General features: G+C 39.2%; 3 protein-coding genes and 2 pseudogenes across 13 annotated transcripts; 1 reads left to right on the top strand and 4 right to left on the bottom strand.

Annotated features, from left to right (window-relative positions):
• Positions 1-35,621: 35,621 nt before the first annotated feature.
• Positions 35,622-36,139, bottom strand: LOC309823178 (large ribosomal subunit protein uL11-like; annotated as a pseudogene). Its single transcript has one exon. The product of its transcript is annotated as a large ribosomal subunit protein uL11-like (transcript).
• A 32,984-nt stretch (positions 36,140-69,123) lies between these two features.
• On the bottom strand, positions 69,124-85,408 carry LOC309822575 (uncharacterized protein). Of its 3 annotated transcripts, XM_082654504.1 has the most exons (4): positions 85,170-85,408; positions 71,046-71,102; positions 69,241-69,354; positions 69,124-69,160 (listed from the first exon to the last, which is right to left on the bottom strand). In XM_082654504.1, exons 1-3 carry the CDS (start codon positions 85,393-85,395, stop codon positions 69,242-69,244), a joined length of 396 nt encoding a protein of 131 aa, XP_082510630.1. In that variant the 5' UTR covers positions 85,396-85,408; the 3' UTR covers positions 69,124-69,160; position 69,241. The 3 variants fall into 3 exon arrangements, 2 of the variants coding, with proteins under 2 accessions (XP_082510630.1, XP_082510631.1); XR_014296754.1 differs by lacking the exons at positions 71,046-71,102; positions 85,170-85,408 and adding an exon at positions 84,847-84,876; XM_082654505.1 differs by lacking the exon at positions 71,046-71,102.
• ST3GAL6 (ST3 beta-galactoside alpha-2,3-sialyltransferase 6) lies at positions 85,151-164,245 on the top strand. 7 transcript variants are annotated; one of them, XM_082654499.1, is made up of 12 exons: positions 85,152-85,274; positions 104,632-104,793; positions 110,830-110,897; positions 126,486-126,585; positions 131,088-131,165; positions 136,751-136,854; positions 138,013-138,076; positions 152,688-152,783; positions 155,769-155,955; positions 156,061-156,198; positions 159,178-159,330; positions 160,432-161,919. In XM_082654499.1, exons 4-12 carry the CDS (start codon positions 126,497-126,499, stop codon positions 160,516-160,518), a joined length of 996 nt encoding a protein of 331 aa, XP_082510625.1. In that variant the 5' UTR covers positions 85,152-85,274; positions 104,632-104,793; positions 110,830-110,897; positions 126,486-126,496; the 3' UTR covers positions 160,519-161,919. The 7 variants fall into 7 exon arrangements, 5 of the variants coding, with proteins under 5 accessions (XP_082510623.1, XP_082510625.1, XP_082510624.1 ...); XR_014296752.1 differs by lacking the exons at positions 104,632-104,793; positions 110,830-110,897 and adding an exon at positions 162,842-164,245 and having other exon boundaries at positions 85,151-85,274; positions 160,432-160,622; XR_014296753.1 differs by lacking the exons at positions 104,632-104,793; positions 110,830-110,897 and adding an exon at positions 161,973-162,512 and having other exon boundaries at positions 85,151-85,274; positions 160,432-160,622.
• DCBLD2 (discoidin, CUB and LCCL domain containing 2) lies at positions 162,631-250,561 on the bottom strand (the record flags this gene model as incomplete). Its single annotated transcript, XM_082654496.1, has 16 exons — positions 162,631-166,507; positions 167,219-167,356; positions 169,286-169,335; positions 173,099-173,192; positions 176,572-176,697; positions 176,844-176,930; positions 177,741-177,891; positions 182,464-182,588; positions 183,370-183,585; positions 184,469-184,509; positions 186,155-186,288; positions 186,610-186,682; positions 188,951-189,002; positions 201,262-201,399; positions 232,255-232,482; positions 250,342-250,561. The coding sequence occupies 16 exons, from the start codon at positions 250,559-250,561 to the stop codon at positions 166,038-166,040; spliced, it is 2,343 nt and encodes a 780-aa protein (XP_082510622.1). The 3' UTR covers positions 162,631-166,037.
• Positions 202,483-203,754, bottom strand: LOC309823085 (geranylgeranyl transferase type-2 subunit beta-like; annotated as a pseudogene). Its single transcript has 2 exons — positions 203,349-203,754; positions 202,483-203,156 (listed from the first exon to the last, which is right to left on the bottom strand). The product of its transcript is annotated as a geranylgeranyl transferase type-2 subunit beta-like (transcript).
• Positions 250,562-288,358: the final 37,797 nt, after the last annotated feature.

Genomic DNA, 288,358 nt, shown 5'->3' with positions numbered 1-288,358 from the left:
ACACTTAAGAAAGACCTTAACAGCCTGATTAGTGTGAGTTTAAACCACACTTCCTAGGCGTTCAAATTGTCTCCAAGGAGGATACTTGTATGTAAGTGTTATTTGTTGGGGTGGAGTAAAAGGCATCCCCTTGTCAAGCAATTTCAAGCAACAGAAAGCTGACAGGGACAAATCATACGTTTAGAGTGAGTTGTAAGACATAAGGTGTAAGGTAGATATTCTCATCCTTTTTGAACCCAGTTTCCTGCACTGCTGTGTGTTCTGTGTGACCCTACGAGCCAAAATGATTCTGACTAGACTTATACAAACTCATGAGGTATAGGTATATTAGTATCATTTTTCAAACTCCACATGCTTCCCAGAATCCTTATGAACTTTACCCCTCCTCTCTGCCCCAAAGCCCTGTTGAACATAACTGACTTTAGGCCTGCTGATGGTATATGAGTCTGCCTTTTTCTGGAGAGAATTAGAAAAGACTCTGACATCCCTCTGGCAGATTTTCTGCCTTCTAAAAACACACACACAGTCATAATTCCGAGTACCTTAACTAAATTGTACTGCTTTCACCAATTCCCAAATTTTGAGAGCCAAACTTAAGAAATGTATTGGGTTGGCCAAAAGGTTCGTTCGGGTTTTTCATAAGATGGTACGAAAAACCTGAACTAACTTTTTGGCCAACCCAATATTATTCAAGTGACTCAGCTCTGTTATTTTCTGCTAGATACAGAAACTCAGGATAATTATGAACTGTGTTGTCAAACAGATATGTTTACCTTGGCAAACTTCTGCCAATTTATCCGAAATTCTAATGAGGGTGGTCATGGGGTGATAGTAGTGAGATTAGCAAAGAAGTGGAATTTTTTAGATTTTTACTCAATTTTTGTCCTAGAATTTGCATTTTAAACTTTTAGGATTTTGGAGGCAAATATTTACACAAATCATTAAAATAATTGTTTTTTAAAGCTAATGTAGGCTAAATATCTAATTCAATTTGGTGTTGCTAATTTGTGTTTTCTTTAACTGAAGTAATTTTTTTTATAGGAGCATAGTTGCTTTACAGTGTTGTGTTAGTTTCTGCTGTACAGCAGTGAATCAGTTATACACATATATAACTATAACTATAACTATATATATATAACTATATATATAATCCCCTCCTTTTCGGATTTCCTTCCCATTTAAGTCACCACAGAGCACTGAGTAGAGTTCCCTGTGCTATACATTAGGTTCTTGTTAGTTATCTATTTTATACATAGTAGTGTATATATGTCAATCCCAATCTCCCAGTTCATCCCACCCCACCCCCCATCCCCCGTTGGTGTCCATACATTGGTTATCTACGTCTGTGTCTCTATTTCTGCTTTGCAAGTAGGTTTATCTGTACCATTTTTCTAGATTCTACATATATGTATTAATATATGATATTTATTTTTCTCTTTCTGACTTATTTCACCCTGTATGACAGTCTCTAGGTCCATCCACGTCTCTGCAAATGGCACAATTTTGTTCCTTCTTATGGCTGAGTAATATTCCATTGTATATATGTACCACATCCTCTTTATCCATTCCTCTGTTGATGGACATTGAAGCTGCTTCCATGTCCTGGCTATTGTAAATAGTGCTGCAATGAACATTGGGGTGCATGTATCTTTTGGAGTTATGGTTTTCTCTGGATATATGCCCAGGAGTGGGATTCCTGGGTCATATGGTAGTTCTATTTTTAGTTTCTTAAGGACCCTCCATACTGTTCTCCATAGTGGCTGTATCAATTTACATTCCCACCAACAGTGTTAAGAGGGTTCCCTTTTCTCCACACCCTCTCCAGCATTTATTGTTTGTAGATTTTTTTGATGATGGTCATTCCGACCAGTGTGAAGTGATACCTCATTGTAGCTTTGATTTGCTTTTCTCTAATAATTAGTGATGTTGAGCATCTTTTCATGTGTTTGTTGGCCATCTGTATGTCTTCTTTGGAGAAATGTCTATTAGGTGCTCTGCCCATTTTTTGGTTAGGTTGTTTGTTTGTTTTATTCAAACAGAAAGTCACAAAAATTATAATCATCCTCATCAGTTCACTCAGTCCCATGTAATTAATTTTTTTCATCTTGATCTTTTGTTAGCACTTTTGTGAATTCATCAGTTTTCCATTTGAGTTCTGAAAATGCTTATCATTCAGTTCAGCAGCATCGTCAGTTACCAGAAACCTGTACTTGTCAGAGTCTTTTCCATGAATTCCTTGAAGATGAAACCCTTTTATAGGAACATTTTTGCGAAAGCATCAGAGTACACCCTGAACTGTCTGTAAATGACAAAAGACTTAAAAATGACTACGGTTAAAGATTTGATGAAAGTTCATAATAATGCAATTGACAAGGAAATTTAGTTATTTCTGAGATATACATTTTAAAGTAATAACTAGAATTATGACTTATAACATTATACCAGAACATATAAGATTTTTAGAAATTTCATGTAATGTCTGAAACATTTATATTAACATATTTCCATACAAATAATTCAAAGAAAGTTTAGTATTAGTTGTTTTGTTTGTTTGTTTGTTTATACTGCAGGTTCTTATTAGTCATCAATTTTATACACATCAGTGTATACATGTCAATCCCAATCGCCCAATTCAGCACACCACCATCCCCACACCACCACGGTTTTCCCCCTTGGTGTCCATACGTTTGTTCTCTACATCTGTGTCTCAACTTCTGCCCTGCAAACTAGTTCATCTGTACCATTTTTCTAGGTTCCATATACATGCGTTAATATACGATATTTGTTTTTCTCTTTCTGACTTTGTTTTTTTTTTGATGTTGAGCTGCATGAGCTGTTTGTATATTTTGGAGATTAATCTCTTGTCAGTTGCTTCAATTGCAAATATTTTCTCCCATTCTGAGGGTTGTCTTTTCATCTTGTTTATGGTTTCCTTTGCTGTGCAAAAGCTTTTAAGTTTAATTTGGTCCCATTTGTTTATTTTTGTTTTTATTTTCATTACTCTAGGAGTGGGTCAAAAAAAGATCTTGCTGTGATTTATGTAACTAAAGTAATTTTAAAATTAGTTTTTCATAGAGGTGTAGATACCACCCAAATATTCCAGAAAAATTTTATTAAATAGAGAAAGCCATGGTGCCTGCCCCTTATGTCTTTTATGTTCTGCCTTTAGCCCCTCTGTAATTCTTTCCTGTAGTAATATGTATGTGATATCTGGAGTTACAGCACCATTTGGCGACCAAGATTAAGAAAGTCCCATGAAAATGTTTGCATAGCAGTAAGATTGAAGGAGCCTGGGTTCTGGTTACATCCTTGAGCAGATGCACTAGCCCTGGGCTGCCTACCTTTGGAGCTGTTATTATATGAGAAAAAATAAATTAAGGTACTGGTTGTCAGGTTTTCTTTTACTTGCAGCTTAAGTCTTTCTAATACTCTAATTCTTCCTTGTTCGTTCAGATGCCCACCCTGGAACAAATCCACAACGGCTCGGGTAGGAGATAGGATCATGTTAGAACACAGGGGACCTCCCCCTGTAATTAGTGTTGGAGAGAACGAGTGGTGAGTGTGGGATGTCATTTCTAGAAAAAGGGAAATATGGTAAGCAAACAATAGCATAAATGCCCGATTTAGAGAGAAATTTTTGAAGATTATCCCAGTATTGAGCCTGTGGATCTAAGATTAACAAAAATATGAAATTCAGAAAGAAGAACTAGCAAGTATGGGGGGACAGGAGGTAATCACTTTGATCCAGACAGTTGTTAAAAGAGTCGTTTCCACCAGTTTAGCCAAAGCTCTCCAGAAGTCCATTTGCCTGGACACAGCAGCTTCCTGGCCACCTACCCCTTCACTATACAATGCTCTCAACATCCATTCTAGGAGGCTTAAGAATATCATGGGTCAACTGAAAGGTGTGTGTGGGGAATCATTTGGGAAAATGTTAGGGACAAAGTGTTGGGATATATGCAGGTGTCCCTTCTGTTAGGCAATCAAGGAACAATGGGCATTGGGCTGCTGTTGAGTAATCCTCAGCAGACAGAAATACGAATGACATTTAACATTGCTCCTGGGTACCTGCCTCCATGATGATTTCGTGACACTAGCAACCAATGGTATTTGCAGAAGAGATGCAAAGCTGCTCCCATTCATGTCATGGAGAATTCATCTCATTTGGTGGACTAGAATACTCTCCTGGAAAATACACATTTAAAACCTTTTAACTTAAACCCATATCAACAACTTACTAAGCTTAGGAGTCGAGAATTGGTTTCCTTTGTTCTCTGTATCTAACTAGAGTGACATTTTCTCCGATGTCTAACTGTTTAGCTAGGACCAGAACTTGCTTCTGGAAGTGATGGTGTTGAATGAATGCAGAGGGAGGGGAAGCACATTTAAAATACTCTCTCTTATTGCAGACACATTGAATTTAAGATGCTGGTGGGCTGTGTAAATCAAAATGTGGGCCCAGAAAGGGGTAAGGACTGAAAGGGTAGATTTGTGAGATACCCACAGCTGGAATGATGAAAAGTTCACAGAAGAACTTTTAGAACACAAGGATAAAGGGTTCAAAGTCCGAAGACAGAGCACAAGACACATTTAATGACAAAAGAAACAAGAAGTCTTGGGACCTTTGGTGCTATGTCCCAGAGGCATGGGGTGGGGGGCATCAAGGAGGAGAGTGTGGCCAGTGGACAGAAAGCTGTACTTTCTGATCAGAGAACTTAAGTGCTGAGTACCAGATAACTAGAAATTATGAAGTCACTTGGATGCCTTTGAGACAAAAGCTTCAGAGATCCAGATGAGGTGGCAGGTAATTTAAAAGAATATATAGAACAATAGTAGCAGTAGGGTGGGCAGTTATAAGATCCATCTTTTGTCTGAGTTGGAAGACTTCAGCATGGTTTTGTTTTTTGTTTGTTTGTTTTTTGCTGAGAGGAGTGAGGCAACAGAGAGAACTAAAAATGCAAGAACGTGCACCGCTAGGAGACCCCGTGACCAGACCCAAGTTTTAATTCCTTTGCTCTTTTTCCCAAATTGAACCATTCAGCCTCCATTCAGAGAGCACAAAGGTCAAGGGGAATGGGAATGAGGATTGGGCGAAAGGATTAAACACTTTTGGTCCTGATATATGTGCCTTCAAGGGACCAGGCTTTTTCGCTCCAAATAGTTGGTCCTACCCTCACCCTCATTCTAACCAGTTCCCAGGCAGCCTTAATGTCCTAACCTCAACTGTAACCGAAGGGTTATGAGAACTTTGTGGGGTAACTATTCTTGGTCAGACTGAATCCTGGTCATTCATTCTTCCTATAGACACTTATTTATCACTTGCTATGTGCTATGTTCAAAACAACCCCATAATTTTTTTTTTTTTTTTTTTTTTTGCGGTACACAGGCATCTCACTGTTGTGGCCTCTCCCATTGCGGAGCACAGGCTCCGGACGTGCAGGCCCAGTGGCCATGGCTCACGGGCCTAGCCGCTCCGCCGCGGCATGTGGGATCCTCCCGGACCGGGGCACGAACCTGTGTCCCCTGCATCGGCAGGCGGACTCTCAACTACGGCGCCACCAGGGAAGCCCAGATGTAACCACTCTTATTACTCTCACATGATGAATCAGGAAACTGAAGTTTAGGTTTAGACAGAGACCAAGTGTAGACCTTGTTTCTAATGCTGTCTTAACATTACTGCACTGTCTTCATCTGACCCAGAGTCACTGTCCACTAAAACAATGAAACCAATATTTTCTAAATACCTGCACCTTATTAGGAACTTCAGAGTATGCAAAGGAGCTAATACCCTTCTCCCACCCTCCTAGAAAGAGATTCCATTTGAGCCACCAGGTAACCTCTTTAAATGAAATACCACACAGGCAGTCCCCATTCTGCATGGTACTTTGGGATCATAAAAATGACCACGCACAAAGAAGCCAGAAGAATCAATCTGAATGATCAATGTGAAAAAACTGATTGTTTTGTGATCTTTAAAAATGTTTTGTCAAAACATTAAAGATTTAGTTACTGTAAGTTATAAATGAAAAAATATCAAAACTAGTAGTTATTTAGTACAATGCAATTTAAAGCATTAGAAACATTCAGAAGTAAAGTGTTTTATTGCTTTGCACTTATCAAGAATAGTTTCAACAGTGCTTGCCTTTTTTTGTTGTATATCTTTTTTTTTTTTTTTTCTTGCGGTACGCGGGCCTCTAGCTGTAGTGGCCTCTCTCCCGTTGCGTAGCACAGGCTCCGGACGCGCAGGCTCAGCGGCCATGGCTCGCGGGCCCAGCCGCTCCGCGGCATGTGGGATCTTCCCGGACCGAGGCACGAACCCGTGTCCCCTCCATTGGCAGGCGGACTCTCAACCACTGCGCCACCAGGGAAGCCCTGTTGTATATCTTTATGATATGGAACGAGCATTTTTTCTATGCCTTGGTGAATTGTCAGGCTCCTTTCTAAGTTTGGATTAGCTTCCAATATTTTATCCTTTGTGCCTTCAGTGTGCTTTCAGTGTTGTGAAATATTCCAAGAGTTCCTTTAATGTGAAGGGTTTTTGTTTGTTTATTTGTTTACCAGCATGACTTCCTCTGGGACATCTTTAGCTGGCTTGTCATAACCACTTTCTTCAGTTATGTCAATAAGTAAACCTTCACTAAGTTCCTGTGGTGCTTAATTTTATGTGTCAACTTGGTTGGGCCATCGTGTCCAGATATCTGGTCAAATTTTGAACTGCAATATCAGCTTTCACCTCGGTCTCCAGTGTACTGGTTCACTATGCAGATTTTGGACTTGCCAACCTCCACAGTCATGGGAGCCAATTCCTTAACATAAGTCTCTCACTATTATATATAAACATATCCTATTGGTTCTGTTTCTCTGGAGAATGCTAACACAGTTCCTCTGGCTAAATATCTGTCTCAGTGGTGGTGATGACATTTCCATGGTCAGCTTTTTCTAATTCTGTTTATATTCAATTAGAATTTCACTTTTTGTCGCTTTACTACACTTTCGTGTCTATTGTCCAATTACCTCTTTCAGTTTCATTTTTGTAAAATGTCACATGAATTTATTACTGTTAGACAAAGAAGCAACATAGTTACCCACTTTGCTCTCGGTATGTAGTGTGTATATGTTAATTCCAACCTCCTAATTTATCCTCCCCACTGCCACATTTTTCCCCTTTGGTAACCATAAGTTTGTTTTCAAAGGCTGTGAGTCTGTTTCCATTTTTAAGTAAGTTCATTTATATCATTTTCTTTAAATTCCACATATAAGTGATATAATTGGTATTTGTCTTTCTCTGTCTGACTTAATTCACTTAGTATGATAACCCCTAGGTCCATCCATGTTGCTGCAGATGGCATTATTTCATTCTTTTTTACAGCTGAGTAATATTCCATTGTATATATGTAACACATCTTCTTTATCCATTCCTCTGTCGATGGACATTTAGGTTGCTACAAACAGTCTTTCAAAAAAAGTAATGTGATTGGTCAGTGAATATCATGTGCACCTGTTATTTATGTAGTGATTTGTGGACTGAAGAGCTAGCACAAAGTTTGTGCTTTATTTTTTTTAACATCTTTATTGGAGTATAATTGCTTTACAATGGTGTGTTAGTTTCTGCTGTATAACAAAGTGAATCAGCTATACATATACATATATCCCCATATCTCCTCCCTCTTGCGTCTCCCTCCCACCCTGCCTATCCCACCCCTCTAGGTGGTCACGATGCACTGAGCTGATCTCCCTGGGCTATGCGGCCTGCACTTTATATATCCATCTTTATCTCTATCTACCGTGTGTGTGTGTGTGTGTGTGTGTGTGTTTGTGTGTGTGTGTGGTAACTGAATTTGAACTATGTTGTTGGGGAGCTGGTGATATTTAACTAAACCATGGTAACTAACTGAAATTTGTGGATATTGAGGTCATGCAATTCAAGGACTGCCTGTATTTACTTTTGAATTGATTGTCTAGGTCTATAATTAATAAATCTCTGCCATGAAGGGCAATAAAGCAAAGAAAACAGGTTCTCAGCTGAATCAGCAGCATCTCTGTAAAAATTCTACCATTTCATTAACTGTCATTCTTGAAATACCTGATGCTTGTTTTTCTTGCCTATTTTCTGTGAATAACTGGCTGCTTATAGAATCACATAAAAATGTTCAAATATAGAAAGTGGTTTGTGGCAAAGACAACTATTTCTCCACTGAAAATCCATTCTCCTTTTCTTCCTTTAATTATGGTACTCCAGGTTTTAGTGGGGCATATAGCTGCCTCACTGAAGACTACATTCCCACCCTCTCTTGAAGCTTATGGCCAAATTCTGGTCTATGGGATGTGAGCAAAACTGTTGTATGCCACTTCTGGGTTTGTCTTTAAAAGGAAGGGCTGTGTTCTTCCCTGGTCTTTTCTCCATTGGCTAGGATACAGATGTAAGAGCAGGAAGTGGAGCAGTTATTTTGAACCCAAAATGGAATCTGTGTTGAGAGTAGATGTCAGGGCTACTACCTCTGGACGGTTATATCGAAGAGAATAAACTTCAATCTTGTTTTAGCCACTACATTTTGGGGTCTTTTTGTTTCAGACATTTAACTCTAACCTAAAAAAAATCCATGGATGGTTTCCTGTTTGAGAATAAGCTATAGCCTAACATAGTAATACAGGGGATTTATATATATCACACTAAATAGTTAATTGATTCTCCTCCCTTCCAACCCTAACTGAAAGAGGATAAGAAAAAAAACAGAAGGCTGTAAGTATAATCCCCTTCTGAGAGAATAAATTGAGCAGAACCTACTGAAGACAATTAATGATATAGTGAAGCCACCACAGATAGGATGAGTAAAATCTGCCATTCCACGAGGTGGATTTGATGTTCCACATTTATCAGTTACTGTGCGCTAAGGCTATGAGTCTCTATTCCTAGTAACCAGACGTGCTGGTATGGAGGCTTCCAATAATTAAATCGAATTCCCAGGAACTGCTGAGGTCTATTAAGAGACAGTTACTGGCAATATTTACATAAATTTTGTGACAAAATAAATTTAATGTAGTGTCAATCAGTTAAGTCACTGACATGGAAATAATTTACCCTGATACAGTTCTTTAAATTTGTACATCACAGGGGCTTCCCTGGTGGCGCAGTGGTTGAGGATCTGCCTGGCAATGCAGGGGAAACGGGTTCGAGCCCTAGTCTGGGAAGATCCCACGTGCCGCGGAGCAACTAGGCCCGTGAGCCACAACTACTGAGCCTGCGCGTCTGGAGCTTGTGCTCCGCAACAAGAGAGGCCACGACAGTGAGAGGCCCGCACACTGCGATGAAGAGTGGCCCCCGCTCGCCGCAACTAGAGAAAGCCCTCGCACAGAAATGAAGACCCAACACAGCCAAAAAAAAATCTAATAAATTAAAAAAAAAATTTGTACATCATGAAATGTGGCTCTTTTGTAAGGAACTGATAAAAGATCTGATTCATCAACACCAACAAACGTGTAATACTCATGTATATACACTAGAGGGCACTCACCTTCTACTATTTTTTATTGGAGCAACATTTGCCCTAATGGCTTTCAAACAAGTGTATAGAAGAATCACCTTGGGAATCTTATTTGAAATGTATACCCTTAGGTTGTGAAGGAGGCTGTGAATCTGCATTTTAGTAAGAGGCTATAAGAGAGCATGGTTAAGAGGATGGCTCATGAAGCCTGACCGCCAGCATTTGAAACCTGGCTTTGCCACTGACGAACTTGGACAATTATTTAACCTCTCTGTGCCTCGGTTTCCTCATCCATCAGATGAAGTTAGAAACAGCACCTACCTCTTAGGGTTGTTGTAATGATTAAAAGAGTTAACCTAGAACATACAGCCTAATGTCTGGCAATAAATATTCACTCTATTATTAGAAGTTTTTTTTGGTTTTGTTTTTGGTTTGTTTTGTTTCATTTGGTTGGTTGTTTTGGTTTAAACGAAGAGTTTTATTTGGGCAGACCTGGGGACCGGGAGGGCCTGCACATGAAAGAAGGTGTTGGGCCTCTTGGTGGTGAAGCATGGCTTGTGCTGACAATGCAGGACCTGGTGGGGCAGCCGGAAGTTGATCTTGGAATCATGGAATTGCTTGACTGATGGTGGGGGACATCTGCTGGCTGTGATCTCCTCCACCTTCATGATCTGGATCGAGTGGGCCCAGGCGCGGGGCCAGGCGCCCACGTCGTGGTCTGCAGAGCTCAGTAGGGGATAGGGTGAATTGTACATCCCCCCCAAACCTCCCATCACGTGGGGGGGAGGTGGGCACTTGGGGACCCGGTGGTCACAGCATCTGGTCCCAGCAGGCACTGGCTACCAGGGATGTAGACCCTCCAAATTCACTTTGAGAGGTATGACCGCAGCCCCCAAAGGCAACGAGATCCACTTGCTGGTAGCACCTCTGTTTAAATTGTTGCTATATGAAACAGCAGTTCTTGGGGCTAGGGCCTTAGAAGTGTTTAATAAAGATGCTCATTGATTTTGTTTCAAAGAGACTTGAGAACCATGCTTGAGAAACACAGGACTCTTTTTAAAAGAAAAAAGAAGATATTTTCAACATTCGACCCAGCTGGGCTGAGACTTCAGGCTTTAACCTCTGCTAGAGTGAAAACGGAATGGCAGGAACCAAAGGTACAGGGTGGAGAACGGAGCAGGATGAAGCTGGTCTTCGTATGTTTTTCCAGAGAGTTTGTATTTTATTCAGAAGTCAGTGGAAATTCATCTAAGACATTGAGGCAGAAGATGGCATAATCAGGCTGATATTTGAGATAGATCACTCTGCAAGTGGGGTGGGGGATGGAGAGTGAGTGGTGATGCTGAGGCAGGTAGATAGGGGAGCTCAGGTAGATGCAGAGCTGCTACTTTTCCATCCTACGGAATGGTCTCCAGAAAGCATTACAATTATTTACATTAGTGATTCCAGTATTAATAATTTGAAGCTTATGAATGCTTTCTTCTTAGTTCAAAATAGAGTGGAGTTTGTAATGAAGCACTCTGCCCCAACCCTACCCTATGATTTATACACACTATAGAGTATACAGTACCTGGCAGGCATCCTTCCTAGGTTTTTTTTTTTTTTTTTTTTTTTTTTTTTATTTATTTATGGCTGTGTTGGGTCTTCATTTCTGTGCAAGGGCTTTCTCTAGTTGTGGCAAGCAGGGGCCACTCTTCATCGCACGTGCGGGCTCAGTAGTTGTGGCTCACGGGCCCAGTTGCTCTGAGGCATGTGGGATCTTCCCAGACCAGGGCTCGAACCCATGTCCCCTGCATTGGCAGGCAGATTCTCAACCACTGAGTCGCCAGGGAAGCCCCTCCCTAGGTTTTGAGGCAGTCACCAACTGCCTCACAACACCAGAGGCTGTAAAAGGGGCACATTCTGCATCCTGACTCGTGATACTGTAGAGGTTGGGGTAGATTTCCAGTAGCCATGGCAGTTTTGAAGTGTCTGACCCAAAAGGTTTAAAACAAACTTCAGTTCTGCTCTATCACTTCCCCAGCCAGAATGGGAGGAGCTGCCAGTGGGGTGGGAGGAGTGTAGGAGGAGGGGAAGGCTGAAGTCCCACTCTCCTTATTGGCTTTACCTAAAATTCACCAACACTGTTCTGCTCCCGTCAAATTAGCAGAGTCAACAGTGCTAGGGAAAATAGCTGCATGAGTCTTTTCTCTAGTTCCTGAGGAGGGGCTATAAACGATTTTATGAGAAAAGAATCCATCCCTGGAGCCCTCTCTGACAGGATCAGTTCCTACTTGTGCACTCAGCCTTATATATATATATATATATATATATATATATATATAAGCCTTTTATATATATATATATATATATAAGCCTTATATATATATATATAAGCCTTATATATATATATATATATAAGCACAAGCCTTATATATCATCCACATACCTAGTCACTAAATTCCTTAGAAACATATCTGTTTCTAAGTCTCTGAAAACATGCAAAATGTAAATAGATAAAACAGCTCTTCCCTCTGTTGTTCAGATTGCAGAATCATAGGTTATTATCTTAGACTGCTTAGAGCTAGAAAGAACCTAATCCAATGGTTTTCAAATTTTAGTATCAGATCCTTTCAAATGAAATCCTGTCAAGTTCAATTAATATGTTCAATTAATTGAACATTAATATGTGAACAGAAAGCAGAGCTACTTCTATTTCTATCTGGGCAATGCCTCTCTCTGTGTTTGTCACACCTCCAACACCCTATTGTGTGAATTAATTCTTTGAACACCTGGGACTTAGAGGAGCAAAGTCTGATTTGGAGCAAAGTCATGATTAAACAATTTCTTCCATTTTACAGAGGACAAATATGAGTCCCAGAGAGTTAGTAATTATTTGAGTAGAGTGTAAAATCAACAGGGGGATGCAAAGAAATAAAATCAAAGGTTATTGTTCAAATGCATGATAGAGAATAGAGTTTGGAAAGGATTTTCTTAACGGTTTCTTCAGAGTTGGATCAATGAGTCAAGAAAAACATGATAAATTGCAATGTGTGAGGGGCAAGAAGAAGGTTTAATTTAGATCTAGAGAAGGATTTCAATAGAAAGAGATGCAAACTTTGGAAGTTTGAAATCTCTGGCCCAGAATTTGTTCAATGTGGCAAAGCTGCATACCTGTCTACAGAGAATCAAAGCCAGCTTTTAATTAAAGTCCTGCATTGTGGTGGAGACCTTCAGCCCTATCAGCCATTAGTCATCATCATCCTTGGCATTATCAAATATCCATTACAGGTCTTTACAAGTTTAACCCAGAGGTCCTTTTTCCACTGGACATGGTTTGTGCAGATCAATAGTTTAGACAGACAACAACATGGTAATTTCCTGAAGATTCGTAGGAGAAAAACTACTCAGTTCTAACTTTTCTTGCCTTTGTTTCTGCATTCAAAATCAAACTCAAAACTTACCTGGTCCAGGAAGTGTCTACCCACCTGACTTGGTTCATTACTGTGCTCAGCAACTTCCGTTTTTAACTTACCTTGCTGAACCTCTGTTCCTCACCTGTAAAGTAGAGATAATAAGAAAGATTTCTTACTGTGCTTATATGAATAAATGGAAATAAAATACATTAGCCATTTAGCACAGTGCCTGGCACATAGTAATTATATTAAAACTGTTAGTTTCAGCATGAATATCTGATAAACCAAGGTCAAATTAATAAAAATTAGAAAGAGGTTAAATTTCTCTTTAGGTATCTTCCCATCTTTTCACTTAGAATCCACTCTAATTTCTGGGCTCTGTTATTTTTTATTTTTTCTCTTTTCCCCTTTCTTTCTTTTTATTCTGGAATAACAATGATCAACTTTCATTAGTGTAGAGGTTAATTGATGATAGGAATCAAAGTAGAGAATAAATTAGATACCCTATTCAATACTGTAGTTTGCCTTTAGTTACAAAATTTTTAGAATTTCATTCCCTTAGACAGCAGAGGTGTTTGTTTCCCATGCCTCTTTCATCTCTAAATGGTTAGAGAACATCTGGTTTTTTTTTCTTTTAGAACATCTGTTTTTAGTTAATACATTCTATAGTGTTGGACAAGGTAAGTATCTCTGGAAATAAGCCTGTGGTCAATCCAGACCAGCTGAAATTAACCCACACTATTGAAGTGGAAATTCTAGAACTGAAAAGTTCAATAGCCGAAATGAAAAATTCAATGTATAGGCTTAACAACAGATTGAATATTTCAGAAGAAAGGGTTACTGAACTTGAAGACAAATCAATAGAAATCATTCAACCTGAATAACAGAAAAGTGAATAATAAGAAAGAACGGCAAAAGAAGTTCCATGCGGGAAGTTGATAGCAATACACGCCTACCTAAGAAATAAGAAAAATCTCAGATAACCAACCTAAACATACACTTAAAAGAACTAAAAAAGAAGGACAAACAAAACTCAGTTGAGAATACGTTTCCTTTAAATCCAAAGATTACCACAGAATTCACCACTGTAACAGAATAAAGGAGAAAAGTCATAAGATCAACTAAACAGGTGATGATAAAGATATTTGACCAACTTCAACATTTATTCATGATTTAAAAAAAACTCCTTAGCAGAAACTAACACAACATTGTAAAGCAGCTATACTCCAATAAAAATTAATTTAAGAAAAGAAACTCTTTGGTATAGCCACAATGGGAAATAATTCAGCACTTCCTTATAAACCTAAACATGAAAACACCATATGACCCAGCAATTTGCACTCATGGACATTTATCCCAGAGAAGTGAAACTTACGTTCACACAAAAATCTATACATACATTTTCATAGGAGTTTTATTCATAATAGCCCCAAACTGAAACAACCCAGATGTCCTTCAATAGGTGAATGTTTAAACAAAGTGGGATATATCCTTACTATGGAAAACTATTCAGCAGTAAAAAGGAATGAACTCTTTTTATGTCAAAAAACTTGGATGAATCTCCAGGGAATTATGCTGAGTGAAAAAAATCAATTCCTAAAGATTACATACTACATCATCTATTTGATTTATATAAAATGTTAAAAATTTTTTTTTTTAGAAATAAGGAACAGATTAGTGCCTACCAGGAGTTAGGAATAGTAGGCAGGGAGAGGAAAGAAATGTGCTTATAAAAGGACAACATGAGGAATCCTTATGGTGATGGAAACATTCTGTATCTTGACTATGGTCAACTTACACATGAGATAAAATTGTATAGAACTAAATACACATGAGTATAAGTAAAGCCAGAGAAGTCTGAATAAGATTGTTGGATTGTAATGTCAAGGTCTTCACTGTAACATTACACTGTATCTCCGCAAGATGGCACCACTGGAAGAACCTGGGTAAATGGTACAGACTCTCTCTATTATGTCTTACAACTGCATGTTAATCTACAAATTATCTCAAAATAAAAGGCGTAATTTAAAAAACCACTCCTAACAATCTAGTAATAGATGGGAATTTCCAAATCTGATCAAAAGTAGTTCTAAAAAGCATATAACAAATCTTATACTTCTTGGGGAAATATTGAAAGCTTTCCTTTAATATCAAGAACAAGACAAATACCTGTTCTCCCCACTTTTATTCAGCACTGTATTAAAGGTTCTAGCTATGGAATAATGCAGAAAAATGAAATCGAAGTTATAGCACAGGAAAAGAACTAAAATTGTCATTATTCACAGGTCATATGGTTGCATATGTAAAATTCCAAAAGAATCTACAGTTAAATTTTTAGAATTAATAAGTGTGCTAGCAAAGATACAGGAAAAGTCCATATACAAAAATTGTTTATATAGTATACAAAAATCAACTGTATACATTAGCCAAAAAACAACCCCAAAATATTTAAAATATGCCATTTAAAATAAAATTAAATTAAACACAAGAATAAATCTAACTAAAGACATGCAAGGCCTCTACACAGAAAATTACAAGCATTATTAAGAAAAATTAAGGAAGATCAGATAACTGAAAGAATACACCATAGATGTTTTAAATACCAGTATTATAAAGAGGTCAGCTTCCTGAATTGATCTATGGCGCAAGTGCAATACTGATCAAAATCCCAATGAGTTTTTGTTATTGTTGTTGAAATTAACAAGTGGTTATGTAATTTATATTGAAATGTAGAGAGGTAAGGAAAGCCAAATTGCTGTTAAAGAAGACTATGGGAAAATTTGCTCTACTGAGAATTAGTTAACAGAACTATTAAATAATTTTAAAATATTTAAAAGTTATAGAAGTTAAAGGAGTGCAATACTGGTACAAAAATGGACCAAAAGACTACTGGAACAGGAGAGAAAATGAAAATGCAGAAACAGACAATGAATAGATAAACACGTAATTATGACAAAAGTGGAGCTGTAGAAAAGTGGGTAAATGATAGCCTTTTCAATAAATAGTGCTGGGTCAATGTATTAATTTTCTGTAGCTGACATAACAAATAACCACAAACTTAGTGGCTTAAAGCAACACAAATATATTATCTTACCGTTTTATAGGTCAGCAGCCCAACACAGGTCTCACTAGGATAAAATCGAATATTGGCAGGACTGCACGTTCTTTTCTGGAGGCTCTAGGAGAGAACTCGTTTCCTCGCCATTTCCAGGTTCCTAAAGCCACCCATGTTCCCCACTCTACGTTGGCTTGTGACCCCCTTCCTCCATCTTCAAGGCCAACAGTGTTGCCTCTCTCTGATTATTCTTCCCTAATTAAATCTCCCTTTGACCACAGCCTGGAAAGATTCTATTTTACAGATCCATTTGGTTAGGTTGGGTCCAGTCAGATAATAACCAGGATAAACTCCTCATCTCAGAGTCACATCTGCAAAGTCCCTTTTGCCATGGAAGGTAGCATATTATAAGGTTCCAGGGATCAGGAAAAGAGCATCTTTGTGGGGCCATTCTTCTGCTTACCACAGTCAACTAGATACCCTATGGGAAAAATAGAAACTTTCCTTTACCACTCACCAAACACAAAATCAATGACAGATGGGCTATAACTGGCTATAAATGTGAGAGTTTGAAAAATTAAAATTTTGGAAGAAAATATAGAAGAACATCTTCATGATATTGGGGTAGTGAAGGATTTCATGACCAGGACACAAAAAACACGTAAGATTGAGAAATTGATCTAGATTAAGATTAAGAACTTCTTTTCATCAAAACATCCTGTTAAAGAATGCAATGCAAGGCCGCAGAGTGGGAGAAGATACGTGGAACACACATCGTCAAAAAGGGCTGCGTCAAAGTCTGGGTTCCCCTGAAAGCAGAACCTGAAAAAAAGACTTGGGTACAGGAGCTTCTGGGGATCCACTGTGTGTGTGTGTTATGCTTCACAATAAAACAAGTTGACACCAATAACAACAAAGGTCTTAAATGTAATAGCTAACACTTATTAAATGCTTTCTATGTGCTAAACTCTGTTCTAAACATTTTATGTAAATCAACTCAGTTAATGCTTAAGACATGCCCAGAAGTAGATACCTTTGCAATCCCTATAAAGGAGGAAGCTGAGTCACAGTATAGTTATGTCCTAAAGCTAGTAGGTATGGTGTGTGATGGCAGGGATTGTTGTCTCTTTTGTTGACTGCTACATTCCCAGTGCCTCTTGATTGAGTAAAGACGCAAAGCAGGATTCAAACCCTGCTGCCTTTGGTAAAGCCTGCATTCTTAACATGGCACAGAACAGCTCATGTTATTCATTTAAAATCTCCTATTAGGGTTTCCCTGGTGGCACAGTGGTTGAGAGTCCGCCTGCCGATGCAGGAGACACGGGTTCGTGCCCCGGTCCGGGAAGATCCCACATGCCGCGGAGCGGCTGGGCCCGTGAGCCATGGCCGCTGAGCCTGCGCGTCCAGAGCCTGTGCTCCGCAACGGGAGAGACCACGACAGTGAGAGGCCCACGTACCGCCAAAAAAATAAAATAAAATAAAATCTCCTATTCATGTCCAGATTGTAAGAATGAAGATAATAAAAGTATAGGGAAATTAAAATTAATGTTTTAATTTTAAAAATAGGTTTCTATTTTAAAAAATAAATTTTAAAATGTTATCCATTAGTCTAGATTTCTTAGAGGAAAGGGGGATGGGAAAAACTGATCTCGGAGAGTGAGCAGTGAGCAGTGCCTTGAAGCGAGATCTTAGCTCCCTGCCCAAGAACTGAACATGGGTAGCCTGGATGAAAACCAGGAATCCTAGCCACCAGTCCACCAGGGTCTAGAAGCTAAAAGCAAAATTCCCCTGGCCCTTGCCCCCATTGAAAAATGCATTTCTCAAGGAGGCAAACATGTAAAAACAGGTACATTATTAGAGGCGCAGCACAAGTGGGAGAGCACACGGAGAAACTGTTTAGTTAAGACAGAGGTGAGGCAGAGATACACACCCAGAGAGAAAGGGGTGTGGGCGTCCTCCCTAATGAAGAGGAGGACAGTAAAGAGGTGTCTGACTCACTTATATAGGGCAGTTCCTCCAGGTCTTTTTTTTAACTTTGGCCAATTATCTGGTTTCTTTTCCCACACCTGACCTTCCCTAGGCACCTCCCCAACATGCGTGCACAACTTTTTTCCAAGATGGATTCCAGTCCAGAGGTCTATGGGGGGGCTTGGCATCACCTATTATGGGGTGGTGCCCCCTCCTTTCTGCACATGTGCAGTGTCTCCCTTGCCCCAAGGACGGGAAATATGCGACCTATTGATCTTTCCTCAAACAGGGTTTAGCCTCTCTCTGTCCCCGCAGTGACTGTTATCTTAAAGTGTCCACAGTCCAGCTATTGACCCTGTCCCTGTTGTTTTTTTCCTATCTCGAAGTGCAAATGGGAGGCTGGTTGTAAATATCTAGCCTAGAGCCCACCTGCCTCCTTCCCCAGGAAAAGTTAACAGGAGGCTAGTTGTAAATGCCTAGCCTTGGAGTCCATCTATCTCCTGCCTCAAAAGCAAAGGCCTAAAGAATGTTTTAAAATACTTTTCTTCCCCACAAAATGTGTTTAAGATCATATTCCCATCATTGCCAGCCAGCATTTTAGCCCTTGCCAATGAACTTCACAGATCACAGAAACCCACCCTTCATAACGCTTCTCCCAACACCTGAGCCTAATCCCTGCGTGACCCTCTCCCAGCTGAAAGACTTGTTCGTGTTGGCTGTTACTTTAGCAGTCGCGTTTCCAGCCACTGAATCATATTAAGCTGAAATCAAAACCAAACACATATTCCTCTAAGAAACAGCCAAGGCTTTCATGCTAAATACCAAGCATTTCTCCCCAGCAGTCCAGGAGTTCTAGCACTTTAAGATGTTGACCAAGTATTGTCCAGACTACAGGTCACTGCTTAGAAGTTTTTGTTGCTGCTGCTGCTGTTGATGGTGGTGGTGATGCTGTGTGTGTGTGTTTTCAAAACCAATGTAGAAAAGTTCATGCAATAGTCTGCTTTCATTTTAAGAAAAATGATTACAGTATAATTTGTATAATAAAATCTCTTCTGAGAGATCACAATTTCCCTTCTGTTGGATGATGGCCAAGTTGTTTTGGGTGGGCAAGGGGAATATTCAAAAGTAGTATTCACGCTTTTTCAATGAAACATGCATTTAAATGAAACATGCATTTAAATGAACCACAAATCAACATGTCAGTTGAAGCTATGGAACTGGCTACTACAGTGACTTTATTTATTTTTTTTAATTTAAAAAAATTTTACATTGGAGTATAGTTGATTAACAATGTTGTGTTAGTTTCAGGTGTACTGCAAAGTGATTCAGTTATACATATACATGTATCTATTCTTTTTTGAGGTCGTTTCCCATTTAGGTTATTATAGAATATTGGGCAGAGTTCCCTGTGCTATACAGTAGGTCCTTGTTGGTTATCTGTTTTAAATATAGCAGTGTGTACATGTCAATCCCAAACTCCCAAGGTTTTGGTGCTTGTGATAATGTCTTCAGAGAAATTATGCAGTCTAAAACACTAATGTATTCCTACTCTTGTGTATTTAATTTTCTATGAAATATATTTATGTGCATATCCATTATCATATCAATCACAATGCCTGCTTGTTGTTATTTCCTTGAGCCTATTAAAGTAAATGATTTATATTTTCCCTAGAAGTTCATATACAGTGTTTTTTTATTCACTCATAAAAACCATATTTATTTTGAAAGCTATAATTTCACATACTCATACTAGAATTATATATAATAAAGTCCCAGCCTGTAGGGAACAAGTTAGAAAATAAATAGGCATACCTGAAGTAGAAAAAAAATAGGCATACCTGAAGAAACAAAGAACAAATTTCAAGTATCTTATATTGTACACAGGATTATTTGCTATTTATCAAGTTTTATATTTTGTTTAATATTTTTTCATTTTTTTCCATAAAAAAGAGTCCATAGTATAGTTAAATTTTTTTGTTGTTGTTTTTTTCGGTACGCCCGCCATGGCTCATGGGCCCAGCCGCTCCGCGGCATATGGGATCTTCCTGGACCGGGGCACGAACCCACATCCCCTGCATCGGCAGGCGGACTCTCAACCACTGCGCAACCAGGGAAGCCCTAGTTAAGTGCGTTTTAAATGTTTGTATCCTTATAGGTCTTTTCATATTCTTACATAAATAAATCACAAAAGGAAAGTATTTATTTGAATACAATGAGATGATTGGCACGTTAGAAAAAGCCTTGATTTTCGGAGTCAAACAGAGATGAGTTCAAAATTCAGACTTTGCTACTAATTAGCTGTGTGATTGTAGGTGGGTGACTTGACCTCTCTGAGACCTTGCTTTTTACCTCCCTAAGAAGGAATAACATCTGCTTTGCAGGGTTGTTGTAAAGGATTTTTATCCATCCATTTCATCAACATATAAGCATTTCTAAGTGCTACTACTTTGTAACACAAATTTTTTTTTTTTTTTTTTAGTTGGGAGGAAACTTTAATGAAAAAAAATTACGAGCAAAAGCAAGAGGCACGTAAATCTGTTTTTCCTCCAGAGATCATACATACTCCAGCAATGTGGATGAAATGTCCCCATTTTCAACCCTATATATTTATCCAAATCAGATAGATAGATAGATAGATAGATAGATAGATAGATAGATGGATGGATGGATTCAAGGTGCTCTTCTCCTTCCTACAGAGAGCTGTTTATTGAGGCAGCAAATATTTCTTGAGTGTCTAATCCATGCTGGGCACTATGCTTGGTGCTGGAGGCTGTGAACAAGACAACGAGTAGTAGTCATTCCACATGCTAATATAGGATATTAGTTAAGAGTTCTGGTTACAAGAAACAGCTACTCTAGCAAATGTAAGCAAAAATGGGAATTTATTGGAAAGCTACTACTGGTAGAGTTAAACATCCAAACCCTGGATAGGGTAGGACCAGGAATTCATGGACCTTCCCCTTTGGGCAATGATGTCATTATGGTGACTCAGCCCCAACAAGTCCCAACCGCTGTGTCTTTCAGGTCAAGTTTCTGAAGAGAGAAACTCATTGGCTCAGCTTGGGTACAGTGTCTGTCCCTGGTCCAATCACCCATGGCCAGAATGGCCAGCTCATGTGGCTTGAACCTGCCCCAACATATCTGAGTCTTCCCAGAAACTGAAAGAGTTTGTGAGTAGAGCAGACACTCGTTAGTTTCTATATCTTGCAGCCCTAACATTTCAATAGGTTCAGGGTTATATTCAAAATATTTAACAACTGCTATGACCCAGGCAGTGACTAGTCCAACCAGTGCTGGTTGTAGCCTAGAAACAGGGTCCAGGAGGGTCCTTGCTGGGTCAGGCGTTAACCCTGTATAACACCAATATTGAAATAAATAAAACTCCCCTTCATTCAGTTATGTTACAGTTCATCAATATCTCAAAAATGTGGCACCAGAATTAAATACAAATATGATAAAATGTTAAACAAAAAGCTCTTCAAGTCTTTGTTTGCCTTTATTACTATGTAGCACTGATCAGCTACTTTGGGAAGTGCTAGGTAAGTGTGTGTTGGATGGGTGGACCCTTCAAACAAGAGTCACTGCCAAGTTACAACAGGACTAGTTACCTCCTGTGATCTGGTCACTAAAATGGCTAATTGAAAACTGAATTGCAGCCAGGAGGCTTCAAAAGAGGCTCACCTCCACTATCCTTCACTGCAGCAAAAATAAGGTCTGGTCAGACCCAAATGAGACCAACAAAATCACCAATGTCAATCCCCAACAATGGATTGGGAAGCTGATCTAAGATGGGCTGCTCATCTGGAAACCTTTAACTGTCCAGTCCTGCGCTCAATGCTGGAAAAACACCTTGGCCTGTCTCAAGGGCAGGGATGGGGACATGGGCATGCAAAATGTACTCTCATTGTTCAAATGCCTGAGAAGGTAACCTGGATGAGAATTCTGCATTGGCTGCTCAGAAGATACCATGAATCTAAGAAGACTGATCACCACATGTATCACAGCCAGCACCCGAAGGTGAAGGGGAACATGTTTAAAAACAAGTGGATTCTCACAGAACACTTCCACAAGCTGAAAACAGACAAGCCCAGCAAGACGCAGCTTGCTGACCAGACTGAGGTCTAAGATCAAGGAAGCACTCTGAGAGCAACTCCAAGCCAAGCAGGAAGAGATCACGAGGAATGAGACCAACAACTAAAGCTCTCCATCTCTTGTCTGTACATAGTGGCCTCTGCAAATGTATAGATCCATCGTTCAATAAAACAAGGCTTTATCTGCCTGAGGTGGAAAAAGTGAATTGCATTTATTTTTCTGTCAGCTTTTGGATATGTTGAACATTCAACTGATTAAAAATCTGAGTCTTTTTCACATGAACTACTGTTCACTGAGATCTCCCTCTCTCTGTTTATGGGCTATTGATTTACTGAACCAAAATATAGGATTTTACATTCATCTTTAGTTACATTTCATCCTATTAGCTTCAACCAATTTGATTGAACCTGTTGAGTTCTGTTGGCTGTTAGTATGTCATGATGCATGCTAATTATTCCTCCCACATTTGTGACGTTTGTGACTTTGATTACAGTATAAAACTCTATTCATCCAAATTGTTGACTTAAGAAAGATAAATAAAAAAGAAGATAATGTGGAGTGTAATGCCTTGTAACACGTCACCCAAACCTTGTGCTAAATTGTTCCCAATCCAATAAATGGCCACCCTTGATTTTCAGATGCCAGTTGGTGTAACTATACGTATTTTCATCTAGTGCAAATTTCTGCATTTTTTTCTGCCAGGATATAAAAGTCTTGAGTTGTATTTTGGCATTTCTCTCCAATATTCTTTAAATATCACCAATAGTACTTCGTAAGTCGCTTACAGAAGTCATTCCAACCAAAGAATAAAGTTCAACTAGATCTGGACACATTCCCTGATTCAAATGATCTAGGTACCCTTATTCCGTGCTACTCTATTTGGACTTCCCTCAACTTCCTACTTCCCTATGACTCATATTTCTCTATTAATATTTGAGATTTAGTTTGCAGAAACTAACACAATATTGTAAATCAATCATGCTTCAATAAAACAAATTAAAATTTAAAAAAATACTGCTATCTAATCACTTAAAAATGACCTCACCAATATACAGAAAAAAAGAGGAAAGAAACACGTCATCAACAACAGATGAGTTAATGTGGTAGCTTTATACATAATTTTTTTCTTTTTTCTATTTTCTAAAAATATGGAAATATTTTTCACTTCTATTTCAGTTCAACCAGACATGGATTAGGCTCAAACTAAGAATTCACCAGACTATGGGAAATCTTATACCACTGCATGTGTAAAATATATTTTTATTTAACAAATATTGATTCAGCATCTATTACTTACTAATGAAGAAAGAGCCAAAAGGTTCCCAAATGGAACAGTCTTACTGCAGTTTGGAGAAACCAGTCATATTTTGTCCCTACAACCTGTGTGTACCTGTTCTCCAGGTGAAATGCCCTTCTTCCATTTCCACCTCTCTACATTCTTATTCACCTTCCAAGGCCAATTTCAAATGCTAATTTACCAAAGAAATCTGCCCTAATCCTGTCATCTAAATATGCCTTTGACAATTCAGAAGTCCCATCATATCCTGCCTTAAGATCAACTGTGTATGTTGAGGCCTTATGGGATGGGGGATATGTCCCTTATAGGCAAAAAATGTATTTTAGTCAGTTTTCTTAGATCCTCCATAGGACCTAGCATGATATGCCATAAATACTTTCTGAAAAAAGGAAACAATTAAAGGTAATTAATCTACTCTGTTAACACTTCCCTATTCAGGAAGTAAATCAGCCCTCTCAAATCATAGTCAGATAGAACATGAGAGAGAATACTAAACACTGGCTGGGATAGTTAGGAGGATTAACTTTTTTCCACCTTTTTCTCAAGTCAGATTTGTTCTTTTGTGTAGAAACAACGTCCTTATTGGTAGGTTGGTAGCTCTTAATCTCAGCTGGATGGAATTTCATCTTGTTTTCAGCTGGATAGAAGTAGGCTGGCTATATGCTTGTTAGTATTTAAGAAGTCCCTTATCTTGGGGGGTAGCACTTTTTATGCCTGGTTTTTCCTAAGGTTGAGATGGCGTCCCAGGCAGAGGGCCTTCTTTCTGAAGAGTGTAGGGTTGCTATTAATCAAATAGCATCTTATGAGCTGCATGTCAGTGATGCTTATTTATCTATGGTTAGTATGGGTCCTTGAGCCACTGTGAGGGAGGTTTCAGTTCTGATCTGGATAATATACCTTATATATCCTTTCTAATTGTGGTTATGGCCATGTTTGTTGTTTGATACTAGATGTAACAACAATTTAGTGGCTGGGATTTTGCTTCTCTGTGGCCCAATGATTTAGAGCTGTGATTGCAAATTGTGGCCTATTATTGGGAGAATCACAGTTCTTTTCCAGAGGATTCCCAAAACTTGTATGGGCATCAGACACTGTTATAAATAATTTTTCACCCGTCTGCTATTTTAGAGCTAATGTAGATGTGGTAGGGTTAATGAAATAGATTGACTTTACAATGGCACTTAATTTATGCTGGACTTCTGCCACTTGTCGACATAATTACTGGTTACAGTGCTAGCATATAGGGTTCATAAATCTGACCCTTAAAGAGGCCTAATAGCAAAATGCTAGGCACCAGCATATTAGAATCTGAGTGGCTTCTCTTTGAAGTAGCCTGGGTTCGGGAAGGCAGCTGGGGCCTTCTGGAAGTCAAAGGACAAACTGAGGACTCTGGACTGAACAAAGAAGGCCTCTTTGGATAGCCACAGAGACAACAAAGTGAGTTTGTGTGAGATTCCAGTCTTAAACATAGACTTCTCTCACCTCCAGTCTCTCCCTATTCTTATCCCTGTCCCAGGCCTGTTATTACATTGAAGATACAGAAGTGCCTTCTTTTCATACATTTTTCCAAGATCAAGCTGAGGTGAAGAGAGAGCATGCAAAGCAGTTCATAAAATATCTAAGAAAATATAAGTGTAAAGTCTGCCTTCCGGTGATTAAGGTGACTATGTAACTTTGTTATGATGATCTCCATGGGGCCTTTGCTGGGTCTAGAGAACTAAATTATTAGTTGCTACCTGACTTGTTAGCTTACTCATGTTCCTACACGGGACGTGAGGGCAAGCATGTGTCTTCTTTGTAGCCTCTTCATATCATTTTCAGTAAACTTTAGCCGCTAAATGTATGTTTGGCTTTTCTCAAGGAGCCATACAAAGTGTCATCTCTGGACCACAGCACCAGCATCACCTGGGAAGCTCACTGGAGATGCAGATTCATTGACCTCACTCTGATAAACTGAATCAGACTCTCTAAGGATGGGCCCAAGGAGCTGTGTCTTACCAAGCTCTCCAGATGATTCTAATCCTCTGTATAGTTTGAGAAGAACTACTGGTCTCTTCCTAGAGCTGTTAGTTTCCTATATTAGATCTTTAATTCAGATGCACGCTCAGGTATTTAATACAGCCTTCTCTTCGATGTAGTAAAACAAACATTTTTTTCACTGGAACAGACACTAAAGAAACAATCTGAGCCTTAGTCGAAGGTATTACATTTAGCAACATTCCTACTTATCTGAGGGGGTTCTTTTAACTCCAGGTCTATAAAGAAAACTAAATGTCTGGTGACTGAACTGAACCACCATCCAAAGCTAATGAAATCCCAAAGCTAATGGAATAGTGCATATAACTGTGCTAATGGTACCCATGCTTTGCAGAACATTAAAGTCACCTGGGGAGCTTTGAAAAACCCTGCTCCTCTGTACCAATTAAGTCAGAATGTCTGCAGTTGAAAGCCAAACATCAGTATTTAAGGTGCTCCACTGATTCCATTGTGCCAGGAAGTGTGGAAATCATTGACCTCTGCAAACCTAGTCATAATTCTACCCAGGAAGTAGGATGTAACCAAGCTGTGCCTCAGGTAGGATAGTGACTCCCCTGTTTCTCTCCAACAGAGGCCTGATATAGATAACTGGGGAACTGGCAAACAAGCTATAGAGTCTGCTCTGCAGTTGGAGAAAGCGTTAAACACGCTGCTGCAAGAACTGAAGACCTTGGCTTCTAAGAATAAAGAAACCAATGTAAGTAGTAAACTGGTTCTGAAAGCAGTGTCATCTTTCACTTCTGGATTATGGCTTGCTTTTGGGAAAGAGCCCAAGGCAATGGATTAGCTAATGTGTCTATTTCCCCCGAAGGAAATATATATGAACTTATTTCTTGGATGTGGGAGGAGTAGGTGTCCTGGCAAGGAGAAATGCAACTCAATACAAGAGGGGAAGACGACTTTTCAGGAATAACGCATTCTGGATATAATTAAACACATCTTGAGAACCACTGTCCTAGACTGCCCCTACAAAAGTGAATGTCAGTGGTGACCTATTCTATAGACTTCTCTAAAGTATTCTCGGTTCATAGTGAGCACTCTACCTCGCAGTGGTAACTTATTTCTCACCAACCCTTTAACTTTTCTGGAAGTCGAAGTGAAGAAAATGACCTAGTAGAAAAGTTATCAACCTAGATGCATACTGGACTAGCTGAGGAGCCCTGAAAATGATCAAATGCCTGAGCCTTATGCCAGAACACTACAATTTAAATGCCTAAATGGGGTCTGGGAGCCTACTCGAAACTTACATGTCATTGAGATAGGGTGGAAAAACATTGCAGTGGTAGCTTATTACTTAAATTAATCTGTACTTTTGATGAGTTGACTTAACACTCATACTCATGGAAAGTGGTTGTTTGTATTCATCTGGAGGTCTTGAAGGTCATAGATCAGTGCTCTTTGAACTTCAATATGCATATGAATTGCCTAGTTGCTTCTTAAAATATAGATTCTGATTTAGTAGGCCTGGAGGGGATTCAGGATTCTGCATTTCTGACAAGCTCCTAGGACTGCTGGACTAGGACTGAGCTATAATTTGGGTAGCAAGATCTTAGATTGCCTCCCACTGCAGACAAGGGCCTCGATGAGTTCTTCCTTGTTTTATTTCTGTAGCTCTCACGCTTCATGAAGAAGTTCCTGGATGAACAGACCAGGAACATAAGCTACCTGGAATACCAGCTTAACTATCAGAAGGACTTAGAAAAGGCGGCCCAGAGTGAAGGACAGCCTGAAAAGGCTGCTGAAGCATCTGAAACATCAGGTAAAAAGACAACACCTGATGGCAACACAGCAAATCTTCCCACCCAGCAGGTCCCAACGTCAGCTACTTAAGAATCTTGATCTTCTCCATTTGACAGAAGCGTGCTTTCCTTTTCACTTCACAAATAAATCTGTTTTGCATTATAATTATGTGTAAAGAGATTGATATTGGAGCACAAGAAGGTTAGGTTCATTAATGTGAGTTTGGTGAAAGCTTCCTGAGGTACAGTGGGTGCATTTAAAAAAAAAAAAAAAAGGCTTTCCTCAACACTCAGATACAGAGTCAGGATTTGGTAAATTCAGCTAGTCCAAGTGGATATAGAAGAAATTAAGTAGTGAAACTTTAGATCTCCCTAATGTCCTCCTCCCCCAGCTTGTATACACATCTTAAATTTACAAAATAGTAGGGTTTTCTAACTAAATGCAAAGCTAAAACTTAAACAAGAACTCTTGGTCTAGAAAAGGTGACTCTCACTTGAAAGATATACAGTGAATAGGCAGCTGCAACCCAGGTGCATTTCCACAGCTGGAGGTAGGCATAGGGAACAGGAGGGTACCTAGGCAATTAAGACAATACAGGGCTTCCCTGGTGGCGCAGTGATTGGGAGTCCGCCTGCCGATGTAGGGGACGCGGGTTCGTGCCCCGGTCTGGGAGGATCCTACATGCCGCGGAGCGGCTGGGCCCGTGAGCCATGGCCGCTGGGCCAGCGCGTCCGGAGCCTGTGCTCCGCAACGGGAGAGGCCACGGCAGTGAGACGTCCGCGTATCGCAAAAAAAAAAAAAAAGACACTACCGACAAGTGTTGGGATGCCCCGACCCCCTCCACTGTGGGCTACCTAGCAGCTACTGGGGTAATTGCTTTCAGGAGCAAACAATGAGCATGCAAGCTTGGATCAGACCCAAGGGCCTCAGGTGGCTAGTACCACCTGGGAAGAAAGGGGGCGCTATAGGATTGTGTCCTGGCTTTAAAACTGACCAGCTCCATGGCCTTGAATAAGTTTTTATTTACCTCACTCATTGATACAGTTTAGTCGTCTGTAAAGTAGGATTAATATTACTTAGTTCATAAAGTTAATAAGAGGATTAAGTATGTAAAGTATCTAAAAACAGCACCTGCTCAAATTATGTATTCTGTTATTTGTATAATAAACAGTGCCATTTCTTAAAGTTGGAAAGCCAGTACATAATGGAAGCACTTAGAATAAGAAAACACGTCACTGAAATTGAGACAGAATCTTAAAACATTTAATATTAGAAGTATCTTGTTCTACATATTTAATCATCACCACAAGCCTATGAGATAGGTTCTTTTTTATCTCTGTTTTACAGATGACACTGAGACAAAGCAGTAACTTACCCAAAGTCATACTGCTACTTAGTGGTGGAGCTGAGGAAGGATTAATTAACTGTCTGATAAATATTCTCTTTTATGGTGTTCATGAAAAGTGATGTTGAATTGCTTAAAAAGCTTAATTGATTTCAACTTTTATGTTTATGTTCTGCTAAAACTACTTATTTTTGAACCATGCTTCTTTCATTTTACTTTTTAAAATTGTGGTAAGAATACTTAACTTGAACTCTATCCACTTACATTTTTAAGTGCACAATACAGTATTGTTGGTACTTCCCTGGTGGTTCAGTGATAAAGAATCTGCCTTCCAATGCAGGGGACTCAGGTTCCATCCCTGGTCAGGGAACAAAGATCCCACAGGCCACGGGGCAACTAAGCCCACACACAACAACAACTGAGCTCGCGCGCCTCAACTAGAGAGAGAGACAGAGACAGAGAGAGAGAAAAAAAAAAACCCGCGTGCCAAAATGAAGAGCCCCCGCGCCGCAAGGAAATATCCCACGTGCCTCAACAAAGATCCCGCCTGATGCAACCAAGACCCAACGCTGCCATAAATAAACAAATGAATAAAATTTTAAAAAATACAGTCTTGATAACTATAGGTCCTATGTTGTACAACAGATCTTTAGAACTTATTCATCTTGCATAACTGAAACTTTATATGAATTGAACAGCCCCCCACGTCCCCTTTCTTTTGAATGTATGTCCATGTTTACTCTGTTCTTCTATTCATTCCTATGTTGCATGAATGTTTTTAGTAGGTCATTACTACTGCAATCACTGTGCAAAAATCCATATGCCATGTATGCTTTAAATGTTCAATGCCCACTTGTTATGTTACATTTGTATTAATAAAGATTGCACATTAAAAAAAAAAAGTATCTTGTTCTAAGGGGAATAGTCAACCACATAGTGGACTTCTTTTCCTACCTCTTCACACCTTTTCTACAAGTCACACATCTTGAAAATCACTGCCATGGCGAGCTTGTCACCACAGGAGAAATACTAGTTTACAAAGCATTCTTGAATAAATTCTCACTTTTATAATTACTAATTTATATCCAATTTTATACTTGTTAATGAATGATAGAAATCCACATTGAATTGGGAATAAGACAAGACTGCATTATGCTCAGCACTACTTATTGTTTTTTCTGAATGTTCTCAAGCAGCGTTTCTCAACCTTAGTACTACTGACATTTTGAGGCAAATGACCCTTGTTATGTGGAGTAATCCTTTGCATTGTAAGGTGTCTAGCAGCATCCCTGGCCTCTACCTACTAGATGGAAACTTCTCCAGTTGTGGGAAAACTGTTTCCAGACATTGACAAATATCTCTTGAGAGGCAAAAATCACCCTGCTTGAGCACCACTATTATAGGCAATGCAATAGAGAAGCTAAAGGAAAAGATCTGTTTGAAAAAAACTTATTTAATGTGATATGATTATAACTAGAACTGAAAAACTATTATAACTTACAAGAAAGTTATAAACTTTCTTGTAAGTTATCCTGCATCCTGGCTGGATGCAGGATGATTATCTACAAATCAACTTTTCATATATAGTATCAACAAATAGAATATTTTTTAAAAGGTATCTTGTTTAGCCACAAATATCAATACATAAAATATCTAGGAATAATTTTAACAGAAGTAGCTTGGAAACTTTATAAAATAAAACTAAAATGTTTCCTGAAAGAAAGAAGCTTTGAATAATGAAAAGAGAAGAGGAAGATTAAATTTGAAAATTGTGACACCTTCCAGATCAAAGGTCTAAAGCAATTTTGTTCATGATTCTAACAGGATTTTGAGGGTTTAGACAGTTTAGTACCAAAGAGTAAGCTCCGGTCATGGGAAAAAACATGGGAACACACGTAAAACTTCCTTAACATCATTAGTCACTGGGAAATACAAACCCCGAAATCACAATGAGTCACTATATACTCATCAGAATGGCTAAAATTAAAATGACTATCAACACCATATGCTGGCAAGGTGGTGAAATAACTGAATCTCTCACACACTGTTGGTGAGAATGTAAAGTGGTACAATCACTTTGGAAAAAGACGTGTCATTTTATCTTATAAAATAAGCATATACATACCTCATGCCTTTTGGGAGGACACAATTCAGCCCATAATAAATAATAATATTGTTAACTAAAATTGAGTAAAGAAAGCTACAAAGAAGAGAAAGGAAGGAGTTACAAGCTAATTCACTTGATGTTCACAGAAGGAGTCAATAGATACTGCCTGAAGAAAGAGGGTTCTAAGAGTTTTATGTAAAAGTCTAACTATAAAGACAGTCACTAGAATAAAAATATCATAAGGACTATAATTTTTAATATAACAGCCTCCATAGTGAAAGCTTATATAAATACAATCATCATGCTACATTTTATTTTGTAACCCTTCTGTTAGTCCTTGTTTTAGCCATAGTTTCATTGTTAAATACATTCAGTGTTCACTCCCAGGACTTTTGCTGATGTTTCCCTGATCATTTTTCTGCTTGGGTCAATTTTGTTCTTTCGGAGGTACTTCAGCAAGGCCTAATGCAGATAGTATTCCCACAGTCCATGAATTTGCAGAAATTTTTGCCTGTACCTTTGACACTTGAAGAATATCTTGGATGGATTTAAAATCCTTGGCTCAAACTTTCCTCAAGTATCTGATAAATATTGTTCTGTTTCTGTTAGCATTGACTCTAGCTATGCCAACTTGTCTTTCTTTCCCTTATAAATGACACAATGTTTTTGCCCAGATTCTCAAAGTGTGCTACTAGTGTTAGTAGGCTACATCTTGTGTTGGCAGGGTATGTGTTAGTAGGATATGTCTTGGTATTGATCATTCTGAGACAGTTTTTTTCCATATCTTGAGTATGCTTTTTAATATACAAATTCAAGTCCTATTTCACAGCATTTTCTAATGTTTGCTTTACTCCATTCTTTTATATTTCCTCCAACTGGAAGAACTCCAATTATTCATATTTTGAATCATTTTTGCCTACCATTTATAACATTTACTTTAAAAAAATCTTTTTGCTTATTTCCCTTATACTTCATTTTTTCCATATGTATACACTGTGTCCTGCTGTGCTTTCTATAGGGTCTATTTCTTCTTATGCTATTTGTAATTTAGTCTTTATTTATGAAATGATTCTGTTTCTTCCATTTCTTTCCTAAATTTTACTAGGTACCATTTCAAATCTTTCTATTGACTGACCATCAGCTTCCTTTGGTGGCCAAGTCTTCCCTGTGTTAATGTATCTATTTATTTTTTAAAGGTTACACTCCATTTACAATGATTACAAGATATTGGCTATATTCCCCAAGTTGTACAATACATCTTTGTAGCTTATCTTACACCCATTAGTTTGTACCTCCCACTCCCTCACCCCTTCACCCTTCCCCACACTGGTAACCACTAGTTTGTTCTCTGTATCTGTGAGTCTGCTTCTTTTTTGTTATGTTCACTAGTTTATTGTATTTTTTTAGATTTCATGTATAAGTGATATCACACAGTATTGGTTTTTCTCTGTCTGATGTATTTCACCTAGCATTATGCCCTCCAAGTCCATACATGTTGCTGCAAATGGCAAAATTTCATTTTTTTTATGGCCGAGTAGTATCCCATTGTGTCTATGTGTGTGTGTGTGTATATATATATATGTATGTATACATACCACATTTTCCTTATCGAGTCATCTGTTGACAGATACTTAGGTTGCATCCATACCTCAGTAATTGTAAGTAATGCTGCTATGAACGTTGGGGTCCATGTATCAATACCTTTTGGAATTAGTGGTTTTGTTTTTTTTCAATATTTACCCAGGAGTGGAATTGCTGGTTCATATTGTAGTTCTATTTTTAGTTTTTTGAGAAACCTCCATACTGTTTTCCACAGTGGCTGCAGCAATTTACATTCCTACCAACACTGTAGGAGGGTTCCCTTTTCTCCACATCCTCGCCAACATTTGTTATTTGTGTTCTTTTTGATGATACCCATTCTGACCAGTATGAGGTGATATCTCATTGTGGTTTTGATTTGCATTTCCCTGATTATTAGTGATGTAGAGCATCTTTTCATGTGCCTGTTGGCCATCTGCATTTCTTCTTTGGAAAAATATATATTCAGTCCTTCTGCCCATTTTTTTATTTTTATTTTTTTGATGCTGAATTGTATGAGCTGTTTATATATGTTGAATATTAACCCCTTATAGGTCATATCATTTGCAAATATTTTCTCCCATATCCCCTCCCATTAAGTAGGTTGTCTTTTTGTTTTGTTGATGGTTTCCTTTGCTGTGAAAAACCTTTAGTTTTATTTAGGTCCCATTTGTTTATTTTAGCTTTTGTTTCCTTTGCTTTAGGAGAGGGATCCAGAAAACATATTGCTGCAATTTATGTCAAAGAGTGTTCTCCCTATGTTTTCCTCAAGGAGTTTTATAGTATCTGGTCTTACATTTAGGTCTTTAATCCATTTTGAGTTTATTTTGTGTATGGTGTTAGAGAGTGTTCTAATTTCATTCTTTTACATGTAGCTGTCCCGTTTTCCCAGCGCCACTTATCGAAGAGACTGTCTTTTCTCCATTGTATATTCTTGCCTCCTTTGTCATAGATTAATTGACCATAGTGCATGGGTTTATTTCTGGGCTGTCTTTCCTGTTCCATTCTATGTGTCTGTTTTTGTGCCAGTACCATACTGTTTTAATTACTGTAGCTTTATAGTATAGTCTGAAGTCAGGGACTGTGATTCTTCCAGCTCTGTTCTTTCTCTAGATTGTTTTGACTATTTGGAGTCTTTTATGTTTCCATACAAATTTTAAAATTATTTGTTCTAGTTCTGTGAAAAATGCCATTGGTATTTTTTTTTTTTTTTTTTTTTTTTGCTGTACGTGGGCCTCTCACTGTTGTGGCCTCTCCTGTTGCGGAGCACAGGCTCCGGACACGCAGGCTTAGCGGCCATGGCTCACGGGCCCAGCCGCTCCGCGGCATGTGGGATCCTCCCGGACCGGGGCACGAACCCATGTCCCCTGCATCAGCAGGCGGACTCTCAACCACTGCACCACCAGGGAAGCCCCACCATTGGTATTTTTATACGGATTGCATTGAATCTGTAGATTGCCTTTGGTAGTATGGTCATTTTAACAATATTGATGCTTCCAATCCAAGAACACAGTATATCTTTCCATCTGTTAGTGTCATCTTCAATTTCTTTCATCGGTGTCTTATAGTTTTCCAAGTACAGGTGTTTTGCCTCCTGAGGTATTTTATTTTATTTTATACCTAGGTTTATTCCTAGGTATTTTATTCTTTTTGATGTGATAGTAAATGGGATGTTTCCTTAATTCCTCTTTCTGATAGTTCATTGCTAGTGTATAGAAACGCAACAGATTTCTGTACATTAATTTTGCATCCTGTAACTTTACCAAATTCATTGATAAGCTCTAGTAGTTTTCTGGTGGCATTTTTCAGATTTTCTGTGTATAGTATCATGTCATCTGCAAACAGTGACAGTTTTACTTCTTCCTTTCCAATCTGAATTCTTTTCATTTATTTTTCTCCTCTGATTGCTATGGCTAGGACTTCCAAAACTATGTTGAATAAAATTGGTGAGAGTGGGCATCCTTGTCATGTTCCTGATCTTAGAGGAAATGCTCTCAACTTTTCACCATTGACTATGATTTCCATGTGCATGGAATACCTTTTTCCATCCCTTCACTTTCAGTCTGTATGTGTCCCTAGATCTGAAGTGAGTCTCTTCTAGGCAGCATATATACAAGTCTTGTTTTTGTATCCATTCAACCACTCTGTGGCTTTTGGTTGAAGCATTTAGTCTGTTTATATTTAAGGTAATTATCACTGTGTATGTTCTTATTGCCATTTTGTTAATTGTTTGGGATTTGTTTTTGTATGTCTTTTTTTGCCATTCTTCTTTTGTTCTCTTCTGTGATTTGATGACTACCTTTAGTGTTATGTTTGGATTCCTTTTTCTTTTTTTATGTGTATATCTATTATAGGTTTTTGGTTTGCAGTTACCATGAGGTTTTTTCTTATAGCTGTCTATATACATAATTGTTTTAATTGCTGATCCCTTCATTTAAAATGCATTTTTAAAACCCTGCATTTGTATTCTCCTCCTCTCATGATTACTGTTTTTGATATAATATTTAATATCTAATTGTTTCATGCACCCTTTAACGCTTATTGTAAATATAGATGATTTTACTACTCTTGTCTTTTATCCTCCCTATGAGTTTTGTTTGTGGATGATTTCCTACCTTTACTGTGTGTTTGCCTTTACTGCTGAGTTTTTCACTTCACGATTTTCTTGTTTCTAGTTGTGGCCTTTTCTTTTTTGCCGAGAGAAGATCCTTAAACATTTGTTGTAAAGCTGGTTTGGTGGTGCTGAACTCTTTTAATTTTTGCTTGTCTGTAAAGCTTCTGATTTCTCCATCAAATCTGAACAAAAGCCTTGCTGGGTAAAGTATTCTTGGTTGTAGGTTTTTCCCTTTCATCACTTTAAATATATTGTGCCATTCCCTTCTGGCCTGCAGAGTTTCTGCTGAAAAATTAGCTGATAGCCTTATGGGAGTTCCCTTGTATGTTGTCATGTATTTATTTTTTATTGTTTTATTTCCTGTCTGCAATTGCATCAAGATTTTATGCCTCTTTATTCATGTTGGAATGTTATATTGCACTTTTCTTCTGCTTTGGGCTGATATTTTTGTAGGGAGTGTTGTTAATCTGTAGGGAAGTTTTGTATCTATTTTCAGGTCTTTTTTTTTTTGCCCTTTTGTTTCCCTAGAGCAGCTTCCTTTGGATGTTTTAGTTGCACAATACTTTGTCAATTATACTTAAATAAGTCAGATTTTTCTCAGTTTGAAGGAGGATCTTTTGAAGTGCGGGAAGAGGTAGCTTTCCCAGTTTCTCAGTTCAAGAGCTCCCTCTTCTATTGCTATTATAAATTGCACTTCTGGTACTAAGTCTTACCTAAATTTCAGATCTTAACTTGGTTCACAAAGGCTCCCACCATCAGTTCCAAACTTCTATAGTATCTTTACCACCTCTGGTGAAGAAGCACTTTCACCAAGGAATCTTGTCCTAATTTCCACTTTCTGACTCCCCTCTTATTTATTTATTTATCGGTCATCAAATAACCCTTTATTTAATTATTTTCCTTTGTAGTTCTTAACTAGCTAGGCATTCCACTGCACCACTGTTGATGTCATCTCTGATGTCGTGAGGGTGGCAGCCATCAGCATTGCAACCCACGGGCTGGAAAATCCCCAGGATCTCTTTAATGGTTCCAGAGAGTTCTCTAGCTAAAGATCAGTGCCTCATCTGTTGCACAATGTTGACAATCTCATCAAAAGTGATGTTTCCACTGTGCTTAATGTTTTTCTGCTTCTTTCTGTCTCTTGGCAGTTCTTTGACAGCTTTGATGATCAGGACAGAGGCAGAAGGTACTACCTCAATCTGGGCCTGTGTGTTCTGAATGGTCAGTTTCACTGTAATTCTCAGACCCTTCCAATTACTAGTTGCCTGGTGATGTCATCACCAACCTCTTTTGGAAACAGACCGAGGGAGCCGATATTGCTGGCCAGGGCAAATGTGGCACCGACTTTCCCATCAGTGCACCTCAGATATACAGCTTTTATCTCCTTGGGGTTGAACTTAGGCGGCAAGGTGGAGGTGGCTGGTGTCATATGAACCCATATTTGGGATGACCCAAGAAAGTTGCACCTTGGCCGCTTCAAGCTGAAAGCTCCCTTCTGTTTTAAAAGTGCTATTTTCCCAGACAGCCTCTTCAATAAGTGGTGCTGGGAAAACTGGACAGCTACATGTAAAAGTATGAGATTAGAACACTCCCTAACACCATACACAAAAACAAGCTCAAAATGGATTAAAGACCTAAATGTAAGGCCAGACACTATCAAACTCTTAGAGGAAAACATAGGCAGAACACTCTATGACATAAATCACAGCAAGATCCTTTTTGACCCACCTCCTAGAGAAATGGAAATAAAAACAAAAATAAACAAATGGGACCTAATGAAATTTCAAAGCTTTTGCACAGCAAAGGAAACCATAAAGAAGACCAAAAGACAACCCTCAGAATGGGAGAAAATATTTGCAAATGAAGCAATTGACAAAGGATTAATTTCCAAGATTTACAAGCAGCTCATGCAGCTCAATAACAAAAAAACAAACAACCCAATCCAAAAATGGGCAGAAGACCTAAATAGACATTTCTCCAAAGGGTATATACAGATTGCTGACAAACAAATGAAAGAATGCTCAACATCATTAATCATTAGAGAAATGCAAATCAAAAGTACAATGAGATATCATCTCACACCGGTCAGAATGGCCATCATCAAAAAATCTACAAACAATAAATGCTGGAGAGGGTGTGGAGAAAAGGGAACACTCTTGCCCTGCTGGTGGTAATGTGAATTGGTACAGCCACTATGGAGAACAGTATGGAGGTTCCTTACAAAACTACAAATAGAACTACCATATGACCCAGCAATCTCACTACTGGGCATATACCCTGAGAAAACCATAATTCAAAAAGAATCATGTACCAAAATGATCATTGCAGCTCTGTTTACCGTAGCCGGGAGATGGAAGCAACCTAAGTGTCCATCATTGGATGAATGGATAAAGAAGATGTGGCACATATATACAATGGAATATTACTCAGCCATAAAAAGAAACAAATTTGAGTTATTTGTAGTGAGGTGGATGGACCTAGAGTCTGTCATACAGCGTGAAGTAAGTCAGAAAGAGAAAGACAAATACCGTAAGCTAACACATATATATGGAATCTCCGGAAAAAAAAATGTCATGAAGAACCTAGGGGTAAGATGGGAATAAAGATACAGACCTACTAGAGAATGGACTTGAGGATATGGGGAGGGGGAACGGTAAGCTGTGACAAAGTGAGAGAGAGGCATGGACATATATACACTACCAAACGTAAAATAGATAGCTAGTGGGAAGCAGCCGCATAGCACAGGGAGATCAGCTCGGTGCTTTGTGACCACCTAGAGGGGTGGGATAGGGAGGGTGGGCGGGAGGGAGATGCAAGAGGGAAGAGATATGGGAACATATGTATATGTATAACTGATTCACTTTGTTATAAAACAGAAACTAACATACCATTGTAAAGCAATTATCCTCCAATAAGGACATAAAGACAAACAAACAAAAAAAACCAAAAATTCAATAACTATTCAGACAACTTCTATTTATCTTTTTTTTTGAAGTTTTGAATTTTTTTTAATTTATTTTTTTATACAGCAGGTTTTTATTAGTCATCAGTTTTATACACATCAGTGTATACATGTCAATCCCAATATCCTAATTCATCACACAACCACCCACACCACCGCTTTCCCCCCTTGGTGTCCATACATTTGTCCTCTACATCTGTGTCTCAATTTCTGCCCTGCAAACCGGTTCATCTGTACCATTTTTCTAGGTTCCACATACATGCGTTAATATACGATATTTGTTTTTCTCTTTCTGACTTACTTCACTCTTTATGACAGTCTCTAGATCCATCCACGTCTCAGCAAATGATCCAATTTTGTTTCTTTTTATGGCTGAGTAATATTCCATTGTATATATGTACCACAACTTCTTTATCCATTTGTCTGTCGATGGGCATTTAGGTTGCTTCCATGACCTGGCTATTGTAAATAGTGCTGCAATGAACATTGGGGTGCGTGTGTCTTTTTGAATTATGGTTTTCTCTGAGTATATGTCCAGTAGTGGGATTGCTGGATCATATGGTAATTGTATTTTTACTTTTTTAAGGAACCTCCATACTGTTCTCCATAGTGGCTGTATCAGTTTACATTCCCACCAACAGTGCAAGAGGGTTCCCTTCCAATATTATTATTGTTTAAGACATTTCATATTCATTTAGATTTACCCATGTATTTACCCTTTCTGTTGTTCATTATGTCTTCCTATTTCATTTTGCTTTCTATCTGGAACCATTTACCTTCTGACTAAAGAATTCCCATTAGTATTTCTTTAGTGTAAGTCTACTGTGAATAATTTTTTCAGTTTTTTCATGTGAAAACATCTTTATTTCACTTTCATTTTAGAAAGTTATTTTTCAGTGGGTGCAAAATTCTAGTACAGTTATTTTCTTCTAGCTCTGACATTAGTTGTCACTTTGATGTTTGTGGTCTACTTTCTTTTGTTGAGAATTCAAGCATCAGTTTTATCACGGCTATTTTAAAAATCATACATCTTTTTCCTCTAGCTTGTATTAATATTTTCTCTGTCTTTGGTTTTGAAAAATGTTACTATGATACACCTATATGTATGCTTTCTCTGTATTTAATTTAAATGATGTTTATGGTTTCCTGAATTTGTGGCTTCATGTTTATTATGAACATCATTTTGATCTTCAAATTTTATCTCTGCTTCATCTGTCTCTTCTGAATTTGTTTTGGTTTGTTTTTTGTAGGATTTAAATTACATATATGTTAAATATTTTCACTATTTCCCATATATCTCTTATGCTTCCTCTTTTTTTTTTTTTGTATATTCCATTCTGTTTTTCTCTCTGTGCTTTGTACAGAAGATTTTCTCCCAATGTATGTTCCAATTTACTAATGCTCTCCTAAATTGCTTCTAATCTACTGCTCTTAACTTTTTAATTTTAGTTATTATATTTTTTCAGCTCTATAATTTCATTTGAAGAATTTTTATATTTTTGAGTTTTATGCTGAGATTTTCCATTTTGTGATCTTATTTCTGGAACATATTAATATGTTATTTTAAAGATCACGTATAATAATTCCAATATTTGGATCTCCAGTAAGTATATTTCTATAATCTGTTTTTCTCTTATTTTTCAGTCATGTGGTTTTGCCTCCTAGTAATTTTTCATTAGCAGCTAGAAAATACATTTGATAAATTGTAGTGATATTTTAAGACTCTAGATAATATCTTCTAGAGAGCATTCATTTTTGTTTGGTAGTTAGATAAAAGGAAGATTAATTTTAATTAAATCAAGGATTAAGTTGATTTAATGTCTAGCCCTTATAGAGTTGTAAGTTAAAATTGGAATGTTTGCCTGAGCCTCTCCTTGGTTGGCCTGAAGTCCAATTTTTGACCACCAGCACTGTAAGACTGCTAGAAATTTTGCTTAGCTTCTCAGCCTCCTGGCTTCTACTTACAAACAGACAAACATCTAAAAGGAGAACTTAGGGCCAAACTGGGCTCACTTCTCTATTCTTGCATTCTGTCTTAGCCTAGGTTCCCTAGAAAATAGATCCTGAGGTAAAGGTTAAGTGCTAATTTTTAACAGGGAGGTATAACTCTGAGATAGTAAAAGTAAAGGGAAAATAAAGTGGGTAGAAAAGGAGGAAAAGGAAATATGAGCTAGTGTATTACTGCAGATGACCACCGCTTCATGAAGAGAGGCTCACTGTATAGAAACACTTTGTCTTGGAGTAGTCTGATAGGGGGAGAAAGAGAGAGGAATTTATTCAATGGCTCCCTCTATTGATTGACTTAACTTTCATTGGTCAAAATTTACCCACAAGACATTAACTTCTATGCATTCCTGATGTTTCAACGGGTCTCTTCAGACCCACCAAGGAAACTGAATCCCATACCCTACAACATGTTGATTCTTCTAACTCCAGAACTAGTGAGAGTAATCAGATCCTTGATGGGTATGGTGGGGCCTGGTGCCATAGCTGCAGCAACTCATACCACATCAGGAGCAATGGAGTCTGTGTGGAGACTAGCACTCACCTTGGGGGAGGCTGAAGCAGCCTGCAAAGCTTGTTGAAGAAATGGTTGTGACCTTGTGTCCACAGTAAGTTTGAGGACCTGGAGAACAGTTAGGGCCTAGAAGATTTAAGGAGGTTCCTCAATGTGTCCAATGCACCTTCTCCTGGGAATCTTGACCTATCAAAGCCCTTAGTAGCTTCATAGTTTCCAAATGTCTTTAAGCAGTGGTTTTATGTATTGTCCAGCATTTCTGATTCTCAGGGGAAGGTTTAGTCTGCAACCAACCACTCCACATTACTAGAAAAGAAAAAAAAAAAAAAAGGCACTGCTATCTTTTAAAGATCTTATAATGGTAACATATAATGTTATCCACAGGCACAACTGACATCCAAATATAGCTAAAAAACTAGTTGACATCAGCTGCAGAGTAAAACTAGTGGGACACCAAGAAGCCAGGTTCTCACTTGTTAGATATAAATCACCCCTCATCTCTATGTTGACTCCTCAGATAAGTTCAGTTGATATTTTCAAAGTCAACTTGCCCTTGATTTCCTCAGATTAGTCACTGTTAGTGTTACTCACCCTTTGGAAAGTCCCGTCCTCAGGAAACCACTAATCACGGGTGGGGCCATAAGAGAAGGGCACACAATATACCAATTATATCATCTCTGAAGCAGAGGGTTCACAAGTGCCTTTATTTTTTTTCTGAATGCATAAATTCCTTTATTGAAAATATTGGGTTAGCACTGCAGTACATATACTCAATATCCATAAATCAAGGGCCACACATTTCTGATTGGAAAATACTGTTTTAAATAGAGAACACAGCATCTGGATATGCTCTCACAAGTATAATATCATGGACTAAACTAGGTAGGAGTGAACTATATGCAAAATGACCATTTTTTTAATAGCATATGGCTGCAAATGGCATAAATGGTAAATGTGATCATCATGAGACATTCCTGGTGTCTCACACCAACACATAGTTTAACAAGCAGATTAAGGTTAAACTGCCAATAAGTTGTTAATTAAGAGTTCTCAGTAGGAGGACTTGGGTGAAAGTACACCCAGTCTATAGATTTAAGATTTTATAGCATTCATTTAAACTTGCATGGAATGTGAGTGGAGTAAAATAATTGTTGATTTGACAGGAGGCCACTTGGCAATTTGTTTGTTCTCTTTTATATATAGTCTAAAATAAGAGAATATCTAGCTAAAGGAAATATTCTGTCAGCTTAAGGCCAACATTCTAAGAACTGTTTACTTCTTTAAAATGTAGTTATATAAACACTACTTTTCATTAATTTTTCCTTTCAAAGATCACTATGTGTTTAATTCTGACTGCTGCAAAAACTCAACTCACACTAATCATTATCTCTTCTTCCTTTTCCCAGCTAAAGTCTATCTCTGGTCTAACCTACAGTCTATAATTCAACTTCTTGTGACATACTCTAAGAATTTCAGAATCTCCTCATCTGCTGTTGTTCCAAAACATTACTGACCTATATGAACCCTGTAATTTTTAGCCTCTTCCAAATTAGGCCAAAGATTTTAGCTCTTAATGAAACCTCCTTATAGAAATTTACCATTGTATCTGTTCTATATTTTTATGTAATGTAAAAAACAGGAAGAATCAGTGTAAGGAGCTCATTAGGACCACTAAATAAAGGTCTTCTCTTATATTTGCAACCTTCTCAGGGCACTTAGATGCCTCTCTTTAGAAAAATGTCACCCTTTGGAGAATGGTAAGAGATGCATGCTTAATCACACAGTTCATGGAAATTGAGAAATGTTTCATTAGCTTCCTCCAAAATAACAATAAGTTTACTACAAAGGTTTTGGGATAACTACCTTTCTCTACTTCCTCCCAATCTGTCATTGTCACCACCATGGGTCATCCTTGCCACAGCAATCTGAATATGTGTGGCCAATGGGAAATGATGACTTTTCCAAAGAGAAGAGGACCTTTTTTCAGTAAAGGGAACATACACGGCTCTGGTTTCCTGCTAGAGCTTAACGTATAGGCCCCATTCAACATCAAGAAATACTGTATCACAAAATTGTGTATGCAGTTAAAAAACTATGTGTGCAGTATGAGCTCAGTTATAAAATATGTGTGTCTATAAAACATGTATGCATGTATGAGGATATATAGTAAAGTGTTAACCAATTATGGATCATGGAATTATGGGTACAAGCTAATTTCTATGCACTTATTTGTGTTGTCGTCATTTTATTTATTGGACATGTAATATTTTTTTCAAAAAACTTAAAAAAAAAAACTGTTTTGTCAGATGTTGTGCTCCTCCAGGTAAAATACATGCACTATGCTCTTCTAGGTATGTAAGTCAGTAAATAAACATGAAATGCATAGAACAAGCAAATAGCTTGTTCTCAATAAATGTTAACTATTATGGATACAACACAGGAAATTTAATTTAACTTTTTCATGAAATGCAATGTTAAAATATCTATATTTAAAGGCATGGGTCTTAAAAGAGTGTACAGATCTACAAAGGAACCAAGTAATCTACTAAAAGTGCTTGCCTCCTTTTTTATTTTTTTAATTTAATTTAATTGTATTTTATTTTGCCACATTGTGCTGCTCACGGGATCTTACTTCCCCCACCAGGGATTGAACCCAGTTCCCCTGGAGTGGAAGCCCAGAGTCCTAACCACTGGACCACCAGGGAATTTCCACTTGCTTCCTTTCTTAAAATGAGGTATAACTGAAACAGGAAAAAAAGACTTATAAAGACTGTTAGGCAGAGGACTATAAGAGATTTGAAGTCAACAACTCTAGCTGTGAGTGCTGCCCCTCACTGGCTAAGGTTATAATCTGGGTAAAAAATAATGAAAAAATATTTGGAGAGAAAAATGATGAGCAAAAGAAGACCAGAAGAGGGAAAAGAGGACAGGAACGGAAAGGAGAGAAAAAAGTTAGAGCTAATTATAATGATTAATAGGAGGAAAGAGAAAAGAGAACAATAAAATGAATAACAATTGGAGGGGACTTCCCTGGTGGCACAGTGTTAAGAACCTGCCTGCCAATGTAGGGGACATGGGTTCGAGCCCTGGTCTGGGAAGATCCCACATGCTGCCGAGCAACTAAGCCCATGTACAACAACTACTGAGCCTGCACTCTAGAGTCCGCGAGCCACAACTACTGAAGTGCACGTGCCTAGAGCCCCTGCTCCGCAACAAGAGAAGCCACTGCAATGAGAAGCCCGTGCACTGCAACAAAGAGTAGCCCCCACTTGCTGCAACTAGAGAAAAGCCCGCGCGCAGCAACGAAGACCCAACATGGCCAAAAATAAATAAATAAATAGATAGATACATAAATAAATAAATTTATTTTAAAAATGAATAACAATTGGAAGAGTGGCATCTACATAGACCAATTAATGTTACACATGTCAGGCCTTCTGCTAAGTGTTTTATAAGAAGTATCTCATTTAGTGTTTAAAATTGAAAACTAAATATAGAAATTGGTATTAAATTGTCCCTATTTAACAGAGGAGAAAACTAAGATTTTCAGGGTTTAAGTGATTTTTCCCCCAGATCATGTATTACACCTCTTTAATGAGGTATGTCCTGTCCTTTTGAGCTTCACTTTGGCCTGATTAGTCTTCTTGGGGTGTGATGTCCCATCTTCCCATATTATAAAATAAATGAACAGAATATCTGTCCCTTGTTTGATGTCCTCTATATTGTCACTATTTTCTATAATCCTGTGAATTAAGCAGGCTTAATAGGGTTCAAAATAACTTAATGTGAAGACAAATGCAAAGATCTAACTCTAATACCATATTCATATTTTCCAAACTAAAACTTAAATCATTAATTCTATGACATTATACTTGCAAATTTATTACATATAAAATTTTACTAAAGTATAAAGAGAAAATCACAGAATACTTTTTTGAAAAGCATCAAATTAAACAAAATGTGTTTGGCACCAAAATTTTACTGTTGTCACCATAAATGCTTGACATCTGTATCACCACTCACTTAATAAGGAATATTTTCCCCCAAAAAAAACTAAATGGGAAAAGTGTCTGCTGTGACGTTTTATACTTTTCCCAATATTTGGATAAAAGAGTTCTGGATTGACAGTCAGAGTCTGGGTCCAGGTTTTAGCTCCTGCTCTGTCAGTTGTGCAGTCTTTGCCCCAGCCCCTAACTTCACTGGGTCTTAGTTTTCTGATCTGTAAAATAAAGTTTTGAGCAATATGTTTGGAAAAATCCTATGACTATATAGCTTATAAAAAAACAAGGCAGGAAATTACCAATGGCATTTTTCACAGAATTAGAACAAAAAATTTTACAATTTGTATGGAAACACAAAAGACCTCAAATAGCAAAAGCAATCTTGAGGAAAAAATAAAACACAGAGTTGGAGGAATCAGGCTCCCTGACTTCAGACTATACTGCAAAGCTACAGTAATCAAGACAGTATGGTACTGGCACAAAAATAGAAATATAGATCAATGGAACAGGATAGACAGCCAAGAGATAAACCCACACACCTATGGTCACCTAATCTATGACAAAGGAGGTCAGAATATACAATGGAGAAAAGACAGTCTCTTCAATAACTGGTGATGGGAAAACTGGACAGCTACATGTAAAAGAATGAAATTAGAACATTTCCTAACACCATACACAAAAATAAACTCAAAATGGATTAAAGAACTAAATGTAAGGCCAGACACTAAAACTCTTAGCGGAAAACGTAGGAAGAACACTGTTTGACATAAATCGCAGCAAGATCTTTTTTGACCCACTTCCTAGAGTAATGAGAATAAAATAAACAAATGGAACCTAATTAAACTTAAAACTTTTGCACAGCAAAGGAAACCATAAACATGACAAAAAGACAATCTTCAGAATGGGAGAAAATAGTTGCAAATGAAGCAACTGACAAAGGATTACTCTCCAAAATAAACAAACAGCTCATGTAACCCAATCAAAAAATGGGCAGAAAACCTAATTAGACATTTCTCCAAAGAAGACATACAGATGGCCAACAAACACATGAAAGGATGCTCAATGTCACTAATTCTCAGAGAAATGCACATCAAAACTACAATGAGATATCACCTCACACTGGTCAGAATGACCATCATCATAAAATCTACAAACAATAAATGCTGGAGAGGGTGTGGAGAAAAGGGAACCGTCTTGTACTGCTGGTGGGATTGTAAATTGATACTGCCACTATGGAGAACAGTATGGAGGTTCCTTAAAAAACGAAAAATAGAACTACCATATGACCCAGTGATCCCACTACTGGGCATATACCCAGAGAAAAACATAATTCAAAAAGACACACGCAACCCAATGTTCATTGCAGCACTATTTACAATAGCCAGGACATGGAAGCAACCTAAATGCCCATCGACAGATGAATGGATAAAGAAGATGTGGTACATATACACAATGGAATATTACTCAGCCATATAAAGGAACGAAATTGGGTCATTTGTAGAGACGTGGATGGACCTAGAGAAAGACTGTCATACAGAGTGAAGTAAGTCAGAAAGAGAAAAACAAATATTGTATATTAACTCATATATGTGGGACCTGAAAAAATTGGTATAGACAATCTTATTTACAAAGCAGAAATACAGACACAGACATAGAGAACAAACATATGGATACCAAGGGGGAAAGGGGGGAGTGGGATGAATTGGGAGATTTGGGACTGACATTTATACACTATTGATAGTACGTATAAAATTGATAACTAATGAGACCCTACTGTATAGCACAGGGAACTCTACTCAGTGCTATGTGGTGACCTAAATGGGAAGGAAATCCAAAAAAGAGGGGATATATGTATATGTATAGCTGATTCACTTTGCTGTACACTAGAAACTAACACAACATTGTAAAGCAACTATACTCCAATAAAAATTTATAAAATAAATAAATTAATAAACAAAACAAGGGCTTCCCTGGTGGCGCAGTGGCTGGGAGTCCACCTGCCGATGCGGGGGACGCAGGTTCGTGCCCCGGCCTGGGAGGATCCCGCATGCCACGGAGCGGCTGGGCCCGTGAGCCGTGGCCACTTGGCCTGCACTTCCGGAGACTGTGCTCCATAGCGGGAGAGGCCGCAGCGGTGAGAGGCCCGCGTACCACACACACACAAAAAATAAACAAAAAAAACAAAACAAGGCAGGAGCTCTCCTGTGATAAGAATTAGATCATAAAGAACTCTAAAACTAATATTTTAACGTCTCTAATACTTTGTTAAAATTTTTTTCCACATGTTTAATCATTATTGTTGACTTTTACTTGGTGCCATAAATGATAGGAGATAGGAGTAGCCAAGATGGTGGAGTAGGAAGACACTGAGCTTACCTCCTTCCACAGGCAAACCAAAATTACAACTATTTACAGAGCAACTATTGATGAAAAAGACTTGAAAACCCACAGAAAAGATTTTCTGCACCTAAAGATATAAAGAAGCAACCACAATGAGACAGGTAGGAAAGGCAAAGACATGGTATAGTCAAGACACTTACCCTTAGGTGAGCAACTGAGAAGCAGGAGGATAATTAAAACTGGAGAGGTTCTCCACGAGGAATGAGGAGTCCAAGCCCCACATTGGGCTCCCCAGCCCAGGGTTCCTGCACCAGGAAGGTGTGCACCCAGAACATTTGGCTTTGAAGGCCAGAAGGGCTTACTTTCAGGAGAGCCAGAGGGTGTAGGAAATAGAGATGCCACTCTTAAAGGGTGCAAACAAAATCTCAAACACAGGAAGGCTAAACAATAAACATAAATAAGAATAAAAATACAAACATAAAAGTAAACTAAACAGCTAATCGATCACTGAAGAAATTGAAGAAGAAATTAAAAAATACCTAGAGACAAATGAAAATGAAAACATGACCCAAAATCTATGGGACACAGCAAAAGCACTTCTAAAAGAAAAGTTTATAGCAATTCAAGACTACCTCAGGAAAAAAGAAAAATCTCAAATAAGCAACCTAACTTAAAGGAACTAGAAAAAGAAGAGCAAACAAAACACAAAGTTAGTAGATGGAAAGAAATCATAATGATCAGAGCAGAAACAAATGAAATCAAGACCAAAAAAAAAAAGAAAAGAAAAAAAAAAAAAGAAAAGATCAATGAAGCTAAAAGCTGTGTTTTTGAAAAGATAAACAAAATTGATGAACCTTTAGCCAGACTCGTCAAGAAAAAAGGAGGGCCCAAATATATAAAATCAGAAGTGAAAAGGGAAAACTTACAAACAATACCACAGAAATACAACAGATCTTAAGACATTACTGTGAACAACTATATGACAACAAAATGAACAACCTAGAAAAAATGGACAAATTCCTAGAAATGTACTATTTTCCAATCTGAACTGGGAAGAAATAGGAAATATGAACTAATTACCAGCAATGAAATTGAATCAGTAATTAAAAAAAAGAAAAAAATCCCAGTGAAAAAAAGTCCATGACCAGATGGCTTCACAGGTGATTCACCAAACATGCAGAGTCAATACCTTTCCTTCTCAAACTATTCCAAAAAATTGCAGAGTAAGGAATGTTTTTGACTCATTCTATAAGGTCAGCATCACCCTGATACCAAAACCAGACAAAGATATCACAAAGAAAGAGGATTTCAGGGACTTCCTGGTGGTCCAATGTTTAAGAATCTGCATTTCAATGCAGGGGACACTGGTTTCACCCCTGGTTGGGGAACTAAGATCCCACATGCCACAGGGCAACTAAGCTCACGTGTTCTGGAGCCTGCATGCCACAGCTAAAGAGAAGCCTGTGCACTGCAATGAAAGATCCCACATGCCGCAACTAAGACCTGATGCAGCCAAATAAATAAATAAATATTTTTAAATCGTGTTAAAAAAAAAAAAGAAAGAGAATTACAGGCCAATAGCACTAATGAACATAGATGCAAAAATCCTCAACAAAATACTAGCAAACAGAATCCAACAACACTTTAAAGGGATCATACACCATGATCAAGTGGGATTTACCCTAGGGATGTAAGTATGCTTTGGTATCCCCAAATCAATCAGTGAGATACACCACATTCATAAACTGAAGAATAAAAACCACATGATCATTTCAATAGATGCAGAAAAAGCTTTTGACAAAATTCAACACCCATTTATGATAAAAACTCTCCAGAAGGTGGGCATAGAGGGAACCTACCTCAACATAATAAAGGTCATATATGACAAATCCACAGCAAACATCCTTCTCAAGGGTGAAAAATTGAAAGCATTTCCTCTAAGATCAGGAACAAGACAAGGATGTCCACTCTCAGCACAATTATTCAACATAGTTTTGGAAGTCCTAGCCATGGCAATCAAAGAAAAAGAAATACAAGGAATACAAATTGGAAAAGAAGAAGTAAAAACTGTCACTGTTTGCAGATGACATGATACTATACATAGAGAATCTTAAAGATGCCACCAGAAAACTACTAGAGCTAATCAATGATGGTAAATTTGCAGGATACAAAATTAATGCACAGAAATCTCTTGCATTCCTATACACTAACAATGAAAGATCAGATAGAGAAATTAGGAAACAATCCCATTTTCACCATCACAACAAAAAGTATAAAATATCTAGGAATAAACCTACCTAAAGAGGTAAAAGACCTTGACTCAGAAAACTATAAGACACTGATGAAAGAAATCAAAGATGACACAAACAGATGGAGAGATATAACATGTTCCTGGATTAGAAGAATCAATATTGTGAAAATGTCTATACTACCCAAAACAATCTAGAGATTCAATGCAATCCCTATCAAATTACCAGTCACATTTTTTACAGAGCTAGAACAAAAAAATCTTAAAATTTGTATGGAGACACAAAAGACCCCAAATAGCCAAAGCTGTCTTGAGGGAAAAAAATGGAGCTGGGTAAATCAGACTCCCTGACTTCAGACTATACTACAAAACTACAGTAATCAAGACAATATGGTACTGGCACAAAAACAGGAATATAGATCAATGGAACAGGATAGATAGCCAAGAGGTAAACTCACACACCTATGTTCAACTAATCTATGACAAAGGAGGCAAGGATATACAATGGAGAAAAGACAGTCTCTTCAATAAGTGGTGCTGGGAAAACTGGACAGCTACATGTAAAAGAATGAAATTGGAACACTCCTTAGCACCATACACAAAAATAAACTCAAAATGGATTAAGACCTAAATGTAAGACTGGACACTATAAAAATCTTAGAGGAAAACATAGGAAGAACACTGCTTGACATCAATCACAGCAAGATCTTTTTTGATCCACCTCCTAGAGTAATGGAAATCAAAACAAAAATAAACAAATGGGAACTAATGAAACTTAAAAGCTTTTGCAAAGCAAAGGAAGCTACAAACAAGACAAAAAGATAACCCTCAGAATGGGAGAAAATATTTGCAAACAAATCAACGGACAAAGGATTAATCTCCAAAATATATAAACAGCTCATGCAGCTCAATATTTAAAAAACAAACAACCCAATCAAAAAATGGGCAGAAGACCTAAATAGACATTTCTATTACAGATAGCCAAGAGGCACATGAAAAGTTGCTCAACATCACTAATTATTAGAGAAATGCAAATCAAAACTACAATGAAGTATATCCTCAAACCAGTTAGAATGGGCATCATCAGAAAATCTGCTAACAACAAATGCTAGAGCGGGTGTGGAAAAAGGGAACCCTCTTGCACTGTTGGTGGGAATGTAAACTGATATAGTCACTATGGAGAACAGTATGGAGGTTCCTTAAGAAACTAAAAATAGAATTACCATATGATCCAGCAATCCCACTACTAGGCATATACCCAGAGAAAACCATAATTCAAAACGACACATGCAACCCAATGTTCATTGCAGCACTATTCACAATAGCCAGGTCATGGAAGCAACCTAAATGCCCATCGACAGATGAATGGATAAAGAAGTTGTAGTACATATATACAATGGAATATTACTCAGCCATAAAAAGGAACGAAATTGGGTCACTTGTAGAGACGTGGATGGATCTAGAGACTGTCATACAGAGTCAAGTAAGTCAGAGAGAGAAAACAAATATCGTATATTAATGCATATATGTGGAACCTAGAAAAATGGCACAGATGAACTGGTTTGCAGGGCAGAAATAGAGACACAGATGTAGAGAACAAACGTATGGACACCAACAGGGGAAAGTGCAGGGGAGGTGGTGGTGGTGGGATGAACTGGGAGATTGGGACTGACATACATACACTAATATGTATAAAATAGATAACCAATAAGAACATGTTGTATAAAAAAATAAAATAAAATTCAAAAAAATAAAAAAATAAAAATAAAGACTACCTTTCTTTTTTTTCTTTCTTTCTTTTTTTTTTTTGGCCACACCATGCAGCATGTGGGATCTTAGTTCTGCCACCAGTGATGGAACCCGTGCCCACTGTGGTGGAAGCAGGGAGTCTTAACCACTGGACTACCAGGTAAGTCCCAAAGACTACTATATATATTTTTTAAAAAAATTTATTTTATTTTATTTATTTTATTTTATTTTGGCTGCGTTGGGTCTTTATTGCTGCACGCGGGCTTTTCTCTAGTTGTGGCAAGCGGGGGCTACTCTTCGTTGCGGTGTGCGGGCTTCTCATTGTGGTGGCTTCTCTTGTTGTGGAGCACGGGTTCTAGGTGCATGGGCTTCAGTAGTTGTGGCACGTGGACTCAGTAGTTGTGGCGCATGGGCTTAGTTGCTCCGTGGCATGTGGGATCTTCCTGGACCAAGGGCTCGAACCTGTGTCCCCTGCATTGGCAGGCGGATTCTTAACCACTGCACCACCAGGGAAGCCCAAGACTACTATTTTTAAACTCTTTCATTTTTATTTCATTGTATCAATAGATTGAAAAAGTGGCCACAAATGGTATCCATCCTGCACACGTGTCCCTTTGCAAAGGTCACTTTGCAGTGATTCCCATGAAGAGGTAAAGTCTATTCTTCTAAACCTCGAATCTGCACTTGACCACGTGGACAATGGGATGGTAGAAATAATTACACAAGCAGAGACTTGAAAAGTAGTTGTACGTTTTTGAGTACAACTTGATTGCTCCCTTGCTGCTCTTGGGAACCCTGGAACCACTGCATGTAAATAAGCCTAAATTAGCCTGCTGGATGATGACATGTGGCCCAGTACCCATATGAGAGCCTGCTAACTACCAGATATGTGAGTGAGGCCACTGACTGCTCTCTGACCAGGAAAGCATAAGCAAGACCACCTGAGACCAGCACCAAAACTTTGCAGCTGAGTCCAATCCAAAATGCTAACCCACAGTATCAGGAGCTGGTAAATAAATGATTGCTGTTTCAGGCAAGTTAGTTTTGGATGGTGGGCTACACAGTAAAAACTAACTGATAGAGAAATTAGCACCTAGAAATGAATTGCTATAGTAAAATGGGTTGCAAAAACCTAAAACATGTGGCCTTGGGTCTCTGAATTGGGCAGACACTGAAAGAACTTTAAGAACCCAGTAGCAAAAACGAGAAAGAGGGTGAGCAAACTATTAGTAGTAGCTGGAAAAACAGTGAGGAAATTACTATAACAGGCCAGAAAAATGGCAACATGTATCATGTACTTAAAAACAATTGGCACAATGGTTGCCTGCAGAACTTTGCAGATTTTTTAAAATACATATTGCTAATGAATTTATGGACCTTGCAAAATGATTTCCTGGCAAAATGTTGAAAGTGTCAATTGGTTTCATTTAGCTGCCTAAGAAGAAAGAATTTAGAGGAAATATACAGGAAATAGCAGTTTCTCATCCTCAATCTCTTTAGCCAGAAAATCCTCCAAGTGAAAGAAGCCTGAGGTGAAAGATCATATCAAGGTGTGGCTATTAAAGCTTTATTAAGATATTTGAAAGAATTAAGGTGGCATCTAGTTGATCCTCTTAACTGTAAAAAGGTGGGGTTGTCGAAGAATATTAAGGCTGTTATCCCACAACAGACTGACACACCCACATAATTCTCTTTCTAAAGAATTGTGGGTGTGGCTTTCCTTAGACCAAGTAGACTCCAGTCAGATTCAAAGGAAAACCAAAAAGGTTTTTTTTTTTGTTAACATCTTTATTGGAGTATAATTGCTTTACAATGGTGTGTTAGTTTCTGCTGTATAACAAAGTGAATCAGCTATATGTATATCTATATCCTCATATCTCCTCCCTCTTGCGTCTCCCTCCCATCCTCACAGTTTTAAGAGTTGTACTGATGAAAGCACCACATAAAGGACTGAAGAAGTTAGATTGCTCAAATTACAAAATATGAGTCCTTCCTTACGGAAAAGTCTCAGAAGACAGCCAAGAGCTCAGAAGGTAGAGCTAAGAGCCCTGGAGAACAATAAAGCAGGGAGATGAAACTAGACCTAATCAAAAAATATTTCCTGCCCCCAGGACGGGGAGACTAGCAACTCATGTCCTGGATTTCAGAATTGTTATAGACCAGCAGCTGCTATGTGTTTCAGATCCTTCCCCTTTCTGATGGCAGTGTCTCCTGTGATGATCCTGTCCCTGCCCAGTCATGTATATTACTGGGTGTGTTGAGGGCAGATAATCAGTCTTTTTTGGTTCATAGGTTGCCAGACAAGAGGAACCCCTCTGAGGATCCTCATCTGATCTGATTTAGATCACAAGATTCCACACTAGCCTGATGCCATAGTTAAAGGAGATCTTGAGGGTCTTACGTATGGAAGGAATGATAATTATTTTGTTCAAAGGACAGACTGCTAGATTGCAAAAATGGCTATAATACATTGTAGCTTCTTCCACCAGAGATGTTTATTTCTCCACCCTTTGAATCTAGACGGGTCTTGTGATTTATATCACCATTAGTGTGCAACCGAATTGATGTTGTACCAATTCCAGGGCTAGAGCACCTTCACTCTCTCTGATCATGTCAACCATGTGAACATACATGGGCTACCTGCTGCATGATGACAGGTATGTGGCCCAGTCACCATTGTCGCTCCAGCCAACAGCTGACCAACACAGAAGCAGTTTTTTAGCTGCTCAGAGACACTCGAGGAAGTTAAATGAGCTAGTTGAGAAGAGCACCCAATTGATGCCAGCCCAAATTGCTGACCTAAGAATTGTGAAATAAACAGATGGTTGTTATTTTAAGGACCTCAATTGGAGGTAGGGGAGGTTGTCACGCAGCAGTAGGTAAGTGACACAGACACCTAAATGTCACAGAGCCATTTATCGATGTCCTGTCCTTTCTCCTCTGGTCTTCAATTCTCTCTCTGCCATAGATCAATTGTGCATAAATCGGTGGGTCTGTTTTGGGCATTGCAGTCTGTTCCAGTAGTCTATTTATCTGTGTCTACACCAGTTCGACACTATGTTATTCAATGTAGCTTGATATCTGATGAGGCAAGTATCCCACAACACACCTTTTTCTTCTTCCTTTTCTTCTTCAGGAGAGCCTTGGCTATTCTTAACCTTCTGTTCAATTCTGTAAATTTTGGATGAGTTTATCGAGTACAATAGGAAAAAAACACTCTGCTGGGATTTTTTTTTATTGAAATCTTATTAAATCCAGGGATAAACTTGGAAGAATTGGCATTTTTTAAAAATTGAAGTACAGTTGATTAACAATGTTGTATTAATTTCTGCTGTACAGCAAAGCAAACAGTTATACACATATATACATTATTTTTTATATTCTTTTCCATTATGGCTTATCCCAGACATTGAATATAGTTCCCTGTGCTATACAGTAGGACCTTGTCCATCCATTCCCTAAGTAGTAGTTTGCATCTACTGACCCCAAACTTGAAGTCCATTCCTCCCCCACCACCCACCCCCTTGGCAACCACAAGTCTGTTCTCTACGTCTGTGAGTCTCTTTCTGCTTTGTAGATAGGTTCATTTGTGTCATATTTTAGATTCCACAGATAAGTGATATCATATGGTATTTGTCTTTCTCTTTCTGACTTACTTCACTTAGTATGATAATCTCTAGTTGCATCCATGTTGTTGCAAATGTCATTATTTTGTTCTTTTTTTATGGCTGAGTAGTATTCCATGGTACCACATCTTCTTTATCCATTCATCCATCGATGGACATTTAGGTTGTTTCCATGTCTTGGCTATTGTGAATAGTGCTGCTATGCACATAGGGGTGCATGTATCTTTTTGAATTATAGCTTTGTCTGGATATATGCCCAGGAGTGGGATTTCTGGATCATACGGTAATTCTATTTTTAGTTTTCCGAGGAACCGCATACTGTTTTCCATAGTGGCTGCACCAACTTCATTCCCACCAGCAGTGTAGGAGGGTCCCCTTTTCTACACACCCTCTCTAGCATTTGTTATTTGTAGACTTTAATGATGGCCATTTTGACTGGTGTGAGGTGGTACCTCATTGTACCTTTGATTTGCACGTCTCTAATAATTAGCGATGATGAGCATCTTTTAACGTGCCTATTGGCCATCAGTATGTTTTCTTTGGAGAAATGTCTATTTTGGACTTCTGCCCATTTTTTGATTGGGTTATTTGTTTTTTTGTTGTTGAGTTGTATGTGTTGTTTGTATATTTTGGAAGTTAAGCCCTTGTCAGTCACATCACTTGCAAATATTTTCTCCTATTCTGTAGGTTGTCTCTTCGTTTTGTTTATGGTTTCCTTCACTGTACAAAAGCTTGTAAGTCTGATTAGGTCCCATTTGTTTATTTTTGTTTTTATTTCTATTGCCTTGGGAGACTGACCTAAGAAAACATTGGTATGATTTATGTCAGAGAATGTTTTGCCTTTGTTCTCTTCTAGGAGTTTTATGGTGTCTTGTCTTATATTTGACTTTACTTGTGAGTTTATTTTTGTCCATGGTGTGAGGGTGTGTTCTAACTTCATTGATTTACATGCAGCTGTCCAACTTTCCCAGCACCATTTGCTGAAGAGACAGTCTTTCCCATTGTATATTCTTGCCTCCTTTGTCAAAGATTAATTGACCATAGATGTATGGGTTTATTTCTGGGCTCTCTATTCTGTTCCATTGATCCACATATCTGTTACTGTGCCAATACCACACTGTTTTGACTACTGTAGCTTTGTAGTATTGTCTGAAATCTGGGAGGGTTATGCCTCCTGCTTTGTTCTTTTTCCTCAGGATTGCTTTGGCAATTCTGGGTCTTCATGGTTCCATATAAATTTTAGAATTATTTGTTCTAGTTCTGTGAAAAATGTCATGGGTAATTTGATAGAGATTGCATTAAATCTGTATATTGCTTTGGGTAGTATGACCATTTTAACAATATTAAAGGAACTGACTTATTTTTGATATTGATTTTTCCTATCTACAAACATCTATTATTGAAGTGTTCTTTGGTCTCTTCTAATAAATTTTTATGTAATTTCCCACATAAATATTTTGTACATCTTTTTAAGATTTATTCATAAGTACTCTGTATTTTTATTATTAATATAAGTTAGATTAAAAAAAGTTTTTCCAACTGACTATCAAAGTGAAAATGACTCATTCATTGTAATACTTTGTGGGCATTTGAATATTTTCTATTTAGGAAATAATCTAAAGAAAATAGCTCTCTCTCTACCCCTTATGATTGACAATGGATGAGTCCAAAACAAGATCTGCAAATACAAGAAGAAAGAGAGAGAAGAAAGAGAAATAAAGCCAAAAGTGCCCCCTTCTTTCATTACAAGTTTGTAAGTCTGAAACAGACTGAGTGGAGGCAAGGAGTAACTACTTAGATAAGAGTACGTAATTTTGATATTACACTTGCAGGGAAAGAAGGCAAATTATTATAAGACCAGATGAAACTTTTATTTTCTAAGAGCAGCTGTAGGATCCCTGGCACAACAGGACATTTGCTATCCTAAATGTCCCAATCAATGAAAACAATTTAAGCTAACAAAGAAGACAGTCAGATAGCCAACAGGCACATGAAAATATGCTCAACATCGCTAATTACTTAGAGAAATGCAAATCAGAACTACAATGAGGTATCACCTCACACCTGTCAGAATGCCATCATCAAAAAGTCTATGAATAATAAATGCTGGAGAGGGTGTGGAGAAAAGGGAACCTTCCTACACTGTTGGCAGGAATGTAAATTGGTGCAGCTGCTATGGAAAACAGTATTGAGATTCCTTAAAAAACTAAACAATAGATTTGCCATATGATCCAGCAATACCACTCCTAGGCATGTATTCAGAAAAGATAAAACTAATTTGAAAAGATACATGCACCCTGATGTTCATAACAGCACTATTTACAATAAACCGAGACATGGAGACAACCGAAGAGCCCATAAACAGACAACTGGTTTAAGGAGATGTGGTATACACACACACACACACACACACACACACACACACACACACACAATGGATTATTACTTACACATGAAAAGGAATGAAATATTGCCATTTGCTGCAACATGGATGGACCTAGAGATTATCATACCAAGTGAAGTAAATCAGACAGACAAAGATATGATATTATATTACTTATATGTAGAATCTAAAAAATAATACAAATGAAACTATTTACAAAACAGAAACAGACTCACAGACATAGAAAACCAACTTATGGTTACCAGAGGGGAAAGGGATGGGGGAGGGATAAATTAGGAGTATGTGATTAACAGGTACAAACTACTATACATAATATAGATAAGCAACAAGGATCTACTGTATAGCACAAGGAACTATATTCAATATCTTATAATAACCTATAATGGAAAATAATCTGAAAAAAACTACATGCATATAATTGAATCACTTTGCTCTACACCCAAAACTAACACAATATTGTAAATCAACTATACTTCAATTAAAACAAAAAATTTAAGCTTTATGAAAAAAAGTATAAGATATATTTCATGTTTCTCTGAGATGGCAAGGAAACTAAAGTATCCATAAACACCAACATCAAAGTAAAAGTGGGAAACCTAAGAGGAAAGCAAGAACCAAAACCAGCATTTGTCTGAAGGCGTCTCCAGAAACCCTGGTGGCTTTGAGTTTCGGTTTTCATGTCTGGCCAATTCTGGTGATAAATGATAAAGCTCAGGGACCTCCAAGACTGGGAGTCTAGTTAGATCACCCCATACATTGCTGAGGCCCTGTGGGGCAAATAATGGCCCTCCAAATGTGTCCATGCCATAATCCCCTATACCTGTGAGCATGCAGTTACACAGCAAAGGGGAACTACGGTTGCAGAATTAAAGTTGCTAATCAGCCGACTTGAAGATAGATTATCCTGGATTATCCAGTGTAATCATAAGGGCCTTTTAAATGTGGAAGAGGGAGACAGAAGGCCGGAGTCATAAAGAGATTTGAAGATGCTATGCTGCTGACTTCAAAGATAGAGAAAAGGGGACTTCTCTGGTGGCGCAGTGGTTGAGAGTCCGCCTGCCGATGCGGGGGACACGGGTTCGTGCCCCGGTTTGGGAAGATCCCACATGCCGCGGAGCGGCTAGGCCCGTGAGCCATGGCCGCTGAGCCTGCGCGTCCGGAGCCTGCGCTCCGCAACCGGAGAGGCCACAACAGTGAGAGGCCTGGGTACCGCAAAAAAAAAAAAAAAAAAGATGGAGAAAAGGACCAGGAATCAAGGAACGTACATGGCCTCTAGAAGCTGGAAAAAACAAGGAAACAGATTCTTGCACATAGACCTCCAGAAGCAGTACAGCACTGCTGACATTTTAAATTTACCTCAGTGAGATTCATTTCAGATTTCTGACCCCCAGAACTGTAAGATAATAAATTTGTGTTTAAATCATGTAGTTGGTGATTATTTGTTACAACAGCAATAGAAAAGTAATACAAACCCCAAAGGGATAATATATTTCCAGAACATTTTCAATATAGGATTCTGAGGGAAAATTATGGCTATGGAGATGACAGAATGATTTCTATAATAAATGTTAAAATGAACACAAACATACTCAACCCATTCAGGAGTTTAACAAACACAAACAACTTATTGAATTGGATTTAATCAAATTAAAAGCATTATTTGCCTCTGGGAAAGGTAAGGCAAGTTTCATTAACAATTATAAGGCTTCCCTGGTGGTGCAGTGGTTAAGAATCCGCCTGCTAATGCAGGGGACATGGGTTCGATCCCTGGTCCGGGAAGATCCCACATGCCGCGAAGCAACTAAGCCCCTGTGCCACAGCTGCTGAGCCTGCGCTTCAGAGCCGGTGAGCCACAGCTACTGAAGCCCACACGCCTAGAGCCCGTGCTCCGCAACAAGAGAAGCCACCGCAATGAGAAGCCTACGCACCGCAACGAAGAGTAGCCCCTGCTCACCGCAAGCCAGTTCACACTGGCTGTCACAATCCTGCTTTCTTTGGAAGCTTTGCGGAGGGTAAGGTGAATGGGGTATGGGTTTCAGTCCTCTATGAGAAAGACATGAGACAATATATTGGGCTTAACTTGGGCTTTTTACTGATAGCTAAGCCTGCAATAGGTTCAACCAGAGTTATCAATAGAAAAGAATTTTAGAATCATGAAAACTTCAAGCTGTAGGAAAGCTCATAATACCATTTTGTCTAATTCCCTGACTCTTGGGCATAATGTGGCATCATTCTTGTTTTCTTTTTTTATGTGTTTATCTATTGATGAAGCACTTAGAATTTATTTATTTATTTATTTATTATTGGAGTATACATAGTTGATTTACAATGTTGTGTTAGTTTCTGGTATACAGAAAAGTGATTCAGTTTTATAAATACACACACACACACAATTTTTCAGATTCTTTTCCATTATAGTTCATTACAAGATATTGAATATAGTTCCCTGTGCTATACAATAGGACCTTATTGTTTATCTATTTTATATATATAGTAGTTTGTATCTACTAATCCTAAACTCCTAATTTTTCCCTTCCCCCAGAGTTTAAATGATTTTCCCAAAGTCACTTTCAAAAAGTGGGCTTTTCTAAAGAATATGAAAATTTCCCAATTAGCCACTCTAATTGAAATTAAGACTGATATATATTATATTTCTAATATCCATCATATTAGAAAACTGAGAAAAATTTAAAATATTTACATATATTTAGTTATTAATTCGATTAGAACAACAAAAATAAGCCCCATTACCTGTTATCATAATGTACAATTTTGAAAAATAACTATCCTTTCCAAAACAAACAAAAAATAAGACAGTTCAAAGAGTGAACTGTTTTACAGTTTTGCAAATCTCTTTAATGTTTAGCTTAATAGACAACTGGATTCTCATATCTGTACTTGCATTCAATCTGCTTCTCTATACTGTTTTGGCTGAAATAAATGTAGAAAGTCCAGTCATACACAGAGGAGTAATTGACAGAGAAAGAGGTATTTAATAGCCTTTTCAGACAATTGATGATATTATTCTTTGCTACTACATCAAAACTTGACTCATCTTGAAGAATGGTTTCAATGTGGAACCTGAAACAATCTGTCGAATCCATACATGTTATAACTCATATTTTAGGATCTTTTTCCCAGTCTCATATTTTATAACCCTCATGTATGTATGTCCATATATATGTCATATATACGTGTCATAAATATATATATCTCATACACACACATGTGCATGTAGCAGGCACTGTCCTAAGTTCTTCATAGGTATACCTGATTTAATTCTCACAACAGCCTTACAAAGGTAGACATCCATATCTCCATTTTGTAAATGGAGAAACTAATGTAAATAAAAGTAAAGTCTCGGGACTTAACTGGTGCCGCAGTGGTTAAGAATCCACCTGCCAATGCAGGGGACATGGGTTCAAGCCCTGGTCTGGGAAGATCCCACATGCCGCGGAGCAACTAAGCCCGTGCACCACAGCTACTGAGCCTGCGCTCTAGAGCCTGCGAGCCACAACTACTGAAGCCCACACGCCTAGAGTCCACGCTCGGCAACAAGAGAAGCCACCGCAATGAGAAGACCAGGCACCGCATCCAAGAGTAGGCCCGACTCACCGCAACTAGAGAAAGCCCACGCGCAGCAATGAAGACCCAACGCAGCCAAAAATAAATACATTAACTAAGTTAAAAAAGAAGTCTCTTCTCAGAGTTTGCCAAGGTCACATAACAAGTAGTGTCAGACCCAGAATATGAATCCATTATGCTGTTGACCCCTACTAATACTACTTCCCTTACTATGGATGGAGTAAATACTAGAAAGTATGTGATTATATCAAGCATATGTCATCAACCCCATTTTGCACCTAAGGAAACTGGGATCTAGACAAGCTAAGTGAGTTACTTAAGGTCACAGAGGTTGTTAGAGGCCCAAACTGGGAACTTTTGCCTTCAGTCTTCTACAATTCAAGAAATCCACAACGCAGTAGTCACATAAAAAGGAGACTACAATTTCTTTGTTCATCTATGTTAGGAATAAAGTGGCTAGTATAAATGGGAAGGGTTTTCATTTTCTTCAGAAAAATATATAGACAAATTTTATTTTTCATTCACTGTTTTGGTCCAAAGTTGTTGGATAAAAATTAATATTTTCATAAGCACAGGTTTGCACACATAAACAGGCACATAGAGACTGGCACTTTAATTCTAAATTTTTATTTAAAGGATTTAATCACAGCAAAAAAAAAAATCTACGTCACTCAAGATTTCTTTATTTAATGAGTCAAAATAGACAAAATCTAAAACAACTAGAAGAGTTTCATATATGTGCTACAGTCAGATCTTTACAATTTACTTTCACTGGTAAAGTCACCCTTTCTGTCAGAGACTCTAAGTGAAATCCGGTTCTATCCTGAGCTTCTGAACATATAACCTCCTGGGCAGTGCCTTGTATTGGGTTGCTAGAGTCTTTCTTGAGATTATTTTACATCTTCAAATCATCTAACTTTCCCCTGATGAGCAATAGTTAAAGGCCATTTATAAAGTTACTGAAGAAAAAAAATAAAAAAAATAAAGTTACTGAAGGGACTTTCCTGGTGGCGCAGTGGATGGGACTTTGTGCTCCCAATGCAGGGGGCCCGGGTTCGATCCCTGGTTGAACTGGTTCCCCTGGTCGGGGAACTAGATCCCACATGCATGCCGCAACCAAGAGTTTGTATGCCACAACTAAGGAGCCCACCTGCTGCAAGTAAGACCCAGTGCAACCAAAAAAATAAATATTTTAAAAAATAAAGGTACTGAAAACAGATCAGAATGATCTGATTTCAGTACCTTTATTCCTTCAGTACCATTTCCTTCACTTAACGCCCTTTAAAGTTACCACATGACCAAGAATCTCCAAATTCTCTACACATTATTCATGGTCCTCATGATTCTGAGAAACTAATAAACTGTCTTCATGGACTCTCCCTTGGCTCTCATGGGCCACACAAGGTGGTTCACCATTCTCTCTAATGACCTTGTCATGAGATACACCACTCAGCTCTTGTTCTCTCTTCTCCTCTCACTCCACTCCCAGCCAGTCTTGACTAGTGGTGAATAATACTCACCTCAGTGTACCATGACCTCAGAAACCTGCCCACAACAAGCACCCCGCAACCATCCCCCCTTCTCTTCCCTGCATTTATAGAGAAGCATATCCGTGCCTCTTTCGTAGCATGAATTACTATTAAATTTGCTTGTGTGCCTGGAGCATGAGCTCTGTAATGGCAGAGATCTGTTATTCATCTTTACTTCCCCTGCACAAAGATTAGGGTCTGACGTGAAATAGGGAGGTCTGCAGAACTATTTGGTGAAAACTGTGTTTGATGTCTCGATCCACTTCATAATGTTACATTCCTTCCAAACTGAAAGTTCTTAGTCTAATAGAAAGAATGAAGCCTGGGATCCATTCTCTGGTTTGCTAGACATAGGACTTTAGGTAAATTATTTAACCTTTCAGCATCTGTTTTCTGTGAGAGTTTTGGGAAAGTAGTAGATAGTATATTGAAAATATATAAAGTACCTATCATTGTGACACATCGTAGGTGTTCGATGGAGTGTGGCTATTATTTACTTTGTTCCTGTGGCCCCTGATGGTCACACCCCTACTAAAGGTTGTGTGTGGGCACGTTACACACCTAGCTGGAGAGAGGGCAGCTATCACCTGATCAACACATGTTCTTTAGAAAATTTCCTGGCCCTAACTTCCCACTAGGATCATTTACTAATCAATGACACTATTTAATATTGCCATAATCCCTTGTGCCCTTATTTCAGTGATAGTCATAACCTACGGAGGTTATATTTATCTTTCTTTGTCTGGAGATTTCTTGTTGTGACATGCTTGCTATTTCACACTGAAATTATTCTGTACATGTATAAAAGAATCAAACTTTAAAATGAAGGGGGCTTCCCTGGCGGTGCAGTGGTTAGGAATCCACCTACCAATGCAGGGGATACGGGTTCAATCCCTGGTCCGGGAAGATCCCACATGCCATGGAGCAACTAAGTCCCTGCGCCACAGCTGCTGAGCCTGCGCTCCAGAACCGGTGAGCCACAGCTACTGAAGCCCACACGCCTAGAGCCTGTGCTCTGCAACAAGAGAAGCCACCGCAGTGAGAAGCCCATGCACCGCAACGAAGAGTATCCCCTGCTCACCGCAACTAGAGAGAGCCCGCGCACAGCAATGAAGACCCAATGCTGCAAAAAATAAATTTAAAAAAATATACATATAGGGAATGTTGTCTTTTCAGAAGCAAACCTTAAGCACTGACTAAATGATGAAATTTAAATTTTCTCATCATTATAAATGCACGGTAGCTCTCTCTATATATATCTCCCAGTCCTAAAAAGTAAATAGGTTTCTTTGCTTTGAACTGAGAGATACTTTGGTTAAAAAGCATCCGTTGTGAGTAAACCTTACTTGCTTTCACAATACAGAGAACTATCTGGGCCTGCATTAGTTTAGATGGTCAGATAACTGATCACAGGTTAAATGTTGAGGGCAAGAGAATGACTGTTTATTGCAGTCGCCAGACAGAGAAGAGTGCCTGTCACGAAACAGATAAGAAAACTCTATGAACAAATGCATCTTCTCCAGCACTCAGCTATTACCAAGCCCAGCAGGAATTTGGACCTAGGCTTGGCTGACCCCAAAGCCCCTGATCCTCTTACTCTTGCCTCTCCCTGTCTCTGGAAAGCAGGATGCAGTATGTGAGTGGTCCTTCTAACGTGTTGTCCAGCTGCCATTCCTCATATCACAAAGTACAAAATCTATAACCCATTCCCCTTCTCACTACAATATTGGTAACCCAATTTGTCACTCTACCAGAACTACAGAAGGAAGGGAGGGCTTAAAAGAAGTCATCCCCCAAAAGAAATTTCTATTATCTCAAGTATATTTGGAGCGAACTGGAGACTAGAAAGGCAGGTAGTTTCTCATACATCTATAGATAAGAGTGACCCTGGTAAACCATTTCCTGAAAACAATTTTTTGGTGCTGATCTGAAAGTGAGTGGTTCTCTTTGGTCTCGTGTTGGTTTGTGGGTGGTTGGTTTAGGATGGGATGAACCATTTTTTCTTTTAAATTTTTATTTATTTATTTTGGTTTCTCTGGGTCTTAGTTGCGGCATGTGGGATCTCCGTTGCAGCATTTAGGATCCTTAGTTGCGGCGGTATGAGGGATCTTTTTTTATTTGCAGCACGTGGGTTTCTTAGTCACAGCATGCGGACTCTTAGTTGTGGCAAGAATGGGGGATCTAGTTCCCTGACCAGGGATCGAACCTGGGACCCCTGAATTGGGAGCACGGAGTGTTACCCTCTGGACCACCAGGGAAGTCCGGGATGAACAATTTTATGGTTAAGGGGTTGTGGGTGAGATCACTGCCTTCACCCCTCCTCAGGCTTGTCAGACCGGCTTGTTGGAAAGGATGAGCCTGTCAGTTGCAGGCAGCAATTTTCAGGCTATATGGACTGTAGAAGGGATTTGAGTTAATCCATTATTTCCCAAACCTGACCTCCCTCTGACCAACTTCTATCTGGCTAACCGTCTAATTTCCCTGGGGGGTTTCCTTTTATAACAAAACAACTTTGTTTTGATTTAGCCTAGGACTAGGCCTAGGTTTTAGGGAGGAAACGCCTTTAAACAATTTGCATTTGAAATGAGGAAGTGAAAAAAAAAAAAAATGACGAGGCAAAGCCAGCTGTTTCCTACAAACCCTTGATAACAGTGCAGCGGTTCATTGTCCTTCTGCCCCAGTGGAAATTGGCTTCCGCCCTTGCCTTGTCTGCTGCTTTTCCAGCCTCCCTCACCTGTCCAGACAGCTGTAACCTCCCCACTTGTCATCACCCCCGCAAGGTAAGATTCTGAGATACATGTGTGAGCTCTGGGACAACTCGGTCTTTACTCAGTTTTGAGCAAAGCTACACTTTTCTTACAATGGCTGTGACAGGTGACACTTTACAAATACTGCCTCCTTTAATCCTCATAGCTCCCCATGAAGAAGACTGTATTATTATCCTCATTTCATAGAAGAGGGAAGCGAGACTTAAGCCGTGTGTCCAAGTCATTTTTCTGATTCCAAGGCCTGTTCTCTGAACCAGAGGGTTTCAAAATGTCTTCCCATCAGCAGAGTGCTGGTTAGGAACAGAGATTTCCAGGCAGCCAGCTCAGAGATCCTGACTGAGTAAACGTGGAGTGAAGCCCGGCAATCTGTTCTAACGTCTCTGATGGAGGCAGGATTTAAATCTTTCCAGTGATGTTCTCCGCCTTTACATGGCCTGCTTGGTACAGCCCCTTCACACTTCTCAGTGCTGATTGATCACTCCCGCCGGGTTCTCAGAGCACTCTGCTCTCACGGCTAGTATATGTTAGCTTACTAACAGACAAGGCCACGGTGTGTTAAAATTAGCTGGTTTTAGTTCTGTCTTCCTGACTAGTTGGGAGCTACTTGATGCCGAGGATACTGTTTCTTTTTGACTTCCTCTTCCTGAATTGCTTCTTCCACTGATCTTTACATAGCTGGGTTCTCTTTATTATTGGGGCTTCAACTTAAAAGTTTCCTCCTCAGAGAACCTTTTATAATGACCTTAAGAATTAATTCAGCTCATGCAGCTCAATATTAAAATAACAAACAACCCAATCCAAAAATGGGCAGAAGACCTAAATAGACATTTCTCCAAAGAAGATATACAGATTGCCAACAAACACATGAAAGGATGCTCAACATCACTAATCATTAGAGAAATGCAAATCAAAAGTACAATGAGGTATCACCTCACACTAGTCAGAATGGCCATCATCAAAACATCTAGAAACAATAAATGCTGGAGGGGATGTGGAGAAAAGGGAACCCTCTTGCACTGTTGGTGGGAATGTAAATTGATACAGCCACTATGGAGAACAGTATGGTGGTTCCTTAAGAAACTAAAAATAGAACTACCATACGACCCAGCAATCCCACTACTGGGCATATACCCTGAGAAAACCATAATTCAAAAAGAGTCATGTACCAAAATGTTCATTGCAGCTCTATTTACAATAGCCAGTTCATGGAAGCAACCTAAGTGTCCATCAACAGATGAATGGATAAAGAAGCTGTGGCACATATATACAATGGAATATTACTCGGCCATAAAAAGAAACGAAATTGAGTTATTTGTAATGAGGTGGATGGACCTAGAGTCTGTCATACAGAGTGAAGTAAGTCAGAAAGAGAAAAACAAATACCGTATGGTAACACATATATGTGGGATCTAAAAAAAAAAACGGTCATGAGGAACCTAGGGGCAGGACGGGAATAAAGATGCAGATGTGGAGAATGGACTTGACGACTCAGGGAGCGGGAAGGGTAAGCTGGGACAAAGTGAGAGAGCGGCATGGAAATATATACACTATCAAATGTAAAATAGATAGCTAGTGGGAAGCAGCCGCATAGCACTGAGAGATCAGCTAGGTGCTTTGTGACCACCTAGAGGGGTGGGATAGGGAGAGTGGGAGGGAGGGAGACGCAAGAGGGAAGAGATATGGGGATATATGTATATGTATACTTTGTTATATATATTTATACTTTGTTATAAAGCAGAAACTAACACACCATTGTAAAACAGTTATACTCCAATAAAGATGTTAAAAAAAGATTATATCTCAATAAAACTAGAAAGAATAAATTAAAAAATAAAATAGTTAAAAAAAGAATTCAGAACCCCACCACTCATTCACTGTCGTATCACCCTATTTTCATATAGCGTAGAGCACAGAGATTTGCATAGTAGGTGCTCAATTAGAACTAGATTATCCAAAGCCAGATTAAGTACATGTGTAGGACACCAGGAAAAGAGGTACCCTGTTTTATTTTTAAATAGAAATCGACATATAATTATATATTTTTTTTCTTTCTTTTTCTTTTTTTTTTGCGGTACGTGGGCCTCTCACTGTCGTGGTCTCTCCCGTTGCGGAGCACAGGCTCCGGACGCGCAGGCTCAGCGACCATGGCTCACAGGCCCAGCTGCTCCACGGCAAGTGGGATCTTACCGTACCGGGGCATGAACCCGTGTCCCCTGCATCGGCAGGCGAACTCTCAACCACTGCACCACCAGGGAAGCCCTATAATTATATTTTTAAACTGTAGAAGTCATGTGGAAAAAAAAAAATTAGGATTTTCCTGGTCTCTCTTCCACTTACATTATGGCTTAAAATTACTTTTATATAGAATTACTTATTGAAAATAAGCTCCATAACATGTGGGGTCTTTGAGTCTCTAAAGGTTTTAAACTAGCACTGGTATGTGTTTAACATCTTCGTTTTCCAAAACATTTTGAAAATAAATTGGGCAGGTATTATTATTCAGTCCCATGCTGAAGAGGTGGGAAAAAAAAAAAAAAGGAAGAAAAAAAAAGGAAGAAAAAAAAGGGAAGAATAAGCACACAAAAGAGGATGTAGCATCAGATCTCACAGGTTAAAGGCTCAGTCCTACAAGAGTGCCCCTTCCTCCCCACTTCAGACAGCAGTCACCAAGTCCCGGTTGTCACCTATGCTTCTGATCTATATATAGATTGGAGGTTCCAATGACTCCCTCCTTGGGTTTGGTTTATTTGCTAGAGCCGCTCATTTTACTTACTAGATTGCTGGTTTATTATAAAAGGATGTAACCCAGGAACAGCCAGATGGAAGAGATACATAGGGCAAGGAATGGGGAAAGGGTACAGAGCTTCTCCAAGCACACTACTCTCCCCAAATCTTCATGTGTTCACCAACCTGGAAGCCCTCTGAACCCCATCCTGTTCGGTTTTTACAGTAGGCATAATTGATTAAATCATTGGCCAATGGTGACTGAATTCAATCTTCAGCCCCTCTCCCCTCCTGGGAGGTCTGGGGGTGAATCTGAAAGTTCCAATCCTCTAATCACAGAGTTGGTTCCCTTGGCAACCAGCCCCCATCCTTAGGTTAGGTCTAAAAGTCATCTCATTAACATAACAAAAGACGCCTTTGTCACTTATCGCTTAGGAAATTTGTGCCAGAAATGGGGACTAAGACCAAATATATATTTCTTATTATAAATCACAGTATCACACCTGTCAGCGAGGCCCCAAATGCAAGGGCATCAAGAGTACAGAAAATAAGAAAATATAGCTTATATAGTTTAGTCCTGTAAACTCCAAAAAATGACTGAAACATAGCTGCAGGCTTCTGGAAATCCTCACCTTCTAACTGGAAGAGAGCCTGAGAGAAGTGGGAACACCTTGTCTTTTTCCATTGTCTTAGACTTTGTAATTAAATTTTGACTTGACATTCTTCCCTAGACTTGGGGATGACAGACCAAATTTTCTTGCTCTGTCCAGTTTTAAAAGAAAGGATTCTTGTAAATGCGTCATACTTTACCAGTATTCTTAATAAACTTTGGCAAGGGTGTGGCTCAGAATGAAACTACTCTTTTCAGATGTAAATGCAGGCATAGGTCCTGTAAAATCTTTAAAGAAAAATGATGCGAGAAGAGAAAACATGTCTCTGTTATCTCTGAGGAGCTGTCCCTTTCCAGAACCTAACCTGGGCCAGTAAACTGTTCCAACTCATCCTGATTGAAAATAAGAATGAGCTGGAGGGGATAGAGGTGGAAATGGAGAAGTGAGAAACTTAAGGAGATTGTAAGGTTATTTAGGAATATATGGTCCAAAAAGGACATTTAGCAGAAATCAGAGGGACAGTTCTCTCTTCCAAAAGGGAAATAATCTTTTGCTCCTGTTGGCATATTTTCCTGAGTATCTCTTGGATGAATTTCTGCAATAGCAAAATAATCAGTTTATCAATATGTAGTGGGTTTAGTGCATTACTTAGAAATGTTGATAGCACAGACTCTTAGACTTGTAGAAATTTTAGGAGTTAGAAAATTAATCCTTCACCTATGCAGGAATTCTGAAAAATAGTTATATTGTTAATACAGGCAAGTTATTCCATCACTAGACACCTTGTGGTGTTAATTTAAATGGCTGGATAAGTACCTAGCCCTTTAATGATATGGTTTGATCCAAAAGATAAAACTGAAGATAAGTAGAGAAAAAAATGAACCAAGAAATGTGTCTAACAGAATCTCCCACCTGAAAATCAGGTCAGTAATCTTAATTTAAAATTAGTTCTCAAAGCCAACATTTCGATAAACCATAGAGAGACCATGCTTCTTTTCTTTTCTTTTTTTAAAATTTCTTTATTGCATTTATTTTATTTTATTTTTTGGCTGCGTTGGGTCTTTGTTGCTGCCCGCGGGCTTTCTCTAGTTGCGGCGAGCGGGGGCAACTCTTCGTTGCGGTGCGTGGGTTTCTCATTGCGGTGGCTTCTCTTTGTTTTGGAGCATGGGTCCTAGGCGCGCAGGCTTCAGTAGTTGTGCATGGGCTTAGTTGCTCCGTGGCATGTGGGATCTTCCCGGACCAGAGCTCAAACCCATGGCCCCTGCATTGGCAGGCGGATTCTTAACCACTGCGCCACCAGGGAAGCCCCCATGGTTATTTTCTGATGACAGCCTGGATTGTCAGGGTTCTAGACTGCTAGTTGTATATGCGGGATGATTTTGGGGCTGTAAGAAGGAAAAATGTGACTGACTTTAACACTGAATGTATTTTAATATATTACATATTAATATAATGAAAGACATACTTTATAACGATTCCAGGGTCAGATCATTTAGCAGCTGGTCCACCTCATCAAGGATCCAGATCCTTTCTGTCTTCTTGTTCTGCCTTCTCCAGACGCTGGCTTGATGTCTCCCAGCTGGAAGAAGGACAGAGAGAGCACTCCCTTTCCTCATTTATCTTCTGAAGAGACGAGGAAAACTTTTCCAAAGGCCCTCCTCTCTTATCGCATTGGCGAGAATCGTGTGGCATGCTGGTTCCTAACCTCCTCAACCACAAAGGCAGTGGCTGCCATGGTTGGTTCAAACCCATCCTGATTTACACCCCTGGGACTGGGAGAAGCCCAGTCTCCCTTAAAGTTTATGGCCAGCCGAGTCCTTAAAATCTTTGGGTTTCTATTGACAAGGGTACAGGGAAAAATGAATTTAAGACAGACCATTGCAGCAAGAAGGCAGTGTATTTGACAGTCAGTGGAGCACAGAGAAGGGTTTATATGATTCCACCCACCCCATTAAAGGAATCCTTATTATTCACAAGTTCTTTCAAATATTGAGATGAATGCTGTTTTTGTCATTTCACTTGGGCTTGGATATTTTTCCAGATAGAAGAAAATAAGCCTAATTTCTTTGTGTTGTGTCAACTGCCCAAGCAACAGGATTTAAATGTAGCTCTCATGTGACTCCTAACTCTTTTCCTAAAGTTCCTAAGCTAAATTCCCCCGTTCTGCTCAGCCATACCTTGTGGTTTCCAAATCTTTCACTATGTCTTCTCACTGTACATCCCTTATTTCTCCTCAATGAACTACAAGAAACTCAACTTTCAAGACCTAGCTCTGGAAAGCCTTTCCAAATTCCGCATGGTTGTCAGGCGCTCCACAGTCTGCAGTAGTCCTCTCACGCCTCCTCAATGCCAACATTACCTGAACTCTACATGCCAGTCATTATGCCAAAGGCTTTATCAAGAACCTCACTTAGGAATTCCCAGGCAGTCCAGTGTTTAGGGCTCCACGCTTCCATTGCAGACGACATGGGTTCAATCCCTGGTCAGGGAAGTAAGAGCCCGCATGCCATTGGCGTGGCCAAAAAAATAAAAAAAGAATCTCACATAATCTTCATAAGAACCCTATGGGACTGTTATAATTTTATCTCAGTTTCATAAGTAACAAAACTGAGGCACAGAGAGATTAAGTAATTTACGAGGTCACACAGTATATAAATGGTGAGGCCAGGATTCAAAACCAGATGATTAGACTCCATAAGCATTATATCCTACAGCCTCCTATGCTCTTATCGGCATCTCCAGAGTTCTTCTCGCCCAGTGCCTGGCACATAGTGAACACTTCACAAATGTTTGCTGACTGAATGAATGATTCATGATTTTTCTCTTCTATAGAATATCATTTATCAATTTCCTCCTGAAAATGTGATGCCCAGCATTGAAAACACTACTCCAAGTGGTTTTTGGCCAGGACAAAATAAATGGCACATGTGGGAAGCCAGATAATGTCTCCACCCCGTACCCCCCAAAATTGTCCCCAGAAACTGTGAAAATGTTACTCTAAATGGCAAGAGGAACTTTACAGACATAATTAAGGAGATTGAGAGGGGAAGATTATCCAGGTGGGCCCAAGGTAACTACAGGGTCTTTATAAGAGGGAGGTAAGGAGGGTCAGAGTCAGAAAAGAACATATGTTGAGAGAAACAGGTGTCACAGAGAGACCCGAAGATGCTATGCTGCCGGCCTTGAAAATGGAAGAAGGGCCACAAGCCGTGGAATGCAAGTGGTCTTTAGACACTGGAAAAGGCAAGGAAACTGATTCCCCCCTGGAACCTCTAGAAGGAATGCAGCCTTGATGACATCTTGATTTTGGACTTCTGACCTCTAGAACTGTAAGGAAATAAATTTGTGTTGTTTTAAGCCAATAAAGTATGATTTGCTGTAACAAAGCTTAGCAGCAGGAGGAAAATAATACAGCATAGATACTTTTCTTGATGTAGTTATGTTTCTATTAATAACAGCCTAGGAGTGTAGCCCTCTTGATATTAGGCACATTGAGTTTTCAGACTGCAGGCAGATTAATCTAAAAATATAGATTCTCTCTTTTCATTTTTTTTTTAAAGACTCTTAGTTGGCATCTGTCCCCCTCATGTTGCCCAGACCTCCTGTATTGTCACCACCATCCTAGTACCTTTTGTTTGCTCTCATTGATGCTGTGTTAGAAGTTTGTTTCCCAAGAGGCCCATTCACAAGAAATAACAAATTCCCCCACATCCTTGGGACTGTGTTCTCACCACAAAATCTAACATTATGTTACTCGTTTGGATGTAGTCAGAATTTTTTTTTAAAATCTAAATTTCTAAAACGTCTGTCTATGGAAGAGGAAAAGAAGAGTTATTTCAAGTTAAACCATAAAGCATCTCAACCTCTAAGTATTTTGAATCCTGATAATCAGTGATAACAGATTTCTGACTTCAAGTTAATAGATTCTTGCATTTAGGATATAAAATATTTATTATTTTATTTTGCCTGCCTATCTAAATTTGTATTTTATTACTAACGTATGCCTTGTTATTCCTCCTATGAATCAGAGATATCATCTGTCTTGCAGTCCTTTAATAATGACTTTAACTTGAGCAGTTGGTATATTTAATTCCCTAAACCATGCTTATTATTAAAGTGTGGGCCTTGGACAGGCAGCATCAGCAACTTCTGGGAGCCTGTTAGAAATAAAAATTCTCAGGCCACACTCTAGTCCTGCAGAATGAGAGACCCTGAGGCGGGGCCAAAAATCTGAGGCAATAATTAGGGCTTGGAACTGTTAGGTGATGGGGTCAGAGTGTGAGACCTCTACAGACCTCTTTGGAAAAGTCATTCATATCTCAGTGACTAAGAATCCTTGGGTAAGATTCTCTTCTGGCAAATTCTAAGTACATGCATGTCTTATTTTAAGCAAAGATAACACTAGAAAAGGAAAACCTTTTGAAAAAAATAAACAAGGAAGATTATTTTCTGCATAAAGCAAATTACAAATATCATCTTTCCAAATGCTCCCAGGAAGTTGTTTCCTCTAGTTCCCACCACGCTGTTTATGTCCAACAGTTACAATACCCTGACAAATAGTGTTTGTCTACATGTCTGCTCATCTGCAATCATCATCAAGGTGGAAAATCTGTTCATTCACCACTGTTCTCTTTGAACTTAGCCAATGCTTGACGCATAGAATCTCAGTAAGTGTTTGTAGTCTTAATGCCTATTTCCCTCATATCATTTCTCAAGGCAGGAATTCCAATGTCTAGGATTCTGTATGTCTGATGCCTGGAATGCCATTGTGCTGGGTATATAGTAGTTTCTCGATAAACATATAAATGAATAAATCAATGAAATCATGATGTATATATCCAATTCCACTCCCCCTATTAACATGATCATTTCACACTGTGATGTACTATGAAGTTTTAGTAGAAATAAGTAGGCGTGGGTTGGTGCCAAAGGAATTTCTGTTGCACTAAGATTTTGATTGCCAAAACATTTGACATTGCACAAACTACTTCTGCAGAGATGAAGAAAAGCCAGCTAGCGAAAAGATAGATGATTTCAGAAATTAACCTGAATTTTGACCAGAATTCATTTTATTATATCTGAACCAAAACACACGTTATTGAAAAAAGACTAATTGTATTAAGTACTAACAGTAAAATATTAAGAAATGCTGATAACCGTATGGTTCCTAGAGCAATAGGAAGCAATTTTATATTAAATCTGTCACTGCGGGCTTCCCTGGTGGCGCAGTGGTTGAGAGTCCGCCTGCCGATGCAGGGGATACGGGTCGTGGCCCCGTCCGGGAAGATCCCACATGCCGCGGAGCGGCTGGGCCCGTGAGCCATGGCCGCTGAGCCTGCGCGTCCGGAGCCTGTGCTCTGCAACGGGAGAGGCCACAACAGTGAGAGGCCCATGTACCACAAAAAAACAAAACAAAACAAAACAAAAATAAATCTGTCACTGCAAGTTTGCCATACGATTTTTTTTCTAAGAATATTTCTCGTGAAGTAAGTGACATTCATGTCCAAACTTATATTCATGGTTGATTTTTATGAAAAGATCCCAGCCCTTGGTTTTCTAACTGGATATACAGAGAATCAAATCTACAGCAATTTTTTCTCCTGTTAACTGGTTTGGGGAGATAGAAGAGTAGATTATAATAGAATACTGAAGAAGAGTCTTTTCCCCCACAAAGACAAGCTGTGTTTTTGGTTTTTTTGGGTATTTTTTGCTGTACACGGGCCTCTCACTGTTGTGGCCTCTCCCATTGCGGAGCACAGGCTCCGGACGTGCAGGCTCAGCGGCCATGCCTCACGAGCCCAGCCGCTCCGCGGCATGTGGGATCTTCCCAGACCGGGGCATGAAACCGTGTCCCCTGCAACGGCAGGCGGACTCTCAACCACTGCGCCACCAGGGAAGCCCTACAAGCTGCTTTTAAATTTGTTTAACCACTAAGCAAATTTAAACACCGTTCTTTATTGTTGTTTTTATCTGATCCTTTGATATGCTAATATGTATTGCTTGTGGCTTGGAGGAGGGTTAGAACTCAATCTTATTTGCCTCAGATCTTGTATTCTTTTGTTTTTTTTTTAAATTTTATTTATTTTTGGCTGCGTTGGGTCTTCGTTGCTGCGCGGGCTTTCTCTAGTTGCGGCAAGAGGGGGCTACTCTTCCTTGCGTGCGGTGGCTTATTGTTGCTGTGGCTTCTCTTGTTGCGGAGCATGGGCTCTAGGAGCGCAGTCTTCAGTAGTTGCAGCACTCGGGCTCTAGAGCACAAGTTCAGTAGTTGTGGTGCAAGGGCTTAGTTGCTTCAGGGCATGTGGGATCTTCTCGGACCAGGGCTCGAACCCACGTCCCCTGCATTAGCAGATGGATTCTTAACCACTGCGCCACCAGGGAAGTCCTGAATCTTGTATGCTTGGAACTCAGATTAGCATCTTCCAACAACACAGTTTGGGAAAGGCTACTCAACTCCAAAAGCAAGTATTTAATTCATTGTGAAATAACATTTATAAAGGGAAGAAATAAAAAGACCCACAGAACACTGCATCAGACTCTGTTTTTACCTGTTAGGTCACTCCTGGATGGATCTTTATGTTTAAGGACAGTAAGAAGAGCATCATTTCTACTAGGGAAAAAAATAGAAATGATAATGAAATGGAAATGTTGGTGTTTAGCTTGAAAATAAAAAAAAATTAAAGACATAAATGGATCACTATTTTATCAAAATCCAGAAACTTGGGGATTAAGTTATATCTGTGCACTTTAGTTTTTTTCTGTGTATGTCAGTCATTTGAGGGATTTCAGGACGAAAGCATTAGGTCCCTCTCTCTCTGCCAAATGAATGCATGTGCCAGGGATCAGGACCCACCCAGACCTAGGTTTGAATCTGGTTTTGTTCCTGTTTTTGTCCTCTTCATACTATCTCAGTAATATTTAACTCCCAGGTTTGCTATCATTAAATGTGATCATGAATGCCAAGTCCCTCCTTAGGGCTCAAGAAATGTTACTTTCTTTCTGCTTCACCTACCTCTCTCTCCTGTCTAGGGTTTGTATTCATTTGGGGCTGCCACACTCTGCCTTGTGTTATTAGGTGACTGTTAATAAGAATTTGTTTTAGGGCTTCCCCGGTGGCGCAGTGGTTAAGAATCTGCCTGCCAATGCAGGGGACACGGGTTCGAGCCCTGGTCCGGGAAGATCCCACATGCCGCAGACGAACTAAGCCCATGTGCCACAACTACTGAGCCTGCACTCTAAAGCCCGTGAGCCACAACTACTGAGCCCGTGTGCCACAACTATTGAAGCCCGCATGCCTAGAGCCCGTGCTCCACAACAAGAGAAGCCACAGCAGCAAGAAGCCCGCCCACCGCAACAGAGTAGCCCCTGCTCGCCGCAACTAGAGAAAGCCCGCACCCAGTAACAAAGACCCAACTCAGCCAAAAATAAATAAATAAATTTATTTAAAAAAAAAAAATTTTTTTTAAACCTCTTTATGCTTCCCCATGAATCCCTGCTATAAATATTCATCCCTCCTCTATCTCTAGAAGGTAACCATGCTTTGGTGTTCTGTTGTTCAGTGACTTTTCTGTTACAGGATAAAAAGACAAAAGTTACCAGATCCCTAAAAGATGACTGAAATATGTTTTCAAAAGCATAGACTGATGGAGGCAGAGAAGGTGGAGTCCACTATTGTTCTCTGTTTGGGTGGGGCTGGGAGTCAGGGTGTTCTAGAGAGAAAGGGAAGAGAGGCCTAAGCGGAGTTTGGAGAGATTTGCCTAATGTTGGGAAGTGAAAGAGCAAGTTGTGGGTCTCCAGGATATAATCACACAGAGAGCTGCTCTAGGTGGTGGGATGTCTGATGGGGTGGCCCTGGGTATCTAGGCTGGGGGGTGGTGTTGTTGAAATAAACACCATGTGAGAGGGTGAAATGGAGATGAAGGGCTCAACAAGATGACATTTGAAAGCTCTTTCAGGACACTGTTAATTATTAGAATATAAGCTCCAGGAGAGCAAGGATTTTTGCCTGTTTCCTCACCAGCAAACTGTATTCCTAGCACCTTCAACAGTGTCTGACATATAGCAAGCACTTAATCAATATGCATTTGATGACTGAATGTGGAGTGTTAATGACATGAAGGATAGAAGTTCAGGTAAGATGGGGGAAAAGAAGGAGAGGTCAAGGATGACAAGCATTATCAGTAATAATGAGTCAGTTAAGAGAAAAGGCTGGTTGGTGTGGAAGACTAAAACATTCAGTTTTCTATTTGTAGACTCTGCTTTTTGTAAAGTATTTTGCATACAGTGGGTGCTGATAAATACATGATGGACGGGATGTTCAGCAAGCAGTTGGGAGTACACGATTGAGAATTAAGCAAGTAGTCGGAGCTAGAAATGGAAGACTCCCCAGTCCCTCTGTGGAAGTGGTGAGTGGGTCCCAGAGAGATCTCAGATATAGAGTAAGTGTGGGGGGGGCCGGGGGGTGACAACTGCAAGGACATGCGCATTTCCTGAAGCAATGTACAAATGAACTTATGAATCATCTTGGAGTTAAGTACAATTTAGGGACAACTTCCAAGTATTTAGTATTGGATTTTTATTGCTTTCCAGCCTGTGGATTAGAATTTTATCTGAGAGAGTCTCAGTGGCAGGACTCTTGGTGTTAACGGACCCAGGAAGATTCCACGGTATTCAGCTTTTAAATCTATAGACAGTAAATGTTTTATCAGTTATACAAAACTTGGGGGATCCAACGTCTAGGATTTGGCTTGGTTAAAATGCATTAATTTATCTTGTAATAGGCACAGAAGCATACAATTAAATCCTGCCTACTCCCATCCCTCTCTCCAAGCAAAACCAAAATTATATGTGCTTCTTTTCAGTCCCTTAGGCAGGGATTCAGAAACCCACAGTTTTATGGAATAATACTAAAGTGATGGTGAAGATGAAATTTATCAGTACTTGCCACTTCTGAGGCACTGCAGACCGTTGCTTGGATGGTCAGTATATCACCATGTGTTAATAGACTTGTAATAATTAAGTCATGAGCAGGATTTGAAAAAACTGCTGCCAATCTGAACACACACACAAAATAAATTAAAAAGCTGACAAGAAGATACAGCAAAATGAAAACTGTAGTAAAACAGACTACTAGTTTAAATCACTGGGAAACAATCGTCAGTTTTAACCCTTCATTTACTTCTACTTCAGATGTTCATAAGTGGTTCCTGTATCTAGAGGTTTTCATTACTGATACTGGTCCTCTTTTATTCATAATGTCCTGTAGTGCAATAAACTATTCCTAGTGAGGAATAAAAATAAAGAATTGAAGTACTGGGTATGCATGCTTCCAGGAAGCCGCTGAGCATGTTTTCTTTGTGATGACCCTGATGCCATTATAGCTACTGCTTCTACTACTGTAATTACCTTAAAAATGGGATCTGCCCCCCCAAGTGAGTTCAGGTGTGAAAGAGAGCAGACTGACCTGTGAGGGATGATGGCTAGGGTTCTGATGAAAGGTTTCAGTAACTTACTTTCTGTATATCCCTGGAGAAAACATTCTGGGTTTTTGGAAACTGGAAATGACTACAATTCCATTTCAGTTGACATTTTGATACCCATGCACAAAAGGCTAATTAAGCCTTCACAAGGTTCTCATTCAATTAACCATGGTTGTGTTTTCCCAAAATGTCCCACTGTAGCATGTAATTGATTTTCTCACATTCTTCATCTCTTGAATAGAAAGGCACTATGTCATGGGTGTGAAGAGTTTAATATGGGTTCAAAGTTGAGATTTGGGCCCTTGGACAAGCTGTGTAATTTCTCTGAGCCTTAATTCCTTATCTGGAAAATGGGAATAACGATATTTAGCTTACGGGCTTGCTATGTGTGGTAAACAATGCAGTCTATAAAATCACCTAGCACCGGGCAGCAGTATAATATGTCACACTAGAGTTGTCAACTTTAATAATATAAGCAAAAACGAGTTTTTTGGGGAATAGCCAGAGGAACTGCAATTCTGGATACACCAACCATGGCAGACCATAGGCAAATCCAAAGAGCAAAGACCGGGAACCTGCTTTTATAGCGAAGGGTGAGGGGGGTATTGTGAAGGGCTATTATAACCAAGGAGTCGATTGGAGGAAGCTGGGAGTTCAAAGTATGGAGGCTTTTCATTGGTTGGGCTGCTACAGTTTATTATTGGCTGGGCTGGCCTTGGGCAAAGAGAAGTTTTCTTCTTCCTGCTGGATAGTAAAGTAGGCAAGACCTTTACTGTTTGGAGTAATTGGAGATGCATGGCAGATCATGAAAGCTCCCACTACAGGCCTGTTCTGACTCGAATTTTAGCTGAAGTGTCTTTAATTAACCCTAGTATATCCAGCGGTTCCACCTTGCCCTTCTTTTTTCCCCTACCCTCTTGAATCCCCTATGTTTATCTTCAGCTGTGGTGGCGGAAAGCTGGGAGAGGTTCCTAGTTATGCAGGGGCCGAGGTTCCTGGGGGACTCCCTAGAACCAACTTGGTATCCCACCAGTGTCTCTCTGCTTGACAAGTCAGTCTCTTACAAATATTCTTTGGTGATGTAGAATTCCCTGCAAGTTTGAAATTAGATGAGTTCCTTTTAATTCAAAGGTTGAGAATAATAGAAACCTAAAACACTGTCACTATCAGGGTTCTGATGAAAATGGTGTATAATCCTCCCTTTGCAACAGAGTTTTGTCATTAATTCTCAAAAAAACCACAGACCCCCCCCCACTCCCCAACAAGCAAAGTTCAGTTTGATATGTTTCCAAGCAACTGCATGTAAAAATTCCTAAAACATAAAATGCTTTGAAATTTCTACTTTTTTTTTTTTTGGTTACAAATGGTGCTTATTGTGAAAATCAAACATTCTGAAATGAATAATTTAGAAAGGAAAGTCCTCCCATGAATGCATCCTCCAGAGATAGCTAATGTTCATGTCTGGTGTGTATCGTATCAGATACTTTCTGTTTGTGTACTAACATAAGCTGTACTATAAATATCATTATTTCTATTTTTTGTATATCTAACAGTAACAGGATCCTACTAGGCAACTTGCTTAGCAACTTGCTGTTTAAATTTAATAATATCTTGGACATTATTCCAAGTCATTAGATATAGGACTAACTCATGGTTTTAGTGACTATACAGAAATCTACAGTATATGTGAACCCTATTACTCCAATCCCTTACCAATGGCTGTTTGAGTCATGGTGTCTCTCCATTATATGCAATATCTAAATGGCAATTCTTTTTTTTTTTTTTTAAATGGCAATTCTTAAACACAACTTTGTATAACTAGGCAAAGATATCTACAACAGAAGTTTCTATCAGTGGAATTTCTGCAACAAAGTATATAAATGTTTAAAATTATAATTGATTTTGCTAAAATATCCTCCAAAAAAACCTGACCAATTTGCATTCTCACAAAAAGCACAGGAAAGTACTTATATCTCCACACTAAGATTTTTTAAAGGTTTATATATATATATATATATATATATTTTTTTTTTTTTAATGCGGTACGCGGGCCTCTTACTGTTGTGGCCTCTCCCGTTGCGGGGCACAGGCTCCGGACGCGCAGGCTCAGCGGCCATGGCACATGGGCCCAGCCGCTCCGCGGCAGGTGGGATCTTCCCGGACCGGGCCACGAACCCGTGTCCCCTGCATCGGCAGGCGGACTCTCAACCACTGCGCCACCAGGGAAGCCCGGTTTTTATATTTTTAAAAAATATTTATTTATTATTTGGTTGCATGGGGTCTTAGTTGTGGCAGGTGGGCTCCTTAGCTGCGGCACATGAACTCTTAGTTGTGTCATGCGTGTGGGATCTAGTTCCCTGACCAGGGATGGAACCAGGGCCCCTGCATTGGGAGTGCGGAATCTTATCCATTGTGCCACCAGGGAAGTCCCCACATTGGGTTTTAATAATCATTTTTACCAATAAGTGCAAATAATACATAACTTTAAATTTGATTAGTGAAGTCAAGACTCTTCAAATTTACTAGAATGTAAGCTCCACAGGGGCAGAAATTATTGTCTGTTTCCTTCACAGCTATACACCTGCTCAGAACAGTGCCTGGCACATAGTAGGCATACATATTTGTTTAATTAAGTAATGTTTATTTTTCTCTTCAGAGTGCTGCTTGTTCATGTAGTTTGCCTATTTTTCTATTAAATTCTTGGGGGTTTTTTTGGCCCCCTAAGAGCTCTTGGTATAATAAGTAACCATTTGCTGTGTGCTGCAAGTATTTTTTCCCAACTTGTCTTTTTATTTCTTGGAGCGTTTTGCCTTTAGAAACTACATTTTTATGAGTTCGAATGTATTAACCTTTTTCTTCAAGCTTCTTTCATGCCTAGTTTTTTTCCACTGCACAATAAAAACAAGATTCACATAGGTTTTCTTCTTGTTCTTTCAACATGGGCTTAAGGGATTTGTTTTGTTTTCATCTGATATTTCTATTTGGTGTCTACTGATTGGAAAAATGCATTGTATAGAATAAAGAGCACACAGGTAGGGAATCGCCAAGTTAGAGAGTTCAAATTTGTACCTAAACACTGACGCATTTTTATTTTGGATTTTTTTTTTTTACTCTCTTTCCCCAAACACATAAAAATAACTTTGTTAGTGCCTTTTTAAAAATTACAAATATTGCTCATGTACATTATAAATACTTCAAGTTAGATAGATTTAGGGTAAGCAGCAAAAATCCCCTTTCTTTCTTTACCCCTATAATTCTAGAAGAAATCTCTGTCAACATTTTGGTGTGTAGCCTTCAGGACTTTTTCTTATGTACTCACAAGTATATACACACATACCAGTGGTCCTTTATTTTTCTGCTTGATATAAATGAATCACACCGTATGTGTTTTATGAATGTAGAACTTCTAAAGCCAATATACTGTAGCTGTCATCATATCAGTATATGTATATACATATTTATAATAGCTTTGCAATAGTTGCATTCATTACTAGGATATACTACCATAATCTAATTAGTCACTTTCTATTCTTGGGCATTATTTTCCTGTTTTTAAACATTACAGGCAATGCTGCTGTGACCATCCCCATACATATTTTTGTGTTCCTGTGTAATTAGTTCTGCAGGATGGAGTCCTAAAAAATGGAACTGCTGATTTGAAAGGCACACGCATTTACAGCAGACTGGAGTTTGCGAAATGCAGAGAAGCCTTTGTGCCACTCACAGCCCACTGTAATGACTCCACCTTGCACTCTGCTTCAGGAGTGCTATAGAAAATAGCTTTTTGCTTTTTGTTTTTTAAGCATGAAGTTTTGAACATGAAAATATAAAATAGTTAATTATTTGAGTGTAGGTTTATGTACATTTTGCCCAGCAATTCCACTTTTAGGGATCCATCCTATAACAACACTCCCATGAAGTGAAGTAGCATAAGTTCAGCTCCATAAACCAGTTATGATGAAAGAAAGCTGTTAAAAATGTTAAGTATCATTAATGCGCTAAGTGAGTGCTCTGAGTAAAGTGACCCAGATATTTTGTCTCAATTATCAGTCATGGGACTGGAAATTAGGAGAGCATCTCCACAGACAGATGGGAAGGGTGAGACATCTCCCTTCTCTCCTGTGAGGTGGCACATCAGCTGGGACAGTGGTCCAGGCTTCTAACATTTCTCAGGGTTGAATAAGAGCTCTGAGCAAGCTGCTCCAAGATACAGCAGCTTTGTACACTGCTCCCACCCCCTCGCCCCGCCCACACACAATTCGGGGAGGTGTCCTACCATCTGGCGGTCTGTGCAGGGAGCTACCCAGCAACCAGAAGGGCCAACCTCTTTTCGTTGTCGGGGTAACTAGGAGTCAGGAAGAGATCTCAGTTCCTTTCCCACCTGGTCCTCATTCCTAGATCACTTGGCTTGAGGCCAGAACTGCCTTCCAGGGAGATAAGTCAAGGAACTTTAGCATAACCACCGAATTGCCCTCTAAAAAGGAAGTAGTACTTTACAGTTACTTGAATAGCTTCCTTGCCACCTTTGCTGGAAACTCACTAATTGACTCTTTAATCTTTTTAGTTTTTGCCAATCTGATTTCTCATTACTGTCTAGTTTTTCTTACACAGTGTTATTATAAAACAGACACTAAAGTTTTTGCACATGTTTGTGGACTATTTGTCTTTCTTCTGTGAATTGCTTGCTTATGACCTGTGTCCTATTTTTAAATGGGTTGTCTTCATGGATCCATAGGAATTCTTTATATATATTCTGGATATTAACCCTTTTTAATAATACTGCAATTGTTTTCCATCAGTTGTCTTAATTACGGCTCCCACCACAGAGATATTGACATGCTCATGTGCTTAGAACTTGCTGAACCCCAGTTCCACCTTCTCCCTTCCCTCCCTCTCCAGCTTGTGGAAGGAGAGTAAATGCAGTTCCTGACAACTACTGGGCCACTAAGACCTCTGAAACCTTGACAGGACTAGTAGAATAAGGAGAATAAGGAGAATAGTAGAATAAGGAGACACTATCATTTATGAAGTGGCAAATAAGCTTTCTGGTAGATGTGAATTCCTTTTTCATGAACTCACAATACTGGGGAAAACAACACAATGGTTATTTATATATGCAAACGTGTAGCTGAGCCCTTGCTCTGGAATGGAGATTTGGAGAAGATTGGGCTCTGCTTGAAAGTACTAAACTGCCATTTGCTAAAGCAATAGTTTTTCTACACTGTAGGCAGACTCACAGCTCTAAGTTAGGATTTAGACTCCTTACACACTGGCTTATTATTTTTGAGATGCACATGTCCTCGATTTTTTTTTTTTTTTTTTTTGCCACACAACACAGTGTTTGGGATCTTAGTTCCCCGACCAAGGACTAAACCCATCCCTGAAATGGAAGTGTGCAGTCTTAACCACTGGACTGCCAAGGAAGGCCCTGCACATGTTGTTTAAATAATTGCTTGCAGGAGATAAAGACAGGGCTGGCAGGATCTTTACATAGAGTTGGAGGAAGGATTGTATGTAAAAAGGGTTAGCTTGGTCAAGCTCAGTCCTGAGTCAGATATCGTTTAAAACTGAACACCCCAAGATTTGAGAATGTTACAAAAACTTTTTTAAAAATTATTATTCACTTATGAGGGGATATTGTGCGAAAGTGGCCTCTTTTCACTTTGTGGGTATCTCCAGTCCTGGGGTTCATCTACTATGATCTGATGTGACTTGCTGACAGCACACCCCTACAAGTAGGTCACTTCTGCATGGAGTAGACAGTCCAACATCAATCATGCCAAGAAAGCCTGCACTTGGGACGGGGCATGAGAATTTGGAAGGCAGGCTGTATACTGGGGTGAAGAAGAAATATTACTTTCTTGAACCTTACTGTAGACTGTGATTCTAGAGTGCTGAATGGTACCCCAGGGTAGTGCGGGGAACCTGGCTTTCACCTGTCCCTGGAAACCCTGGGACACATCCCATGAGACAATATCATTTTAATTCAAAGAAATTGCACCATCCATAATCAAAAAACAAACCTAGCAAACAAGGCCAGCCCTATGTGTACAATGCCTAAATATTATGATTTCAGGGATCTTTAAAAGACCCTGCATGTCCCAGTAGTCCTGGCCCTTCCCTTCCCACCTTATTAGAATAAATCTTCTACACAAGGGCTGACTTATAGTCACATTGTGAAAACATCCCTCCCCCCCAGAAAAAGTTACCAAAAACACTATCCCAGAGACGGCTACAAATTCACCCTGCTTAATTCTTTATCACCCTCCACAAGAATTCAAAATTTTTATAGTTGCAATAATGTGCCCATGCAATAATGTATCCTGCATTAAAAAAAAAAAAGAAAGTTTTACAGGTCAAAAGCCCTTACGCCAGATAGTAACATAGTGATATGACATTCCGGAAAGAAAATTGATTTTGGTTCCGGGCACTTTCATTCGAATCACTGCTCCAAAATAGGTGGTATGACCTTGGGCACATTACTTAACCTCTTGACCCCATTTCATCATTTTTAGGATGAGATTATTCTGGTTTGCAGGATGAATGAGAGAAACAGACATGATACATGGAGGGTAGCTGACTCATGGTGGGAAACGACTGGCAGCTAATATTCCTACTTCCTGGATTGATGTTTCTTTTGAGATGAGCGCTGTGCTGAGAATTCTCTATGTTATCATCTATTTTAATCCTCCTAACAACCCCTGAAGATAGGTTGTACTATCTCACTGTAGAGGTGGCCAAATACTGAGGTTAAGTCACTCGCTCAAGGTCACACTGCAGGCCAAAGGAGGAGGTGGAATTTGAATTAGGTTAGGGTGAACAGTGCCTTCTTGGTCACTGACTATGAAGAAGTACAAATGTCACCTAAGAACAGTGGATTGCCTCTCCCCTTAGCACATGACGTTGCAGATTAAAAAATCCTAGGAAAGCCAGAGGGGAGGAGGTATACCACTGCTTTAATTCTGAAAATCATGAACAAGAGAAGGGTAATAAACTCAGGAGAACCTAAAAAAGCAAAGTAACCTCAAGAAAAATGGGCCCAGATGGACAAATTCCCTAAACATCTTTCACGACTCTGATGTCTCAGGAACCACCTTTAAAATGACAAAACCTGTGTGGGTTACTTCACAGGCAATTTGTAGAAAGGGAAAGGGATAGGAATTTTCTGAACCCTCTGGGTTTTTTGATAGGAGAACTGGGAAAATAACAAGTGCTGCCTCCCAGGGCTGTTGTTAAAATTAATACAAATACCAGAAGGTCCATCACAGACGGAGGACTTTGTTTCAGTGCCTGACACATTAGTCACTTTGAATTGCAACCAAGTCTGTGGCTCTTCTCCCTGGGGTCATTTGATGGCATGTGATTTATATCACAAACACTGAAATTTAAAAAGTATTCATAGGGAAGAGATATGGGGACATATGTATATGTATAACTGATTCACTTTGTTATAAAGCAGAAACTGACACACCATTGTAAAGCAACTATACTCTAATAAAGATGTTAAAAAAAAAAGTATTCACAGCTATCCAAGTATGAAGACGCTTTTCTCAAGGGAGACCTACTTTAATAAGAAAAGAAAATGCATGTCTCACCTTTGTTCTTCTCCCTAAAGTAACGTTTCCTCCAAAAGATAAAAAGCACTAACACATTTGTCCTTGAAGGGCCGAGCCCAGGAATTCTGGTCTCTCTGAACACCCTCTCCCTTCCTGCTGGCGACCAAACCGCCTGCCCCGCCTCGTGTCACAGAAGTCCCCCCACGCGCCAAGCAAAAAGTGTTTACTTCTGCCGCCTGCCAGCCCGGCGGGGAGGGCGGGGGAAGCACCCGAGGTGCCCCTCACTTTCGCCCCTGCAGCTTTCCAAACAAACCAGGGCGGGATGGGAGTGTCTTCTTGGCTGTGGAACTTGATCCTCCTACCTTGTCCTGAAGCCACCCGCCGCTTTCCCCCGGCCCCCTTCGCGGTGATTTTCCTGTCCGGGACGCCCGGAGAGGGCGCGCGGCTGGTGTCCGCCAGCCGGAAAGGTAGGGGCTCGGCCGCGCTCCCACCTAGCCGGCCCGGGGAGCCGGGACGGGGAGCCCCACCAGCTCCCTCCGCATTGCACCTTCCTCCGCGAACTCGGGGGCGGCCGCGGTCACCACGCATCAGGCGCCAGCCGCCAAGCGGGAGGAGCTTCTCCGCGGCACCGGAGACGCTAGGCGCTTTCGCCGGAGATCCGAACCCGGGCGCGGCGGGCAGCGCACGCGCCGGCGGACGCCTGGGACTCCGGGCGGCGCCGCGCCCTTCCCCGCTCCCCCGCCGGGTCCGAGGGAGACTGAATCCCTCCCGCGCCGCCCCTTGAACCGCGCCACCTTCCTCCAGTTACCGCCGGCCGCGGGCTTCGGCGGCTCGATGCTTCAGGCGCCGCGGGAGAGGCAGCAGCCGGCTGGAGCGAGCGGCGACGAGGGAGCCGAGAGCAGCGGGCCTCCGGCCCCGGAGCCCGGCACGCCTCTGCGGTCTTCGCGCCGGGGCCTCGGCGGGTAACTCTACCCCGCCCGCTTCGCTGCGGGTTTGTATCGCCGGGGGAGGGAGGTTGGCGGAGCGGAGAGATCCGCGGGCTTTGCAGCCCCTAAGGCTGAGGATCAGGGGCCGGGGGCGCGCCTCCACGCACCAACCCCCCCTCCCCCCAGGAGCCTGCGTGCGCTGGTCCCGTACCCCCGGGTTTAGGGAGTCGGGGGCGCTCGGCCCCAGGTGCTCTCCCGGGAGGGGCGGGAGGGGCGCTGGAAGCTTGCGCGCAGGAAAGGCCGACGGGGGTGATGGGCGCTTTGCTCACTATTGTTTGCCTGTAAAAGGGTCTGTACGCGAGCAGGGGCGAGAGGTCTGGAAGGTTCTCGCGTTTTACCTTAGAAAATTTTGCTAGAAACCCTTCTTCCCGTTACGGTGGAACTAGACCTAGCAAACCCAGCTCCGAGGCAATTTGGAGGAAAGGGCGGCGGTGAGAAAATTTCCGTGACTTGGGTTGCCGTTAGTTTAGGGGGTAGGGGAGAAGACGCTTGTGGTTTTGAGGCGGATTGTTTCCCAGCTCCCTGGCGATCTCAGCCCCTGTGTGCTGTTCTTTTGGCTTGAAAGAAAATCTATCAAAAGCTATTTTCAGAAACTAAAAACAAACCCAAAACAGTTTTTTGGGGGAGGGTCTTCAGTAGAAGGGCGGGGAGGGAGGTTGGGGACGGGGTTGGGCGTTGCTGTTCAAAGATGATGGTTCAGAAACGGTTCTTGGGAGTGGTGATGAAAAAGACATCTTGCATGCCAGCATATCAGAAACTATGTAAACTGCAGATTCTAAACTCAGCAAAGCCGCATGTGCTTAAGAGGAGCGCCGCCGGGGGTAGATAGTTAAGAAAATTGCCGATCGGCCAGAAGCCTCTCGCCTTCTGGCCCCAAGTTCACACTAACCTTCTGGTCTCTGATAGCAGCTTTTACAAGGCTAGCTTGGATATTTGACTTTCCGGTCATAAAACTTTCTCTCCCGGCTGCAGACCATGAAACTATCTTTTTATTTATATGGAGATGTTAAATATTTAGGAGGACCTGGTCAGGGTGGCAGGTTATTTTCCCTTCGAAAGCATGCTGATTTGACATTTGTAAAGTGATTCGTTTTCGTTTCCTTTTCCTTTCACCTACGACTGCTTTTAAACACGAAGATCTGCAAAGAGCCACTCTTAGATTGTTATCTATTGATAGTTTGTCGTCTCTGAATAAGGCTAATTGTCCCGGAGGTACTTTAGATAATGGCAACTTTGGTTTATGAGGAGAGAACTCTTCTAGAAACTGTGTTTTCCTGTTCTGGCTTCAAACTGTCCTTAATCCTGGAGGGGGAGGGGAGGTCTTCATTGGTTGCCCTTGGGGCTTCTCTAGAGCAATATTTTTAGCAGCTTCCCTCTCTGATTGCCACACCCGCAGATTGTACCGTGTCTCCGTATTATGGTGCAATAAAACAAGACTGCTGTTTTGATTGTTTCAGTAGATTTGTTAGAAGTACTCAATTTATTCTTATGCCACGAATCAATACAAATCTTCGGGGCTCAGAAAAGAATAGAGGAACAGTTTTGGCAGAAGAATGCCATTAAATGTTATTTTATTAAATCTATGCTATTTTATTAAATCTTCCCAACCACCCTATGAGACAGGAATGCTTAACCTATGTTATAGTTAAAAAAACTGAGACTGCCCAAGGTTAAGTGACCTAGAATGGATCACAGGAAGGTCACTTCACCTCTGCCTTACACCATTCCAGGAAGCCTCTGTAGCAGACATTCTTCACCAATTCTTCCATTCATTTGCATATCTTTCTCCTTTGCCTTCCACAACGCTCATTTATATACCCCCTGATTGGAACACAGATTCTTTTTTTTTCAGAACTATTTATTAAATCAAAACAGAAATATATACAGAAAACATACTCTGAATAATGGCTACACATATAATTTTCAGAAAATACTTACAAATATTCATGTCCCCCTTTCTTTTGATTAATGTTTTTTTAAACATCTTTATTAGAGTATAATTGCTTTACAACGGTGTGTCAGTTTCTGCTTTATAACAAAGTGAATCAGTTATACATATATCCCCATATCTCTTCCCTCTTGCATCTCCCTCCCTCCCACCCTCCCCACAGATTAATTCTTAATTACCCCTCATGCTTGGCTTCTTGAGTAGGTGCTCTGCATACTTTGTCTTTCCTTCTGATTAGCTCCAGGCTTTCAACAATTAGTTATCGTCCATCTTCTCCACACCTTTGACATGGCCCTTGGGTGTGCAGGTTTACAAGTTTACAGGTTTACAAGGTCATGTTATCTCCATTGGCTTATGTTCTGAACGTTCTTTTCATTCTGAATACGTGTATATTCTCACTGAAGTTCCTGCTCATCCTTCTTGCCTGGAAGAAATCTTCCCAGGGCTACAGCCCCACCCTCACAGCTGAAATGAATCTCTCCTGTTTCTCCCAAATACAGTGGACAACAGCACACACCACGGATTTCCAATCGAACCCTGGTAAGTTAGAAATAAAAAGTATTTAGTTTGGAGTGAGCTTGATGTATGGAACAGGCTGTCTGCCTTGGACATTACAGTGTTTCAGTAGAAAACTGTATTTATGATTCCATGTCAGGGTGTTAGAGGCACAGTTCCCTCACCACAGTGGGTTAGCAGACGTTCTTTCCCATGATGGTGACTGAATTGGTGGAAGTGTCTCAGACTCGGTCAGGAACTTGGCTGCCATACAGTCAGGCTAAGAAGCGATAATATTATGGGGATGAGGTTATGAGGGTAAAAGTGCGGAGCAGTAGGATCTGAGTCTCATCCATATTTCTTTTTCCTTTGCTTCTTTTTTTTTGCGGGGGGCAGATCTTTTGGTCATCCAGCTTCCCATTTACTGTCACAACCTTCTGCATCTGATCAGGGCTTTCCTCTTCCTGGACCATTGGGAAAAGACGAAGGAAAGCACCCAACCCTTAGGAGATTTTCTTACCTTCAACACTGGAACGCTGAGTGAAGAGGATCTCTTCTTCTGCATTCTCTCTTCCCCCTTACACTTGAAACACAGTGGGCCAATGCCATCATTTCATCCAGTAGCACAGAGTAATGCTGGTCTTTGAAGAATTCTTTAAACATTGATTTACTTTTTATGTGGTTGGGAATGGAAAGGTCTGTGGGAGATGAGGGAATAAGGCCTCCAGATGAGGAAATGGAAAGGAAGCTGGAAATTTCTCCAAGGGAAACGGCGTTACTCTCGCCTTCATGGGTTGTGGAAGCAGGCCCAGAGTTGGTGTAGCTGTGGGTCGTGGTCACTATGCTTTGATGGGGCAATGAGGGAGCAGAGAGTGGTTTTGCAGTGGCTCTTGCGTGACTTTCCACAGTCATCTATATGGTGGGACTTGAGATTTAACCAATATTTACTGCGTACCCACCATGTAATAGATGTTCTAGGTAGGTCATGCGGCGTTGAACAAAACAGATGAAGCTCCCACTCTTACAGAGCTTGTGTTTCTGTGGGAAATGGAATCAATAAACCAGATACAAATAAATGGAAAAACGTTTTTCAGATAGAGATGAGTGTTACAAAGACAATGCAATGTGGGCACGTGCCAGACAGGGCATGGGGGAAGCCAGTTTAGAGCAGTCAGAGAGCTGCTGTGAGGAGGGCATATTTGAAGTGAGATGTGAATAATGAGAAGGACCAGTCAAGTGAAGAGCAGAAGGAAGAGCATTCTAGGCAGAGGGAACAGCAACTGCAAAGGCCCTGAGGCATAAATGAATTTGGGATGTCTGGAGGACTTGTAGATGGAGAAGAGTGCAAAAGGGCAAGAGAGGAGATGAAGTCAGTGAGGCAGGTGGAAGACCGCTTATGTGAAGATTTTAAGTCTTAGAAAGGAGTTTGAATTATGTTTTTATTAGAATGGGCTGCCACTGGAGACTTTCAATTAGAGACTCAGTCTTCACCTGGTGGGCAATGGGCTTCCCTGTTTCTCTCTCTCTCTCTCTCACACACACACACATTTTCACTCTCAGTTTTTCTTCTCCCCATTAATTGTCTATCACTGATTTCCCCTTCTTTGCCCTAGGTCAGAGCACAAGCATATCCACACTGAAAAGCAGGGCTCACAGGACTGTGGACAGTGTTCTTCTTACCCTCTGAAATAAATCCATATACTCAGTTTCAATTTCAAGCGTGAAACTCCCCATCACTAGCTCTGATTTCTTAGCCTCTCTCCAGACTGAATATCTAGTTGTCTCTAAGTCTCTGGATTGGCTGGTGACATCTGAAACTAGATACTAAGAAGTATCTAGTCAAATCAATCATAGTTGGTATCTTTTGCAAGACAATGATTGTCCCAAAAGGGGATATTCTGTGTAACAAGAAGGTCTTGCCTTTTCCAGAGCTCCCACTCTCTTTCCCCAGCCTATGCAGTCTGATATGAGAGGTAGTTTCAGTGGAAATGTGCAGGACTCTTATAATAGTTGCCATGGGATTAGACTATGCCTTAGAAATTTCATTTCTATTGTTCTTTGTAGATGATCTTGTCAGTCTTAGAGTAACACTTAAATCATGAAAGCTTATGTCCAAGTCGATATCTCCTAGTAGCACTGGTTTATCAGAAATGAACAGAAGCATTTTATCAGTTATCCTTTGATTCCAGGGTAGCTCATTATTGCCAGTACATAACTCTCTGGGGAAGCTTGGTATACTCTTTAGAGAGAAAATTGCTTTTGAGATTATTTAGCCAGATGCCCTGCTCATTTATTAATTTACATACTTAACATACGCAGTATAATTTACATACTATGTCATATATAGCACAACTCACTTTCAGCTTTTCATGTCTGTTTCTGTCTGATGTAGTGGCATAAAATCTGGAACACGTTTCTATTTGAGAGGGCAGCAATTATGTCTTGTCTTGTTCGCCCCTGTGTCCTCGGAACCTGGTGTGGTGTCCAGAACACTATAGATGGCCATGGATTAACTCACAATGTGACTATATTAGCTCAGCTGTAACATCTTTATAACTCTTAGGATTATAACTATTAGTGTCATCAATTTGTCATCTCAGAAACTTAACACGTTGGAGAAGACAGGTGAAAGGTGAATTCATTACTGTGGATTAGTCTATGTTAATTAAAACTCTTCTGGTTTTGAAACTCTTCTTTTTGAAAATAATATAGTATACTTAGGCTGACACGTAAGAGACCGGTATGTGAATATTATCAGGTGGATATTCTCAAATTTGTTTTCGTGTACAGTAAACTTTCAGAACAGTTTCATAATTCATAACTTATGATAATTTGAGTTGGGTTAGTCAGTTAGTTGGGTATGTGATTACATTAGTGAGGAAATAAGTGTGCCAGGAGCATGAATAATGGAATCATTTCCCTCTTTAATAGCCCAGTGTCTCACATCCATGATGTCATGCCCTTTAGTAGGCAGAGATTTGCACCGCTTGAGTTCCAGTGCTTATTATGATATTTCTTAGGTTTCTGTTATGTATCATTTTACCTAACTGGAGACACACACAGATGCCCTGGGGATAAAAAGCTCTCCTCATTGAGATTGCCAGAGCTGGGAGGAGTCCCTGCCTGGCAGAGGGAACTGAGAGGGGCCCAGCTGTGGGCTTTTGCTGCGACTCATAGTGACAAAGTTTCTCACAAAGAACGGTGCCTTCAGAGGGCATTTTCCTGGTTAATACAGATATTCAAGGACATGCTGTTACATAAACAAAGCCTTCTTGTCTTCGAGCTGATTTTACGGAGTCTCCCTCCCCCCACCCCATCATATTTTAGTCCTCAGAGAAGTTATCAGCCCACTGCTTCAGACATCTTGGAGGAGTTTTCTTCTTAGGAAAGATTCTATTGCAACTATTTAGGCCAGCACCATAGAAGGTGCTGCTTTTATTAAAATAATCAAATAAAATATGTATAAAAATACACTATAAAGTATAACAAATGAAATAAAATAAAATGAAATGCTTTTATTAAAATCTGTGCAACCCTTTAGTATGTAAGAGTCCTTCATGTATTAAGGGATAGAAGAGGCAAAGGTAAGGGAATATGTACATTTTCTATGTTCAGCCTGGAGCCAAAGAATAAAAGATCAGATTATTTTTTTAATTCCCTGACTTTTTAGGGATAATATACAGCTAATATAAAATTAGATAATGTAATATAGAATAATTATTATAATATAATAAAGATAATATAAAGTTATAAAACTGCACTTAAAAATTGAGAAATGGGTTATCCAGTTGCATTTAGACAAGAGCAATGAGATGATAATCCAGTTGCATTTCAACTGGATTTTCAACTTCTTTTCAGCAACAGCAACTAATTTAATTTATAATTTTATTTAATTGACAGACTCTGCAAGTTAAAGGAACTCTCTGTTGTAAATGTAAATGATCTTTGTAAGATGACGAATACTGCTTTCAAGATGCTTTTGATATTTGGAGCCAATATTTCAAGTAAATGTCAAAAGCAGTTAGCTAATCACTCTTGTTTGATCCCAGCTATGCTACAATTAAATTAGAAATAATTGGATTTTTTTCTTAAGCAGGATGTTAAGGGATATGTGTAATTTCTGATCATGAAGTACCTGTAAATGTTTCGCAGGCCCTGATTGTTTTTGGAGGACAAAACTGGCCCACCTATTGCAAAACAAAAACAACCCCCTCCACCAACTACTTTTACAGAATCGGTGTGTAGGGCTCTTCTGCTTTAACCATAAGTAATATAATCATATTCTTACAAAAAGCTTCTACCCAAGTTCTCTACCTATGACCACCAATATTCCTGTCCACACACCTTTTATAATAGCATTCCTCAAGCATGGGTTTTATTACGGAAATTTTTTTCTGCTCAAAAATCCAGAGAATTTCTCCCACAGGTCTTTGAAGTTTTCTGCCATCTCCTGTTGCTAACTTTCTTTTCACTCTTCCATTTGCACTGCAGTCACTGCAAGCCTCCTGGCGCTGCAGCTTGCAAGGGTCCTTTGACACTTAGTGCCTTTCTCCTTCCGCTCCACACTCCCCCTCCCCCATCCAAGCCAGGTGATAACCTGCCTTCGTTTCCCAGCTTCATGGCTAATAACTGCACGACTCTGAACGCATTGCCTAACTTCTGTGAGCATCACTTTCTTTATCTGTAAACTTGAAATAATGCCCACATCACAGTTATGATAATTAGAAAGAAAACACGTATAAATAGTTCAGCATATCTCCTGCCAAATATCAAACATTTAATCAATGTTGTTACATTACTATTATTATTATAACTCTATTATTATAGCTGTTCTTCCTTGAATAGTTAAAATTTGACTTTCTCCGGAAAGTCTTTCTGTTTGGCCTTCTCTAGCTCTAATTTTTTCTCCAGTCTGTGTCCTCTTAGACCCTGACTTCACTTTGGACTCTATTAATCTACTCATGTTGTATTTCTTTAATTATTTTTCAGTGAACAGCAACAAATATTTGGGCACCTATCATGTGCCAGGCACAGTGCTATTTACAACATAGAGATCCATGGGCATGCAGTGGAGGGATACAGTGTGTGTGCGCACACACACACACACACACACACACCACGGGCTTCAGGTGAAGATGGGGCATGAAAATCTGTTGGTTGAATAGCACTGTGAGTTTTTCAGAATAAACTAGGGTTAAGAAGTAAAAGCTACTCTATTCAGATGTCCATTAAAAAATTAACATCTTTTCATCTTTTTCTATAATATAAAAAATGATAGTTATAGTTTCTGTATTCTTTTTTTTTAAAGAATGATATTGGAGGACAACTTCTTCAGATCACTTCTTTTTTTTTAAATTAATTAACTAATTTATTTTTGGCTGTGTTGGGTCTTCGTTGATTGGCTCGGGCTTTCTTTAGTTGCTGCGAGCGGGGGCTACTCTGTTGTGGTGTGCAGGTGTCTCATTGTGGTGGCTTCTCTTGTTGTGGAGCACGGGCTCTAGGTGCATGGGCTTCAGTAGCTGTGGACTGCAGGCTTTAGTAGTTGTGCCTCGTGGGCTCTAGAGCGCAGGCTCAGTAGTTGTGGCTCACGGGCTTAGTTGCTCTGTGGCATGTGGGATCTTCCTGGACCAGGGCTCGAACCTGTGTCGCCTGCATTGGCAAGCAGATTCTTAACCACTGCTCCACCAGGGAAGCCCCAGTTTCTGTATTCTTGAAACAGCTTTACATATGCTTTCTTCCTTAGAAGCTCCTCTGTCCTCATCCCAATACAGGGTAAAGGTAGAAAAGAAAGTCTTCCTTGAAGAGCAGAATCCCACTAGACCATTCCAGTTTATGGCGGGGAGGGCAAAGGATGGGAGGGAACAATCCAGGCAGCAGGAACAGCATGATCAAAGGCACTGAGGCATGAAACTGTGTTGAGTAGGATGGAGAACTGTGCAGAATTTCGTGCTCATAGAGCATAATGTTCAAAATCAAGCATTTTGGGAGATGATGCAGGAGAGAATGTAGGGGTCAGCTAAATCAGACTCAGAGACCTATGGCCTATATGTTTACATCTCCCTATAAGGATACGCACTTGGGTAGGTCTACGTAGACAATTTTAACAAATTTATATATAACAATTTATAACAGTCAAATTCAGCACATTGCTTCTAAAGTTGCACTTGGATTTTACATGTGGCATGGAATACATCTCTTCCATTTGCTGTTTCCATAAGAAAATGATGAAAACATTAGTTACCTGTAATATGTAATTGATATTAGAGCTCTCATTTTTTAATAACTTAAGTGTTTGAAAGATAGAAATGTGAAGGAGTTCCCTGGTGGCCTAGTGGTTAGGATTCCAGGCTTTCACTGCCATGGCCCAGGTTCAGTCCCTGGTTGGGGAACTGAGATCCTGCAAGGCATGTGCAGTGCAGCAAAAAAAAAAAAAAAAAAAAAATTGTGAAGTATCATTTGAGACTTCTGAAGCCTGGGTTTCCATATGAAAGTTGAGAGTAGAGAGGGACTTCAACAGGACAGAGACATCCAAGAACAGACCAGAGGACCATTACAAATTCGTAGCCTTGAAACTTTGAGTACCTCCCTAATACATTTCACACTCAAGAGCTCCACAGCTTCGTCTTCTGTAATTATGTGATTGATAATTTGTGTGTACAATTTGATCAATATTTGATTTTTATTTCTTTGTTTGCATTGCAGTTAATGTTTGGCTTCCTTTTCCCCCTCTCCACTCCCTTTTTTTACCCCTCTCCTCCTCTCCCTCCCATTTTTTTTTTTTTTTTAAAGAAGATGTTGGGGGTAGGAGTTTATTAATTAATTTATTTTATTTTTTTGCCGTGTTGGGTCTTCGTTTCTGTGCGAGGGCTTTCTCTAGTTGTGGCAAGCGGGAGCCACTCTTCATCGTGGTGCGCGGGCCTCTCACTATCACGGCCTCTCTTGTTGCGGAGCACAGGCTCCAGACGCGCAGGCTCAGTAGTTGTGGCTCACGGGCCTAGTTGCTTCGCGGCATGTGGGATCCTTCCAGACCAGGGCTCGAACCCGTGTCCCCTGCATTAGCAGGCAGATTCTCAACCACTGCGCCACCAGGGAAGCCCTCCCCGCTCCCATTTTTAAGGCAACATTCAGTTTGGTTTTCTTTTTAATTAATTTATTTTATTCTATTTATTTTTGGCTGTGTTGGGTCTTCATAGCAGTGCGCAGTCTTCTCATTGTGGTGGCTTCTCTTGTTGCGGAACGTGGGCTCTAGGTGTGCGGGCTTCAGTAGTTGTGCCTCGCGGGCTCTAGAGCGCAGGCTCAGTAGTTGTGGTGCACGGGCTTAGTTGCTCCATAGCATGTGGGATCTTCTTGGAGCAGGGCTCGAACCCTGCATTGGCAGGCGGATTCTTAACCACTGAGCCACCAGGGAAGCCCCATCAGTTAATTTTTGATACATCAATATGTTATTTAGAGCTTATGCAATGTCTGATGTTAAATGTCTGAATTATATTTAATTCTGGAAAATCTAATGTGTTTTTATTACAGAAATATGTTTTCTACAAAGTCTGAGTGGTGTCCAGTGTAGTTTAACTCTGTCTTTTGGTGTTGATTTCTCTTGCTTAGGAATTAAGCAATAGGACTGAAAACTCCCTAAACATAAGAGTGTAAAATTCCCAGAAGAAAATTAGATGCGAAAGAAAAAAAAACACTGGAATTTACTTGAGGTGTAATTAGCCTGAAAAGGGAATGTGTGGGAGAGGTCCGCAAGGAGGCTAGGAAAACAGAGGGCAGATCAAAAAGTGTCTTACTGCGTTTCCAGCACTACTGAGGGAAGAATGTATCCTTATTATAGGTCTGTGGTTATCAAACAACTTTTCTTATCACCCAGGGATTTGCCTGTAGAAGTTGTCAATCTTCCAGTTTAAATATATGTACTCCTTGGCTCTTATATTTTTCTCGTTATAAGTGAATTACTTTGACATTTCCATTTATACACCAGCTCCTGGGAGTTGAACATCTCAGGTAAACTGACCACTCAAATGTCTGAACCAGCACAGCTGAGCAGCCAACTCTTGGGTTGGGGCTTCTCCCAGGTAATGCCTTTTTCTGAGGTTCTGCCTAGGCTGCCAACACCTCTATTTCTTGGACAGCTCCAATTTCTCTCTCTCTCTCTCTTTTTTTTTAAAAAGTAAAGTTCTTATGGAAATATATTGGACATACAGAGGAATACACAAACCATCTAAGTATAGTTCGATACGTTTCCTCGCAGTGAACACACCCACGCTACGTGCCTCTGGATGAAGAGCTAGAACATTACCTGCCCTCCAGGAGTGTACCATGTACTCCCACACAGTCACTGCTCCCCTCCTTGAATGTAACCACCATTCTGACTTTCACCACCATAGGGTAATTTTTTTTTTCTCTTTCCTTTTTTTTTTTTTTTTTGTGGCCTCTCCCATTGCGGAGCACAGGCTCCGGACGCGCAGGCTCAGCGGCCATGGCTCACGGGCCCAGCTGCTCTGCGGCATGTGGGATCTTCCCGGACCGGGGCACGAACCCGTGTCCCCTGCATCAGCAGGCGGACTCTCAACCACTGTGCCACCAGGGAAGCTCTCTATTTCCTTTTAATTTGAATTAACACCAGGTATTCTGAATGACTCTAGAGCATCAGGGTCCCTCTGGCTGAGAGTACGGACTAGGCATCAAGAAGGGTGTTATAGGTTCAACTCTGTCTCCCTAAAAAGACACGGTGAAGTTCTAACTCCCAGTACCTCAGAATGGGAACTCATTCGAAAATAGGGTCATTGCAGACGTAATTAGTTAAGATGAGGTCATGCTGGAGTTGGATGGACCCCTAGTCCAGTGTGACTGGTGTCCTTATAAGAAGCATCTGTATGAAGAGAGACACAGAGAGAGCACTGTGTGAAGGCAGTGGATTGGAGTGATGATCTATAAACCAGGGAATGCAGAGGAATGCTAGCAAACCACCAGAAACTAGAAAGAGGCAAGGAAGGTTTCTCCCCTACAGGTTTCAGAGGAAGCATGGCCCTGCCAACACTTAGATTCTGGACTTCTAGCTTCCAGAACCGTGAGATAATACAGTTCTGTTATTGTAAGCCGCCCTGTTTGTGGTACTTTGTTGTTGCAGCCCTAGAAAATGAATGCAGAGCGTCTGTGGCGGGCCTGGTGCTCTGACCCCTCTTCTCTCTGTCCCCCAGAGGGCACCTGATCCTTGGTTCTGGAATTGCCCTAGCTACATCCTTTCGAAACTGATCCTGTCTGGACTAGCTCACAGAGTGCCCTGTCTTGCCCCTGGTTGTTCCACGTCTGTGTTGTGGAAGACAAGGTTTCATTACATTCGTATGACTTTTTCTTTATTTCTTCCCTCTGCTCTTCCCTAGTATTTTCAGACTGAATCAGTTTGGTTTCCTGACATACCCCAGACCAAGCTTTGTAAATCAGGCCTCTCTGCTTTCCGACCATTGCCTATCTGGGTCTCTGCTGAGGTGTCCTTAATCCATCCTCCCAGACCCAGACTGAGCCACCGTCTCTGTCTAGTTGTCCCCAGTTCCTCTGATCCAGAATCATCTCTGATAGGAAACAAAAAGAACTTTATTCTTTAAATGAAATCCCTATTTCCAATAGTATGGCATGCTGTAAATAAAGGTTTCATTTTGTTGTACTTACGCATATCAAAGGCCGGTTCTCATTTCAGAAAATAAAAAAGCCCTCAGATCAAAAAGCAGCTCAACAATTAGACTTTAGTTAGTAATAACGAACGAGGCAGAGCATATTAGATGATGGAGTATTTTTTTCTTCAGCAAAGGATTGGTTTTAGACTGCCTGACAGTAACTTATCGATTTCTTATTCTGGGCTGAGTTTCTGGTGTGAGGGGAATGATAAGGATGGGACTGTTGTTAAGTCCCCAGGGTGACTTCATAGACTCAGGCCACTTCCTTTGTTCTTTTGTACTGTTGCTTCAGGACCTAGGGATTCTGGTGGTTACAGAGTGCATGTGCCTTTTAACTGCCCCTGCTTTCTGTTCAGAAGCCATTGTTTACTGCTAGTAACTACTGGGGAAGTCTCCAGATGTTTTAAAATATCATAAACACGGGGAAGTTTCAAAAGTTTAAACATTTCAACTTTTCATTCCTGGCCTATTGGTGATTCCTTATTCTCTTGCTAAGAGTCTCTCAACCTCTAATTTCTGCTGTTCATACAATATATTTTGCCCTTTGAGGGAGAATGCAAAAAAGTTGCATGTTTTCGGCCTCTCTCTATGTATTCTCTATAATATACATATTATTTAATTGAAAAATAATAAGAGAGTACACTTTGAAACTACAGGTAAGAGGTTAGAATTAGGCAAAATGTTATGTTCGGTATGTTTAATCGTCTGTGTTTTTATGGACTTGCCTTTAGAGCATCTGTGTTGTCAGTTCAGACAGTCCTTGTTCCTTGAGATCTTGTGCCATGTGATGGATGAGTAATACGTATCTGTGTTGGATGGATGGATGGACAGATGGACAAGTGGATGATGGAGCTGCTCCATTTGCTTGGCCTGTTATTTCACTGAACTACTGGTAGGATGGTTTTCTGTTGAGTTCAGAGCTGCCTCCTGAAGCCTGGGTAGGTTTTCCTAAGCCGAGGGGGTTTTCTTGGGCTGCAGACCAGGGATCTAGAGGAAGTGATATCTCCTTGACTCTCGCCTGTGGAATGTGCTAAAACATTTGGCTAATTGTGACCATGGAGTCAAACAGTCTGACTCCATTGTGATCCCGAGTGCACTGGAGTTACTTCTTTCAATGGAAACCCAGATTTCTTTTTTTATTCACCTTCTTGGGGATGGTGTACAATTCTTTGGAAATCTGCTAGGAGAAGAGATGTTTCTTCCCCCTCCCTTCAAAGAGAATGCTCTTATTCAAATTTCCTTTGCTCCTTCTAGACTAGGTTTTGTTTTGCTTAGTTTTGTTTTTGGCCGAGCTGCGCCTTGCAGGGTCTTAGTTCCCCAACCAGGGATTGAACCCCAGTCTTGGCAGGGAAAACGCCAAGTCCTAACCTAACCGGACTGCCAGGGAATTCCCGAGACTAGGTTGTTTTATAGTGTAAAGAATGCAGCCATTAGTAAACATTTATCTGTATTTTAAAACATCTGCCTTTTGAGGTTTTCTCAGATTCTTTATAGAAAATGATGCTAAAGGGATAGGAAACCCATAGACGTAGACTTGACTTCAGTTTATGCTGGATGATAAACATTGTTACAATGTCCTTGAGCTAAAAATTTTCATTAACGTCAATAGATCATTGTGTATAGTCACACTGTTTATGGGTCTAAAGACTTCGGGGTGAAAGACCTGGCATTTCATTGTTTTGCTTAATTGTCCACTTTATTCCGCATTGACTCTGGCTCATAGTAGGCACTTCCCAATCCCTCAGTTCTAAAGAGAAATTTGGTTATCTCTCTGTGAGGTTGTACCTTGGATTATGTTCTGGCCAAAACACTGAACAAAGCATTCCAGAGAGACCTTTGGTTTGTTTATCTACTTGCTCAAATGCTCTAACTTTTCTGCCTAGTCAGTGTGGTTATCAGAAAAAGAAAGTGATTGTAAGAAGGCTATTTTCAGCATCCACTTTTTCTTCAGTGTGTTTTGTTTTCAACAGGATGATTATAGATTCACCTTACCTAGAAATGTACTTTTTTATTTAAAATACTATTAACTTCTCGTTTTCAGAGAGTCATGGTATTTTAAATATCTACGTAGTTTTAAACAACTTGAATGATCAAAGTTTATGTTTTAGAAAAAAGACTCTGCAAAAGTGAAATTTCAATTTTAAAGTATTTCTAGCAATTTGTAAGTTTCACTGTCTTAGTAAACTGTTTTTTCTAGATTGGAAAAAAAAGAAGATTCTGCTCCAAAATGACATTTAGATTAGCAGTTCTCTGAAAACAACCTAAATGTCTCTGGTAGGGAATGGAAAGCTTTGTGATATATTTGGTTGATAGGATACTCTACAGAACTTAAAAAGAATGAACAAGACCTTTATGCATCAATATGGATGGACCTCAAAACCAAAAGTGTAGAGTGAAAAACGCAAATTTCAGAATAGTATGTATTTGTTATGTCAATGTTAAACATTACTTTAAACAATATTACATACCACATAATGTTTTCGAATGCATGTGGGTGTGTACACATGTGTGAATAAAAAGTACATAAATTTGTGATAGTGGTTGCCTCTCAGAGAAGAGGAACATGGTAAGGAGGGGAACATAAATCTCCATTAAAAAAAAATCCCTGAGAAGATATGGTTATTTTGGTTAATGGGTTCATGGGCATTTGTTATATTAACGTTTGGACTTCTGTTAATGGGTTTTTAAAATATATATATTTATTTATTTGCTTGCTCTGGGTCTTAGCTACGGCTCACCTGCTCCTTAGTTGTGGCACACGGGCTCCTTAGTTGTGGCATGCAAACTCTTAGTTGAGGCATGCATGTGGGATCTAGTTCCTTGACCAGGGATCGAACCTGGGCCCCCTGCACTGGGAGTACGGGGTCTTAACCTCTGCGCCACCAGGGAAGTCCCTGTTAACATTTTTGTAATGAAAAAATTCCATGTAATATTTCCTAATGAGATAGATTCCAACCTAGGAACCATACATTTATGAAGACTCTGGGAATGGGACTGAAGCTATTCCAATACATCTATATTTCACAATATTATTCTGTAAAAAATGAAAATTGACAGAATGAATCTTGAAGATGAGGAAAGCTCCAAGTTGATCTGGCTCCTGGAAAGCTAGAATAGCTTACAGATTCAGAATAATCTGAATTATTAGATTACTGCCTAGATTACTGCCTACAACTGCCTAGCCCAACCCCTGGCTTGACACCTAACTTTGAGACCTTGGACAAGTTAACTTCTCTAAGCCTCTCAGTTTCCTCATTTACAAAATTAGAATAACAGGCCCATCTTAGCACTGTTGTGAGGGTTCTGTGAGTTCATGCATGTCGTAGGGCATGAAACAAAGATTAGCTCTTATCATTTTCATGCTTACTCCTATTATCAACAACCTCAATTCTTCTGGTGAACTGTTTTCATTTTCACTTCAGAATCTTCGCAAATGCTGTTTCCTCCGACTGGGATGCTTTTCATATCCACCCTGATTTCTTCTGGTTAACTCCTTCTCAGAGGAGTTCTCTGTGAATTTTCTCAAATTCCTCGGAGAAGCTCCCTGTCCTTCCCCACCTGGGTCAGTTTCTTGTCAGACCACAATTGTAATTTAATACTTACTTATATAGTAATAACTCTAAGTACTATTACTTAATATTAATAAAACTACTTGCTAATTTCTGGTTCTTTTCCTGGATTGTAGACTGTTTTTCTTCTTCACTTCTGTATCTTCAGTGCCTATGACAAGGGCTGGCATTAGGAAATTAATTATTGACTAAATCAGCAAAGTTATAGTAGAGGTAAAAACTTTCAGAGTTAATTTTACTAGGAAATGAATTGACTCCCTTTGCCTAGAGGATTAATTTAGCTGGTATTCGGAAGTAAATCTAGGACTATATGATTTAATAAAAAAATATGTATCACATGTACTGGTTTATTTGTAATAATAATTATAAGATACCCCAAATTAAGATTTGCATCATATTTGTAATTTGACTTTGGAGGGTCATCTGATGGATAGTAACATAAGTATCATCACATACTTTCATTTACTGTGGAAAGCAGGAACATTTCCAACTGCTTTAATCTTAAGATTTGATACATGCTCATCTGATCCTTTACCCTCAAGCTAACTGACTTTTTTCTTTTAAAAGTAGCAAAAGAGTAACTAACAAACAGGAAATGATACGTCTCAAGGAGCAGAATAAGCTAGGTTCATTCAGAATAAACTGATGTAATAAGTAGCTTGAAAAAAAGGGCTTTTGTAAGTCAGATGGAATGTTACTTATAACTTTTAAGCAAACTATAAAACAGTAAACCCTTTGGAAGGAGAACTTACAGAGTAGGAGGAAAGACAGGAAACTGGTTCCTTCTTAGTTGTGGGTTTATTTACTCTGGGAGAGAAACCTAAGAAGGCTTTAAAATTTGAGGAAGGTCTGTGTGTTCAGATATTAGCATATTTCCCCAGGAAAGACATCACACAGAATTTTGAACTGATTAAAAGCCCAAATTTATGAGATAAGTAGGGAGCTGAGCAAAATATGAACAAGAAAGAAACTTTCAAAGCATTGAAAGAATTTTTTGACCCAGATGGGGTGATGGGGAGGTGAAATTTCAGGGCTAGGAAAATAATGCAAGGCCCTACGTTGAAAAAGAAGACTACAAATGTAGCCTTAGGAGTCTACCCTCACCACCTTTGGAGGCAAATGATTTTGTAACACAAATCACTGGGAAAAATTACTTTATAGCCATGTTTTGTCTTATCCTACTTCTCTGTTAACTATTGTATACTGAAATCATAAGTCACTGCATTTTTAATGCTGAGCATATACTCATTCATTCATTAGGACACGCTTATTTGGCTTCAGTTATTTACCAAGCTTGGAGTAAAAACATCATTTTTTAATCCTTTTTTAATTGAAATGAAACATGTATTCTTTAAAATTGGACAAAATTAGTTATTGTTCAAAAGTTTCACCTGGGGGGTACTGGAAGATACCACCATACACCCTTTTTATTTTTAATTTGAAGGTGTGTGCCTGCACAATTCTGCTAATAACTACTTTACCTACTAATCATCTGCCCCCACATCAGGGTTGGAGTACCTGCAGCATTCAGTACCAGGCTAACGCCTCTTTTTCATGAAGGCCATACAGACATGAGAGTAGCCATTTTTGTTTTCCTTCCTTGATTTAAGCTTCTCCAGGTGTAACTAAATCCCCATCCCTCTAGTTGTTCCTGGTGTGACATTGTTTGGGGTTTCTTTACTAACCTTTCTATTTCAAATTTGTGATTGCTCCTTTACTCCAGCTGGTAGTAGCTAGTAGTAGGTTGAAGATCATAGGAACCCAGGGGTTGTACTTCCTATACGTTTAGGGAGAATGATTTTGAGGCTCAACTTTATCATGACCCATAATTTCCTTAGGTTCAAAATTCTGTCTTGTGGTGGAGACTTCTAATTATAATAATTGCCACTAAAGAGCACCGCTTTGCCTTTCTTCTGGTTTCTAAATGCACCAACTGCTTAGCACTTCAAATGCCGGAGTCAGTCAGCATATACAGATATATGCTGCATATAGATATATATGCATATAGAGATATATGAAAATAAGCATTTTCTGTTTCTCCATAAATTTTAAACTTTCAAGAAAAAAAGTCCCCTGTAATCCACAATTCAGCACATCAACTGATTTCTTTTTTTTTTTTTTTCTGGTATGTGGGCCTCTCACTGTTGTAGCCTCTCCCGCTGCGGAGCACAGGCCCCGGACGCGCAGGCCTAGCGGCCATGGCTCACGGTCCCAGCCGCTCCGTGGCACGTGGGATCCTCCCGGATCGGGGCACGAACCTGCGTCCCCCGCATCGGCAGGTGGACTCCCAACCACTGCGCCACCAGGGAAGCCCGATCTATGATTTTCTTAATTAAGCATAATCACTTTCTTATTGTAGGACATCAGTTCATCAATGGGTTCTGAAATAAAATATTTGCCATATTTTTGTTGGTTTTGTTTTTTGATATTTGTTTCCTAAAATTTTTTTTAAAAATGACACTTTCTACTAACCCAAGATATACAGAGCATGCAGTTTTGTTTGTTTTGTTTGTTTTTGTATCAGGATTATTTAGTCTTGTGTAGGAAAAGCTACAGCAGGAGCATTTGAGATTTTTTTTTCAAAATTTTTTGGAGAAGGTAGCCCATGGCACATTGTTAAAGTAGTTGCTGTTCTAACTTCCCACACTTCCTTTCCCCTCACTTCCTTCTGGATATTTTTGTTCTTCTTGACCTTCCTCCACATTCGCCTGTCTCCCTCCCTCCCTTTCCTCTGCAGAAGGTTTTCCAGCAGCTCCTTCTCTCACCTCTGCATTGAACAATAAAGCTGTGTGTACGTGTGGAGAGAAGCTGAAAAAGAAGACAGATGGTTCTTTCATTACCGGGTTGCTCTGGATTAATTGAGCTGGATATGTTATTTTTTTCAAGGAGACTAAGCTGGATCGCGTGCATAACCAGTCATGGGCTACAGTCATGTAATATATGCAGCGGGTTTTGCTGTTGGATTTTTGTTTTTGTTTTGTTTTTGGTAATTACATCACCCTGCAGAGCATTTTGGGACGGGCCAGTAGTGAGTTTACTAAAGCAGTATTTTCATTCAAAGTTTGTTTTAATGGCTTAAGATTTTTCTCGGGTAGCCGAACCATCCTTATAAGCATCCATCCTTATAAGCATGCTACCTTTGTGTTTTATTTCAGCACTTACAAGTGAAGAAGCAGCACGACCTTTTTGTCTTGGATAATTTCTAGTGGAGGGGCTCCAAGAATTTAGCAGCAGCCTCCTGGGCCTCCGGCACCCTTACCACATTCTACATCCTCAGGGGACAGAGGGCCTTTGGGAACAGACCCCTAAAAGAGTAGGTAAGCAAAGGCAACAGGACTGTCTTCTCGGACTTCCTAGCTGTTAAGTTGGAACACTTGAAATATTTTTATACAGTGTTTCCCTCTGGCAGGTGACTTTACCCTCTCCTTCTTTGTATACAGCTGCCTGTTAATTTATCTCTTACTAGTTTAACAGGTAACCAGAGGGCCTATGAAACTACATATTAGGTAACCAGTGACTCTTTAGCATATCCCAAAATTGAGCTATGAAAGTTTTAATTATTATTTTCATTCTCAGTCTAAATGGGCCTTTTTGGGACTGTTCTAAACCAACATGGAAGTGAAAGAGTAAGTAAACTGAAGTTACAACTAGAACATTACATGCATCACAACTATTGTAGCAAGTGCTGTTAACCAGCGTTGTTAGAATGAACTCTAGTTCCCTCTCTGTCTTTAATGCTACAATTAGTAATAATTTCATTGAAGTACCTTAATATAATTTGTGTGTATAGTCTCCTTACTATGCCTGGAATCCCATGTACAGATTTACACCTATTTATAAATTCATTCTGAGAAAGCTCTGGAGCTCAAATGTCTTCTAGGAATTAGCTCTGTGTTTTTACCCATGAATCCATAGCCTTTCTGATTTGTTGAGGTTCATCAGAGAACAGTTATTCTACCAGCAAATTTGTTACTGCTAGCTACTGCTAGTAGTAACTGCTAGTAGTAACTACTAGTAGTAACTGCTAGTAGTAACTACTAGTAGTTACTACTGGCAGTTACTACTAGTTACTACTAGCAACTGCTTTGTTTGGAAATCATTTTATGAAGGACACTTATTGACTTACAGTATTATGCTTTAGTACTACTGGTACATCTGGGCATTTACAGTGGTTTTGGGATTTAGTCCTTGGGAATCTCTTGAGCTCTTCATTGTTCATACCAAGATTATGAGTGGATTCAAAGTCCTTCCCTAGTGTCCTGAGGCACTGGTCTTGCAGAACTTTTGAGCACTGTGAATGTAGGCTGAATGTAAGGCTGGATCTTCAGGTTTCTTACTGCCAGAAACATCTTAATCGAAGGAAATCTGGGCTATAATCATCTTGGAGATTTCTGGAACTGCCTTTCCTGTCAATCTATACATCTCCTTGCGTCAAGAATATGGAAATATTTTGAGTCCTTATAACCTAATGGTGAAGAGCATGGATTCTGGTATGTGCCTGGGTTCAAATCCCAGCTCCACCACTTACTACTTGGGTATCCTTGGGTACATTATAACTTCTTTGTGCTTTAGTGTCTTCATCTGTATGATAGGAATGACCTTTCTTAAGGGATCATTTTGAGGATTAAAAGAATTATATACCAAGAGCATTTAGAAAAGTTTCGTCACATAAGTGTTCAGAAAATTTAAGCTAGTTGTATTGCCGTCTGTTGCACTGTTTTTTCTTCTTCCTCCATTCTCTAGTCTAGGGCTAACAGGTATTCAACTCTTCATCGTTTACTTGTTAGGTGTTGCTGACTGACCCTGGCATTTGCTTCTGAGCCTAGAGTACCATATTTGAATCCTTCTCAACATTTTTTTTTTTTTTTTTTTTTGCGGCACGTGGCCTGCTGCTGTGGCCTCTCCCGTTGTGGAGCACAGGCTCCGGACGCGCAGGCCCAGCGGCCGTGGCTCACGGGCCCAGCCGCTCTGCGGCATGTGGGATCCTCCCGGACCGGGGCATGAACCTGTGTCCCCTGCATCGGCAGGCGGACTCTCAACCACTGCGCCACTAGGGAAGCCCCTTCTCAACATTTTAATGGATCCAAATCAGAGTGTAAGGTGAAAACTAATTGCCAACTCAGATTATTTGTAAAGTTCTTGATTTTCTTTCTTGCTTCAAGACATAAATTTGATATGCTGATTACAAACCTAGGTTGTTTGGTTTTACTAGGACTCAGAGCAGTTTTATTATGAAAAGCATAGGAAGGTATGGCTTCTATAGCCAGAAATAGGGTCTAAGATGAGTTTTGCTAATGAATTACTATTATCTTGAATGCCTTTTGTTTTACATTTAGAAGCAGATGGGTAAGCCTTCCTATCACAGATACTTTGAAATGTTTAAATAAATGTGGAGAAATAATAGCTAGCATAGTAATGGAAGCTTAATTTTTTTTTTTTTTTTTTTGGCTCTTATTGTACACTGTCATGAATTCTTCAGTATCTTTACCAGGATGTTATGAAGTTAGTTTTGTTTTTTTTTAAAATAAATTTATTTATTTATTTTTGGCTGCGTTGGGTCTTCATTGCTGCACACGGGCTTTTTCTAGTCATGGTGAGCAGGGGCTACTCTTGGTTGCAGTGTGCGGGCTTCTCATTGCGGTGGCTTCTCTTGTTGCAGAGCACGGGCTCTAGGCACGTGGGCTCAGTAGTTGTGTCTCACAGCGCAGGCTCAGTAGTTGTGGCACACCAGCTTAGTTGCTCTGCAGCATATGGGATCTTCCTGGACCAAGGCTCGAACCCATGTCCGCTGCATTGGCAGGCAGATTCTTAACCACTGCGCCACCAGGGAAGTCCCCTGAATTTAGTCTTTTATTGAAGCCTTGGTGTATGGGCAGCTTATACTTTATTAGTTTTAAAAGAAGAATTAAAAACAAGATTAGGAGAGTCCTTACCATGTGCCAGACATTTTTCTAAGTGCTTTATATTTACAACCTAAATAGCTCTATTAGGTACTATCTTTATTCCCATTTTACAGGTGAGGTATAAAGAGGTTAAGAAACTTCCTAGGGTCATACGTCTAGACAGAGGTAAAGCTGAGACTCAAACCCATGGTGTCTGATTGCCAAGCAGACAACCTTAACACCTAATTGCGCTGCTACCTGCAGAGAAGAAATTACATGAAGAAGATGAGAAGGAAGATAGAAGGGCCAAATTAAAGAAGTCTTAAATGCCAGGCTAAGTGATTTTATGTGTATTTGGCAGACAATGGGATAACACTGAAGGTTTTCCTGTGGAGTGGATGACAAAATGAGAGCTGGGCTTGCTTTGAGGAGTTTATGCCAGTGCAGCACATGGGCTGATTTAAACGGAAGATAGATTAGAGATCATTGCTAGTAGCTGAGAAGTAATGACAACATGGGTTTAGGAAATAGGATTAAGATAAGAGCTTGAGGGCTTCCCTGGTGGCGCAGTGGTTGAGAGTCCGCCTGCCGATGCAGGGGACACGGGTCCGTGCCCCGGTCTGGGAAGATCCCACATGCCACCGAGCGGCTGGGCCCGTGAGCCATGGCCGCTGAGCCTGCGCGTCCGGAGCCTGGGCTCTGCAATGGGAGAGGCCACAACAGTGAGAGGCCCGCGTACCGCAAAAAAAAAAAAAAGATAAGAGCTTGAGAACACCTGTATTTAGGTGTGCCAAGGAGGAAGAGAAAGATTTAGAAGCTCAGGCAGCAGTAGTGAGACGCAGTGCCACCCGAGGGGTGTTTCAGGAATTGAAAACCATAGAGATTAGAGAGGATTGGAATGAAATGAAGACTAGTGGGTTATTGTTGTGTACCCATGATGAGCCTGGAATCATGCTGGAGGAAAATCCACGTAAAAATGTTCTCCTGCACTGCCAGCTCTGCTACTTATGAGTGAGGTCACCTTTGGCAAGTTTTTACTTTTTTCTAAATCCTGTCTGCTCCTTTTGTAACGTGGTGACATAAGACCTTACTCTGTCTAAATGCCCTGAACTCTTGCAGTCTTTCCAGCTCTAAGATCTGTAATTCCTGGGTCCCAGGTGTGAATAGCGATAATGGGAAATGTTGTTGTGAGTGAGTGGTGATTCAGTTGGCCCTTTTAGGTGAATCAGAAGGCGATGCAGGATGAAGTGTGTGTCACGTAGATGTAATCTGTATATTTTCTCTCAAAAATAGCAGTGGTGATACTGGTAGTAGATGGAAGGTGAAAGGATAAGGCTGTAAACAATACAGGAATGAAAATATCCAGGGAATTTACAGAGAGACCACAAATATCCCCTAGAATGATGATGGAAATTTTTCTCAAAGCCACTTATTTTCAAAGAGAGTCTCACTAGTTTGTTCAGGGAAAATTTTGTTGATTGGAAATTTTAAAAAGTCAAGCCCAAAAGACTCTTAAAAGAGGTAGCATGGAACTTAGAATGAGCTTTCAGTTCCTCTCAACAACTGTTTTTTGTGGAGCCCTGATCCTCTCCATGGGCTATGATTCCTCTTTCTTCTGACCTTCTCCAGCAGTGCTTCTCAAACACACAGGTCACCTGGGGATCTTGTTAAAATGCACATTTGACTCAGTAGGTCAAGGGGTGGAGCTGAGATTCTGCAGCTCTACCAAGTTCCCAGGTGATGCCAATACTGTTACCAAATGCAAGTTCTTGTGCCTAACGCACTGTGAGGCCAAATAAACCGAAGTGTCAGAGTTTGGAGCAGAGGAAGTTTTATTGCAGGGCCAAGCAAGGAGAACAGGTCCTTGTGTTCAAAAACCCCGAACTCTCCAGTGGTTTTTGGGGAGAAGTTTTTAATAGGCAAAATTTGGGGTGAGGGCTGCAGGGTGTGTGAATTTCTTCTGATTGGTTGGTGAGGTAACAGGGTGGTGCTCCAGGACTCTTGTGCTCAGCCTGAAGCTACCATCCTCCACCTGGGTGGGGGCCTTAGTTCCTGCAGAAGAATTCAAAGATATATTGTTGTGTATATTCCTTGAGGAGGAACCAGGACCCTGCCCCAAGGCTGCACTATTCTCCTCCCTTGTTTCTGCATCCCCTCCCTTCCCTAATTAGCAACTGTTTGAATCTGCCCTTTGGAACTCAGGGAAGGTCTAGGAGGCAGAATGAAGCCTATTTCCTACAAACAAGAAATGGGGGACACAGGAAGGTTTTGTACCAGGGAGGGACCCACAGGGTTGGGCTTGGTTTCAATACTGCTGGTTTGTGGACCACACTCTGAGGAGCAGGGGTCTAAAATATTTAATTTTACTTCCCACAACAGATAATCATAGTCATCCTGGAACAGTGTAACTTCCTTCACCAGACTGTGAGCTCTGTTTGCCGTGTCTTTAAAATAGAGTGCACGTGCTTAATGAATGCTCAGTAGTAATAGATTAATCCATTCTTACCCCTGTCAGTGATCTGTATTATTCAGTGGTGTCAATAATTTGAATTGTTACAGATAGGGGATTTTTCCTTTTAACTGAGCAATTGAAGCAAATCTGTTATTCAGAAATAGGCACCGGAATGTAATATAAAATTTTCATATAAAGTTAAAAATACATTTACTATACGACCCGTGAAAACACATGCCTACCCAAAGTATTGTGCTTGAATTTTCAATGTAGTGATGCCAAAATCTCGGCCTCTGTGCTCTGGTGCCAAATTGAATCTTGGAGACATTTTGGGTGAAATAAAAAAGAATAGCTTTATTGCTTTGCCAGGCAGAGGGGAACACAGAAGGCTGGTCCCCACCTGGGAGGATTTGGTGAGGAGTTCTATAGCAGTAGTTCAAGGGTGGGGTTGCTGATAAGGATCAGGGTGTGTGCAGGTCCTATACTCCTTTAATCTAGCCTCATATGGTCTTCTGATGAGCTTTGAGGTTATCAAACTGTGATCTCTCTGGAACATCTTGCATTTTGTGGGTGTTTTAGTTCTACAGAAGAGCTTAAAGATATTGTTATGTGTGTCCCTTGAGGCAGAACCAGGACTCTGCTCCAAGCAGGCTGCACCACTGTTTCTTGACTGTTCCTCCCTTGACTCTGCATCCCCTTCCTTCCCTGATTAGCAACTGTTGGAATCTACCCTTAGGAACTCAGGGAAGGTCATGGAGGCTAGAGTCTGTTCCCTGCAAACAAGGAACAGGGGACACAGAAATGCTTCCATGCCCAGGGGCTCCATAGGGCCCTGCTTGGTTTCAGTAGCTGTACTTATAATAACTAAAACTAAAAAGTAACCAAATGTTTATTAACTGGTGAATTGATAAACAAATTGTGATCGTGGTGTAGCCATACAATGGAATACTACTTAGCAATGTCAACTGATTTTAAAAAGTGCACAACTTAGAAGCTGAGAATTATGTTTTTTTATTCAGTGCCCTTTCTGAGGACTCCAACCTGAGAGACAACACCTTAGATAGCTCTGAGGACCTGTTCCAAAGAGGTAAGGGAGAAACCAGGATATAGAGGAGTTTTTGCTGAAACAAACATACAGATGTAGTTGAACATCAAAAGATTACTGCTAAAAAACAGACATCTCAAGTTAATGATTTTAGTACTTTTCTATGTGTGGGAAGATGCAAAGTCTGGACTCATTGAAATTATTCCTTTGATATACATCTTAACTGTCTAGGGCCCATATCCTGTTTTTCTCCACCTCAGGGTGCACTGTTGGGGGACTGGGGGTGTTGGGGGGGGGCGGTGGCTGCAGTGGCTGATGGTTTGCTGGTGGGCAACATTGCTGTTTGCTGAAATGGTAGGCAACCTATTTTTCTTTTTCTTTTTTTGCCCACAGTAATAAAAAGGAAAAAGGCATGAATTCCTGGTAGAAGTAACAACATGAACAATTTTTTTCAAAAGCATCATACTAATATAAATAAGCCAGAAATAAGATACATACTGTATGATTCCATTTATATGAACCTTTAGAGAAAGCAGAACTATAGTGATAAACAGATCAGGGGCCAGGAACTAGGGGAAGAGAGTTGGCTGCAAAGAGGGACAACACAGGAACTTCCAGGCTTGTTGGAAATGTTTAGTATGATTTTGGTGATTGTTACACAACCTTACAGATTTGTCAAAACTCATGAAATTGTGCACTTAAAAGTGGTGGGTTTTATTATAATTTTCTTCCCCCTATGCAGTTAATTTTAATTTAATTAATTTTTTAAAAGTTTATTTATTTTTGGCTGCTTTGGGTCTTCATTGCTGCGCGCGGGCTTTCTCTAGTTGTGGTGAGCGGAGCTACCCTTCACTGCGGTGCGCGGGCTTCTCATTGTGGTGACTTCTCGTTGCAGAGCACAGGCTCTAGGCACGTGGACTTCAGTAGTTGTAGCATGCGGGCTTAGTAGTTGTGGCTCACGGACCCGGTTGCTCCACGGCATGTGGAATATTCCCAAAGCGGGGATCAAACCTGTGTCCCCTGCACTGGCAGGCAGACTCTCAACCACTGCGCCATCAGGGATGTTCCACAGTTAATTTTAAAAATTGGCCACCGTCATTAACCTGTTAACAATATCTATTACTCTTTAGAGTCTATCTTATCAATAGGGCATTAATATAAGAAATAGAGAAAATTTCCACCCTGGGAAAAGAAATGGGTCTCTGAGAGAAAATATGAATAAACAGTAGGACCATAAGAAGTTCCCTTAAAAGCTTCTTTATGTATTTTCAACGAAGCTGAGGCTAAAGGGAGAGATCTTGAAAACAGGAACTTCAGTTCATTTATTTTTAACATCTAATATAGTGTGCTATTAGCTGAATGATTTTAGTCTGTCCTGCTGCACTATTAAGGAACAAAATTCTGCTGAAACATCATTTCTCTTCTTTTTATATTCTTTGCAGTGAGCATACCCAATTTTGGGGGCAGGATTTGGTCATCTGCTTTGGCAGTGACAGCTTAGCTTTTATTAGCTGAAAAGATCTGTCTACATATGCTAAGGATGAGCTCTGGGAAAAGCATTGGCTTTCTTTTCTTTATTTTTTAAATTTTATTTATTTAGTTTTTATACAGCAGGTTCTTATTAGTTATCTGTTTTATACACATCAGTGTATACATGTCAATCTCAATCGCCCAATTCATCACATCACCACCACCACTCCCCACTGCCACTTTCCCCCCTTGGTGTCCATACGTTTGTTCTCTACATCTGTGTCTCTATTTTTGCCTTGCAAACTGGTTCATCTGTACCATTTTTCTATATTCCACATACATGTGTTAATATATAATATTTGTTTTTCTCTTTCTGACTTGCTTCACTCTGTATGACAGTCTTTCTCTATGTCCATACACATCTCTACAAATGACTCAATTTCGTTCCTTTTTATGGCTGAGTAATATTCCATTGTAAATATGTACCACATCTTCTTTATCCATGCGTCTTTCAATGGGCATTTAGGTTGCTTCCATGTCCTGGGTATTGTAAATAGTGCTGCAGTGAATATTGGGGTGCATGTGTCTTTTTGAATTATGGTTTTCTCTGGGGATATGCCCAGTAGTGGGATTGCTGGGTCATATGGTAATTCTATTCTTAGTTTTTTAAAGAACCTCCATACTGTTCTCCATAGTGGCTGTATCAGTTTACATTCCCACCGACATTGCAGGAGGGTTCCCTTTTCTCCACACCCTCTCCAGCATTTGTTGTTTGTAGATTTTCTCATGATGCCCATTCTAACTGGTGTGAGGCGATACCTCATTGTAGTTTTTTTTTTTTTAATTAATTAATTAATTAATTTTGGGCTGTGTTGGGTCTTCATTTCTGTGTGAGGGCTTTCTCCAGTTGCTGCGAGTGGGGACCACTCTTCCTCACGGTGCGCGGGCCTCTCAGTGTCGTGGCCTCTCTTGTTGCGGAGCGCAAGTTCCAGACGAGCAGGCTCAGTAGTTGTGGCTCATGGGCCTAGTTGCTCCGTGGCATGTGGAATTTTCCCAGACCAGGGCTCGAACCCGTGTCCCCTGCATTGGCAGGCAGATTCTCAACCACTGCGCCACCAGGGAAGCCCCCTCATTGTAGTTTTGATTTGCATTTCTCTAATAATTAGTAATGTTGAGCAGCTTTTCATGTGCTTCTTGGCCATCTGTATGTCTTCTTTGGAGAAATGTCTATTTAGGTCTTCTGCCCATTTTTTGATTGGGTTGTTTGTTTCTTAAATATTGAGCTGCATGAGCTGTTTATATATTTTGGAGATTAATCCTTTGTCCATTGATTCGTTTGCAAATATTTTCTCCCATTCTGAGAGTTGCCTTTTTGTCTTGTTTGTAGCTTCCTTTGCTTTGCAAAAGCTTTTAAGTTTCATTAGTTCCCATTTGTTTATTTTTGTTTTGATTTCCATTACTCTAGGAGGTGGATCAAAAAAGATCTTGCTGTGATTGATGTCAAGCAGTGTTCTTCCTATGTTTTCCTCTAAGAGTTTTATAGTGTCCGGTCTTACATTTAGGTCTCTAATCCATTTGGAGTTTGTTTTTGTGTATGGTGTTAGGGAGTGTTGTAATTTCATTCTTTTACATGTAGCTGTCCAGTTTTCCCAGCACCACTTATTGGAGAGACTGTCTTTTCTCCATTGTATAGCCATACCTCCTTCGTTGTAGATTAGTTGACCATAGGTGTGTGGGTTTATCTCTGGGCTTTCTATCCTGTTCCATTGATCTACCTTTCTGTTTTTGTGCCAGTACTGTATTGTTTTGATTACTGTAGCTTTGTAGTATAGTATGAAGTCAGGGAGTCTGATTCCTCCAGCTCTGTTTTCTTCCCTCAAGATTGCTTTGGCTATTCGGGTCCTTTTATGTCTCCATACAAATTTTAAGATTTTTTATTCTAGTTCTGTAAAAAATGCCACTGGTTATTTGATAGGGATTGCATTGAATCTGTAGATTGCTTTGGGTAGTATAGTCATATTCACAATGTTGATTCTTCCAATCCAAGAACATGGTATATCTCTCCATCTGTTTGTGTCATCTTTGATTTCTTTCATGAGTGTCTTATATTTTTCTGAGTACAGGTCTTTTACCTCCTTAGGTAGGTTTATTCCTAGGTATTTTATTTGTTTTGTTGCAGTGGTGAATGGGATTGTTTCCTTAATTTCTCTTTCTGATCTTTCATTGTTAGTGTATAGGAATGCAAGAGATTTCTGTGCATTAGTTTTGTATCCTGCAACCCTACCAAATTCATTGGTTAGCTCTAGTAGTTTTCTGGTGGCATCTTTAGGATTCTCTATGTATAGTATCATGCCATCTGCAGACAGTGACAGTTTTACTTTTTCTTTTCCAATTTGTACTCCTTTCATTTCTTTTTCTTCTCTGGCTGCTGTGTCTAGGATTTCCAAACCTATGTTGATTAATAGTGGTGAGAGTGGACATCCTTGTCTTGTTCCTGATCGCAGAGGAAATGCTTTCAGTTTTTCACCACTGAGAATGATGTTTGCTGTGGGTTTGTCATATATGGCCTTTATTATGTTGAGGTAGGTTCCCTCCATGCCCACTTTCTGGAGAGTTTTTATCATAAATGGGTGTTGAATTTTGTCAAAAAGCATTTTCTGCATCTATTGAGATGATCATATGGTTTTTATTGTTCAGTTTGTTAATATGGTGTATCACATTGATTGATTTGTGTATATTGAAGAATCCTTGCCTCCCTGGGATAAATCCCACTTGATCATGGGGTATGATCCTTTTAATGTGTTGTTGGATTCTGTTTGCTATTATTTTGTTGAGGATTTTTGCATCTATACTCATCAGTAATATTGGTAAGTAATTTTCTTTTTTTGTAGTATCTCTGTCTGGTTTTGGTATCAGGATGATGGTGGCCTCGTAGAATGAGTTTGGGAGTATTCCTTCCTCTGCAATTTTTTGGAAGAGTTTGAGAAGGATGGGTGTTAGCTCTTCTCTAAATGTTGGATAGAATTAACCTGTGAAGGCATCCGGTCCTGGACTTTTGTTTGTTGGAAGATTTTTTTTTTTAATAAATTAAAAAAAATTTATTTATTTTTGGCTGCGTTGGGTCTTTGTTGCTGCGCACAGGCTTTCTCTAGTTGTGGCGAGCAGGGGCTACTCTTCCTTGTGGTGCATGGGCTTCTCATTGCAGTGGCTTCTCTAGTTGCGGAGTGCGGGCTGTAGGCGCACATGCTTCAGTATTTGTGGCTTGTGGGCTGTAGAGCGCAGGCTCAGTAGTTGTGGCACATAGGCTAGTTGCTCTGCAGCACGTGGGATCTTCTCAGACCAGGGATCGAACCTGTGTCCCCTGTATTGGCAGGCAGATTCTTAACCACTGCACCTCCAGGGAAGTCCCTGTTGGAAGATTTTTAATCATAGTTTCAATTTCATTACTTGTGATTGGTCTGTTCATATTTTCTGTTTTTTCCTGGTTCAGTCTTGGAAGGTTATACCTTTCGAAGTATTTGTCTATTTCTTCCAGGTTGTCCATTTTATTGGCATAGAGTTGCTTGTAGTAGTCTCTTATGCTTTGTATTTCTGCGGTGTCCCTTGTTACTTCTTTTTCATTTCTGATTTTACTGATTTGAGTCCTCTTCTTCTTTTTCTTGATGAGTCTGGCTAATTTTTGTTTATCTTCTCAAAGAACCAGCTTTTCGTTTTATTGATCTTTGCTATTGTTTTCTTTATTTCTATTTCATTTATTTCTGCTCTGATCTTTATGATTTCTTTCCTTCTACTAACTTTGGGTTTGTTTGTTCTTCTTTCTCTAGTTCCTTTAGGTGTAAGGTTAGATTGTTTATTTGAGATTTTTCTTGTTTTTTGAGGTGGGATTATATTGCTGTAAACTACCCTCTTAGAACTGCTTTTGCTCCGTCCCATAGGTTTTGGATCATTTTGTTTTCGTTGTCATTTGTCTCTAGGTATTTTCTGATTTCCCCTTTGATTTCTTCAATGATCTCTTGGCTATTTAGTAACATATTGTTTAGCCTCCGTGTGTTTGTGCTTTTTACGTTTTTTTCCCTGTAATTGATTTCTAATCTTTTAACGTTGTGGTCAGAAAAGATGCTTGATATAATTTCAGTTTTCCTAAATTTAACAAGGCTTGGTTTGTGACCCAAGATGTGATCTCTCTTGGAGAATGTTCCATGTGCACTTGAGAAGAAAGTGTAATCTATTGTTTTTGGGTGGAATGTCCTATAAATATCAATTAAATCTATCTGGTCTATTGTATCATTTAAAACTTGTGTTTCCTTATTAATTTTCTGTCTGGATGATCTGTCCATTGGTGTAAGTGAGGTGTTAAAGTCACCCACTATTATTGTGTTACTGTCGATTTCCTCTTATAGCCGTTAGCAGTTGCCTTGAGGTGTTAAAGTCACCCACTATTTTTGTGTTACTGTCGATTTCCTCTATTATAGCTGTTAGCAGTTGCCTTATGTATTGAGGTGCTCCTATGTTGGGTGCATATATATGTATAATTGTTATATCTTCTTCTTGGATTGATCCCTTGATCATTATGTAGTGTCCTTCCTGTCTCTTGTAACATTCTTTATTTTAAAGTCAATGTTATCTGATATGAGTATTGCTACTCCAGCTTTCTTTTGGTTTCCCTTTGCATGGAATATCTTTTTCCATCCCCTCACTTTCAGTCTGTATGTGTCCCTAGGTCTGAAGTGGGTGTCTTGTAGACAGCATATATATGGGCCTTGTTTTTGTATCCATTCAGCGAGCCTGTGTCTTTTGGTTGGAGCATTTAATCCATTTACGTTTAAGGTAATTATCGATATGTATGTTCCTATGACCATTTTCTTAATTGTTATGGGTTTGTTTTTTTGTAGGTCCTTTTCTTCTCTTGTGTTTCCCACTTAGAGAAGTTCCTTTAGCATTTGTTGTAGAGCTGGTTTGGTGGTGCTGAATTCTCTTAGCTTTTGCTTTTCTTTAAAGCTTTTGATTTATCCGTGGAATCTGAATGAGATCCTTGCCGGGTAGAGTAATCTTGGCTGTAGGTTCTTCCCTTTCATCACTTTAAATATATCATGCCACTCCCTTCTGGCTTGTAGAGTTTCTGCTGAGAAATCAGTTGTTAACCTTATGGGAGTTCCCTTGTATGCTGTTTGTCATTTTTCCCTTGTTGCTTTCAATAATTTTTCTTTGTCTTTAATTTTTTCAGTTTGATTACTATGTGTCTTGGCATGTTTCTCCTTGGGTTTATCCTGCCTGGGACTCTGTGCTTCCTGGAATTGGGTGGCTATTTCCTTTCCCATGTTAGGGAAGTTTTTGACTATAATCTCTTCAAATATTTTCTTGGGTCCTTTCTCTGTCTCTTCTCCTTCTGGGACCCCTATAATGCGATCGTTGGTGTGTTTAATGTTGTCCCAGAGGTCTCTTAGGCTGTCTTCTTTTCATTCTTTTTTCTGTTCCACGGCAGTGAATTCCACCATTCTGTCTTCTGGGTCACTTATCTGTTCTTCTGTCTCAGTTATTCTGCTATTGATTCCTTCTACTGTATTTTTCATTTCAGTCATTGTATTATTCATTTCTGTTTGTTCTTTAATTCTTCTAGGTGTTTGTTAAACATTTCTTGTATCTTCTCAATCTTTGCCTCCATTCTTTTTCCGAGGTCTTGGATCATCTTCACTATCATTATTCTGAATCCCTTTTCCCTGTCTCCACTTCATTTAGTTGTTTTTCTGGGGTTTTATCTTGTCCCTTCATCTGGTACATAGGCCTCTGCCTATATATTTTGTCTGTCTTTCTGTGAATGTGGTTTTCGTTCCACAGGCTGCAGAATTGTAGTTCTTCTCGCTTCTGCTGTTTTCCCTCTGGTGGGTGAGGCTATCTAAGAGGCTTGTGCAAGCTTCTTGATGGTGGGGGACTGGTGGTGGGTAGAGCCAAGCACTGGCTTTCTTGAAAGACTGAAAGAGGAGATGTGTGTATACGTATAGGAACTAGCTGCATAGCATGGTATAGCAGAAGAATTGGGGGGAAGAAGAGAGAAAGAAAACTATGCATATTCTCCTTCCGCTATGCAGAAAGGAAAAGACTATGTATTTAGAAATCAGCCAGAATGTATACAGTTGGTCCAATTTGTTGAAACTATACTAATAGCTTTTCCAGGGAGGAGGTATGTAAATCAAATTATAATTTTCTATTAATTTACTCAGTAATAGCAGATTTTTTCCCCTTAATTTGTATTAAATAACAGTAGCTCAGAACTTCAGATTTAAATTTAGCTTTTTTAGGTGGTGTAATATTGCATACTGAATTTTATATGTGCTATTTTTATTTTTAAATTTTGGCCTCTTGAGAATTTTCAGGTCCTTCTAGTAGAAATCTGATCAACCAGACTACTAATTCCTTAAGATTTATCTCTTTAATTGTGAAATGAACTGTTTTTTCTTTTGTATTTTAATGTTTCTAAGTATATTTTAATCCATGCCTACTTTAATGTGTATCATTCCCTTGCTTAACAGGGTATTAAGTAACTATATTAAGTTCATGCTGTTATAGTTAAAAAATACAGTGATTATAGTTCTCCAGAATGTACAATTTAGAAGTTTCCCATAATATACAATATAAAAACCCAGAAAGATCTCTTGAGTGGGGATGATAGCACCCCTGTTTTCATCATCGTATGTGAAAAGGGCTTAGTGCAGTGCTGGGCATTTTGTAGGTACTTAATAAAGTGTGCTATTATTTATATGATCATCAGTACCAGAGGGTGGAGGTCCTTAGTATATAAATGAGGCTTCTGGACACATTTGGATCATACCATTAATGATAAGGATCATTACTTGAAAAAGGGGTAATAACTGACTTAAAGAGAACTGAGGCCTTTCCATCCATTGCTGCCAGGTCCTATGTGTCTTCTTTAAGGTTTGGGCTCTATGGAGATGGCTAGATCTAGAAGGCTTAGGGGACCCGTGGGTCTGGACTAAGAGACTTAGACATTAATGCGTAGGTAGAGCTGCAGTTCATGCTCACAGGGGCATGTGATTGCAGAGAAGAGTCATACGCTGAGCAGTAAATACGAAGAGGAAGGAAGGCAGGATGTAAGATCTGTTGCCAAGTTCAGACAGTCTCGGGTATGTGTCAGTGTGAGCTGAGGTCTGGTGGAGACCTGAATGAAGAAGAGTCTCTCCCAGGGTTGAATGGACACAGGCTGAGAGCAGGGCCACCTGGTAAGATTGTGGAGGTGAACCTTGAACAGGGGCACCTGGCTGAGAGGAAAGTTGTGGTTGAAATCCTGCCCATGCCAAGCTATGTGCCCACAGGGCTGTGTGGAGCCAGATTGGGTGTCCTTGTCTATTTTGCACAAAGATGCAAGTTATCGAGTATTTTTTTTGAGCAGAGGTATGCTGGATGAGAGAGGAGACCGAACAGCAGCAGAGCAAGACCTCTGTCACTGGGGAAGCAGAGGGTATCAAGGGATAGAGTGGATGAGTACATGGTGTAGGATCCTAGTTACTTAGAATTGGATGTTTGATTGCTGAGCTGCTGGGGTAGCTGAGAGAGAGAAGAATGAAGACCTTGGAAAACTAGGATGTAATTCAGGGACCCGGCAACGGGAATTCAGGCCAGGTGAATGACATGTCCAAGTGTGGGATCAGTAGGAACCTGACCAAACTGTTGAGCTGCCGCTGGAGGCTTCTCAGGCTCCCTTTCCTTTGGGCCAGGATCAGGCTCAGAGGTTGGGGTGGAGCTGAGCCTACAGATGGGCACCGGGGTGTGTCTGCAGCTGAGCCTAGAGGTCACTGGGGGGAGAGAGGCCGGGCAGGCTGGGTCCGTCTGGAACCATGTGTGTGGAAGCATGTTTCTTCCTTGGAGTCATGTGATACTGACTGAGATACCCACCGGGTTTTTGTGCTTAGAGAATAGAATGATGTTTCTAGAATTATTGCTGAATATGCTTTTTTCTAACTGGTTGTTGGAAAAACAAGCCTCTTTAGGTTTGAAAAAGCATTAGAGAGTCTAAAAATAAGAATCTGACCATTTTCAAGTGTCATTCCATAGGGTTTTTGTTTTGTTTTTATAAGCAATGCTATTATGGTTGCCCTGGGGCTCAAGAATGTGCTTTGAAATAGGAATCCTCCAGTTTGATTCTTAAGCGTACTGAAGTTTGAGCATCACTGCTCCAGGACACTCAATAGAACTATGGAGGAAAAAAAAAAATGGATTTACTGAAATCCAAAATAGGGTAGGGAAGAACAAGGTTGTGAGTAATAGGGTGTTATTTCAGCAGTCTGTGACTATAAACTTTATCTCCATTTCATCAATTCCTAGAATTGATACCGCTTAGGGAGCTGGTAGGATGGGCAGATGAGACATTCTGTCATGTTTAGTCTGTTATCCGAAGGCTGGACCTTGCACCAATCTGTGAAAGCTCACATCTGGAGAACAGCAGTACAGTGTGTGGACTCTGATCTGATAGACACGGGTTTGAGTCTGTTCTGCAATTTATTATCTCAGGTAAGTTAATATTCCTCTCAGAGCTTCAGTTTTCTCCTCTGTGAAATGGGAATTGTAAGTTTACTATTTCCCTCACAGGGTGGTTGTGAGGATTACATGAGATAATACACCGAAAGCATCTGTCGGGGGCCTTGAAAAATGCTAAGCACTGCAATATCTTAATGATTCTAATTAGCCATTATTCATTAGGCATTACCATGTGGTAGGCATTTTGGATAAAAAATCAATACAAAGCATCTAGTTATGAGATCTGTAACTACGTTCAACGATTATCCACTTAACATCTTCTGTGTGACATGTATTGTTAGAAGTAGATAAATAAATGCAAATAAAATGATTGACAAATCCTGCTCTCATGGAGTGGGGTCATTATTGTAACATCTGTTACGGTCTCCGTATTTCAGTACATTCCTCCATGGTTCTCTTGAGAATCCTAGAGCAGTGATTCTCAAACTGTAGTTTGGGTCGGCGTAAGAATCAGACTGGAGTGTTCTTGTTTCAATACACTTTTCCAAGCCCTAGAGACTCAGATGAAGTAGGGGCTCAGGAACGTGCATGTTAACAAGCCCTCGGCTGGTGCTGGCCCTTGGAGCTGCCATGTCACTTTGGGGAACCCTGCCCTGCAGCCCTCTCCCTGCAACCCATGTCTGTGTTTGCCCTTTCGGAACTCTGCCCATCAACAGCGCACTGTCAGGAAGTTGTCAATTAGAATTTTCTCTTTTGGGTTCCCCTCATGTATTTTGTCTTGATAGACAGGATGACACCAGGAGTAGAACTGTGAGAAAGAAATGGTCAGACTTAAGTCTGTTTCTGTCTCTTAAACTGTGTGAGCCGGGACAACTCACTGAATTGCAGAAACTTTCATTTCCCTCATTCATCAAGAAGATGATGCCTGCACATCTGTTTTTTTTTTTCTTTTTTTAACATCTTTATTGGAGTATAATTGCTTTACATTGTTGTGTTATTTGCTGCTGTATAACAAAGTGAATCAGCTCTACATATACATATGTCCCCATATCTCTTCCCTCTTGCATCTCCCTCCCACCCTCTCTATCCCACCCCTCTAGGCGGTCACAAAGCACCGAGCTGATCTCCCTGTGCTATGCAGCTGCTTCCCACTAGCTATTTATTTTACATTTGGTAGTGTATATATGTCCATGCCACTCTCTCAGTTCGTCCCAGCTTACCCTTTCCCCTCCCCGTGTCCTCAAGTCCATTCTCTATGTCTGTGTCTTTATTCCTGTCCTGCCCCTAGGTTCTTCAGAACCACTCTTTTTTTTTTAGATTCCATATATATGTGTTAGCATACGGTATTTGTTTTTCTCTTTCTGACTGACTTCACTCTGTATGACAGACTCTTGCACATCTGTTTATCAAGCTTGTTTTGAGCCTTAAATGAAGTGATGGACATACAAGCATTTTATGAACTTATAGAATATACTGTTATTATTAAAGAAAAGGAAAACCTGTTGCCAAGATTGAGCTCACTTTGGCGTATGCAGATTATTCATCTATTGGGTTATGTATCATAATTGGGGAAGAAATAAACATTTGATCTCTGCCAATGATTCCTGCTCTCCCTTGACACCCTCTACTCACACTTTCGGTGAATAATTGCTTTATGGCTTAAACTTCGTGAAGGATGTTTTAGGGACTCTGGTCTTAGTAGCATCTGCAGCCAAGAAGCTGATATGTGTTGTTTAATGTCAAGATCTTGAAACTTGTTTGTTTTGGTAACTGAAGCTATATTGAAGGGACTTTTTTTTTTCCTCCCCTTAAAGCAGGCACTCTCTGTTAAATTCTTACTGGTATTCCTTTGAGTCTTTTGCTCAAAGCAAAATGGTTGTTTCATTTATAGACTTATAATTAGAGAATTCATTTATTTGTGGGAGTTTTTGCTGTGAGCGAGCGGAGGGCCTCTACGTGTTTATCACAAGGATATCCTGGCCGGCCCCAGTTTGCTTTGCAACTTGAATATGGTTGCTTTGAATTGCCCATGACATGTGAGAGAGTGGTAAAGCTTCCAAAATTTTTCTCAGGTGGCGTATGCAGTAGCTCTTCACGAGTAGGTTCATTTTACTTTTTTTTTGTTTTTTCGGTACGCGGGCCTCTCACTGTTGTGGCCTCTGCCGTTGCGGAGCCCAGGCTCCGGACGCGCAGGCCCAGCGGCCATGGCTCACGGGCCCAGCCGCTCCGCGGCATGTGGGATCCTCCCGGACCGGGGCACAGACCCATGTCCCCTGCATCGGCAGGCGGACTCTAAACCACTGTGCTACCAGGGAAGCCCTCATTTTACTTTTTGAAGCAAAAAAATGTTTTCTCACACTTCTTTGTCTTCAGCTAAACCACAAACTGCTGAGGAAAAAAACAACATCTCGCTTACCCATGCTTTCCTGCTCTGTAAAGTGATATATAAATTTCCCAAAGAATATGTTTTGAGGGACAGATAAGCAAATTGAACTGTAAATACTGAGTTCTTTCTCTAGGCTTTCATATGCTATCTTACCTTAGATGTAAATATGTTTTAAAAAAATTGCTGATACTGATAAGTGGCATCCTTGTTGGGTGTTTGCAAAACTGATGTTACTCTGGGTGGAGTTTTAAATATTTAGTCTGAGGATTTAAGCAGATTGTTTGGTGACTGTTTTGGCCCATGGTTAAATGTCTTCCAGGACAGTCTTAAGCCTGGTATCAGTAATTTCTAAAACTTTCTCTGTCCAAGTCTAACTTGTGGATTCTAGAACTTCCAGAGTTTCTGAACACCCCTGATATCTGAGGCTGTCCAATGTACAACAAGAGGCTTAATTATAGTGTATGTTAAGCTGAGTCACAGTATAGAAAGAATTCCATTGTGTTCTTTGGAGTCTTTTATATTTATCCTACATTCATGTTTGTGTGACACATGAATGAGAAAAACAAAAAACGTTTTGCAGAGGCCAGTTCAGTCAAAGGGCTGAATGAGCCAAGGCCAGGCCACACCAGCTCCCTATGTCCTGCCATCATGAATCGTGACTCGTGGCCTCTGGCCAAAGTGTTTAATTATTAGCACTTCTCTCACACGTGAAGGGGAGGAAGCAGAGCTAGCATTTGTTGAACATGTCATAGGGGCCGGGCTCTGGGCTAGCTATCTCGCTGTCTTTGTTTCCTCAATTAACCAGTTCAGTGATGTGTCCAGCATCTCCCATGCCTCACTGTCTTAGACTTTTACTCTGATCGTCCCAAACCTTAATTCTTTCCATTACTTGGATTTTACCAATTATTTCTCAAGAAGCACAGAACCATACTTTTTCTTTACCCACTAATGATCATGCAATTTGTTTCTTGCTTTTTACCAAGAATTTAAGGTGATTTCTAAAATAATGCACAATACATCAAGACATACATTGCAGATGGGCAAGGAAGACAGAATAAGGTGGAAAGGGAAGCACAGGCCTGAGGTGATCTACGAGTCCTTTCCATGTTTACTCCCTTTGCCAGCAGAGGAAGTGGCCTTTCCGCCACAGCCACACCCAACTGACTCTTTCTGTCAGACCAGTAAGAATACTGCACAGGCTACATTAAGGGCAGGCCAAGTTTCCCTTTGGTTTTCTCAAAACCCATGCATTTTATTGTATAGGAAAAAAGCACAGCTGGCTTTAGCTTTAGAAAACAAACAACCATAAAATATACGAACTTATTCAGCACATATTTTTGTGTCCTAGGTTATGCCAAACGCCCATCATTTTGGCCACTCTAACAGCCCAAAGAGGTTGGCTGTGTGCTCTCACTCCTGAACGTGTGAGAACAGTCAGGTTGGAAAAAGGGAGACTGATTTACCTAAGGCCTCCCTCCAAGCCAGGAATTATGTGGAGTTGGGCCATGATTCCTGTCTTCTGATTTCTAACCAGTGTTGACTCTTCACGGGGATTATGTCTGCTAAATTAGAAGTATGTGTAAACTAAAATTTGCTCATTTAACACGTTCATTTGCTTCCTCTTGACAGTCTTCATTTCTAATTAATTTATAATAGTGGCACATGGGGGTGGTGGCTGCCTTAATTGCAGTGAGAAGCAACAGCTGACACCAAGGGAGGTGTGCTCAGCAATCTGCATGGGATAATCCCTACAGTTTAGGGTCAACTCCAAACAGCCCCACACCCTCATTAGCTCCAGAGGGTCTCAACCCTAATGGAGCCCAGAACGATTATTACCTTTGTTACGATGACCTCACATGATCCACAACAGCTTCATTTATGTTTAGTAGATTATACTTAAGAAGGCAATGGAGCTCTTTAAGAATCTAACCAATCAACTCTACTTCAATAAAATTAAAAAAAAAAAATAGAATCTAACCAGACTCACACGTTCGACACTGCATGGCCCCAATTGAGGTTAATAGAGACGGACAGGAGTGAGCCGAGTGGTACATTCAAGTATCTAGATGGACCAGCAACTTGATAAGAGATGCAAAGAAATAGTATATCTGTTTAAGCAACATGCATTGAAATAGAAGATCTAGTATAGAAACATATATTAAATTTGTCTTTTGCATTTCATTACATGTAGAAGTGAGGACATACTCATTTCTGCCTTTGAAGCAGAAGTGGGAACTAAAAATGTTTTAGGCTATAAAAAATATATTTTGTAAAGGGCTTTTTTTTGTTTTTTGCATTTGTACTCTAGAGAGGATGGTGTCCAGGTTTGTGTCTATCTATAAATGTGCAGTGAACTATACTGTCCATTTAGTATAAAAACAAGCAAATAATTAGCTAAATTTACCTGTGCTGTGATATGGTGCATCTAAAAGTGTGTAAAAAGTGAGGATGTGGGAGAACTTCCCTGGTGGCACAGTGGTTAAGAATCCAGCTGCCAATGCAGGGGACATGGGTTTGAGCCCTGGTCCGGGAAGATCCCACATGTCACGGAGCAACTAAGCCTGTGCACGACAACTACTGAGCCTGTGCTCTAGAGCCCGTGAGACAACTACTGAGACCACGCACCACAACTACTGAAGCCTGCATGCCTAGAGCCCATGCTCGGCAACAAGAGAAGCCACTGCAGTGAGAAGCCCGCGCACTGCAGCTAGGGAAAGCCCGTGAGCAGCAATGAAGACCCAAAGCAGACAAAAATAAATTAATTAATTAGTTAATTAAAAAAAAAAATTGAGGTTGTCGGAAATATTTTTTAGTAGCTTTCTTCCCCCAGTTTTTTAAAATGAGAAAATGACTTTTAGCATAAATAGCATTTAAAAGTCATTTCGAGCAATGACAAAACAAAATGTTTGTTTACATCTTAAGGCATATATTCATTTTCTCTTGAGATAGAGAAAATAGGTATTTTTTAATATTTCTGAAAAAAGTTTTGGATTTGAAATAGATGTGTAAAATTTTGTTCTGAATGAATTTTTTTCCTATCTAACATGGGAAAGTATTGGTCTAAACATGAATCATGTTGTGTTGATTAAAGAGGATGAGGAGAGACAGAAAAAATATTCACCTTCTGAAAATTTAGTAGGTGTTTCCAAAATAACAGGCTGATGTCAGTTTCTTATACTCTTCTCTCTATATGTTTATTCACTAATGCTTGTATGTAAGCCATTGTGTAAATCACCTGTATAACGATCTTGTCTTTCCCTTGGCCTTCATCCCCTGTGTTTCAGGTGGGCCAGCCATGAGAGGGTACCTTGTGGCCATCTTCCTGAGTGCTGTCTTCCTCTATTATGTGCTGCATTGTATATTGTGGGGAACAAATGCCTATGGGTAAGTTTTATTTTTGCTGTTTAAAAATGACTACCAAACTGGTGTTTCACATAGACCTGCAAATGGTATTAGAGGGACCTATTAAAAAAAACAAAAAACAAACAAACAAAAAACAAACCCTGTAACACTTTGAACCTTTTCTAGCTTTTCCATTATAAATTGGAGTTTTACCATTCTAGTATCTTATACATTACATCTAACAGTTTAAATATTGATAAACAGCAACATCTTTTTATTGACTTTTCAGTGAAGCAGTGGTGTTGACCGTCTTTGGGGCATCACATTCTTATTTATATAATTCATCTTTTTGAATTGATGGAGTAATTCTTAGAGTCAGTGGCACTTGATTCTTAGAGTCTAAAATGCTTGGATAAGAGACTGTTGATAAAATGTAGACACTACATATGGTTCCTTTTGTTTAAAAATATTTGGTGAATAATGATGTATGTGCAATTTGAAATGACTTCGACTTGAAATGTCACATATAAAATTTGAAGAAGCACAGGTAGTTTTATTAAAGAGAAAACTTCTATAATAAGATTTTTTATCATTTTTCCTTTTTTTTTCCTATTTTGAAAAGTACTTAGTTTGAATGAATTAATTGCAAATAAAAAATTAGCTACAGTTTATAGCCTGAATAGAAATGACTAGAATAAATACCACACAGGACTTGATTTCCTTGCATTCGTCACAAAGCATGTGACAATCTAGAAAACTTCAAAATCAATTATATTTCTTTGAAAAAGGAGTAACAGCAGTTACTGATACATCACAACTCGTCAACTTATAATACAAGCTTCCTGACATGCATTTCCTGAGTGAACCCAAATGTTCATTTTTTCAAACAAGGACATTTTGACAAGTTGAAGTAAAGTAAAATGGTTCATGGCTTCTAAGCAACAGGTTTTGTTTTTTTAAAAACCAAAAGAAAATTCAGAACAGCATTGTAATAGGATAAATTAAAGCTATGCTACCACATACAAAATTTTGCTAGAGTCGACTGAGTATAACACAACTTTTCGAACCAAAGGAAAACAAATCAAGAGATTAAAAAAATGATTCTGTCTAATCTAAAATCTGATTTCTACAAGTGTCACGAAGGGTTTGAGGTAGCACAACTGTCTGTACTCTCCTTGTGGTATGTTTAAAAAAAGGGGGTGGGGGAGGGGGAGGGGAGAGGAAATGTTTTCTTGCTTCTGAAAGCAAAGAACTTATTGGAATTAGAGAATAAACTGACCATGCAAGTATGTCCCTCCATTTGGCTATCACTGGTGCTCATCTGCCAGCCAAACATTTCCTTGCCTCCCACTGTGGCAACTGTCCTTTTAGGATTCAGGCCCACAGTTAAGGCTGGTCTGTTAGATTAACAGCAACAAAAAAAGAGCACTGTGGTCATTCAACCATTTATACCTCCCTAAATTTCTTAACACCTGAATAAGTCCAAATACAGGATAGCTGATTAAGCATTTCTTTTTCTAAAAGCAAATCGAGTCACTCTCATTTCTTGTTAATTTATGCTTTTTCTCATGAGAATGATTTTTTTCTAGAAAAGTGAACAGATGAACCACAGTTTATATCTAAAAAATAAACTTGCCAAATGTTGCTGATACTAAAAACAGATTAGTTATCATGGGAGGAACATTAGATAATCTAGATTAAATTGCCTACTCAAAGGTGCATATAAAATGTTTCGTAGCATTAAGTTTTTGTTATAGTACTACACTCGGGAGAAACATTAAGGAAAAAATCTTTCCTGATTATCTTCAATGTGGTTAAAAACAAAACATCTCGTACATAATGGTAATTAATATGAATTTGTTTTTACAAAGTATTCTAATTTACCAAATTTCATATTTAGATGGGGGTGGGGAGAGAGGTTCTCTTGTCCCTCTTCCTAACTTTGCAAATCCTTGAGCTATGCTTTGCTAAACTACCATTCACACCAAGTGTGAGACCATCGTTACCGTGCTACTCTATCAAGAACATTCTAAGATATTTTCTATAATAAAGATAAATAGAGAAAAAGTTAATATACATGTTGCTGTATTCTACAATGTTTGCAACAAACTGTAAACTAACATAGTTTGAACCAACAGTACCGTCAGTTATACAAAACAATTTTTCAACCCTGAGGATGGGTGATTCAAAAACACTAAAGGCATCAAATTAGACTATGTCTATTTCTCCTCAAAATATATTTTCAAAACTCAGAATTCAGAAGTCTGGTACTTTTGGAAATTCCTTTGCTTGAGTTTCCCAGATTTTTGCTCAGAAATTGCTACTATGTGTTATAAATGTTTTAAAAAATTCTTCATCTTAATGCAAATGACCAGAGCAGAAAAACTGACGTGGACAACGGGTTGGAAAACCCAAATCACTTAGCTTATAAATGTATAATGTAATCCTGGAGGACAACTGTTAGTCTAGAGGTATCCTTTTTCCTATTGTCAGTCCTTTGGTGAGGAATCAAGTTTTGATGACCTTTAAATCCTGAATGAGTGGTGAGTATAGGATGTCAAAATAAACCACATAAAAACTTCCTGTCTTAGACAAAAGTTCGGTACTTTTTGCCAGTGTTTGAATAGTAGATCCTAGATCATGTTTTTAGGTTTTGTTTTGTTTTGCTAGATTAAAAAAATGATGCTTCTGCATTTAACTTCATCACTGGTTGATTGTAATGCTCTTTATGGAAGGAAGTTAGGCAAATCATTGTAATGCTCTTTACGGTCACTGAAAAAACCCAATGCCAGGTGGGTCGGTTTGGACACAAGTTTTGAGGTTTTGGACTTAAATAATGAGCCATAGATCTCAGGAGTCTGATTATATACCACACGAGGATCCTACTGCAGGCATCTCTCCCTCCATCTCTGCCACTTTTGTCTCTGTCCTGTACTTAGTAATGGAAGACAAGAACAGAAAAGAAAGCACGAAGTTTACTAGATTGCTAATTCCCTACAAATCCTATTCTTGGTCACAGGGGAAATGATAAAGAAGACAATGAAAAGGGTCCAAATTCAGCACATTTTTCTTGTCATCAGAATTTGAGGCACGTTCATGTCACTCCTAAGCTAACACATTACTGCAGACACAGAAAGTATCGTGAAATTACCTCGGATGCTGGTAATTACCTCGGAGCTGGAAATTACCTCGGAACTTGCTTCCTTAAAAACTGTTTAAGACAAGTAATTGTCTTTTTTTAAGAAAAAACACCCACAGTCTTCACAATATCCCCAAATAGTTTGTTTTCTGGTTTAATAACCTTAGAAACCAAGTAATATCTTATACTTTATTTTGTCCTCTGACTATAATTTGGGTTTTGTGGCCTGGTGTGCTGGCCCACCATATTTATGTACCTTCCTCACATATAAATCAAGAGAGTTTTGCCATTTGGGGTATTTACAAAAGATGATTCTCTGCATCTGGCCTCAGTGTTCAGAAAGCTAGCAGTTTTAACTGTGGATTTTGTACCAAAAAAAGTTTAAAATTGAGTCAATCCATGAAGGGTTTAGGCTGTTTCTCTTTGAATCCTGTGATTGCAGAAGAAAATTGATTCAAAATTGATTCTAATTTTTTAGATTAATTCTCCACACAACTGATGATCATTAATAGTTTTTTTTTTTTTTGGTGGTACGCGGGCCTCTCACTGTTGTGGCCTCTCCCGTTGCGGAGCACAGGCTCCGGACGCGCAGGCTCAGCGGCCATGGCTCACGGGCCCAGCCGCTCCGCGGCATGTGGGATCCTCCCAGACCGGGGCACGAACCCGTGTCCCCTGCATCGGCAGGCGGACTCTCAACCACTGCGCCACCAGGGAAGCCCTTTAATAGTTTTTTATATTAGGCTGTTCGCTCTTTCCTGGCTGAGTCTGGGTCCTGCTGCCCCCTGTCCCCTTCATTTGTTTTCATTGTTGTGCTCTGTCTTGTATCACAATACCCTTTGAAATTGTGGAGACAAGTGCTCCATTCAGGGGACACACAAGCGCCTAACCTGTGCCAAGAATAGAGGGGAGTTAGATATGTGACTCTAAATGGTGGGATTTGGGGAGTCCCCGGGGCACAGGCAGGGGCTACGGAACCTGCTCGGGGCAGTGTCTCTGTGGCGTTTGCTGCCCATGGGTGTCCCCGCGTGTGGCACGGAGGACCTACATAGCCGTGTGCATTTTTCAGGCTTTTAGGAACTTCTAAACTGCGAGTCTGGTCTTGGCTTCCACAGTGTGATGATCCCAGTTCTTCTCAAAGGGTCCTTTGAGTCACTGCTCTTTGACCCTTCTGGGTCACTCGTCACCTCAGCCTTTTCCAGTCTCTCGCTTTGCATCCATGAATCCTCAGATGTGTCCAGGACTTAGGAGAAGCTTCTGTCATACGTCAGCGGCTGCGGTGAGCGTTTCTATTCCCTGCCTGAGAAGCCTCTCACTGGTGGCACCGCGTGGGCTCCCAGGGCATTTTCTTCCCTTTGGGCCGTCTTCCTCGTTCTGGTTTCTGACTGACGCTATTTTTGTCTCATAGGGTGCCACCTGTGGAAATGAAGAAGAGAAATAAGATCCAGCCTTGTTTATCAAAGCCAGCTTTTGCCTCTCTCCTGAGGTAAAAATACAAAAGAAACCGTGGCACACAAAATGTTCAAAATGTGTTTGTAATCATTCTCCACACTTGTTTGCTTTTTTTCACGCAAATCTTAGCAGTATAAGTACATAATATGGTTATCCTACATTTAAGGAAGAGCTTGACTATCCTGTGTCTTTTTGTGCTTTTAGTCAGAACTCTGCATATATTTTAAGAAAAGGCATTGAAGAACTCAGTCAGACCAGTATTCTTTTCACACAGGTGAGATTAGAGAGGTCTGTTTGTGTTTGATCATAAAAGAGTGCACTGTCCTTTTAGGGTTTTCTTTCCCCACCCTTGTTCCCATGTTATTTTCCACCCTTGTTATTTTTATTTAACTTCTAGGTTAAAGTTTACAGTAGATATTTTCCTTTCACAGACTTTTAATGAACTACATAGAATGTAAATAATGATTGTTCATTATGGTTGTCAGGACTTGTAGAGAATTTACTCTTCCATCCATAAACATTCTTTTTCTTTGTCACCACTGCTTTGATAGAGTGCTGGTCAAAATGCTTCCAGATTAATAGAAATCAATGACAGTCGGGTCTGGGCATGTTGAAGTGTGTAAAACACATACAAGCTTTTCAGCATTTTATCTTTTAAGGATCTAAAATTAACATTGTCTTTTCTTATTTTCTTTTATCGTATTACTGTATCTCTCCATGACTGGTTCTTAACCTTTTGGGGCTACAGGTCCCTTTAAAAATCAGCCAACCTTCTGGAAAACTTTAGATACATAAAATATTTTTACATCTGACTACAGGTGTGCCACGGCTGCTTGTAGTCAGTCTGTGGGTGTGTGTCCAGTTAGGATCACTGCAAAACTAGAAGAGTGATGTTAAACTTTTTTTTTTTTTTTTTTTTTAAACCATGACCCATAGTAAGAAATACATTTTGCTTTGGAACTTAGTATCCATACATATTTATAATAAAAAAAAGAAAGAATTTTTACCTTTCCTACTCCAGATACCCTGTATTCTGTTCTATTCACTTTTTAAAAATGAGCTGACCATGACTCGCAAAATTGACTTCATGAGCCACCCATGGGTTGCAGACTGCAGCTTCAAAGTGCTACTCTAGAATCAAAGTACTCTTCAGCTTTCGAGAGAAAAGGCATTTTCTTTCTGAGAAAACCCAAAGGGGTTAGAGTATTTATGAAAGATTGCTCAGCAGGTGTGTAAGTCTGCACATTTGTCACGTGAATAGTATTCCCTGGAGGCAGAGCTCCCTCCTTTGCAGTAGCCATCAGGAGAAGCTCTGCTGGGAAACCTGGCGGAGTTACCTGCAGTGCTATGAAGAGGACACGTTTCCTTAGCATTGAGCTTGGGTGTGGTTTCTTCTTTGTCAGGTATGGGTTAGTGACTCCAGATAATAGTTACTTCACTTTTTATAGCTTTGGTTTCTTTGTCTCGTCGACTGAAAAAAAAAAAAAAAAAAAAAAGCACAGCCTAAACGTTGAGAATGTTTTATTTGGGAACCTTACTGAGGACTGTAGCCTGGGATGGCAGCCTCTCAGATAGCTCTGAGGAACAGTTCCAAAGAGGTAAGGTAGGAAATATTGGAGTTTTTGCTGAAAAAGACAGACATGTAGCCATGTTGCAGGAAGGGAGACCCCTTCCAGGGTCCTAGAGTGAGCTCTTGTGTAACACTCGGAAATGTATTGTCTGAGGAGACACACGTGCTGACAAAGCAAGAGACGTTATTGCGAAGGGGCGCCCGGGCGGAGAGCAACAAGGTAAGGGAACCCAGGAGGATTGCTCTGCCACGTGGCTCGCAGTCTCGGGTTTTATGGTAACGGAGTTAGTTTCCGGATTGTCTCTGGCCAGTCATTCGGATTCGGGGTCCTTTCTCGTGGTGCACGCATCACTCAGCCAGGATGGATGCCAGCGAGGAGGATTCTGGGAGGTTGGTAGGACACGTGGACTGGCGTCTCCTCTGTCTTTTTGACCTTTCCCGAATTCTTCCGGTTGGTGGTGCCTCATTAGTTCCGTGTTCCTTACCAGGACTTCCTGTCGTAAAATAACTCATGCAAATTGTTACTGTCTTTGCCTGGTCAGGGCAGGCGGTTTCAGTCAGTGTTTCCCTTAACAGTCAGGTATCAAAAGATGACTGCTAATCACAAAAAAGCAGACATCTCAAGTTAATGATTTTAGTGCTTCTCTATGAATAGGAAGATGCAGGAGTCTGGGCTTATTGAAATTATTCCTTTTGTTATGCACCTTAACTATCTAGGGGCAGCATCCTGTTTTTCTCCACCGTGTATCCCCTTCGGGGTGTACCATCTGGGGCGGCTGCAGTGGGCTGAAGGCTTGCTGGCCTCAACATCCTTTGTTTACTGGAATGGCAGGCCACATTTTTTTTTTCCACAGTCTAAATTGGTTAGTAGAATTTACCTTCCTTTCCAGGCTTTTGTAGGAGTAACAACAGCAAAGATGATCATTATAATGTAATATAACATACTGTAACATAATACGATGTAATATATAATTATTACAGATAAGGCAGATACTTATTGAGCCCCTACTCTGTGTGAGACATGGAGTTATCGACTAAAAAAAAAAACACAACCTAAAAGTTGAGAATTATGTTTTATTTGGGATGTTACTGAGGACTTAAGCCTGGGATACAGCCTCTCAGATAGCTCTGAGGGACTGTTCCAAAGAGGGAGGAGCCAGGATTTGTAGGAGTTTTGGGGAACAAAAAAACAGGGAGTCGAACATCAAAAGATTACTGCTGGACTTCCCTGGTGGCGCAGTGGTTAAGAATCTGCCTGCCAATGCAGGGGACACGGGTTCAAGCCCTGGTCCAGGAAGATCCCACATGCCATGGAGCAGCTAAGCCCGTGCACCACAACTACTGAGCCTGTGCGCCAGCGCCACAACCACTGAGCCTGCGCTCTAGAGCCCATGAGCCACAACTACTGAGCCTGTGCTCTAGAGCCCATGCTCTGCAACAAGAGAAGCCACTGCAATGAGAAGCCTGCAATGAAGAGTAGCCCCTGCTCACTGCAACTAGAGAAAGCCCATGTGCAGCAACGAAGACCCAACGCAGCCAAAAATAAATAAAATAAATAAATTTTAAAAATAAGGATTACTGCTAATTAAAGAAAAAGCAGACATCTCAAGATAATGAATTTACCCCTTTTCTATGTGTGGGAAGATGCAAGAAACTGTATTATTGGAATTATTCCTTTGATACGCACCTCAGCGATCTGGGGCCAGTATCCTGTTTTCCTTCCTCCTGAATTCCCCTCAGGGTGCACAGTTGGGGGGTGGCTGCAGTAGCCTAAGGCTTGATGGGCTTCAACATCCTTTGTTTACTGAAATGGCAGGCCACTGTTCTTTGCCACAGTGCTTAACAGTTATTTCATTTAGAAATAAAATGTAAGTCACTTAGTACAAGGTCTGACTGGCAGTAGATGTTAATCATCAGTTACCATCATTATCACTCCCACCAACTCTGAAGAATAGCATCCTTTATTGCTTTCACCTCAAGGTGCAAAGTCATCTGCGGTTTACTTTCCCAAGGAAGCCTGGGAAGATCTTGAATCTCCTCTCAATCTTAAGTCAGGTGACCTGACACTTCCTCTTCCCAGAGCAGATCCTAAGCTTGGGGATCAACCCTGATACAGATAATGACCTTTTGAAGTTGGCTGGACCCCTGAGGCTGCCAACACTTGGCACAACTGAATCTAGCACGCACACCCCTCTTGAGTAGGAAGGGCTAGTTTCTCACCTCTTTGCTTAGTCTGAATATGGTATAAGTTCTTAGCTCAGCTCTAAAGATCTTGAGCTCCTGTGACTTGCCAAGGTTAGTGGTTCCTGGGTAGCAAAGCCAGGATCAAGCTGAAGCTAATTTGTCCCTACTCTACTGCTGTTTATTTTCATTTTGTCATGCAGCCTCTGAAACCGCAGGGGCGCTCTGATCTCCACCTGCAATTTTTATACTAAGGAAGAACAAAACTGATAAGGCCAGAGAGAAGGGGCCATGTGTTGGGGATGGGATAAGGGTTAGCTTGACTTGCTCTGCAGTACCTAGTCCTGGTAGGTGGAAATGGCATTTTAATATGTGCTTTACCTCTTCCTTATCTCTCTCTCTCTTTTTTTTTTTTTAAACCCCACATTTATTTATTTATTTGGCTGTGTTGGGTCTTCGTTTCTGTGCGAGGGCTTTCTCTAGTTGTGGCAAGCGGGGGCCACTCTTCATCGCGGTGCACGGACCTCTCACTATCGCGGCCTCTGTTGTTGCGGAGCACAGGCTCCAGACGCGCAGGCTGAGTAGTTGTGGCTCACGGGCCTAGTTGCTCCGCGGCATGTGGGATCTTCCCAGACCAGGGCTCGAACCCGTGTCGCCCGCATTAGCAGGAAGATTCTCAACCTCTGCGCCACCAGGGAAGCCCCCCCCTTTTTTTTTGATGTGGACGTTTTCAAAGACATTATTGAATTTGTTACAACACTGCTTTTGTTTTATGTTTTGGGGTTTTGGCCCAGAGGCATGTGAAATCTTAGCTCCCTGACCAGGGATTGAACCCGCACCCCCTGCATTGGAAGGTGAAGTCTTAACCACTGGACCACAAGGGAAGTCCCTGTTCCTTCTCTTTAATTAAAAAAACTTATTTCTTTCTAATTCATAATGGTCCCATAAAGAATTAGTTTGGAGTTGAAATTCATTCAGTCATTTCTTTCTTTCTTTTTTTTTTTTTTTTTTGCGGTACGCGGGCCTCTCACTGTTGTGGCCTCTCCCATTGCGGAGCACAGGCTCCGGACGCGCAGGCTCAGCGGCCATGGCTCACGGGCCCAGCCGCTCCATGGCATGTGGTATCTTCCCGGACCGGGGCACGAACCCGTGTCCCCTGCATCGGCAGGCGGACTCTCAACCACTGCGCCACCAGGGAAGCCCATTCAGTCATTTCTTAAATGTATGTTATCTGCCTGCTCTGTGCCAGGAGCTAAAAGTGAGGGAAAAAACAGAAAAAGCAGGCGCCTCATCAAACATTGTTGTCTGAGAGAGTACCCAAGTGGAGCAGGGGGGCAGGACAGGCAACAAGAAGACAAGTATCCGTAGTTCTTGTTCTTGAGTAAATTTTAATTTAATGACCTCAGGAAAGAGTTCAGTTCTAGCTACATCTAACTTTCAGTGTGTTTTTATTTTCACAGCTGACAACAGCTTTATGGTACCTTTTCTTTTGGGAGTGAATCAGCATCTGTACTTTTACTTTCCCTTATTTCTTCCTTTGTCTCTTCCCGTAGATGGCTGTCACTGGTGTTTGCTGGTTTTTAAATTTTGTGCCCCCCCCACTCCCCACCCAAAGCTGTTACGTAATTTTGGTTTTACTACTTGGAAGGCGTTTCCCTTCCGGGTGTGTAGTTCCAGTGCACATCCCACTCTAGGTAATATTTAAATAGTGTTTAAGATGATTTTTAAAGAATCTTAAAAATAATTATACATTCATGTATAGTTAATACAATAGGAATGACATACTACAGTTATTTACAGTTGTGATTTTAAAAACATGCAAATATTATACACATTTGGGAAAATCATTCTTTATCCTTTTCTTCCAGGTTTCATCAGTTTCACCCTTTTCTGTGTGCAGCTGATTTTAAAAATACTGCTTCCTTCTATGGTAGCGATAAGTTTGATTTGCCCTATGGGGTAAGAACATCAGGTCAGTAATATTATTCTTACCCTGCTCTATTAATATGAGTGGTGTTTGATGTGAATCACATGTTTATATAATTTTAAGGCCTTTTAATCTTTCTGTTTCATAATGATTCCTAAGGATATGATCTGGGAATTGGGTGAAAGGAATTAAATTTTAATACATAAATCTCCATTCATTTTGAGTCAGTGTGGAATAAAAGAATGAAAAAAGGTAGACTTTTTTGTTTTTGAGAAACTGCTTTTCACTTTTGTTTTGCCACCATATTACTCATGAGTTCCAATGCCTTACTTTATTCCAATTCAGAATTAGCAAGACAACCCTATGGGTTAACTTCCTCCCTATTTCCCATTTCACCTCTTTACCTATGAGTTTTATTTTATGTCATCACATTCTAGGTCCTTGGTCAATCTTTTAATTTAATCAGAGGATATTTTATTTTTGCTAAATTTAGAGAGAATTACTCCATTTACCAATGATGAAACGATTTTCCCTCTGCTTGTTGACAACCGCTTTGCCTTGCACGATTGTATATTCTAGGTTTTGAGAGACCCTGAAAGCCTAGGAGGTGACAAGCCTATAGTTTCCTGAGTTAGACTTTTCTTATTCAGCTGATCCTGTGTGTGTGTGTGTGTGTCTGTGTGTGTGTGTCTGTGTGTTTAAAATACATTGCAGAGAGTTTGATAATCTAATAGGTTTAAAGTTGCAGAATATTGATTTTTATACTTATTTCTATATTTATTAATTTTATTATTAATAAAATCAACAATTATTAAATTTTATTTTTATTATTAATAATAATATTAATTATTATAGTTTAATTATTATAAATAAAATTATTAATTTTGACTATTAATATTATTATTAATTAATATGATTAATTAACCTGATATGATTAATTTTTGCTTATGATTGTTTTTAGATTAAGCATCTTATTTTTCTGGGGTTTTTGGAGAATGTCCTTAGAGCATTCACCATTTTGAGTGCGCCTGTTAAGCAGTGCTGGCTAATTGCAGTTGTAACATGAATTTTCACCACAGAATAAATCACAGGTGGCCATGCCAGTTTGAAGTGGGTTTTGGGGAGGGCAGTGGATAAGGTGGTTTACTGTGTACCTAAGAAGTCATGATTGCTGTTATTCCTAATACTCCATTTGTTTTCTAGCCGAATACTTTCGACTTGCTCTTTCAAAACTGCAGAGTTGTGATCTCTTTGATGAGTTTGACAAGTGAGTTAAAAGTTTTCTTGCTTCTGTTTTACTTTTAGTTTTAGCTAAGTTGATTCAAAACATGTACCCCAGTGTAAAATACATTCACTCAGGAAGATTCCATATCTTTGTGCATAAATAAAATGCCTAGGAGTTATTTCTATGACACTTGAAGTAAACAGACTACAAATATAGTTTAGAAGTTGCATAATTGGTTGGCTTAAAAGATTGCAGGCAGTCTTGATGGTGTGCCATGCTAGTCCCAAGTCAGGACATTTTTAACCCACGTTCATCTTTTCTAAGTTGTTGTTACTGAAGAATTAATTCACACTCCCTGTTAATCAGCTCACAGCCTCCTTCCATGGCATGGTTCCCATACCTTCCCATACATCTTCTAAACCGCTCCCTCATGAGGATCTTTTCTGTTTCACTTGAATATTGGATTTCAGAAGCAGCTCTCTTTCTTTTATTCAGAATTACATTTGAGGGAAGTGAACAGCTTGTTTAGATACACATTTTCTGACTACAAAAGGCAGTTTCGTTTTTAGAAAAGTTTGGTGTCCATTTAACCCCTTAGGAATTGAGTTGCCAAAGACTTCTTAGCAAGTCAACTTATTTTACAGAGGTGGACTTATTTCACAAAGTTTTAAGCTGTACTTTAGAATTTGGCCAGTTGTCCAGTGGGATGAGAAGGGTGATCTGCAGCTGTGAGGCCTCCATTAAAAAGGAAAATGGAAGAATTCCCCCCCTTATCCAAGAGAATAGAGGTGCTTTTTGGTGGGTGCAGAAATGGGGGCAGTAGACGGAGGTGTGAAAATGGAGATAGTTTACAGAACAGAGCTGGAGGAGTAGTGCTAGATTTTGTCTGAATTTACCTAAGTTTTCTCTGTCAGGGGCCCAGATTATTGAGGTGTAGATTATGTAATAATGTTGGTTCATTTCAGTTTGTACTTTTTATAATTTAAAACTATGCCATCAACCTAATCGATTTCAATTTTTGATTGCATATCCACAGCAACCATATATATTCTTTTCTAACCAAAATTTATACAGCTCTCATCTGTAGGATATTGCTTTATGCAGACCTTTGGCATGTGTGCTTTTTATCAATTCTAACTTTTTTTTTTTTTTTTTTTGCGGTACGCGGGCCTCTCACTGTTGTGGCCTCTCCCGTTGCGGAGCACAGGCTCCGGACGCGCAGGCTCAGCGGCCATGGCTCACGGGCCTAGCCACTCCACAGCATGTGGGATCTTCCCGGACCGGGGCACGGACCTGCGTCCCCTGCATCGGCAGGCGGACTCTCAACCACTGCGCCACCAGGGAAGCCCTCTCTCTAACTTTTTACTACCACCCTGCAAAGTATGGTCCATGATCTCCATTTTTTAAATTGAGAAACTGAGGCCAGGCAAACATATATAGTTTGTTAGAACTGGTAAATGTCAGAGCCAGGATGTGAACCTGGGTGGGTCCATCCAGGGGTGGATGTTTGACTTCACGGTGATAATGGTTATACCTTAAATAATTGTAGCAGGTATCTGCAAAGCTTTGAAAAAATCCTTGGCCCTGTAAACGTGAGATACTGTCAGAATTCTTGATGGGACGTGACTGGAACTTTTGTTCTTGCCTGTTTTGTTTTGTTTTTTTTTAAATTTTTATTTATTTATTTATTTATTTATGGCTGCGTTGGGTCTTCATTGCTGCGCGTGGGCTTTCTCTAGTTGCAGCGAGCGGGGGCTACTCTTCGTTGCGGCGTGCAGGCTTCTCATCGCGGTGGCTTCTCTTGTTGCGGAGCATGGGCTCTAGGCGCGCGGGCTTCCGTCATTGCCTGCTTTTTATCTTAGAATTAGCCGTGCTTTATTTAGTTGCTTTCAGAGCCTCTTCCTGCACAGGTATTCATCATCTGTATGTGCCTCAGCCAGGCTACCTCCTCTCTTCTTGCCGACTTGGTCTGGCTGCTCCCCACCCTTTCCTCCTGCCACCCGCTCCCACCAGCAACCCACGTCGGGTTCTCAGCATCACTAGCATTGGGAGGGAGGTGGGTGTGGGTGGTGAGGAAGCACTGAACATCATGCTGATTGCACAAAGGTTCCTGAGTCTGAAGTTGTTAAGAGATGGAAGTACCATCAATGTACAAGCAGAAACTGTGCAGGTATACAGTGAATGGAGACTGTCCCTGTAGGATCCTCCCAGAGTACAGTGATGCAGTAGACACTCAGCATTGCTGAATCGCTTGTGTGATGCCTGCAGACTTGCTCCCTAGAGACTTCAGAAAGAGTGTTTTGAAAGTGGATAAGAATATACTTGTGACAATATTATCTTCATTTAGATATTAACTTTTAGGAGGAGTTCACGTGTAATAATAAATTTTACCTACATTTTAAGTAAGTCATTCTACATTTGTCTGAAACCCACGGTACAATCCAAAGATCATAACAGGCCAGCCCATGCCTGAGCAATAAATATATTTTAAGTAAACCCCAGAAAGGCAGAATACACTAACCTGCCTATCGCTGCCTCGAAGTCAACTCAGTCTACCCCCCAAATAACCTTATACATTTCCCATTTCTCCTCTCTGCCTGGGGAAATGCCGTAGAAGAAAGAGGTGTGAGAACAGTCTGTCCTTCTCTGGCAGAGGACCTGGACCGCCCTTGGTCGCGGAGTCCTCCCTGAGCCCTCACTGTGGATCCGGGAGCTGTGGCCCTCATGTACCAGGAGGAAGCCTTTCTGGCCGAGGCTTGCTCACTCTCTGTAGGGGTCTGTAGGTCAGAGAGGAGGGGCTCAGGTGGAGAGAGGTGAGAACCTCCTTTTCAAGTCCCTTCCCCCTTTGGCTGTTCTCTTCGTCCCTCCCACAAAGGTTCAGACATTTTTTTGTTGTTTCAAATCTGAATCCTTTACTTATCTCATTTAGCATGCATGATGCCCTTGGTTGGGATAGATTTTACTGTGAATGGGAAAACTCCAAATATCGGTTGCATTTGCAAGATACAACTTTTCCTCTTTCTTACAATTGTCATGTAAATGAAGCCTGCGGTTAAGCAATCTCAGGCCAGCTTAGCAGCTGTTAATCATCAGAGACCAAGGCTTCTCTATTGTGACTGTTATTATTCCTTATGGTCCAATCTGATGGCTGGACTTCACCAGGCATATGTACATCCTGGCCAGCAGGGAGGATGAAGGGGGAAGGGCATGCCCCCAGCCATTAAGACTTGCCTCCTTCTTTAAGGATATTTCCCAGAAATTACATATAACACTTTATTACAGCCAGTGATGTGCTGGAGCCTGTTGGTACCAAATTGTGAGAGCTGCCGCTCTTCCCAAGTCCGTGTTCAGTGCCATCCAGGTAGAAGCTTGAAATTAGCCGTGGTGGGAATATATTTATACCATGGAAATTGGCAAACACTGCAAACTGGGGCTTCCCCATCACTCCCCTCTCTCCCAAAGAGGACTGATTGTTAAAAATTTTCTAGCAACCACCAATTATATCCCATTGGCTAGGGGTATAATCACAAGGCCTTTCTGGAAGGTGGACTGGAAAATGTAGCCTCTATTCCATGTGGCTGTGCACCCACCTTAGAGAGAGAGAGAGAGAGAGAGAGAGAGAGTCCTATTTTAAGAGACAAATGAAACATAGTTATTGAGGGGCAAGTAGCAGTCTTTGCCAGTGTTGTTCACCATTTCCTGTTTCTGTGCCTGGAAATATTCAAGATTCTAAAGTCAGTTACGTAACACTATACCAACCTAGCTTGGTGCTAGAAGCAGCCAACTGTGGTTTCTCTCTTGAAGATGAAAGCTGTTGAAACGTATTGGGGTTGCAGATTGTTTTGAAGCGGGGTTTCTTATGAGGTCTTATTTATGCCACCTTTGTAGGTAATGTGAGTAAAGTAACTCAGTGAGGCAGGGGAGCCTTTTTCTACAGTCACTGCCATGCAGAACTTGGGCCAGAGATAAAGAGGGAAGGGAACAGGAGTGTGCATGTCTGGCCGGAACTCTGTGTGGCAGAGCCCAGGAATTTTAAGAATTCCATGCTGCTTCTTTGCTCTACCTCCCCTCTTCCCTCTCTCCTGCCCCCCCCCCAATCTGTTCTTTTTCAAAGTTTTTGGTCACTTAGTAATAATCGTAATAATTTGCCTCCCTTCTTGTAATCACATCTGTTAGAAAGTATTTTCATTATAGAAAGTTGCCTTTCGCCCTAATTTTGTGATAGGAGTTCTCAATTTTCCCTGTGAAAAGATGAGAACACATGATAGGCCATTTACATACCCCATTGTATTTTATTATGTTATTTATCTTTTTGGTATGTAGTTTTAATAGAGGGTTAATCTTGGGCTTTTTCTTTTATATTCTTTCTGAGTTTCTCTCCTGACCAATGGTACAGCAGGTTGGGATGGGGTGAATATTGAGGCTGCTAAACTGTTCCCTAAAGAATCCCAGTTACCTCACCTCACCTGTTCCTGCTCAGTTGTGTGGACTGAGGGCCAGACCCAAAAGCACAGTAAAGTCACAGAGAGGGTCAGAGGCAGGAAGGATGGAGATTGTTAGTCCAATCCCCTCATTTTAAAGATGAGAGGACTGAGGTCCATAGAGGTTAAGAGGTCTCCAGACTTCCACTCTTCTCCAGTTACTCCCTTTGCATTTAACCAGCAGCGCAAAGACAGAAGACTCCACAATTCAATGTCTTAGACTGAGTGTCATCTGAAGAGGTAAGGGGAAGAGAATTCCGGAACTGTGAATTCTTTGGGGTATATTCTTTAGGATTTCCAGGGCTATAAGTCGCCCACCCACCCCCATTATGTAATGTGGCTTCTGCCTTTATCCTTAACCTCAAACCATTTTTAATACTTTTACAGGGCTAAACTAAAACATCTCCAGGGTACATGTGTAAATTCACCAAAACAGATGTACGTTAAATAGGGTTTTTCGTCTGTTTTTTGTGGGGTTTCTTTTTGCCTCTTAAAGATAAATGATCTGGATAGAATCTTCTCTGGATAGATACCGGCAAATTACAGAGCAGGCCAACTGGCATATATACTACGCATGATCATCAGGATGAGAGTTGAGAAAAGGAAATTTTTTCAGTACTAAGCCAGAGGATCCTAAGTATGGGAAAAAGAAAAAGTCTCAAAGAAATGTTGACAAATCATTTTTTTTCTTGTTAGGATGAAATTCACACAACATAAAATGAACCGTTTGAAAGAGAACAATTCAGTGGCACTTAGTACATTCACAGTATTGTGCAACCACCACCTCTAGCTAGTTCCAAAAAGACAAACCATTTAAAAACAATGATTAATCTTTTCGTGTTTTCTTTTCCATGTTCCTCCTTTTATGGGAACGCTCAAACTAGCTGTCTGACCAGAACTTCGGCAGCAGGGGAGCCATGCTAAGGGTAGAAAAGGATTGCTTAGAAAAGTTTGTTTTTATTCTTTTGTCGGGGAGAGGGGAGGGCAGGTGGTGGGCATGGGCCATCTGAAATAGAGGGGCGGTACTGGTGAAAAGTTGCTAGAGTCAGCAGGTCAGGCGTAACTGCTCTGGGACCTTGGGCAAGTTTCGGAGTTTCTGAACCTTGGTTTTACAAAAGAGGAGGTGGATCTGTATATGCACATTATACCAATGTCAGCTTTACTAGTTAATAAAGTTAAGTTAATAAATTAAGTCAGTGTAATCACTGCAAGAAACTGGGTGAAGGTTACACAGGACTTCTCAGTACTATTTTTGCAACTTCCCGTGAATCTAGAATTATTTCAAAATAGAAAGCTTAAATTGAAAACATGGGCTTCCCTGGTGGCGCAGTGGTTGAGAGTCCGCCTGCCAATGCAGGGGACACGGGTTCGTGCCCCAGTCCGGGAAGATCCCACATGCCGTGGAGCGGCTGGGCCCGTGAGCCATGCCCGCTGAGCCTGCGCGTCTGGAGCCTGTGCTCTGCAACGGGAGAGGCCACAACAGTGAGAGGCCCGTGTACTGCAAAAAAAAAAAAAAAAAAACGAAAACATATGACGACGTGAAACTTGTGCACGAATGTTCATAGCAGCATCATTCATAATAGCCTCAGAGTGGAAACAACCAAATGTCCAGCAACTGCTCAATGGATAAATTAAATGCATATCCGTACAATGGAATGTAATTCAGCTGTACAAAGCAACGCAGTACTGATTCCTGCTGGGGCATGAGTGAATCTTGAAAACTTTTTTTTTCTTTTTTTTTGCGGTACGCGGGCCTCTCACTGTTGTGGCCTCTCCCATTGCGGAGCACAGGCTCCGGATGCGCAGGCTCAGCGGCCATGGCTCACGGGCCCAGCCGCTCTGCGGCATGTGGGATCTTCCCGGACCGGGGCACGAACCCGTGTCCCCTGCATCGGCAGGTGGACTCTCAACCACCGCGCCACCAGGGAAGCCCTTGAAAACATTTTGCTCAGTGAAAGCAGTCAGTCACAGATTACATATTGTATGACTCCATTTATATGAAATGGCCAGGATAGACAAATCTATAGAGATAGAAAGTGGATTAGTTGTGCCACAGACAGGGGTTGGGATGGGGGTGGAAATGGAGAGTGACTGCCCCTGGCTGTGGGGTGTCGTCGTCGGGTGATGAAAACGTTCTGGATTGGATAATGGTGATGGTGGCGCAGCTTTGCGAATGTGCTAAAACCTGCTGAATTTTATTATTTAAATGGATGAATTTTAGGGTGTGTGAATTATATTTCAATTTCAAAAAAAGCTTTTATAAAGGAGGGGGGATGGTTGAGGTACCCTCTAGATTCCTTTCTAGCCACTTTGTTCAGAGGGCCCCATGATGCCACACCTAGAACAAAGGGTTTGGAGTGACACACCTCTAGTTCTCCTGCCATCGTTTCCCTACGCTGTCGCTCTTGATTTCTCAGGACTCGGTTCCTTGTTAATCTCCAAAGCACAGCTCACACAATTGTGGCCATGCTTTTTTATAAACTTCACTAGTGATTGAGGATATTTTAAGGGAATTGCATCACAAAGAATACCTACAATGTGCCCATGTTGTGAGAGCCTGACCCTTCCTGGCTGTGTGTGGAGCTCTGTAGCACCAGCTTGCACCCTGGTCCTGGAGACTGCTGCTTTCTCCTCAGTGGGAGCACATCCTCCCACAGCCGGAGCAGCGAAATCCTGGGTCACAAAATCTCTGCTCTCGCTTAAAATACAGGAACCAGCTCTCCTCCCGCAGCCATCACCATCGCGTTCCGCAAGCACGCCAGATTCTGTGAAGAGCGCTTGAGTCCTGCAGAGGTGGTTATAGAGTAACTAAGCCTAAATATCTTCCTTAACGGAAGCACCTGTGTTAAGTCAGTTGCTTGCTAAGTGGATGAGGATTTGCGAAGGCTGCCTGGTTGCTCACCCAGGCAGAATCCATTATGTCAGCAGTGGCAGAGACAGGTTACATCGGCAACCAGCCAGGGTGGGAGCATGGTCTTTGACAACTTAAGACGTCAGCAGTGTATTTATTAAAAAGAGCCCAAGCTCTATAAGGGATATCAGTGTCTGCATCACTGCTCTGGCCATCCTCCTGCTTTGCAGTTTCTTTACATGGCAGCATTTTCAGCCAGAAGGAGGACTTGAGGGTGAGGGGAGGTTGTGATTCTGCATCAACAAAGTAGTCATTTGTGGCAGAGAGGAACACATACGTGTTCTGTAGCAACTGCTGTGGTCAGACGTTGGATAGAGAGAGATACAGAAACCATGGTACACATGCCGGAGGAACTGACAGATGGCTCTGTGCGACATAGGTTAACAACATTTGAGACCTCAGTGATTCCCTTACTTCGTAAAAGGGCATACTGAGATCCAAGAGGTTAGGTCATGAGGCCAGGCTCCCAGAGGTGCAGAGTAGGGGAGCCACAGCTAGCAGTGAGATCTCCACCCCACTCCAATGCACAGGGTTTTAGGATCTCTGGGCTGCAAGGAGCACTATTCCTAACTAAGCATGATTTGAACTAAGTGGATGGTTATTACCTCCCATATCACATAGATGTGTGGATTCAGATGTATAGAATCAGGTTTGTGGATCTAGCTCACAGGGCAGGCCACGTATGGCTGCACAGACTGGATTGCACAAACCGCGGGAGTGCCGACGTACTGGGTACCACCTGCACGTCTGTATGGATTGGCTCCAGTTATGGGATTGAATTAGTGGCTCAGGAATGTCAGGGCAGCTTCCTCGCGGCTCTCTCTGGCTTTCCCTCTTAGGTGCAAGATGACTACAGCCGCCCTAACCTTGTTATCGCATGTCAGTATCCAAGCAGAAAGGATGGGTAGATGAAATCAGTGTTCTGCTCAAACCATTCTCTTCCTGGGGGTAAAATCTTTTCCAGGGCATTTAACAGACTTCCCTAATATCTTATTGCCCAGGGATGGTTCATGTGACCACATCTAAACCAACCATTGGCACAGGAATATACTCACCACTGTTAGGCTTGTGAAAGCAGGGCTCTGCCAGCAAAGGTACGAGGGGTAATGGGTGTTGGGAATATGACCAGTGGGATCTGCCAGAGTTGCTACACTGAAGATGGAGTGATACGTTTTAATGTATACACTATGCTGCTGAAAGGAGTCATACAGTATTTAGAAAAGAAGACAGATCACAGATCACTGGAAGTGGGCAGTTCACGTTTACTTTCTCTGTATTGATGGTGTTGATGTTTCACTCTGCACAGGCTAGTAACTCTTCTGGATCTGCCTGACTTGACGAGAAACATGGCTTTCACCTAGGGGAAGTGTAACCTCTTGCCATCACTATTTCAGCAGCTTTCCAGATTTTCCATTAACAGGTTCAGGCACTCTGGAATGATCTTGTTTTCTGGGTGAGCAATTTGAGGCACGTGGATTTCCCTACCTGTTTCCAGAGTGGAGGAAGGAAGAACAGCTACCTGTTTCTCCAGCTACAAAGTCACACTTAAGGTGACAACCAAATCAGTTTCTAAAATGCACAACCTGTGAATCAGGAAGTTTTAGATTGGAGGATGCAGAAATATAATATTCTTGCCCATTAGGGATTCACAATTCACTGCAGCTGATTGTGAATGAAAGTTGTGTTCATTAAATATCTTGAAGTTACACAGTCACCCAAAGGACACTGGAAGTTATTGATTCACACTAAGGAAACAGGGGAAGCCAGGAGCCCAGGCCAGGTGGATGACGCCAAGGAGAGGATGAATCGCTCCTTTGGTAATATGGGGGTACCTGCTGTGGAGGGAGGGAAGCAGTGAACTACAAGGTATGTGGTTCAGACTGTGGATCTGTTCCATTTCACATTTTCCAGCATCACGGGGGCACTGTGAATACCAGCTGCAGAGAAGATGTGATTGCCTAAGAGTAGTCCTAGGCACACCCCTTGAGGAGTTTCTGGTGTCATGTATGATATTCAGAAAAATGTGTGGATCTTTGCAATATCCTTGCCAAGAGGAAAAGTAAAATTTCATTGACGAGATTTCCTTTTAAAGACATCGGCAAACTTTTTCTGTGGTGAAGGGCCCTCCCCTTTCCACCTGCCCCCTACAAAGCTGACAGAGAAAAAACCAGAAAGGGAAATTTTAAAAATGCGGTGACCATGGAACTGTAAAGTGTCTTTGGAACTGGAGTTCTCTTGGGTGAGGCAGTGTCCACATGATTTCTTTTCATTTCTCCCAAGCGGGCGGAGGCTGAGTAGAAGGAATGACCCTCTCTCTGTAACCAATCCTTGGGGCTCCTGTGAAACAGATCTGCTTGCACCCTTAACTCCCCCTTTTCTTTTGGCTGGAAGGCTTGTTAGGGTTTGTGAGAGGAGGTTCAGGACCTTGAGTCTGAGAGGGGACCAAGGATGTGACCTGAGTATGACAGACGGTACCTTCTTTCTTGTATTGCGATGACCTTTCGGCCACATGTGATCTGGGGCTTGATTATCAACTGTAATCCCGCCCGATACAGATAACACTGAGGGAAACTTCTGGCTGAGTGTTTATGCCACTGGCTGTGTCTGGGACTGAGCTGAGTTCCCTCTTTCTGGGGTCAACTGCAGAGATTAGGTCTGTGGGGCAGGAGTCCTTTGTTGAGGTTCCAAGATAAGAACTCTGGGGACACACAGTGGTGGCCTGTGCTCCTGGCCCCGCCCCGGCATGTTCGGTGGTATTGGAGTCAGGCAAGCCTGGTTCAGGCTGGGGACCCCAGTCCAGGATGGTTGCTGGGAGGGGAGTGGCCTCCAGCCTTCTTTGAAGGGAGAGGGTTAGTCTACATGCCATAAATTATAGATATTCCTCCTTCACCTCCACACAGGAGACCTCCCAGGAACAGAGCTGTTATTTCCATCCTGTCCATTCCTAGCCACTCCCTCCCTGGTGCCCAGCCTCACTTAGCGTCCTGGCAGGGAGACGGGGCAGCATCTGGAGGTTCAGCCTCTGATTTTGCATTAAACTGGCTGTGAGGTCATGGAAGGAGGAACCACACAAGCTGTGTGTGTGGGAATTGCTCCCTGCTGTACAGCTCTCATGGGCTAGGTCTGCTCAGGAGGATGGCCGCAGACCCAGAGAGAAAAGCGTTTTGAAGTTGACCAGCACCCCCATCTTCTCCGTGCCACCTGGCTGCAGAGCACTGTGGACAGAGTAGCTTCCTGGAATTGGGATTTATGTAAACTTGTATATAAGAGCACCTAAAAATGTTCCTTTCATAGTTAAAGACAAGCAGATTTAGGAAAGAAACTTCTCTAGAACACATTGTGACATGTCCGTCATAGGAGGTCTGGGGGTACAGACTCAAGAAGGGCCTGTTGGATGGTTGCCCTCCGGCCCCCATCAGTACCATCTGTGAAACCCTGGATCTTCTTGTTTTTGTAACAAAGTAGACACTGATTATGCATGACTTTTTAATATTTGGGAGCTGAAAGTCTCAAAACATTAAAAAAGTGTTTTTAAAAAGTTTAAGGTGTGGGGCTTCCCTGGTGGTGCGGTGGTTGAGAGTCCGCCTGCCGATGCAGGGGACACGGGTTCGTGCCCCGGTCTGGGAAGATCCCACATGCCGTGGAGCGGCTGGGCCCGTGAGCCACGGCCGCTGAGCCTGCGCGTCCGGAGCCTGGGCTCCACAACGGGAGAGGCCACAACAGTGAGAGGCCCGAGTACCGCAAAAAAAAAAAAAAAAAAAGTTTAAAACATCAAGCAAATAGATGAACTAAACAAATTCTAAATAAAAAAGGGAAATTTACTTGTGTAGGAATGTGTATCTTGTCTCTCCTTAACCTGACAGGACCAACTCCTGGCTCCTTTCAGTAGTTCCTGTATTGCTGTGTTCTCTACGTTTAAATATTCTACAGCATTTGTGCAATTTTGCTGCTGATTAATTTCCTAAGAGCCTTACGGTCTGGAGTTCATCTGGTCTGCTGATTTCATGGTTCTTAGAGAAACAGTTTTTTCCTCATACTTGCATGTCATGAGGGCCCTGCAAGGACAATCTCAACAGCCTTCTCCTCTGTAGTTTTCTCCCCGAGAGGAGAAGGACATGATCTGTTCTGTCATTTCTCCAGGCCTGGCCGAGTGGTGGTGAGAGCTTGGAGTTGGATGGGCCAGGCCATTTTTTAAAAATTTTTATTGGAGTATAGTTGATTTATAATGTTGTGTTAGTTTCAGGTGTGCAGCAAAGTGAATCAGTTATATATAGACATATATCTACTCTTTTTTAGATTCTTTTCCCATATAGGTCATTACAGAGTATTGAGTAGAGTTCCCTGTGCTGTACAGTAGGTTCTTATTAGTTATCTATTTTATATATAGTAGTGTGTATATGTCAATCCCAATCTCCCAATTTATCCCTTCCCTGTCCCTCTCCCACTTGGTAACCATAAGTTTGTTTTCTACAGCTGTGACTCTTTTTCTGTGTTATAAATAGGTTCATTTGTACCACTTTTTTAGATTCCACATATAAGTGATATCATATGATATCTTTGTCTTTCTCTGTCTGACTTACCTTACTCAGTATGACAATCTCTAGGTCCATCATGTTGCTGCAAATGGCATCATTTCATTCTTTTCTATGGCTGAGTAATATTCCATTTTGTGTGTGTGTGTGTGTGTGTGTGTGTGTGTGTGTGTACCACGTCGTCTTTATCCATTCCTCCATTGATGGTTGCTTCCATGTCCTGGCTATTGTAAATAGTGCTGCAGTTAACACTGGGGTACATGCATCTTTTTGAATTTTGATTTTCTCCGGATATATGCCCAGGAGTGGGATTGCTGGATCATATGGTAGCTCTGTTTTTAGTTTTTTAAGGAACGTCCATACTGTTCTCCATAGTGGCTGCACCAATTCACATTCCCACCAACAGTGTAGGAGGCTTTCCTTTCCTCCACACCCTCTCCAGCATTTATTGTTTGTAGATGTTTTGGTGATGGCCCTTCTGACCGGTGTGAGGTGATAAATCATTGTAGTTTTGACTGGCATTTCTCTAATAATTAGCAACGTTGAGCATCTTTTCACGTGCCTCTTGGCCATCTGCATGTCTTCTTTGGAGAAATGTCTATTTAGATCTTCTGCTCATTTGATTGGGTTGTTTGTTTTTTTGATATTGAGATGCATGAGCTGTTTATTTTGGAGATTAATCCCTTGTCGGTTGCTTCATTTGCAAATATTTTCTCCCATTCTGTGGGTTGTCTTTTTGTTTTGTTTACGGTTTCCTTTGCTGTGCAAAAGCTTTTAAGTTTAATTACGTCCCATTTGTTTATTTTTGTTTTTATTTTCATTACTCTAGGAGGTGAATCAAAAAAAGGTCTTCCTGCGATCTGTGTCAGAGAATGTTCTGCCTGTTTTCCTCTAAGAGTTTTACAGTATCTGGTCTTACACTTAGGTCTTTAATCCATTTTGAGTTTATTTTTGTGTATGGTGTTACAGAATGTTCTGATTTCATTGTTTCACATGTAGCTGTCCAGTTTTCCCAGCACCACTTATTGAAGAGGCTGTCTTTTCTCCATTGTATATCGTTGCCTGCTTTGTCATAGATTAGGTGACCATAGGTGCATGGGTTTATCTCTGGACTTTCTATCCTGTTCCACTGACCTATATTTCTTTTTTTGTGCCAGTACCATACTGTTTTGATTACTGTAACTTCGTAGTATAGTCTGAAGTCAGGGAGCCTGATACCTCCAGCTCTGTTTTTCTTTCTCAAGATTGCTCTGGCTATTTGGGGTCTTTTGTGTTTTCATACAAATTGTAAAATTTTTTGTTCTAATTCTGTGGAAAATGCTATTGATAATTTGATAGGGATTGCATTGAATCTGTAGATTGCTTTGGGTAGTATAGTCATTTTCACATTATTGATTCTTCCAGTCCAAGAACATGGTATATCCCTCCATCTGTTTCTGTCATCTTTGATTTCTTTCATCAGTGTCTTATAGTTTTCTGAGTACATACAGGTTTTTTGCCTCCTTAGGTAGGTTTATTCCTAGGTATTATATTCTTTTCTTTTGCAATGGTAAATGGGATTGTTTCCTTAATTTCTCTTTTGGATCTTTCATTGTTACTGTATAGGAATGCAAGAGATTTCTGTGTGGTAATTTTGTGTGCTGCAACTTTACCAAATTTATTGATGGGCTCTAGTAGTTTTCTGGTAGCGTCTTTAGGATTTTCTATGTATAGTATCACGTCATCTGCAAACAGGGACAGTTTTACTACTTCTTTCCAATTTGGATTCCTTTTACCTCTTTTTCTTCTCTGATTGCTGTGGCTAGGACTTCCAAAACTATGTTGAATAAAATGGTGAGAGTGGACATCCTTGTCTTGATCCTGGTCTTAGAGGAAATGCTTTCAGTTTTTCACCCTTGAGAAGGATGTTTGCTGTGGGTTTGTCATATATGGCTTTTATTATGTTGAGGGCCAGGCCACGTTGGATGAGAGCTGAACAGTAGATAGTCCGCTGGCCTAGGCTGATTCTGGCCAGCAATGGGAAGTCCCACTTCATGTCCTACTTTAAAGCTCTTTGCCAGGAACACACAGTAAACTTTTCATTTGTATTGGTTAAGCTCCAAGAACCAGTACCCGTTTGGGGAATTGAAATGAGCACGGGCAGGTACAAGGAAGCTGCACTTTGCCAACCAGATTCTATACTGTCTGTCTCCAAACTTATAAGACGCAGCAGTAACCCAGAGCTGGAATCTCAGGGGAATGGGTAATGCTGATGGAAAATACATACACATCTAATATGAAACACACTTGTATCAATATTAACATGCAGAATCCTATATTGAGGGGTATTTTTGTAGTCCAAAGGTCTGGACTCAATCCTAATTTTACCTCTTTGGAGTATGACTTTGAAATGTCACCTAACAGTTTTTTGAATCTCTTTCTTCATTTGTAAAATGGGAATATCAGGTTTACTTATCTCAGTGGGTGGTTATGAGAATCAAATGAGGGGATGTATATGAACTGATATGCATTAATAGTTGCTAACGATGATACACTTCCTATGGAATGTTATTTCTTGAATCTTATATCTTTCTAATATATCCCTAGACCTGTAAGTTACAACTGGTTCTTTTTCTACTTCTGCAACAAGTGAAATCTCGTATTGGGTTCCTCAAAGTATGAATGGGTTCTTGGAATCACCCAGTTTTGTAAAAGATGGCTCAATCTCTCTCTTGTCATTTGCCCAACAGTGTGCCATGTAAAAAATGTGTGGTGGTTGGTAATGGTGGAGTTTTGAAGAATAAGACGTTAGGAGAAAAAATTGACTCCTATGATGTAATAATAAGGTAAATATATCTTCTACTTGCTAACCTGGAATTGTTTCAAAAGAGTATAGTTTCCTGCTTTAATACCGCTGTGTTTTAAAAGGAAGTAGAGTCGCTGTAGTATGTTTAAGTACATTACACATTCCTCGAGTTGTTGGCTGGAGTAGGCCTAGATTTCAGGTCATTTATTTAGCAAATATTTATGAAATCCCCTTAGTATGCCAGGCACAGTTCTAGCTGTAGTTCTAGCACAGTTCTAGGGGGATATAGCAGTGAAAAAGAATAATATTCTTGCTCCCCGTGGAGCTTACATTCTAATGAGGGGAAGAAAACAGTAATTAAATAAAGAAATGTAGTAATAAATGCCATGCAAACAATTAAAACATGTGTGATAGAGAATGACTGAGTGGCTGTTTTTGAATTGATGACTGTTTTGAAGGGGAGACATCTCAACTGGACCTAAGACCACACAGTACCGGCCGTATGAAGACTAGGGAATACAGACAGAGAGGATGTTTACTGCAGGTCTCCAGGAGGGTATGATGCTAGGTTTAAGAGCAGCAGCAAGAAAACCAGTGAGGTTGGAGGGCAGCAGGCTGGGGCGGTGGTGCAATTGGCAGCCGAAGAGGTAGGTAAGGATCAGGCTGTGTAGGACTTTGTAAACTACGATTAGAGCTTGCGTTTTATGTTAACAGAAAACTTTTGAAAATTGTTAAGCAAGAGAGCAACTCTATCTGGTTATGTCTTTAAAATACCCTGGTGATGGCATGGACAATGAAACAGGAAGGACAAGCTGTGGAAACAAAGAGGCCAGTTAGGTTGCTGCATTTGGGTAGAGAATGGTGGCTTGCAACCGGATTGTCATGGTGTGGAAGGAGATAAGGGGCTAGACTGAGGCATGTTTTAGAGGTAGAGTTATCAGGATGTTCTGATGCATTAGATGTGAGCAGAGATGGGAATAAAGGAATGCAGGATACCTCCTCCTAGGTTTTCAGCTTAAGAGATTGGCTGGATAGTGGTACCATTCATTGAATTGGGGAGGACTAGGGTAGGAACAGGTTTAGAGGAGAATCAAGATTATTGTTTGAACATACCAGGTTTGATATGCTTACTAGATTTGCAGTGGGTAAGTCAAAGTAGGCAGTTAGATAAACAGGTTAAAATCTTCATTGCGAACAGTCTGTAAGTTGTACTTAAACCATGGACTGGGTGAGATTTCCCAGGGAGAGACAGAGAAGAGGGCCCAGGACTGAGCTTTGAAGTAGTCAAAACTTAAAGGTTGAGCAAAGAAAAAGGAGTTAAAGAGTTGGAGAGGATCTACCAGTGAGGTAGGAAGAAAGACAGGAGAAGGTGATCACAAAAGCCAAGAGAGCACAGTGTTTTAAGACAGAGGGAGGTTTCAAGCATGACAAAGGCTGGTGAGAGGTCATGTAAGATAAGGACAGAGTTCACCATTGGACTGGCAAGCTGAAGCTCACTGTTACTCTTGACAGAAGACTTGGAGGCACGGTGAGGGGGAGAAGCCCAAGTGGGGTGGTTTGAGGAGAGAATGACAGGTGAGAAAGTGGAGAAACCAGTAGAAGCAACTCTTTAGAGAAATTTCACTGTGGAGTTGAGAAATGAGATAGTCGCTGGAGATGATTATGGACTCAAAGGAGATTTTCTATTTTGTTTCCTTTTATAAAGATAGATTCTAAAGCATATTAGTAAACTGATGGAAATGAATAAGGAGGTTGGTGTGGTAACAAGAGAGGGGATGGGGTCCAAACACCAGTGTGGTCATCTCTGCAGTGGAAGGGAAAGCTGGGATTGTGGTTACAGCTACCAAGTCCCGTAGATGTAATGGTGGGGAAATGCGGACATTTTGAGTTCTGTTTTCTCATTGAAAGGGTGAAGTCAGGTCATTATCCGGGATAAAGTCTGTGTGTGTTGGGAATGGCTATGAATAGTCTTCTGTAGTGGGAAAGCTTCGCGCTGGGCAATGCATTAGGATGACCTGGCAGTGCTTGGGCATTTTGCTGGATTACAAGCTGAGGGTTTCTGCATAACGTGGTCACCTTATTTTCTGTGGATTATTCATTTTGAGGAAGCTGTGAAAATTTATCCACAAAACAATGTTGAAGCACTCACAAATTTCTTTATAATTGTCTAAAATCTGGTCACCTAGAACCACACCAGGCCCTTGTGGGAAAATGCCATTAAAGACATTATGAAAGTCATTTCAGGTGTTACTAAGGCTGCCTTATATCACAGTCAGTGGCAAAGGGTCAAACAGTATTTATCTCCTAGGGGACAGTGTTTTGGGAACAGTGCATTCCTTTTCATAGCACACCTTCATGGTGTGTGCATAAATAGTATATGTCTAACCTTGGCTTTGAGTATCCACAAACCCAACACTGGATCCTTTGTGGTTCTTTGGTTCACACCAGAGATAGTCATTCATTTGGTTGTGCTTGGGTATAAATATAGCAATTTTATGTTGTTACTTTATTTCAGAGCACAACAATTTTGGTGGGTTTTCAAATCACCTTAACTGTGACTCTTGCCTGTCAGTCACTGAGACACACGTCCACCTGCTACATGATTGTGTAACCCTGGGCAAGTAACCTTCTCTCTATGTACATTGGGGCCCTCATCTACAAACACAAGGGGTTTTGTCTGGATGTCCTGCCACGTCTCTTTTAGCTTGAGTATTCTGTGGTTTTATGTTCCCATCTGTTTCATTTTGTCTTCAATTTTTCTGGAGGTAAGAATGAATGATCAGGTCCCCACAGTTAATTTTCAAACACAAATGAATGTTTCTGCCTTTGATCAAACAGCTGTTTCACGAAAGGGAGTTATTTCCTTGGCTGTTACGTGTGAAAGATTGACGGATTGCCGTGTGGCTTTAGAGCCCTGGCTACACGGCTAACAATGTTTGTCCATCTCTGAAAGCTCTGAGAACTGTGATGGACGTGACCCGTACTGCACTTGGTCTACATATCTTGTGTGTTTTACTACCCACAGAATGAATAATGGTCCTATTTTAGGACATGAAGAGGAAGTTGGGAGAAGGACTACCTTCCGACTTTTTTATCCAGAATCTGTTTTTTCAGATCCCAATCACAATGATCCTAACACTACGGTGATTCTCACTGCTTTTAAGCCGCTTGATTTAAAGTGGCTGTGGGAATTGTTGACAGGTGGCAAAATAGTAAGTTGGCAAAATTGATCTGGCTTCCAATTACCTTCATTTTTTTTTCATTAAAAAAAAGAGACAACAACAAGTTGTATTTTCTGTTTTCTTACTTTATTTCAGAACACTAATGGTTTTTGGAAGAAACCAGCATTAAATCTGATCTATAAACCGTATCAAATCAGAATATTAGATCCTTTCATTATCAGAACAGCAGCTTATGAACTGCTTCATTTCCCAAAAGTGTTTCCCAAAAATCAGGTATGTATTTTCCTTTGCAGTTTCAAACTAAAGACCTCACTGGGGTGGGACAGAGGGTCCTTGGGGCTCTTGGAAACTGGATGAGAACCACAACTCGTGAGGTGGCTTCACTCACGCCTGGGTTAGTGAAATCACATTATCTTTGGATTTTAGCTTTATGTTTTTCATGTTGCAAGGAAAAGAACCTTAAGTGGGGGGGGGGGTTCTGCCATTAATTAATTAATTATTTTTGGTTGTGCTGGGTCTTTGTTGCTGCCCACTTGCTTTCTCTAGTTGCGGCAAGCAGGGGCTACCCCTCCTTGGGGTGCGCGGGCTTCTCATTGTGGTGGCTCCTCTTTGTTGCGGAACACAGGCTCTAGGTGCGTGGGCTTCAGTAGTTGTGGCTTGTGGGCTCAGTAGTTGTGGCGCACAGGCTTAGTTGCTCCACGGCATGTGGGATCTTCCTGAACCAGGGCTCGAACCCATGTCCCCTGCATTGGCAGGTGGATTCTTAACCACTGCGCCACCAGGGAAGTCCTTAATTCTTTTTAATTATAAGGAATCTCATTGACTCTGACTCTTGCAGCCCTGTTTGTCTACATTCCCTAGGGAAAAAATAGTCTTTAGACCCATACAGTGGCAGGCTATGTTTTTCACTTGAAGCTTGAGTAACTGTGTAATGTGATATCTCAGCTGAAATGAGGCTTTCCCTTTTGTAATTGGGTAAAATCCAAAGAAATAAACATGTATTTTGTATCTTTTCTTCAGCATGATAAAGAAATTCTAAAATATTACATGCTTAAAATCAAACAGCTTTTACAAAGGAGTGTTTTTTAAAAAAAGGAAATCATCCTTTTCTCTTCTCTCCATAACTCAGATTATCTCCCAAGCTTTATTGCCTTTTATATCCTTCTAGACTCTTGTCTATGCATTTACAAACACAAGCACTGGTTTTTTTAAAGTTAATTTTTATTGGAGTATAGTTGCTTTACAATGTGTTAGTTTCTGCTGTATAGCAAAGTGAATCAGTTATACCTATATCCCCTCTTTTTTTGATTTCCTTCCCATTTAGGTCACCACAGAGCACTGAGTAGAGTCCCCTGTGCTATACAATAGGTTCTTATTAGTTATCTATTTTATACATAGTAATTATATATGTCAATCCCAATGTCCCAGTTCATCCCATCCCCCCTTCCCCCCTTGGTATCCATGTTTGTTCTCTACATCTGTGTCTCTGTTTCTGCTTTGGGAGTAAGTTTATCTGTACCATTTTTCTAGATTCCACATATAAGCTGTATTACACGATATTTTTCTCTTTCTGACTTAACTTTCCTCTGTATGACAGTCTCTAGGTCCATCCATGTCTCTGCAAATAGCACTAGTTCGTTCCTTTTTATGGATGAGTAATATTCCACTGTATATATGTAAAAGATAGATGATATGTTTGTGTGCTGAAGGGCATGATTCAATAGAGGGAAATATTGATGATGAAGAGAGAAAAGGGATACTTGTGAAAGCAAAATTGTTGAGAAAAGAAATGTGATAAAATGGAGTGCACGAGTGGAGAGGTTGGCCGTAGGTAGGAACAGGGACATCTTCATCCACATAGGAGTGAGCACTGAAAATATGGTTAAAGACGAAGGTAGATTTGGAATTGTGAAGATGATGTAGCTCTTGTCTGATCGATTCTGTTTTCTAAGAAAAATAAGGATTAAATTGACAAAGTAGGAAGAAGGGTAGAGCTGTTGGATAGAAAGGTATGAAATTGTCATCTTGGAGAGTAGGAACGGAAACTTACTAGGGGAGTGAAATGTAAAATGGATGGCTAGTGGGAAGCAGCTGCATAGCACAGGGAGATCAGCTCCAAGCTTTGTGATGACCTACAGTGGTGGGATAGGGAAGGTGGGAGGGAGACGCAAGAGGGAGGAGATATGGGGATATATGTATGCATATAGCTGATTCACTTTGTTATACAGCAGAAACTAACACACCATTGTAAAGCAATTATACTCCAATAAAGATGTTAAAAAAAAAAAAGAAAGACTTAAAAAAAAAAAAGGCTGTTAGGCTTGCAGACAAATTTGCTTCCTGGAGTTTATCTGATTTTATTGTGCTGCTCTGATTTTTTTCTTTTTCTCAAAATCATAATTAATCATATGTAATTTCCATGGGATCTGTAAGAAACATTTAATCAAAAGAAAATCTCCTTGAATTTTTGTATTAGTAAATTTAAGATATATCTTGGTTTTGCCTCTGAAGGCCATCCAACGAGAATGAAAACTCTGAATGCCAAGACCCTTCTGCCAAACATCTATTATAGTGTTTTTCAGGATATATGTACATGTGAAGAGGATGCTTGGTTTCTTGCTTTTTAGTTAAAATTTAGTTAAAATTATAATCAATTTAAAAACAAAACTGAGATTGTGACTTTAATCTGTATATACGTCTAGAATCTTTATTTTCTAGTCAGATCATTACCATGGCAATTTGTTATTGAAGTTACTTGATTAAAGCCGTCTTTCCCTAGAGCTAAATTATCAGCATTATAAAATAGAACCATTTTAAGGCTAAATTATTTGAAGCCTTTTAGCATGATCTTATCCATTAGTGAATTAAGCTGTCCTTACGTTTCATACGTGGGTTTAACATTCTCAGGCTTTGCTTTTTCCACAAGTTGCTTGACTTTGGTGTGTTTTTTAAAAACAAGGCAGCAGCATCCTTTTCCTTAAAGGCTTCATTTGCTAGCTGTCTTCTGGACTAGTACTGCAGTTAAGTTTGACCTGAGAGACTTTCTAAGATTCCAAGCAACACTTTATATTCAGAGTTAGGATATTAACTTTGGGGCTTGAACCTTAGGGCATGACAAGGATTTAACTGAAGTATTTCTGTCCTGATTAAATGTTCAGAAGATGCTATTTTATAAGGTTAGGTCACCCAAATGTTTTGGAAACAGGTACCTTGTTTGGATTTTTTTCCCTAAATTTTCATTTCCTCCTCCAGAAACCCAAACACCCAACAACAGGAATTATTGCCATTACGTTGGCATTTCACATATGTCATGAAGTTCACCTTGCTGGTTTTAAGTACAACTTTTCTGACCTCAAGAGTCCTTTGCACTACTTTGGGAATGCCACCATGTCTTTGATGAATAAGGTAAAAAAAAAATATATATATATATGAGTGTGTGTGTGTGTGTGTACACACACACACACACACACACACACACACACACACACACACACACACACACTTTGGTATAATCTTTGATCTTTAGAGTTGGAAAGCTTACATTCTCCCTTTTCACCCTGTCATTTTACTGAGGGAACAGGTTTTGAGGGGATGACGGCTTGATAAGGGTTTACAGAGATAGCATGTGCTGAAATTAGGACTCAGGTCCAGAGTTCTTACTACAGCTCCCAATCTGTTGGCCTCAAACCCCTGGGAGAAACTCATCAAACCTATATAGGGACCAAGCCTTACCCTAGATACTGTATCATATTTGCACTATTTGAATATGTAGAAACCTGCTGTTTGAGATATTTCAAATTCACCTAAAAGCATGGCCATAATCATACAAATTATTTTCATGTAGTTTTTCAGTTAAGTCGATGAGAAGGTCCAAAACATTTTAACCTCATGAAAGAATCTTCATGGTCGGAAAAGTTTTAACCTTTATACTAGATCATTCTTCTCTTGAATGGGGATTAATGGTGGTGGATTTGATCCTTAAGATTTTGACTTTAATTGATTAAATGGGAAGGAATTTCCTATTTTCCTAATTATAACTTAGATTAGTGACACAGTGATAGGATTAAAATGTTACCTGTACATTTTAAATATTGAACTGTGAATGATTTGCTGTTAAGTATATGGCTATACCCGACGTGAAACCAGTCCCCTTAAATCTTCATCCCTAAATACTATATAAGCTGAAAAAGTGGTATTATTCAGGTTAGAGCTTAACACTTTCAAATTCTGGTTTCTAGATTTATACCATAATTCAGTAGACTAGAAGATGATGTGAGGGAGCCTCTTACTTATGTGATGGTTTAAGTGGAAAGAGTGGGCTTTAGGGAAAGCTCTGGCACAAGAATGAGCAATGAAAAAGAAATGAGAAAGATAAGTTAAAAATCCATGCCACTTGTTACTTGAGTTTTTAATTAAGGTTTTTAGATACAGCATATTCCGTTGCTGCTGTTGTTAACATTTTGAGATTGGGATAGATGGTGATTTTATTTTATTTTTCTTCTTTAGAATGCGTATCACAATGTGACTGCAGAGCAGCTCTTTTTGAAGGACATTATAGAAAAAAACTTTGTAATCGACTTGACTCAAGATTGACCCTACAGACTCCGAAGATGATGCGAACAGTATTAGTTTTATTTTTACACTGCAATTTTTAGTTTATTTTTAAATATGTTGGATGTACTTGTCAAGAAATTATAGTAAGTCTATTGCTGCCTGGTGCTTCATAACCACCAGCTTAATTTCTGTGAATATATTTAATTTATGGAAACCAAGACATGCTAAGCTATCAGGGAGAGTGAATTTTTCATTGCATTGTTTTAAAAATAAGCTAGTTTTCTGAGGTGTTTTTAAGCATCTTTTTATAGTTACTTCATCTTAGACTTTTGAAGGGATGTGACTTCCTAATAAGTAAGGGGATTTAGTTTACCACAGCAGATTTTGAATGTAACGTGACATTCTGAGAGGTTTATCTGCCTCCTGTAAATTGGTGGGGAGCTGGCATGCAGCGGTGCCTTGAATGTGGCATACTGGAACCACCTCAGGCCTCTGTAGCTCTCTCTGGATGATTGTTTGTTTGGTTCCTTTTTGTTCTACCTGAGGAACCTGGCTGGAATCTTAAACCAGACCCTAAGCATGGATGATTAGGGAAACCTAAGATCATACTGGCTTAATTAAGCATTCTTTTCCTACAGTTAAGTTAAACCATGATTATGATGAGTAGTTTGGTAGAATGAAGATGATCTTTAAGTAAGTCGAAAGAAATAGGATAAATATGAAACTCTGGATAAGTAAATAACCAAAGAAAGAATGCAATTCCTAAAATCTGGTGACTGCATTATTTTAAAGAAATACAGTTTATACAAAGAAGCTGAACTAGGCAAGGTCAAGAAGGAGAAAATTCTTAAAACATTTTTTGCCTGGTTTAATTTATTCATTAAAATTTCAAAGTTTATTGGAAGTAAATTAGGAAAGACATGAATGAGTAAACCTTTAAGAAGAGTCAAGCCTTTTCTGGATTTAAATGTCATTTTCATGAAAAACCAATTGTCCACATGATTAAATCGCATCTTCAAATGGAAAGCTTACCTAGGGTGCACCAGAGAAGACTGTTGTTGTGGGATGCAAACAAGCCAGTTGGACAAAAGTCGTGAGCTAGTCGTCTCCCTTTTCATTTTAATGTCTGACTATAACCAAAGGCTATGGGGAAGGAGGGGGACAAGGGGTGAAGAGAACAGTGGAGGTTATAAGGCTGGAATCAAGAGCTGTCAGAAGAGGTAGGAGTGGAAAGAACTGGCATCTCTTGAACAATAATTATCACTGGGAGACAATGATAATTATCACTAACTAGCCTGCATCTCTAAAGAGAGTGTATAAATACTATTAGATCAGAAACAGAAATAAGTGACTGACATACTTGAAAGTGGTGTAAGGGGGACAAAACTAGTAGCTGAATTAACCCAGACCTAGGCAATAAATATGGACTCTGTTCTGTTACTCCCAGCATATGTTTGCACCGTACCAGTCTCGTTTGATTTTTCTTCTTTGAGGTGGAAAAGGCACTGCTGTTCAATGTGATCGTTCCCTCATACCACACAGCCATAGGCTGCAGCTGGGCTGCTGAAGCTGAGTTTGATGTAAAGTAATTTGGGCTTCAGAAAGGATGGTGCTGGCTACAGAAAAAGTCGATGTCAAAAACCAACGGTAGGCACTTCCCTGGTGGTGCAGTGCGTAAGAATCTGCCTGCCAATGCAGGCAACACGGGTTCGAGCCCTGGTCCGGGAAGGATCCCACAAGACGCGGAGCAACTAGGCCCATGTGCCACAACTACTGAGCCTGCGCGCCACAACTACTGAAGCCCACGTGCCTAGAGTCCGTGCTCTGCAACGAGAAGCCACCGCAATTAGAAGCCCACGCACCGTATCCAAGGCTAGCCCCTGCTCACTGCAACTAAAGAAAAGCCCCCGCGCAGCAACGATAGACCTAACGCAGCCAAAAATAAATAAATGAATTTATAAAAACAACAACAACAACAAACCAAACCCCCAAAACCCCCCAATGGTGGCATTTTCAAATGTTACTGTAAGTACTATAATATTGGCCATAAAAACCTGATCTTAAAATTGAGGGATCTGGCATTTTGCATGGTATGAGAAAGGTTACAAACCTCAAGGTTGTTTTATTTAAGCAAAAAACAAAAAACCTGAACAAGACATATATACAATTTATTAAAAACACATGAACACATTAAAATCTCACTATTTATACAGTCTAAATTCTAGCAACATATACAAATACTGAGTGACTACAGTACATGCCGAGGTAAGAAAAGTACATTCTGGGAGAATATCACTGACACTCAAGCCATTTTTATTTCCAATACGTATTTCAATACATGTTTTGTTTCTACCTTTCCCAGTGCCAAAAAAGAAGAGGAGGAGATGAGAAGAAACTAGTCACAAGTTGGATTAAATGAGAACTGGTGCCACAATTGACCTAAAAGTATCCAACTCTTCCTTAGATTTTGCAGTTTAGGGACTTCAAGTTCAGAACTGAAAGGCAGAGCCAGTAGGTAATTTTTTTTTTTTTTTTTTAATAAGCAGAGCTTCATTGATTTCTCTTAAGAGGGGCTGAAAAGCTTTTATTGTCCCACCTAATCTATTCATTCTTTCGAATTGTATTATCTGACATGGTGTTTCTGTAACCCTCTTGCTCTCCAGGTAACAATGTGGAGCCCAGGGAAAGAAGTTCAAGCTTTATCACATTCCATAGAATTACAGCCACATTCATATTTAAACGAGCTCATTTTCTGCTCCCTCCAGTGCGAGGGGGGGGGGGTGTGTGGGGGAGGAGGGCAAGTGTATAAGTAACATCCTAATTTCAGTTACCGAATAAATCCTCTGCTCGAACCATTTCAACAGCGAATAAACCCATTGTTCAATACAAAGTGCAAACAGTGAAACGTGAACTTAAATAACTGGGCTAGACCCTGCATACGCAATAGGATCTATTTAGATTTACAGCTTTCAATAAAATATAAATCAGCATTCACAATATCTTCCCTTTAACTGTGCCGGTTCCCAAGATCAAGTAACAGCTAAGCCAGTGTAATTTTATGAAACCTTAAGGGCCACATTTCCTGCACCACTGTCTGATTCTACTTTTGTAACTGCATTAACAGGAAAGAATTTAATCCAATAAGCCACAGTGAGTTAAATCTTTTACATGTTTCAAGCAAAGAATAAAAATTCCAAGGGAATTTTGTAAAAAATGGTTACTTTCACATTTTCAGTTGTTACTTGATTGTCTCCAAAGCTGTATATATAGCAGACATAGTAACATTAGAAAAAAAAAACAACCCAAAACAAAACTCTAATATGAAAACATACGAATTAAAAGAAAAAGTACAAACCAGTACAACCCTTTGTATCAGGCTCAGCTCTTCATTTGGAAAGTAAAATATATAATAGTAGTTAAAAACTAAGTATTTTATAAAAATTATTGGTAGTTCAAAAACAGCACAGTGGCAATATATGAATCAAGTCTTAAAACATGCATTATTTAAGAAAACATTTGCTTCTCAAAAAAAAAGTTCTATGGGAAAACAATCAGGTATACACAAACAAAAATAGCAAGCATCTTTGGAAAAATGAAATAGTTACTGAAATCATTTCTCTTAAAGCTTCAAACAGGCATATGATTTGAGAAAAAGTATATTTTTGTATACTAAGGACGAATAAAAAAATAAAGCAATTGGTTTACTCTCTTCCCACCTGAAAGGGGATGACTGCATTAATACATGTGCTTCACACATTCATAGGTTTTAATAAAAGTTCAACATCTGTGCTTTTTGTTTCAAATATTTTGAAACAAAATGTGTATTGGTTTTTCAGTGAATAAAATTATGCCTCAAAAGTCTGTTGGAAAAAAGGAAAAGCCACTGAAAATAAGACCAAGAAAATCATACAACTAGAAGGCAGGGAGGCCGTAGAAATAGGCAGTTCTGTTTTGAAGCAACGTTTTACAATACTGATAGACTCATGGAAGCAAGCAAAATGAACACTGTACATCGTTAGTCAAATTTAGCATATTCTGCCATCATCTGGTGGCACAGGCTGAAAGAAACAACTAGAACCTGATGGGGAAGTATATTTCAATATTAAGTCTGCAAACTAAGGTTTATATTGATTGATAGAAGAGGGGATGCCAAGTTTCTATATTTTAATCATGGTCAGCTTCCATATCATCTTACCAGTCTAAAGACTTTTAAAGATGGTTTCTACACTAACGCTAATAAACTGCACATGGTTTCTATTTCAGTCATTTAAACTAGTTCTGGGCAAATGGTGACAAAGAAGTTGCCCAGAAGTACCAAAAACAAGACAGGAATTTTCCCTTGCTAGGATGCTGAAACATTTGTTCCTTAGGTATAATATAAAGGACTGCACCCCCTACCACATAGATGGCATAATCACACAGAGCTGAAGAATACATGCTGGGTTTACATTTCTTATAGTAGTTTACTGTGGAAAACAAGTATTTATTTGACTAAAAACAACAAATTACCTTGAGATTCAAAGAATAACCTGTATACATAAAACCAAAGAGGACAAATTCGGTTACTTTTTTTGGCGGCGGGGGCTGGTAATTTATATGACTCCCGAGGAGTCATGATTTTGCCTTTCACCGTGATAAATATAAGTGGGTATTGTTTAGTGTTCACTTTTAGAAACCCTCAACTTTTCACAACTCTCCTAGGAAAAATTCCATTGCAAGTAAAGTTCGGGGCGGGAGAATCTCCTTTACAGCATTTTTAATTTGTAAAGTTGTTCCTGTTTCCACATGGAAACATTAGGGGATCTGAAATAATGAGGTTGATAAAGCAAGCATCACCCACTGAAAAAACTCAAGCATTTATAAACACAAGAACGGGGCTGGCCACCAAGGGCCCCAGGTGGAACAAGCAGGGATGAGGCCAAGTTATGTACTATGAAATGTTAAAGCTCGTTAGAGTGTCAGAAAGTGAAAAATCACTGCTCACTACAGGTCAGTTTCCCAGCTATAGCTCTTCCTAAGGAAAGATGGATAAGTATATATGACTGCAATCAAAACAAGGATTATGTCACTATTTTAAAAAAAAATTCAGAAAGCAATATAGGAATAGAAGAGGAAGAAGTCATGATAGTACCCACCTTTCACAAAGAGCAGAATTTCAAGCCATCAGACATTTTATAACAGTACCGTGCGTTATTGCCAGAAAGGCTTACAGAGCCATCTCGAGTTCATCAATGTAACTGCAGCACTGGTAATAAATACTCTCAGTGATTTTTAATTTCTTTGAAGTGCATAGTAGGGAGCTTTTTCTGTATAAAATAGTGTTTTACAGTAGTAACAAACAGGATATTTGAAATTTAATAGGCAAGCAGTAACTGTGCTACAGTAACACTTTTAAAGCAAGATGGCAAGATTAGTAGTTTCCTGTACCTCGGTCATCACATTTCCCCCAACCACGTCCGTGACAGATATGTAATACGTTCTATATATTACTACCACTAATACAATTTTAAAAAGGCCATGTGCTTTAAAATGATGCTTTGTAAAAGGCAGCATCACCTTCAAAGGGCTTCTTTAGAAACACCACACTCGCCAGCCCTCCCTGCTCCTGATGCCCCCTGTGCGCTCTGTGGCACTTGGTATACCAACTCGTCTGGGGCACTTGGAGCCGGCTTCCCACCTTTCGGCGTATCATACTGGGCCTGGGCTGAGGAGCAGCTGTCAGTCCTGGAGAGAAGGGTGTTGTATGTTCCCACCAGAGGGGGAGGTTGGTTCCCTGCAGCTTTGAAAGTGGACGCTGAGGGCAGGCCAACCGAAGCTGTGGGATGCCCGGACATATCCACGACAATTGGGGTTGCGTACTCGGGCCCAGTAACCGGGAGTGGTTCAGCATAGGCATGATAGACTTCCTGCACAGGGGAGCTGTAAGGGTCTAGGTCAGCATAGCCTGCTTCTTTGCCTTCCTCTGGTTTAAAGGTAGATCTCTGATGGAGTGTGCCAACAATTCCTCCCACAAGTGGCTGTGCATACTCTGTGGGTATCGCAAAACATAGACAACAGAAAAGTTATCTCATTAAGGCAGGGATCCTATAATTCAGGGTGGCAGCTGCAGGCTTGCACCGAAAACAAACACCTCTTTATGGCACGTTTGTTATCAACGGAGACTGATGGGTCTTCCCGCAACAACTAACTTCAAAAATTAAAACTAAAGACGTTACCCTGTATCTCGTGGTAATAAGTCGATGTGCCAGAAAGCTTCATTCATGGAAGTCTGCATAAAGAGTGTCTATGTTCTTCAGATTTATAGACGGTACTTCATTGGAAAATAAATATTCCATTACTGAAATAATATTCGTCTTGGAAAATAATTTCGTAGATTTTTTTTCTTTTTCAAATATTAGGAAATGTTTAAAATGTATTCTAGGTTAATAGGATAAATACTGTGAGGCCACTGTGCCTTTCCTGCTCTCCTTTTAAAACCCCCAAAGGCCCAATAAAACCAAACGGAATTTCAGGTAAGCAGACAAAATGCCCAAAGTTTTTAGAAATGAGTACCCCAATTTTATGGATAGAACATCTAAGACACAGAAATGACTCTCTTGAGGTCTTTTTAAAAAGTGGTTCTATGTTTGGAAACTAGCTCATCTCCTATACATGAAACAGATAAAGGGTACTGCAAATCTCACAGCTCTTTACAGTGAGCGCGGCAGCTTCTCCTTCCCCTGGTGGCTGCACTAGTTACCTGCAGAGTCAGCCTGCAGCACCGTGGTGACTTCTCTAGGACTCAAGTGATTCACTTCACTACTGCTGTAGCGAACTGGGGTTTCCTCGTGCTCCACTGATTTGGCAGGAAGAAACTGCTTCATTCCTTTCCACCAACCTTCATTGTGATCATAAGTAAAAGAGACCATTACATAGAAAGCTATGTTTGAAATGATAACAGTATATGAAGGGAGAAATCCTGTTGCATTTAAGCCATTTCTATAACAAATATTTATACAAACCAGCCTTTGTGTTCAAGGTTTTTTGGTTTCTTTGGTGGTGGTTCTGGTGGTAAAATACACACAACATAAAATTTCCTATCTTAACCATTTTTTTTGGCCACGCTGCACGGCTTGCAGGATCTCAGTTCCCCGACCGGGGATGGAACCGGGGCCACAGCAGTGAAAGCCTGGAGTCCTAACCACTAGGCCGCTGGGGAACGCCCTGAACCATTTTCAGTTGAACAGCTCAGTGTTATTAAACACATATTCACATTGTTGTGCAACCCTCCCCACCGTCCATCTCCAGAACTTTCATCTTGGTGAAACTGAAATTCCATACCTAGTAAACCGTAATTCCTGATTCTTCCCCTCAGCCCCTGGCAAGCACCACTCTACTTTCTGTCTTTATAATTTTGAGTACTCTAAGTACCTCGTATGAATGGAATCATATGCTATTTTTCTTTTTGCGACTGACTTATTTCATTTAGCATAATTGCCTCAAGGTTCATCCACGATGTAGTATATATTGCAGAATTTCCTTCCTTTTTAAGGCTTAATATTCCATTTTATGTGTATAACCACATTTTGCTTATCCATTTATTGGTGGATAGATACCCGGATTGCTTCCATGTTTTAACTATTCTGAATAACGCTGCTATGAACATGGATGTAAAAATATCTTTTCAAGACTCCGCTTTCAATGCTTTTGGGTATATACCTAGAAGTGGAATTGCTGGTTCATATGGTAATTCTATTTTTAATTTTTTGAGGAACTGACAAAAAATTCTGTTTTCCACAGAAGCTGTACCATTTTACATTCCTGCCAACAGTGCACAAGGGTTCCAGTTTCTCCACATTCTTGCCAACACTTGTTGTTTTCTGTTGCTTCCTATTCTCTATTTTGTTCCTCTCCTCTAATCTTTTATTATTTCCTTCTTCCCTATAGCTTTGGGTTTAGTTTGTTCTTCTTTTTCTAGTTCCTTAAGTTGTTCAAACTTATTTTTTGCTTTGATAAGACCATCCAGTGCAAAGCAGAACACAGTAGAAATCTCTATCAAAAGCATATACTGAAGCAAATCACGGCTATTATAGTGCAGCCAGATATAGTTTGTTACAGCAGTGGTCTTTAATAAGTTTTAATAAGCTTCAAAAATTCTAAGATCAACCCTGTGGGGGGCAGGGGGACGACGGTGAGAAGTAGCAGCCCAAGACCTGCCCCCATCACTGGTCTTTTCTACCCTCGTCACAGTGAATTCTTTTGACCCCTAACAGTCATTCCAGTGGTGAGACTGGGAAGTGGGAGACCCGCCCGCAGAAGGCCTCTGGTGTCACCTGCAGCAACCTGCCACCTGCCACAGAGAGTAGGAATTCGGAAGATGACAACTCATGGCAGAGATAGCAGACTTCACTGACTCGTAAAACGCTGAACTCCACTGCGGTAAATATCCACAGCAGGGTGACACACACATACACACACACTGTGTCACCAGGGCTGCAATCCTCTGCTTCTGACCTAGTGTTCACGAACACCACACAGAAAGCTGGTCTCCTCAAGACCGAGACATACATGGGACAAACCAGACAAGTTTTCCAAAAGGAAAAGAACAGAGCATGTGTTATGAGAAATTCTTACTTCCCATTTCATTACTTAGAGACTAGAGATTTTATAGAAAAGTAAAAATGATCAGAACAGAAGAGGAATGCCATTTTTTCTAACAGTGCTGGGGAGTTTACGTGGGCCTGAAAATGGCTTTCCTCTTTCACTGCTGCCAGCTGGAGGGCAGAGGCTTCCCTCTGATGGAAAGAGATGTAAAGCCACAAATTACCTGCCCGGTCCCAGTAAGGTAAGTCATAGGTGCCTTCAGCTTTTTTCTTTCTGGAAAAATACAGAAAAAAAAAAAAGATACCAAATAGAGTGAGTTCACTAGTAAGAAAGCTCTGAAACTGCAGGATAAACACCAAAGTTAATAATTAGTCAAGGGTACACATTTCTACTTGCTGATTTCCCTGGGAGACCTCTTTCACTTGACTTTTGAAGTTGCCACTGCTGAGGCTCATGAATTCTGGACTCTCAATAAATATTAAACAACTATCTCCTGAGACAGTTATCTTGTTACCCAACTATTTTCCACTCAAATGGATAAAGGGATTAAAAAAAAAAAAAGACTATGTAGATAAAAACCTTGAATCAAATCAAAGACCCAAGCCTGACACGTGGATTATTCTGGGGAAATCATGTTAGGTTTGTTTTGGTTTCAAATACAAATTTCACAAATCAGTCAATTCACAAAGTTCACAGGATACAACAAAAGCAACAAAACCCCCATATTTTCTTCTACATTGTTACTTTTTTTTCCAACTTACTTTTTTTCTACAGTCCTTTGCCGCTGAGAAGTTTAAAGTGTCACACACCCTTAATTGCATAGACCTGATTCCTCTACCATGTGCAAGATAAGCCAACGCTGTCACTAACAGTGAGGGGACCGAGGGCCACGTGTGCAACGAAGAACGTTCTCCCCCAGCCTGCTCCTCAGAATTCTGACACATCCTCCCCTGGAGAAACTTCTGTCCCTCCCCAACATTAAGAATTGCTATCTACCGTAAGCCTTTTAAAAAGAAAAAAATCAAGCACACAAAAGGACATTTTCTGATGTACAGGTAATTAAAATAATGCACTGCAAGCTAAAGAGAAAGTTTTTCTAGTGTTGTCAACGAGGAAAAGAGGGTTATGTGACTTGCTGAAGATCACAAGTGGGGCTTTCTCAAAGAGCCCAAGCTATGTGTTTTTCCTGCTTCGAAACATTCTTCTCTAGTATAAGACTATGTTTTTATTATTGATACTAAAAGCTCCCTCATTTTAAAGTCTGGCTGTATTTAAAATATAATACTTCATTATTTCAAAGTAAGGTATAGCGTAAAATTTGTGGACGAGATGGTAGGTGCTGAAGCTGTCCAAGGGTTGTACTATAAAGGATTTCATATTCTTGATCTCCAGTGACAAAGCTGCAGGTGATTTATTCGTTACATGTAAAGTACTTAGAACAGTGCCCTGCATAGGTTAGGGATTCAGTAACTTGCAGCTGTTTTTATTATTACTTTTCTCCTGGCTATTTTCCATAAGCCCCTTAACGGCGCTTCCTCTTTACTCCTTGTCACAAAGCCAGTCGTCAGCAATTTCATCCACTACGTTTGTAGAAGTAACCTCAATTCTGCAGCTCAGACCTTTTGTCCTGAACAGGCTCATGTTCCATCTTGCCTCTTGGGAGTCTGAATGTCCAGAGTCCTTTAAACGTCATCCCACACTGATCTCAGGACTTGCCTCCTGCCTCTCAACAGCTCTACTCCCCTGTCCTCACGCCCACGCCCTGGGGCTTTAACCGCAGAGTAGTTAGACTTGAACTGCCGATTGATCAGAGGCTGCAGCGGCTAACAGCACGGGCTCTGAAGCCTGGACCAAATCTCCACCCTGCCATGTGCTGACCAGGTGACCTGGGACAAGTTACCTGTGCTCTCTCAGTCTCACTTTCCTCTTCTATAAAATGGGATTTATAACAACACCTGCTTCACAGGTTGTTTTAAGGATTAAATGAGTTAAAACACGTAAGGCATTTAGAAAAACGTGTAAAACCAGCATTTCGTTTTATTTTCTATGCAACTGCCGTTGCTACTGTTCTCACCACTACCACTGTTGCTGTCCGGTTCCCTGAAAGCATCGTGAACTTTCCTTCCTGGACTCTCCCAGAGCCCTGTTCCCTCCTCCCCCGCCTCATGCCCTCATGCTAAGTTGTCAGTTCTGTACAGACAGCCCCCCAACACCAGGAATCCGGGACCCACGCCTCCTCCAGCTTCCTTCCACCCGTGGAACAAACTGTGGTTGGTACGGTTATGATTCCTGCTCATCTTGGGTGAAACTTAGAGGATTTAAGCTATTTAAGACATGTTACGTAGTTCAAAATGGAGTCCCAGTGGCCAACACGAACTTGCCTATGAGTTGTTTTGAAACATCCACTGTAGGACTGCCAGTGTCCTCGAATGATAAACTGAGAATATTACTTTAGACAAGAAGTTTGATGGGCCATGTATGGCACGGGAACAGACAGCAACTGAAGGAGTCCAGACTCTTCCCCTGGGGTAACAGTTATTCCTTAAGAGGAGACCATTGAACAGAGTGACCTGAAGGATCTTGGCTGGAGGCCCCCATGCTGCTGAGAGCTGTTCCAGATGGAGGCCGCCTGCGGCCCTGCTGGAGCCGGGGTGGTTTCCCACTCTCACTTGTCATGTGCTGCTGTTGGTGCTGAGATGCCTCCTTCAAGGCTTCTCCTTGGAGTGGTTCGTTTACACCCTCCTCCCCTGCCCACCCCCCCCACACTTTGCCTAACCTGTGTTGTGCGCTAATTATGTATAGTAAACCGAGTGAGTCGTGAGTTGAATATTGGCTACTGTTTTATCTCCAATCCCGTGATCCCTACCTGCCCTTACTGCTGGGCCCTGCAACAAACAGGTTCCACGGTGGAAGGTTTTCTGCAGAGTATCCTCTCCCATCCATAGACTCTGGGGTTCACCACTGGACTCCCAGCACACGGCTCAATACTTGGCAGGGAGTAGGAGGCTCAAATATCTGTTGGATGGCTAGACAAATGAAGTCCCTCCAAAGCTGTCAGTCACCAATCTGTCCCTCCTACCCTGTTACCTCTACTCACGCCATCTCTACCGGTCAACTGCACAAGCCAGAAACGTGAGAGAAACTTAGATCCTCCTCCTTCCTTAGCAAGTGGCCAGTCAAGCCCTGCACTGACGCCTCTGGGAACCCTCTCCCCCTCCAAGTCTCTCCCTTTCCTAGAACTGCTGTATCATGTTCCTGTGTGGCCTTAAAAGTTTCCTAACTCATCTCTCTGCCTCTTCTAGTCTCTCTCTCCTCTTCAATCCACCCTCCTGCCACCATTTTTCTACAATCATCTGATAATATCACCTGTCCGCTGAACCCTGCTCAAGGATTTCCCCATCTACAGAAAGTCCTTCCTGGTCCCAGGTCCAGGCTGCATTTCTATGGGTCTCCTAGCGCTCCCGCACGCCAAGCCCCTGTGGGATGACTCACTGTTCTGCCTACATTCCACAACTCTGTGCCTTCCTGCAAGCCATCCCATCCATCTGGGCCATTCTCTCTTCCTCTATCTCGCCAAATGTAATCCCTCCTTTAAGGCAAACCATGCCAAATTTGAGGAACACTCTTTTCTGAAAAAAAGGTTTCAGGTAATTCTCATGGTTCTTACGTCTGTGTTCCCCAGCACTTCATATACAACTCATCATGCCAAAGTATAGTGGTCAACCCTGCTAAACAATCTGGAGATAATAATTGTGTCTCATTCTTTCAAAGTGCTACTAGGTATCTATTATATCTTACTGATGTGTGTAACCCATTGTATAATACAAAATTTGATATAATAAAGGTACTCAGTAACTGATTATGGAATTGAACTTACTCATTTTTTACAGGAATAAAGGAGAAGTATATATATTTTTATTCTAATGGCTATCTTAACTCTCCCTCTCAAAAAAGTTCATCTTCTATATTTAGTTTCTATTTCACATTTGGAAACATCCCCTCTAGGACCAGTTAGGTGAACTAGTTTTGTACGAACCTGTTTCTCCAATGCCAAGCACACACTAGTATGAGAATGAGAGTGGTAAGGACCATGACCAGCACAGGGACAAGGACGGCGGCCAAGGCTACATCTGAAAAACAAAAACAAACAAACAAAAACACACATTAATACCAAAGGGATCATTAAGGAGAAGAGTACATATTAACCATATCACCATTCAAAGCTTTTCTATCTCAAAAAAATGCCATAAACATAATTTATGCAATGAGAGTGGGCACGAGTGGTAATTGCAGAGGCCTTCATGCATACATGGAAGTGCGTCACATTATTTGCTCCACCTTTGCGGTTTTTAAATCACCAAGACAAATTAAAAGACAAATGATAAACTGGGAAAACGTATTTTCTGCATACGTGATAAAAGGTTAATATAGTTAATCTATTACAGAATTTACAAGTAAAAAATAAACAACAGAAAAATCAGCAGAGATGAAAGAGCAACGCATTAAGCGCACAAGTGACCATTAAGCACGTTCACCTCACTAGTAATAAGAGCACAAGTGACCATTAAGCATGTTCACCTCACTAGTAATCAGAAAGATGCTATTTTTGCTTATCAAATTGGCAAATATTTAAAAGAACAACTAATTGTTGAAAAGGGTATCAGGAAACAGGGATTTTGATGGGACTATAAATCGAAACTACCTTTCTGATTGGCATTTTGGGGCAATATCTATAAAAACCTATTACTTGGCAATTCTCTATGTAGAATTTATCCTTAGGAAAAAATTAAGATGGGATTCAAAGACGTATCTTTAAATATGTTTGCTTCTGTATCTGCAGAAGACTGTAAAACTGTAAGTAATCCAAATGCCCAACAATGAAAGGGAATAAGTAAATCATGGTCTCCTCCTTATAATAAAATATTATCCTTATAAAATAATATTAAAATATCATCCAGCAATTGGAAGTGATGGCAAAATATTTATAGATGCAGGAAGATAATAATATAGTATTAAGTATAGAAACCAAACGTGTGTACGAACAAGGCAGAAACCAACACAATGCTGGAGCCTGCAGGGACTTGGAGATCACTTAATCCCCTTATCTCACTCCATAGATAAAGAATCCTGGGCAGAAATGGTCTGCTTAAGGTCAGTTGGGACACTAGTTTCTTCCTCCACCTCTCAACCTCCTCCTGGCCATGAGGGTGATAACAGCAACAACTGCTGCTATTTACTGGGTGCTAAGCGCCAGACCTGCATCTTATTTACTCCTTATAATCCCACCCAAAGAGAGAAAGAAGCTAAAGATACAGGGAGGAAGAGGATAATCAATAACACCAGGCCTCTGAGAAGCTGTATGGATGGGAACTAGGTGAGTATGCAGGCTCCAAAAAAGGAAATGCCCTTTGAATGGCTTCTACTTTGGGAAGCTGAAGATGTAACTGAGAGTGACTGAGGATCTCTGGGTCAAGGGTTTGAAAAATACAGAGAATGTTTCAAACAGCTACTGTTGAGAACAGACAAAAGAGCTAACCAGGGAAACAGAAAGTCCACCAGCTGCTACTGAGGGCTCCACTGAGGGAGGATCTGGACATTACAGCAGTGGCACAAATCTGACCATGACATGATTTGCACCAGCATCACTCTCAGCCTGGATGTAAAAATGGAGAAAGAAGTGAATAAAACAGAAATCATGACTCAGGATAGAAAGGACTAAGAAATTAGAAAAGCAAATGCGCTTTATCCCTAAAATTTGTGAAATTGTAGAGAGAATAATCAGGTTCAGATGGATACAGTCTGACTTATTCAGAGGCATTAAAATATATGCTTAGGTTCAAAAAAACAATAAAAAGTTTACATACTACTGTTCCAAAGAAAAGGAGACAGGAGGTCTTCAACCAAAAAGACCTAGATGTTCTTTGTTATTTTAAAGATTACAGGGATCCTAGTTCCGGAAGAAAATGCTTTAAGAACCCTTTTAGTCCTAAGATTTTAAAATTCTATAATCAGATTTTAAGATGAACAACACTTTTAAATGACTGTTTTTCCATCTGGGTATGTGGTCTGGGATTCCACCTGAACGCATGCTTTCTGTAAATGGATAAGAAGCTCTTTGTGGGATGCTGAAATTTCTCGTCTCTGTCAACTCTTGCTTCTCTCTAGACTGGACAAAATAAATGTTGCCCCTGCCATTTCAAAGAGTTGCCACCAAGTCCTCAGCCACTACTCCCACCCCGTGACTCTGCGCCCTGAGGGGAATTCAGGATGGAGAAAAACAGAATACTGGCTCTAAACAGTTAAGATACATATCAATGAATAATTTCAATGAGCTCAGACTCTTGCATCTTCCCACACATAGAAAAGCACTAAAATCATTAACTTGAGACGTCTGGTTTTTGTGATTAGCGGTAATTTTTTGATGTTTGACTACATTTTTTCCAGCATAAACCCCTATAAATCCTGGCTCCTCCCTCTTTGGAACAGTTTTTCAGAACAATCTGAGAGGCTGTATCCCAGGCTACTGTCCCCAGTAAGACCCTGAATAAAACATAATTCTCAACTTCTAGGTTGTGAGGTTTTGTTTTTCAGTCAATACTAGCTTTTCCTGAAGCATGAGAAAGAAATTGGTCTCTTTGGGAATACTTCAGAAGATAGGAAGGAAACTGACATGTAGGAAGTTGTAGAAAGTTATCTGAATCCAGGCAAATTTTCAGAAAATGAGAAAGATTAAGTGCTATGTGGCACAAGTTACTCTGAATGAACTGCTTTCTCTTCTCTGCACTGTCCTGAAAATTAGTGTGCTTTTTATCTGTCAACACTGAAATTAATTCCTCCATGGCACTGATGCTTTTTGTTCCTGAATTCAACAGAAATTTTGTTTTCAAACTAGTAAAATAAAAAAACTACTATGTTTTATATATGTTAACACCTTATATACTAATAATTAAAAGCAAAATTTGAAAGTAAATTGAAAAACACACTATTTATAATCTGAAAATCTGTAAACATTTAAAAAACAGAGACCAAATTTTTAAAATAAATGTTAACAGAGTATCTTTTTTTTAAAAAAAGTATGTATTTTCACCAAAACTTTTTTTTTCCTTCTTCCCTTTATCCTACCAAGTTCCCTATCCAGCAGATTAATGTATAATCAGAAAAAAAGTTTGTTTCCTGCTATGGTTTTAGTTATTTCTAGAAAAATTATCTTCCTAAGCCTGAGACTCCACATATTTAGCTATAGAGGGAAAAAAATCATAAGAGGAAGCCTAGAATACAGCAGCCATCTCTAAATATTTAAAGAACCATTTTACATAGTACCAGATAATAGAACTTAGAGCAATGCAGCCAGCTTTTTCTATAAGGTATGGAATCAAATTTTTTGCAATACTTAAAAAACAGAGGGAAAGAATCCTGAGCATTTAAAAGCTGGAAATGTTTCTGAAAACTTAAGTTAAAAACAAAAAAACTCACTACTATGAACAGGTATTAATTTTGGGGTTTGCATACCTTTGGTCACATTTGGAGTTATGGTGGTATTTTTGATTTCAGGAGTGGCAGTTGTTTGCTCTGTGTGTGCAGGAAATTCATTGCTACTTCGAGGTTGTAGTGGTTGAGTAAATTTGGGGGCACGACCTTGAAAAAAGTTTTAAAAACTTTTTATTCTTTAATCTATACCAGCTTGATTAAAATAGTTACTTTATAATGCTTTTAATATGTTTATGGAAAATTATACCACAAATCCAGGGAACATCAAATTCTCACATTTAAAGTAGGCATACCTTTGGCTATTTTTGGAGGGGCTGTAGTGTTTTTGAGGTCACTGCTGCTCCGAGGAGGTGGAGGCTGAGTAAGTTTTGGAGGACGACCTTGAAAAATGGTTTAGAAAAGTTTATACATTTTGCTTATAAAAATCATAGTTAAATATAGTAATTTTAAATGTCTTTAACATTTCCCAGAATACTTAATCCTGCACACTAATTTTAAATCTCAGAGAGAAATACGTCAGAAGGATAAATATACTCTGCATGAAATGCACAAATATATTGGGATTTCTGAGTTTTTAAATCATTAAATTGTCCGAAAAGAATCTTCTTAGGAAGGAAAATAACAGGGAGTCAGATGATGTTGAATGATAAAGCTGTAAAAATGTCGTTCACAGTATAATATACTACTCATTCAATTCATTTAATAAATACTTATGGAGGGCCCACTATGTGTCAGGCACTATGGTAGTTTGGGGGGATATAACAGTAAACAAAGTATTAAAATATTAAATAATTTTGAAGGAAGTTATTCCCATTTTTAATTTATTCAAAGTAAAAGGCACTTAGGCTAAGGTGACTTACAATCACCAGTGCTTATATGATACAAATATTCTACTACATGAGACCTGATTAAAAATTATTAAGGTTGAGACTACATTTGGAAAGCAATCTCATTGCATTATGTCATCAGTGACACCCTCTCTTTCTTCTTCCACTTGTAATTCTGGAAACCAGTTTGATATCTAATATGATATTTAACAGGGATAACTATTTCTTTTTAAAAATCCCTTTAAGAACATACTATAGAGTATAAACACTTACATTATTATTAATTAATTTCTCAGAGAACAGCACAGTCATTTTTAATTAATCCAGTGAAAACCACATGCCTTAAACATACTGTTGCTTTACCTTTAGGAATAAACTGACATCCAAGCAGTTCCACTTTCATGGCAATTTTCTGCTGCCATTGGGTAGGATTCACTCTAATAAAACGTGCAATAATTGGTGGCAAAAAGTTATTACGCACATCCTGGTGATAATCTTTGTTTCCTTGAAATATCTTTAAAAAACAACAAAAATTGGTACTTTACATCAACAGAGGCCAGGGCTAAACTGCTCCACTGAAACATGTTTTTGGTTTTTGCTCTGGACCTTAAATGAGTTCTGTAAAATGTGACATTAAGCATTAATTTCTAAGAAAATAAATTAATCATAATTTGGTAAAACTATTAAGCTGCACACTCTTCATAAAAATTTCATAGGAGGAAAATACTGAATATAGAAATGATTTTAAGATGACTTAAACATAACAAAAGTTCTAACTTGGCAATTTGGGAAGAAGGTTTCGGTTGCAGTGCACAGTACCTTGTATTAATGAATTAGTAACTCTAGTCCTGTGGAATCACCAACTATTTAAATATATTAATTTTATTTTCAAAGTAAAGCATAATTGAACATTTGAGGTCTTAGAGGAAATGCTGTACTGTGTACCTTTCATAATTTTTCTCTCAATAAATAGACTGAAAGTGAACATACACTAACAAACACATAACAGATACATAGCTCCGCCTACTGGAGAAACTATATAAACACAGTTCCCATATCATACATTTTCATTTCCTGCTATTTGAACCAGAAAAGTGACGCTGCCCACTGCCTAATTTAATAATCATAACTAAATAGCCACAAATGCATCACATGAATAATCCTTAGGCAAAAACATAATTTCAGGTGACTATTTCATTCCCTCAACTATTTCAAGCAAATAATAATAGTATCTCACACTGGAACAGCTCTTCATTATTTACAAAGCATCTTCATATAATTAACTCAGATGTTCTTCATGACAAGCCTACAAAATAGGCAGAACCCAGAACACTGCGGTTTATAAAATGTAAGTGGACTACATAGCCAGTCAGTTTACAGCAGTGATTTGAATCTGTGTCTTCTGACTTAACCATAGGGCTCCACTAAGCAAAAAAGAGCCCTCCTCATTTCTTCAGGCCAAATTACCTAGGCAGTTTCTAAAGACCATCAATAAACAGATACCTGCCTAAAATCCAAGTGGTTTTTTCTCAGTTAATGTGAGAACAAGTAAATGTTTAACTCCTCAATCAAGTTATTTCCAAATATTATAGCTATTTTCTTCCTGGCTGATTCAAATGGCATTCGACTATAACCTTCTAAGATGATTTAATATCCTTCATTTTTAAAGAGGTCTGAAGTTACAATAATCTCTGAACTAGTAAGCTTCCATTATTTCCTCAGATATTACTCTCAAGTAAAATGAAGGCGATTCCTTGCAGTCTATTATATTAGTGGAACAGGAACAATAACTAAACATCATCATCTTAGGACATAAAAACTATCCCTGAAATTTTACTCCATACTGCCATCTCATCTTCATAAAAAACTTAAAGGAAAAAGATTTCATAAAAACTAAGTAAAAAGGATTTACATTTAATGTACAAGCATTTATTATGACCCACCCCGTGTAATGTGGAGGCTCACAAGGTGCCACGAGGGTGAAATGGAAATGGAAGTCAAAGTTTTCACCCTCAAGGAACTTACATTTTATTGGATATTACCAAACACAAAAATGGCATACTATTAAAAAGCAATATATTATGAAAACAACTTGTATATACATTCCCATTTTCTGAAAACAAAACCAAAAGCAGCCTGAATCTTTGTGTATGTGCTCATGTATGTGTGCGTGCTTAGAAAGGGTATGAAAATGAATACATCAATTATCCCTGAGTTGGGAGTAGATGAGAGAGCAGATGGACAAACATAAGTGAGGCAAAAAAGACTGTTATTTCATATAATTCAATGTAAGGACTTCCACTTCTACCCACGACAGACTAACAGGGACTGGATTTATCCTTCTGCCTTAAAGATCTGAAAAATCAGATAAAATATATGAAACAATGGTTTTCAGAGGTTGGACAACAGGCAGCAAAGGGCAATACTCCCCAAGTGGAGGAAAACAAATGAGGTGAGCCCTTCTATTGCACCAGTATTGCCTGGAAAGAGCGTGGTGGTCTCCCTGAATTGAGGGAGAGCTCAGAGATGGAGAGGCTAAGGCAGCTAGAATTTGCAGGGCAGAGTGTGGGAGAGACAAGAATTACACAGAGACTTCTAGGGTCTGTTGGGGTTTCCCCTTACACCTTTAACTAAACTATCTGTGGATGGAAAAAAAACCACTAGAAAGGAACAGGAGAACAATTCTCAGGGCCATACAGGGCTGGGCCAGCTTATGTTGCCAACAGAGACTGGAGAAACCTCATATACATGGGACATTGGATTGAGTTCTTAGAACAGTATTGTCTCAGTAGTGGGGAAAAATTAGAACTAAAACTGCTCAGGTGCTGCCTAACACACCTAAAATGTAAGCTTTGAAAAGATCACATGATTTCCAAGGAACCTAACTGCATCCCAGAATAAAGCTCAAAAATATTTAAAGGAGTAATAATAAAAAAAAGAAATCGAACACCAAGCAATATGAAGTTCACAATGTCTGGTAACCAATCAAAAATTACCAGGCATGTAAAATAGGACCCATAATATCTAACAATATATAAAGGTCCAGATATGACACGTTAGTATATAGTATTAGTAGACAAGGGCATTAAAAGGGTTATTATATACTCCGTATGTTTTAGACGTAAAGAAAAGGATGGGCATGTTAAGGAGAGACATGGAAGAAATTTTAAAAGCCAAAAACTAAATATCTAGAAGTGAAAAATACAATGTTGGAGATAAAATACGCCAGATAGGATTAATAGCAGATCAGACACTGAAGAGGAATAGATTAATGAACTTAAAGGTGGAACAATACAAATTTTCCAAACTGGAACATGGAAAGAAAAAGACTTGAAAAAAATAAACAGAGCATCAGTGAACTGATACATCTTCAAGATTCATAATCTTCACGTAGTTAGAACTGAGGAGGCAACATATTCAAGAAAAAAGGGCCTATAATTTTCCAAATCTGATAGAAATTATAACCCACAGATCCAAGACGCTCAAAGAAATCCAAGCAGAAGAAACATGAAGACAACTACACAAAGGTACATCATAATCAAATTGCTTAAAATAGGGCTTCCCTGGTGGCGCAGTGGTTGAGAGTCCGCCTGCCGATGCAGGGGACACAGGTTCGTGCCCTGGTCCGGGAAGATCCCACATGCCGTGGAGCGGCTGGGCCCGTGAGCCATGGCCACTGAGCCTGTGCGTCCAGAGCCTGTGCTCCGCAATGGGAGAGGCCACAACAGTGAGAGGCCCTCATATAGCAAAAAAAAGAAAAAAAAAAAAATTGCTTAAAATAAATTCTTGCTGAAAACAATGCAGACTAGAAAGCAATGGACCAGCAAACTGTCAACCTAGTATTCTACATCCATTGAAATTATCTTTCAAAAAGGAAGCCAAAAAAAGTTTTTCAGAAATATAATTCAGTGTTGTTAGATGTTTTAATAATATAAGCATGGATAATACTTATAATTTCAAAAAATTAACTATATTCTACAAGTATAACAAATATTATTGTACAAATAAATATGTATGTGCTAATAGTAAAAAGTAAGTTTGGGGGCATTAGGCAGAAGTAAGTTAGATTCAGAGACAATATTTTTATCTGCTTCAAGGGGTGGAGGCTCACCAAAGATTGAAGTTCATGTGATATCAAGCAGAAGAGAGGAAAGAAGGCCTTGAGTAACAGCTGAAGAGTTTAGATCCATATGAAAGATTAAAGGGAATCCCTGGAGTTTTTTGAACAGAGAGATGAGAAAAGTGGCAAGTGAAAATATATTAGCATATCATGTATATGATAGAGAACTGATAGTATCATAAAATTGAAACAAAACTCACAGGGAGGTTTCATTGAAAAAAATGTGCTCATAATTTCAATTCTAGATGAGAGGCATCCACCTTCCTTGGGGACAGGGACCCCTTGTGGTGGGTGGATCAGTGTCCAGGAGCCCAGGTGAAAGTAACAAACCTCTAGTTGATAGCCACCTCTACCTACTTGCTCTCTACCCCTAAGCATTGTCATTTTTTGCTAACTAGAACAACAGTTCATTATTACCACAGAAGTTAAGGAAATTCTTCAGGTGGAAAAAAAGTTGTTTTCTACGACAAAAGTTGGTGAGGTGATCTTGACATGACCTTTCTATAATATCCTACAATTTAATGCCCTTCTACCTTTAGCTCTTTTGTCCCCACCCCCGCTGGCCTACAGTAGAAATCTAGGAACAAGTTAGGCTCTACATCATTCTGTGGATTGATAAGAAAATCTTTTTAAGGACAAAAAATTAAAGTTCCTTTTTGTTATTTCTTAATGAATTATTTAAACAAGTGAATTAAACTGTACTGGAAAAAAAAAAAAATCAGGCAAGTACTTACCCTTACAATCATCAAAAGGGACCTAGAAGCACTGAGAATTTCCTAACCACAGGTAGAAGGGTAAGGCCAATAACTAACACTACCTAAAATAACCAGAAGAGGGCAGAGTAAGACCAAATGATATTTAATTTTTATATCACACAGGAAGAGCTTCTGTGGCTTTTGGCAAAGGCCACCTACCCCCCATCCTCCTTTTTAATGTTCTTTAAAAATACTCTGGTAATCATTTTACCTTATCCTGCTCCACACCAGGCTCTCTGTACACAGTCCATCTCTGCCCATCATCACTGTACAGAATTCTGTAGGCTGACACATAGTAATTGTGCTCCACCATGGTGGAGCCGGTGGTTACAATGCCTGGGAATGGAGAGGTCCTTTTGTTAGTGCTCACGGTCTGATCTTTGAAGTTTGTTCATCATTGAAGCATTAACACCTAAAATGTACTGTTGAAACATTTTTGTCTCTGGCACATTACCATATCTAAGTGCACGTTTTCATCCTAATGGTAACTAAATCCTCGGCTTTGCTCCCTTGTAGAGACAAGAAGAATGACAGGCACACGTAAGGAAAGGACTATTGTATTTTAGCAGCTTGTGTTCACGACACTGCAAAATATAGTTCACCTACTGAGAAAGAATGACTTCCTGGGAATGAATAGATTAAAGAAGATTACTGGTGTTATTTTTAGAACCAGAGCAAAATAAATCTAACAAAATTATCTAAACCAATCCTAACCAATTATTCTGACCATTTGTTAAGTTGCTCTAAATAATTAAATTTATACTTGGCACATGTGGAATATTATTTGTAGCACTTAAAATGGACTCCTTGAACACAAATTTCTCTTAATGACTATAGGAGATGTTATTTCAGATGTCACAAGATCCCTTTACTGAAACACGACCTTAAAAGAATCTCTTTACAATGAAAAGAAATGCTAGTAAGAATCAAATACCAACTCCTCTCCTTTGCCATGCTTTATAAAACCAACTTCGGTCAATATTAACACCAGTACACTAAACTTAAAACCATATAATTAAATTTGCAGTGACCTAATTTTCTATGAAATTCTTAGATGTCACCAGGTTTCCAAATGAAATTAGTATTATAAATCATCTAGAAAATTGTGTCTCTTAACCTGTGATCTTCTTTTCCTTATTCAGATCTATTTGCAACCACTGATATTCATCAGTGGCAAAAGCGGCCCAAGGAGGTCCAGGTTTTTTCAGCCTGGCCTTTTCGGGTTTCCAGCTGTTCTCTTGCCCTGTGTGGTCCGTCCACTCCAGCACAGATGATGCCGTTATTTGAGCATCGGCGATCACGCCAGATTCCATGCCCAGTGTTCCATAACAACCTGAAACAAAGAAGAAAGTAATTTGGTTTCCAGATATAAACTCAAAAATCTCTAAACACTTGCTCATTGGAAACTCTAATTGTTCCTTTAATTAACATACACTATGCTGACAATATACTGTACTAGAGGGTTTCAAAAGTATGCAAATGTTTCTTGGGTCTATGTCTTCGTGTCTCATCAGAGAACGTACAGACGTATTTATTCACAGCAGTAATCACTAGCTGAATGGCAACACATTACCCTCTCCCTGGGATACTCTCCCCAGAGGGCAACTCGCTCCCTTACCTCCTCCAGGTGTTTGCTCAGATGTCACATTCTCCATGAGGCCTGCCCCAACCAACATTAAACTTCGAACCTGTCCCTTCTGAACTGCCTGTCGTCTTTCCTTGCCTTATTTTCTACATCTTTTATAATATTGTAAACAGGACGTTATAAACATTCATTTACTTATCCGCTGTTTATTGTCAATCTCTCACTTCCAGAATGTAAGCTCCAGGAAAGCACAATTTTGTTTATTCTGCTCACTTTTGTTTCACTAGCACCAGAACAGTGCCTGACAAATGAAAAAAGGCACTCAATATTTTCTGTTGATTGAGTTAATTACTTCAGACGTATTCAAAATTCCCTTTTTCTAAGGTAACTTCCATGCTTACATGATCATTTCCCTATTAATATAAAACCTCCAGTTTATTCCATTCATTAAATTATTAAGCACGTCTTTTACCTCATAGAGTTACTCGTGATAACTGAATGAGAAAGTGCAAAAAAACCCCAAAACCCAAAACCCAACCTAGCAATTGGCAAAGTGCCTGATGTACAGTGTTCAAAAAATACTAGCTATTATACAAATTATGATAAGTTATAAAGTCCATGAGAGGCTTACCACTTGTCTTAAATGTAAAAAGACTTGTAGATAAGTGTCCCCTGAAAGAGAGAAAGACTTTTGGTGACACTCATATAACCACATGATTTCCTCATATTTGTCTTAGCAAAGCTTTCTTTTGTTTTTATTTCACTAAGCACCATCTATGGCTACCTATTAGACAGCATAATCAATTTTCTCTACAAGTATCTAGTGCCTAGTTTCATATATGATTATGCAAGTGCATCCATGCAACCTTCAATATGTACTTATTTTATTTCTTTTTCATGAAATAAATTGATTCCTAAAGTGTTTCTGTGGCAATTGCTTTTTGGGAATATATAATGAAAAGTGTAATTCTCATAGAAAGAGGCTCAAGCTTCCTGGGGCAAACAGAAGAAAAGCTGGCTACTACTAAGAGAGACTGCATTTGTTACAGGAAATCAATGTATCTAAGAAAAAGTTTCAGTGTTACAACGTAGCACTGCATTTGAATTTCAAAGTAACCGGCAGAATAGGTGCTTAGGGAGAGTGGAGGGGTGGGATTGTTAGTTATTAGTTCACCATATGGCAGGTCAAAAGGCCCTAAGGAACTTGGAGGGATAAAATCATCAAAATCATCAGTGTATGCTCCTGCCTTTAGCACAACGCTCAAACCATCACAAATGGATGCAACCTGTCCGTTTTTTTAAATATGAAAGAGAGAACACATGAAAAAAATTCTTTCTAAAGGTGTAACAGTGGAAAGGAATGAAACAATCTGCATAAAATCATCCAGAAGAAACCAGAGGAAGGAAAGGTAGCTGACTCTAGAGCAGGGATGAGGAAATGACAGCCCATGCATGGCCTGTTTTGTATGGCCAGAAAGCTTAGAACAGTTTCTACATAGTTAAAAAGTTGTAAATAAAACAAAAAAGAATGAGTGACAGACATGTGGCCCATAAAGTCTGAAATATTTGTTAGCTGGCTCTCTACAGAAAAAGTTTGCTGCCTCCTGCTTTATACTGTCTTGAGTATGGATCACACTCTTGGCCTTCTGAATGAAACTGGCCTAGGACCTGAAGAGAAGCTGGCTTCAATTCCGCTTATTGTCTGCAGGACCGAGCATGTCTAAGATGCAAGATTTACAAATAGATCACTCATACTATGGTTCTATTCAATGTTTCAATTTCTCCTGCTTTTGATGCCTAGTCTATGTTTTGTAATACAGTAGATCATAAATACCATGAAAATACATTCTTAAAATATTCTCTTGGGATGAGAGGGATTCATAATACTATCTCTGATTTATGCCAAAATTTGATTTATATTCAAAGCGTTTCAATTATCCTAATCCATCATGGGCCACACAGGCTATAAGGAACAGAGTAGTTAGTTATGCCTTCTGATCTTTAAAACGAAGTAAGGATTTGGCAATATACTTCTAGACTCACTCTGGGCTCTTTCAACACTTAGAAAAGAAGAAACAAATCACTCTTCCAAATGACTACCAACAGAGAACAAGCCAAGATAGCAAGACCTTGCCTGCGCTCGTCAATACACTCAGATATCGAGCACACAAAGGTTATTTCATGAACACCATCAACGTCTGTCCTTATCACACAAAGGTTATTTCATGAACACCATCAACAATGATACTGCTCAGGTCTAACTCATCCCTATCCCACCCCGTGCAACACGCTTATTATAAACAGCATATATACTTACACCACAGACGTTACGTTGTTAGCCAAAGAACTTTCATAGTACGGGATGCCTTTACTAATTACGACACTAATCCGGCCACCCAAAATGTTTGACACTACGCCTGCATGCACACCAGCCATGCACAATGGTGAGGACTTCAGGGAGGAAAGATAAAAGATTAGTTTTAAATTTTCTTTTGATAATTCATAAACAAGACATTTATACTTCTTCCTCTAGAAATTAATTGATCTGGGCAGTTTTCTTAATAAACATGGGATAGATTATTGATAATACAACACAGAACAGGTTTTTAGCAGAAGAAAAACAACAAAATGTTACATATTACTAAAAAGAAGTAATTCCTAGAAAATAAAAATCAAGATAAAGATACACAATAGATTACACATCTATCTATGAAGGAGTTTAAAAAAATGAAGTTTTATCATCACTTTAACATAAGTCTATATCCAGCTTACATCTCTATATCCATGAGGGATTGTTCCAGATATCTCAGCAAAAGGAAGCAGACAACCAGCGGGGCAGTATTTGCTGTGAAATAAAAACAAGTTAAAGGGTATATAGTGCTGTACTTTCTGGGGAAAAAGACCAAAAAATGTCACTTACCCAGTTTTCAGTTCAATGTAAATACCATAATCTCACCACTCTGAGAGAACCACCACTTCTAAAAAGCCCTTAAGATTTTCTTCCAACCATTTACACGTCTTCACAGACATATATACAAAAATTATTCCATATTCTACATACTGCTTTATTTTGCTTCATAATGAATGGCGGACATATTTCTACTGTAAGAGCTATTCATATATTTAATAGCTACATTGGACTTTGTGGATGAGGCTCAATTTATTTCACCAGCTCTCTACTGATCAAATTTAAGTCGATTTAAAAAAAATGTTTGGCATTCATTTATTTACTCACTTACTCATCCACCTACCCACTTAACACATTTACATGAATGTCTATTACATTGTCTGTTAAGTGCTGGGCTGTGCTAGGTACCGGGTCAACCAAGCAGATATGGTGCCAGCCTCACTGGGTTTACATTCCCGTGGTGGGAGAATACATTAAATGGATACTTTAGATTAATTAGATTATAATTAAATTTAGATTATGATTATGCTATAAAGAAAAGGCACTCTATGAAATAACCGGGAGGAATCTAACAATAGAAGTAATACATTCAGCAAACTTACTATGTCCCAGGCAACATTCTAAGTACACTTCAAGTCATCCACATAAGAACCCTACATGGTAGGTATTATTATTATCCTCATTTTACAGATGAGGAAACTGATGAGCTGTGTGCCCAGGTCACGCAGTTGTGTCGTGGTAGATGGGCTCCAGAGTTTGTGTTCATATGCAGGGCTCTGCACTGCCTCGGTCAGTGGACGGGGCTCTGACGAAGGGAAGCCTCAGCAGAGAACCACCGGCTGTCACTGGAACAGTGCAGGGATGTGCACCGCAACCAGAAGGAAAAGCGTGTCCCTGAGGCAGGATGGCCTGTGTGTGTCTGGAACCGAGGACAACCAGTACAGGTAGAGTGCAGTGAGAAAGGTAAGGTTAGTCTGAGAGAAGCTTGGAAGGGGGGACAGGGATCAGATCATGCAGAAGCCAGGGGGGCTGTGGTGAGGAGTCTTGGAGTATATTTCTAAGTAAAAAGAGGACGTCAACAAAGGATTTTGATGGTCTATACATATCATCTGATTTTTATTTTTTTTTAAAAAGTTATTCTGGCTCCTGGAAAGAAAAGAGACTGTAAGGGCCATGAGTGGAGGATAAGACACTGTTAGGCAGTCCAGGCGAGAAAGGACGGCAGCTTGCATGTGGGTGGTGATGACGGAGCTGGAGAGTGGAGGGTCCAAGACAGCTGATCCTCTGGCAGGGCCGTGTGACATACACCGATGCCAGGGTTACCTCTGCTGGCCACAACCCCCGATGAGGGCTGAAGAGCCCCACCAGCCCACAGAGAGAGAACCATTCCTGAAGACAAAATGAAGGTTCTTTGGGGAGCAGTAGCAAGTTGGGGGAGGTGAGTGAGATGGGTCTTCAAAGATGAGAATGAATTTGCTAAACAGAGAAGAATAAAGTGATTCCAGACAAAAGTTCTGAGAACTCAGAGCAGTATAAATAATCCAGGGATGTTTCAACATGAGTACGTTAACGTGAGACTAGAAAAATGGCCCAAAGACTACTTGTGAAGGACCCTGAAAACCAGGCTAATGAATAGGGATGGCATTTTGTCATAATAAGTAGCTCCTGAAGATTTCAAAGCAGGGGAGTGATCGAATACAGATTTTAGAAAATAACTTGGCAGAATGTGAATGGCAGAAAAAAGCCAGCAAAGGTTAGAAAAGGGAAACCAATTACAAGTGAATCCTAGTTCAAGCAAGAGACAAGGGTGTAAAGCAGGGAAATGGTAGTATTAATAAAAATGCCACCTGGGTAAGAACAGTGAGGAATTCTCTAACAGCCTAAACCCTCCTGTTACTTCTTTTTGAGCAAAGATAAATGGATCTTCTACCTTTATTAGGAGTTTTGCCAGATTTGAAGAGTGACTAATCCTACTTTTAAAGTATATCCAAATTATACGTCCATTGTGGAGAAGATTCAAATGCTAAAAGTTAAGGCAAAATTTAAACATGGCAACTCAGTGGTTTTACATAAGCTCTGGTTTACTGATGTCTCAGAACAATGATTATGAGTCACACCATGTACATTAATCTTAAGTACATAAGATGAGGATGAAGTAGATGAAGAGTAACATTTAAGAAAAAAAAGTCACAAATATGGTCATACCTGAACTCAGGTTCCAAAAAACTGGATGCAGTGTCTAAACAAGTAATTAGATCTAGGAAAAAGAAACAAAAACGGATTCAATAATAATAGGTTTATTCTTGCTGAAACACCAACTGTTTCCAAACTCATATCATATTGTTCTAAATTTCAAAATCTTAACAGCTATCAAGATAGTACTTTAACTTTTTATAAGGTTTTGGCAATCACAATTTCTTTAAGTATCTGGACTTCTGGGGCTATGTCTGCCCAATATTGAATACACCACATTGCCTCATAGAATCACGTATCACACACATGGACGGCACACAGATAAGTATAATTTATAGCCCTGAAGTAGCTTCTATGAAATATATTGATAGCTTCTGAAGCAAATATTTCTTGTTACTATATGACTAAAAATGATCCTTTGCTGGTTACCCGTGAGGGAAACGATAACAAATGAAAGGTGAGTTAATTCTGTGGCTCTAACTAACTGCAACTCAAAATCTGGTCCAGGAGTAGGACCAGCAGCGGCAGTATCTTCTGGGAAGTTACTAGAAATTCAAAAGTTTGAACACCATCTAGACCTACAGCATCTCTTGGCAGTGGGGCCCAGAAAGCTATTTTAACAAGTCCTCCAGGTAATTCTAAAGCACACTCTGCATAAGACAGAACTTTAAAGTTTTAACATTTCCTATCTCAAAATCAAATCTGTGTAAGAGCTAACTAACCTTGTCTAATTAAGACCTAGGTCACAGGCTTGTGTAAAAAGGTGGCTTCTAGTTCAAACATTTCAGTGGTTTCCTTCTGCTCTTAGGACAAAGGGCAAAGTCTTCAACACAGCCCCCAAGGTCCGACCTCAGTCTGGTTTTGCCCGTCTTGGCCTCTTTTCATACTAGCTTTCTTCCTCTTCCTCTGTGCTCTCGGCCAGGAAGGCGCTTCCACTATCCCTTCACCTGGCTCACTCCTCTCTAGATCTCAGCTTAACTGTCGCATCCCCTCAGAAGCTGTTCCTGATCTTCGCAAGTCAAACTGTGCTAGCACACAGTAGGCACTTAGGGATTTTTGGTTTAACGAATGGATGACTATTAGATGTTCTCATAGTACCATGTGTCACATAAGAGTGATCTGTTGCAATCATTTTAGTGTTGATAAGCAACATCATTTTATGATGCCTAGCCCATGCATAGTGACTGAGGCTGTCAGTCTTCACCTCTGTATCGCCAGCAGCAATCACAGCATATGGCATAACAGGAGGCTTTCTATCAACATTTATTGAATAAATGGATGAATAAAAGCTTCTGATTGTTAGCATGTTTGGCTAAGTCCAATCATGGACTAACCTGTAGGGGGAAAACCTGGAAGAAGGTCCTAAGCCAATCACAAAGGTGAGTGATTTCACCTATAAATGCTAGCCAAACACTGTGCCGAGGGTTCCCAATACACTGACAGAGATAACACCTCGCATTCTTCCCAGCACACTGAAGGTGTACAAATATTTGTTAAATCAATGGCAAGCACACAATAATTGATTATTCTATTTTACAATTCTGAAGAAAAATTATGTGTTTATTATCCAACTGGTATGTGTCTTGAAAGAACTAGAGCATAATAACTGTTAAACTAATAGGAAAGTGGTATTTTGAGAGAGATTACATGGATGAATATCTACATAGTACAGGTACTTGAATGATGATTAAGTTAAATCTGTATTTTAGGAGTTTAAGAGGATACATGCCTGGATAGAGGTCCACTATCACCCGGTTAACTGACTAGGAAAAGCAGACAAACTGAATTACCTGTATATTCTATAGATATTCCTGGCAATCTTTACACAGCATCAATAAAGAACTGATTTTCCACTTTCCTGTTCCACCAAAAGAGTTTCCAACTTCTAAGATTAGAAACTGAACTTCTAAGATTAATAGCCTGGGATGAAAAGGTACCTGTGTGGTCCAATATGGCATTCAAGCCATAAGAAGACTGCCAGCTGGCCCTATTACCTTCAGGCTACATGCCAGAATCTCCTAGTCAACTATGGATATACTTGATTAGAAGAGGGCTTTATTATAATAAAGCCCATGCAGTGCTGAAACTCCAGATTTTGCACAAATGTATGCAACTCACTTGACCTTGCTCTCAAATTCCATGGGGGCTCAAAACAGCTCCCTAAGAGGAAAATATGAATTCCAAATGGAAAGCTATAAGGACAGCCAAGAAGACAAAAGAAAAAGAAAGAAAGTCACGATTAGAGATTTTGACCTTTACAACTCCATGAAGGCAAAGAAAACATCAATTAAGCAGGGAATTGAGAAACTTTAAAACGTGCCTTTCTAGAAAGCTTCTCCCAAGTAAACAGCCTTCCAGAAAATCACTATTACTATAAGGCGCCCAGTTAACAAGAACACAGCCTAGGCAACATGAATGCAACTCAAAGGGAACCCATCTGACTCAAACTTCTCACAGCAATGTATAAGTTATCATAATGAATGGAATAGAACTGAGAGTCCAGAAATAAATCCTCAAATTTACAGTCATTGATTTCAACAAGGGTGCCAAGACAATTTAATGAGGGTAAAAATAGTCTTTTTAACAAATGATGCTGGGACAACTGGATATCCACATGCAAAAGAAAGAAACCGAACCCCTACCTCAGATCATATATAAAAGTTAACTCAGGGCTTCCCTGGTGGCGCAGCAGTTGAGAGTCCGCCTGCAGATGCAGGGGACACGGGTTCGCGCCCCGGTCTGGGAAGATCCTACATGCTGCGGAGCGGGTGGGCCCGTGAGCCATGGCCGCTGAGCCTGCGCGTCCGGAGCCTGTGCTCCGCAACGGGAGAGGCCCCAACAGTGAGAGGCCCGCGTACCGCAAAAAAAAAAAAAGCAAAGAAACAAAAAAAAATAAACAAACAAACAAACAAAAGTTAACTCAAGGTGGATCTAAATTCAAGAGCTAAAACTATAAAACACTTAGAAGAAAATATAGGTATAAATCTTGACTCTGGATTAAGCAACAGTTTCTTAGATATGACACCAAAAGCATAAGCAAATACATAAAAACACATAAACTGATTTCATCAAAGTGTGAAATTGCTGTGCTTCAAAGAATGCTATCATGAACAAGAAAGATAAGCCAAAGAATGACAGAAAATATTTGCAAAACATATATCTGATAAGGATCTAGTATTCAGAATACGTAAGGAATTATTACAACTAGACATTAAAAAGACAAATAACCCAATTTTTAAAAAAATATTTATGTATTTATTTGGCTGTGCCAAATCTTTAGTTGTGGCATGTGGGATCTAGTCCCTGACCAGGGATCGAACCCAGGCCCCCTGCATTGGGAGCTCGGAGTCTTAACCACTGCCGGGGAAGTCCCTAACCCAATTTTAAAAGGAGCAAAGGATCTGAATAGACAGTTCTCCAATGAAGATATACAAATGACTAATAAGCACATGAAAAGATACTCAACATGATTAAGTATCAGGGAAATAATAATAAAAATTACAGTGAGATACCACTTTATACCCACTAGGATGACTAGAATCAAAAAAACAGGTAACAAGTGTTGGCAAGGATGTGGAGAAACTGGAACCCTCATATATTGCTAGTGGAATTGTGAAATGGTGCAACTGCTTTGGAAAATGATCTGTCAGTGCCTTAAAAGGGTAAATACAGAGGTACCATATGACCCAGCAATTCCACTACCAGGTATATACCCATGAAAATTTAGAACATGTGTCCATACAACACGTGTACACAAATGTTCATCAACTGATGAATGGGTAAACAAAATGTGAAAGAAGTGGTATATTCATAAAATGAAATATTACCTGGCAATAAAAAGTAAGTGCTCATACATGCTACAACATGGATCAACTTCGAAAACATGCTAAGTGAAAGAAGCCAGTCACAAAAGAGCACATATTACATGATTTCACTTATATGAAATATCCAGAATAGGCAAATCTAGAGAGATAAAAGTAGATTAGTGGTAACCTAGGACTGGAGGGGGTTAAAGATTAGCGAATGGGTAGTGATTATTACTTGATTATTACTGACTACAGGGTTTCTTTTGTGGTGATGAAAACGGTCTAAAACTGACTGTGGTGATAACTGCACAACCCTAAATATACTGAAAATCAATGAACTGTATATTTTAAGTAGATGAATTGTACGGTATGCGAATTATCTCAATAAAACTATTATTAAAATCTTTAAAACAAGAAAGAAAAAGAAGCTATCATAGAAGTAGTAATAATTTCCTTTCATATACAGCATATTTGCATCGATGGATGAAATAAGCTTAGTAAAAGACAGAGCCAGGATTGGCAGTTTGTTTATTTATTCATTTGTTCATGCATTCAACAGTTTTTAATAAGTATGTATTATGATTAGGTGTTCTTCTAGGTGTTATAGATGGAGCAAAGAACAATCAGACAAAAATCCCTGCATATATGAAGTGTACCTCCTGTGGGGGTAAGAAAAAATAGACAATGTAAATAAGAAAAATATATAGTATATTAGTCGATAATAAATACACAAGAAAAATGAAGGAAGTTAGGGAAAGTTAAGGGGTTGCAATTTTAAGTAGAGTGGTCAGGGTAGGCCTTACTGAGAAGGAAGCATTTGAATAAAACTCTAAAACAGGTGAGGGAGTGAGGTATCAGGTATGTGGATAACGGAGAACAGTCAAAGGGACTCACAAAGGCCCTCAGAAGGAAGTGTGCCCAGCATTGTTGAGGCCAGAGCGAACAAGGGGAAGACAAGTAAGAGGTGAAGCCAAACAAGTCATGAGAAGCCATATCCTAATGGTGTCTTGGAGGTAAGGACACTGGGCAGAATGAGATGGGACCTTCGATTTAATAGGATCACACTGATCACTGGGTTGAGAGTAGACTGAAGGGGAGAAAGGGCAGAAACAAAGGTCAGGGAGGAATCTCTTGCCATATTGAGGTAAAAGTTGATGGTAACGTGAACTAGTGTAGCAGTGGAGGCCAAGAGATGTAGTCAAACTCTGATATACGTACGTATATATTCAGAGAGGTGGTGATGGATGTGAAGTTTGAGACAGAGTCAAACACAACTTGAAGGCTTCTGACCTGTGCTAATTAAAAGTATGCATTCCACGTAAAGTGCTTAGGGCAGTGATTATAATAATAAGTACTGATAAAGTATTCATTGTCAGCTCAATTATCAAGCTGGATCCACTCTAACACAATACTAGCACACAATACTAGAAAATCAGTGATATATGCTCACAGTGAAGGGCAGTATTTAATTCACTCAGTTCTCAACTAAGAGCTTCTGGATGGGAATTTTTTTTTTTGGTAATTTTACTCCAATATTTAATACACACAAAAGAATACTTATAACATATACATTACTACACGAAACACCAAATATACTGTGAACTTCATTTGGGTGCTCTGGACAGCAGGGAATGGCGGCAGTAGTAGTACGCAGAACGCCCTCAGGGATTCTGCTGAAGCTCACAGCACTCTATTCCCTCATTTCCCCCGCGCGGCCCAAAGAAGAGGTGGCATCTACAGTGCACGTTCTACACTAGTTTTAGCAGCAGAGTCTAACCCAAAGTGAGTGTGATCATAATCCCGATAAAAAGAGCTGCTCTAACATCTGCCTTCCTTAACCTCAGAAGGCTTTAAAGAGGAGGCAGGCCTCCGTGGGGTTTTGAAGGCAGGATTATGTGACCATGAGGAAGAGCACAAGAAAAATACGAAAACAAAGATGAGCCAATAATCAACAACAGGATGACAGATTTCAGGGTTTTCTTAATGAAGACATCAACATCAGATTTTCTAAGACAGCTCTAACTTAGTTAGCAATATTACTATGAGGCATAATTGATATCCTATAAACAGGGTTTTATTTAAAGTACAATTAAAATTTTTTCTAATATATAGTAACTGCATAGGCTTGGGAACTTCATAGTTATTCCATGAAATATTTTTTAAAACATGATACCTAATGTTAACCCACATGTAATACCATGAAAATATGATATTTTATAAGTTCACAAATAATAAAAAATATCAGCATATTGGCTACTAACTTAGAAATATTTTTGATTGACAGCACTGTCTATTCCTGAGATTAAAGGATTGTGAAAGAGATTTAGATTTTCCCCCAATTAATACTCTGTTTTGTGCTCTTGAATAAATTGAAAAGACTCTCAGCAGTGTCAGTACCCATCACTTACGAGAGTATATCACCAACTATATTAGCTGCAGGGTATAATTTTTGTCCAGCTGAAGCCATTTACTTCTGAGGGAAGGGATGCTTGAGTGCCTTTATTTATTCTAACTCAAGGAAGCATAAAGCACTGTAACTAAGTAATTATATTTACCAGAAAGAAGAAAATACACGAAGCAAGACAATGTATACTACAAATTCTTCTCCTTTATTTGCTCTGAAATTCTTTTAAATAACAAATTCCCCAGAAACTGAAGGGACCCGAGGTCATTCTTTCCCAATTCTCACTTTGTCAGCAACCTTGCATTGTAGGTGTACAGATAGCTACTTTGTTCAAGAGCTAGAGGATGTGGGACAAGGCTCATCTTTCTGCTAAATTCTTGTGTCAATATTATTGTGTGACCTTGGGAATAATTCCTTGTTTCCACGATAGGAACCTGGCACTGATTTGTACCATGTGCAATCCAGTGAAAGGAAATTTACATATATAATAATTTATATATGTAATTTACCGTGATTTACATAATTTACCGTGATTAAATTATACATAATTTACCGTGATTCAGCATCAACTAACATTTACTAAGTGGCAGATAATTTATGTGGTATTTTACATCTAATCTCCTTTTACATACTGAGAATAGAGAATAAATCTTGTTTCTCTTAGAAATATTACAATGCCATCTATGGAAGCTGAGTCCACAACAGGAGCTCAGGAAAAATTTTCTCAGATGAAAACAGTCAATTTTTTTTTTTCACAGATGATGCAGGCATGGCTCAGTTGCCTAAGCAATAAGTCAAATAGGCTACAAGCTACATATGGATAGATCAAACCCTCTCCACACCTAAATTTCTATACACTAAAAAATGAATATAAGACATATTAAAGACATTATAAGACATATTGAAATAACATAAGACATATTAAAATATAAGAGACATAAAAAATATTAAAGATTGTAAGACACATTAAAATTCTTTTGTAACCTAGTATCGAGGACACTAATAATATCTTAGTAAGAGTAGCAGTGAATGAATTTGTCCCCCAGATAGCACAAGATAGCACAAACACATACCTAGCCCCTTAAAAGAATTGCTAACTTACTAAAAAAAAAAAAAACCAAAACACATAGAAGACACTTAAAATCATTAAGGTGCTCTTGAGGTTATCTGTCAGTCTGAAATAAACTCTATCTCATAAAGGTGAATTGCCTCTTTGGGTTATACCACCTTAACAAATTAATTTTGTTTATAAATTTCTCTGCAAAATTGGTAACACTTTATTCATCAGCACCTTTGTTGTACAAGTTGACATCAAAATACAGATATTTTTCTGCATGTATACACACAAACACTATACATATTCATTTGTGTATAAATAAGGACAAATCTAAAAATATGCATGTAAACTGAGACTTCATTAATAAAATCTTACTAAATAGTTTAAAAGTTTTAAAACGTTTGCCAGACACAACAACAAAAATTAGGAACACAACAGAAAAACTAAAAATAGAAACATAGCTAAGTGTAGCACTCAAAACAGAAAGGATCCTATAAAATTACTGTACAATTAAGGTAGCAAACAATCTAAGGAATTCATGCTCTATTTTCAAAACCAAAAACATCCCATGCAGGAAAAAAACAACCAGTTACAGAAATCTGGACTCTATTAGAAAGGAGTTCTCTATTCCGCCTCTATGTTTCATTTACAAGTTAATATAATCCGATGGAAGATGGAAGAAATGGAAAATATTTGCAAAAAAATGTGGTTAAAGAATGTAGCAATTAAAACCTTTTATACTATCGGTGTTAAGTCTAAAAATAACCCAGCATATAGCAATAATAACCCTGTCAAATGGGAATATTTGTCAGGCTCAGCTGTCCCCAAGTCCTAAGCACATTGTCAGGAGGCAATGAATAAACAAGTGTTTATGAGTTCCAATTAGGCAGCATGTTAATACATCTACATTGGATCATTTTATTTCACATGTAATTTTAAACCAGCTCCTGTTTTTTCCTAAAAAAATAAAGGCAAACTTTAGAGTGACCAATACAAACTTCTGGATTGGTAAAATTTGAAGTAATGAGGTTTAACATTACTTTTTAAGTGATGTTCATGTTCTAAAAAAGGAATATCAGACTATCACTTTTCAGCTGGTCATATACATATATATGTGTACAGACACACAGATACACACCCCGCCCCAAATTGATGGCACATAACAAACAGAGGCTGCCTTAAAAGACCTGAAGCTATCAATGCAAATGCAGACATGCCTTCTGAGCTCGTTGTTCCGTAACTAAAATTACCTAAAAAATTATTGCCCAGAGTCATCCTAGAAATGTTGAGCTTTTCTTAGAAAGTGGTTAATGTTGGACAGATTGAAAACCAGGAATTTAGAGCAAATCACCTATAAAGTTTATTTTATTTTTCAAGTCCAGTGGTAAATGCTGTTTTTTACATTTACATTTTAGAATGAAAATGTCGGTATCATTTATTATTCTGGATTAAAAGATCTGAGTTACTGAGTCTGGACCTGTGAGTGGCTGGCTTTGCCTCTCTCAGTAAGACCAGCAGTAACTAAGGAGTTTCTCTCTACAGAACTTCTAAACAGTGGTTGCTAATATGTTGCCCAGGATATGTCTAGGATCCATGTACATCTTCATTTTCAGATGAAAATTTCAATTTCAGAAAGTCTAGTTCGAATCTGATGGAATTATACCAACTCAGAGTAAATTACTAATCCTCTAATTATTACTGAAGTGTTGATTAATATTTTTATCTGTCTTTCTTTGCTACCCAATAGAAACAGGAAAACTTCCTTTCACTGGTGGATAAAATCTTTCAAAAAATGAGGTTTACAGGTGAAAATTAAAAGTGGTAATTGTCAATGTAAAAGACTGGAAACTACTGCTCAAAGATCATTAAAAATAACAGAGAGGAATAAAACCATAAAAGTTATAAAAACTAGACCCTAAAGTGAAGAGCACACCAGGTACAGTGCCCCAGACATCACCGAGGCACTGTAGCAGCTCAGCACCTCATCCAAGAGGCTTCTTTGTGTCTGAAGCCTCTTACTTCAACATAAACTCAGGTAGAATGAATATTAATCCTTTGAAATGTTTCCCTGTAGAAGATATGTCTGGTTCAAAAGTCTTTAAAAAGAATTAAATTAGAATCTGGCCTAATTCTGGAGCTACTTTTATAGCAAGATCTCTTAATTTGGTCATCTCTGATCCAGTCCCCTCTAAATAGCCTCTTACCTGGCCTCCCTACAATTCTTCCTCTCTCTCTTGGGCCCATTCTTCACAGATCAGGGAATCGTAAAAACAAAAACATAAATCCAGTCACATCACTACTCTGCTCTAACAGCTTCCATGCACTTTTTTGGGGATAAAACTCCAACCCTTACATTTTCTGCAAGGCCCTGAATAATGTGACTTACCACTCATTGATTTCACCCCAGCTGTGCTGGTTATTTTTCCAGTTCCTCCAAAGCTCCTTCCCACCCTAAGGCCTTTGCACCTGCTGCTCTCTTCCCTACAATGTTCTTCCCTGTATGTCTGGAACCTCCAAGTAATCCTTTGGTTCTGGGCTCAGAAGTGGTTTCTTCAGGAGAGCTTTGCTCTTCACCAATCTTCTACTCCCTGCACCCTTCCGGCCTCCCATTATTTGAATGTTTCCTTCATCATACTTATTATAACTGCAATTAAGTAACCATGTGTTTAACGCCTTTTTCCAACCCTGTACTGTAAGCCCTGTGAAGGTGTGATTGCGTCTGTCTCATTTACTGCTGTTTTCCCGGTGCCAGGCCTATTGCAGGAAATAAGGCACTGAAGGGAATATAATTTTGCAATGGGCTCTTGTAAGAAGTAATGAAAATTAGTCTATCTTACACAAAATCATGGCTGTATCAACCACACATCACACTATAACGTTAACAAGTCTTTGTGACAGTTTAACAAATGACGAAGCCAGTGAAGCAAGATTTTTCACAACTTTTTCATTCCCAAATACTCTAAACCGTTAACTAGGTTATCAAGCTGGGGACATGTAGTGATGTTCCTTGAAAATATTCATGGAATTCAGTGTGGCAGCTAAGTTTCCTGGATGGAAACAAACAGACTCTCAACCAAAGTGCACCAGCCTTCAAATGAATGAGCCATTAACAAGAAATTATGTCTGAAAGGCCACCCAAGAAGAAGTAATATGAAATTCAACCAGTGTTCTCTTGAACTTAGCCAATTCACTTCAAATGAAACAAATGCTTGATGGATGGGTAAGAATGCACGAAAACATTAAGAAAAAATTCAGGAGCAAGCTGTGAGATGAGGATTTCCCAAGATGATTATGACTTTGTAAAGTGTTACTATAAAGAAGTTCCTGATTAAGGTGGCTATTTCGAAAAAATCTTTGGAAGCTAAGAGTCATCTAAAATAGTGACATAGCCATTTTAAATCTGGCATAGATGTATATAAGTCTACAATATACTGACTGTGGTATCTGAGATGACTGTCAATTCTTAAGAAACTCTAATAAGGGCATTTAGGTTTCCGTGGATCAAAAGCTCCATAATTTAAATATCCAATGTAAGAAACTTTTTTTTGTAAAGAGGAGATACTTATTTTCCAGAAACCTTTAACTCAATAAATAACAAACAGAGAAAGGGGAAAATATGAAAACACAAAATAAATAATTTAACCTGATACTGCAACCAAGAAACTTAAGAAGAATAAGAAGCAAAGTAATTATCTTCTATCCTCTCACCCATCAACCCAAGACTTTCACAAAGTAAAACCGAAAGGATGGAAAGCTATCATTTCACTCTGTGTTTTCTACCTTACTCTTCTGATGGTGGCGGGCGGGGTAGGAGTGGGGAAAGTGAGATGTGTGTGTGTACAGTAGTCAAAGGGGGGAAACTAACATTTGTCTTCTGCCTACTATGTTATGTGCCTACAGACACTAAACATGTATTATTAGATTTAGTCTTCACAACTAACCCATTTACAGATGAAACTGACAGAGGTGAAATGACTGGTCAGAGGTCACTTGCTTAGTACACGGCAATGGCAGGCTTTGATTCCAGGGCTACCTAGTGCCCCTTCTACAACACCACACTGCCTTAGTTTTCCTCGTTCTGTCAAATATATTAATTGTTCATTTAGCATAACATTTCCAGTTCTTTTCTTTCCATTATTCCATTCAAATGAGTTTTCTTTTTCACTCTGAGGGATTTTATTAGTCTTCAAACATTGTTCCATAGCTTAGAAATTAAGGGAAAGTAGACCTTTTTTCACACAGAACAGCTCTCCTCTCTCACACTCTTAATGAAACTTTAATGAGACAGATAGTGTGTATCTATTTCACTTAATAGCCTTGCTTTTAATTCCCCCCTTCAGATTCTAAATATTAACAATCTAGAAAATATCTCATGTTTATCTTGTAGTGTCTCAGAGAGCACTCCCCAAGTTACTCCTTGTGCTATGCAAGTCTCTTCTTTGAAAAGAATGGTAATATGGTTTTTAACACAGTAAGATGAAGTGGTAAACTGTGGATAATAAAGCTTTAAATTGATACATTTCAGTAACTGATTTTTTTTTTTTTTTTTTTGCAGTACGTGGGCCTCTCACCGCCGTGGCCTCTCCTGCCGCAGCCTCTCCCGCCGTGGAGCACAGGCTCCGGACGTGCAGGCCCAGCAGCCATGGCTCATTGGCCCAGCCGCTCCGCGGCATGTGGGATCTTCCCGGACCGGGGCACGAACCCATGTCCCCTGCCTCGGCCGGCAGACTCTCAACCACTGTGCAACCAGGGAAGCCCCACTGATAGATATTTTAAAGTTATTATCATTTGTGTTCCAATCTTATAAAGGTGGAAAACTTAATATTTCTTCTACTAAGGAAAGGTAAGTATATAAAAAGACTTTATATAAAGTTAATATACTTAATTTTTAAAATTCTGAAACCGATCTAATTTTGTCAGATTTATGTATGTGGTATTAACTGTTCAGTCTTCCTACTGTATTCCAAACTCAGATAACAGGTACTCAAAGAAAACACTGCATTTTTGTTTTCAGAAACTGTAAAATGTGGGAATCATGATATAAAGTGAAAATTACCTTGCTTATCTATAACCGAGTATGAAGCCAAAAATCCTCGTCCAGAAACATGAATTCCACTCATGAACAGCACTGTAATTTCATTGCTTTTTGATTCAATTGAATGGTTCATTTGCAACCCCAGACCACAGTATTTGCCTAGGAATCAAAGAAAAGCAGATATTTGGTGTGATTCATGAAGTCAATAATATTTACAATGTAGGTAAAAGAATCATAATAATATACCAAACTGGGCATTAATCTAAAATGACTAGAATGTTTAATGATGAAAAACTCACATTACTCTGGAGAGAAAAAAAATTCCAAGTAATAACTGTTCAAATGATTCAAAAGGAAAAACAGTGTGTACAGGCATCACTGACCTTATAATGACTCAGTTTCCTGTGAAATATATTTATACTCTTTAAAACTGTGACAAGGAATTTAAAAAATTAACTTAAAGCATTTCATGCAGGCAGGTGGCTCATAAGTGAATTGACAGTCAAGCAGTAGTATTCTTAACATGTTCCCCAAGGGGGAACAGATTCTTGAGCTCTGGGCACCCCTTAAACCTTTTACAGACCTTCTCAAGTTTTCTTCCAAGAATTGTTGGACTTCTGTCAACCCCTTTAGGTGATCATATCTAGTCCTACAGCTTTAACTATGATATGACAATTCACATTTATACCTCTACATAGCCTTTTCCTTGAACTTCAGATGCATGTATCTAACTGCCTACAAACTTTTATCCTTTAACGTCTAACAGACATGTAAAAAATAACATATCCTCCCTCAGTACAGATCTAAGTTTATTAAGACAAAAGGGCAGAAAAAAAAATTAGAGCAAGATATCCACCAATAACTAATAAAAATGGGTTTTTCTTTTTCTTTTTTTTATTCCCAAATTTCAGCCATTTATTTTTTTTCATCTTTTAATTCCTATGGGGTTCATCAATTCTTTATCAGTTAACATTCTCATTGACAAAGACCAATTTATATTAACTATAGTTATATATAACATATCAAGGGAGTACATGGGAAAATCAGAACACAAGACTTCATCAGCTAGAGTTCAACTCAGTTTGCTGTTATGGAGACAAACAAGATAAATACATTGAAGCATAAACAAAATATTACGCTCAGAATAACAGCATTCCAGAAGGAAATGGAAAGCTGAAGATACAATATACATCTCTAATTTACAATATGTATAATTATATAATTTATTAAAATCAACACAATTCATGTACAAAATATTAACATGGCAGCCATTAAGTTTGTTAAGCACTTCAAATACTGAAATGTTAAAACAGTAAAACTACACTAAGCAACTTTTGCATCAAGGGATCTAATCTAACTCACTAGTTCAGGCTGAACATTCACTCTCCGAAGTATTTCTTCAGGCATGCAAAAAACAGGGCTAACAGGTTTAATCTGTTCTCCTCCCAAAAGTTACAATCCAGCAATTCCAAATAGAGTGTGAAAAGGATCTACCATATCTCCTGGCCTGTCCGCAAATCCTCCCGTTTCTTCATCTTGACAGCTAAAATGAAACTGCGCAGTTTCTCTCTGTCAATCCAATGAAGCCTTCCAATTATCTTTAGGGAAGCCAACACCCACCAAGAATAGCATACATCTGGTAACTTCTCTGGCCTTCCATTGAGTCCACCTGATGGAAGCTGTCGTTCACAAAGCCACCAACCAAGTAAATCAGAATTTACTCGATGCAACTGACTAGTAATAGCCAGGAATCCTGCCCAGCATGGGATTCAGAACCTGGCCTGCAACCAAATCCACCATCAAAGTTCATACATGATAAAACAAATTCGATTGCCTTTTCCACATTAATAGCATCCAGCTTCCCCAATAGAGCCAAAGTTGCCACCGCACAAAGAGAATCTTGTGTTGATTTCTCCCTATTATATAAAAGTAGATTTTCACATCCCATGAAGCAGCTGGACTCTCTTGCCTGCACTGCATTCAGCCCTTATCTTTTAGACTGGCCCCCTCTGTTCCGGTACTCCTGTATGCTGATATAACTAGCACAGTGCATGCTGGAACTTCCAGCAGACGATTAACTCCAGTTAGACCAGCTGCTTAGTGGGACCCCAAATATCTCCAGCGAAAGAACCATCTTCTTTCTGTAGACTCTGAACATATTCCACAACTTTATTTACATCAATAACATTAATACTATCATAGAAAGAATCTGGACAGCACTAAGAGTGTACAAAAGATGAGGATCATGTCCAATACTAGCACTTATTCCACCACACTCATGTTGACAAGACTTAATAAATGTCAGAATTTCTTCTCTATTCATGCGATGTAGCCGTCCCATGAGATCCATTACAGTCAGATCCCAATAGATGCCACTCATTCTCAAATATTCAGACACACAGTATTCGTAATCATCTTTGAGCCATAGGATGCTATATAATCTGCATGCTTCTCCACTAATAGGGTGTCGGGTGCATCTGACTTGATAATCACATCCTTCTGCGGTGTGCCCATGTCTGAGACCGAAAAAAGCAAAAATGGGTTTTTCTTATGTGCCTGGTAACTTTAACAAATTCTGAATAAAAAGTTCTAAAAATGTTTTAAGTTGAACAACATCACTTGAATTAGAGTAATGTGAACTTCCATAGATATCATTTTCAAGGACTATACATTTTCATGTGAGTAGAAAATGCTAAATAATCAACCAAACCCCCCCATCAGAACTGGTAAGGGAGATAAGGTCACAAGGTCGATATACAAGTCAATTGTAAACAATAACCTAATCAAAATGGGCAGAAGACCTAAATAGACATTTCTCCAAAGAAGACATACAGATGGCCAACAGGCACACGAAAAGATGCTCAATACTACTAATTACTAGAGAAATGCAAATCAAAACTACAATGAGGTATCACCTCACACCTGTCAGAATGATATCATCAAAAAATTACAAATAATAAATGCTGGAGAGGGTGTGAAGAAAAGGGAACCCTCCTACACTGCTGGTGGGAATGTAAATTGGTGCAGCCACTATGGAAAACTGTAAAATAGAGCTACCATATGATTCAGCAATCTCACTCCTGGTAACATATCCAGAAAAGATGCAAACTGTAATTTGAAAAGATACATGCACCCCCCTCCCCCCGCCAATGTTCATAATATAGCAGCACTATTTACAATAGCCAAGACACAGAAGCAACCTAAGCATCTGTCAACAAATGAATGGATAAAGAAGATGTGGTATGGGACTTCGCTCGTGGTCCAGTGGTAAAGCATCCACCTTCCAATGCAGGGGACGCGGGTTCCATCCCTGGTCGGGGAACTAAGGTCCCAAATGCCACGGGGCAACTAAGCCCGCGTGCCTCAACGATTGAGCCTGCGTGCTGCAAACTACAGAGCCCAGGCACTCTGGAGCCCAAGCACTCTGGAGTCCACGTGCCCTGCAGCCCACACACCACAACTAGAGACAGAAAACCCACAGGCCACTAGAGAGAGGAGCCCACACGCTGCAACAAAGACCCGACACAGCCGGAAAAAAAAAAAAAAAAAAAAGAAAGAAAAAAGACAAAAAAAGAGACGTGGTATGTATGTGTGTGTGTGTGTATGTGTATATATATATATATATATATATATATATATATATATACACACACATACACACACACACACACATAATGGAATATTACTCAGCCAAAAAAGAATGACATATTGCCACCTGCAGCAACCTAGAGAATATCATACTAACTGAAGTCAGAAAGACAAATACATGATATCACTTATATGGGGAATCTAAAAAATAATACAAATGAATTCATTATAAAACAGAAACAGACTCACAGACACAGTAAACAAACTTATGGTTACCAAAGGGGAGAGAGAGGTGGGGAGGGAAAAATTAGGAGTATGGGATTAACAAATACAAACTACTACTGCATATAAAGTAGATAAGCAACAAAGATTTACTGTGTAGCACACGGAATTATACTCAAAATCTTGTAACAGTCTATAATGGAATATAATTTGCAAAAAAAAAAACCTGTGAATCACTATGCTGTACACCTGGAAACTAACATAATATTGTAAATCAACTATACTTCAATTTTAAAAAATCAATTTTATTTCCATAAACTAGTGACAATCTGAAATGAAATTTTTAAAGCTTAATTTATAATAGCAACAAAAAGATTAACTATTTAGATACATTTAAAAAAAAGAAATTCAAAACCTGTACATTAAAATATGCAAAACACTGCTGAAAAAAATTAAAGAACTAAATAAATCAGGAGATATACCAAGTTCATGGACTAGAAGATTCAATATTGTTAAGATGTCAGCTCTCCCCAAATTGATTTACTGATTCAATGCAATCCATATCAAAATCTTAGCAGGTTTTTTTTTTTTTTTAGAAATTAACAAGTTGAACCTAAAATGTATATGGAAATGCAAAGGACATAGAATAGCCAAAATAATTTTAGTAAAGAAGACAGTAGAGAGACTTACATTACCTGCTTTTAAACTTACTATATAAAACTACAGTAATCAAGAAGAGTGTGGCATCATTGTAAGGGCAAATATCTACATTAATCTGAATGGAGCAGAACAGAGTCCAGAAATGAACCTACTTACAACTATCAACTGATTTCTGACAAAAGTGTCAACAGGGAAAGAACAGTCGTTTCAACAAATGTACTAAGCCAGCTGGATATCAATATGAAAAAACTTAGAACTTCACGATATACACAAAAATTAAGTCAAAATGGATCACAGATTTAACTCTAAGAGCTAACCTTATAAAACTCTTACAAGAAGACATAAAAGAAAACTTTGTGACTTTGGGTTAGGCAAGGATTTCTTAGATTCAAAACCAAAAGCATAATCCATTGAAGAAAAATATTAATAATTAGGATTTTATCAAAATTTTAAATGTTTGCTCTTTAAAAGACACCATTAAGAAAATGAAAAAAACAACAGGCTAAGAAAAAATATTTGCAAAACATTAATCTGATAAAGACCTCACATCTGAAATGTGTAAAAAACTCCTGTAACTCAATCAATCCAATTTTTTTAAATGGGCAAAAGATTTAAACAGACACTTTAACAAAGAAGACACACTCAAGGCAAATAAGCACATGAAAAGGTGCTCAACAGTATTAGTCATTAAAGAAATGCATTATTAAAACTAATGAGGAGATACCACTACATACCCACTAGATTAGCTATAATCAAAAAGACTGACAAAACCAAATATTGGTAAGAATGTGGAGAAACTGAAACCTTCATACACTGATGATGGAATCATAAAGGGCACAGCCATTTTTGAAAAACAATTTGGCAGTTTCTTAACATGTTAAACATAAAATACACGTATCATACATTTCATACAACCCAACAATTCCACTTCTAGTTATCTTCTATTTGCCCAAAACAAAAATGATGAACCTCAAAAACATGCTAAATAGAAGAAGCCATTTATGATATTTCTAGAAAAGGCAAAAAAAAAGATAAAACATAGGATCAGTGGCTGCTTGGGACCAGAGGTGAAGTGGGAACTGACTCTAAATGGGCACAAGGGAACTTTTTGGTGTGATAGAAATTTCTAAACCTGCATTTTAGTGATGTTCACCCAGCTCTATAAATTTACTAAAACTCATCAAACTATACATTTAAAATAGGTGAAATTTATGGTATATAAATTGTATCTCGATAAAGCTTTCAAAAGAAATGCAAACATTAAAACAATTTTTATTGTGAGGTGTTTTGCACAAAGAAAAAATAGGTCACAGAATCAGACACAGCAGAACAAGAACTTCAGAGATCTATGCCATGCCCCTTCTGACAGCTGAAAAAACTGAATACCAAACATCAAGGTGTGCATACACGCACGCGTGTACACACACACACACACACACACACACACACACGTCTTAGGTGTTTGCTATGGTGTTCAATATAAAATATATGTCTTGCTCATCCTTTATTTTTTTTATTTTTTAAATATTTATTTATTCAGCTGTGCCGGGTCTCAGTTGCAGCACTCCGGCTCTTTGTTGCCGAGTGCCGGATCTTTATTTGCAGCATGCAAACTCCTAGTTGCGGCATGTGGGATCTAGTTTCCTACCAGGGATTGAACCCGGGTCCCACGCATTGGTAGCGTGGAGTCTTAGCCACTGTACCACCAGGGAAGTCCTTGCTCATTCTTTCTTTAAAAACACCTACTGTGCAAAAAAAAAAAAAAAAGCCTTCTATTGCTAAATGTGGAATGCAATTTAAATATAGCTATCAATGTTTTTAATTTTCAAGTAAAACAACAAAGAACCTTATAACAGTTATTATCTGAATATACAAGAAGAAAAGATGATTAAGTCTTTAGATTGTTTAATACTAAATAACTTAGAAACAGTCTGGTAAATAGGACAAATATTAAATACTGTATGATTTTTGAATACTAAATATTAAAAAATAATGACCTAATATTAAAACAGAGCAATATAATATGTACTTCATGTTATTCCAAATATTATCTCAAATACTAAAAATATTAGACATTGTATAATTTGTTAGCAAAACCAAATGTGTGCAGAGCCAGGGCCCATCACATTAAATCTTGAGGCCCAATGGGAATAGGTAAAAGGAAGAAAAATTGTATCAGCTAGAATCTTTACATAAACCAGTTAACTCTTGTAAAAATGAACAATAGGTTCAGCTGGGCTTACCAGCACTAGCTGTTCTTTGCCATTTAAGGATTTTATTACAAGGCTCATAAAGGTGCTCAGTACAAATACTGACTTTTCAGATACTTTTAGATACAAACAAAAAAGGTCATATTTAAATGATCATAAAGAATATGATCATGACACACAGAAGTATCCTTACTTTATAAAAATTATATCATGTATACGAATACTAGGAAATTCCAAGTTATTAGATTTAAAAGTGAAAGTGCTCTATGAAAATAAATAATTGACAAAAATATATTCTTGAAGTGAAACAAAAAAACCCTTTTATAATATAGACATAATCATAAAAGTATTTTCTATTAGCATTGCAGTTTTACCTCTTGTTTGTTTATTTATTTAGAGTTCTCTTGTCATCTGAAATGTGTATAAATTCAATCTGTGGTAGAAACAGAACATTTTTTTAAAACCCCTCTTTTTCTGTGAAACTCAAAAGGCAGTCCTAAAGAATCCCAATTTAAAAAAGTAACAAGAAGAAAAGAAAAGCACAATAGCTCTCCTTGCTTAAGTGAGATCAATATATACCAGATAAACACCTATTTTCACCTCTTATTCCCAGCCAGGATGATGGTATCTCTCCTCACTTGGCTTGCCTTTGATCACAGGTTTTACCCATTATACAAGTAATACAAGCACTTGGCAAAATACTCTGGGAAAGAAAGAAGAAAATTCATCCTTAATCTGGGCCAATATACCCGTTAATTCTTTAACTGCTTTCCCCAATTGGTTATTCAAAGGTACTCCTGAATCAACAAGAAGCATTTAACTGCCAACAATTATAGGTTCTGCTGATGGCTCTCAAAGCCAGCCAAATTTGTTAGAAGTTTCTCATGGATAAATAAGAGAAGAATTTCAAAAAACAGTATATGGATATAGAAAAATATAATTATAAAAGCTAATCAAATATTAATCACCATAAAACCCATGACACACTGGTTTATAGTCTAAAAGAATCCATGTTCCGGGCAAATAAAAATGTTTGAAAAATCATTAGCCCTTAGGAAACTAGAAAAAAAAAGCAAATTAAATCCAAAGTGAGCAGAAGAAAAGAATTAGAACAGAAATCGATCAACATGAAAACAGGAAAACAATGGAGAAATTAATGAAACTAAAAGCTGCCTCTTTGAAAAGAAAGTCAGTAAGCCTCTAACTAAGAAAAAGAGGACACAAATCACTAATATCAGAAATGAAAGTGGGGACATCATAATATTAAAAAGGATAATAAAAGAATACTATTAACAACTCTATGTCCACAAATTTGATAACCTAGACGAAATGTACAGGTCCTTGAAACACACAACTTGCGAAACTCATACAAGAAGTAAGCAATCTGAATAGGCCTATATCTATTTAAGAAATTGAATCAGTAATTAATAGTCTTTCAAAAGAGAGAACACCAGGCACATATGGGTTCACTGGTGAATTCCATCAAACATTTAAGAAAGACATCACACTAAATCTCTACAATCTCTTTTCAGAGGACAGAAGCAGTGGAAATATTTCCTAACTCATTCTATGAGGCCAGCATTACCCTAAAACCAAAACCAAAACCAAAACCAAAGACATTACAAGAAAACTACAGACCAATACCTCTCATAAAAATAGATGTAAAAATACTCAACAAAATATTAACAAATACAATTCAACAATGTACAGAAGAATTACACACCACGATCAAGTGTGATTTATCCCAGGCATGCAAGATTTGAAAATCTTGCATGCCTGGTTCAACATTTGAAAATCAATGCAATTCATCACATCAAGAGGCTAAAAAAGAAAAACCACATGATCAAATCAATAGATGCAGAAAAAGCATTCAACAAAATCCAACATCCATTCATGATTAAAAAAACTAGGAATAGAGGAGAACTTCCTCAACTTGATAAAGAACGTTCCCCCAAAAAACCTACAGCTAACATCACACTTAATAGTAAGAAATTAAAAGTTTTCCCAATATCAAGAGCAAGGCAAAAAATGTCCCTTTTCACCACTCCTGTTTAATATTATACTGGAAGTACTAGCTAACATAATAGGACAAGAAAAGAGGAAAAAAGATCATACAGATCGGGAAGGAAGAAATAAAACTCTCTTTGTTCATAGATGACACAATCATCTGTGTAGATAATCTAGAAGAAATAACAAAAACTCCTTTAATTAATAAGTGATTACAGCAAGGTTAATATACAAAAATCATTTGCTTTCCTATATATCGACAACGAACAAGTGGAATTTAAAATTAAAAACACAATACCATTTACATTAGCACCCCCCAAAATGGAATACTTAGGTATAAATCTAACAAAATATGTATAAGATCTACATGAGGAAAATTACTAAACTCTGAAGAACAAAATCAAAGAACTAAATAAATGGAGAGATGTTCCATGTTAATGGACAGGAAGGCTAAATGTTGTCCAGATGTCGGTTCTTCCCAACTTAATTTATAGGTTCAATCTGAATAAAAGTGCCAGCAAGTTGGGATGATTAGATATTCATCTGTAAAAGAATGAAACTGAATTCTTATCTTATACCACTCACAAAAATTAACTCAAAGTGGACTAAAGACTTAAATGTGAGGGACTTCCCTGATGGTCCAGCAGTTAAGACTCCGTGCTCCCAATGCAGGGGGCTCGGGTTCCATCCCTGATCAGGGAACTAGATCCCGCATGCCACAACTAAAGATCTCGCATGACACAATGAAGATCCCGCATGCAGCAATGAAGATCCCGTGTGCCACAACTAAGACCTGGCACAGCCAAATAAATAAATATTTTTTAAAGACTTAAATGTGAGACCTGAAACCATGAAACTTCTAGAAGAAAAAACAAAGGCATGAAAAGTTCCTTGAGGGGCTTCCCTGGTGGTGCAGTGCTTAAGAATCCACCTGCCAATGCAGGGGACACAGGTTCGAACCCTGGTCCATGAAGATCCCACATGCCGCAGAGCAACTAATCCCTTGCACCACAACTACTAAGCCTGAGCTCTAAAGCCCGTGAGCCACAACTACCGAAGCCCATGCGCCTAGAGCCCGGTGCTCCGCAACAAGACAAGCCACTGCAATAAGAAGCCTGCACACTGCAATGAAGAGTAGCCCCCACTCGCCGCAACTAGAGAAAGCCTGTGCGCAGCAACGAAGACAGCCAAAAATTAAAAAAAATAAGAAGTTCCTTGACATGGGTCTTGGAAATGATCTTTTGGACATGACACTTAAAGCACAAGCAGCAAAATAAAAAATAAACAAGTGGGACTATATCAAACTAAAAAGCTTCCCTAGAGCGAAAGAAACCATCAACAAAGTGAAAAGACAACCTATGGAATGGGAAAAATATCTGCAAACCATGTATCTGATAAGGGGTTAATATCCAAAATATATAAAGAACTCACACAACTCAATAGTAAAACAAAAAAAAAACCTCAATTAAAAAATGGGCAAAGGGGACTTCCCTGGTGGTCCACTGGTTAAGACTCCATGCTTCCACTGCAGGGGGCGTGGGTTCAATCCCTGGTCAGGGAACTAAAATCCCGCATGCCGCCCTGTGCAGCCAAAAAAAAAAAGGCAATAAAAAAAATGGGCAAAGGACCTGAATAGACTTTTCCAAAGAAGATATGTGAAAGGCCAAAAAGTACATGAGAAGATGTTGAGCATAGGGAAATGCAAATGAAAACTACAAAAAGATATCACCTCACACCTGTTAGAATGGCAATCATCAAAAAGACAAGAGATAACAAATGCTGGTGTGGATGTGGAGAAAAGAGAATCCTTGTGCACTGTTGGTGGGACTGTAAACTGGTAGTGCCACTATGGAAAACAGTATGGAGGATCCTCCAAGAATTAAAAACAGAACTACCATATGATCCAGCAATTCCACTTCTGGGAATATATCCAAAGGAAACAAAAACACTAACTTAAAAAGGTATCTGCACTGCCATGTTCACAGCAGCATTATTAACAATAGCTAAGACATGGAAACAAACTAAGTGCCCAAAGATGGATGAATGAATAAAGAAGTTGTGGTACATATACACACAAAAGAATATTACCCAGCCATAAAAGATGAGGAAATCCTACCATGTGCAACAACACTGATGGACCTTGACGGCATTATGCTTAGTGAAATAAGTCAGACGGAGAAAGACAAATGCTATATGATCTCACCTATATGTGGAATCGAAAACAAAAACAAACGCATAGAAAAAGAGATCAGACTTGTGGTTACCTGAGGTGGAGGGTGGGGGGAGGGGAAATTTGAAGAAGGTAGTCAAAAGGTACAAACTTCCAGTGATGAGATAAATTAAGTACTATGGATGTAATGCACAACATGATGGCTATAGTTAACATTGCTGCATGATATATAGGAAAGGTGCTAAGAGAGTAAATCCTAAGAGTTCTCATCACAAGGAGAATTTTTTTTCTTTTCTTCTTTTTTATTATATATATATATATATACATATATAAACACACACACATGAGAAGATGGATGTTAGCTGAACCTATTGTGGTCGTCATTTCACAATGTGTGCAAATCAAACCATCAGGCTGTATGCCTTAAACTTACAGTGATACATATCAATTATTTCTCAATAAATCTGGAAAAATATCCCAGCAAGTTACTGGATATCTACAAACAGATTCTAAAGTATATATAAAGACAAAAGAGCCAGAATGGAAAACGCAATATTTAAGGAGAACAACAAAGTTGGAGAACTGACACCACTTGTCTTCAAGACTTACTATAAAGCTACAGTAATCAAGACAGTGTGCTACCAGTCAAAGAATAGACAAACAGATCAATGGAAAAGAATAGACAGCCCAGAAGATCCACATAAATACAGTCAACTGATAAAGGAGCAAAGGCAATACAACAGAGCAAAGATAGTCTTTTCAATAAATTGTGCTGGAACAACTGGACATCCACATGCAAAAAAAAAAAAAAAGAATCTAGACACAGACCTTATACTCTTCACAGAAATCAATTCAAAATGGATCACAGACCTAAAGGTAAAATGCAAAACTACCAGACTCCTAGAAGATGACCTAGGAGAAAATCTGGATAATCTTGGGTATGGTTATGACTTTTTAGATACAACAGAAAATGCAGGATCCATGATAGAAATATTTGGTAAGCTGGATTTCATTAAAATTAAAAACTTTGGCTCTGCAAAAGGCAATGTCTAGAGATTGAGAAGACAGGCCGGAGACTGGAAGAAAATATTTGCAAAAGACGTATCTGGTAAAGGACACATCTGATAGAGAACTCCTATCCAAAATATATAAAGAACACTTAAAACTCCACAATAAGAAAACAACCTAATTTAAAAATGGGCCAAAGAAGATATACAGATAGCAAATAGGCATATGAAAAGATGCTCTACATTATCTATCATCAGGGAAATACAAATTAAAAACACAATTGAGATATCACTGTACACCTATTAGAATGGTCAAAATCCAGAACACTGACAACACCAAATGCTGGTGAAAATGTGGAGCAACAAGAACTCTCATTCACTGCTTATGGGAAAGCAAAACGGTACATCCACTTTGGAAGACAGTTTGTGGATTTCTAACAAAACTAAACAGTCTAACCATCCAATCCAACAATCACACTCCTGGGTATTTACCCAAAGGAGTTGAAAATTTATGTCCACACAGAAAACTGCACATGGATGTTTATAGCAGCTTTATTCATAATTGTCTGAACTTGGAAGCAACCAAGATGTCCATTAGTAGGTGAATGGATAAACTGTGGTACATCTAGACCATGGAACATTACTCAGTACTAAAAAGAAATGAGCTATCAAGCCATGAAGAGACATGAAGGAACTTTAAACGACTAACACTAGTGAAAGAAGGTAATCTGAAGAGGCTACATATTGCTTGATGCCAACCATACACCATTCAAGAAAGGCAAAACTACAGCGACAATAAAAAGATCAATGGTTGCCAGAGGTTGTGGAAGAGGGATGAATAAGCAGAGCACAGAAGACTTCTAGGGCAGTGAAAATACTCTGTATGATACCACAATCATGAACAAATGTCACTGTTCAAGCGCACAGAATGTGCAACACCAAAAAAAAAAAAAACATTAGCCACTAAGGAAATGCAAATCAAACCCACAATGAGATACCACTTTACACCTACTAAGATGGCTAGAATAAAAAAAGACAGATAACAACAAGTGTTGACAAGCATATGGAAAAATTGGAACCCTCATACACTGCTGGTAAATGGTACAGTCACTTCAGAAAAAAGCCTGTCAGTTCTTCAAATGGTTAAACAGAGTTACCATATGACTCAACAATTCTACTTCTAGGCATATACCCAAAAGAAATGCAAACATATGTCCACAAAAAAACTTGTACAGGATAGCTCACGGCAGCATTATTCATAATGGCTAAAAGGTACAAACATCCTAGGGTAAACTGGCACGGAGAGATGGTGATAAATCTGAAAGAAAGAATGGTGTGATCCTTTGGAAACAGAAGGAGCTGTGAGAATTGAGATGCCCTATCTAGAGTCTACTACGGGAGAGAAGAAATCTCTTGCCTTCTGGGAGAAGGAAAGGCTGTATCTCTGAATGGGAAGAGATGTTAAACATTAAGTGGATCATCTATGTGAAGGCCTGGATGCTGGAGGGGGTTGGGTGCATGGCTGTCAAACCACAGGAAACTTAAACAGCAGTAGAGTGGGAAGAAGCCTTTGAGGAGAAAGTGGCTAAGAAGTCCATGAAAGCTCCAAAGGAAATAGAGTTCAGGGGCCCAGGAAAATGTGGCAGGAGCTAGAACCAATAATCTCTTTGTAATAATTCTAAGTGGAAAAGTCATTGTTTATATAACTAATTCCTTTACCATAGAAATTCAGGTTTCTTTTTTTCCCCATATTTAAAATGATTATTGAGGCCAGATTTTTAAAAATTACACGGTCATGTTGCCTTCCAAAAGAGTTACACTGATTTACATCACTACCTCCAATATAGGTTGAGAGTTTATTTCAAGGCAGCCTTATTACCACTTTTTTTCCTGTTTGTAAGTGCTTTTAAAAATTCTATAAACTTTATAAAAATTTTGAATATAAGGAGAAAAAAAATCATTCTTATATAATCCTATTACACCAAGATAACCACTAGTAACGCTCTGAAGGGTACCTATCAATGCCTTGGCTCTCACCATCTGTTAAATGAAAATTATAGTACTATTTATCTCATAGGGTTACAGCCATCATTAAATGAACACACATGTGTATGTTTATGTGTGTATATATACACACACACAAGCACAGTATTCTCTTTATTCATCAATTCATATACTTGCTCTTATTTAACATAAACCACACCTACAAAACTGCTTTTCAGAAAGGCTGTATCAATTTATTCTGCCCCCAGTAGTATTAAAGATAAAAGAAACTTGGTAATTTTCTATTTTCTTGATTAACTAGTGAAGCTAAATTTTTCCAATGTGCACTGACTTTTAGAATTTCCTCTGGTATGTGATCCTTTTATGCTACCCCTGACCCCTGGCTTTAAAAAAAAATTAACTACTTCTATATTACAAATATGGCAAGAGGGAGATTTTCTTGGGTGGGCCTCACCTAGTCAGGTAGGCCCTTTAAAAGCGAGTGTTTTCTCTGGTTAGTCACAGAACTGGAAATTCAAGAGATGCATGCCAGCTGGTCTAAAACAAAGCAAACATCTAGGTGGTGAGCTAGCACTCCTGACGGCCTCTAGGAACTGAAAGCAGTCCCTGGCCAATCGGCAGCAGGAAAATGCGGACCAGAGTCTTATAACTGCAGGGAAGTGAATTCTGCCAACAACCAGTGAACTTGGAAGAGAAGCCTCAGGCCCAGATGAGAACCGCATCTCCAGCTGATATCTTGATTTCAGCCAGGCAAAACCCTGAGCAGAGAATCGAGTCATGCCAAGCCCAGACTTCTGACCTACAGAAACTGAGATAAGAAATTTTGTTGTTTTTTTCCCCTCCATTCAAGATTGGCTTTTATTTTGCATAACTAAATCTCCAAACACAAACAGTTTCTATGTGCTAGACTCCAAAAGGTTATTTTCCAAAGAATCAATAAAAACAAAAATACATTTCCAAGTTTAATGTCTTTTTTCCCCACTTTAATAGAACTTTTTTTTTTTTTTACAATATATCTAAGAATTTAGTCTGTTCAGAGTATTTTTTGGCAAAAAAAATCAGTCATAAAATACACGTAAACTTTGTCTACAGCCTTTTCTGAGTTTTCAACACCCATGTCCCTGATAGTAGAACACAAAAATGAGTCAGTTATACAGAGACTTGATCAATTTAGTATTTTCTAAGTCATTTCATGTTTAATGTGGCTCAGATCCAAATTTCCACTCACCCTCTCGTCTTCCCAAGGATGGCATATAGGTTAGAACTACATGAATTCCATATATCAGTGGGGAAGGAGTGTCTGACCCAAAGCCATCCCTGGTCATTGATCCATGAGCTCTTCCATTTCCTTATCTTGTTACATCTGTTGGTGCTTTTCTTAGTCATTCTGCACCCTTTTGGGAACGTTTAGATGCTCTCTCATACTTTTCTCTGGGGTTTTGACTGCATGTGTTCCTCTTCCACTGGGTCATGGAACCAACAGCAAACCAATGTTTCTTCTATTGCTCTTCTTTCAGGATCTGCTTCATCTGCAGGGCTAAAATCAAGGTATCAGCAGAGCTGATTTCTTCTGGAGGTTCTAGGGGAGAATCCACTTTCTTGCTCCTTCCAGCTTCTAGAAGATGCTGGCATTTCTTGGTTCCTGGCCACATCACTCCAGAAATTTTGACGTTTTAAGCTGCTCAATTTGTGGTAATGTTATAAAACAGAAAACTAATACAATGTGAAATTTACTTTGGTGTATAGTAAGAATACCTTGCTTTTGGATGATCAAATCTGAGATAAGTACTACAGTATGCAAATTGGAGTGTATATATGGCTTAGGCCCTCAATTAGCAGACAGATATACTTTACTTGCCCTTTTCGCCTGTATAGTTTTGAGCCTAAACTATTTCAAAAATGTTTGAAGTACTTGCCAAGATTTAAAAAATCTGGAAACTCCACATAAATTCTGAATTTCTGGCTTCTCTTGAAACACCACAAGAAAAAAAAAGAAGGAAACCTGGGCTAGTTTTCCAAGTGGTTGTACCTAAGTAATGGATGTCCCTTTTGAAAGGGAAAAGTCACACTCCAGTTTGCCATAGCAGCCACCATTCCCTAATGTCCCCAATCCTGAAGCTCAGTTATCACTTATCATTGTGGCAATGTTGTTATTATAACCTAGTCCATTTCACTCGTTTATTTTACCTGTCTGGCCTCTGTTGGCAGTATATATGTATCCACCTGAATAGAGCTTAGAGATCTTAAGGATATCATGCCTCTTCTAATACCCATACCAACTACACTTTAGGTAGATGATGAACAGCAACAAATTAAGCTCTGGAAGATGGTAAATAAAATGCTCTGTATTCAAAAGAGAGGAGAGATCCATCTGATTTCAGATTGACTAGAGGTGGGGTTAATATTGTCATAAAGCTTAAGAAACCTGATTTATGTTCTCAACTAAGTGGAAGATCATTTAACCTATTGAGAGGTGTGCCATGGAACAATGCTCATTTTAGGAACTTGCAAATTAGAAAGATAAGGTGGAGAATGGGGAATTATTTGAGAAAGCAAAAGCACCATCAACTGTCCAACTCTAATAGAAATGGAACTTGCTTAGAGAACATCACTCAATTTACAAACAGACTTGGGGACAGCTTTTTAGGGCCCATGTACAAAAGCACCTCTAATCTCAAAAACAAAACTTGGAATTCTCAAAGGAACTAATTTACTGAATATCCAGGCACTGAGCTAGGTATGTGCTAGGGATTCAGTGATGAAACCAGATAGGCACAGTGCTGCCCTCAGAAAACTTAGCGCAGTGGGACAGGGCAAGCGCACAGCTGAAGCCTCTAAAGTACAGAAGAAGCCACTGCAGTCCCCAGAAAATGTTTAGAAAAGATTCTATCATTAAATAACATCCATCAGTACAGTTTCTTTAAAAAGTCGGGCTTCAAGGATCACTGCCTTGTGCTTGGTGGGCCAGAGCGAGTTTGAGTTGTAAAATTTAGCTGCCCGACTTCAAGTGATTTTGTGTTCTCATTTTGAATGACTAGGATGTCTTCTCATAATGATTCCTCTTATGCTGTGACTAACAATAAGTTGTTTTTGGCTGGATTTAGTATTAGCTTTGGCTGCTTCAACAAAAATTCACCTGCAGAGGAAAACGATAGAAGGGTACAGATCTAATTTCCCTTTAAACAATTCAACTATTGGGTATATATTTAAAAGGACAAGTAACAAATATTTACTGTGTTTTAAAAGGAATTCAGTAATATCTCTAAGAATGGATTTGCCTCTCCTTCTAAAAGATAGTGGTGACTACTTTAAGAGTACGTTTTTCTACAACACCATAAAGTCATTGTGCATCTTGATTTCAGGGAAGGTGGCTACTTCAGTGTTATTTTTTTCATGAATAAATGACAGATCCAGTATTTGCATGTTTTAAAATGAATACGGTCCATGTGGGAAAATGTACCTTGACACTTTTACTCCTACTTCACACATCCTACACAAAGATCAATTCTGGATGGATTGAGGATATAAATGTACAGGAGGGAACACAATAAAGCATTAGAAGAAAACCTTGAGAACATCTTCATGATCTGCAAGTGGGCAAAGATTTAAGAAGATAATACAAAAAGTACTAACCATAAAAAAAATTACTGTGAACATTAAAATTAAGTTAATGTCTGCTTAGCAAAAGATACCAATAAAGGAGTAAAAAGGAAGGCTATATAAAGGGAGAATATTTGTAATAAATATATCTAAAAAGAATCCATAACCAGAATATATAAAAGAACCCCTACAAATAAGAAAATAATCATCTGATAGAAAATAATGTATAAAAAACTTCAAGATTCTTCACAAAAGAAGATATTCAATGGCTAATAAATAAATGAAAAGAGAACAATATCATTAGCCATCAGGTAAATTCAAGGCAAAGCTACAATGTGATATCAGTACACACAAACTAGAAGGGTGAAAAAAGAAAAAACAGAGAATAATAACTGGTACTCTCATACACTGGTGGTGGGCATGGAGTGGCACTACCACAGATGCATTTGGCAGTATCTAATAAAGCTGACCATAGGCAAGCCCAGGGACCCAGCAATTCTTCTTCTCGAAATAGAAATGTGTGCTCATGTTCACCAAGACAGGTAACAGAATGTTCATAGCAAACAGTGACAGCCAAGAAGTGGCTATATGGTGGATATCCCTTAACTTTAAGTAAGTTTCCTTACTGTTAGAAATTTAGTTTGCTTCCAATTTTTCTACATCGTGAATAATGTTGCAACAAACATCTTCCTAACACATCTTCTTCTATCTTTTGAAATATTTCCTTAGGAGTGATTTTTAATATATACTTCCATACGGCTACCCAAGTGAGTTATACCAATGAATACAGCCTCAATATTAAAAAAGGACCAATTTTATCACACCCATACCAAAATATTAAAACTTAAATGTTTTTCACTAATCTAAAAGTCAGGGAGGCAATATACTTAGCTTTAAAAATTTTGCATTTCTTTGACTCTAAGAATAATTGCCTCCTCTAATATCCTCTTTCATAATGGTGTCATGGACAAAAGAGCATCTAAGTTTTTATTACTATCCATGATGGTGACCAAAGGGTCTTGATAGAAAATTTTATTGCAATCACAAGAACCAAAATATCCACAAAGCAATACCAATCTTCCCCATCAAATTTAGTAGGCTTTCCTTCTCTCTTGTGAAACTTCTACTTTAATTGAGAACTCTAACACTTTTCCTCTGGAAAACCAGCAAACTTCTGGATAGAAGAAAGCTCCATACTCTGCTTCTGTTTCTTCATAAAAACTCTAGAAAAGGTAATGACTCAAGGCCCTGGCTCTTATTAAGTTGACAGCTTCTTTCAGGACAGCTGGCAGAGTTTTCTCATACCGAGTACCCTAATGTAAAAAGTAATGAGTCATAACAGTGTATAGACTTCAGCAAAACCAGATGTGTTGCCAAACATCACAGGTGAGACATATACAGCATACCAAGAAATTTCTTTCAAAGATTTTCTGGAAAAGTAAACTTTTCACCACTTGGGAGATGTCAAAGACTTTTTAATATTTCCTATAAGGGCTCACAAATAGGAATTCTTGGATAGGGTCAGCATCGTGTAGATTACTTTCATCCAGTTGAATGCTGATGAGAAATGGGACAGCTGTCAATTCCTCATTAACCTGCCTCAAAACATTAGAGGAAACATTTTGAAGTAATGACATCATTTATAGAGACAAAGCTTTAGCATTTCTTTTCTGTTCTAGGCCACAAACCAGACTGACCATTCTAGGGTACAAAGATTCACTAAGGTCTTTCAAAATGTATGTGGCTTCTATACTTTCCAATGCAACAAGCAACCTCATAGGATGCTTCTGCATTATGGACAAGTCCATGTTAAATATAAGTATCCATCAAGCCTTCTAATGAAAAAAATTCACAGTAACCAATGTATTTTCATGATAAACAGATATGAGATGCCTTTAGCCTTCCTGAGTTCATGTTTTCACAGGCCAGGATTTTACCTCACATGAAATTCTGTGGCTCTCACACCTACCAGGCAAAATACCTATAATCATTAAGATTAAATATCACTTCTTTAATTCCTGCCCAAGGAAAACTACTCTAAATGTAAACTGTTAACAATGATGATCATATTGTAATAACACTTCTTTCAAGTGAAATAATACTTCACACTTTAATTTGACATAAAATAAATATTTTTTTTTACAAAGACAACTTTAAAAGAAACAGTAAGAAACTTCAAGAACAAAATTTATTTATTTTTACTAGGGTCACCGGTCCCTAAAGCATATTAATAGATTCCATGGAGTCTAAAAATAAAGTGGTAAAGGTTAATGAAAGACCCATTGGGGGAGACAAAGACAATTAAGATATCCCATGCACAGCCAGAAAATACTGAAAAAAAAAAATCCACTGGTAGGTAAGAGCACTGACTTCAGAGAAGGAACTTAAGAGCAAAGAAATCCTGAATAGGGCAATTTTGGAAAGGAAATACTTTGGTGGGAGAAGTAGGTTAAAAGTAACAGAAATGGAAACTGTATGGTAAAGGTGGGGGGCAGGGGGCAAAACAAGAGGAGGAAATTTAGGATCTTGCAAGATTAAAAAAAAAAAAAAGGATACATAACTCCTCCCCTTCTATAGCCTCTTCTCTTCCGGAAAAAAAAGAGAAAAAGAAAAATTTACTGCACTAGCAGAAGAGGGCTATCATGAACCTACCATAAACTACAAAGCTAGTAAACCATTGCAAACCACCAGCACTGTCCACAGAAATACTAAGGCAGTCTTTATCTCCTTAAAAAACATAGTAAAAAAAGAAAACAAAAAATGAGAATCTCAACAACTCAGTTTATGGAAACCCTCTCATCCCCCCAAACAATGGTAAAACAGAAGGAAACTGGAACACAACACTAAACTTAATTAAATGTCCTCAAACAAGCAACTGGGGATATGACAAAAAAAAAAAAAAAAAGAAACACACCCAAAACAAAATGATTCAGCAAGGCTAAAAATAAAGGGAATGAGCAAAGACAGGTATACCAAGCAAATGAATATAATAAGAGATAAGGAGAACAGTGTGTATGTGATACTGATGTCAGACATAGAAGAATGCAAACTAAAAAGAGCTAAATATGACAAAGGAGAAACTTTTTAATTCTAGAAGTCAGGATTTAAAATGAAGGCATTATAATTATGAATAGCTATGCAATAACACTGCAATCATCTTTATAAAAGAACCCAAAGAAATACAGAAAGAAAAAAAGAAAAAAAGAAAAAAGATACACTAATAAGAGATCAAGTGGATAAAAATAAGGATATAGAAAACCTAAACAGCATAATAAGACATATTTTGTGTACATATTAAACTTTACATCTTAATATTACAGAATAAACCTTCCTCTCAAGCATACATGGGACATTCACAAAAAAGATACCTTAGGTTATACATAAAATATAAACAAGTTCCATAAAGTAGAAATATTAATTTTCCAACTACAATGCAATAAAACTAAAAATTATTAACAGTAACAAAGAAGGGTACCTCCAATTGAAATAAATCTATTTATCTATTATTTATCCAATAATAAACAATTAAAATTATTAGTGGTTAAAAGGGAAATACAAAACACAATTAAAGAATTCCTAAAAAATTATAATACTATAAATCAATCTGTGGTATATCAGTCTTAAATATGTGACCAAAGTAAAATCCACAGTTTTAGATAATTTTATCAATAAAAATGAAAGAATAAATATAAATTAAATTCCTGGTTAAAAGCTAGGAAGAAATAACAAAAATAAGCCAAAAGCAAGCATAATGAGGAAAATAATAGAAGAAAATGAAATAATAATGGAACTAGAAACAGAGATTAGTAAGGCAGAAAACAGAAAAAGAACAGATCTAACTATAATTAATAGATCAAAATCTATTTTTTGAAAAATATCAACAAAATACACAAACCACTAGCTAACAATCAAAGTGGTAAAAAAAAAAAAAGAGCGAAAGCACAAATATACAAAACAAGAAATGATGGGGGGAAATATCCAGTGAAAAAACACTGAAATAACTATTAGGAAAAAAACCATAAGAATCTATTTTGTAGACACTGCTACAAATAAATTTGAAGACCTAGGTGAAACTGGTAACTTGCCTGGCAAATAGTTTACTAAAACTGAACTCCTTAGAGACAGAATATTGAAACAGATCATTCTCCTGGAAAGAAAGCTATTAAGGACCTACCCTACCAAAAAAGCACCAGGTCCAGATGGTTTCACAGAGTGAAACCTTCAAAAACTAGCTTGTTAAAATGCTCTCTAAATTTTTCCAGATAAGTGAAAAGGAGGAAAACTTTTTATTTAATATGTAACATCAATACGTAAACCTGATAAAGACAATGCAAAATAAACTGTGCATTAATTATCACTTATCAATATTTATGTAAAAATACTAAACAGAATATTAGGAAACAGAATCCAATACTATATTAAAAGAATGACACATCATAACCAAGTGATATTTATTTCAGGAATACAAAGTTGGCTCAATATTAATGAATCCATTAATATAACACATATACTAAAAGATTCTAAGGAGAAAATTATATAATCATCTTCATAAAGGCTAAAAAAAGCTTTCCAATAAAATTCAACACTCTTTCCTAATGAAAAACACTCAAGAAAACAGAAATCAAGGGATATTTCCTGTTATGAACTGAATGTATTTCTCCAAATTCATACATTGAAGTCTCAACCCCTAGTGTGACTGTGTTTAGAGTCAAGGCCTTTAATGGAGGTAGTTAAGGTTAAATTAGGTCTTAAGAGTAGGGTCCTAATCTGATAAGACTAGTGTCCTTATAAGAAGAGACATGACAGAATAAGGCTCTTTCTCTCTCTCTCCTCTGGGACCTCTAGCCTCCAGATACCGAGAATAAATTTCTCTTGTTGAAGCCACCTGGTCTGTGGTATTTTGTTACGGCAGTCTAAGCTGACTAAGACACTTAACATTTTCACTAAGACCAGGAACAAGTAAAAGATGCCCACCATCTCCACTACTGTTTAACATGGTATTGATTGGTGGTATTAGCCAATGTAATTAGATAAGATAAATCAATCATAGGCATAAGAATTGGAAAAGAAGTAGTAAAACTCTATTTGTAGATGTGATTGTGTACCCAGAAATCCCCAGAAAGTGAGTGATAAAACTAACTGAAATAATAAAATAAAATAAAAACCTCAGTAAAGTGGCAGGATATAAAGTCAACATATAGAAATCAACAGTCTTCATATAATTAGAAACTTGAGGACATAGTGGCAAAATAAAACAAAACAAAAACACCTCCACGTACAACAGCAACAAAGAAGATAAAATATTTAGGAATAATTTTAGCAAAAAATATGTAAAACCTACATGAGAAAAAGTTTTAAACACTCCTGAAAGACAACAAAATTAGATTTGAACAATGGAAAAAAAGCAGCTTATTCTTAAACAGGATGACTCAACCATCATAAAGACAATTTACAAACAATATAATCCCAATTAAAAAATACCAACAACCATTTTTATGAAGTTGGACAGTTGACAGATAAATTAACAGGCAAGAATAGCCAGGAAAATGCCAGAAGTGAACATCTATAATGGGAGACTACCCAGATGAGACATTAAGACACACTATAAAGCCTCTATAATTAAAACTCTGAGGTTCTGGTATATGACTAAATAGACAAGTGGAACACAACAGAAAGTCCAGAAACAGATCCCAAGTACATACAGAATTTGAGTATATGATAAAGGTAGTACTTCAAACCACTGGAGCAAAGGCAGACTTTTAAATGCCTGGTGCTAGGACAAGTGGTTAGTCATCTGAAAAAAATACAATTAGATCTACACTTCATACCGTAAAAGAGAATATCTCCAAGTGGACCAGGGATCTAAATATAAAAAAAGAAACCACATAAATGTACCAAAAGAAAACATGGGTAAATTTACGTTTAACAGGGATATAGGGAGAGGCTTTCCAAATATGACTCAGAATCCAGATGCAAAAGACTGATGAATTTACTACATTTAAAAAATTTTACATGGCAAAAATCCCCACTATAAATAAGCTTCATAAACAAAGTCAAAAGACAACTGACAAACTAGGAGAAACTGTTTGCATCATATATCACATAGAGGCTAATATCACTAAAAGATAGAAGAATTCCTAATACCTACGAGAAACAAAGACCAAAAAACCTGAAAGAGTGGGCAAACAATGTTTTGTTTTTTTTTTTAAAATGGACCTTCAACATATAAATAAAAGGTTCAGGATGGACAAACAACAAGGTCCTATTGTACAGCACAGGGAACTATATTCAATATCCTCTGATAAACCATAATGGCAAAGAACATGAGAAAGAATATATATGTATAACTGAGTCACGTTGCTGTAGAGCAGAAATTAAACACAACATTGTAAATCAACTATACTTCAGTAAAAATTTTAAAAAATAAATAAAAGGTCCAACCTTCCTCATAGTAAGAGAAATGCAAATTACAACTATACTGGGATATCATTTCTCACCTATCAGTGGGCAAAACTTACCAAGCATGACAACACACTCTGTTGGCAAGGCTGTGGAAAAGCAGGCATTTTTATGCACTGCTGGTGGAAATGTAAATTGGCACAATCCTTGTAGAGGTGAGTTTGGCAATAGCTAACAAATCTATGTATACACTTACCTTTTGAACCAATAACTACACTTCAGAAACTTACTCTGAAGGTACACCTCCAAGAATACAAAAACACATATGCATTAAGTTATCTATTGCAGCAGTGTTTGTAACCATAGAATACCAGAAGCAATCTATATATCCAGATATAAATGAGTGGTTGAACCACAGTACATTCACAATATGGAGTTCTCTGTGGCTGTAAAAAGAATAAGGACTATCTTTATGAACTGATGTGGAATGATTTCCAGGATACATTGTTAAGTGGGAGAAAAAACAAAGTAGGAAAGAATATCAATAGTATATTAGGGTTTTTTTATAAGAAGGGGAAATAAAATCTAAATATATCATTTGTATAAAAATGGAAGTAGAAAAGATAAAACAGACTAATACAACTGGTTAGCTACAGAGGGTGGGTGGAGATGGGGTGGAAAGGACAGAAAATACGGAGTGAAGTAGGAAGGACTGTCACTCATCTAAGTATATCTTTTTGTACAGTTCTAACTTTGAGAACCATGTAAATGTTTCACATTCTCAACAAAATAAAAAGAAAACTAACTAGAGAAAAAGCCTACAATGGAATATGAACAGAAGTCAATGAACCAAACCATACTACAAATGGATAATAACATAACCACACTGGAGGGCAGGAGGTGGTGGGGGAAATCTAGCCCAGGCAGTACTGAACACAGTATTTAGATTAAAGGTCCTCAGGTTCAGACTAAGCAAGTATGGATTCTAGGTAGCAGGCTTCTTTGATTTAGAAGCATGGATTAGTAATTCTGAAACTATTTTCTGTGTATTATAGCACTAAACAAATAAGTGAACTAAGTACATATACTGTAGACAACAGGAGCTAGATACCTCACTGTCAGAGAAGTGATTACCAGTATGAAAAGGGAAGGAACAGAATGAACCTGGTGAAGCTGGATTAGGATTAAAGGTATCAGTATGAACTCATGCTTTTTAATCAATATAGGTAGATAAATAGAAAAAGATATAATGTGCGTACCTGTATATACATAAGTACATATATACATATATTTATCTACTAAATCTATCTGCTAATAGGGCATGCCAGCCAACTGGCCTGAAGTTACAGACTAGATATTGATTTCTAATACCATTTTCCACTAAAAAGAAACAGGATTCCTTGAAGAAATGGATGATTTCAGGGTTGAGACAGGACAAGTACAAGACAAATCTAGAAAATCCTGTGCCAGACCAGAAGGAAGTACTTAAAAAATGATGAGGACATCACAAAAGGAGACAGGAGCTAGTCTGAAGAGGCTCTCAATGGAAATTTGGGACAATTTGAGAATCAAAACAAATGACAGTAAAGGATGATAAACAACGGACTAACACAAGAATCCATGAGTTCACACTGGTACAAACAAATAAATAGGAGAGAAGGAAAAGCTCATTTTTTCAGTAGGGAAGAAAAACCTAATCAACATAAAAGGAATGATGACATAAGAAAACCACCGTTGACAATTATCATAATAACAACTGATTCAGAAAAGAATCATTAATGGAGTATTTACATCATTTCAAAGAGTCTCCCCACGATATGCATATTGATTGTGAAGGGAAACATAGCTACAGTGTAGAAATCTGGGAGATATCACCTTAGCCAATAGATCAAAGTTAACATCACCAGTAATGAGACAAATCAAAATTGTGAGCCTCCTGATCGGAAGTACTGAGAACACATCTGTGGCATTCCTGCTAAAGTCTGTAACCTGAATCTAATCATGAGGAAACATCAGACAATCCAAATTAAGAAATATCCTACAAAATAACTGGCCTATCTATTTCAGAAATGTCAACGTAACAAAACACAAGGAGTGACCAAGGAACTGTCCACTCCTTTCATCTCCAAAGTAATGGAGACTAAGAAGATGTGACAACTGAATGCAATACATAATCTGAGAATTTCTTTTGCTATAAAGGACATTATTTGTACAACTGGAGAAATTTCAGCAGCTCCTGTAGCTCAGTCCTACATCAATGTTAATTTCCTTAATTGTGATAACTGTTTTGTGGTCATGTAAAGAGAATGTCCTAGTTTTTAGGAAATAAACACAATATACAGGGGTAAAGGAACATCATGCTTGAAAGTACTCTCAGTTTAGAAAAGAGTGTATGCTTGTGGGGGAAAGGGATAAGGCAAATGTGATAAAATTTGGAAAATCTGGGTGAAATGTTTATGGAAATTATCCCATTTTTGCAACTTCTCTATTAAGTCTAAAATTATGTCAAAATAGGCAGTTCCCTGGTGGCCTAGTGGTCAGGATTCTGGGGTTTTAACTGTCATAGCCCGGGTTCAATCCCTGGTCGGGGAACTGAGATCCCGCAAGCCGTCACGTGGTTAAAAAAAAAAAAAAGTATGCCAAAATAAATAGCTAAAAGGAAAAAGTTAATGTTTATTAAAAAGTTTCTATTTTCAACAGTTTGCAGTAAGGAGACCATGCAGTAAAAGATTAAAGAGTAACAGCTGGTATCTATTACTCTATAGTCTAGTGGTTGAGATTATGGACTTTGCTATTAGCCGGACCTTAGTTCAAGTCCCAATTCTGCTTATATGACTTTGGGCAAGTTGCTTACCTTCTCTGATCTTCTATTTATCTGTTTTATGGGAATGATGTACAGGATTCTTGTAGGATTCAATGGAATCAAGTGTGTCAAGGGCTTACAGTAAAAGACACCAATTCTGGAGCCAGACTGCTTAGGTTTGAATCCCACTTAGCAATTTGCTAGCTATGTGACCTTGGGGAAGTTATTCAACCTCTCTGTGCCTCAGTTCTCTCATCAGTAATAAATGGGGGTGATAAAAGTATCTATCTCAAGGGTTCTTGTGAGGACTAAATAAGTTAATTGATAAAAGTAATTTGAATAGTACCTGGCACATAGCAAGCACTGCATGCATGGTAGTTATTTTCACGATTAGTCTGAGCCTCTACAGAATAGGAATTCAAAAAATATTAGCAATCATTATCATCATTAAATACCTAATATTATCATCACTATAGCTTTTTCAAGAGGTATGGTGGTAAAGAGAAAGAAAATTTATTTTTTCTCTTAAACTAGGAAGACCTAAGCATATTAGAGAGAAAGGGGACAAACAATACAGAAAGAGAAACTTTTCTGAAAACACAAGAGACACGGAATCATTTACCAGATGAAGCCCTGAGGACCTCAGTTTCCCTCTTTGTAAATGTCACCTGAAGATTTAAGAGACAACTTTAAAAGGTACTTTGATGAAGGTGTAAGACAGAATGTACATCTTTAAATATAACTTTGAACACACGGACACATTTACATTTCTTCTACAGAATGCATTTTCCTTTAATAGCTATTAGGTTTTAAAATATTTAGCTTCTCTTTTAGAGATCCATCCACAATATCCCTCATCCCAAAAAAAGTTCATTTAAAATGGAAATTTTAAGCAAAATCTAGGAAGAAAATATATACAATAGAGTGGGAAAAGGTTACACATAAGCAAAGATTTTTCTTTTTAATATGGTTTTAAATTTCATTTTTGGACTAGTTATCAACAATATCCATCAGGGAAATGATGCTAGCAGATGTCTATGGACCAATATGAAAAGATGTCTAAATATTAAAAGAGAAAAAAACAAGTTGCAAAATAGTTTGGAGATATATATTTATATATGTACAGAAAAAGTTAAGATTAATAATGAATGATTTTACTTTAATTTTCATCTTTACAGAGCAACCACTATGTCTCAGACACCAGGGATTAAAGAATAATCAAAATGGAAAAGTAAAATTCAAGGCACAATGGAATTTTCTCATTCCAATACAATCTGCTTAAAAAAGGGACAGACCTAGAGAGCCAATCTTTACTCTATCATTAAACACAACCTGCTTGTCAGTGAAATGAGTATGACTACACTAATTTCACAAAGATTTCTGGACAGTCTAGCTATTTAGAAAGTTGTTATATAAAATCATAATAAACTCATATATTTAAATAATATTACACATTATTGCCCAATCCAAAAAAATAGAAAATAACTGTCCAAAAGTGCTGTATCAGTTAAAACACATTCTAATGAATTTATGATTTAAAAAGTGATTCCTTGAGAAATCATTCTTCCTTTCATTTTCTTTTCTTGATTATTTCACAATACCATCTCTCAGGGGAGAAAAGTCCCTAAAATTAACACTTATAGAGAAAAAAACCAAAAATCTAAGCTTTATACCAAAATAGGAAACTTTTTTATAGGAAAATGCAGCTCATTTGAACCTGCTTCTGTTCAGAAGAGACCCTGAGAAAAGACAATATAGAAAAAAGAGGATTCTTTTTTTTTTTTTTTTTTTTTTTGCGGTACGTGGGTCTCTACCGTTGCGGAGCACAGGCTCCGGGTGCGCAAGCTCAGCGGCCACGGCTCACAGGCCCAGCCGCTCCGCGGCATGTGGGATCTTCCCGGACCGGGGCACGAACCCGTGTCCCCTGCATCGGCAGGTGGACTCTCAACCACTGCACCAAGAGGGAAGCCCGAAAAAGAGGACTCTTTACCATAATCACTGGAATCTTGATACCCAATGTATTTGTTTCTATTCTGTAATTCCTGGCATATCTACTTTAACCAGAACAGTTATTCTTGAATGACCTTTATTTCTCTGTGATGTCAGGAAAGTTACTTTTCTACCACTAACCACAAACTGCTCCCCAAATGGAGGACCAGTGGATATACGGTAGGTGGTGATATACGGTAGGTGGTGGGGGGAGGAGCAGAACTAAAGCTCAACAGGAACCATCATCACTCCGTCCCCTTGACCTTTCTACAGCTTTCCATTCACCTGTATGAAGAGAGAATAAGGAAAAACAAAACCAATGGAAATAAGGGAGAGCTGAGTAGTGGACACCCACTACACCCCAAGCACTGCAAAATATTATTTCATTTAATCTTCCTACAGTACTGATGATGACTTTGAAGTCTGGGCTGATGACTTGTAGAAAGAATTTTACCAAGTAAGTCCTGGAGCTATGATGAGAACCCAGTGAGTGATTTAAAACCTGTGCTCAATTTTCTTCCCGTGCCACTCTTCCTGCCTAGCAACATGACACTACTTATTGTGCAAATACATAATCCTATGGTTTTCCTTTTTAACAAAAAGCACTTTCAATATGGAAATTTTCAAAACTACATCAAAGTAGAGAGATGTACTCCCATGTGCCCATGGCTCAGCTTCACCCGTGTGCCATTCTGGTTTCACCTGCCCTCTTCCTACCATTTTTTCTCTGAAATATTTAAAAACAAATCAGAGACGTTTTGTTTGAACTTCAAAGTGTCTCTAACAAATCAGATATTGAATACACAAAATATAACATTACCACAGAATTTGAGATTCTGCTTTTCTCAAAAATGTCCTCTCTCAGTCAGTTAGTTTGAATCAAGACCTAAACAAGGTCCACACACTACTTTTGGAAGATGTATCTCTAAATGAACGACAGTTCCCTCGACCTCCTCCCCTTTACATATAAGTGGCATTTTTTTAAAAAGGAGTCTTTATGGTTGATAAAGTGTGTTTCTCTAGCTCCTTTATTTCATGTAAACTGCTAGAGGCATGATCAGATTGTGGTTCACTTTTTTTTATTATTGATTCAAGACTGCTGAGGTGGTACCATTTACTCCCTACTGCATCTCCTCAGGAAGCACTTAATATGCAACTGTCTTCTATCAGTATTACAGTAACAGTGTTTTCTAGATCCTCAGGCGATTCGAGTTTCTAAAAGCTTATCCGATACCATATATTTGTGGCAATATGCACGTGGTGATCAAGCACCCAGGTTAATCAAGAGTTGATTGGGAGACAACAGAGGTTATCAATCAGCAGCCAGGTAAGCAGGCCAGGAATTGTTCCTCTCATAGATAAGAGGCCAAAAAGTGGAGAAGAGATGAATGGTTTGACTAGAGACAGAGAGGAGGCCAGAAGATGAACATGATGCTTAAAGAACAAGATAGTGGGCTCCAATTACAGTTCTGAAAGACATGTTACACACCTGTATCAATAAGTCTTTCCAAATAAACTCACAGAGAATTTTAGAGTTCTTTATGTTATAATGTTATTTCACCAAGACAGCCTTACAAATTTTGCTATGTTTCCTGCTTCAGAGAAAGGTGCTGATCTCTAAGCCAAAGGTTCTCAACTTGACCTCAAAGTATATTCTCCTGGGTAGCTTTAAAAATACTGAGGTGTGGATCCCACCGAATAAATTCTGATTGAACTGCTCTAGAATGGGGACAGGTATATAGTATTATTTAAAAGTCTTCCCAAGTGACTCTAATATGCAGCCATAATTGAGAACCAGCTGCTCTTAGCTAAGAATAAAGACAACAGCAGCTAATATTTACTAAGCATATATTATATGTCAGGTACAGTTCTAAGCACTTTACATGTACTAGTTCATGCCCTATTTTACAAGTGAGGAAACAGAGATAAGGTAACTTGCCCGAGGTCACACAGAAAGCTAATAGCAGAAGTATTTCATATCAGGAAGTTTGGATCTAAAACCCATGCTCTTAATTACCATGATATACTGACTCCTAAGCATGAATTATACTTACATTCTTTAACTGCAAGTAAAATGATCAAAGAAAAACAAAATGAACAAAAAAAGATAATTAACTTCCTCCTCCTCAGAAGCAGTAGAGTGGCATCTTGTTGCAAATGTACCAACACAGGCTTATTAGAAAAGTGAATAAACAGATAAGAATCTTCTCTTCCCAAAAGAAGATTCAACTTTGAGATTTCCACACATTTCAATAATTTTCCACATATCCTATACAGCATAGTTATTCAATGTTAAGTATCAAACACTGCTTCAGTTTTAAAACTTGGGGCAATGATGTATTGAAAATTTCCTACCTATTTCGGTTCTGCTAACTCCAATTCCATTATAAATTCTCAAGTAATTAAAGTGACAAGAATCAGAATCTTCAATGTCAAAGTCACCAAATTTGATGCGCACTCGCTCTCCCATCTTTACACGGATCTCCCATTCGCAAACAGTGCTGTTAGGATAGGTCTGTGGGTAGTTTATGGACGTCAGGGTTCCACTTTCAGGGCCTAGTACAGTATGTCCACATCCATCACCTTTAAAAAAAAAAAGTTAAAAGGACGATAAATTATTCTTTACATCTTTAACTTACACTACAAATAATCAGGATTTTTTGTGAAGATTTTAAAATATGTATGACGTCAGATATTTTGTACCACCAATACATTCCTTACACAAGATAAAACAGATAACATAGTTCTTAGTAGGTCTACTCACAGGAGCCAGGAGAAGCCAAGTTAGGTTAAAATAATCAATGATTACTGGTATAATTTATGAGTTCAAAGAACTTTCCAATCAAAATAAATAGAAGTAAACATAACTTAGCAATAATTATATATATATGTCATAATAAATCCAGTCTTTAAAAGAGTACCAATTCATAGTAATTGTTCAAAATAAATGTCAACTATAAAAATAAATGTATATGATCAGCTTCATCTATTTAGTTACAAATAGCACAAACCCCTTCAAAAATCCCTGTGAGAAGTCAAATGATTTCTAAAAACACTTAAACTATACTAAAGATTATGCAGATTTCTGACCATATTACATGATGCAAGGCATTCCTTCTTGAAGGCATTAAAGCAATATTTCATAGTTTAATTTTATGTTTTATTGAAATTTGACTTTTCAGTTGTCCCTCCCCAAAAGCCTCATTTTCCCCTATAGAATGACGACGAAAAAACAGTTTATTAGACTTATTAAAGATTAGTAAAATGACCTTCATATCTTGGTAGCAGCATTATTTGCTCCAGAAATTTCTTCAGCAACTGAATATGGAAACAGTTAACACACTGTTTGTAAAAATCAAATATCTGCATTCTTCCGTTTATCATAAAATTTGTTATTTTACTGAGCGCCTGGAAGGAGGCGTTAATACTGATTAAGAAGTTTTAGCTGCTGCTCCAATTGCACTGCTTAGTGTTCCTAACGATGGGATTCAAATGGATGTCTTTTTAATAGGAAAATGAATACATCCTTTCAAAATAATAGTATTTTCTCTTTCAAAAGAGCTATTTATAATCACCTTTTGGAAGAGTTCAGAACTTAAAACAAAGAAAACTATATTAGAAGTGACACTTCTGAGTTTTAACCTCAATATGGATACAGATGGGTGTAACAGAATTTTATACTGATTTTTTATTTTTAAGAACAGTGTAGTGCTGATATCAGTTACTAGAACAGATGAAAGCTTTAAAAGCCTATGAATACGAATACAGTATCTACAAGTAGTAGTTGCAAAATAAATGTTTATTAATTGAATGAATAAGGAAACTGTACATTAACCTATGAAAAAGTTATCTCAAACTAGTCTCAAAACTAGCTTTAAGGAAGGAACAACAATTCTGTACCTAGATTCAATACTTCATATCTTTTGCTGATAAAGAAATTTTATCGCCAAATCCACACTAGTACTGTTACTTAAGTCTGCTTTCACAGGTCAACCAGCAATCTGGCTTCTTAAACAAATCTCTCTCACATAAAGCTTAGCTTTTAACCAACATTAAACTTCACCTATCTTCTACACTTGCCTTCACTCCACACACAAGAACTAGGCATAGCAGTTCAATAACATCATAATACAAAAAGCCACCATTAAATAAACCTGTGAGTTTTTGTGTGACATAGCCACTGATCTTTTGCAAATATAAAACTTAGAATGTTATACAACTCAGAGGAAAAGAAAAATAACCACAAATTTCCCCTGAAACTACCATGAAAATACCTTGAATATCTCTATTGGATATTACCTAAATTAAAAACATAAGGATATAAAAACCTCCCTTGTGAAAATAAATGAATTGTAATATAAAAAACTTTTGAATAATCATTAACATTTTTCCTTAGAGAAAAAGACAACCATCCTAAGACAGATCTTCTAAAAATATGAAACTAGTCAAAAATGTTCTGCTACTACTGAAAAGATGAAAATGAGCTTTCTGGAAGTGTTTCAATCTTTAAAAAGTAGCCCTGAATAAATGAAGTAACTCAAACTATAAATGTATTTTCTTTAGTAAGTATGAAACTAAGGCAGCTTCTTAAGTGATTAGAAGTGTTGATGGATTTCAGAAAGCCAAGAATATTGCTATTAGCAGCTGAAGTCAGGACTTAGTAATGGCAGATTGTCGCATTTAATGTATTCCCCACAGGCTATTATTTAACTTAAAGTTGTCGTGTTAAAATGAATTTTACAAAAAGATTACAAGCAGAGTGTTAGGAGCAATTCTTAAATATCTTTATGCTCATATTTATGTTTGATTCTCAATAAATGCACAAAATGTTTTCTGCCATTTCCTCCATACAGCACAGTTCCTACAAAAGCTAACAAAATAAATACTAACTGATGAAAAACAGGACTTTTGCATGCATGGTGATGAAGAAAACAATTAAAATGGAGCTGTCTTTTTTCAGCATCTTGTGTAGGGGGAGGGTATGAACAGTCCACAAGTAACGTGCCAAGAATGTTCTAAAATATGTGATGGAGTTCAGAGCTTCCTCCTCTCGCAAACAAGACGATACGCACCAGAAACTAAAGTTAAAAGAAAGTCTCAAATCTACTGCAATGCACAAACTTGAATGTTCCATATTTCCAAGACTATTTGATAAGTGTAACCTGACTAGATAAATAGCTTAAGCTGGCCTGGCCAAATACCTACTGCTATGAAGTGTATGTTTTGAATATTACAGTTGGAAAGGGACACTAGGTCGGCAGTTTTCAAATGTTTTTCTCTGTTATTCCAAAGTAAGAAATGTATTTTACACCTTGATTCAATAGTGTCTTAAATATATCTTCCTGACCCACTAAGGGGTCCCCACCTGTGCAATGAACAACACTGTACTAGGCATCCAAAGGTGACAATGTTGAATTCTCAAATCAGAAAAAGATCTTGTCCTCACTTTTACCCCCAAATTAGAACATGTGCTTCCAGTTTATTTTTACAGTTCTTAAAAGCGAAGCCTATTCTACACCAAAATACTTAAAATAGGACAAAATATTTAAAAGTAACACTAAAATCTAGAAAATATTATCAACAAATCACCTAATATACTGAGAGCAGGGTTTCTCAAATGTGCGTGGAGGACACTGGAACAATTCTGGGGTGGGGGGGTGCCACAGGCATCTAGTGGGTAGAGGTCAGGAATGCTGCTAAAGTATCTTACAATGCACACGACAGCTCCTCAGAGTAAAGGGTGATGGATCCTAAAAGTCAAATAGTGTGGAGGTTGAGACGGGCTGACGTAGAGCAAAGGCTAGGATCTCCAACAGAAGATCTGGGTTTAGTTCCTTTTCCTTTGGCTCAAAGGGTAATGCTGTTGTACTTGCTGAGGGTACAACCCAGGGAACAGTTTTCCCCACAAGGTCAAAGAAGTAAACAGAATGCTTTATTTTTCTTTAAGTTAAAGGGAAAAAAAGGTCCTTCTTATTAGTCTACAGCCCTCAAGTATTTTTCTTGGTCAGGGGCCCTCATTTAACATTGGGGTTTGAAAAAGGATGGTAATAGGGTCAGGAAGTAAGTCTCCAGATTTTCTGCTAAGCTTTGTAACTGGAAAGAATAATAATCTGTGATCAGGCTAATACCACCTACTATTACTCATTTTTACAAGGCAGAATTGACAAAGAGAGTGTAACCACTACTGGAAAAATAATTTTCAAAATGGGTATTGTAGGACCAATCCACTCACTCTCACCAACACCACCACATTGACAACTCCAACTCCATCATCACCACCATCACTGTCAGCTTCTTCTCCTCCTCCCCTGCCCCCCGCCGCCACAGATGGTCCCACCAGACTGTAACTGACCATAAGGGGTAGAAGCCTGTAAATGTAATTTTTGAATTTTAATTTTATTTCAGTGGAGAAAAAACACTGGAATTTGATCTCACTGCCCCGTTGTTTGGCTGCAGATTTATCTAGGGGATTACTCATAGAACATGTGTTCGCTTCCTCTGAAGACTGTCAGGTCAGATGTGTTAAGCCAGATACAAATTTTGGTACTGTTCCAGGAAAATAGCTGAGTAATTTTTTTAAACTACTTTTCCCTAGAGAAAACACAAAGAACATTAATTTAAATAATAATAAATTAATACAACAAAGAACACATGCTTATTTTAGGTTGCTTTCTAAACTTCAAACCAAGTGTGTTTTTTGGATAAATATGTGCTCATGATGCTGATTTTATGCGACTCTCCAGCTAACCCCATATTTTAGTCACATTACTATTAAAAATAATATAAGTTATCTTAATTATTTAATTTTATTAACATGAACACTGTATGACTTCTAAAAATACTTTCTTTAACAAGAACAAAGACAAAAGCAGGAAGCTTGCACAAATATTCCAAAAATGTAGAGCAATGTAACTTTCATTACAATTCTTAGAAACTAGGAAAGGTTTATACTTTTCCAATAAGCTTTCAAGGATTTTCGTCACTGTGAACAGGTGAGTTTGACTATATACTTCCTCTAAGTAAGTGTCATTCTGTCACATCTTGTAACACATCTGTGCGATCTTATAATAAACTGAAAAAAAGGCATTTAGAGAGTAGAAAAGTGTTCAAAAGAATAACTTGCAAGCGTTAACAAGGATATCCTATTTCATTTGACTACAATGAAGATTTTTAATCTCTTATTTAGCACTACGAATTTTTAGACTAAAAAGTACTATACCAGTCCTGTTACTTTAAGATTTTAAAGTTGCATCACAACAATCTCGAAAAGATAATTCAAGGTCCTATTTTAATTCACTCATTTTTTTTAATACTGCCTAAGATGGATATGCACTGAGAGCCTAAAGAGGGTTACTGTGGCAATTTAAAGGAAAAGAAATAGCTCTCAGCTCAAGCTTTTTTAAGCCCACACTCATCTCTGCATTGTGATAATTTACAAAACTGAATCACATGAAGGAATGTGAGATGTATAAATCCTCTCCGATCCCCACCAAGCACACACTCTACATAGTACATAATGGTTAAGCAAATTGGTTCTGGAGTCACTTGATGAATCTGAATGCCCTACCTACCACTCACTGTGACCTTGAGAAGGTTGTTTACTGATGCTAAAGCTGAGTTTTGTAAAATGGGTACACTAACATCTCAAACCACAGAGGGTAAGAATTTAAAGAGATACTGTATGAAAACACCTACTATCGAGGGCCTAACCCATACTAATGTGCTCAATAAACGTTTGAGGGTAATTATGGTCATAAAAGACCAGAAAGGCTTTTGCTCATCACATGTAGGTCCGGTGCGTTTGGCCACAACCTAGCTAAGGTATCAGAACAATGGCTCATTACTTTAGAAGATTTATATCAGCTTTAAAGCTTCAAGTACAGTGTCCTGCGAAAAGTGTAAATCATGAGAAAGTAATTCTCACTAATCTTCTCCCCAGCGACCTCTACTTCACTTCGGTAACTCATGAAACCACAACCTAGACTGTTTTTGCCATTACCGGAGATTACTCCCACCTGTGAAATCTCAGCAACTTTAATGTCTCACTCTTTCGGTCAGTCTCCTGACCCTTCTGCTCTCTTATACCCACTGCACACTTTCTGTGAACTTCTCTCTTTTCTGCCCATCTACTATCTTGCCCTAGCCTCATTTCTTTCCCTACCCAGCCTGGACCTCATGTCCAGTGTGTGAACTACACTCTTCCTGGTACCTTCACTTCCTTGCCACTATGTCCTGCTTGAGGATCTGCCTGGCAAGCCCTCCACCCTGGATCATATGATCTCTCTTTGCCCAGGAGCTGAGCACTACTGGGAAAAAAATCACACAATCCAGGGAATAGTTGTCATTAGAGTAATAGGTTCTGATCTCAGATAGGCACTGAAAGCCACTCGGTATTCTCTTACTCAGTGGTTCTCAAAATTTATTCAACATTAGAACCACCTAAGGGCTATTTAACGTAAAGGTTCTCAGGCCCCATCTCTGTCTCCATAGATTCTAATAAATATGTCAGAAACATTACCTGAAACTTGGAAATAGGTTAAAAAAATAAAGGTGAGCAGCAGATCCTTTAAATGTCATAGAGGCCAAAAGCTAGGGCAAAATACTTAATTGGATTTGTTGTTTATCATTGATTAAAGGTCCCAGTCTTGGCTACACATAAACTTGTAGACTGTTGTCTTGTAGAGATGCATATAATTTCTGTATAGTTGAAAAAAATAATCCCACATGTTAGAGTTTATGGCCCTATTGGCCATTAAACAGTTTTAGCCATCCAATCTAGCAATCACAGCCTAAAACTACCTATAAACACCTAGTTTCTCAAATATTCTTTGGACATGTTTCAACTTCTTACTGGTTCCTTCATTAATTAATGAGTTGAATAAAATCTTTGACATGTGTTAATTTTATATTTGCATGACATGTATAATTTTGCCTTTTTTTTTGCAAATTATATACTGGAAAGTAGCTCTGCAGTGGAGCCTAGGAAGGATCTGCACTTTAACAAATTTCAAAAACTAAGAGCAACAACAACCAAAAAAAAAAAACACACAAAAAAATCTTTCTCCAGCCAGTGTTCCCCAACATCTACCACTTTCTTTCTCACTTTTTTTTTTCTTTTACAGAGAGATTTTTTTCAGTTCTCTACATTCGATGTCTTACTTCTTTGCTTCTCGTTCTAGGCTCAAAATACTGCAATTCAGTTTCCAAAGGGTTGTGGTTGGATTGTACTCCCCACCCCACCCCACCCCACCGCCCACCTCCGTCCCAACAACCAAATTATATGTTCCTAATTGCTGGTACCTGTGAATGTAACCTTATTTGGAAACAGGGTCTTAGCAGATGTGATCAATTTAAAATGAGGCCATACTGGATTAGGACAGACCCTAATCCAATGTCTGGTGTCCTTATAAAAAGAGGAAAATCTAGACACGGATACAGACACAGGGAAAATACCACATAACTACAGAGGCAGAGACTGGAATGATGCAAAGGGATTCCAAAGACTGTAATTGCCAGAAACTAGGAAGGGGTAAGGAAGGACCCTGGTCTACAGCCTTCAGAGAGAGCGCATTGCCCTGCCAATACCCTACTTTCAGAATTTTAGCCTGCAGAACTATAAGACAATACATTTCTGTTGTCTGAAGCCATCTAAATTTGTGGCAATCTGTTACGGCAGCCCTAGGAAAGGCAGACCTACCTCTCCAATGTACTCTTCACTAAAGCGGTCTGTTTCTGAGCTGCCAAAAGTCAATACTTTCCCATCTTTATCATTTGTGACCTTTCTACAGCATGTGGCATCGCTGTCCCTTCCTTCCCTCCCATCTTCCTTCCTTCCTTATCTTTCCTCCCTCCTTTTTAAAACTCTTCTTCCCCATCTTAGTTCTTCTTTTGACTCTCTAATTGCAACTTCTGTAGCACCTTAGCTGACTTATCTTCCAACTACTGACTGCTGATGCTGCTGTTCTCCAGAGCTCCTTCCCCGCCCTCTGTGCTGCCTGGGCCATCTCCCCACCCTACAACTTCAGCTACCACCAAAAGGGAGAATGCTCCGTAGGCTCCAGCCTTTCCCCTAACCCTCAAACGTGTCATCTACTTCTGTACTGAGCTCCTCTGCTCAGAAATTCCGCAGCACTTCAAACTCAACGTGCCCCAAGCATTCAGGGAACATCCTCCATGTGCCAAGCATTGAACCAGGTGCTAGGAACAAGAGAAATGACAGACAAGGCCCCTGTCCTTACAGAGTTTACAGAATAGTACGACAGACGTAGTAAATAATTTCAGGGACGATGAGTGTTGCAGGGAAGTAATGGATATGATAGGGTGCGTGTCTGTGCGCGCGTGCGTGTGCGTACGTGCGTGTGTAGGATAAATAACAGTTAACTAGGCAGGAATACTGGTGGAAGAGGGAGGTGGAAAGCAGGGAGAAGAGGATTCCAGAAAGAAAAAACCCCAGCATTTTTAAATGACCTTTGCTCTCTCAAATTTAACTGGTCATTAAGTTTTATACATTGTTTCCTTAATATCTCTAAATTTCGTCCCTCTTAAGGAGTGCAGGCCCTTGTAATAGTTCTCTGACAGGTTTCCCCACTTCCTTTCTTTGCTCTAATCCACTGCCCACACTCCTGCCAGTTTCTTAAACACCAATTGGGTCACATAGGTCCCTTATTTAAAAATCCTTCAACTGTTCTTCACCGGTGATACAATAAAACCTCAAATTCTTCAGCAAGGATACAAAGTCCATAATAATCTGTCGCTGGACTCCCTTTCCCGTCTCATCTCTTGACTCTTCCCACAACCTCTCTGCTCCAGCTCTGGAACTGTGGGTGACTCCCTCTATGCTCCACGCTCTCTCTCCTCCGCCACTGCACGTGCTACTCTGCTCTGCAGAGAATAAGGTCCTTCCTCCTCATATCCACCTGGCAAATACCTACTCAACGTTGTCTCTTTTGGGAAACCTTTCTGAAAGCCCTGGTCTTTCTCTCCCTTTCCATCATCAAAGTCTCTTTACTGTACCGAATATGCTTAATTATGCATACTTATGTCGCTTTGCCACACCAGCTGTAAAGCTCTGTCACAGCCAGGCAATGCATTCTGTTCGCCTTGGTAGCCGCAGACATAGAAATAGGGCATACCAGCCTCTTAACACATGCTGCTGAATTTAGAAAATAATAAACCCAAACAAGCCAGTGGTAGGCACTTGGTAGGTAAGTGATAACAGTAGAAAAGTACATATGGGCTTGGGAATCAGACAGACTTTCCGATTTAAATTCTAGCTATGCCAACTTTTGAGATGATCCTGGCACTTAACCTCTAAATCCTCAGCTATACATGGGAATAATACCACCCATCTCCCAAGGTAATTGTGAGGGTTTGGTAATAACTTATCTCAAAAGCACTGGATTCTATAAATGTGAACACTCTCTTTAAAGATGATGCCTCTATGTATCTAGTACCCCACTTTCCTTCTGGGAACTACTCTGCAGTTTGCAACAGTTTTCATATGACCTCATGCCCCCTGGTTAGTTGACTGGTTCAAGGGTGGGTACTGACTCACACTGGGCCAACGTGAGGCCAACTTGCCCTGCCCTCATTTTTGGATCTTGTATGTTAGGGAAACCCCAGAATCTCTCCAGTGTTGAAGCTACAAGCCTTGAGGATTGCCAGCAGCCATTATTTGTTCCATGCAGAGAAAGCGAGACTGTAACAAGACAGAATTAAGCTGAGTTCTTGGTGTCTGAGGTCCAGCTGCATCCCTGCTTTTCCCTGGGCTTAGGTTGGCTCAGTTCTTAGGAAGATTCCACAAGTTACCTCAGAATGGTCCCAATACTTTTCCTTTCTACTTTAAGCAGATTTAATTTTCTGTTCCCTATAACCTCACTAACCAAAACACTCTTCCTCCACCCGTGCAACAGAATGTCTGTCTCATATCCAGACCTATAAAGTTAGCATCTTGGACAAAAAGAGTAACCAGAAACAGGGCATACCAAGAAGAAAGGGATAAACCATGAACCTGAAAATGATCTGAGGGTGGAGAGCAAAGAAAGCTAAAATCTATCAACAGGTAGGAAGTTGGAGAGAGAAAGTAGAGGTCAAAAGGGAGGGGACAAAACCAGTATTACGGTCTGGGTGGGTTGGAGGCCAGGAAAGGACATATGTGAACAATCACGCCCTGCTGTCACACGGCTCCACTGCGTGGTCTGACCCCTCTCACTAAGTAAGCTAGGGGTGAACTTTCCTACACAATAAGTGGGATGGGGAGAAGGGGCAGAAGGATGGAGAAGCACTGGATCTCAGTAGAAAGCAAACACTTGAAAATGGAAATTTTAACTGTAGAGTAGGGAAAGAGAAACAAAATTTTCATTCACACGTTGTTTCACTCATTGAACCAAAATTTATCAACTACCCAACAGATTTGATCGCAGCCCTCATACATTCTAGAGAGGTGAGTTATACATTTCAAAACATTGAGAGTGACATGCCTAGTATTTAAATCCAAGTATGTCTGACTCCAATATCTCCATACTTTCAAAGTCCACCCACGGAAAAAATAGTGAAGACAAAGAAAGCTCTCAGGTTTAAAAGAAGAAAAAAATCTCACAGTTTAAGTGACAGTTTCAGAAGAGCAGAAGCTAGACTGTGAGGGAATCATCATTTAACAAATATCTTTTGCATGCTGGACACTAAGAAAATGTACAGCACAGATGTAGTCTACTTGTCAGAAAGTTGGTCATTGAAAAAAGCAGAGATATAAGGTACCTGGAAAGCAACGAGTTGACAGATGTATATACAAGCCAGTGGCATCCTGAGCATGTTTCCAGGTACAAGGTAAGAAGCACCACAGAAGTTTAAATTATACTAAAACACAACTTATATTCCCTGATGAAGCAGTGTTTTGGATAAGGTGTAAGAGATGATTTCAGGAAGAAGAAAAGGCAAGGCAGGAGGCAAAGTTTTACTGTGCTGAGCAGAAATCCCCACGTGAGGGTTGATTAGTCATCCTTATTGAGGCAGATCTAGTCACAAAGGCCACATGCCTTTCTCCTGCAACCTTGAGCTGTCCAGAACCAGAGAAAGAGGACAGTGGGGACTGGCACATGGGCCAGGTTTGGGATCTGTCAAAGACAAGGGGAAAAGCATCAATGAGATGACTAACCTGGGCTGAGACAAGTGAACCTAGAGATGGACTGAGAAGCAGAGGTACCTAAGGATGATGTCATTGCTAACATCACAGGTACAAACTCTTCAGTCTGCCCCACAAGGAAAGTTCTCCACAGTCTTGTCCCCACTGACCTTTTCAGCCTGCTTCTCATTACTTTCCTGACACCAAATTATTGTAGCTACCTGAATGTTATCCAGGAATTTCGGCTGGCAAAGAAAAAGGAGGCAGGCAACTACTAGAACCAAAACTAGGGGGACTTTTATAAGGCTGGAGGTGGCTATTCAAATCAGAATCTGAAAGAGAGGGCAAAGGAGTGCACCCCACTTGCTGACACTGACTTAGGCTAGCACAGTTCTTAAATACCACCTATTTGACAGGGGAGCACAGCAGTGTTTTTTAAGTAGAAACCATGGCTCTGTTCAGAGTTGCAGTTGAAGGAGGACTCCTCTCATTACAAAAGCAAAGAGGTCTAGCTCCTGGGAAGAGGGAGGCTGGGAAAACACTGCACAGAATGTTAGGCCCTGTGCAAGTAGGTTAAGGTTCAAGAAAGGGTTCTATTTTCATGGAACTGAGAAGCCCAGGCTCTGACTGCTGACTGAGGGAATCAGACAAAGGACAACAGTGTGAAGGGCATGCAGGTGCCCAGAGACTAACTCCAAATAATGTGCTTCGGGCAGCAGATTCACTGCAGAAATGAGCTCTAAATTCTTTTTTTTTTTTTTGGCACCGCCGAGTAGCTTGTGAGATCTTAGTTCCCAACCAGGGACTGAACCCGGGCCCTCAGTAGTGAAAGTGCCAGATTCTAACCACTGGACCATCAGGGATTTCCCCTAAATTCATATTTTTGAATGATGGACATCATGATAAGTATTAGAAATAAGAAAATGAATAAAACTCTCTGCCAGAAATAAATATTTAATGTACATTGTGATTAATGACTGAAGAGAAAAAACAGGAAATTACTATTGGAGATGAGTGTGCGTGGTGACAGAGAACTCTTCCCAGAGGGTATGATACCCAAGAAGGGTTTTGAAGGATGATAAGGAGGTTACCAAGCACACAAGGAAAGGGGCTCTTTCTCTTCAAGTGGAGAAAATGACACATGTAAAGAGATCAGTATCAGGAACAAGGCAAAACAGGATGAAATTATATATTAGAGGAATAAAAATCTCAGTCTTATACCTGAGCTGTATACAAGGGTGAGGGATGCTGGCATGAGATTAAGTCAGAGAGAAAGGGAGGGGCCAGACTCTGAAAAAATTACATATATAATATGCAAAGGAGTTTGGATTGTATCTTATAAAGGGGCTGCTGGCCACACTATGGAAGTATTAACATAGCTCCAAGAGGGCAGTACCCCAGTGCACAGAACCCTGGTCCTTAGGAAGCAACCATATTTGCCCAAATATGGGGCAAGTGTGCAGGGTATGGGGCTCAAGGAGGAAGCAATGGGCCAGGACCAGAGGCTGAGGCATGCTACTCATTGCAGCAAGGATGGCTTTGACACTCACATGCTTTCCTGACTCCCTGCTGTTCTGATGCTGTGATCTTAATAACTCCTGAAATGTCTGCCATCCCTGTGAACTAGAAACCTACCAGTCCTAAAAGCTTACCTGCTTAAAATCATTTTATCAGCAAGGTTTTTTCCTACTTCCCAGGCATTGTGAGCTCTCTCTCCCTTACAAACTCACAGCACTGTGCAACTTCCCTTGGTTATTTATCCATATACTCCAACATGAAGATAATTATTTCCCCAACTAGCCTGTAGGACCTCTGAAGACAATGACAATATTTTACTCTATCGTAACTGTCTCAGGACTCTATTGACCAATGTGCACACATCCCTAGGAGCGTATAGTTGGTACTCTTCCATGCTGAGAGTTTTTAATGAGAGAATGATAAAGAGTACCAGCATCTTCTCTCTTATCCCAAGCAATTAAGTTTGCACACTTAAATTGCAAACTCACATGCACTGTACTCCACAAAGGAAAGGAACTCCTGGCCTACTCTCCTTAGAAAGCAGTTGAGGGAGCTTGCATCTGCGGTCTTCCCCATGATTCAAGCAGCTAACCAAAGTTCTTCTTTCAACTACATATCCTTTAGAGTGCAGGTGGACCTAGTAGGTGATGTTCTGGCAACGTTTTCAGATCACCCCATTACACCATCTGCTTCAGTGGACACTGGCATTCATTAAATTCTAGTTTATTTGAATATCTGTATTTTTTGTCCTCATGGGAGTATATTGATTTAATCCACATAAGGACCTGGAAAATTAGCATTATGTGTTTCTAAACTAATACTTTGAACTGACATACTTTCTCAAAGGTCCTATCCTGAATGAAGAATTTAATCAAATAAAGAAAATAATGTAATAGCAGTTCTAAACAATATAATAATTACTTCACAAATAATGAATGTCCTGTGAAAAATTTTTAGATTTTGAAATTTTTGTCTTGCTGTATTTTCAAAGTATGCTTCTGTGTGCTAAATCAGCCTACAAATTAATTTTAACATGATATGTCTACAGAACTTAACACCACACTATTAAAATTACAACCACATAAGATTATGTAGGTATGTGAATATGCACTAGAAAGGAAGACAAAAATTATAAATGGATAGATAAGGGGGTAGGACTGTGGATAATTATTAGTTAAGTTTTTGGTTTTGAGTAATTGTTATATAATTGTTATCTGTACAATATTTTTAAAATAAATAAAGTGCTAAGGCCATAAGGTTGTTATAAAGTAAACTGAATCCATGAGCAACACAAGAAAAACTGCCAAGCTGTCTCACTTCATATTTCAACAATCACATTTAGCAAATATCACTATTTACATTTAGCAAATATCACTATCTCTACAAAGCTTTTCCTGATCCTTATAATTTTATGTCATCATTCCACATCTTTCCAACTAGTCAAGAAGTGGAAGTGGAAACTACTTGCATGCATTCAATTAATACCCAGTATTACCACCTGAGCTTTCACACCCCAGGTTCATTTTGTAAAGTATAGTCCTAAATTTAAAATCTAACTCTATGTAAATCTAGCCTTTCCTCATCATACTATCTGATTCTTTCTTTTTGGAAATTAATTAATTCATTTGTGTTTTAGTTCTGGTACTTTAACTCATACCCATTTCACTACTTTAAGTTTTTTTTTTTTAATGTTGGTCTTCTAGAATGAAGCTTAGATGTTCAAATAGAACTATTAACTATTTCCAGAGGGAAATAAAGTTTTCTCTCTGCTGATAACATTGGGAAATCTACCTAAAAATCATTAACATGTAATTTTACAATTAATTTTTCATTTACAAGTTTTTAAAATGTGGATTTAAAATCTGATCATTAACACATATGGAATACGTGCTATATTTCTAACTTTCACTATGTAAAATTAATCAGAAATATAGCAGAAAAAGGATGCTCTGATTTTTGCCTCTGAACAGTAAGTACATATAAGAGCCCTAATGTTTTATCAGACCTAAAAAAAGATAACGGAAAATTCTAAATTAACAATGTCAATATTACTAATAATCACAAACGTTCTTTGCAGAGGGACATGTTCTTCATTTCTGACAATTCACAAATAGTGTTCAAAAACTATTTCCCCACATCACAAGCAAATAAAGGCACTACTTGACAGACTGTATATTTTTTTCACACATTAGTTCAAATATCATTGTGAAATTGAATGATTCTTTTTAAGAAAGAAACTGATTTGTTTGATAAATTAGCCAACAAAAATCACTACCTTCACAAACATTTCATGTTAATAGGAATAAAGTCAGTCTCAATGGATTTTTAAAATTAATCCCTCTGATATTTTACCACATTCAAATAATACTCTAACCCAGAAGGTAGGCAAACCCTCCATGACACAAATGAGGAAGCTGAACTCCTAAGATGAGGTGACACAAATTCCTACAGTCATAATGTAAACCAGAGACTTAAATTCATTCACAGTAGACCCTCAACTTCCTATTAAGTTAATTTATTACGGTAACAAATAGGCAATCAGCATAATAAGTTCCACAAATTTAAGTTTTTTAGAAAGACATACATTCGACCGGAAAAAATGCTTTCAATAAAAAAGAAAAAGACTTTGAAGATAAATTTAATATCAAACTTAGAACTCAAAATACACAAATACAAGCCATGCCTAAAACACCATCATAGTTAAACAGGTGTGAATAAACAGAATTTATACATATATTAATGAAATAAGGTTGGTTAAAATACATCTCTGTTGTGAAAGGTTGACAAGTTTTCAGACCAATGATAAATTTTATTCTGGGCCAAATAAAAAGAAAAAAACACTTGGTCAGCAGAAAATCTGCTGAGGAATAGCTATGTATGTACGGCATTAATTGGAATGAGTGTAGTATCTTCTGCTACTTCAAAATGATGTCTGAAAGATTAAAAAAAAATCCTGAAGCACAGTTCTACCTCAGCATACACATTCAATGCATTTCTACCTAGGCTGGCTAAGTGAAAAAAGAAATCTATATATCACAAAACATTCTTTCACAGCTTATTTTTTATTGTGACTATATGTAAATTGCAGAACATCTGGAAAAGCATAAAGAAATTATCTACAACTCTACCATCAAAAGACAACTGTTATCTTTTTCTAAAATTATATCCTTCCAGACTTCTTACCAAGACTTCTTATAAAGGAGAGTAAAAACTCCAGCTTGTAACTTAACATTACAATATTGCAGACATTCCTATTATTAAAAATTCTATAGGCTTTTTAAAGCACTGCTTCTCATTTTGAAATTTGACTTCTTTTTAGGTTATGTGAAGAATCCCAGTGGACCCTAAAGCACATCTGTTAGACTAGTAACACTGACTGCAGTTCCACCACAGACCGCATCAGGGTTCTTTGGGTAAGAAATATAATTTTTAAAAATTAGGGAATTCAAATCCTATACGATTCCTGAGTTTTCAGGCAATGTATACCTAAATGGCCCTTACTTTATCAATTTAGTAAGCTCAAGATTAACAATGATAGGTTCTTCCTTGGTGGTGCAGTGGTTAAGAATTCGCCTGCCAATGCAGGGGACACGGGTTCAAGCCCTGGTCCGGGAAGATCTCACATGCCGTGGAGCAACTAAGCCCGTGCGCCACAACTACTGAGCCTGCACTGTAGAGCCCACGAGCCACAACTACTGAGCCCACGTGTCACAACTACTGAAGCCCGCGCACCTAGAGCCCGTGCTCCACAACAAGAAAAGCCACCGCAATGAGAAGCCCGTGTACCACAACTAAGAGTAGCCCCTGCTCGCCGCAACTAGAGAAAGCCTGCGCGCAGCAACAAAGATCCAACGCAGCCAAAAATTTTTTAAAAATTAAAAAAAAAAGATTAACAATGATAATCAGTTATAGCTATTTGTACTTTACCCTTTTCAAAACTCCTGTGTACTAGCATTTCATTTTCATCAAGCTAGGAAATAGGTATATATTCTCTTATCACTGATGTAAAAAACTGAGGTACAAAGAAATTAAATGATTTTTAAAAATTTACCCAATAAACAGGTGGACTAGAAATCAGGTCTTTTAAATTACCAGCATCATTTCTATTTGTGTTCATCTACATTGATGTTTATATAACATGACACTGTGAAAGAGAACCATGTTAAAATGCTTTGGTAAAAACTGAAATTAAACTTAAAAAAATAAGGTAATGTTGCATGTTTAATTAGACCAGGTTTAAGAAATTCTAAAAGCAAGGCAATTATCTCATTTGGAGGGGAGACATTTAACTGGTTCTATACTGTTCAAAGATTATTTTTTAAACATGATATAAACAGTTTCAGATCTTGAAATAAGCAAAATGGTCAGAATATTCTGGTTATGTAGTTAGAGTTCTGTATCAAGGTACCTTATTTTTTGTGTGTCTTAGTTTCCTTATATTTGAAATGGAATAACAATACTTATCTCAGATGGCTGTGGTGAGGATTAAGTGAGTTAATAGACATAAATCACTTAGGGCTGTGCCTGCCACAAAGTAAGACCCAATCGATCAGTGTTAGCCATATATAAGCCTGTTTTGCTTTTTCTACTAGGAGAAAAATAGAAGCACAGGTTCTAAAACTTAAATGGAGGAAAGGATTTCACACTAATTTATTAAATGCTGATGTTCAAGAATTCGTTTAAGGAGATGATCTAACTGAAACCTGAATGCTGCCTAGATCTGAAAGAGGTCAGTTTACCAAATACATTTTTCCCATTTACATTTTATTTCCACATGCCTGTCAAAGTTTCAGCATCTTCATAATGACAGGCTTATGGCCATGATTCCATACTTTACTGAAAACCATGACAGCAACATTAAGCTGGACTTAAATGTGGAGATCAACCAAAACCCAAAACCCAAAACCCTTCCCAGCGATAAGTAACAATCCAATCCTTATCCCTCTCACTGCAATAAAATGCAGTGAAATGCAATGGAAAAACGTGTTCAATAACTGATGCCAAACTCTTTCAAAAATTGCTTTTCGCTGCCTGAAAAAAGTACTTAAAAAGGGGAGGAAATCAGCCTGGTATTCTCTTTCCATTATGAGTATTCAGTAAAGTTTTTTTTTCAAGGATTGTTAACGGAAAAAAGTTTTGTCACTTTCTGTAAGGGCTTGCCCTTTTAACACGGAACGCTCCATTTGGGCAAGAGTACGCTGCTTTGGGTCCCAGACCCAGTGTCTGACCCAGGCAATCTAGACCACCATCCTGAATAGGCAGGGATTGCAAAGAGCATGTTCTAAATCCAACACTCAAAGATAACCAGAATAAACTTCATTCGATTTTGAACCTGAGCACATTGACAAAAGATGATAATTATCATCACTTGCCTTCAATGGATTTAAATGCTATTTAATTACCTTGCATTTCTACTCTGTCCATCCATCCATTTAGCTTAACATTAGGAGTCGCATCTCCAAAACTTCTTTTCCTCTCCAAGACTTTCCCCAGTAGAAGAATACAATACCCAAAAGGAGGCCTTCACAGCAAAGTCTCAATTCCCTCTTTTCAGAAAAATGAATGGGATTCCCCAAAAGTAAAGCCGCGCCAACTTGGGGGACAACAGACAGCCCATCTCATCAACTCAACCCAGCGAGTGCGGGGCCAGGTCTGGCCACGCACCGAAGCGCACCGCACCTACCCCGCGCGTCTGCAGATTCATTAACGGCCCGGACACCCGGCGCCCAGGAGGCTCCCTCGACGCCCCCCCCCCGCCCCCACCCGGGGCTCCGCGCGCCGCGCACTCCTCGGGAACCACTCACCTTGCTGGGCTCCGGCGTCCTCGAGCAGCAGGAGCAAGATAAGTAAGAGGAGGAGGAACAGAGGCATGGGGAAGGAGGAGGGGGAGGAGGAGTTGGAGCGGGGAGGGAGGGGGTAGGAGCGGGAGAGGGGGATCGCGGCCCGGGCGGGGGCGGCGGCCGCGGCCCGGACTAGGAAACGATGAGGGCTGTGCCCGGCTCTCACCACCGCCCGGCTCGCCATCGCGGCGGCCGGCAGTCCGCCTGCATAGTGCGGGCGCCCCGGGGCCGCGGCACCGGGCGAGGAGGCAAAGGCAGCGGCAGGAGAGTGAGAGGCAGCGCGCGCTTCGCCCCGCTCCGGGACCCCCTCCGCCCCTCACTCCGCGAAACCTCCTCCTCCTTCGTCCCTTCCCTCCGCTCCCCGCCCGGAGACCCCAGGCCGGAGCGCAAGGGAGGGGAGGGAAGGAAGTGGGGTGCTCGAGCCGCGGAGGGCAGCTGGGGGACGCGCCTCCCGCGCCGCGTTCCTCAACCCGACCCCTGCCCGCCGCGCTCGCCCCGGACTCCGGCTAGCTGGCAGGGCGGTCGCCCGCTCCCTCGCGCTCCCTCTCGCGCGCGCTGGCCACGCCTTCACAGCCCTCCACGGCCAATCCTCGGTCGGCTCTGGTCCGTCTCCCTCTGCGTCACCCAATCAACACGCTCTCTCCTCGGTCGACCCGTTAGCTCCGCGGCCCACTCCTCGAGCTCCACCGCCCCTCATCTCTCTCCTCCAATCACTGCGGCCTTGGGAAGCGTCCCACCCGCCCCCCCAATCCGGGTTCCGCCCCCAAACTCGGGCCCCCGGCAGCCCTCGCCCGGCCCGCGCTCCTGTTATTGTTGGGACCACAGCCCAAGCTGATCCGGCTGAGGCGGCTGCTTGCTCTGGTCAATGACTTCCGGGACTTCCCCCAGCTCGCTCTTCCCTGCTCCTCGGGCCCAGCTTGCCCATTGCTCCTCCCCCGCCGCACATCAGGCCACTGGAAGGGGTGGGAAACCGGGATCCTGGCTGGTTTCAGCTGGGAGCTGAGTCTAAGGGACTTTTTTTTTCAATAGCAGAGCGTGTTTTTTTATTAAAACTACAGCCAGTTGTTGCAGCAACTCCAGATACAGTGTTCAATTTTAAAAATATATGTATTTCCTGCTTCCTATGCCTTTTACTATATTTACTATGGGGGGGGGGACAAAAAAGTATATAACAAGATACATGCCCCTAAAGCAATTTAAACCTAACATCCTAACATGCATTGAGCGATTCTACCAAGACTTGTTGAACACCTGCTGTCTACCTGCAAACCCTTTGCTAAGAGTTGTGGGATTTGCAGTCATAATACAGAAATCTTCCAGTATCTTGTATTGGGACAGAGATGGAAATACATCATGAAAGTCAGAATAAAATAAATACTAATCAGAGTCACAGGTAATCTGATGGAGACTGTGAGAGGGATGGAGTGACAAAAAAGAACTGGTTTGGGGAAAGGGGAATCCACAGGACTAGGTGGAGATTAGTTTTAGGAGAAAGGTGCCATCTGGATGTTCTTAACATGGGCCTCTAGGAGGAGGATGGTGTCATTAATAAACAGGAAAGGTGGGTCAGATTGTGTGAGCAAGTGAGTTAATTTTGGACATACTGAAATGTATTTGAGATATCCATTAGCTTGTGTGTGAAGTTACATAACAGGCAGGTGGACATTTTAGTCTAAAGCTCAGGTTGAGAAGTACCTCGAAGTCATGGGTGAGGGTCATAAGTAGATGTGATTTCAAAACTATGGAAGGGACTAATATCCTCAAATGAAAATCTGAGAATTCGAAAGGACTTTGAAGGTCATCTTTTTCAGTTCTCCTGCTGACCCCTCATACACTGAACCCTTCTACCAAATTTCTTAAATAAGCATTTATTAGATGCCTATTAAACCCTATTATGCTTAAGACCTAAAGTAGACAGTGGGCAAACAAAGTTCAATCAGAGGAGCCTACGTTCTGCGGGGGAGGCGAACATATAAACAAATCTATTTCTATCAGTGCCACGCTGGAGGTGTGGACTGATGCCACAGTACCACAGTGGAAGGAGTTCAAGGGACCCATCACAGTGAGGATGAAACTCCAGCAGAGTCTTGAATGCGACGACAAAGTGAGGAAGGTGATCTCAGGCCAGAGGCAAAGTAGGCTGGCTTACAGGCACCATGTGAATGGTGCTGATGGAGCGGAATGAGGTGAACAATTGCTGACTTAATGGGAGTAACTGAAGACTAGTGTGTAAAAGTGGGTAGGGGCAAGACCTAAGACAGGCTACGAAGTCAGGATTTTATTTAGTAACATTAAGAAACAACTAAAGGGCTCTAAGAAAGAGTGACATTATCAAATTTTTATTTTAGGAAGCTCAACCAGACAGGTAGGTGAGGAATGGGCTGGAGGAAGAGCAATTCTGGAGGCCAGGAAGAGCCAGTCTGGAGACTGGTCCAGTGATTTTGTACAGCTAAAGGGAGTGACGGTGAGTCTGAACTGCAGTAGCAGTGGGCTTGGAAAGGGGAGACTTTCCAAGGAATATTTATGAATGTCGTACTGATTAGATGTGGGGAGTAAGGAGGAGTTGAGGAAGATGCTCAGGTTTCTAGGTAGAAGGCAGTGCCTATCATACAACAAGGGAATGTGAGAATGGAAACTGGTTGGAGGAGGAAGTAGAAGACAAGATCATGAGTTCAGTACTGGGCCTGATGAACATGATGTACTAATGTGGCGGGCCATCAGTCATGTGCTAGGACTTCTGCGGATAGATAGTCTCTCTGAGACAACCCATCTTGTTTGTTGGACAATTCCTTTCATCAGGCATTGAGTGATAACCTTGAGGTCACAGAGGTGGTAGACAGAACAAGATATTATGAATCTCAGTATGGCATTCTATTGACTACATAGAACTGCACCAGAGGAAGAGGATTCACCTGTGAGCTAACAGGTTATAGAAGGCTTCCTGGACCAGGAAAAACTGGGCCATAGGCGCCTCTATTCCTTGTTAACAGAGGATGAAAAGATCCCGACTAGGTATACCTACATATACCTAAAACAAGAGGTAGGAACACTTATATTTTTTCATCCCTTTTTTTCATTCTTGTTTTATTGACCCTTTGGTATCTTAAAGGGTTATTAAATGTCGAGAATAGATAGGCAAAGAGGTTCTAAATGAGGTCAGTGGCAGGAAGGGGATGAGAAAGAGACAAATTAGAGTTATACAGAGGTGAAATCAGACATTCTTGGTGACTGATACCATTTGACAATTTTGATATTCTTATGCTTCAGTTTCCTGGGTTTTGCTTTGGAAATACAGAGAACAGAACTCTGGCTAGAGAACATCTGTGGAGGCCCTATTGCTGTCTGTATGAGGGAATTATAGGTATAGCACAGATGTGGGAAGGCACTGAAGCTCTTTCTGCCTCTATTCTCTCCCCACTTCTTGTCATTGTCATTCTACTAAGTTGCAAAAATGATGACAGAAGACTGCTCTGAGAAGACCAAAGTCTTGTAAGACTTCACACCAGTGGAATATAACAGGCACTCATTTCTAGGATAATGCCTGGGTAGAGTGGAATTCTAGTTTATGTGAACTTTCTCACTGCCTACATGCTGCTCTGGCCAATTTTGTCACCTTCCTTGCCTCTGGGACTTGGTATGTTTAGGGGCTGACATCTGCTGAAACAGGGGGAGCAGTACTTGTCCAGGACCATTAACCCACATGACCCAGATGCCTGGGCCAGGTCAGAACTGATTCTTATCAGGACCCAAAGTGGATAGGTCTAGAGGAGGCCTTCATCATAGCAGCCAGAGACCCCCAGAAGCTAAAGTGCTTCCACAAAGGAGATCCAGGTCCCAGCTCCTTCCTACAGAGTCTTAGAAAGATATGTGCTTTAGAGGTTTCCTTGGGGACAAGACCAACAAAGAAAACACAAACCGAGCAGTGTCTTCACCGCACAGGAGTTCATTCACGTGCACTATAACTTGTACGAGTCATGGTGGACTCTATTCGTTGACTGGTAAATGAATTAATGCTTTGGATGAAGGCTCTGGGGAAGACTAAGGCTTTAGGAAAGCCTTAGTGGGGTAGTTATATACGAAATTCAAGAAAATTAAAATGTGTATTATTTTCATGTATTTGTTTAGTTTATGTTAAGAAATTTAAAAATAAGTATAGATTCTCAGCCTAAATTAATTCCCAGATTGTCCTCCCCTTTTTGTCCTCTCTCTCTTCCTCTTTCTCTCATTCTTTCTTTCTTCTCTCAATTGATAATGAGTGGTGGAATAGAGAAAATGGAATTGATCTGTAGAGAAAAGGAGAAATATGAAAAGAAAGGTTACATCCCACTGTTTCTGCTTCCAAATGAATCCCAGCTCTGCCACTGCTAAGGAAATAAGATGGAGAAAAAGAACCTGGGGGCTAGTGTCTTTGCTTCTGTCTGTACAGAAACATCTGGGTTTCAATGGTATGCTACAGTAAGAATCATTGGCACCATCATTGCTATTAAATGTCTGTTATGCATTAATAAAACAGAAGAGGCTCATTTAATATGGCATTTATAGTGGAAACCTTGGGATGATGGTATGTAATGAATCACTGATGGGCTTTATCAGTAAGTGTATATTTTTGGCAGGATAACAGAAAGAGGGAACAAAAGAGAATTTACTTTTGTGATCTTTTAGAGGAATAGGAGAAAGAAGAATGTGGCAGTTCTGGGGAAATATTTCAAACTTCAAAGACCAGAGCCCTAAGATCTGGTTACTGTTTTCACAGGAGCATTTTCTTTGTCCTGTTGACTGTTTGGATAAATGTTTACAACCAAGATTGTTACTAAATGTCTGAATTGTGCTGAGGAGACTTTCTACTTTTCCCTGAAGGGAAGTGCTTTGGATACATTTTTCTATCTTGTAAGCTTCTTTCAGTGAGTCATGTCAGTCAAATGTAGCTCTCAGGTTTATTACTCCTATTTCCTTGATATTTATAAATTATTTCTTTAGGTATCTGTTATGGCAAATTTAAGACAGAAGTGTTAGAACCTAATTTATAGAAGATATTGAATTTCTACTAGTGGATAATGCTGTTAAATAGTTTTTCTTGGCATATTTCAGCAACATGGCTGGCTGTGATCATTTTCCATTTGCCTCTTCCTCCATTACAAGCATTTCTCTCTCTTTCTACCTCTCCTTCCCCAACCCACCCTCCTTGGTTTTTCTAGGAACATAAGAAATTTAACCAGTTCACTTTCTTCTGGGTCAGAACAAGGAGGCTTCAGCTTGACATTTTATCTCTGATGGAAGCTGCAAAGGATTTAAGTGAAAAGTGCCCTCCGTAAGATCAACATCATGCCGAGAAATTAGAGGATTAATTACACATGAATGGTTACCAGAGAACTGAAAATTGAACATACCAGAGTATTTGCAATAATATGATTTAGATGTACAGTAGCTGCTTGCCTACCCTGCTCTATATGCCTGTATTCTTTCCTCTGGGACCTTTGCTGGCGGCACAGTCTAGAATTAAACATATAGAGATGAAATGTTGTTTGGCTTCTGAGAAATCGAGCTGTTTCATGAGCTCATGGAAACAGTTCTGGACCAGACAGTTGTATACAACTTGAAAGTGCTATATAACCTCCAGTAAGGCTCCTGACCTCTTTAGGTCTCAGTTTCCTTGTCTGGAGCAGAAGATGTTTAGGTCTCGTTATATGCATAAAGGTTGACAATTCTTCCAAATTCTCATTGTCTGCTGCTCGCTCTCGTCTCACAGCCAAATTCTAAGTCCTTAATCCCTAAATCACTTCCTATTATAGGGGGGGAGAGGAAATTGATGACTCCAGAATTCCTGTCTGGGACAGCATTGTCTGTGCTGAGCAGGAGTGTGGTTTAAAGGGTATGCCTCACACCTGCTTATCCTGCCCAGCAATGCCTTTATGAACTGGGGCTGGGTGAAGAGCTCCAGTTCTGTTCTGTGAAAGGAGCTAATGGGACCTTGGAGGGGGAGGGTGATCTTACCAGGAAGGAGATGGGGGAGGCCAGAGGAGATAAAACTGGCCAGTGATTTGAACGGAAGCTGGAGCTGAGGAGAGGCGAGAAATAGTGCAAATTCCCCAGTGGTTGGAATGCAAAGATGCTTTGAAAGGTAGTTTGATAAATAATTCTAGCTGTTTGAGGCATATGCCACCCCCATACCACCTTTCTCCCAAATTCTTCATTAAGTTTGCTATAGTCACAGCATAGATTGGGTGAAACTTTGGGAAAAGGGGAGTTGCACACAAGTTGGACAGGGCACTATCAGGTTGTAGAGCTTACTGATCCTATATGGAAAAGGGCTGCCTCCTCAGGAGGTGAAACGAGAGCGGAGATCAAAAATTCAGAGAAAGAAGGAGACTCCTAGAACCAGAGATTTGGCGAAACCTAAACCGCTACGCCACTCCCCATTTCTTGACCAGAGACTAGAATTCCGTCCCTAGGTAAGTCAGGATATTCGAAAAATTTTATTGAAGTATTAAAGGACCAGGTGATTGTAGCAAGCTAGAAGATTTGGAATCATCCAGGTAGCTGACATGTATTATACTAGCACAAGTGAATAATAATACAATAATTCTACTTTTTATTTTCTAGGATCCAAGAGAATAGAATTAAGGATTTTTTTTTCTATTTTTTTTAACATCTTTATTGGAGTGTAATTGCTTTACAATGGTGTGTTAGTTTCTGCTTTATAACAAAGTGAATCATCTATACATATACATACATCCCCATATCTCCTTCCTCTTGCATCTCCCTCCCTCCCTCCCTATCCCATCCCTCTAGGTGGTCACAAAGCACCGAGCTGATCTCCCTGTTCTATGCGGCTGCTTCCCACTAGCGATCTATTTTACATTTGGTAGTGTATATATGTCCATGCCACTCTCTCACTTCGTCCCAGCTTACCCTTCCCCTCCCCGTGTCCTCAAGTCCATTCTCTACATCTGCGTCTTTATTCCTGTCCTGCCCCTAGGTTCTTCAGAACCCTTTTTTTTAGATTCCATATATATGTGTTAGCATACGGTATTTGTTTTTCTCTTTCTGACTTAATTCACTCTGTATGACAGACTCTAAGTCCATCCACCTCACTACAAATAACTCAATTTCATTTATTTTTATGGCTGAGTAATATTCCATTGTATATATGTGCCACACCTTCTTTATTAGGGATTGTTTTTAATGTGCATATTACTTCTTTCAACGATTCCTTTTGGATCCTTTAATTAAATTCTAATTTAGATTCTTTAAATGCAATGTCAGTAAAATAGGAACTAATATTTTAAATAATTGCAAGCCTTTGGAAATTTAGTGTTTAAAAGGAATACCTAAGTCTTCTAAAACAAGTATATCATCTCCTTCATATCCTATTCACAGACTAGCTAATGTTAGCCTACCTTTCAACACAATAAGATATAAATGAGATGCAGAATATATTATACATATTCATTTAAACAGACCTTTTTATTTGGGGCATTCTATTAACCATGGTTTGTGAAGTGACAGATTGTGGACTAAAAGGAAATAATATATTGCTCAGATTAACCTGATTTGCCATGAGCTTCTGCATTAATCATCAGGTTTTAATACCAATAGAAGTAATGCTTTACATTTGACTGACATACACTATCATTTTGCTCATAGTTAACATACTGCACAAAAGTGAAAATGTGAGGGATTTTTCTGAAGGATTGATTGCAGACCAAGATAACTCCTAGGAGAGAAACAAAGCAGAATATAATCTCCCTGACCTAGCTATTTTTTTTTTTTAATCTTGAAGGACAGTACATGCCTAGTGCTCATACAATTTTGAATAAATAAAACTATTTTCTCACCATATATATGGCATTATTTACTGGTGATCCCTTTAAATCAAAGCTTAGTTCCTATTTGTAGATCTGAGAATATGTAGATTCATTTTGGATAAATATAATCATTGTATTTGCTACTACTAACTTGACTAAAATGGAGAGTGAGAGAAGGCCTTGGTAAAATATATAAATTATTAAGTTACAAAAAGTCATAAGTAACAAAATATCATGAATTTCCTATTTACCTAGATCTCATTTGGAAGATGCTCAGATATTAACAGCCCCATCTAATGATAAAGTTTAACTATTTGTTTAGCTGTTTGATTTGAAACAGTAAAAGTGATTTTATTTCCCCCAAATCAAATAGCAGACATAAGGTAATTCAGTATTCAATTTGGTCTTTTTGTCATGTACGATTATTCACATATGTAAAAATAATATTAACAAAGTAATTCCTATCACAATATAAGTATATCCACTCACTCTAGAAACTGTTAGATAGTCACATATGCATGGAATTAATTAAATCACCTACAATATAATATCCCCAACAGAGAGCCATGCAATACTGTATATAATTAAATTGAAATTCTCTCCTAATGAACAAACTCTTAACATACATGCTTATGGCAGCTGTCCATTTAGAGAAATTAAACATGGCCCAGAATGAAACTTTTTAACACCATCTGTGTCCTAATGGAAAACAAAATGAAACAAACAAGCCATGTTTAAAGATCTGTTAAAATATTTCACTCAAATCCCATCTGTAATCACATATTCTCTCCTGAAAGTTACTTCCCAACATGTATGTCTATATATTCTGTGTGTAGAGAATTTAAGCCCTTCTTTACCTGTCAAGATTTTTTTTCACAGTCCTAGAATCATCTTCATAGTTGTGAATCTCATTCCATTCTATCATATGAAATAAATCCCACCTTTATTTTCCCAAACCAAATCAGTACAAGAGGCGGCTAACATTCATGAAAGGTAAAGTGAGTAATCTCTAAATATCATTCTTTAAAAATTATCTTCATGGGGTTTCCCTGGTGGTGCAGTGGTTGAGAGTCCGCCTGACGATGCAGGGGACACGGGTTCGTGCCCTGGTCCAGGAAGATCCCACATGCCGTGGAGCGCCTAGGCCCGTGAGCCATGGCCGCTGGGCCTGCACGTCTGGAGCCTGTGCTCCACAACGGGAGAGGCCACAACAGTGAGAGGCCCGCGTACCGCAAAAAAAAAAAAAAAAATTATCTTCATGGACTTGAGGTAGCTAATAAATAAGAAAACTGTATTTAGGAGAAGACAGTATGAATTGTCATTGATAATATCTTGAGAATGTAAAATATCCTTGAAAAAAATGTAAAAAAACTCGGAATTCTACAGCTTACCAATGAATGCTAATTTTTTCTCCATCAGGTTTCCAAATTGATTTAAAAACAAGCTGCATAAAAATTATGACACAATTTCCTGGACTGTGGAATAAATGAGCTACTCTACTGAGTTGGTGAGTTCCAACAGAATCACCTGATGGGGCTTCACAAGTTCTGAGAGCCCCCTTATGTAAACCTGTGGACTCCTTTGAGTAGTGGTGGGGAAAACATCGAGAACCATTGGGCCAGAAGATTTAATTCTGACAACCAGGCAGTGTGAGTTTATTAGGGTCTTTGGCTTTTTCAGATTTATGCTGAAAAATCCTTATATGTCTGTTTCTGCCAAGCTTGTGTCCACTCTAAGCTGTATATCTTCCATCTTCTATCTGCTTTGCTGTAAGAGTCTAAAAGAAAACACTTTGATCCGTTAATGGAATGTAGTTGACCCAGTGCCCTCTCTGTCACAATGTTGATTCACAGCCGCCAGGAGCAATGGGCAGCAAGCCAGGCTGCAGGGCAGTGTCTAAAACCCCGGCAACAGGTCAGATGCAGTGCTTGCTTAATGGGCCCCTCGGTCTCCAGCAAGCAGCTTGCCTGTCACAGTGGGTACAGCTTTCTCATGGTAGGAATTAGTTGCACACAATTTCCTGTCACCAGGATTCATCATAAGGCTGTTTGTGATCAGGATGAGGTACTTCCCTACAGCAACTGAAGAATCATGTACTCTAATACTGGGTCACCTCCCATGATCAGGGACCTCAGCCAGAAGAGGAAGAGAAGGGGACTCACATTTCGTGAGCATCTACCTCTACTAGGCATTTTACATGTTATTGATGTTTCATGGCATCTCAGTGAACTATAATTATTCACACGTGGACACACTGGTTCAGTGTGATTAGGCCAGGACTTAGCTGGGTTGAGATTCCAAGCCTGCCTCATGTGAGCGATCGTGTTTTTTCCGCTTGACCACACTGCCTCCATATTATTCTGAGAATTTTGCTTATATCACTCAGTGACCTAGATATTTTCTAAAGCCTGCTACCAACAGGCAACAAGTACCTAATAAAAGTGCATTTTAATTTTTTTGTTACAAAATTGTCATTTGATACAGATGGTTATTTTGAAAACTGTGCTCGTAAATGTCCATTTTATCTCTTGTATTTTCTGAAAGTTCATAAAAAATTTGTCTTGAATATTTTGAAAGGTGCACAAGCCCAGGTCCTGGAGTTGTATAGCATTGAATTTAGTGTTCAGAGAATGTATTGGCATTCCTTAATCTTTGCCGAACGGAGTCCCACAAGGGATTAAAGATTCTGAGAGATTAATTTCCAGTTAAAAATGGTGGATTGGACATCCCTGGTGGCATAGTGGTTGAGAGTCCGCCTGCCGATGCAGGGGACACAGGTTCGTGCCCTGGTCCAGGAGGATCCCACATGCCGCGAAGGGGCTGGGCCCGTGAGCCATGGCCGCTGAGCCTGCGCGTCCGGAGCCTGTGCTGCGCAACAGGAGAGGCCACAACAGTGAGAGGCCCGCGTACCGCAAAACAAACAAAAAAAAGTGGTGGATTGACCACAAATGTTTATTCCCGCCTCAAAATGATATTAAAATGACATTAGAAGAATTAGGAAAGTATATGCCAATAAGGACAAGGGCTAGAGTTTTGTAAATTGAGGGACTATCAGGCAGAAGGGCTGGAATTTAAGAATCAGAGCTGAAAATGGGGGGAGAGGCGGTAAATAAATGAAAGTCTACATATTGAACTACAGGACTCTAGTGCCCTTTCACCATCCTGCTTTCACAATTCCAAAGACCAAGCCACAATGTGTATCTAAAAAATAAATGAGGGCTTCCCTGGTGGCGCAGTGGTTGGGAGTCTGCCTGCCGATGCAGGGGACACGGGTTCGTGCCCCGGTCCGGGAGGATCCCACATGCCGCGGAGAGGCTGGGCCCGTGAGCCATGGCCGCTGGGCCTGCGCGTCCGGAGCCTGGGCTCCGCAACGGGAGAGGCCACAGCAGTGAGAGGTCCGCGTACCACAAAAATAAATAAATAAATAAATAAATAAAAATAAATGAAATGTTCTGAAACTTTCTGAGATTCTGGAACATTCTCCCATGCCAGTACTATGCTACTTAAATTTTGTCTTGGGCCTGATGAGGATCTCAGTGAAGCAGGCTTGGTCAGTGGGTACTTTCATCCCATATCCCTGGAGTCCCAATGCTCTGTTTGCATTTTAACAGCCACTTACTAGGTGGGCGAGAGCATGTACTGACTTGGTGCCAACCTAAGTGGCAGGCTCTTTTCCACTGAGTCAGTCTGACAACAAAACTGTGAAATTTTCTAATGAAACATATGAGAATTCTGTGATAAAATAAACTAGGTCCTGATGGCATTTCTTTTCAACTACCAGTAGATCTTAGAATAACCCTTCACTACCATAACCCCAAAAGGAACAATTTCTCTGTCAAAAGTCATGCTTGTGTCTCTCCTTTGCCCCACCTCCTTCCCTCCTCCATGCTTTCAGCTGCTTTGCTACATCCAGTTGTGTGAAGTCCACCTACAACTCCCCACAGTGTGAATAAATGACATGGTACAAACTATGAAAAGTTACTGGAAATCACAAATATCACTTTACACTGTTGGCTTCTCTTAGCCTAGGTTAAAGGTTTTCGAGAATCCCTTCTGGGAGCTTCATTTTTTTTCCTTAAACCTTACTGTGAAGTGATCCATAGACCATTGCTTTAAGATCACAGGGATCTTAAGATCCAGGCTTAACTGTGATTGTCATTCTACACACATGCTTACATTCTAAGTTACTAAATTTTTGTTGCTAGAGATCATGGACTATTTTATACTAATTTTAGTGTCTCTTGCCAGTAGACAGCACCACAGTAGGTTTTCAATAAAAGTTTGGTGAATTAATAATGTATCAATGAAAGAATCGTGACGCTTTTGACTCAGAAAAACTGTCTTCTTTTTTAGATTCTAGGTACCACCCTTCTATTTCCAGGTTTTGCCACTAGTTTCTGTCCTAAAGCCCATGTTACAGGAAAAAATAAAAAATAAACCCCTATTTAGTAAAGTCTACATATTCAGTTTCCTGTTATTTGCAACCAAATGCAATCCTAACTGATGTGTATGTGTGTGGGGAGGGAAGCACCACAACCCTGCCGAAACAAAACATAAGGCAGGTCCACAGTGAACATATTCTAAGATGACTGTGTATTGAAAAGATTTTGTTGTAAATTGGCATGAGTTGCTTTCATGAATGCTGAATATAGAATTAAAGACTGCTATTCCCTATTTCCTAATCTGATTAAATGAATATTAAGTCATTTATAATATGTTTAAGCATATTCCTCTCAATACTATAGTAAGATACAAATATGAATAAAGAATGGCTCTCTCATAAGTTTGGGAAGTTTATTAGAGATGACTGGACAGCCATACAAATATATGTGATACAAAGTGGAGTCCTGTGCATACCATGAAATAGGTGTAGATGTAGTGGTTGGAGACATTGCATTTTGTTGGAGGAATCTGGAAAGCTTCAGAGAAGAGGCCTTGGAGATTAACAGGATTTCAGTAGGTTGAAAGGTTAGGACATGATCAGAGAAGAGAATGGTGTAGACAAAGGCATGAAGGTGGGAACATGCAAAGTATGATCTTAAGAGTTACTAGCTACCATACAAACTATACTGTTTTTTTTCCACCTCCTGACAACTGTCAAAATATCATTTTAGGGCTTCCCTGGTGGTGCAGTGGTTGGGAGTCCGCCTGCCGATGCAGGGGACGCGGGTTTGTGCCCCCGTCCGGGAGGATCCCACATGCTGCAGAGTGGCTGGGCCCATGAGCCATGGCCGCTGGGCCTGCGCGTCCGGAGCCTGTGCTCCGCGGTGGGAGAGGCCACAACAGTGAGAGGGCCGCGTACCGCAAAAAAAAAAAAAAAAAAAAAAAAAATCATTTTAGATCATTAAGATCCCTCATTTACATTTTAATTCAGCCACCCCTGACCCTTTTGTCAAAGAAAATTTTATTTCTCCATTTAGTTCTAGCAACAAAAGGAGGGGCTTGAAGACATTGTAATTTGTGGGTATTAATGTAAATGAATTCCTCATTTGTACCTGTTGTCTGTGAGAGAGTTTGGAATATACTAGTACTATATTTATTTTCCATGATGATTTGAAAGATGCCTGTTTTAACGATATCAGGATTATAATAAATGCAATCTCCTTGACTATCCTTGCCCACCATTTAACATGTGATGGTCTTTAATTGTCAAGCAAAAGAATATTATACAAAGGCAGTGATAGGGCCTGTGAACTGATAAGAATGTATTTTATGAATTTTCCCACAGTGTGGGAGAATCCCTAATGAATCTTTTTTCACCACTTTATCTTATTTGTTTTTTTATTTAATTTGTTTTTTTTTTTAATTTAACTTTATTTCTGGCTGTGTTGCACGTTTGTTGCTGCACATGGGCTTCCTCTAGTTATGGTGAGTGGGGGCTACTCTTCACTGCAGTGCGCAGGCTTCTCATTGCAGTGGCTTCTCTTATTGCAAAGCACGGGCTCCAGGCGCGCGGGTTTCAGTAGTTGCGGTGCGCAGGCTCAGTAGTTGTGGCTCGCAGGCTCTAGAGCACAGGCTCAGTAGTTGTGGTGCACGGGCTTAGACGCTCCGTGGCATGTGGGATCTTCCCGGACCAGGGATCGAACCTGTGTCCTCTGAATTGGCAGGCAGATTCTTAAACACTGCGCCAGCTGGGAAGGCCCTTCCTTATTTTTTAAATGCAGTCTATGATATACTTTGTTCCTTGATGGTGCGATGGAGAGATTACCTTTCTTCAAGGCTGCCAAGTAATGAATACCATGGACTTCTTGGCACATAACCTGAATAAACCATATGAATGATTGAACAGACTGTAGGGATTTTAGAAAAGACATGTAATTAATTAAAAGTGTGCATATCAAAAATTATATTCTCTGTGGGCACAGAGAAGCTGGAATAATGCTACTCTTGAGGCTGCCACGTGTAGATTGTGTATTGTTCAACTCTAGAGAGTGGCATTCTCATCGTAGTCTGTGGGATGGCACCCTTGTCGCTGGGTGGTGCACGGCCTCCAAGGCCATACAAAGCAGCCCAAGCCATTCTTTGGGTTGTCTTTTGTTTTGCTTATTGTAGCCGAAGGAGTCTCTTGCCAAGTTTCCCTGTGTATTTTGCCTTTCCTCCAGCTCTTACTTTTCCTGGAGCTTTGGCAGTGGCATCTGTTGGCAGCCCTGTTATCCTGGGCTGTCTTTGGCTGTGTCCTTGAATCCCTAGATTACCTTGAAAACTGACATTCATATACCCACAGTTTTTGCTGGGCGATTAGTAGGGATATTTTCTCTGTTACCATTTTTTTCTCTGTTCGGATGCCAAGGTCTTCCCCTGCCTGTGACTTCTTGCTTCAAAGAGAACGATAATTTGTCTTTGTGTCCTTTTATTAGGGTGACCGTATCATATACTGTCCAATCGAGGACACTTTAAAATATATCATATGGTCATCCTAATACAAGGACACAAAGACCAAACATGATTCTCTAAGAAGGAGCTATTGATAATGACACTGGAATAACAAGTACAAACTGGACTGTCCTGGGTACTCTCGGGTGTCTGATCACCTACCTTTCTCTTTCTCCAGGCTGATGTGTAGCACGTTCACACCTTTGAGGGTAGAAGCTCTGTATGGGATATTTCTATTCAGTAAATGAGTAGCCAATGCACCCTCACTATCATGGCACCTCCCCCAGGACTCTCCAGACCGCTCCCTACCCCTTCTACTCTCCAGCATCTAAACAGGATGGCCTTGGCATGGCTGGAGGCCCTCTAGGGCCAGTACGAGGCCTAAGGTTTGCATCTGCTCTGATAGGGGCCTGTACCATACCATACTTTTGATATTACCCCAGTCCTTTTCCTATCTACCTACAGAGTCTCCTTTTGTCTTACATTGTCATTCTATCAACCTAGTCTCAGGACTGTGAAGATACCCAAGCTTCAGTTTTCTCTTTTATCCTCACATGCATGTGTGTCATATTCAATTTTGTAGCTGTTATTTATATACATCATAAATAGCAAGATATTTTTTCTGACTCAAGGAGAGGAGGGTATTTGATTTGGTTATCAACATCACAGAACCGCAGTGTGATTATGGTTACTTCAAGCAAGGGGCTTTGAAAGGAGAGCTCTGTCTCTCTTCATAATCACAGCATTTTAGAAAGATTGTTTCTGTCTGTGAATCCACTCCCCTGACTGGAATGTGGAGAAGACGATTGGTATCCATGAATAAGATTAGGAAAACTAAAGGAGAGTTTCAGAGAGTTAGGGCTAAAAGGAGGGAAGAAAACAACTGTGGTTTTTTTGCTCAAAAATCACATGCCAAATATTTCAGATTACTAGGTCAAACTAAGACCTTTTGAGAAGAAGTAGAGAAAAATAAAAAATTGAAATTTTGTGATTGGTGAAAAAAAATTCCCTTTTTTGAGAGCATCAGTTATGAAACTAGGATAAAATTCCCCACACAGCAGTTGTGAATTGAAGGATGAGCTCTGGATCAAGAACTGATATATTCATGGCTTTATATAAATATGAGACCTGAAATATTTAACATGCTAAGAGGTATTTAGCAAAGACTTCTTTGGAAATTTGGTGTCCTTTTTGTCATGCCCAGAACTGAGGTTGAGACAGGCATAAGGGGAGCATAGAAAGTCTAGGAATGTGGTGATGCTGCGGAAAGAGCACATGACCTAGAGTCAAATGAAAATCTGGGTTCAAATCCCAGCTCTGCCCCTTGCTAACTAACCTCTCTGTACAGCGACTTCCTCGCCTTAGAACAAAGCAAATAATACTTTTTCTATGAAGTTGTCAAGATTTTACAACTTAATGTACACAAAATGCCTACTAGCATGCCTGCTCCACAGTAAATGCTTAATAAATTTGTACTTTAGAATGTGGGATATTTTGATGCAGAATGTAGGTACTAAGGAAATAATTTTTAAGAAAGAATTTAAGGCAAAGAGAAAGGAAGGATAAATGTGATCTGAAAACTGGATGGGCATCCATGCACGGGGGTCTATGGAGCGTGTGGAGAGGTGAAGAAAAGCACAGAATGAAGGAAGGAGAAAGAATGAAGCTGGCACTCCTGGAGGAGTTGATTTCACATATCACGTTAAGACCAAAGAGCATCCTGGCATATACATGATGCCCTCGCTTCTCTGAAGATGAAAGGGAGAACTGTGGCAATTGCTGGCCCTAGAGAGAGAAGAAAGGCGTAATGTTAGAATGACTGCACCCCAGGTTCAGTGTTTAGATGAGAAGTTTATAACCTTGAGGTCTATGGACCCTTAGAGAAGGTGTTAGGTGTCCTTCAGGAGCTCCTGCGAACCCCCTGAAATTGTGTGAAAACTTTGGTATATATTTGTGTTTTCTGGGAACAGGCTCCATTGTGTTCCTCAGATTCAACAAGAGCAGTCCTGGTAGTTAACTCCCTCATTCTATGGCTCCCCACTGTGTAGCAGCGATATAGTTTTGGGAAATAATATCTGCTCTAGGGAGGTGTGCTTGACCTAAGGATAACCCTGCACCTCTTTGCAATAATTGGTTTAAATTAGAGAGAATAGAAAAATAAGCTTGATGTACCCATCGCTGAGCATTTTTCCTAACTCTTGAGAGAGAAAAACTGTTCTTCAACTAAAGGCACAGTATGAGGAAGCATGTGGCCCAGCCTGGAAACCAGCCTACAACTATGAAAGGATGAGTCTGAGACTGTGGATCGAAGGGCAGAGAGATGCAAAGAACTGGCGTCCTCATGACATTGTTGAGCCCCTGGTTCAACCACGTCCTGAAGCCTGACCTCCATCTGGACTTCCCCTCCTGTGACTGATAAATGTTATGTAAACGAACTTGGATAGGGTTTTCTGTTACTTTTAAACAATCATATCTGAATGGATATAGTGACCCCCAAAGTTGAGAGCCAGTGGCTTATACCACATTAAAAGGAGAAGTATCATAGGGAATGTTTAAATGAACTGTTTCATGGTTAAAGCCATTTCAGTATAACTGGATAATGATGTATTTGTGTACTTTACCTCATCTACAGTGGTTAAATAATTTGTGCTTTTCACTTTAATACAAGGAATGCCCTTGAACCCTTTTATAGTGGTATCGCATAAAAAGAGGTGGTGGTGGGAAACTTAGGGAGTGTGCATGGTGGGGGGGGTCTTTAATTATGCAGTGTATGCATTTATGGTTTCACAATGGTTCAGAAAAAGTCATGTATACAAGAAATGTAATCAGGAATGTCTATGAGGCAACTGCCTCAAGACATCACTGGGCAGGGAGCTATCTGCTTTTAGGTCTTGATCTACAGTGGTCCTTACTAGCCTTTTGCTCTAGAGGTAACTCTTCTGATTTGATGCCATTGGCAATTGGATGGTCTGTAGGCACCAACCCAGCTTGAGTTCTGCCCCTGCCTTTACAATCTACAAAGACACAGCTAAATCCTTATCTTAGTGGAGGACTATCCACCCTGTATCTTTCTGATACCCACCCCTCGTTCACACTGAAGAATGCTGGAAAGGCACATCATCTTGCTTTCTCTCTAGCGCATGCTCACCTAAACCCCACATTCTACTCAGAGCCCATGGAAACTTTCGACTGCTCTCTATACTAATTTAGGTCATGGAAGACTTGGGAAGTTGAGGAGGATTATTTTTGGCCCTCTCATGGATAGATCTGCTGTGCTGCTATCTCTATAGCCTTCTCCATAATTCTGTGAAACCGCCTCTTCCAACATTCTAGACAGAAAGCTAGGCAACTGTCTCCTCTACCCTTAGAACTCAAACTTAAAGGGAAATCTGAGGGGAATTCTGTGGGTCTGTCCTTACTGCTATCCTATTTGCATTTTTATCAATGACTTGGATTAATGAATAGAAATCACAGTATTCTGGTCTACAGATGATACAATGCTGGGAGAAACAGCTGAACATAAAATAATAGCTGCAAACCCTTGTCTAGTGCTTACTATATCCATTCTTCTACATACTTTACACACATTAGCCCATTTAATTCATATTTCATAGACGGGGAACTTCAAGTCACTTGCCCAAGGCCACTCGGCAAGGAAAGGATAGAGTTAAGGTTTGAATCCAAGTAGACTGGCTGTAAAGTACATGCTCTTAGTCATTCTGTTTTGATGCCCTCATCATGGTGTAATAGTTAAGCCAATAGAATGGATATTTTAGATTTGCTAAAACAAACGGCAGAATACAGTAGGTAAGGAAAGGACTGATTTTATAATAGTTTATATGAAAAAGGACAAGGGTTTTTAGTTGGTCATAAACTGGATTTGAATCAGAATAAGCTGCTTCTAAAAAGGTTATCACAACCCCAGACTTCTGGTAAAGAACAATATGATTCAGCAGAGAGGAGGTAAGTGTTCCACTGTATTCTAACTACTCTGACCAGTAGATTATGCTGGAATATTTCATCTATCTGGTGTCAGAGTTCACGGGCAATATTATCAGACTCAAGATGTCTAGGATATTAGCGAAAATGATGTTTGATCCAGTGACCACTCAATATGAAATGAGACAGAAGCTTGTCAAAGAGGACATATAATAGCAGTCTTCATATATTCCAGGAATATTCACAAGGAAGAGGTATGGTGTATGGTATGGTTAATATCTCAGCTCAAGACCAAAAGGAATCATCTAAATATTCAAAGTCTTCTGCAGTAGTCAGGGCCGCCTTATTAAGCAGTGGGCTCCTAGGCAATAGAAGGTTCAAGAAGTGTCTGGATGACCATTTGTTGAACATCTCATTCGTGGGAAAATAATGTTAATTGGAATACTGTTCCCACAAAGGTGTTTTAGGAATCTGGCTTTTCAAACGTAGTTTTTAGCCAAAAACCAGCTTTCTACACAATTGTTAACTGGAAAACATCAAATTAGCAGAGCTTTTCAAAACTCATATTAAGCATATAATAATGAGCAATATTACCATGACATTTGAAAGAATAATACTTAAAATGAAACTCCTAAATTCCTTACCATATGTTTTGCAAAAATATATGGATGTTTTCCTGCCACTTCAGTGTTTTTAAGTGCTTTGTCTTTGAGAAAATGCTGCAATAAATAAAAGTAGTAAAGTTAAGTGGCTGAATACCCTGTCAAGATGCCCTGTACAGCGAGTGCATGTGTGATAACTGAGGAAGGGAGAAAAGGTTAATGTAATTAGAGAAATGAATTCGGGACAACCCCAAAGAACATATCTGTGAGTCATCTGTGTTCACATTTCTTTGAATTTTGTCTACCCCAAGGGAGATGAAGCAATTACATAGACATAATATGTTACCCTTTCAGTACAATGCAACCTGCGTTCCTCCAACCATTCATCAACATCAGTGGTATCTGTGTTCAGTGCTGTCATACAAGCTAGTTGCAAACAATTATTAAAAAGAAAACCAAAGGTTATGCATTTAGGAGATAAAGCAAAACCAATTTTCACAATGTGCTATGAAGATGTCAATCCATCAAGCGGAAAAATCACTAAGGAACTCCTCAAAGATACTCTCACATCAAGAACTATCTCCAGAGACCTAAGAAGTAAATGAAGTGATTATCTGTCACTCACAATTTCTCTTCTCTGAAATGGAATCCACAGTGTCTGTGATGTAGGGGCATAGCAGTTTTCCCTCTCCATTTGCTATTTTATCTACATTCTCATTCATTAATTGTGAAAGTCTTTTTCTCTGGACTTGTCCTCATTACCTGCTTCTTTTCTTCAAAAACAAACAAAAATACTCTGTATTTCATTACCACTTCGTATCATTCTACATTTCATGTAGAAAACATCCTGTCTGGCACAGAGTTAATACTATCCCTCCCAACTTCTTAGAAAAATAAAGGGAATATTTTAAATATATATATATTTCTTCCTCTTAATCTCCTTTCCTCTTCTCTTCTCTCCTTTTTTTCTCTCTTCTCTTCCTCCTTTCCCTCCACTCCCTTCCTCTTACTTCTCCTTCTCCTCCCCCCCTTCCTCCTCCTCTTCCTTTCCCCTCTGCCTCTGGAATTCATGTTTCCCTTCAAAATGAATTTTCTTCTACCCCAATTAATTTCTCAAACTACTAATAAAATGGCACTTATATAGTGCTTGCTATGTGCCAAGGAGTGTACTAAACACATTACATATATTGGCTCATTTAATCTCTTCAACAACCTGAGGAGGTATGCAGTATTGTTACATCATTTATAGAAAGAAAACCAAGGCATGGAGAGGTTGTATAATTTTCCAACAGTCACATGGTAATGAGATCTGAAAACAGGCACCATGGTTCAAAAGTTCATGCTTGAACCAGTGACATATACCATTTTTCTAACTTTAGGGTTTTCCAGAGCATGACTTCCTTAGACACTGATGAAGGGAACTCACATATGCTGGGCCCCTAATTTGTGCCAGGCACTCAACATATGTTATCTAGTTAGATCTCTGCAACAACACTACGAGTTAGGCATTATGATCCCTGCTTTGTAGACAAGGTTAAAAAAATGCAAACTTACCTAATGTCACACTGTAAGTCACAGAGACAGATTTCTATCTAGCTAATTCTGTACATTACCCTCTTTAGGACATACTAGATTGTCACCTGTAACTCAAAATGGAGCAAGCAGCCTTTATCTGAGACCTCATCTTTGGCATTGTCTTCTCATTCTGATACCTTGACCTCTTGGACACTCTAGAAAAGACTTGAGTTAGCCAGTCAAGGCTTCATCTTTCTCTTTCAATTAGCTCTCAAGAATTTACTCTCTTATCTGGGAGATTTAGGGGACCTATGACCTCAGCTGGTTCTGAGTCATGCTGCTGACTCTGATCTACATCACACAGTTTTTTTTCTTTGTTATCCTGAATCCTGAAATGGGATATTGAGAGGCAATAATTAAAGAAGGACTGTATGCATCACATTATGAGAATTATTAGGTTGAACTACATGAAACAAAGTTTCATATTTTTTTCATATAAAAAAACTAATGTTTTTGTAGGGAAAATAAGTCAAATAGTGAAATTAATATAGGTCAACATTTCTTTTTTTTTTTATGGTATGCAGGCCTCTCACTGTTGTGGCCTCTCCCGTTGCAGAGCACAGGCTCTGGACGCACAGGCTCAGCAGCCATGGCTCACGGGCCTAGCCGCTCCGCGGCATGTGGGATCTTCCCGGACCGGGGCACAAACCCGCGTCCCCTGCATTGGCAGGTGGACTCTCAACCACTGCGCCACCAGGGAAGCCCAGGTCAACATCTTATGCATTTTATAATATGCATTTTTACTTTTATAATTTGTATACAAATAATTACAGAAAGTAGACCAATTTTTAAGGAAAGCATAATACTATTTTAAAAATATAATTGTCAGTATGTTTTATATAATTTTATTTCTTATCTAAATCATTATTGGTGAACCAAGCAACCCTGGCAGCCTAGGATTTTCCATGCTGCTAAATCTCAAGGAAATTTAAAAAATACATTGAGTTTCATGAAAAATAAAATACAGCATATGTCAATTTGTGGGATCTAGTTAAAACAGTGCTGAGAGGAAATTTGTAGCACTGGATACCTTAGAAAAGAAGAAAAGTCTCAAATCAATAATATAACTTCCTATCTTAAGAAATTAGAAAAAGAATTGTAAGATAACTGCAAAGCAAGCATAAGAAGAAAATAATAAATAAGGACACAAATAGATTGGTTCAAGATGGTGGAGTAGAAGGACGTGTGTTCACTCCCTCTTGAGAGAGCACCGGAATCACAACTAACTGCTGAACAATCATCGACAGGAAGACACTGGAACTCACCAAAAAAGATACCCACATCCAAAGACAAAGGAGAAGCCACAATGAGATAGTAGAAGGGGCGCAATCACAATAAAATCAAATCGCATAACTGCTGCGTGGGTGAGTCACAAACTGCAGAACACTTACACCATGGAAGTCTACCAACTGGAGTGACGGTTCTCAGCCCCACGTCAGGCTTCCCAACCTGGGGGTCTGGCAATGGGAGGAGGAATTCCTAGAGGATCAGACTTTGAAGGCTAGTGGGATTTGACTGCAGGACTTTGACAGGACTGGGGGAAACAGAGACTCCACTCTTGGAGGGCACACACAAAATAGTGTATGCATTGGGACCCAGGGGAAGGAACAGTGACCCCATAGGAGACTGAACCAGACCTACCTGCTAGTGTTGGAGGGTCGCCTGCAGAGGCAGGGGGTGGCTGTGGCTCACCATGAGAACAAGGACACTGGCAGCAGAAGTTCTGGGAAGTACTCCCTGGCGTGAGCCTTTCCAGAGTCCACCATTAGCCCCACCAAAGAGCGGGGTAGGTGCCAGTGTTGGGTCGCCTCAAGCCAAACAAACAACAGGGAGGAAACTCAGACCCACCCATCAGCAGACAAGTGGACTAAAGTTTCACTGATCTCTGCCCACCAGAGCAACAGCCAGCTTTACCCACCACCAGTCCCTCCCATGAGGAAATTTGCACAAGCCTCATAGATAGCCTCATCCAACAGAGGGCAGACAGCAGAAGCAGGAAGAACTACAATCCTGCAGCCTGTGGAACAAAAACCACATTCACAGAAAGATAGACAAGATGAAAAGGAGAGGGCTATGTACCAGATGAAGGAACAAGATAAAACCCCAGAAAAACAACTATATGAAGTGGAGACAGGGAACCTTCCAGAAAAAGAATTCAGAATAATGATAGTGAAAATGATCCAGGACCTTGGAAAAAGAATGGAGGCAAAGATAGAGAAGATGCAAGAAATGTGTAACAAAGACCTAGAAGAATTAAAGAAAAACACCTAGAAGAACTAAAGAACAAACAGAGATGAACAATACAGTAACTGAGATGAAAAATACACTAGAAGGAATCAACAGCAGAATAACTGAGGCAGAAGAACGGATAAGTGACCTGGAAGACAGAAAGGTGGAATTCACTGCCACGGAACAGAATAAAGAAAAAAGAATGAAAACAAATGAAGACAGCCTAAGAGAACTCTGGGACAACATTAAAAACAACAACATTCACATTATAGGGGTCCCAGAAGGAGAAGAGAGAAAGAACGTATCCAAGAAAATATTTGAAGAGACTATAGTCGAAAACTTCCCTAACGTGGGAAAGGAAATAGTCACCCAAGTCCAGGAAGTGCAGAGAATCCCAGGCAGGATAAACCCAAGGAGAAACATGCCAAGACACATAGTAATCAAACTGACAAAAATTAAAGACAAAGAAAAATTATTGAAAGCAACAAGGGAAAAACACCAAATAACATACAAGGCAACTTGCATAAGGTTAACATCTGATTTCTCAGCAGAAACTCTATAAGCCAGAAGGGAGTGGCATGATATATTTAAAGTGATGAAAGGGAAGAATGTACAACCAAGATTACTCTACCCGGCAAGGATCTCATTCAGATTTGATGGAGAAATCAAAAGCTTTACAGACAAGCAAGAGCTAAGAGTATTCAGCACCACCAAACCAGCTCTACAACAAATGCTAAAGAAACTTCTCTAAGTGGGAACACAAGAGAAGAAAAGAACCTACAAAAACAAACACATAACAATTAAGAAAATGGTAATAGGAACATTACATATCGATAATTACCTTAAACATGAATGGATTAAATGCTCCAACCAAAAGACACAGGCTTGCTGAATGGATACAAAAACATGACCCATATATATACTGCCTACAAGAGACCACCTCAGACCTAGAGACACGTACAGACTGAAAGTGAGGAGATGGGAAAAGATATGCCATGCAAATGGAAATCAAAGTAAAGCTGGAGTAGCAATACTCATATCAGATAAAATAGACTTTAAAGTAAAGAAAGTTACAAGAGACAAGGAAGGACACTACATAATGATCAAGGGATCAATCCAAGAATAAGATATAACAATTATAAATATATATGCAGCCAACATAGGAGCACCTCAATACATAATACAACTGCTAACAGCTATAAAGAGGAAATTGACAGTAACACAAAAATAGTGGGGGAGTTTAACACTTCACTTACACCAATGGACAGATCATCCAAACAGAAAATTAGTAAGGAACAACAGGCTTTAAATGACACAATAGACCAGATAGATTTAATTGATATTTATAGAACATTTCATCCCAAAATAGCAGATTTTACTTTCTTTTCAGGTGCATGTGGAATATTCTCCAGGATAGATCACATCTTGGTCACAAATCAAGCCTCAGTAAATTTAAGAAAACTGAAATCATATCCAGCATCTTTTCTGACCAAAAGGCTATGAGATTAGAAATCAATTACAGGGAAAAAAACTTAAAAAACACAAACACATGGAGGCTGTGTGGAACAATACGTTACTAAATAACCAAGAGATCACTGAAGAAACCAAAGGGGAAATCAAAAAATACCTAGAGACAAATGACGATGAAAACACGACAGTCCAAAACTGATGGGATGCAGCAAAAGTAGTTCTAAGAGGGAAGTTTATAGCAATACAAGCCTACCTCAAGAAACAAGAAAAATCTCAAATAAACAATCTAATCTTATGCCTAAAGGAACTAGAGAAAGAAGAACAAACAAAACCCAAAGTTAGTAGAAGGAAAGAAATCATAAAGATAAAAGCAGAAATAAATGAAATAGAAACTAAGAAAACAATAACAAAGAGCAATAAAACTAAAAGCTGGTTCTTTGAGAAGATAAACAAGATTAATAAACCATTAACCAGATTCATCAAGAAAAAGAGGGAGAGGACTCAAATCAATAAAATTAGAAATGAAAAAGGAGAAGTTACAACAGACACTGCAGAAATACAAAAGATCATGAGAGATTACTACAAGCAACTCTATGTCAATATAATGGACAATCTGGGAGAAATGGACAAATTCTTAGAAAGGTATAACCTTCCAAGACTGAACCAGGAAGAAATAGAAAATATGAACAGACCAATCACAAGTAATGAAATTGAAACTGTGATTAAAAATCTTCCAACAAACAAAAGTCCAGGACCAGATGGCTTCACAGGTGAATTCTATCAAACATTTAGAGAAGAGCTAACACCCTCCTTCTCAACCTTGTCCAAAAAATTGCAGAGGAAGGAACACTCCCAAACTCATTCTATGAGGCCACCATCACCGTGATACCAAAACCAGACAAAGATACTACAAAAAAAGAAAATTACAGACCAATATCACTGATGAATATAGATGCAAAAATCCTCAACAAAATAATAGCAAACAGAATCTAACAACACACTAAAGGGATGATACACCATGATCAAGGGGGATTTATCCCAGGGATGCAAGGATTCTTCAATATATGCAAATCAATCAATGTGATACACCATATTAACAAATTGAAGAAGAAAAACCATATGATCATCTCAATAGATGCAGAAAAAGCTTTTAACAAAATTCAACACCCATTTATGATAAAAACTTTCCAGAAAGTGGGCATAGAGGGAACCTACCTCAACATAATAAAGGCCATATATGACAAACCCACAGCAAACATCATTCTCAATGATGAAAAACTGAAAGCATTTCCTCTAAGATCAGGAACAAGACAAGGATGTCCACTCTCACCACTATTATTCAACATAGTTTTGGAAGTCCTAGCCATGGCAATGAGAGAAGAAAAAGAAATAAAAGGAATCCAAATTGGAAAAGAAGATGTAAAGCTGTCACTGTTTGCAGATGACATGATACTATACATAGATAATTCTAAAGATGCCATCAGAAAACTACTAGAGCTAATCAATGAATTTGGTAAAGTTGCAGGATACAAAATTAATGCACAGAAATCTCTTGCATTCCTATACACTAATGATGAAAAATCTGAAAGAGAAATTAAGGAAAAACTCCAATTTACCATTGCAACAAAAAGAATAAAATACCTAGGTGACAAAAAACCTGTATGCAGAAAACTATAAGACACTGATGAAAGAAATTAAAGATGATACCAACAGATGGAGAGATATACCATGTTCTTGGATTGGAAGAATCAATATTGTGAAAGTGACCATACTGCCTAAAGCAGTCTACAGATTCCATACAATCCCTATCAAATTACCAATGGCATTTTTTACAGAACTAGAACAAAAAATCGTAAAGTTTGTATGGAGACACAAAAGACCCCAAATAGCCAAAGCAGTCTTGAGGGAAAAAAATGGAGCTGAAGGAATCAGACGCCCTGACTTCAGACTATACTTCAAAGCTACAGTAATCATGACAGTATGGTACTGGCACAAAACAGAAATATACATGAATGGAACAGGATAAAAAGCCCAGAGATAAACCCATGCACATATGGTCAACTAATCTGTGACAAAGGAGGCAAGGATATACAAAGGAGAAAAGACAGACTCTTCAATAAGTGGTGCTGGGGGACTTCCCTGGTGGCGCAGTGGTTAAGAATCTGCCTGCCAAAGCAGGTGATACGGGTTCGAGCCCTGGTCTGGGAAGATCCCACATGCCATGGAGCAACTAAGCCTGTGGGTCACAGCTACTGAGCCTGCGCACCTAGAGCCTGTGCTCTGCAGCAAGAGAATCCACAGCAATGAGAGGCCCGCACACCTCAACGAAGAGTAGCCCCCACTCGCTGCAGCTAGAGAAAGCCCGCACACAACAAATAAGACCCAATGCAGCCAAAAATAAATAAATTAATTAAAAATAAATAAATAAATAAGTGGTGCTGGGAAAATTGGACAGCTACATGTAAAAGAATGAAATTAGAACACTCCCTAATGCCATACACAAAAATAAACTCAAAATAGATTAGAGACCTCAATGTAAGACTGGACACTATGAAACTCTTAGAGGAAAACATAGGAAGAACACCCTTTGACATAAATCACAGCAAGATCTTTTTTGATCCACCTTCTAGAGAAATGGAAATAAAAACAAAAATAAACAAATGGGACCTAATGAAACATCAAAGCTTTTGCAAAGCAAAGGAAACTGCAAACAAGACGAAAAGACAGCCCTCAGAATGGGAGAAAATATTTGCAAATGAATCAATGGACAAAGGATTAATCTCCAAAATATATAAACAGCTCATGCAGCTCAATATTAAAAAAACAAATAACCCAATCCAAAAATGGGTAGAAGACCTAAATAGACATTTCTGCAAAGAAGACATACAGATGGCCAAGAAGCACATGAAAAGCTGCTCAACATCACTAATTATTAGAGAAATGAAAATCAAAACTACAATGCGGTATCACCTCACACCAGTCAGAATGGGCATCATGAGAAAATCTACAGACAACAAATTCTGGAGAGGGTGTGGAGAAAAGGGAACTGTCTTGTACTGTTGGTGGGAATGTAAATTGATACAGCCTCTATGGAGGACAGTATGGAGGTTCCTTACTGGGTCATACGGTAATTCTAAAAATAGAATTACCATGTGACCCAGCAATCCCACTACTGGGCATATACCCAGAGAAAACCATAATTCAAAAAGATACATGCATCTCAATGTTCCTTGCAGCACTATTTACAATAGCCAGGTCATGGAAGCAACATAAATGCCCATCGACAGATGAATGGATAAAGAAGATGTGGCACATATATACAATGGAATATTACTCAGCCAGAAAAGGAATGAAATTGGGTCATTTTAGACATGTGGATGGATCTAGAGACTGTCATACAGAGTGAAGTAAGTCAGAAAGAGAAAAACAAATATCGTATATTAACGCATATATGTGGAACCTAGAAAAATGGTACAGATGAACCAGTTTGCAGGGCAGAAATAGAGACACAGATGTAGAGAACAAATGTATGGACACCAAGGGGGGAAAGTGGCAGGGGGATGGTGGTGTGATGAATTGGGAGATTGGGATTGACATTTGTACACTAATATGTATAAAATGGAAAAGTAGTAGAACCTGCTGTATGAAATAATAAATAAAATAAAATTCAAAAACAGGACATGAATAAATGAACTTGAATACAGAAAAAGAGAAAAAATCAGTGAAACAAAGAACTGATTCTTTGAAAAGATTAATAAAATTAATAAACCTCTAATAAGATTAAAAACAATAAAAAATAAAAAGAAGACACAAGTTACATAAACCAGGAATGAATCAAGAGATATTACTACAGACCCTGCAGAGATCAAGAGGATAACAAGGGAATACTGCAAAGAACTCTACACACATAAATTAGATAGCTTAGTTGAAATGGACCAATTCTTCAAAAAGCACAAACTACCACAACTCACCCAATATGAAATAGATCAATTGAATAATCCTATAACTATTAAAGATATCAAATTCATAATTTAGACTATCCCCCCATCCCCAGGCCCAAATGTTTTCATTGATGAATCCTTCCAAACATTTAAGGAAGAAAGATGATCAGTTCTACACAATCTTTTCCAGAAAATAGAAGGGGAGCATTTTCCAGTTCACTTTATGTGGTCAGCACTAACCTAATAGTAAAACATGGCAAAGGCATTACAAGATTAACAAGAACAATGATAATAACAATACTAGTACCATATGACTTCTATGCTTAGATCAGCTTCAGCTTCCTATGAGAATGCTTTTCATAAGTCGAGGTCATAAGTAGAGGCTTATTTTATGCAATTCTTTGTGAGTCTTTGTTATTGTTGTAGCAATGTATTTTCCCATCAATAAGTAGTAAGAGCAAAAACTGTGATCTTAAAATCATTATGGTAAAAAAAAATCATTATGGTATGTGTCCATGTTCATAGCAGCATTATTCACAATAGCCAAAAGGGAGACATAACTCAAGTGCCCACTGATGGATAAAAGGATAAACAAAATGTAGCATATATATACAGTGGAGTATTATTTAGCCTTAAAAAGTAAAGGAAATTCTGATACATGCTACAACATGCGTGAACCATGAGTACCTTATGCTGAGTGAAATAAACAGATACAAAAGGACAAATATTGTATCTTTCCACTTACATGAGATACCTAGAGTAGTCAAATTCACAGAGACAGAAAGTAGAATGGTCTGGGAGCAGTAAAGGGACTGGGAGCAGAGTAGAGGGAAAGGGGAAGGAGGGAATGAGTAGTTGTTTAATGGGTATTGAGTTTTAGTTTTGCAAAATGAAAAGCATTCTGGAGATTGGTTGCACAACAGTGTGAAATTAGTTAACCCTAATGAACTGTACACTTAAGAATGATTAAGATAGTAAATTTTATGTCTATTTTACCACAACTAGGAAAAAACACTATTTTAAGTATTATAGTAACATATCCTTTTTAAAATAAATTTAGGATAACTTCTTTAAAGTGTTGGGGTCATGTTTGAAAGTGTTTGATGCATATTTCCAAAGTGTTCATAGAAACATGGCACCAATTTATACTCTTATCAGCAATATTTTTTTTAAAAGCCTATTTCCCCACACTTTTGCCAGCACTGGATATTACCACTGGTGACAAGAGTCTCAATAGCCATCTTCCTCAGTTTTTTTTTTCCTTTTAGCTGGACACAAGACGGCTTAGAATAAAGATTTCTTCTTCCAGCATCTCTTGCAGCTAGATGTGGCAATATAACTAAGGTCTAATGATGGGAGCTAAAAATAATGGTATGTATAAATAAAAATAATGGGACCTAAAAGTAATGGTATGTGCAGTTTCTGGAATGTTTTCTTTAAGTAAAGGGCATGTCTTCTTTCCCCTTTGTACCTGCTGCTCAGAATGTAGATATGGCTGATGGATCAGCCACCATTTTGGACACTGATTTCCACATGAAAGCCACACGTGGCACAGCAACAAGATAGAAAGGGTCTGAGTCTCTGACACCTGGGACTGCACCGTGGGCTCTGGATTACCTGCCTCCAGACTGTTACATTGGAGACAAATACATTTCTAAATTGTTTAATCTATTTGCAGCTGAATTTATCCTTCAGCTTTAGTCTTCTTTATCATATAAGAAAAATGAAAAAATAAGATCTTAGTTTTGTTATACATAGCTCTTTGTCCACTAAGAGATAAAATTCCTGGAGTTATTGCTACTTTTAGCTAAGCAAAGGAGAGAACACAAGGAGAGATTTTTTTTCCTTTCATATCTGTGATGGCATATTGCTAGGGTTCTTCTCAATATTAAAGAGTAAATTCATTATCATCACCTTTCTCTTTAATTCAGAGATTGTCTGGAAGATAAAGTTGGTAAGATCGACAGATGTTTATTGAAATACTCTATTCATTTGATACTTGGAAAGAATGCTTAGGTTTTAATAGTGATGCTTTAGAGGATTTTAATAAGGATAAAAAACCAAGGTGTCAGATCTTTCTGATTCTTTTAGTAAAACTGAACTGAAATTAGAAACTGGATCTAATATCTCTAGTCATTTTAAGCCTTGTTACTCTTGTGGGGTGGGTATGGGGAGGAAGCATGGTGAAACTATGAAATCTGTGTTGATGTTTTCAAACTTGAGTGTGTATTACAATCACATGGGGAGCTTTTTTAAAACACAGATTGCTAGGCCCCATGCCTCCAGGATTGGCTGGCCACATTCATTTTGTACAGGAAGAACAGCAAAATGAACAATTCTGGTGTACAGCTGCCTTATTCCAGGCATTTTGCCACCATTTTATGGTACCTCTGCCAACTCAAGGGGCCAGGCAAAATATTTAGAAGGAAACAGGAATGGCAAGAAGCATAGTGCATTGTACTTATTCAAGGTCACTGCTTAGTTTTCTTCAGGACTTTGGACTGATTTTCATCAGACTGATTTCTGTCAAATTTAAACTTGTGCTTATTCCCACAGTAAAAGCATCATGTAAAACCCAATCTCTGCTTCAGTGCATCCAGAGAATGTTCTCCTTTTGGTATTAGAGAGTGGAGCCACATGTCCTCATCTAATCTCTTTATAGATTAAATGATGCAACTGAATTTATGTCAGGCTGTCCTGGAGAACATTCAACCACTATAGCAGATATTCTTGGCTACATTTCAGCAACATGAAAATTGCTTTAACTACTATTCCTGATCCACCAATCTCTTCCTCTTTACTGTCTTTAGCATTAACTCTGAATTAGGATGTATGTTGTTGAAAATAAATTTCCAGCCACAGGATGAATTTATAGATGAGGTCTCTTAACAGTTGTTTCCTTTAAAGAGGGCATTGCACATTATCAATATTTAACTTGGTGCTTACCCACTCTGAGTATTTTATTTACAATTATCAAGTTATTATACTGGTTGTCATTTCTCTCGTAAATTTTTATCAAATAAAATACCTCCAAGTGGAAAGTTTTCATTCTCTCACCTCAAACTCTGCAGCCAGGGCAACAGCAGAAGGATAGATGAGACATAACTGAAATTTACTGATGTGATTTATTTTCTTATATGGGTTGGAGATCTTATCCCATGAAAAAAATAGGGAAATAAATTTAGAAGGCAGTTTAAAAATTGTTCGATTTTGTTGTACAGATTAAAAAAAAAATCTGAGATTCAAAGAGCTTAGATAATTTCCTCAAGATCAGATGACTAGACTGGTACTGACTCAGTACTAGAAATGGGCCTCCTAGTGCTTTGTAAAATCAATATTACGTGAAGTGAACTGAATCCTAACATTTCAAAGCATGTACAAATCATTATAATTCTCTTAGGTCTATTTGATGAGAATTTTTTTTAAAAAACTGATAATTCAGATACACTTTGGAAAAATGCACTAGAGGATTTAGATACTGATGTCCTTCCAAACAGTTCACTAAAATGTTTGATTTAAAACAAGTAAAACCTATCATTAATGATGTATTCCTGCTGACTTATGAGAAACCATAAGTAAGTGATAGAGGGAGAACCTTGGATAAGTAAGTGATAGAGGGAGAACCTTGGAGAAGCGATGAAGATGAAGAGAAGCCACAGGGGAGATAAATGGCCCAGTTGGAATGGTTTGGAGTAAACCTTTTCCTTAATAAATTTCTCAACATTCAACATTCTTATATTTCAGCAACTACATTTATTGTTCAGACTTATTTTCTGTTCACTTCATATTGTTTCCGTGGTTACTTAAGACACATATGGATAAATGTTAGCACTGATGACAATAATACATTTTCATGGCAAATTAGTATTTGTTTAACTAAATATAGTTAATAAAAATGATTGTGATTTCAAAAACACTTTAAATATTAAATTTTTATTAGTTAAGGAGTTATAAAGAATAATTGGGTTGCTAAGACAAGGGAAATTTTGAATGAAATTTGGCTTTAAATGACCAATTTTCATCTTGACAAGTTCTGTGGGCATACAACGATATGGCTGAATGAACTTAGGACAAAAGCAACCAATCAATCGTGCCAAATTCATTAACTTCAGCTAACCCACATGCCAGTTTAGTTAGATAAAACACAATCAAGTCAGATGACTGGAGTGAGAAATACTGATGTTTTATTTACTCAAGGCTTTAAGTGTAGGCTTGAACACATCACTGAAAGGGAAGCCTCCAAAAGAATGTCAGAAAACCATTTCTCTGCTTTCACCTTGTCTTTTTGGCCTTGCCCCCTTGTCTCTGCATTCTGAAACCATGTGGATGAAGTGAATTCACTTCCTTCCCTTTCTGTGACTGAGGGAAGAATCAGGTTCATTATCATTAGTCTGCTTCAAAGTTGTGAATTAGGTCAGACTATGGAAAATATTGGTAGCAGCTGACTGTTCTAGAAAAAGAATTACATCAAAATCTATATGTTGTCTCCAAGTTTGGCTCTTAGCCTACAGAGAAATGATTGATAAAAATAAGATCTAACATGTATTTTGTGTTTACTATAATTATAATATATATAATTACTGCTTAATGCATATGTTATTTAGTCCTTAACACCACCTAATAAGGTAGATCCACTTATTATTAATATTTACATTTTACAGATGAAGAAATAAAGGCAAAATAAGTTTAAGCTACTTGCTTAAGATATGCAACTTATCGTTGGTAGAGTTAGAATTTAAAGCCAGAGATTTAAACCCGAATCTTAATCATTCTACTCTTCTTCTTCTTGATAGAGCTCAGGTTAGAAGTATTTGAAAAGAAGACAATTTGTGTGAATCAAATTACTCATGGAAATTAAAAACCCATGCAAAATAAGAAATATAGCAGATGCATTGAGATAATAGTCCATCTGGTTATTTGGAAACATGAATTGTAATTATAACTTCCATAAATAAAACCCTGAAAGTCTAGTATCTGAGAAATACAGGGATAGAAAATATTTTATGAGATATTCTAACCCATTATTTGTCTTAACCCAAGGATGACTAGACAAAAATCTTGAAAGTCATTTGAATTTCTGGGTTCTTTTTTCAACAAGTATTTACTTGTTAGTATTATGAACAGTTTAAAGAATTTTAAGATACAGTTCTTATCTTCCTGGAACCTACTGTTAGAAAAACTGGTCATTCACATTACACATTAGATGACCGAATGTAACAACATAGGGCAATTCTATTTAGTTAAGTATCACAATGAATACTACAGACAACATACCTTTGCAATCCCTTTGCTAGATGTATTCAAATAGGGGTAGAGGAATGTGGACCAGTTATGAGAAGTTTGTGAAGGAAGTGAGCTTGAGCTAGGACCTGAATGTTGGGTAAGATTAAGAGAGTGGCAAAGTGGGCATACTAAGTGGGAGGTAGGATCAGCTTGGTATGTTCTGGAGAGAGTGAGGAGACAGCTGTGGCTGGAACAAAGGAATGTAGAAGGTACTCTTAGGCTTAGGAGTTTGGAGTAGACCTTAAAACAGCATGGAATCATGGAAGGCTTTAAGGAGATATTGAAGTGTTTTAGGATGATAATAGCAAAGATATGGAGAAAAGATTGGAAAGGGACAACCTCAAGTTAGGAGAATGGTTAAGGGGCTAGAGCACGAATTCTGGTATGGTGCAGGAGATGTGAAATAGGATGAATTGTTTCTGCCTCCTAAATGTTTGTCAGTCAAGCCGACTGATGTCAGGGCTATTTCCTGGGAAGATAAGGTGGAGCCACAACAAACTGTGTCAGGAAAGATAAGATCCATAACTCAAAATTCAAGAGGGCAGATCTATTCTTCAGGTTATAGGGGCAAGCATGGGGCTGAGAACTAGAGATGAAGCCAAAAGGAGTTGGGTAAAGGCAAGATCTGACCAGGAAGTGAGGAGATAGTATGGGGCAGAGTGAGAAGGTTGTGAGAAGGTGAGAGTTTTCATGTAGGAAGTTGTCTAAAGCTCTTTGAAGGGGGTGCCAGTACCATGATCGCTAACAGTCATTCTAAGCAGAGAATGAACAGACAACCATCACCATAGCTTATGAAACATTAGTGTATTGCAGTTGACAATAGTCTTGTTGGACATCGACGAGTCACAGTTTTAGGACCTTGTGAAACCTAAATCAGCTCTAGGAGCTTTCTCAGAGTTTTGTTTTTCTCTGAAATGACAGAATATTTTGGATGACCACAGGTTTTGCATGATCCAAGTTCCGAACCTTAGAGAAGGTTGCAAGATGGGAATGAATTCAAGAAACTTGCAAAGCTGACTCAAAAATTTAAAAAATGGAGTAAAATCTAAAATTACAATCATATAATTTTAGATCAGAAAGAGACTTTAGAAATTTTTTATAGTTTCCCACCTAAGCTGGATTCTCAAAAATAACATTCACTATTGTCCTTTAAAAGTGTTTTTATATCATCAAGAATATTTCTGTATATTTTACAGTATTTAAATTTCTGCCTTTTATAACAATAGATTCGATTCACAGACAAATGTTAACATTTGCACTATCAAGCACTTTATTATAAATCCTACTGCTGTGATCACATTCATTGAGATAAATTAAATAGGGAGATTTAGATGTAGATGATGCTTTTTTTTAAAAAAAAATCTAAAATCTATTGCCTAAAAATACAAAAACTTGTTTTAAATGATGTCTTGCAGAATTCCAATGAGAAATTTCTAGTCTAGCTAGTAATACCATCTATAGTTGTACTCTACATATAAGTAGGTGTGAAATATTTAAAGTGTAAAATCTCATCTGTTACTGCCAAGGAGAATAGCTGACAGGGCTACATGAAGTCATAAAGAGCCAGTGATGTCAGCCCCAGTTGGGAGACATTTTCAGGAGGCTTTGAAAAGAAATTTTTTACTTAGAATCTGAATACTGACCATGTGCATAGAAGGACAGGGATATTCTGCTATTATATTTTCTGTCTAGCATGAGAAAATGAACAACTATAAAAACTAGGATGATGAAAAAGAGTGATCCATGAAGGATCAGTATATATTTTCTACAGCAAAACCTGGCTAAGCTTTTTGTCGGATCTCTAGAGACAAAATGACAATAACACCAGGTTCAAAGGAACCAACTGAATGAGTTCATATACATGTATTTATGTTTATAAATTAATAGAATTATAATCTTATTATTTTACTGTCACTTTAATTGAGAGAGGTAGCATTTTTTGCAGGTCTTTTTTCTCTGCTTTCTTCTTCTTTTGTTCTCCTCTCTTGTGATCTGCTGAGTATCTTTAGAGTTATGTGAGAGAGGTTTTATTATAAGCCAAAGACATTGGATTCGTCTTTGTGACAGGTTTTTCTTCACCAAGTTGAGTACCTCCTGGCTCATTTGCCTTATTATTTTTTCTTAGTAGTTTGGGCATGAGGAATATTCTTAAAACCATATTAGAGAAGCAATCATAGAGATATATTCTGAAATAAAATCGTATTTTTCTCTTCATAGAAAAAGACCACAGCAATTATCAACACATCCTAAACAATCTGTTTTCTCTGGAGAATAAATTTTCTGCTCACAAAATAGCTGTACATCCCATCTTGTTCTAATTATAGTTTAAGTCATATAATGAACTGTGAAAAGAATGTTCCATGCCAGTGTACCCTGTCCCCATACTAAACAGCTTTGCAGTAAAGGTTAGTTTATCATTCCTTCTTTAAAATGTGATTCCCATGGTTCCTTTGGAGGTAGCCAACTACAACCTCAATGTTACTAAATCATCCTTTGCTTCCTCTTTCAGCTACTGTGGATGTCTTCAGATGTGTGTACCACTTTCCAATATAAGTGGCATTCTTTGATTTTTTATAATAAAAATATGGAAGTAAATTTATGAATTGTCTGCTCAGTGTACAAAACAGCATGATACATTTCAATTATGCTGACATCAGTGACTTGCTAGTAAGGTGCAAAGCTGCTGTAAGAAATTTTCTAAAAAAAAAACACCAAAAAACCTAGAGACAAATGACAATGAAAACACAACGATCGAAAACCGATGGGATGCAGCAAAAGCAGTTCTAAGAGAGAAGTTTATAGCTATACAAGCCTACCTCAAGAAACAAGAAACATCTCAAGTAAACAATCTAACCTTACACCTAAAGGAACTAGAGAAAGAAGAACAAACAAAACCCAAAGTTAGCAGAAGGAAAGAAATCATAAAGATCAGAGCAGACATAAATGAAATAGAAACAAAGAAAACAATAGCAAAGATCAATAAAACTAAAAGCTGCTTCTTTGAGAAGATAAAAAAAATTGATAAACCATTAGCCAGACTCATCAAGAAAAAGAGGGAGAATACTCAAATCAATATAATTAGAAATGAAAAAGAAGAAGTAACAACTGACACTGCAGAAATACAAAAGATCATGAGAGATTACTACAAGCAACTCTATGCCAATAAAATGGACAACCTGGAAGAACAGGACAAATTCTTAGAAATGCACAACCTGCCAAGACTGAATCAGGAAGAAATAGAAAATATGAACAGACCAGGCTTCCTTGGTGGCGCAGTGGTTGAGAGTCCGCCTGCTAATGCAGGGGACACGGGTTCGTGCCCCGCTCCAGGAGGATCCCACATGCCGCGGAGCGACTGGACCCGTGAGCCATGGCCACTGAGCCTGCGCATCTGGAGCCTATGCTCCACAACGGGAGAGGCCACAACAGTGAGGGTCCACATACTGCAAAAACAAAAACAAAAAAAAATGAACAGACCAGTCACAAGCACTGAAATTGAAACTGAGATTAAAAATCTTCCAACAAACAAAAGCCCAGGACCAGATGGCTTCACAGGAGAATTCTATCAAGCATTTAGAGAAGAGATAACACCAATCCTTCTCAAACTCTTCCAAAATATAGCAGAGGGAGGAACACTACCAAACTCATTGTACGAGGCCACAATCACCTTGATACCAAAACCAGACAAGGATGTCACAAAGAAAGAAAACTATAGGCCAATATCACTGATGAACATAGATGCAAAAATCCTCAATAAAATGCTAGCAAACAGAATCCAACAGCACATTAAAAGGATCATACACCATGATCAAATGGGGTTTATTCCAGGAATGCAAGGATTCTTCAATATACGCAAATCAATCAACGTGATACACCATATTAACAAATTGAAGGAGAAAAACCATATGATCATCTCAATAGATGCAGAGAAAGCTTTTGACAAAATTCAACACCCATTTATGATAAAAACCCTGCAGAAAGTAGGCATAGAGAGAACATTCCTCAACATAATAAAGGCCATATATGACAAACCCACAGCCAACATCGTCCTCAATGGTGAAAAACTGAAAGCATTTCCACTATAATCAGGAACAAGACAAGGTTGCCCACTCTCACCACTCTTATTCAACATAGTTTTGGAAGTTTTAGCCACAGTTTAGCAATTTAGCCAAGTTTTAGCAATCAGAGAAGAAAAGGAAATAAAAGGAATCCAAATCGGAAAAGAAGAAGTAAAGTTGTCACTGTTTGCAGATGACATGATACT

The sequence above is a fragment of the Grampus griseus genome (genome assembly GCF_964374135.1).
Source record: "Grampus griseus genome assembly, chromosome: 5".
Taxonomy (NCBI): Eukaryota; Metazoa; Chordata; class Mammalia; order Artiodactyla; family Delphinidae; genus Grampus; species Grampus griseus.
The sequence above is the reverse complement of the archived record's forward strand: the minus strand, read 5'-3'. Positions and strand labels throughout refer to the sequence as shown.

What these genes read in the sequence shown, in the direction of transcription:
- LOC309822575 (XM_082654504.1), bottom strand. Translation starts at nt 85,395, where the DNA reads ATGCGTGGTGACCGCGGCCGCCCCCGAGTTCGCGGAGGAAGGTGCAAT. An exon ending in GCGGGTGGCTTCAGGACAAG is followed by an intron (nt 71,103 to 85,169) that starts GTAGGAGGATCA and finishes ATTTCCTTACAG; the next exon opens with TTCTAGAGGTCAGAAGTCCA. An exon ending in AGGCTGCATTCCTTCTAGAG is followed by an intron (nt 69,355 to 71,045) that starts GTTCCAGGGGGG and finishes TCCTTCTTCCAG; the next exon opens with CTGGGAGACATCAAGCCAGC.
- ST3GAL6 (XM_082654497.1), top strand. Translation starts at nt 126,497, where the DNA reads ATGAGAGGGTACCTTGTGGCCATCTTCCTGAGTGCTGTCTTCCTCTAT. An exon ending in TGGGGAACAAATGCCTATGG is followed by an intron (nt 126,586 to 131,087) that starts GTAAGTTTTATT and finishes TTTGTCTCATAG; the next exon opens with GGTGCCACCTGTGGAAATGA. An exon ending in CCATGTCTTTGATGAATAAG is followed by an intron (nt 159,331 to 160,431) that starts GTAAAAAAAAAA and finishes TTTCTTCTTTAG; the next exon opens with AATGCGTATCACAATGTGAC.